General features: G+C 47.7%; 1 long non-coding RNA gene across 1 annotated transcript; it reads right to left on the bottom strand.

Annotated features, from left to right (window-relative positions):
• Positions 1–30,175: 30,175 nt before the first annotated feature.
• LOC127472706 (uncharacterized) lies at positions 30,176–228,830 on the bottom strand. The gene is made up of 3 exons (XR_007905115.1): positions 228,612–228,830; positions 72,553–72,895; positions 30,176–30,351 (listed from the first exon to the last, which is right to left on the bottom strand). It is a non-coding gene; the product is annotated as an uncharacterized LOC127472706 (long non-coding RNA).
• Between the last annotated feature and the right edge of the window lie 3,938 nt (positions 228,831–232,768).

Genomic DNA, 232,768 nt, shown 5'->3' with positions numbered 1-232,768 from the left:
GCCTCCAGTGGGACCACCTTTGCCTGGTGACAAATCCCCTGAAAAGCATCTTTGTTCCTCCCAAATCTTTATGAACTCCACCTCTGCTCACTGGTGCAGCCAGTCCTGCTGTCACTATGAATCCCAGAATCCCAGAATGGTTGGGGTTGGAAGGGACCTTGAAGCTCCTCCAGTTCCAACCCCCTGCCCTGGGCAGGGACACCTGCCAGCCTTCTACATTTGCAGGAGAAAAGGGGAAGAGCCAAGCAAAGCACTGACTCTTGTTCTCAAAAAAACCAAGGCCCTCTGTGATCTTTCCAGCCTGGCTCAGGAATTCCGAGTGCTGATACAACTGGAGAGTTTGAAATCATGGAATGGTTTGAGTTGGAGGGGACCTGAAAGATCACCCCACACCCACCCCCTGCCATGGGCAGGGACACCTTCCACCAGCCCAGCTTGCTCCAAGCCCTGTCCAACCTGCCCTTGGACACTTCCAGGGATCCAGGGGCAGCCACAGCTTCTCTGGAAATTCTATCCCAGCCCCTCCCCACCCTCACAGGGAAGGATTCCTTTCCAATATCCTATGGATTCTTGCCCTCCTTCAATTTAAAACCATTCCCCCTTGTCCTGTCACCCTCTGCCCATATAAAACATCCCTCTCCCTCCTTTTTAAATCCCCTTTAGGCCCTGGAAGGGGCTCTCAGGTCTCCCTGGATCCTTCCCTTCTCCAGGTGAACCCCCCCCAGCCCTCTCAGCCTGGCTCCAGAGCAGAGGGACTTCAGCCCTTGGATCACCTTCATGGCCCTAAAATGCAGCTTTGCTGACCAGCTCAGGTGTTTGGGTGTATGGGAAAGATTATCAATCCCATTGAAAAGAAGATCATCTCAGCTGCACCAGAATGTGTGTTTTCCAGCAACATTTTTAGGCAGTTTTCTCTTAAAATCCATCATTTTTCAATAGATTGGGAAAAGACCAGAAATGTGTAGAATAAGCTCTTTTCTTTTTTCTTTTCTTTTCTTTTCTTTTCTTTTCTTTTCTTTTCTTTTCTTTTCTTTTCTTTTCTTTCTTTTCTTTTCTTTTCTTTTCTTTTCTTTTCTTTTCTTTTCTTTTCTTTTCTTTTCTTTTCTTTTCTTTTCTTTTCTTTTCTTTTCTTTTCTTTTCTTTTCTTTTCTTTTCTTTTCTTTTCTTTTCTTTTCTTTTCTTTTCTTTTCTTCTCTTTTCTTCTCTTTTCTTCTCTTTTCTTCTCTTCTCTTTTCTTCTCTTCTCTTCTCTTCTCTTCTCTTCTCTTCTCTCTCTTCTCTTCTCTTCTCTTCTCTCTCTTCTCTTCTCTTCTCTTCTCTTCTCTTCTCTTCTCTTCTCTTCTCTTCTCTTCTCTTCTCTTCTCTTCTCTTCTCTTCTCTTCTCTTCTCTTCTCTTCTCTTCTCTTCTCTTCTCTTCTCTTCTCTTCTCTTCTCTTCTCTCTCTTTCTTTTTTTACTTTGGAAACTGTTGCTTCAAATCATAATTTCTGTGTGCAATGAATTGTGGGCTACAACTCACAGTTGTGATAGTTGAAGGGATAATTATCCTTGATGATTTCAACCAGCAATGCTGTGTTAAAAAAACCTTCTAGAGCTCACAATGACCCCACATGGGCAAGATAAATGGAAAATATAAGTGGAAAAACATCCTCCTGGGAGCAAATCCAGAGCTGGGAATTATTTGTGGGCGTGCTGAGGGTGCAGGTTGTCCCATTGGGGCTGTAAGAAGACAAAAGGACCTGGAAACAGCAGGGAATCTGGGAATGAGAGTGAGATGAGGAGACAAGATGGGGTGGAAGAGCCTGAGAGGCAGAAAGGGGGGAAAGACTCAGATGTTGGTCGGGGGATGTGGGAGGAGGAACAGGGGAAATGGGTGCAAGGGCTGGAATGATGGGAGTGAAATGATGGGAGAAACTCTGGATGAGGAAGAGGAAGGAGCAGCAGGGACAAAACACCAAAGGATTGAAGGAGGGAAAACTGGATCATAACATCTCTGAGAAATGCAGTTGGGAAACCAAGAGGAGCCCGGAATCTGCTCTTCCCAAGGGAATTCCTATCAACAGATGTTGCACAATGTTGCCCAACAGATTTGGTTTCCTCCATCCCATTCCTGGCATAAAGTGTTTACTTTGTGGTGTGAGGAAAAGCTGCTCTGCTGGCAGCAGATGCCAGGAATTTGCCCCAGGAGAGCACTGGGAATGTTGTCTTCTCACCTGAATCAGTCTGGGAGCTCTGTTAATACCAGCACCAGGATTTATTGGAATGCCTGTGTCAGGATTTTGATCTACAGATTATTTTCCAATGCACAGCTGCTGTTATAGATCATCCCTGGTATTGTTTGCAGGTTTGTCCTGGTTTTTTCAGAGATGTTGCAGTCCTACCTCATGGTGGAAGACCTGAGGGAGGGTTTGTTTTCCCTAAACTCAGGATCAGGATCGTGCTTTCCACTCTCAGGGGGAAATCCCTGACTGCTTGTACAGAGATTTGAGTGCAGCACCAAAAAAAATGAAGGAAAACATTAAAAAAAAAAAAAGAGAGATCTAATTCTGTTTTCATGCTCTGTGGTGTTTCCTTTTGTCCAACCACACTGTTAAAAATTAAAGGAATATGTGAGAGTTGGCAGACGGTTCTTGGAGGGAGGACTGGGACCTAAAGTAGTGGGAAGAGGGATTGGACAAAAGAAGTAAAGTGTCAGACAGAAGCATAAGAAAAATGTTTGGGAACTTTTAGTGAATTCCCAAAGGCTCAGGGCAGGTTTTTTGTCAGGGCAGGTAATTATCTCCCCAAACACTCATCAAGCTGCACTAGAATAGCACTGCCTTTCTGGGGGAAATCCAGGTGAACCCTTTCTTGGGAAGGGGCATAAAAAGCTTCCAACTCCACGCTTGGTTTCGGGGATCGCGACAAACGCGGCTCTTGTGGAAACATTTCCTTTTAATTCCACAACATCCTCTTGTGCAAACACTGCAACACATTGAATCAATTTTTTCAAAGGAACCTGTAAAATCAGAAAATACCCCGGGCTTTGATAGGCAGCAGCACATTAATTGCCAGCAGCACAAAGAGGCATTTCAACGTCTCGGAGCGTTTTGGCACAAATACAAATGACTTCTTTTCCTTCCCTGCCCTTGGAAATAGCTCTGCTTAAACTCCGAGCTTCCTATGATGGAGGAGTCACCATTAATCACCTTTATGACATCTCATATGTAGGCTGGGGATAAATCCATGGGCCCTAATCAACCACTTTCCTGAGGAAATTGGCCAAATCCTGACTCTTTGAGGAGGGAGGCGGGGGATGAATCACAACAACTTTGCTATTCAGACAAATCTCTTTTCAAGTGCCCTTAGAGCTCCTTTTTTTTTTTTTTTCTCTTTTCCCCTGTACAGTGAAGACAGCCACACAGGAAACAATAATAGTTTAATCTCTGGAAAAATTTCCTTCCTGCACTGCAGCAGCTTTTCAGACAGGTAGTCAGAGCGTGCCAAGGAAAATCAGGAGCAGCCCATGCCAAGAGCAGGATGTCGCTGCCTTCCAGCTCTGCTCCTTCCATGTGAGGAGAGAACAAGCAAAGACTTGTCTCCAAGACCAAACACCCTCCAAGCTGCACTTTGCTGGGCTTCAACAGCACTTGGGGAACGGAGAATGGAGCAGAGAAGACACAGAGGGTCCTGCAAACCCTCGCCGTGGTACCTCCAGCAGGAATAAAGTCACTGATTCCCATCCCCAACCCGCCAAGAGCTGGGTTTGTCACCTCCCACTGTGTGCACTAGGAAGGATTTTTGCAGCATTTTTTATCAGTTGTCTGTTGTGGGATTTTTCCTTGGCAGTTTTCATTCCTTTGAGCTGAAATTCTTTGCTCCAAGTGAGCTGAGGAGGGAGGAAAGGAAGTTTTTTTTTGACGTCGAGCTCGGTGTGAGTCAGGGAGAGGTGTCGTCACACGGGGGTTGGTTTTGCTCAGGGTTTTGTTTGGATTGAGTTTTTCTTGATTTGTGCTGCAGTGACACGGGGGGGTTAGAGAAGAAAATCAGTGACAGCACCCGAGGGAAGGGCTGGAGCTGGGATAGGGCAGGGTTAGGTTGGATTTTAGGGCAAGGTTCTTCCCCCAGAGGGTGGTGGGCACTGACCAGGCTCCCCAGGGCAGTGGGCACAGCCCCAAGGCTGCCAGAGCTCCAGGAGGGTTTGGACAATGCTCTGAGGGAGAGGGGGGAGTGTTGGGGTGTCCTGGGCAGGGCCAGGCCTTGAACTGGAGGATCTTGATGGGTCCCTTCCAACTCAGGATTCTGTGAATTACCCTCATCCAGAACCTGGTGCTTGCCCTTTTCCTCCCAAACTGGTGCCTGCTTTAATTCCACAGCCTGACAAATTCATCTTATTGTCACTCTTTGAATCAGATTTCAGTGTTTGCACCTCTTGAAGTGCTGCTCAAGGTGTGAGGTAAAATAGTTCATGTACACACTGGAGCCAGGGAGGTTGATCCAGCAGTGCAGGGATAAGGGCAGGAGAGAAGGGGAAATTTTTCTGGAATTGGGGGATATTTCTGCCTCTCTGCCCCCTTGGCTGAGACCCCCCTGCAGAGCTGCTCCAGCCCTGGGGAACAGCCCAGCAAGGACATGGAGCTGCTGGAGAGAGGCCAGAGCAGGAACCAAGAGGATCCCAGGGCTGGAGCAACTCTGCTGGGAGGAAAGGCTGGGAGAGCTGGGATTGTTCAGCCTGGAGAGGAGAAGCTTTGGGGTGACCTGATTGTGGCCTTGCAGGGCCTGAAGGAGCTCCAGGAAAGATGGAGAGAGACTGTTTCCAAGGGCTGGAGGGACAGAACAAGGGGGAATGGTTCCAAACTGCCAGAGAATAGGATTAGATGGAATATTGGGAAGGAATTCCTGGCTGGGAGGGTGGGGAGGCCCTGGCCCAGGTTGTCCAGAGAAGCTGTGGCTGCCCCTGGATCCCTGGAAATGTTCAAGACCAGGTTGGACGGGGCTTGGAGCAACCTGGGCTAGTGGAAGGTGTCCCTGCCCATGGCAGGGGTGGCACTGGATGATTTTTAAGGTCCCTTCCAACCCAAACCATTCTGTGATTCTCTGAGCTAAGTGGAAGAACTTGTAAAATGAGACTTCTGCAGAAAGTCCTATGGATTATCCTATGGAAGTGCTGCAATTTGGGATCAAGGTGTCACCTGAACAGGCCAATCCCGAATGAGGGAGGTACAGTACCTACAATATCCTAGAGGAAGGCAGCTTGTAGGTTGAGGTTCTTGCAGAAAACAAGGACAGTTGAGACTCCAAGGGGCTCCAGGGACCTGAAATCCTTCCCTTCCTGGCTGCAATCTGAGAAGCTTCCACATGGCAGCAGGAAGATGAAGGATTGTCCCTGTTATTTGCTAAGCACAGGGATGAGTCCTCGTCCTTGAGGCCAAAACTCAGCAGCCCCAGGTTGCATTTTCCAGCTCATTTTTCACCACAGGGGAAAAATGAGAAAGCATCTTTGTTCAGCACCAGTAAAAGGAGTAGAGGCTTCACTTCTGTGCTCTTGGGACATATTTTAGTCATGGCAGCAATGAAATTCCTACCTGGATTTGCTGTTTTTCTCATAATTTGTCCCACTGTGCTTCAATTACGTTGTAGAAAACCCTGACACAAGTTGGACTACGTCGAGATGTTTCCCATCCGGATTTTTAAACTCTTCCTCTTAATAGAACAAAGTGTTATAAAACCATCCTTGTTTTTTACTGAGCTGGACTTTGAGGAAGGATTGTCCCTGTTATTTGCTAAGCACAGGGATGAATCCTCGTCCCTGAGGACAAAACTCAGCAGCCCCAGGTTGCATTTTCCAGCTCTGCCTTCACCACGGGGGAAAAATGCGAAAGAGTCTTTGTTCAGCACCAGTAAAAGGAGCAGAGGCTTCACTTCTGTGCTCTTGGGACATATTTTAGTCATGACAGCAACAAAATTCCTAGCTGGATTTGCTATTTTTCCCAGAATTTATCTAACTGTGCTTCAGTTATGTTGTAGAAAACCCTGACACAAGTTGGACGAGGTCAAGATGTTTCCCATCCGGATTTTTAAACTCTTCCTCTTAATAGAATAAAGTGTTATAAAACCATCCTTGTTTTTTCCTGAGCTGGACTTTCTTCCCTTAGTAAAACATCAGCTGGATTTTCCAAAATAACCAGAAAGGAGCAAATACATCTTGGCCATTCTCTTCGAGGAGAAGCTTTCCAGGGAGATTGCTTTTTCTTCCCAGAAAGAAAACGTACTGCTGAGCCCGGGGCCGGATCCGGTGCCCACAGAAGCCAGTGGAAGAATTCCCACTGGTGACAGTGGATGTTGGATGAAATCCCATCTCACTCTCATGTTTTAAGGCCGAAAAATGAGTTGTCAAATTCTAACGAGCCCAGGGAAAGCCTCATGTTATATAAGTTGCTCACAATAGGTTGTTACAACATTAAGAAAAGCCAATTATTTTTATTAAAAGCACATTTTACTGGTTCCTTTCAAGCCTTTCCCAAAGCCTACACATATCTTTCCTGGTTTTTTTTTTTGGAATGCCTGCTTTGTAAACAAAGCCCAAACAAAGCCATCGTTTCCTCTTGGTAGCTGGAGAGAGATTTTGGGTTCATTCTTTACATGGGAAAACGTTGAGTTGCTGAACACACGAGGCAGCACACGGTCTCATTCAGACATCCCACCAAATGAAAAGCAGATCCCAGCTCCAAATGCTCCAGATGAAGGGCTGGGAATGCTCTCCCACGGAATTGGGGGGTGTTTAAGGGGCGGGTGATCAAAGCACTGCACCTCGGACGGCGGGTGAGTGGCGAATCCGTCTTATCCCAGCAGCCAGGAGGGATTACAGGGAATTATTTGATCTCCTGCTGAGGTGAACCTCCCGTTCTGATGCTGATTGAACAGGTTCTTCTGCTGCAGGGAAGGCAACACGTGCTGTAACACACCAGATGACATTAAAATAACACCATTAATTGACATTTTCTCCCTCTGTTTTTTTTTGTTGGTCACTCCCTGCTCAGGCTTGTGCTGAGATACCTTCTGCTGATCCATGGTGGGCAACCCTAAATTTCCTGTGAATCTGGGTATGGGAAAGGCAGTGCAAATGCCCAGTGCTTTGAACCCAAGTGAAGAGACTCCAGCTACACCCCGAACACAGGTTTGTCTTTGGAAATACAGGTAATTTTGCAAGCTACAGGTTGGTTTTTGCAGATAGACTGTGGACCAGAACACTTAAAAATAGAATTCACCTCTGCTGTTAACAAGTTTTGACCTTTGCTCACATTCGTTTGGGGGGAAAGTAGCTCCTAGTACCAATTAACATGAATTATTAACTCCCACATGAATAATTAATTTATTAGAGGGCTGAAGGCATCGCTCCTCGCCGGCTAACACTGTTGAGAGAAAACGAAGAAAACAACACAGCCCTAATTATAACAGCTTAATGAGGATGTCTGGAAGGTCTGATGTGATTCAGTCGCTCTAAATGCTCTTTATTTCCTCTCTCAAACCACACTGGGTGCAAAGAATCAGGCAGTTAACTCCAGTTCCTGGAGGGCAGGGTTTCTTCCCACTTTCTCCGAGGAGGAAGCCCACTAAGGAGAGCTCAATTTAGGTGTTATTAAGGCCTGATGAAGGATGCCATTGCCTAAAAGACATGAATGCTGTCTCTCTCTCAGTAATGAACAATCCTGGGGGTGTCTGGGTCACTTAATGGCTCCAAAGGGCTGCTCAGGAAACTTCTGTGGCTCAACTGTGCCCTGCAGAGATCTCTGGATGCCTGTGGTGGTTTGAGACCCCCAAAAATCCAATTTCAGAGTCCAAGCCCCCCGTCCCACAACTCACCCCGGCGTGAGAGGGGTTTTCCAGACACAAGACTCAATAGGGGGGGAAGGGAAATATTATAATAAATGTCACTTCTGGACTTTTATTGGAGGGAAAAGAGGTTTGATCCAATGTAAATACTGCTTTGTCATAGGAGAGACAGTTAGGATTATGTATATAATGTATTATAATTTATTTGGGTAATAATTGTAATATAATTCCCTTCCCCCCCTATTGAGTCTTGTGTTGTGTCTGGAAAACCCCTCTCACGCCGGGGTGAGTTGTGGGAGGGGGGGCTTGGACTCAGAAATCAGATTTTTGGGGGTGTCAAACCGCCACAGTGCCACAGCACCTGAATTTGGATTTAAATTCCTAAGGTTGACTGGGATGCCAAGAGAGATTTGGTCAGAATTGAACATCAACAGCGGGGAAATCCGGAGGAGTTTAACAGGGAACACCGTGGAAAACTGTCTAGTTGTTCCCTGGAGCTTCCTGATGATCCATCCCCAGCATCTCAGGGAATTGTGTCTTGTTTCATGGGCACATCTTCCCCTCCCAACCTTTGCTGGGTCACACTTTCCCCTTTTTTTACCAAAATTTTCCATTAATACACAGTTCCCCCCCCTCTCCTCTCAGATTTGAGTGAGCTCTCAAATCTGCACTTGTTTCCCAGGCTTTCATCCTGAAAACCACTTTTTTTTACATATATCCCAGTCCAGGTTCACCTTTCACCATCACTCCTCACATGTTCTTGGGGACCAGCTCATGCTTTCAAACAATTATTCAAATACAGGAGATGGGACAATGTTTTCTCCTCCTCCTCCTCCTCCCAGACATTGTAAATTTTTAATTCAGAAATAAATGGTAGAATTAAAATAATTAGGGTAAACTCATGACTTTTAGCACCTCCACGAGCCTTTTTTTTTTTTTTTTTGCTGTTGTTTCATTTGAAAAGTTTAAAAAACTGGACTGTGCAATAATCCTGCACTTTCTTTTGGTCCTTGGCCCACAGACACATCCCAAAGGTTTGCTGAGCAGAGAAGTATTAGAATGACTTAGACTTAGATGAACATTAAATTAATCAGACAACGCTCTGGGGAGAAATTGCCACTAATCTCAGATTTTTCATCTCCCAGAAATCAATTATTATTATGTTTATTGATATTGTACTTGTCACTACTCTCAGTATTTTTTTTTTTGCTGTGGTGACAGAGCCTTAGAGAAGAGAGAGGAGGGGAAAGATGGAGTAAATAATTGGGAACTTCTTCCTCAGGAATCAGGACTTAGTGGCAGAAGATCCCCCCTGAGCCTCCCCAGTTCCCTCAGATGCTCCTCAGATGGAGGAATAAATTCCATTTATTTTAGCACTTGAAAGATTAAGGACTTTATAAATTCTTGTTGCAAGCAGGTGCACAGTTATAAGTTCTTTAAAAGCCCTCCAGAAGGACTTCCCAAATCCTTCCAGAAATCCTTCCCAAACATGAACAAAATTCTTCGAGAAATAAATGGAAGTTCCTGAATTCAGTTTGATGAGGAGGAAAATAATGTAACACTGAAAATAGGATAATGTAACACTGGAAATAGGATAATAAACATGCCAGGGCAAAATATATTTCAGTGGGAACAGCAGGTGAGTTGTTTTTTAAGGGATCCACTGTTTTCCAGGGTGGATCCAAGTCTTCATTCCCTAATAAACACCAGTTTGGAGCCAAGTTCCTGCTGGGCTGCACCTCCCTCCTCTCCCCAGGAATTCCACACCCAATGGATGCCATGGATTGTAGGATCTGCTGCGTGCAGGGGGTTGGGCTGACTCCTCTGAAGGTCCCTCAACCAACATTTTCCACTGGAAATTGGTTGGACTTGACGAGGAAAATGCTCTTTAAATTGTGTAAAACCATCAGAATTTGGCATTTTGCAACCAGGACTAATTTAATTCAGGTTAGAAGGGTTCAGCACGAAGAGTTGGTGTTAAAATATTGCAGCTTTGTCATTAAATCGGGCTTCCTACTTCACAAGCACTTGGGAGTGCAAGAAGAAATTTGATTTTAATCATAAAGTATAGAAAATACTTCTGTGGTTCTAGAATGAAAACAAATCATGATCACTGAATACTACCATAAATTCTGTTAATGAAATCCCAACATGGGAATCCTCCAATCCCAATCCAAGAGTTGATGTGCAACCTTTCCCCAGGTAACTCCAGCCTCCTCCAGGTGAAGATGCACACCTGTTATATTTAGAAATTCTCATTCAATTAACATTTTTTGGTGCTTTTTAACGACATTAAATGGCTGCTCCATTGGCACTTGCAGGGAAATGTCCTTGTTTGCCAGTGTAATGTTTAATTTAGAGCATTCTCGTGCTGTGGGACCGAGGTGGGAGAAGTGGAGAAGGGACTGTGAGCTCGTTGCAGTTATGAGAAAAATTCCTTGTGAGTTTGGCAGATTAAAAAATCACCAAATCACAGAATATCCTGAGTTAGGAGGGACCTCCAAGGATCATCCAGTCCAACCCCTGGCCCTGCCCAGGACACCCCAACAATCCCAAACATTCAGAATGTCCAAAAATTCAAAATGACATTTATTTTTTTGCAATTCACATATAGGATAAATAACCAAGAACAACCCCCTCCTCCTGTAAATACAAGACAAACTTCCAAGGTCCTCTTTAAGTGCCTACACTCTACTTTTTATCCCAGCAATGGCCCCAAAACATTCGATCCAATATCCCCGTGGGAAACAAGCGTCCTGAAAAATTCAGGAGAGTATTGGAAGCTGATGGAGCTGAAGGTGGATCAATTAGTGGAAAAATCCTGGGGAGAAAAGTATTTCTGTCCACCTTTTCTGCTCCAGAGAGTCCTGTGGCTGAGGAACAGCGGCACCAAATGCAGCAGCAGCTGAGAGGGCAAAAAAGAAGGGAAAGGGATTAAATCACTTGGGAAGAACGGAAAGGAATTAAATCACTTGGGAAGAAGGACAAGGGAACCAAGAAGATAATGTTGTGCTTTGATTGTCTCCAAATCTTGACTTGGAATATTTGGGCATCGTGCAAATGAATAAGAGGGAAAAAAACACCAAAAACCCCCACCCCAAAATACAAAAATCGAAGGGAAGAAGGAATTAGATTATGTGGTTCAGGACTCCCCATCCCTGGAATTCTTCATGGCCAGGCTGGATGGAGCTCTGAGCATCCTGGTCTAGTGAAAATTGTCCCTGCCCAGAGCAGGATAATTGGAATGAGGTGATCTTCAAGGTCATCTGACACAGAAAGGTTTGGAGGGGAAAGGGAGACGTTTTATTGCCTCTTGTAACAATTGGAATAGTCAAAATGCCAGAGTTTGAAAGGGTTTTGTTCAGCACCAAAATGTACCAGTTTATTGGCTCCTGGATGTCTCAAAGACCAGAAATAGGTGCTGAAAGAAGAATCAAATCTGATTTTTTTCCCTTATATTATGAACTGAGCAGAGAATAAACCTTCCAGAGAAGGGCAGAGGGTTTGGGTAGAACAGAATGTTGGGAGGGAGAATAATTATCATTTACATTTTCTTAGTACAAATTAACTCCATGCAAAGTGCAATCACCTGATCACAAGATGCATCTGAACATCTAAAAAGTCCTCCAGGGCTAATAAAATAAAAACATGTAAAAAAATAACGAGGGGCTGGAGAAGATGTTTAAATTAAGGAAAAAAATATATTTAATTTAAATAATAATTTCATTTTTTAGTGGTTAGAAACAGGACCAGGTGGTAGAATTGTAGGGGTAAATTTTTCACTGATTTCTGAGTGAGAAGATAAATTTCTGAATGTTCGAGGAAACATTAAAATAAAGGAGCTTTTCCTGAGTTTTGCCTCCTGGAGGAAGAGCCTCCACGTGGCTTACAGGTCTCTTTTTGGGGAGGAGCCTCAAGAGAGTTCTCCCAGGACCTAGAAAGTGGAGTTGATGGTGCCTGAGGGGGTTCTTTCCTCTGGTTTGGTGATGGCAGCAGAGCTTGGGAGGGTTGTGTGTCCGGGCTCCTTCAGCACCGCGCTCCTGGGGGACAGTTCCCACCCGGGAGGGACACGTGGGACCTGGAACTGGTGGCCAGACCAGCTCAACTCTTTGTCACGGGCCCACCAAGGGTGACAGGAGTGTGCAATTCGACCACCCTGGTTTGCTTTTGCTGGTGGGAGAAACAGGGAGGATAATAAAGGGGAGATGAAAAATGTCGCGGTTTGAGACCCTCAAAAATCCAGTTTCCAAGTTCAAGCCCCCCTCCCACAATTTGCTTCAGTGTGAGAGGGTTTTCAGACAAAACACAGCTACTCAGCATTGGGGGAAGGGGAAAATACTTACAGGGTTTATTTACATGCCTATATATAGGGGACAACTTAACTATCTCTTCTAGGATGAAATAATATATTTACATTAGATCCCAGGACACAAATCCAGAGCTGGACTGATGGTTGTGAGGAGAAATCAGAGAGAGGGGGAGAAGGGGGCAAGGACTGGGATTCACTGGGACACACTGAGCTAGAAATGTCATAGTGAAAGGAGAGGAAAATGCAACTGAGAGGAAAAAAAGAATATTTTCATAGAATCATGGAATGGTTTGGGTTGGAAGGGACTTTTTAAAGATCAGCTGGTTCCACCCCCCTGCCATGGGCAGGGACAACTTCCAGTAGACCAGGTTGCTCCAAACCCTGTCCAACCTGGCCTTGGACACTTCCAAGGATCCAGGGGCGGCCACAGTTTCTCTGGGAATTCTATCTCAGCCCCTCACCACCCTCACAGGGAAGAATTTCTTCACAATATTTAGTCTAAACCTACTCTCTGTAAGTTTAAAACCATTCCCCCTTGTCTCGTCACCATCTGTCCCTATAAAAAATCCCTCTCTCTCCTATTTATGAGCCCCCTTTAGACTTTGGAAAGGGCTCCAGAGGCTTCTCTTCTCCAGGTGAACACCCCCAGCTCTCCCAGCCTGGCTCCAGAGCTGCTCCATCCCTCTGATCATCTTTGTGACCTCCTCTGGATTCCAACAGGTCCACATCTTGTGCTGAGGACTCCAAACCTGGACACAGCACTCCAAGTGGGATCTCTTTTTGAGGGAAAAGTTTCACCTGTATGGAAGAGAATTGAATTCTTCTTGTGAGGAGGATGAAGATGCAATAAAAGGGGTCTTTTTTTTATGACTCCTTCCCTCATATTAATTCATGAGCTCAATCTTGCAAACCCTGATTTAGTGTTGTCACTGTGAGACTGGGGAACACTGTTCTAGTGGCTGCATCACAGAAAGAAATTATAGTCAAAGAATCCCAGGATCACTGAGGTTGGAAAAGAGTTCCAAGGTCATCCAGCCCACCCTGTGCCCCATCCCCACCTTGTCCCCCAGCCCAGAGCACTGAGTGCCACGGCCACTGACCACCCTTTCCAGCAGGAAATTCCTCCTCCTGTCCAACCTGAGCCTCCCCTGGCACAGCTGGAGGCCGTTCCCTCTCCTCCTGTCCCTTGTTCCCTGGCAGCAGAGCCCGACCCCCCCCGGCTCCCCCCTCCTGTCAGGGGGTTGCAGAGCCAGAAGGTCCCCCCTGAGCCTCCTTTTCTCCAGGCTGAGCCCCCCCAGCTCCCTCAGCCCCTCCTGCTGCTCCAGACCCTTCCCAGCTCCGTTCCCTTCCCTGCACAAGCTCCAGCCCCTCCAGGTCTCTCTTCCATGAGGTTCCAGACCTGGACACAGCCCTGGAGGTCCCTCAGCAGTGCCAGCACAGGGGACAATCCCTGCCCTGGGCTGTGCCCACACTATCCCTGATCCATCCCAGGTTCCATGGGGCTTGGTTGCCCCTTTCCAACACCTCTCCCAGCTTTCATCCCAGTTCCTGTGTGACTGGGATGCCCAGGGAGCAGGAGGCTGGCTGGGTGTCAGTCCTGCAGTCAGACACACTCTGCTTCCCTTCCTGGCTCGGAAATCTTTCTGGAATTTTCATTCACCACTCAGGGATTCCTTCAGCACTGCAGAGGTGCCATTTCAACAGAAGAATATTCAGCCAAAGCAGCTTAAACTCTTAATTTATTGTCTGGTAAAGACATCAGCTCTGCCATCAGGGGCCCTCTGGCTGAGGGAGCACCGGCCAACCCTCACAAAAGGCCAGAGACAGGAGGCAGAAGAGGATAGTGGGAATATGGAAAAGCCTGTGGATCTCATCTGCTGACCATGGAAGCACTGGGTGTAACAGAGCAGAGAGCAACACTGAGGGAATTTCAAATCCTGTTCCTGGTGGAAGGACAGGACTGCTCCCAACATCCAGGTGCCATGGGAAGAATCCCACCTCCAATCCCAGCATCAGCTTGCAGCCAGGACAACTTCCAAGAATCCCCCCTGGCGAGGAACAACTATTTTACCACTGTGTGTGTGCCACTGTTGTCACCCACTGGGCATAATGAAAATATTCCATGGGGATCCCAAAGAATTATTTGGAGACCCGCCCTTAAATGTACAGTGAACATCCCAGCTTTCAACAGCTTTTATCTTTTTGACAGGAAGGAGACAGGGAGAGATGCTGGAAGCAAATAAAGGTTTTTGAAGCTCTTCCCTTTTGGATGAAGACCAAAATACACATAAATTCTGCAGGTACAAACCACAGCTGGCAGAGACTTCTGCTCTGTTTTATGTGGTGGCCAAGGTGGGGAGTTAAGTTCATTTCTAGTGCTCCCTTTTTGGCCACTAAAGAGCAGGAGAAATCTTTCCATGGGTTATATTCAACCATTTGTGCCACGTAAATTCAAAGCAACTCTGCTTCTTGTTGGTTTGGTTTGGCTTTGAGTTTGCTTTTTATCAGTTTCCCCCTTTTTTTTGGTATTTAAAAATGGAGCTAATAAGTAGCTTTAGAGTAATATCTGGGAAAAATAACTCCCTGTTATTTGGCTTTGCTTCATTTGGAAATACAAGTGACCCAGGGAAGGGTTACGAGACTTTCTTTAGTTTCATCATGGAGTCGATTATAAATAGAAATAAACCTGTTAGCTCAGGCTGAAAACTATAAAAATGCAAGCTAAAGGGTAAAACTGAAAATTAAATTGCTTCAATGTTCCAGTTTTGAACTAACAAAAAGACTCTTCCTAGCAAAATACATGGTTTATATTTCTTATTCTACGAGACGACACTTTAATTTCAGGGACTCGTTATTGAAATTAAAAAAGAACCAACCTGCTTGAAGGAGGTGTGTTGCCATGCACTGCTTTTCATCATAAGTTTTTTAGCTCTCTGGGGAGTTTGTTTTGCAGAGCCCAGACCCTCGTTTGACACTTGAACTGTGGCAAAGGGGTTGAGTTTACGGTGCCCGAGGTTGTCGCTGTCACAAGTCAGAAAAAAACCATTCGTGAAACTGCTGCAGATATTTCCCTTCTAATGATCATTTGCAGCTTTGTTTTTTTTCGAGGCATTCTGTGTCTCTCTTCCTCTCAAAGGAACCTCTGTGTCATTTTGGGGTCAGCAAATGAACGTGGAACCTTTGCCTCTTTGGGTGTTTGAAAATCCTGCAGGTGAGTGTTTTCCCTGCTCCCGAGATCTCCTAATCCAGGCTTTAAACATACACACACACACATTGATCCTCTCCTTCAATGTCATAAATTTTAATGTAGTTTAACATACTGAGTTGTCACCAGTTTGATTTTCCAGGTCAAAGAGTTCAACCTCCTTTAATCACTGTGTCCAGAGCTCTCCCTTCCCTTCCAAGAGCCACAATCTTTGCCTCGGTGTTGTCTTGGCTGAACCCACAGCAAGTTTCTGTTCAAGGCTTTGAGGAGCCAATTTATGACTCCTTAAATAAATTAAATTCAGCCAAATTCAGACTTGGAATGGTTGCAGGGGGTTATTGTATTATCTCTGGGATGCCTCAGTCTCTGGGTGTCAAAACTGTTTTTATTTAATGGAATAACATGGGAAAGTTACTCAGAGTAGGTTGAGCTCCACGGGAGTGGAGGTCACAAACACTCAGGCTCATCCTTATGGTAAATTTGATGCTGCCTTAATATTTGCACTGACTATTGAAGGTATTCCTTGCTTTTAATAGGAAAAGGGATGACAGTTTGCAGCACAGGCTGTGAAATAATCTACTATGTCCACAGTTTTTTGGGTTTTACTTCTTTCTTTACAGAGATCTCCTTTATCCAGCTCTGTAATTCCAGGTTTTTTTGGCTCCAAGCCTCTGAATGAGCAGAAATTGGCTGAGCCAAGATGCTGGGTATGTCATATTCCAACACTCTGATCCTCCAGGGAATTTGAACTGGAGTAGCTTGGGCACTGCAAGAAATCCAGCTGCATTTACAGAATAACAGAATCCCTTGGAAAAAACCTTTTAAGACCATTAGTCCAACCATCACCACCATGTTCACCATTAAACCATGTCCCTAAGTGCCACATCCATGGATTTTTTGAAGGCTTGCAGGGGTGGTGACTCCACCACTTCCCTGGGCAGCCCCTTCCAAAGCTTTACAACCCTTTCCATGATTTTTTTCCCCCTACTATCCAATCTAAACCTCTCCTGGTACAACCTAAAGCTGTTTCCTCTTATCCTGGGAGAAGGTAACAAGTCTCACTGTGGTGTCTGGAACAACTCTGGCCTGGAAATTCAGTCCCTGAGGATTTGCTGGGTGATAAACTCAGATTTAGGACATTTTTGAGAGCAATTTGACTCCCATTCCTTGAAGCTGAAAACCAAGTCATGGAGATCTTTTCTGCACATCAACTTGTGTGTGCAGATCACCAGGCAGTGATACTTTATGGTGGAAGGGGTTGTTTAATCTTTTTTTTTGTAGCTTTTATAAGAACCAGGACCACTAGGAACCATCAAATGAGAACTTTTTAGACTTGATTTTGTTCCATGACATCTTTTCAAAGCAGCCTCTGGAGGAGAAGGGAGAGATTAATGCACATAAGAGGGTGTTTGTCTTTCACAGGAGTCAATATTTGTAATATTTACTTTAATCTACCTTTTAAAATTGATATCCTCCCACCACAACCCTCAAAACAGAATGCACATGTCAGGAGCATGGATTTAATTGGGAATCCAGGAATAATCCCTGAAAATCTCAGGGTGAAGCCTGTGATGATGCTGAAGAAAACAACCAAACTCCCACGGCGGGTCTGTGCTTCCATCCTCGATGACCAAGGCAGGGAATCAAATGCATGATACAATTTTCCAGCTGCTCAGCCCTGTCATTCTAAAAAATCATGTCTTCCTCATTTTTAACTAGTCTGATCCCCTGGAATTCAGGCTCCAAATAAGATTTCCCTGCTATGGAGTCCGAAGCCCACACGTAACAGCCCCAGTATATCTTCATTAACAAGAAACATTTCTATTGATTTCATTTTGCAATGCTTCAGATTACACATAACAAATATGTATGGTCACCTAAATGAATTATTGCAATTGGATTTGGAATGATTGCAGGGGGTTATTGCATTATCTCTGGGATGCCTCAGTCTCTGGGTGTCAAAACTGTTTTTATTTAAATGGAATAACATGGGAAAGTTACTCAGAGTAGGTTGAGCTCCACGGGAGTGGAGGTCACAAACACTCAGGCTCAGTTGCAAAAAGGGGGGATTGCAATATTTATTTACTTATTTACATTTTTTTCCTCTTGGAAAAAATATTTGTACAAGGAAATTTGGAATTTCTTAACAGGCTCAGCCCTGCTGAAACTCTCATCAGAAGAAAACCTTTTTTTTTTTTTTTTCCTGCAGGAATATCCTGCAAAGCAATTACCATTAAATGAGGAAAAGTTGCACCACGGTCAAATCTTTCCCCAGAAATCTCTTAATTTTGGCATCTCCTTGAGATTCTACATCACTTTTTCAGGAAGTGAAGCAATTGCTTTTAGGACACTGTTCACGTTATGGAAAGATTTCAACACAGACTGAGGCAGGTGACTGCAAACTGCACAAACTTGAGAAGAGGCCCACGAGAACCTCAGGAGGTTCAACCAGTCCCAGAGCTGGGGCTGCCCCTGGGTCGGGGCAATCCCAGCCCTGAGCACGGACTGGGAGAAAAATTCCCTGAGAGCAGCCCTGGGGAGAAGGATTTGGGGGATTCTCGTGGGTGAAAAGGTGGAGATGAGCCAGAAGTGTGTGTTGGCAGCTCTGGCATCCAACAGATCCTGGGCTGCATCCAGAGAGGAGTGGGCAGCAGGTCTGGAGAGGGGATTGTGCCCCTCTGCCCCTTCAGGGGAGACCCCCCTGCAGAGCTGCTCCAGCCCTGGGGAACAGCCCAGCAAGGACATGGAGCTGCTGGAGAGAGGCCAGAGCAGGAACCAAGAGGATCCCAGGGCTGGAGCAGCTCTGCTGGGAGGAAAGGCTGGGAGAGCTGGGATTGTTCAGCCTGGAGAGGAGAAGCTTTGGGATGACCTGATTGTGGCCTTGCAGGACCTGAAGGGGCTCCAGGAAAGATGGAGAGAGACTATTTCCAAGGGCTGGAGGGACAGGCAAAGGGGGAATGGCTTCCAGCTGACAGAGGGCAGGGTTAGATGGGATATTGGGAAGAAATTGTTCCCTGTGAGGGTGGCAATGCCCTGGCCCAGGTTGCCCAGAGAAACTGTGGCTGCCCCTGGATCCCTGGAAGTGTCCAAGGCCAGGTTGGACAGGGCTTGGAGCAACCTGGGACAGTGAAAGGTGTCCCTGCCCATGGCAGGGGGTGGGACTGGATGATCTTTAAGGTCCCTTCCAACCCAAATCATTCTGTGATTCCATGCCACCAGAAAGAATGGACAGACTGGACTGTGCTTCCCTGGTAGATTTGCCCTCCCATCCTCTGGGACCCCCATTCCAGACCCACCAGCTGGGGTTCCCTTGCTGAAAAAAAACCCAACAAAGTGCTTCTTGTTCCACCTCAGGCACTGCCAAACCTGCAGCTGTGGTGCAACCTCCCCTCTCCAAAGCCCTGGAGTTTTGGGTATCCATCAATACCCAGCCCTGAGCTGATGACAATAAATATTCACAGGATCCCTGAGCTCTCCTGCAAACAGAAAGGAGCTGCCTCGTGTCACTGTCAGACCAGGAATGATTTCCCTTCACCCCCAGGTTTGACTGAATTTCAATCCCAGGCTCCAGGAATCATTCCTGGCTCCCCCAGGGGGACGGGGCTGTTTCCAGTGGTCAGCAAAAGGGAGGCCCAGACTGTTCATTAATATTTTAAAAAGCCAAACACCAAAATGACACGGGGAATGATGTATTGTCTCTACTGCCTCCACACTGAGACAGAGCAATCAGGAGGTTTGGAGCTGAGGGGCAGCTAAAGGAAAGCTCCCTCAGATCCCACAGTGCTTCTGGGATGACATTTCTTTCCCCTAAAATTGGGTCCTCCACTGGTTTTCTTCATTCTGGCTGCCTGGGAGCCAGTGTTCCTCTGTCTGGGCTTCAGAAGGTGTGGATCAGCCCTGCCTCTGGAGAGCAGAAGTCGTGATATTTGGAATATTTGGAGTTAGATCCCTCACACAGAAGGGGAAATTCTCATCCAAGTGATGACAATCCTGGAATTTCAGCCTTTTTTGGGTCCAAACTGGAGCCCCCAACTGCCCTAAGTGGTGTCACCAGTGTGGAGGGTGCAATCCCAGATTCCCTGCACAGGGAGCACTCCCTGTATTCCTCAGCTGCTCTTCACTCCCAAAGTGACACCTATAACCCCATAAATCCAGATTCCTTCACAAATGGGACTCCACATCCTGCTGTGTCCTGAGGCGCCTTAGTTATGGATTCAAGTAGAATCCAACTGGCTCTGTCTGAGGCCACAAATTTAGGCAAGTATTGCCCAATTTCCTTTATTAAGAGTTTTTTTTTTTTTATCGTGCTGTCCAGTAAGAAACTCCTTTTTCACGGTAACACAAAGTTAATTTTTTATAAGTCCAAACTGAATATATCACATCTGCACAGGGTGGAAATGTTGGCTTTGAATTCCTGAAGTGGTGCTGACATTGTCACTGGCAGAGTCAGGAACCTGACACCTCTACATTTGCCTGTTTAATGAGATAGAAACGGGCAGGAATTGAGACAAATGTTCCCCAGATTTTGACTGATCTTAATTCAATACCACAGTCAATGGCTGAAACCCATTTTAAGTGCTTTTTGAGAGCACAGGGAGAGGAATCTTTGCTGTCCTGGTGAAAGAATTCTCTTCTTCCACCTGAGATCTCTTAAAGGGTTAATCTTCAAATTAAAACCTTTCTGATTGTCTGTCTGTGCTAGTCAATGGAAAAAAAGGGATTTTTTTTTGGTGTGATAAAATTTATAGTCACGCTCTTAATCGCTCACTTTTCAGGCAGTTTGTTATGGAAATAATTAGTAGATGCCACTTAAGACTGAAAATGCACGTTTGACACAGAGCAGCTGGATTTTAGGTGCCACTGCTCTGGGAATATCTGAGGTTAGGGAAGAAAATTGGATATAATTGTCACCTTAGTTGTGGAGAGGCAACGAGAACTCCATGGCATTAAAAGTTGCACCCTGTCAGTAAAACCACAGGGAAAGGTGTAAAACAGAGGAAGAAGGAAAGGAAGTTTGGGTTTTTTTTGTGAAAAGTGATAGCAGGATTTTTCTATGAGGGGAAAATTAAAAGACTGTGAATAGATACAAATGAGCTGAATTCATTCAGTTGCTTTCCTAGTGAAATATGTTGTTTTGTTTTTTTTAAAAAAGTGGTAGAAATCAGCAAAGCAACAGACATTTGGGTGCCAGGTGGAGATTCAACATGGAGAGGGAATTAAATAGAGGGGTTTGCTCAGCTTTAGGCTCCCCAGAAAATCAAAGTCTACATTTGGAATGAATAGGCTCTTTTATTAATTTAATCTGGTAAGAAACTTATCAAGTTTAGTCCCTCAGTGCCTTTCTTAGCATGAAAACCACTAGCCACACTTCTTTTTTCCAATGTTCCTGTGGATTTCTGAGTTTCCAAAGGACATCCCAGTCAGGATTCCCTTCAGTCCCCAACAACAAGTGTTTTTGTATCACCACGTTCTTTCCCTGGAGCAGTTTTGTGGCAGTTTTCACTCCCCAGCTCTAAACATAAATTCTGCCTGAATTTAAAGGTGTTTCCCACAGCTCTGTTTTAAATCCTTGTGACAATTCCCTTGATTTTTTGGTTTGATGGTGGAAATCTCCATCGCTCTCCTCTTACTTCTTCCACGGGGTTCAGAAGACAGAACAACGTGAAATTCCAGTGGATGAAAAGATGGATGTCTTTGTCCCAGTGTCTTTCCTTGGAAATTAATGCAAAAAGCTTCCTGGGGAGGATAAATTGCCCAATTAGCAAACATAATGCAGAGAAACACTTTCAATGATTGCAGATGCCGTGACGGGAACTTCTCCGTCTCGAAAAGCAGGACCATGATGGAGCTCTAATTATTCTGCAATTGGAAGAGCTGATAAATGAAACTGTCCAGCCCCCAAAATATGCAGAGTATCTCCTGAATTTCCAATCAATAGGGTTTAATATTTCACTGGCAATCAGACATTTGAAAATCAATGCTGTCAGGGGTGGGCGACGCTCCCCTCCAGGAGGCTGAAGGCTCTGGGATGAACTCACGAAAGCTGCTCCGAGAGTCTCCTCTGGTCCTTTAAAGAAGGGAAAACTACTTTACAAAGCGACTTTAAAAACCCAGCTCTTCAGTTTTCCAACCTGCAAAGTGCCAGGGAAGTCACAAGAAGCCCAGTTAAATATTTGAGGAATGTAGACTTCCCTGGGAAGGAGCTGTTCAGCTCCATAGTGACATTTACTGGGGGGGAAAACTTCTTGCTGTGGATATTCACAACTTGAGGGTGGGGAGGGGCTGGGATAGAATTCCCAGAGAAGCTGTGGCTGCCCCTGGATCCCTGGAAGTGTCCAAGGCCAGGTTGGAGCAACCTGGGCTAGTGGAAGGTGTCCCTGCCCATGGCAGGGGGCTGGAAATGAAGGATCTTTGAGATCCCTCCCAACCCAAACCATTCTGGGATTCTAAATATCCCAATATGACCTCTCCAAAATTACCCCATTATTTTAATTTTTCAACTAGATCTAATGAGTGAATGACTAAAAAAAGTGAACACAGACACTCTGCACTAGATGATCTTTAAGATCCCTTCCAACCCAAACCCTTCCATGATTCTTTGTCCAGCACAGGCCCACACAATGTAAAACTTCACCGTGACTCATTGCCATGTCTTGGAAAATCCAAGGGTCCCAAATCTATACCTCTTTCCAGGCATTTTCTTACAGTCTTTGGTCTTTGATGAGATGATCTTCCCTCCAAAAAACCTCCTTCCTCCAACACGTACCCCCCAAAGGATGGACTTCAACAGCAGTAGGGTTTGAGTTGGTTTGGAAGGAACAATAACAGTGTGATGGGCTGATCCCAAGCACTGTTCCACCAGCCCAAACCAAACCTTCCTCAATGTTTTCTTGACCTCTGGCAGTTGAAAAGAGAGGACAGGATTTGTTTCCTGGTGCAGATTTTCTCAGAGTTCGAGCGAGCCCGGAATTGAGGGATTTTCTTTTTCCCGTGTTTTGTCTGGAAGAGGAGATCACTGTAGGGGATGTAGAGCCCAGAAAGCAAAGAACTGTGTCACAGCAGGTGCTCCAGTACCTAAATATACTTTTAAACACCATAATCTGGATCGTTGGAAGTCCTCAGAGAGGTGACAAGTTGCATCTGTGGCAGCCTCGCCTTCAGATCCTGAGCTCTCCGAGTTCTCCCCAGAGAGCAAAGACAAGCTCCAGGATTAATCCACTTCTTTCTTTCAAAGGGAACAAATGCCAACCTCTGGTTATACCCACAAAATGCAAGAAATTATTGTTTGGTTATGCTTCTTCAATAAGTGTTCTGGTACCACTGCAGTTCCTCGGGTTTGATTTTTTATTTTTTTTTCTGGTTTTGATGTTTTAATTCTCTGTACATTAAAAAAAAAGAGGCTAAAAAGAAACAGTTTGCAGAATATCCACTTTTCTGCTGAACAATAAATAACTGGGCTTCTTTAACCTAAATGGAGAACACAAATAATGCTATTTTTGGGAGAGAATGTTGGATATTTATCCTCTGCACTGCAGTAGAATTTAGGTTTTCTTAACTGCAAGTTATTCCTAGTTTGAGAAATTACATTGCACGTCTTTCTGGTAATTTTTGTGTTTAGGGTTCACCTAAACTTGACTTTACAACCAGACACTGCTGCCACTTGCAGCCCATACTTGTGCTGTGATGGCCAGAGCAGATGAGTTTGTTGCAGCAATCTCATCACAGGGTTAATATGGACCCACAACTCAGTCAAAGAGATAAAAACAAGTAAAGAATTTTGGTTCTTTTTTTCATTTACTGTGTTTCATTCTCCCAGTTTCCTTCTCTGTTCAACCTGGAAACTCATCTGCATCCAACTGGCCATGGAGAACAGAGAGCAGGAATAAATTAATTCCCACTGGGAAAAGGCCTTTTTAATGTGGGTGCATTAATGACACGATCTATTGGTATCCCCGTAGAAAAGATGGGATGGTCTCGGTGATTTTTGGCCTTGTTGCAATTATGTTTCTGCCTGGAAAATAAAAATAAAATCAGCCTTTTATGTTTATCCTTTAGTCTAAAGATGGAGACTCCAGAGCACAGTTCATGATGTAGAGATGATGGAGTGGTAAAATGAAGTTTTGATGGGTGATTCCTGGCCTCTGGAATACAATTATCTATACCAGCAGGTTTCCTACCTCCTAGGAAAATTGAGGATGTGCCTCTTCTGCACTGGTGTGGTCCCAAACCCACTCCCAACATCCCTTCCCCTCATCATCTCCTCACATCCCTTCCCCCAGTATCCAAAAATATCTCGGTGCCGTGCTATGGAAGGACCTCTCTCACTACTTTTTGGGACTTGGATCAACAAAAACAACACCAAAAAGAGCACAAAAATGGTGGTGCCTGGGCCCTGTGGTGGGTCCACCCAGTGCTGGTGGTGGCAACTGCCTGGTGAGGGCCAGGGGAGTGTCACAGGGGCTGAATTCTGCCTGGATTTGCTTTGGTTGGCACAATAAAGTTGGGCGAGGCAGTGGTTACAAAACCGTGCCCTGATGTGGGTGTGCCATGAAGAAAACATCAATGGTCTGTGTGGACAGGGCAGGAGTCCTTCAAACTACCTCCTCTTCCCTTAATCACTTTGGAGCATCCAAAATCTTGAAGGCAGAGTCAGAAGGTGAAAGACTTTGGAAATTATAACTCAGCGGAAGTCCCAAATTCTGCCACAAATGTTTCAGTTCTTTCCTGGGTGTGTTTCCCCTCACACATCCCTGGATCCCACCTGCCTTTCCAGAGGCACATCCAGCTGGATTTGCAGTTAAATAGCCAAGATATCAAGATCTCTCACCTTGTGCCTTTTCTAATTGATAAGCTGTTAATTCCTTTCGGAATTTCTTGCTGTTTTTCCTTCCCAACTTTCATTTTTGGTTCCCTAAATTTCATCTTAACACAGTAACTCCCAATGCCCTTGTTCCAGGCCTAGGAACCTCCCAGCCATTCAAACATTCTTCTTTCATCCAAGTTCATTATCCTCTCTCCTCTCTCTTTAACCACTTTCTTATGTTCCTCTTGCAATCTTTATCTTCTCCTATTACCTAATAACTTCTCCTACGGCACCAAAGCAAATGTTTCACTGAAACATGAATAGATCCAGCAGACTTAAAACTGAATAAATCACTCATCACATCGTGGGAGAGGTATTAGATCAGTCTGGGATGATTATCTTTGCAAATGCCACGTCCATTTAAGAATTTTTTGCTGTTTTCTTCCGAGATTTTAATTCTTCTTTCCTTCAAAATTTGTCTAAAAGCTCTACACACTAATCAAGTCAGACTAATGAGCTCAGAGTTACCTGAGTTAGAAGGGGAGGAATACCTTAAGTGAGTTATTTGGGATTCTCTGAAGATTTGCTCCAATCACTGATTTGACAGGTTTATTAAACCCCCTTCCTAACCATGTCCAGCTCTGTGGAATTATTCCCCCCTCTTCCTCTGGAATTCTGGGATGGACATCGCAGAGTCTCCATGGAGGATGTGAAGGCCTTTGTATCTTGTTTTCACCTCATTCCTTTTCCTGTGCATTCCTTCTCACTATCCTTCCTTTCTCAGTTTTCCATATTCAAGGACCCTTAATAATCACAAGGCAAATGATGATTTTAATTTTCTTTTAGTTAATCTTCATTACATTAAACCCTTCATCCATCCTCAACTTTGCTTCTCTTCCCACTGCTCTTCACTCTTCTTTTATTCCTTTCATTAACTGAAGCAGGTTTTGTTGTTCTCCTCCCCTTCACAAAATTTAACCAAACTTGGATTTTTGGCAGCTTTCTCTTTGTTTTTCCCTATTTTTTTTTCCAGGACTGGCAATAATTCTACCATTATTATCCAGGCTAAAATCCAGCAGACTCTGTTTTACTTCCCAGGGCAGATCAAGGACAATTCTCCAGAGGTCAGCAGAGTGGGAGGGACACTGAGGTGTCACCCTCAGAGCAAATCCAAGCAGAGGAGGATGCAATATTTTAAAGGAACCTCTTTAAAACCTACTTTTTTCAAAGGATGCAGCATTTTGAAGCAAGTCCAAGCAGACAGAGGCAGGTTTCTCCAGGCTGGGTGTTGACTTCAGAACAATGCCAGTTGTCCTTTTGCTTCCAGGGGCAGGAAGGAGCAATGTCTGTGTTAATTTAATTACTGCGTCTTCTGAGTCGCCTCTCTTTTGGAGCAGGAGCCCCTTTGACAGATTCCAAACCCTACTTTGGAGACATTATTAACAAAGCACTGTCTGGAGTGGGGTTTGTACACTCAGCAGGGGGAGAAAATTGATCTCACCGTGAGTCTTCCTTAATTTAGAGAGACACCCAACAGCACAAGCTCCGGTGGGAATTCTCTCATTGATCCCTGGGTTTCCCTTTCCACAATGGTTCCCATGCACATCCTTTGCTCCTAATCCCATTTGTGGCCAGAAAATGAAGAGCCCCAAGTGTGTTATTGTCAGTCCCAGCCCCTCAGACTGCGACAGGGCAGCCTGGAGGAGCCCAAGGCTCCGAGGCTCCGAGAGCAAGGACGACAGGAGGAGTTTCCAGGAGGCAAAAATTAGAGCTGATTGATAGGAAGCCACTAATAAACTGTCACATCTCATGGATGGGGAAGGAGCACAAACCCCAGTGATAAAGTGGGATTGGTCAGGGCTGACAAACGTGCCTGGGAGCTGCATTATTGACACTGAGGGATGGTATCGATCCAGCTGCCAAGTTTATCATATTACGCAATTATGAGATTAGATTTGCATTTTTAATTCTTTTAGAGGGAATTGGCCCCAGGCAATTACAGGAGAGAAAGGCTGGGATGGAGCCTGCTGGTCCAGAATCATAGAATCAGAAGCTTTTAGGGAGAAGCAACCACTGTCAAAGGGAAGTTTTGCCTGGCAGAGCCGTGACAAGGGAACAATGGAAGCACAAAACCAATAAAGCTTTAAAGGATTTGTTCCCAACAGTTTTGTCTCGAGGGACAATAAGGCAAAACCAGATTACCATTAAACCTGGGCTAATAAAGATGAGACCTACAGGCTGTTTGCTTTGTAGGGATCACAACCCCCCTGGAGAGTTTGGATCACGGTGTCTTCTCTGTCTTACAGCACAGCGTGCAAAGGACTTCCCAAAATTTTAACCCATCTGTTTGCAGAAATCACCCAAGCTGTGAGTTAGACATGTCAGTCCTTTGCAAGCCAGTCATTAGTGATCAGGGAAATGGTTTTTCCCGGAATTCTCTCCCCAGAGGAAATGTCTTGGGGAGAATCCATCAGTCCAACCCTCTCTTAGCCTGTTCAGGTCATGTCTGGATATGGAGCTCTTGCAGTGGAAAAGACACTGAACGTATTTATTGTTAATTTTCATGACTTTTAAATGGAAGGAATAAGCTTTTTGAAGTGTCTTGGGACCTGTAGATGAAATTTTCTGAGCATGAGGTTTTTAAGTTTATAGTTCCTTTTGGAAACACCTGATTTTTGAGGAAATCTTCTGTGCTGAGGAAGACAAACAGACTCAGCAATGTTGTATTAAATGATCCCTTCCTCTCCCCAATTACAGCTCATCTGCACCCAAATAGCTCTTCCTTGGCTGGATAACAGCCAACCTTCTGCTTTGGAGCTACTGGATGATTTGCATTGAGGGTTCTCAGTGAAATATGAGAACATCATGACCTTCACAGAATCAGAAAATAACTTGATCAGAGGTTCATAAGGGAGAAACAACTCTGATTATACATTATTACAAAATCTATGTCATTCCATACTATCTCATGGTAAAACACCAGAAGATAAAGGCACAGTCTGCCCAATTTCTTATTTATCTTTTCAACTATCACAGTATTTTGAGAAAAGCCATAAAACCCTCTCCTAACTCAGACAGTGCTCATGCCACAGGCATCAAAAAATTCATGTGGCCTATTGGGAGACCCAAGAATTAATGATGTGTACAGGAATGGGGAGCAGAAAGGAGGGAGTAGTGGCAGGGAAAAAGCCTTAAATTCCCAAAGAAACTGTGGCTGCCCCTGGATCCCTGGAAGTGTCCAAGGCCAGGTTGGACAGAGTTTGGAGCAACCTGGACTGGTGGAAGGTGTCCCTGCCCATGGCAAGGGGTGGCACTGGATGGGCTTTAAGGTCCCTTCTAATTGAAACCATTCCTTGATTCTATGATTCTCTATAAAAAGCTTATTAATACATATATGGATAACTCCTTATATAAAGGGCATGGAAAAAGTGTATCCTGAGAAGGGGAACAGAGCTGGGAAAGGGTCTGGAGAACATGTCCTGTGAGGAGCAGCTGAGGGAGCTGGGGGGGTTTATCTGGAGAAGAGGAGGCTCAGGGGGGACCTCATTGCTCTCCCCAACTCCCTGACAGGAGGGGGCAGGGAGGGGGGTCGGGCTCTGCTGCCATGTCCAAGGGAAAGGAGGAGAGGGAATGGCCTCAAACTGCGCCAGGGCAGGTTCAGGTTGGAGATTAGAAACAATTTTTCCCTGCAGGAGTGGTCAGACCTTGGAATAAGTGTCCCAGGGAGATGGTGGAGTCCCTGTGTCTGGGAATGTTCCAGAGGTGTCTGGATGTGGCCCTTGGGGCCATGGATTAGGGGTGATTGTGGTGCTGGGTGAGGGTGGGACTGGATGATCCTGGAGGTCTCTCCCAGCCTTGCTGATTTTGGGATTCCATGAACATCCCTTCGGCCAGTTTAGGTCACTCATCCCCTCTGTGCTCCCTCCCACTTTTTGTTCCCCTCCTCACTGGCAGAGCAGGAGACCCTGAAAAGTCCTTGACTTGTGGTAAATTCAGGAAAACCCGAAACCTCTGCGTGTTATCAACAACATCCTCACCCTCAACCAAACCCACAGCACTGCACCAGCTCCTGAGGAGAAATGGGCCCTATCCCTCCAAAACCACTCCTTGGAGGGCCCTTCTGTCCTGTCCTTCACAGCTGATCCACAGCAAGGCCACAATAAACACCTACAGAAACCAACTGCCCAAACCCCGACATCATAAGCACTATAAATTGAATTAATGGACACATTCACACAGGCAGAGGAGCATCAACACCATGAAGCAAAGACATTTCATTCACAATCAGCTCCCACCAAGAGAAGTTTTGCTGGAGCTGCTAAGAGAAAAAAAATTCGGCCTCATGAAACTTTTAAGCTTCCAGAAATTATTTCGTTCAGCACTGGAATGAGAACAAAATTTTTAGAGCGTTTTTCTGACTTGGAATTTTGTCCAAAAATCACTACTTCCAGCTCGAAAAGCTCCAGGTTTTGGTACTAGTCAGGAACCCAGGACTTCAGAAGCCTTTTTTTCCAAACCAAACCAATCCATGTCCAGTGAATATCCCAGTTTTGATATGAACAACACAGATTTCAGCAAAATGACGTTTTACTGAGAATATTCCAGGCAGCTCTAGCTGTGGCCTGGGTGAGATTGGGCAACTGAGAGTTATTAATATTGCTAAATCTTTCTTTTCAAAGGCCACCTTGTCTCTTGATGATCACTGGACATCAGGAATTAATTACTTGGGGCTGGGGGAAGACGGGGAGAGGGTGTGGGGGGGTTGTAGTGGGGTTTATTAGACCCAGGCAGAGGAGAGTAATAAAGATCCCCACAGTCAGGCCACAAATCATACCTTTTTTTGTTTTGTTTTCAAAGTACTTATTTAAAGAAGAGAAGCCCTCCCAGCTCAGCTGGTTGGGAGTTTTTCAGGACTGGGACAGGCTGAGGTGGTGGAAAACCATGGCTGGGAGATCCCTGCACGTCTCTGGGGGTTTGGGGCTTTGTGGAGCAACTCAGGGTGGGACAGGGTGGTGGGAGAAGGAATCATCTGGTCTGTGAGTTGATGGAACCTCTTTTCCCTCAGATCGGGGGCCAAAAGGATCCGTGTTGGGATGTGGAGTTTAATCCTTGGTGTCCTCCATGGGATGGGGGTTGGACATGGAAATTGTTCCCTGTTCAGACAATCCCACAATGGTTTGGGTTGGATCATCCAGTTCCAAGCCCCTTGCTATGGGCAGGGACACCTTCCACTGGAGCAGGTTCTTCAGGGTTCCATCCAAGCTGGCTTTGAATTCCTCCAGGGGTGGGATGGGACAGCCACAGCTTCTCTGGGTAACCTGGGCCAGGGCCTCCCCACCCTCCCAGCCAACAATTCCTTCCCAATATCCCACCTAACCTTGCCCTCTATCAGTCTGAAGCCATTCCCCCTTGTCCTGTCACTCCAGGCCTTCATCCCAAGTCCCTCTCCAGCTCTCTTGGAGCCCCTCTAGTCGCTGGAAGGGACTCCAAGGTCTCCCCAGAGCCTTCTCTTCTCCAGGCTGAACATTCCCAGCTCTCCCAGACCACACACTTCACTCCTCTCCCAGTTTGTCACTCACTGGCCCTGGTTACCCCACCTCTTGTGCCAACAGATCCTCAGGAAAAGCAGTTTGGCTGCAGGATATCATTGGTGGGACCAGCTTTGGTGGCCAGGAGTTTCTATGCTGAGATCACTGCAAGATGTTCTTCTGAGGTGGCTGTAAAAGACCAGCAGGATACAAGAACAGGGGGATATTTCCCTCCTCATCCCTGCTCTCAGTTAATTTGTGGGCAATTACTGCATCTTGAAACGCTTTCATTTGCACTGCAGGAAGAAGAAGGTTTTTTTAAAGATAATTTTCTTCAATGAATTATTGATGATTCAGATCAGGAGTCGTTTATTACCTTCTTCTTTTACAACAATAACTGAGCAGTTTTCAGTGTGAGGGTGTTTGTGGTGCCTGTGAATCCACACACACATGGGGAGACCATTTCCTTGGCTGAGAATCACAGAATCATGGAATCAACCAGGCTGGAGAAGATCTCTGAGATCATCAAGTCCAACCCTTGATCCAACCCCGCTGTGGTTCCCAGCCCATGGCACTGATGCCACATCCAGTCTGTCCTTAAACACCTCCAGGGATGGAGAATCCACCCCTTCCCTGGGCAGCCCATTCCAATGGCTGAGCACCCTCTCTGCAAAGAAATTCTTCCTAATATCCAACCTAACCCTCCCCTGGCACAGCTGCAGACCCAGCCCTCTTGTCTTGCTGATGGTTGCCTGGGAAAAGAGACCAACCCCCCCCGGCTCCCCCCTCCTGTCAGGGAGTTGCAGAGAGTGAGGAGGTCTCCCCTGAGCCTCCTCTTCTCCAGGCTGAGCCCCCCCAGCTCCCTCAGCCTCTCCTCACAGCACTTGTGCTCCAGTCCCTTCCCCAGCCTCGTTGCTCTCCTCTGGACCTGCTCCAGCCCCTCCATGTCCTTCCTGAGCTGAGGGCCCAGAACTGGACACAGCACTCCAGGGGTGGCCTCACCAGTGCTGAGTCCAGGGGCAGAATCACTTCCCTGGCCCTGTTGGCCACACTGTTCCTGAGCCAGGCCAGGATCCATTGGTCCTCTTGTCCCCCTGGGCACACTCTGGCTCCTGTTCAGCTCCCTGTCCATCCCCACTCCCAGCTCCCTTCCTGCCTGGCTGCTCTCCAGCCCCTCTGGCCCAGCCCGTGGGGCTGCCGGGGGTTGTTGTGGCCAAAGTGCAGGACCCGGCCCTTGGCCTTGTTGAACCTCATCCCCTTGGAATCAGCCCAACCCTCCAACCTGTCCAGGTCCCTCTGCAGAGCCCTCCTGCCTTCCAGCACAACAACACTTCCCCCAGCTTGATGTCATCTGCAAATGTGCTGATGGTTCACTCGATCCCCTCATCCTGATCATCATAAAGACATTAAACAGGACTGGGCCCAGCCCTGATCCCTGGGGACACCACTGGTGACCAGATCCCGACTGGAAGCAGCTCCAGCTCCATTCCCACCTATCTCTGGGACCCTCCAGCCAGTTCCTAACCCAGAACTCGTTGTTTATGCCAATGCCACCTTTGATTTTCAAGAGCAGGTCAGACAAGCTGCTGTCAGGCCTCATCTGGCTCCAAATCATGTCCTTGTGGTGCTCCTTTTGTCACATTTATCTCCTGTTGATAACGTGGAGCTGATGGCAGATAATCACACTGACAGATTTAGAGGGACCAGGCAGAGGAAACAAAAAAAAGGTGGCCAAAGGTTGTGCAAAATTCTTCAGTTTCCTCAAATATTTTACAGGGAAATGTAGAAATCGGTTAAAAAAATATATATAAAAAAATAAAAATAACAACCTGGAGGGATTTATCACATTTTAGCAACTGGAATTTTGCTGGCCCAGGGTGGGAATCTTGGCTCATGTGGGGATCTGGGTGTTGTCATATCCCTTTTTTTCCCCCGTCATGAGGTAAAACCACCTGAAAAAAAATACTGAGATCCATAAAAAAAATGAAGTAAAAGAAGAATTCATCCTCAAAACAACCCTCCTGGTGGAAGAAAAGCCAGAAGATTTTTCCAAGAGGCTCCTTTAAAACAGAGGGTGTGAAGCTGAAGATGTGGCAGCTCCCACAATTTTGGTTTATTTTGGGGGGTTTCACAGCTGTTCATGGTGTATTTTTTCATCAGGTCTGAGGGAAAACCCCCTCAAAATATAAAAACAAAGATGGTTTTGTCATGATGAGCTTCTCCTGAGGAAACTGGGGGGTTTTTTTGGCTTATTGGGATTTTGATTTCCAGCTGACACCGTGCCTGGCTTTGGCCTTGCCAGTTTTGCCTTGGATCCTGTCAGGGATTTGGTGGTGAGAAGGTGAAATGAGTTGTTCCTTTATGCCCAACAAGAATTATGGGGCTAAAATCTCAGCCATTGTCAAGGCAGAAAACTGAATTTATAAAGAGAAACATTAAACATCTGCTTGTCAGTTATTCCAGTGTTATCCCAGAAGTTTATTTGTGTAAGTTTGAATATTTTTGAGGGGTGCTCAGGTTCTTCCCCAAATCTGATTTACCATCACTGAAGCAAATTGGGATGATGAGATTTTGCCTCGAATACCACGTGTTATTTTTTTGGTGGTGCAAACAGAAACCAGTTCAATTCCTGTTTCACTGACATTTTTCTCTGCCACATAAAGTGACAAAAAGATGATGAACATAAAGCCTTCAGCCACCCAAGCCCTCCAAGTCCCAGTCAATAAGTTTACAGCCTCTCAGCTCTTCTGCTCTTTAACAGAACTTAAAAGGGTTGCAGTGAAAAAATAGTCTAACAAGTGGTGCTGCTCTAACAAGACTATTAGTTTCATTGATTTTCCAAGGAGGGAAAACCCCCAGCTAAAATTCAAGGAGGAGATTAATACAACTGCCTTTTAATAATATTAACTTTCTCCAAATCAATATTTTTCCTCATTTTACACCGTGCTCTGCTACACAGCAGCAGTTCCACACAAGTGGGGATAATCGATGTATCTGCAAGGACCTTTCCAAAGGCTGCTGGGAGGGACAAGGATCAGTCAAATCCTGGCCTGGAAAATCCCAGTGCCAGTTGGAGCTCAAATACCAGCAGATTGTTGCTGGGGATTCCAGATCCAGAGGGGTTTGGGGTGATGATGGTGAGATTTGCCTGGTGATGGGAATGGCTCTGTTGGCCAGGGTGGAGTCAGTTGTTTCCATGACAACCCCGTGTTTCCATGACAATCCTTCTGCAGAGGCCAGGTTTTGATCCTTGTTAAAACCCTGTCATTGGATTGGTAGAAGGTTTAGGGGGCATTTCCAGTCCTTTAGTGGAGTTCACAGAAATTCCAGGTATGGAATGAAAGGCTGATGTTGTTGGAAGGGACCTCTGGAGGTCACCTGGTCCAACCCTGCTGCTCAAGACTCAGATTCCCAGATGGATTTTGAGCATCCCCAAGAATGGAGTCTCCCCAGCTTCCCTCTGCCTCCTGTGCCAGCCCTCATTCCCCAAAGGAAAATCGTTCCCTGATATTCCCAATCTCCTGTGCCTCACTTTGGCAAGGCCAGGTTTCACACTCTCCTTCTTTACACCTCAATATTTAACTTTGGGGAATGTTTGTGCAGCACAAGGACAATAATTCCCACTATAAGCTGATGGGAAACCCCAAATCCCTTAAATTCCAATATCACCACACTACAGGCATCCCAGTGAATCAGGAGATTTTATGGATCCTGCCACAAATCATGAAGAAACTCCAAGGCCTGATGTGCTGCTGTCACAGACCTTGTGGCTGTTGCAAAATTAAGGGGAGTCTCACACTCATATTTTGACCTTTAGGGTGTCTCCCTGCATTAAATTTCTGCCATTATCACAGGGATTTTAATATTTCTTATCTATTTACAGCATTTAGGATGCACAAGGAGTATGGAGGGTCTGCATTCACTTTTTTTGGAAGTTGCCCACTCATTAGATCTAGTTAAAAAATTAAAATAATGGGGCAATTTTGGAAAGATCATATTGGGATATTTAGAATCCCAGAATGGTTTGGGTTGGGAGGGATCTTAAAGATCCTTCATTTCCAGCCCCCTGCCATGGGCAGGGGCACCTTCCACTAGCCCAGGCTGCTCCAAGCCCTGTCCAACATGGCCTTGGACACTTCCAGGGATCCAGGGACAACCACAGCTTCTCTGGGAATTCTATCCCAGCCCCTCCCCACCCTCTCCCAGGGAAGAACAAGGGGATCAGAGCAACAAGTTGTGAATATCCACAGCAAGAAGTTTTCCCCCCCAGTAAATGTCACTATGGAACTGAACAGCTCCTTCCCAGGGAAGTTTATATTCCTCAAATATTTAACTGGGCTTCTTGTGACTTCCCTGGTGCTTTGCAACATCTCTCCTTTGCTCTTCAGGTTGGAAAACATTCCAGAGCCCAGTTTTTAAAGCTGCTCTGTCAAACAGTTTTCACCCAAGCCACAGCTCCTCCGGAAAATCCATTCCAGCAAGAAGCAGAGGTGAGGTGGGGCTGGAGGCTGTTCAGGCACCAAAATGCAGCTGGGAGTGGCAAGTGCCTGTGCCAGGCTGGGTGTGGTGGCACTGCTGCCCGTGGTGCCCCATTCACAGGGAGTGAAGTTCTCCCCGTCCGCTCCCCGAGCGAACGATTAATGCCCGAGAAAAGCCTGAAAAATGGCTTTTCCCTTTGACCTTTCCAAGGTTTGTCATTTGGTTGACATACCCATTACCTCAAAAATCAAATGTGTTTGTCTAAACATTATTCTGATGTTTGCTTTGGGCCCCGAAGGTCAGACAGCTGACCACTAACTCGCTGACAGTGATCAATTCAGTCTGAAATCCTGTCACTTGGCCTGGTTATTCCCCGATCCATCTCTGCTCCGCCGGCCTCCCCCGCCACTTTCTGCTGTTGAGGCGCTTTTAAACCCAACAATAATCCAATTTGGGATTGATCAATGGGAATGTGTGGTCAGCTCAGCCGAATGACAGAGTCTGCACACAACCACTGACCACAAGCTTGGGGGGTGTTTTTGCGTGGGGCTGATTGCAAAACTTAATGGATGGAAACGCTTCCCGACCACAGCCCTCCCAGCCAGCAGGAGATTTGCCTGCTCAGGGCTCTCACTTGTCTTCCCTGAGCTTAGTTGGATGCAGGAACAGCGTCCTGGGTTTTGCTGTGCTGCTTTTCCCACCAAAATGTGCCTTGAATTCGGCACATTGTTGTCGGGAGAAGTTCGTGGCGGTTACCAGGAGTATCCCAGAAGGGGAAAAAAAGGCTCTACGAGGAGCTCTGAGCACAAAGTAACAAGGTGAGAGGAGGAAAGGGTCTAATTCTCAGGGGTTTTATTTAAAGGGAGGGAAGCTGAAGTTTCAGGGGTGTAGGTAAGACAGAGGAATGGCAGGACAAGAAGAAAGGAAAACAGTTTAGAAACAGCTTTCTGGGCTTGCACGGAGAACATTATGCCCAAATAATGCCCAGATGTTTTAGTGCCATTTGGCACAGGCAAGGGTTGCCCAGAGAAGCTGTGGCTACCCCTGGATCCCTGGAAGTGTCCAAGGCCAGGTTGGATGGGGCTTGGAGCAACCTGGGCTGGTGGAAGGTGTCCCTGCCCATGGCAGGGGGTTGGAAATGAATGATCTTTAAAATCCCTCCTAACCCAAAGCATTCTGGAATTCTGTGACTGACCCACAAAACGTGCTTTCCAGAGTGTGTTCTGAGGTTCACCTGGGAAGGAGAAAGGGATTCTTCTCCAGTTGTCTGTTTTTAGACCCATTCAAATTGTGAGTACGTCCTGGAGATGAGTTTTGTGTCCTCAAGTGCACAAACTTCATGGAATTGTTTTGCCACAGGACAGTCGGTGCCCCACACACTCATCTCCTCACTGAGATTAACTTTCTTTCACTGCTGAAATTAAACTTCTTCTGCTATGAAATGACATTTTCTGCATCCTAAATGCCTGTTTTCCTATTTCTGCTGTCTCTGCTCCCTGAGCCTGCTCAACAGGGCTCATCTTCCAAGGAATTGTTCGACTATGTGTCAATCCTTCCACTTGTCTTGAAGGTTTGGAGTGTCACCTTCCTTGGGAGGGCTGTTTTAGGAGGTGCAAGTCCACTGGCTGTGCCACCTGTGTGTGCAAGTCATGGAACCATGGAATGGGTTGGGTTGGGAGGGACCTTAAAGCTCATCCAACTCACCCAGGTCAGGGACACCTTCCACTAGCCCAGGCTGCTCCGAGCCCTGTCCAACTTGGCATTGAGCACTTCCAGGGATGAGGAATCCACAACCCCTCTGGTGGCTCTCACCACCCTCCAGCATCCCCTGTCCAAGCATGGAATTGCACCTCTCACCTCTCTGCCATCACCGTGGGTCTGTGACAACTCATCAAGATGAAGAACAGACTTTCCACAGCTTTTCCAACCACCAGCTTTTCCCTTGGATTCCTCATCCCTGGAAGTGCTCAAGGTCAAGTTGGACAGGGCTCGGAGCAACCTGGGCTAGTGGAAGGTGTCCCTGACCTCGATGAACTGAATGAGCTTTAAGGTCCCTTCCAACCCAACCCATTCCATGGTTCCATGACTCCCACACAGGTGGCACAGCCAGTGGACTTGCTTGGCAAACGCTGGTGGATGTTGCTGGGATGACACCTCCTCCTTGGTCCAGGAGCACGGGAAAGGCAGCACCAGACCAGCTGGTCCCTCTTTGCTCTGTTTGGAAGTGGGACAAGCTGGTTGGCAGAACTTTGGCTGAACTTTCCACCCTCAACCCCCACCCCTCCAGGAGGTCTGAAGTTGGATGCCACGGTGTGTCCCCTCCTTGGAACGAGGAGGGAGAACAAATCCTGATGTAGGAGGGATTCTCCTGGCAGCTCTGCCAGGGCAGTGGGAACACGAGCTCTTGGAAGTGACCAAGAGGACACCTCAGGAGATGCCAGGAGACCTCAGGAGACCCCAGGACACCTCAGGAGACCTCAGGACACCTCAGGAGACCTGAGGACACCTCCCTGGGACATGGAGGTCAGGCCCACTTCCAGCAGCCTTGGGACTCGCTGACACCAGTCTTTTGTTGGCAAATTCAGATTTTAGGTGTCTTACACCTGACCAGGGATGGTTTGGATGGAACATTTTCTGAAGGATGCTGGAAATTCCTCCCGGGAAGGTCACCAAAATTCCCCAGGGTGTTCCAGACCCTTCGCTGATTCCTTTCTTCCAGAATTACCCTTTTATTATCTCTCTTTAATCCTGCAGAATTGTCGAGGCAGCCTCGAGTCTCAGAGTGCAGCCGAGTTGAGGGGTAGAGTTTCAAGCCTGGAATTCCTCTTTTCCCGTTGTTTCTCCACCTTCCTTTGTCCTGGTGAGGAGCAAAGGGAAAATTGCCCTTTCAACAGGCACCTCAAAGAGACAGGTCCTGGAGATGGAGTTCAAATCTCTTGTATTCTGTTCTTTTTTGCTGAATTCATCTTTCTTCCCTATCCTTGTTCCAGTGGAGGGAACGTTTCCATGTCATTGTGTTTTCACAGGAGGATGAAGACTTTTACTTTGGATGGGATAAAATAAAATGAATGAAATAAATAGAATTAAATAAATACAATACAATAAAATAAAGTAAATAAAATAAAATAAATAAAATAAAATAAATAAAGTAAATAAAATAAAATAAATAAAGTAAATAAAATAAATAAAATAAAATTAAATAAAATAAATAAAATAAAATAAATAAAGTAAATAAAATAAATAAAATAAATAAAATAAAATAAGATAAAATAAATAAAGTAAATAAAATAAATAAAATAAAATTAAATAAAATAAATAAAATAAAATAAAATAAAATAAATAAAGTAAATAAAATAAATAAAATAAATAAAATAAAATAAAATAAAATAAATAAAATAAAATAAAATAAAATAAAATAAAATAAATAAAGTAAATAAAATAAATAAAATAAATAAAATAAAATAAAATAAGATAAAATAAATAAAATAAAATAAGATAAAATAAATAAAGTAAATAAAATAAATAAAATAAAATAAATAAAATAAAATAAAGTCAAATAAAATAAAGAAAATGAAATAAAATAAACAAAATAAAGTAAAATAAAATAAAATAAATTTCTTATTTGAGCTTCCTGCTTAGATTTCAGCTGGACACACTTTGATTATTCTGGAAAGTAAATCAGCTGGATATCACCTGGCTTGAGTATGGATTCAACATTTGGGGAATTATGTTGCTCAGAAATTGTGTAGCCACAAATTCCTTGGGCAACCTCACCACCCTCACAGGGAGAAATTTCTTCCCCATATCCAACCTAAATTTCCCCTATTTCAGCCTGAACCCAAATTTCAACCCAAAATAATGTTGAGTCTCGCTGTGCAAGATCCATTGTTGGTATAAATTGATGTCTGCTCACGGAACACAGGGATTTGAGGTTGATAAATAACAATTCATTGGCTCCAAGCCCATGTATTTTACAGGTTCCTCCCCCTCCATGCCTTTTTCTGTCTCCAAAAAATTATTTTAGCTTTCAGAGTTCATTAATTAGGAAAGAACTCGTGATTAATTGACGGCATTGCTCTGCCTGCACTGACACTGCCAGACATCCAGAGGTGGAATATGTGTAAACAACGGTTTTCCAGGTATAATTCCTTTTGTTCTTCTTTTTTGCTCAGAAAATTGGATAATGCTGCAGTACAGAAGATTTGGATTCATCTCAGCTGTGCTCAGATCCCATTTTCCTGCATTCCTCCCACTGCCCAGGCATTGGTTTGTTGTTAAAATAATAACCCATCTCAGCAATATAATCTGCCTCTGATAGCTGGTTCAATAGATTTTTAGAAAGTAATTAAAGCATATGACAGCAAATTGACGACCTTTTAATTATTTCAGGAGGGCTGAGTGCACAATCATTTCTCACATACCTGGAGAAAGCTTTGGGAATGAATTAGAAATTTAAATATGGTAAAATCCTTTTTTTTTTTTTACTTTTAAACACATTTTTCAGCTCTTTCCGTGCATCAGAGATGTGAACTCTGTCCCAATTTTCCTTAGGAAGTTTGTGCAGCTGAATCCTTCATATCCTGGGAATAGTGGGAGAAATCCTTGTCAGAGGATTGAGATCCCAGATAACAGTGGATCCCAGGAGGATCACTTCAAATAAAGGTCCATTTGGAATTTGTCATCTGTACAGTGAAAAATGAGTAAAAATAAATGGGGTGAATGCAAGGAAAATGGGCAGAATTGGTTAAAAATATATAAAATTATAATATATATATAAATTATATATAAATATATATAAATATATATAAATACATTTAAATATATTTACATATTTATATATATTTATAGATATTTGTATATTATATTTATATAAAAATATAAATATTTGTGTTATATATAAATATAATATAAATATATAAAAATATATAAAAAGACATATATTTATATATAAATTATAAAATATATATAAATTATAATATATATAAATTATAAAATATATAAAATTACAATATATATAATATATAAAAATTTATAGATTTTAGAAATATTAAAAAGGACTAAAAAAAACACCCCAAATTAGGGAGAATGGGTAAAATTGCCAAAAAGGATTAAAAAAAAGGTGAACAAAAATGACAAGAAAATATAAAAAGTAAGACAAAGAATCAAAAGGCCACAAAACTTATAGGAAATTGATGAAAATTTTTAAAAATAGCAAAAAAACTCCAGAAGAGATGAAATAGTAGAAATAGCCCTAAAATTAAAAAATAATCAATTTTCAATAAAATTTACATGAAAATAATGAAAAATCGCTGAAAATTGTCAAAAGGGACAAGAAAATGAAAACAAAAAGTCTGAAAATCAGCAAAAATTGAGAGGAACCCAAAAAGAATGAAAATCGAATGACAATCCATGAAAAATATTTAAAAAAATTCCAAATTTGAGGAAACACTCACCTCAAATTACCCAATTTTTTTGCTTCCCCTTAATGAAATTAAAGGCAGCCAGTTAATCTTTAGCAGGGATTTTTGAAGGCATTAATTCCAGGAAAAAAAAAAACAGGACTGCTTTATAACAAAGCACCTCCAGAGAGTGATCCTGATTTATTGTCGTGCAGGGGGAACTCAGCCCGTGTCTCAAGTGCTGGTTGCACTTTAGGATTGAATTAAATTTATGATTCCCTGTCATATGGGACATTTTGGGGTTGTTCTGGCTGAGTTTTTTCCTTTTTTTCCTGATTTTCTTGGCCATTTCCAGCACTTTGAGTGTTCCCACTGCTCTGCTGGTGTCACAGATTTCCATTAAGGACATGCCTTGATGATGAGAGAGACTTTTAGCTCGTTTTTAAGTGGTGGGAAAAGGGCAGGAAGGTTTCCATGAATGATCCCCACACACTTTTCCACATCCAAAAACCAGGAATAGAGCAAATCCAGAGCTGGACAAGGTCAGGGGCTTCCCATATAACTGCAAAGAGTCAAAGTTGTCCTTCTTACTCTGCTCCTCCTCCTTGAAAAAGCATTAATTAAAATATCCTAGACCTCAAAACCAGACATTTTTAAGAACACAAACCCAGTTTGTGCCATTTCAGAGCAGTTATCGAATTCCTGAAGTTCCTGTTGGGAATTAGCCCATGTTTTTATCCTCAGCAAAAATGGCCCTACAAGGAACAGCACCCTCTCCTGCAAAGAGTCAAAGGTGTCCATCTTGCTCCTCCTCCTCGAAAAAACATTAATTAAAATATCACAGACCTCAAACCCAACATTTTTAACATGAGCAACCCAGTTTGTGTCATTTCAGAGCAGTTATTGAATTCCTGTTGGGAATTAGCCCACGTTTTTATCCTCAGCAAAAACGGCCCTGCAAGGAAAAAACATCCTCTCCTTTGTTCTGGCCACTTGGCATTTATTTTTCCCCCAAAGGCAGCAAAGTGCTGCCTGCAGCTCCTCACCCCAAATCCAAGGATCTCCACTTCAAACCTCATCAGCTGTGCCCTCTGGAGCTGCCACAATTCCCACCAGATGGTGGAATGTCCATGCTCTGCATCCTCGGGATTCAACTGCCTGTGAGGAGCAGTCCCCTATGGAACCAGCCAATGTGGGAAAATCTGGGAACAAACCGAACCCCACACCTACATTTGGGTGCACATGTGACACCTTCACCTTGATGTCCCCAACCCACCAAAAATGACATTCAATCGTCAGAACATTTTCCCCAAACTTCTGAATTTCCCTGTTTTTACTCTGGCTTTTGGACCTGAGCTCCCGTGGTTTAACCTCCTGGAGGTATCAAGGGACAGTGAATCCTGCAAAGACCTGAACTCTGGGTCCCTTTTGCATTTAAAGCTGCCTGGCCTTGCCAGGCATTAAACTGGGGTTAATTCCCCTCCCTTTTTTCCCTTGTTATTTGGGATTGCAGAATATCAACCTACATCACATTTGTTGACTGATCCCTTCCCTTCCCTTCCCTTCCCTTCCCTTCCCTTCCCTTCCCTTCCCTTCCCTTCCCTTCCCGAGACTTCCTAAACCTTCCCAAACCTTCCCTTCCCAAACCTCCCCTCCCCTCGTTTTGAGGAGAAATTGTGCTCCCTAATAAAAACAGTATTTAGGTGTTTGCTTTAACATGTTTTTTAACTTAAGCAATTTCCTGGGATGAGCAGGTTTTGAGAAATTAGATTAATTTACTTTTTTTTTTTTCAGGTTGTTGTTTGTGGAGCCTGCAAATTATTCTGATCCTCACTTTCTACAACCATGTACCCCTATTTTCCCCCTATAAATATGTGGGATGCACACCGAGGCAGCAGAGCCACCCCGGAGCGGTGCTCCAGCAGGAATCTGCCTTCCCGAAGGATCTCAGACACATTCCCTGCCTGCATTTCTTCTCTCGGCCTTTTGGTGTCATTCTCTTATCAACGTGGAGAGCGAAGAATCGAAATCGCTTCTCCCTTTTGGGAGCTGGTAGCAAATAAAACCTCCTGGAAGGTGGGAAGGATGGAGTTAAACCTCTCCATGGGCCCATTCCCTGCTAAGATCCCTGGGAAAGGGGTGCCCATCACTGCCAGGCAGGAAGGTGGGTTCGTGTCTAGGATAGAGATGTTCAGTTATGAGTGAGATGGGGTGAAAGGTCCAGGAGATCCCTGCCTGAATCCTGGAATCAACTGGGTTGGAAAAGACCTCCGAGATCATCAAGTCCAACCCTTGATCCAATCCCACCGTGGTTCCCAGCCCATGGCACTGATGCCACATCCAGTCTGTCCTTAAACACCTCCAGGGATGGAGAATCCACCCCCTCCCTGGGCAGCCCATTCCAATGGCTGAGCACCCTCTCTGCAAAGAAATTCTTTCTAATCTCCAACCTAACCCTCCCCTGGCACAGCTGCAGACCCAGCCCTCTTGTCTTGCTGATGGTTGCCTGGGAGAAGAGACCAACCCCCCCCTGGCTCCCCCCTCCTGTCAGGGAGTTGCAGAGAGTGAGGAGGTCTCCCCTGAGCCTCCTCTTCTCCAGGCTGAGCCCCCCCAGCTCCCTCAGCCTCTCCTCACAGCACTTGTGCTCCAGTCCCTTCCCCAGCCTCGTTGCTCTCCTCTGGACCTGCTCCAGCCCCTCCATGTCCTTCCTGAGCTGAGGGCCCAGAACTGGACACAGCACTCCAGGGGTGGCCTCACCAGTGCTGAGTCCAGGGGCAGAATCACTTCCTTGGACCTGTTGGCCACCCTGTTCCTGAGCCAGGCCAGGATCCATTGGCCCTCTTGTCCACCTGGGCACACTCTGGCTCCTGTTCAGCTCCCTGTCCATCCCCACTCCCAGCTCCCTTCCTGCCTGGCTGCTCTCCAGCCCCTCTGGCCCAGCCTGGAGCTGCCGGGGGTTGTTGTGGCCAAAGGGCAGGACCCGGCCCTTGGCCTGGTTGAACCTCATCCATTGGAATCAGCCCATGGATCCAGCTTGTCCAGGTCCCTCTGCAGAACTCTCCTGCCTTCCTGCCTGGCCCTGCCTTGGCTCTGCCTGTGTCCTGGAGAGGGTCTGGAGGGGCCATGTGAGGTCTGGCAGAGGTTTCTTGGCTGGTGCAGCTGGAGCAGAGGACACTGAGGGGAGATTCACTGGGGGCTGCAGCTCTTCCCAAGGGGTAGCTCCGACCTCTGCTCGCTGGGAGCAGGGACAGGAGCCAGGGAAGGGATGGAGCTGGGACAGGGCAGGCTCAGGGTGGATCTCAGGACAAGGTTCTTCCCCCAGAGGGTGGTGGGCACTGCCCAGGCTCCCCAGGGCAGTGGGCACGGCCCCAAGGCTGCCAGAGCTCCAGGAGGGTTTGGACAACGCTCTGAGGGACAGGGGGGAGTGTTGGGGTGTCCTGGGCAGGGCCAGGGCTTGGACTGGATGAGCCTTGGGGGTCCCTCCCAACTCAGGACATTCAGTCCTGCCAAGGTCAAGCCCCAACAAACTGAAAATTTAAGCCTTGTTCACATCCAAGATGTGCCTAATTTAGGACAAATCCATCTCTTTGTGTTTCTTCTCCCTTTTTTCCCTTTCAATTTTTTTTCACTTTCCATTCAGCTCCAAGGCAGAGCTTGGAAGGAGGAGATGGGCCTGTCTGTGGACAAACTTGTGATATTTCACACTGGCATCTGTTCCTCCCCCCCCAAAAAAAACCAACCATGAATTCTAGGAAGGGAGATGAGTGTTGTCACTGAAATAAATGTGCCACCCTACCTTGTGTTTAAAATTACAAGCAGAAAACCATCATTTTCTGCATTTCCAGGGCCCTGGAAAGCTGAGCTCTGGTGCCCACTCCTGCATCTCCTGGAGAGAAGATTCCCAGGATAAAGCTGGAGGGCACAGGGAAACAAAAAATGTGGTGGGGCTGTACCAACCATAGGTTATTTTTTTTAGTTTGTTGATTGGTCTGGAAGGGAAAAATGGCTTGATGGGAAGTTTTGGTAGCAATTAATAAAAAGTCAAATTGAGCATTTCCTTTTTTTTTCCGAGAGAAAATATTCCAGCACTCCCAAGTTTGTGTGCATGGGGGGTGGTGAGGATTTTTTCAGGATTTACTTCCTGGATTGAAGGGTTATTTTAGATTCTTTGAAGTGGTGTAAATGAATAAAATCCATCTAGTGAGCATGCTGGAGGAGCTGTGCCGTGGTTACAGGGACAGACCCAACCAGGCTCTTCAAACTGGGATTGAAATCCAAATTTTCCTGCAGAGAAATCGCCCCACTCTTGGAATCTGTTGGGCTGAAACATTCAGTGGCTGTTTCAGGATCAACAAAGCTGGGAGACACTCGAGAAGTGACAATGCAACCCTGCCAGTTTGAAAGGAAGGATTTCTTTCCCATGGAAATATCCTGCAGAAGACAATTTAGTTTTTGACCCTCTTCCTGAAACCTGCCCTGCCAGCTCAGGGCGTGGAGCAAAGTGTTGCATTTGTGGTAGAGCATAAAAAGGAGGTTTTTTTTTTTCCTTTAATGAGCTTTTAAAAAACCTAATTTTGCTTCCTCTGAGTACAAACAGTTATTTATGACCATTGGCAAAGGATCTGCTTGAATGCATTTATGAAATAACACCAGGAAGAGCTTCATTTTCCTTCAGACTTTCATTAAACGTTTCTAGAAAATTCAGAAATGGGATAAAAGTCATTCCTTTCTTCCTTCTTTTCTCCCTCCTCCCTTCAGGAATAAGTCTGTCTCTAGGAACAGGGAGTCAACTGATACAGTTGGATACCAGACACCACATTCTATCAGAGTAAGATTACTAAAAAAATGAAAATAAAATGGGAAAAAAACATTAAAGGAATTTGGAGAAATGTGCGTTTTTACTGCCTTTATTTCACAACCCTGTTGGATTATATTCTCTTTTTCTTGAAAGCGAACATGGTGGGAGAGATTTACTTGTGAGAATCTTTTCAGAAAAAAAAAAAGGATTTAGCCTTCATTGGATCATCCAGGGAGAATTTTCCTGTGCCCTGGGAAGGTTTGGGATTGGCAGTTCCTCTGCAATAACCCAGATTCTGAAGAACAGGAGTGTTGGTTGTGATGGCAAAGCATCTCTTGACCCAAATCTGCTCCAGAATAAGGAAATATAGAATCATGAAATGATTGGGTTGGAAGAGACCTTAAAGCCACCCCCTGCCATGGGCAGGGACACTTTCCACAATCCCAGGTTGCTCCAAGCCCCATCCAACCTGGACTAGGACACTTCCAGGGATCCAGGGGCAGCCACAGCTTCTCTGGGCAACACACTTGAAGCTGTTATGGGATTCATCCACTTTTCCTTGTCTCAGAAGAACAGGGATGAGGTTTGAAAGCCCCTGGATTCAGCACACACCTGATGTCCCCAACCCATTTAGGGCCATGCCAAGGCTCTCCTTGACTTCCAGAAGTTTTGAACGAGCTTCAACCCTCTTGGCTGGTCCCTTCCCCTGCCCCAGGTCCATCTCCATCCTGCAGAGATTTCTTGCCTTTGTTGGGAAATTTCTTCATGGAAAGGGTTGCTAAACACTGGAAGGGGCTGCCCAGGGAGGGGTGGAGTCCCCACCCCTGGAAGTGTTCAGGGAACCACTGGAGGTGGCACTCAGTGCTCTGGGCTGGGGGACAAGGTGGGCATCAGGCACAGTTGGAATTGATGACCTTTGGAGCTCTTTTCCAACCTTTATGATTCTGGGATTCTCTAAAAATTTTTGGATGCGTTTCTCTCTTAATTTTGAGGTCTTTCCTCCAGCCCTTCAGATCCCTTGATGCCCGAAAGGTGTCTTGTGGCAGAGTGTTATTTTTGTTTCTTTTCCAGGCCCATTTTGAGGGATGTTCTGTGAGACTGCAGGAAGGATAAAACATGGGGGATTTTTTAATCCTCTCCCAGGGTGTTGGCCTCCTTCCACCAACCCTATTCTCCACAGAGACACGAGACAGAAACCGTTCTCTGAACCAATTCTGCAAGTCTAGAGTTTGGTTTGAGGTTTCGTGCTGAGGTTTGGAGTGACTCACATTTTGCAAACAGGTCTCCTCGGTCTCTGAAGAGTTCCACCACCTATTTAAGGTAGAAATATGCAGCCTGGTACATAATGCACATGCTGCCTGCAGGCTCCAAACCACAAGTGGCTCCGAAAAGCCAGAGCGGTGAATCCAGCTGGGAAAGTTCAAAATAATGAAAGAACAGCCACTTCTTGCTCTATTGCTGCCCGTGACAGCTCTATTTGTGATGCCAAGTCCCGTGGGGAATATAAAACCAAAATATAGTTAATAAGGGCTTTCAATCAGTGCTGGTTACTCAGATGTTCTGTCAGTACCTTCAGCTGTGATCTCAGGGCTGTTGAGCTGCAGGAAATGTGGTGCCTGTTTGGAACGAGAGAAGATGTTTTGTGCTTGTGGTGTTGTTCTGTTTCTTGTAGCTCAGGAGATTTTTGTTCTGCCACAAAGTCTCTTTTGCAGAATTCTGGAATCCCAGAGGTTGGAAAAGAGCTGAAGGTCATCCAGTCCCCCCTGTGCCCCATCCCCACCTTGTCCCCCAGCCCAGAGCACTGAGTGCCACGGCCAGGCCTTCCTGGGACACCTCCAGGGCTGGGCACTCCAAACCTCCCTGGGCAGCCCCTGCCAAGGCCTCACCACCCTTTCCAGCAGCAAATTCCTCCTGATGTCCAACCTGAGCCTCCCCTGGCACAGCTGGAGGCCGTTCCCTCTCCTCCTGTCCCTTGTTCCCTGGCAGCAGAGCCCGACCCCCCCCGGCTCCCCCCTCCTGTCAGGGGGTTGCAGAGCCAGAAGGTCCCCCCTGAGCCTCCTTTTCTCCAGGATGAGCCCCCCCAGCTCCCTCAGCCCCTCCTGCTGCTCCAGCCCCTTCCCAGCTCCGTTCCCTTCCCTGCACACGCTCCAGCCCCTCCAGGTCTCTCTTCCATGAGGTTCCAGACCTGGACACAGCCCTGGAGGTCCCTCAGCAGTGCCAGCACAGGGGACAGTCCCTGCCCTGGGCTGTGCCCACACTATCCCTGATCCAAACCAGGTTCCATTGGCCTCTTACCCCCCTGGGCACACCTGGGCTCACATCCAGAATTTTTCCAACATGAACAAATCCACTATTATCTTTCAGAACAGGTAACCTGGAAAAAGCTGTTTTGCCTTTAAAAAGACGTTTTCTGCCAATCTCTGGACTTTGCAGGATGACAAACACCAAGCAGCAGAGAAGCCAAGGAGGGAAGGGTGGTGCTAATGGAAGTGGGTTTATCTTTCCCCACTCCTTAAGAAAAACAAAAAGCAGCTGCAACTCTTCTGTGGAATGGTGGCTCTGATTGGGCTGAGCCTGCTCTGTGCTCTTCTTTGGCTCTAATGGGGGCAAATAAAATATTCCCCTGGCTAACCCAGGGGAGCAGTTACCCATCCCCTCTTAATTTGAGTGATCTTTAGATTTCTTCTCCGAGCTCCTGAAGCAGACAAAGTGCTCACAGTCAAGCTCTTATCTCTCCCCAGTAAATAAGGCTGAAATTTAAAAAAGGCCATTAGCAATCAATACAGCTGGGAGATTTAATTTCCAGCACATGCTTGTTTTGTTTTATTGTTACATATCCCGACGAGTTCCAAGGGATTATTCCCTTATTATTACATTGGCAACATTTTTGTGTGGAACCTGCCCTTCCCTGCTCAAGGTTTGCTCTGCTCTGGTGGGTGAATGGCCTGGAGGACACTGGTCTTACTGGAGTGAGAGAAGGTGTTGTCTTGTGGCTACAGCACTGAGGGAATCATAAAAAAAGAGGAATGGCCAGAGCCTTCCCCTGAGATAGGAGATATTCCCCCTCTGCCAGCTTGGGAGTCAGAGCCAATTCACTGCCCGGGGGAGAAAAGGTGTCCCAAAGCTCCCTCAAAGCTGCTCTCCAGGATAAAACACAGCTTTTAATGGAATGGTTGAATAATATTCTGCATTTTCTGTGACTTAAGAGGCCAAACATCGTTGGGGAGGGGTGTTGGAATCACTGGAGTGGGTGTTGGAATCATTGGGATGGGCGTTGGAATCACTGGGGTGGGCGTTGGAATCACTGGGATGGGTGTTGGAATCACTGGGATGGGTGTTGGAACCATTGGGATGGATGTTGGAACCACTGGGATGGGTGTTGGAATCACTGGAATGGGTGTTGGAACCGTTGGGATGGATGTTGGAACCACTGGGATGGGTTTTGGAATCGCTGGGATGAGTGTTGGAACTGTTGGGATGGGTGTTGGAGCTGTTTGGATGGGTGTTGGGATCACTGGGATGGGTGCTGGAATCACTGGGATGGGTGTTGGAATCACTGGGATGGGTGCTGGAACTGTTGGGATGGGTGTTGGAATCACTGGGATGGGTGTTGGAACCGTTGGGATGGATGTTGGAACCACTGGGATGGGTTTTGGAATCGCTGGGATGAGTGTTGGAACTGTTGGGATGGGTGTTGGAGCTGTTTGGATGGGTGTTGGGATCACTGGGATGGGTGTTGGAATCACTGGGATGGGTGTTGGAATCACTGGGATGGGTGTCAGAATCACTGGGATGGGTGCTGGAACTGTTGGGATGGGTGTTAGAATCACTGGGATGGGTGTTGGAATCACTGGGATGGGTGTTGGAATCACTGGGATGGGTGTTGGAATTGCTCCTCTCCTCTTCAGGGTAAGATCATCTTGGCTCCAAACAAACCAAGTCAGAATTAAAACCAAACTAACAAAACAAAGGATTTTTAGGATGCAACACCTAAAATTTAGGTCTGGAAATTCAGAGGAAAGCTGTGGAGAGTCTGGACCTGTTTCCCTGAGAATTTGGGTTTACCATGAAGAGACTAAAAGGTACAAATAATTAAATAAACCAAGTGAAAGCTGATTTTTTTTTTCCACCTCAGAAATACTCAAAATTGCTTATTTTGTGTCTTGTAGGGTGCCCTGCTAAGCAAGACACCTGTTTCACCCCAAAAAGCTCTGGAAGTTGTCCCCCGTGCAGCCATTTAGGGTTTATATTGGCGGTCTCGGGGAGATTCTTAAACAAGGCTTGGCTTTAAAGACAATCAAAGTGAAAACATTGATTTGAGGTTTAAATATCAAAGCCCTTAAAATGTAGGGCTTTAATTATGGCATTTTCTGCCAGGGAATGTCGGGAAGGCCAAGCAAAATCACCCAGATTGTGTGAAGTCTGTAAATAAAAGACAGAATTGGGCGTTCCCAGGCTCAAAAATAAATTTCATTGCTGTGCTTTGTACAGGTAAGAGTTTGATTTAATAAGTGAAACACTTCTGGGAGTGGCTTTCTTTTAATCAACCCGATTTTTAAAAGTAGATCATGTCACACAGGCCACAGAAAGTTTAAAAAGCCAAGGGAGATTGGGGTTGTGCTCTGGTGGAAACTGGATTTAGGTATTTGTTGTCAATTATTAATTAAGAATTAATTATTGTATTGTATTTTATATATTTTTATAATTTTATAAAATATGAACAGATAACAATAATATATTATTATAGCAGATAATATAGATTATTATATTATACATTATCATCATCATAGCATACAATATAGGTTATTATATTGTACATTATACATTATATTATAGAATTAATATCAATTAAGCATTGATACACATCCTGCCAGATATATTTGGCTGATATTCCCCTCAGGAATGATCCTCAAATACAAAAATTCATGTGTAAAACACCTGTACTCTTTAAAAATCACCTTTTTTAAGTTGATATCACCCATTCTGACCCCTAAAACACATTTTTTTTGTATTTTTAAACAGCACAAACTACTCGGAATGAAGGTGAGAACGGATGGAAAGGGCAGATTTTCGGGATGTGCTTCCTGGAGGGAAAATATCAAACATTTAAAGGGCAATGAATGTTTTAGTTGTGGCTTCAAATGATTATTAAGAGCTTATCAATATGGTCAGGACTTTTCCCTGAAAGCCTCCTCAGTCTGGAACATCATGGATGGCTCTGGTTCACTGGGAAGGAGAATTTCTGTTTCAGCTTTCCCCCTGCTTTTGGTGCTTAAATTAAATGATTAAACTAACTAATTGAACTAAATAACTAAATTAAATCATGAAATTGAATAATTAAATTGAAACATTAAATAAAAACATTAAATCAAAACATGAAGTCAAAGCATTAAATTAAATATTTTATGCTATTTAGGCATGTGTTATTATATATTATTATATACTCTATGTATTTATATACTTACACATTTTATATTATTACTTGAATATTATTATTTATATAATTATATTATATTAATTATTCCATATTACATATTATTATAATAGTGTCTGAAAATCCATCTTAAAAAAAACCTGTGGATAACAAAAGCCCCCAATTTTATCTGTTTTTAGTCCTTAAATCTGAGCCAGGTAAGTGGGAAAAAAACCCTCATAAAACAACAACCAAACTCTGAATTAAAGGGTTCTGTGCCTAAATTAAAGCTCCCTAAATAGGACCCTAATAATGAACATGGAAAAATCCCTACCAAGGATTAAATTTGATAAACTGGGAGAAGCTTCAGGCACAGTCAGAAGTCAGGATTAAAACGAACATAAATAAAGAAGATATATAATAATATCTCGAGAAATAATAGATATAATCTGAAGAAAAAAATAGGATTTTTTTTTTTATTTGCTAAGGATAAAATTCCTGGGTTAAAACACTTGTTTATATTCTCAGTCTCAGCTTCTTCCATGATAAATTGAATTTTGCTTGTATCAAAATGAGGAAAATGAGGACACGAGGAAAGACAATTTGCAGCAACACCTTGATTATGGACCCTCCTGTTGGGCAGTTTGATGTCTCAAACAGGCAAAGCAAATGGATCTCCCAGTAGAATTAAATTTAAATAAAATTAAATGCAATGTTACAATGCAGAATTGTCTGTATTCCTGATATTTTGCCGTAATTTTTTTCAAAATCGGGTGTTATCTCTCAAAATGTTTGTCCTGAAAGTTTGACAGGCATCAAGAATTTTGTTTGATATTTTGAATTGAGATTTTTTGGGTTTTATTAATTAATACTCTGAATTAAGAATTCAAATTCTCTTTATTATTGAGGTCCATTTAGCACAGACATTGGTGCTCGGACATGACTGGTTTTGAAAGAAATAAAATGATAATATACAGGCAACGGGATAAATTCATATTTTAATCCAAAATAGCTTTTTAAGCAGAATTCTCACTGATGAAAAAACCTGCAGGGTGGGATTCCACTGCAAAATAAATGCTAAAATCACCAAAAAAAGAGGTTTTAACAATCACATTAATCAGTTTAATGCTATTTTTTGGCATTTTGGAGGGTGTTGAAACACTTGTTCAACTTTATAGAAGGAAAAAAGCTCGGCTTCATCCTGGAAACTTTGAAATATTCCCCCAAAGCCTTTGTTTGCCCTGATATTCCATAACATGAGGCTTTTAGAGTCAATAACCCATTAGTAATCAAGAGCTGTATCATTCATTAATTATGCCCCGTATTAATATTTAATCTTTTGGGTTGCCGAGCGTATTTCTAAAGCTACTTTTTAATTACATTTGAAAAAAAAAAAAAAAAAAGATAAATCTTGAAGGCCACCATTAGAAAAGTCATTTTTTTTAATTTCTTTTTTTTTTTTTTCCACCGTGCATTATGACTTCAATTGCTCTGGACCAGCTGTCTGGGAGCAGCACTTGGTAAAAGGGCCATCTCGGCTCAGCCAAGATCCTCTGAAAGCTTTAATTGGATACTGGAGAGAAGGGAACGTCGCGAAGAATCTCCTCGGAGCGCCGAAGGACTCGGGAATTAGGCCTGGGAATGCGGGGCCGGGAGGGATCCGGCCTCGGGATGAACAGGCCTCAGCCTCCAAGCCAGGCCTGGGCTCTGCCAAGGAGTCTTTTCATGCCTGAAGTCGGGAATTGTGTTGTCCAGAGTGGGATTCCTCGGCCTGGAGGAGACCAGGGAAGGGTGGGGCCATTGGAGGTGCCCGGATGGCAGAAGGGTTTGGGTGGGAAGGGACCTTAAGGATCATCTCATTCCAGTCCCCTTCCCTGGGCAGGGACACCTTCCACTAGACCAGGTTGCTCCAACCTGGCCTTGGACACTTCCAGGGATCCAGGGGCAGCCACAGCTTCTCTGGGAATTCTATCTCAGACCCTCCCCACCCTCCCAGCCAGGAATTCCTTCCTAATATCCCACCTAAACCCACTCTCTGTCAGTTTGAAGCCATTCCCCCTTGTCCTGTCACTCTCTTCCTGTATAAAAAGTCCTCCCTCCTTTTTTAAAGCCCCTTTAGGCACTGGAAGGGTCTCTAAGGTCTGCCTGGAGCCTTCTCTTCTCCAGGTTGAACATTCCCAGCTCTCCCAGCCTGGAGAGATGCTCCAGACCTCATCTTGAAATCCTTCTTGCAGCAAGTTGCAAAACAAGACCCCGAGGGTGTGAGATCCTGCAACCAGAGCCCTCCCAGCCAAGGCAAAGAGCTGTCAGTCACCCTCCTGATTTCATTAAAGCAGGGCTAATACACTGTTAATATTCCCTCCTCAGATTCCTTACCTGGAATTTACGGGGCACGTTGTATCTACAGCAGATCACACTAAAAAAAAAAAGAAACCAAGGAAATAAATGGGATATCAGACAAGAGGTCTCAAATTACTCCAGGGATCCAGGGGTAGCCCCAGCTTCTCCGGGCAACCTCACCCTCACAGGGAAGGATTTTTTCCCAATATCCCACCTAACCCTCATCCTGGCAGTTTAAACCCATTCCCCCTCGTCCTGTCGCTCTCTGCCCATATAAAAAGTCCCTCTGAATTAAACTCTGAATTAAAGGGTTCTTAACCTAATGAAAGCTCCCTCAATAGGACCCTAATAACGAGCATGGAAAAATCCCTACCAGGGATTTTTTCTAACCTTATTTGGGCACTGGAAGAGGCTCCAAGGTCTCCCCAGAGCCTTCTCTTCCACAGGCAGGTGGGATGGTTTGGTGTGGAGCCTCCTCAGTGGGGTCACTTTTGGATCTTCCTGGTGGAAGCACAGACCAGGATAAAATCCAGGATTCCGAGCCCTCTGCGAGCTGCCTGGGAAGGCAAAGCTTAATGTTTTATTAATGTTTTATTAATCATGAGGAGTCAAGAATGTGCAGAGACAAAACATCAAGTGTTTTGTTTCCCAAAAGCTGGGATCTGATGGAGCTGCTCCATGGAAGGGCCGTTTTCCCTCAGCGCTCCTCGGACCTGTCGGGGGAAGTGTAGCTCCCCAGAAGGTCTTTTCTGGATTTTATTGCCTAAAATCTGAGTTTGAAAATGTAACAGAGGGAAATATTCCCTGCCTGGAGAAGAAGCTGTGGCTTCCTCATCCCTGGAAGTGTCCAAGGCCAGGTTGGAGCAACCTGGGCCAGTGGGAGCTGTCCCTGCCCATGGCAGGGGGTTGGAAAGATGATTTTTAAGGTCCCTTCCAACCCAAAACCGTTCTGAGATTCCATAATTTCTCCTCACCTCCTTCAGCTGCAACCATGTGCCTGTATTTGACAACCAGACTTTGATTATTTGGGTATCAATAAAAGCAGAGTTTGTTTGAAAGTCGTGGATTTTGGAAGGAGATTTTGTGGTTTGTTTTTTTTTGTGGCAATAATTTCAGAAACAGCCTCTAGAAATAAATCCCTTCTGGTACAGAAGTTGCCTATGAAGAAAAGAGTGCAATTATTCTGAACATTGTGTTTTTTGGAGTATCCCTGAATAAGGAAGGACAAGCAGGGAATTTAAGATGAGTTGCCTGAGGGGTTGAAGCCCATTTAAATATTATTTTATATAATACCCATTAAATCCCAAAGGGAATATTCTTACATGGAGCATTATGGCCTTAATTCAGTGATACTTTTTTTGCTTTATAGTCCAAGAAACTTAAGTTCTGAATGTGTTTAAATTAGACATACTCCTGGAATAAAAAGGTGTCTGGAGTGTGACTCTGGTTGAAGTCTTGGATATTGCTTGTGACCCAGGGAGCATTTAATAATGAACTTAAAAACCAAACAGGAGCTCCAATGAAGGAGTCTGGCACCTAAGCCTCTGCAAATGTTTGCATTCCACTCCAAAGTTTGTAATGATTTTCTTTACTTTAAGCCTAAATTCTCTCTTTTCTCCAAATAAGGCATTATCAGTCAAAAAAAAGAAGTATTTATAAAGATATTTGGATTTGATGTCATCTGTGTCACAAAAGGAAAATATTTTCCTCTCACAGACGTATTTTTGTGTCAATCTGCATTTAAAAAAAATCAGAAAGGAGGAGGAACTTTATTCCTTTAGTTGTTGTATTCCTTTAGTTTGCATATTATTAAAACCATATGAAATTTGAAATATTAAGAGGAGATGAGAACTCTTGGAAGGTGCAACTTGTCCAAGCTGGATCCTGCTGGAAAGGGGCAACACTTGTGGACTCGAGGCCTCCTGGGATCGATTCCCTCCTCCCAACCACTGACACTCTTTATTGCCCTCAACAATTCCCCTTTCCCTCCTCGTTCCCACGGGAGCCCTATTAATTTCTGGAGTCGTTTAATGGTGCTGCTGATGGGAAGAGCACTATGGAAGCAGCCAGGCATGAATTCCTTGGAGGCAGGTGGGGATGGGGCACAGGGGATGCTCCTGCCTGCGGGCTGGGGGAACGTTATCCCAAGGAATGATCCCGGCCAGGTGGAGAGACATTCCCAGAGCCCACGGGAAAAGAGGTGCCTTAGGATTGTTAACTCATCTCCTGCCTGGGCCTTTGGTGTCTCTGTGTTAATGCTGCACATACCTGGGAGAGGAAAAAAAAGGCCAGTTATTTCTCCTCCCTCACACTCCCGATTAAAATAAAATCAGATTTTTTTTTTCCCATTAAGCAACAGCTGGTTCCTGGAGTTTGCACGAGGCATTAAAGGAACGAAGCATTATCCCAAAGACATTCTGGTACAAAAGAACAACACTAATCAATGCTGAGAACATTGGGTATAAATTATTCAGGTTTGGTTAGAAACTACTCAGGGCTTCAAAAGACCCAGGTCCTCCTGGAGTTCAGCTGGATACGACCGTGGATCTGCCTCACCTGGGAAGCTCCAGCAGGACAAGCTGCCTCTTCCAGCATCCTGGAAATGCCTGTTTCAGTGGATTATTACAAGGAATAAATGGTGGAGTGGCCTCTCCCCCCTGCTAGAACCTGATGGCTGAAACTTGTGCCTCCTTCCTTCGCCACAACGTTAATTTTTAATGCGACCATTTTCAAAATAAAGTCATAATGCGCCTCATAAATCACCAATAAACCACTTTGGTTTCTCTCAGCCCCGGGCAGGGGATACTAAAACATTCCTACCATTAGCAGGGAATGTGGGAGCAATCTCCACACAACATTTCCTCTGTTGCTTCCATCTGAAATCGTGGAAATGTGGGAAGCAAAAGGTGGTTCCAATCAACCCCTGGGTCAATATTTATTGTCTTAATTGAATGATCATGTGAGGATTTTTAGCACTTTTCTGACAGCTGCAAAGCATTTTGGTGTGACTTAGAGTTAGAAAAGCAGAGCTGGAGGTACAGGTGAGATGGAAAATGGAAAGAGGAGGGGGGGGGAGAGGAGGGAAATGTTTTATTTTCATAGAATCAGAGACTCATTCAGGTTGGAAAAGACTTCCAAGATCCTTGAGTCCAATTTGTGTCTGATCCCCACCCAGAGCAGAGCACTGAGTGCCACGTCCATTATTATTATTATTATTATTATTATTATTATTATTATTATTATTAAATACCAAGAGTTGGACTCGATGATCCTGGTGGGTCCCTTCCAACTCAGCACATTCCATGAGTCTACAATCCAGTCATTCCTTGAACACCTCCAGGGGATGGGGATTCCATCACCTCCCTGAGCAGCCCCTTCCAATGCTTTGCAACCATTTTCCATGAAAAAATTCCTCCTGATTTCCCACCTGAACCATCCCAGCTCACGGACAATTAACTGCCTCTCAACTTCTCATTATAAAAAGAAGCCACTTTGTAGCTCTGTATTGCACAGTATGAATTTAATATTTTTAATGGATATTTTAAATGACTAACAAAGACTATTTTTGCTCATTGAAACCTTCTTTCTCTTCAACTTTGATAAGGTACCAAAGCTAAGAGCATATATTTTTGTCCAGCAGAAATGAAGGGTCAGCACTGGAATAATAAGACAACTTCAGCATTCCCCAGGTTCCAAGAATTTCCATAATAATTCCCTTGAGCACCTTCCCAAGTGTTTTTGTCTCTGCTTCCAATCCCACACAAATCCTGGGGCCCACAACCCATGATTGCCTCTTAATTGGGCAAAATGTGATTTCTAATTAATTGTGCTCCACGATCTTAAGAGGCACAAAGTTTGTATTCACACCTGCATTCCCAAGCTCCTGAGGGACTTTGGGAATGCTGGGGTAGAAATCAGCATTAGCAACAGGCAAATATGTGATTTCTGGGATTGGAAAGGGAATCATAACATCGATATCTAGAGGAAAGAAATACAGTTATGTTTGAATACAGACAATATTCCCTGGCACAAAGGCACTATGAAAATATTCCATAGACATTTGGGTTACACAGATTTTTTAGGAAAATTCCTATATCTTGATATTTGGAGGCCTTAAGAGTGGGTTGAACACGAGTCAGACCCAGGAAACAGCTTCCAGGTTGGGTTAAATGGAGCAACAGCAGAGGAGTCAAAGGGGTTTAAGGCATTTAAAGAGCCACAGAGCCATTTGATACAGAACCATCTCAACCTGACAAGTTTTCCAGCTTCTCCTGGCAGCCAAATTTCTTGCTTTTATCAGAAAGTGTCTAAACAGGCATATTTCCATCTTATTTCTCTGTGTGCTGTGGCAAAAAGCAGAAGAGTATTGGACACAAAGACAATTATTGTGTCTTCAGCTGTTCTCTCCACTGGAGCAAAGAGCTCCTTCTTTGCTTATTTTCTGCCTGATTTTGAGATGATAATTCTCCAAATGAGAGCTCTTCTCAGTGTTGCTCTTCTCTGAGCTCTGTTCTGGATCTTTCCGTGCCCCCTGGCCCAGCCTGACCAAAAAAATGTTGGGGGTTTTCATGGTGGGACATTTGGGAGTTGAGTTTCTGTCACTCACAACTTGAAAGGAGGAAAGGTTGAGAGAGCTGGGATTGTTCAGTCTGGAGAAAAGAAGCTTTGGGAAGATTTTGGCCTTGCAGGGCCTGAAGGAGCTCCAGGAAAGATGGAGAGAGACTATTTCCAAGGGCTGGAATGACAGGACAAGGGGGAATGGCTTCAAACTGGCAGAGAGTAGGGTTAGATGGGATATTGGGAAGGAATTGTTGGCTATGAGGGTGGGGAGGGGCTGGGATAGAATTCCCAGAGAAGCTGTGGCTGCCCCTGGATCCCTGGAAGTGTCCTAGGCCAGGTGGGACAGGGCTTGGAGCAACCTGGGCTGGTGGAAGGTTGTCCCTGCCTGTGACAGGGATGGGACTGGATGATCTTTAAGGTCCATTCCAACCCAAACCAGTCTGGAATTCTATAAAAATGAAGTTTCAAGAGTCTCAGGTGCTTGGGCTCAAATCTTGGGTCCTCAGCTGCAGAACCTCGTGCTGTCTGGTGTCCTCTCCCCTCCTCGCACTGAGGCTCAGGGATTGAAGGAATGACTTCCCAAAGCACCCTGAGTGGGTCTGTCTGCAATTCCAAGAGCCCTCTTTGGCCCTGCTGGGTCTTTTCTCCACGGCAGGGGCAGCTCCAGCTCCAGGCTGAGCCCGTGGAGCAGCTCTTCCTGCCAGGAACAGCCCCAGGGCCGTGGATTTTCTCAACATGGTCCTGCAGGGATAAATCCCACTTAGAGAGTTCCCGTGGGAATAAACAGGAATGAAACAACAGCAAAGAGAAAGATGCAGAAGAAGCTGAAAGGATGTTATTTTACCTTCAAAGAGTGAGACTGTTGAGACTCTTGATTAAAATTAGAGGACTCAGTGCTTCCTCCCAGCAAGGAAAAGCAAAAGTCACACTGGAATCCATCCTGGAATTTGCTGTTTTTCCTCATTCACCCTCCTGGAGAAGAAAGGTTGATGGCAAATCCAGAGTGGCTACAGTCAGGAACCAAATGTTGGAATTTCTCTTTGCCCTCTTGGCTTGGATTTCTTGCTCCAGGAAAAACTTAAGTCCAAAGACTAAGTGAAGTGAACTGGTAGGGCCTGGCTTTGGAATGGGCACAAATAGTGGTGTTTTAAGTGTGTGTTATAAAGTTATCGAACAAATAAAAAAATAAAAATCAATTATTTTTTAGAAGCTAATCTGGAGCCACTAACAAAGGTGTCATTTTCTTCAATGTAAAATTGAGTTACTGATTGAAATGCTAAAGAGGATTATACACTTTACAAAACTTCACAAAGCTTTTTAGAATCTACGTGGAAACAGTCAGATCTCTTTCATATATGTTTCACCCGTGAAAAAGATGTTAAAAAAGATGTTTTAAGCAATTCCTAATATGCAGCAGAAAACAATCCCAGTGAAAATGAAAATTCAGGGAAAATGGAAATTCAATGAAAATGGAAATTCAATGAAAACCAACAACTATTTCAGGGAATATGTCCCAGCACTGCCACAATTTTGAGGGAGGTTCTTGAAAAATGTATATATTTTCTCCAGATAACTATTTTGAAAATGACTGCAGGAAGGCAATATATTAGCAATTAAATTAGTGTGTTTTAGCACAACAAGCAATAAACTGCTTAACACTGAGCTCCTGTGAATTAAAAGCCCGAACAGCATTGGACAAAAGTCAAGGTTATGCTGACACATTTATTTCTCAGCAAATGAAGACTGTTTAGTTTTAATGCATTTGTGGTTAGCGATAGTTTCGAAAGATCAATGTAAATTCATTTTGAACTAGTAAATAATGCCTTAATGAGACTTCTGACAGCGTGCTTTCACACCTTCTGGCTCCTTACCTTTAAAAATGCCCAAAGGTGAGCCCATTTTTCCTGGCATTTCACAATAAACAAATAACACGAGGCCGTATTTTATGACTGGTGTGCTGCAGTTTGGTTTTTAACAGCCACACGACTGCCATGGTTCAGCCCACAGTGTGTTATTGTTCTCCTCCTGGCAAGGCTTATAACTCCTCTTTGGGGTAAAACAGAAGTTCAGTGATCCTTTTTTGGGTTTTTTTTTGGTTTCGTGAAGGAGTTTCTATGAAACGAAGGGCAGGATTTTAGGGCAGGATTTTACCACAAAGCTCTGGTGGTATCTCAGTGTAAAACATCTGCCATGCAGGGCCTTGTTGGGGTTTATAAAGCACTGCCCCGTTTTCTAGCCAGGAACCCAACTTGGTTGGAATGTTGGTCTTTGGGATCCTTCTGCAGGTATTTAAGAGGTGTTGAATGGAACAGTGAGTCCAGAATGTGCTGAGTTGGAAGGGACTCACCAGGATCATCCAGTCCAACTGCTGGCCCTGCACAGGACCATCCCCAAGAGTCACATCCTGTGCCCCAGAGGATCATCCAAACCCTCCTGGAGCTCTGGCAGCCTTGGGGCCGTGCCCACTGCCCTGGGGAGCCTGGGCAGTGCCCACCACCCTCTGGGGGAAGAACCTTGTCCTGAGATCCACCCTGAGCCTGCCCTGTCCCAGCTCCAGCCCTTCCCTGGGTCCTGTCCCTGCTCCCAGCAAGCAGAGCTCAGTCCCTGCCCCTCCTCTGCCCCTCCTGAAGAAGTTGGAACTGCAGTGAGGTCTCCCCTCAGCCTCCTTTTCTCCAGCTGAACACCCCAAGTGCCCTCAGCCTCACCCCATCCTCCTGTCCCTTCTTTGGACACTCTCCAACAGTTTATTGACTCCCATGGCAGGCACAAGGATTTCCCTGCAGGAGTCTGAGGTGGCATCACTTCTTGCAGGGGTAAAGCCACAAGGATGTGGTGCAGGTTGTGCCAAAAAAGTCCCCAGAGTCGCTGGATGGGCAGAATTTGAGGCTTGCAGGAGAGGACCCGTCAGAAATCACAGAATCACAGAATGCTTCGGGTTGGGAGGGACCTTAAAGATCATCTTTCCACCCCCTGCCACGGGCAGGGACACCTTCCACTAGCCCAGGTTGCTCAGAGCTCCATTCAACCTGGTCTTGAACACTTCCAGGGGTGGGGGAATGTTTTTCCAAAGTGCATTTCCACACCACTTGGTGAAGGAAGATGATTTTAGGTGACAGCCCAGCACCCTCCCAGTGGCACCAGCGACTTCTGAGGGGACAATAATCATCTGCTTTCTGACTCAGGGCCCTGCTTTGAGCCAACTCCACAGGTCTGAAGGCAAAACAGGAAACATAAATCTTTCATAAATCGTAAGAAAGTTCTAAAAATAACCCCCTAGCTCTCTCAGAGCAGGTTTTTAAAGCTTGACACCTTGCAACTTGCCAGATCTCTAAGGGAGTGTTCTGGCAGTCAAATATATAGAAATATTCCCCTTCCTAATGACATCCAGTTCCCTTATTCTGCCTCTAATAAAGTGGCAAGAATAATAAACTGGATCTTAAACCTGTCATGTCCTTGTGACTGCCATCCATCCCTGACCTTGGAGCAACATAATTCACAGGAAGGGGGGTTGCTAAATCTTGGCAGGAAATGAGTATTCCTTTGGCTCTCGTCTTCTGGTGAAGCAAGTTGCTGTTTCAGGAACCATTCCTGAGGAAAAACACACGTCTTCAAACCTCCTCCAGGGCTGGTTCCAACTCCTGGGGGGAAATTCGGCCCTTCCCAAGGCACCTGCCCTGGCTGGGATAGGGATGTGCTCCAAGGGCTTCAGGACAAGGCTGTGCTTTCCTGAGCAAGGGTGGCAGGGTGTTATCACAGAGATTTTGAGAAGAATCTTCATTATTTTTAACAGATTTGGGGTTTGGCCCTCGATTCTTCAGGCAATCCATCTCAGGAAAGCTGATGTTTGCAGGCAGTGACACGGAGGGAAAGCAGGGAAGGACCCAAACTCTGAGCCTTAAACTGAAAGCCTCCTGTCTGATATTTCATTTACTTCCTTGTTTTCTTTTTTTTTCTACTGTTTTCCCATCCCTGGAAGTGCTCCAGGCCAGGTTGGATGGAGCTCTGAGCAACCTGGTCTGGTGGAAGTTGTCTCTTCCCATGGCAGGGGGTTGGAATGAGATGATCCTTAAGGTCCTTTCTATCCCAAATCATTTTATGATTCTAAATGCAGTCAAATAGAATGGTTTCTAATGTAATAAATGGAATCAGCTGTATTTTAAGGGCATTTTCGACAACTTTGGTAAATCATCTGAAGGTTTTTAGTGTTAAACAGGTGGGTCTCAGTGGAGCTCACTTGACTTCACAGGTCTTGCTGTGCTCATTTTTGGGACTATAACTCGAGACATGACCCACCCCTTGGAGAAAAGAATGGACTGGGACATAATTAATGATGAATATGGAGTTTTAGTCAAGTGGAAAAGCAAGTAGAAAGATTGCAGAGGTGCAACTGTGTGAAATACACAGTTCTGAGAATCAGACTCTGAGAACAATCCATTAAAAAAAAAAAAAAGAAAAAAAGAAAAAAGACCCAAAGGAAAACCAACTTTCCAAACCTGGAAAGAAATGAATCGACCCAATCAACCTAGAACAGAGCAGGGACAATTAAAACAGAGTCCATAAAACTTTACAAGGAACTTCTCCAAAAGTGTGAAGGGAAGAAAGTCTTGCAAAGTGATCAAACAGGACCCGTGCCAGTGATTAGACTGAAAGGAAACAATTGTCCCTCTCCAAGGGAAAAAGTCAAACTGCCACCAGGGTGTTACAATAATAAGAATGCACAGCAGTTCCAGCAGGAGATGAAAAGCTGAACAGGGGAAGTGAGGTGGAAATGCTGGGTTATTTACCCAGATTCATTTTGGCTGAGTGGATTTTCTCCCTTTGACCCGTAGCAACCTTTGCATGGAGAGAGGGATTAGGCTGTGTTTAAATTCCTTTTAACAAATCCTTTTTATTATTATTATTATTATTATTATTTATTTTAATTTTTATTTATTATTATTATTATTATTATTGTTATTATTGAAAAATTCACCACTTCAGAAAACCATTTTTGAGAAAGCACAGAAATACTCCTGCTGTGCCCTCAGCAAGTTTTTTTTTGTTCATTAACCCCATTTTGCATCTTAGATGAGATTCCTGAACGTGTAACCAGAACTACACAGTCACATAAATGCCCTACAAAAAGAATAAAACCCTAAAAGAGGGGGTTTTTTTGTTCATTAACCCCATTTTGCATCTTAGATGAGATTTCCAAATGTGTAACCAGAACTACACAGTCACATAAGTGTCCTACAAAAAAGAATAAAACCCTAAAAGAAGTATTAGACTTTCAAGTGGTTTAAATAAGCACATAAAGGTTGGACTTGATGATCTCCAGCCTAATTGATCTTTTGATTCTGAGATAAAGAAGCCTAAGTAAGAGGGAGACACTCTGAGAAAAATCTGAGACAAATCCTACTTTTCCTGCTCTTCAGAAAGGGTTTGGAGCAGGGTTTTTGTCCCTCTTAGTCCTCCAGATCAGCTCTTGATTTGAGTTAATTCCGTAGGTTTTACCTGAATCTCTGGAGTCGTGGCCTCGATCCAAGAGTTCCCGTGTTTTTAACAGCTCCAACTCCACCTCTAACCCCGACTTTCAGGGATGCAGGACTGGGAATGTGCCCCTGAGTGTGAAACTGGAGCGTGGAGTTAACAAGACACCAGCGAATTTCCTAAATGAACTCGGCCCAGAAGGTACAGGAAAGGGTCAGTTCTGCCCTTTTTTCCCCGAGACAAATTGAACCATAAATTTTACAAGTGTTTGGTGACATTAATTGGGTTACACTTGTGCAAGAAATTCTCCTTTCTTGCTCATTTGTTCGCGGTGCCAAATATTCCTGCCGTGCCACTCGCTCAGCCATGTGATTTCCAGGCTTAACAATTGCTCTGAGACACCAGAGACTCAAACCTCACCGTAGTTTATTGCTCAATAAAACCCCCCAAAAGCTTCAGATATTTCAGAGAGGGTCAAAGGAAAACTCCCATTTAAAGAAAATGTTCTTCTGGCCTCCTCTTTTTTCTTTTTTTTTTTAATTAGTCCTTTATTCAACTCTCCAAACCACTGGGCCTTGAACAAAAGGCTCTTTTCATAACAGTCACTTCTGTTCAAGATTAAGTGGAGTGATTTATAACATTTATGTAGTGTTAGGCAGTGATCATTCAGATGTTAAATTAATGGACATTTCCTCAGCAGCTCCTTGCCAGTTCCTGTGGTACTGTTAATGTACCATTTTGATCCAGAATACAGGGAATAATCCCCTCCTGGCTCTGGAGAAAGAGTTCTCCTTTGTCACTGCTGTCAATGCCCAGGAGGGTGAGTTGCCCCGTCCAGATATGGAGACCTGAGGGAGTTTTGCATTCCAAGCCTGTCCAAGGCTGTGGTGCTTGTGCTGTGCTGAGCTCTGGGGAAATTATGACATTCAGAATTCCAGAATCCCTGAGGTTGGAAAAGCCCCCCCAGCCCATGGATCCCCCCTGTGCCCCATCCCCACCTTGTCCCCCAGCCCAGAGCACTGAGTGCCACGGCCAGGCCTTCCTGGGACACCTCCAGGGCTGGGCACTCCAAACCTCCCTGGGCAGCCCCTGCCAAGGCCTGACCACCCTTTCCAGCAGCAAATTCCTCCTCCTGTCCCACCTGAGCCTCCCCTGGCACAGCTGGAGGCCGTTCCCTCTCCTCCTGTCCCTTGTTCCCTGGCAGCAGAGCCCGACCCCCCCCGGCTCCCCCCTCCTGTCAGGGGGTTGCAGAGCCAGAAGGTCCCCCCTGAGCCTCCTTTTCTCCAGGCTGAGCCCCCCCAGCTCCCTCAGCCCCTCCTGCTGCTCCAGCCCCTTCCCCAGCTCCGTTCCCTTCCCTGCACACGCTCCAGCCCCTCCAGGTCTCTCTTCCATGAGGTTCCAGACCTGGACACAGCCCTGGAGGTCCCTCAGCAGTGCCAGCACAGGGGACAATCCCTGCCCTGGGGTTGTGCCCACACTATCCCTGATCCATCCCAAGTTCCTTTGGCCTCTTGCCCCCCTGGGAACACCCAGGCTCGTGTTCAGCTGGCTGTTGACCAGCAAGGAGGCACAAGGAGCCAGAGATACAAATATAGGTGGAAAACCCTTGGAAAATGGGCATGGAAAGGCTGAAGGTACAGACTTTGGGGCTGAGTATCCCATTGCTGCACGTTGGCACGTTACTGTTCCAGCTCATGCCCCTTGGGATCTATGAGCTTGTTCTCCAAGTGGTTGGAAAGACGTTTGCTGCAGGAAAGGAGGTGCTGGAGGACAGGATGGCTCCCTCACTCGCTGGAGAGGCTGAGACATTTTTCAGGAATGGATGTCTGCTGGGAAGCACACGGTAAAAAAGACCAGGAAATGTAATTTTAGCTGCGGCTCTTGTGAGATCCTTCATTGTGGAGAACCACAAAGGGGAGGTTTCCTCAGCTCTCCTCAGCACAGCGACTTCTCCTGTGCTCCAAAACATGGGAACTCTTAAAGGGGTTTAATGGGACTAACTGGTTACTACCTATAGGAGAAAAGCAGCCAAAAAAGGGCTCACTTTTTGGGTTGTTGTTTTATTTACCTTGGTAGAAGCTCCTCTGTTAAAGCCACATTCTCCAGACCAACGTGCCAGACCCCTAAATGTGCTTGTTCTTAACTGGAAAAGCGTTGATATTCTGCCATCCTTCCAAAAAGGAGGGTTTCCAAAGCTCTGTGATCCCTGTGCTGGTCAGGGCAGGGATCCAGGCACAGTGGTTTGGTGTGAGAAGAGATGACTGAGCAGCTTCCCCGCCCTTTACTGTCATGTAGGACCTCTCTGTGCAAGGTTTCAGCTCCAAAGGGCGTGTTTGACAGCAAGTTAAACGTCCAGGATAGTCCTAAACCACACAGCTGTGACCCTGGGGGTCTATATTTGGGCTGATGCAATTTCTGGTGGTGCTGATGTAGCTTTTGAGGAGGCTCCAACCCTGTCAGGGTGCATCACTAATGTGTCTTCTGCCACCCAAGGTGGGACCCCAGCTGTGGTACCTCTATGGCATCAGGCTGGGTGATCAGGGTTCTAATTCCCCTCTGTCCAGTGGGATGTGTGTGTGTTTGTGAGGCAGCTGAAGCTCAGGAGTTGTGACTTATCCGGTGACAATCACCTGGACAGAAACAAATCTTAAATACTCTGATAAAGAATCACAGAATGCTTTGGGTTGGAAGGGACCTCAAAGCGACCTTGTTCCAACTCCTGCCATGGGCAGGGACACCTTCCACTAGCCCAGCTTGCTCCAAGTTTATCCAGCCTGGCCTTGGACACTTCCAAGGATCCAGGGGCAACCACAGCTTCTCTGGCCAACCTGTGTCAGGGTCCCACCACCCTCACAGGGAAGAATCTATTCCCAGTCTCCCATCTAACCCTGCCCTCTGGCAGTTTGAAGCCATTCCCCCTTGTCCTGTCACTCCATACTCCTGTAAATGGTCTCTCTCCATATTTTCTTTAGGCTCTCTTCAGGCCCTGCAAGGCCACAATCAGGTCACCCCAAAGCTTCTCCTCTCCAGGCTGAACAATCCCAGCTCTCCCAGCCTTTCCTCCCAGCAGAGCTGCTCCAGCCCTGGGATCCTCTTGGTTCCTGCTCTGGCCTCTCTCCAGCAGCTCCATGTCCTTGCTGGGCTGTTCCCCAGGGCTGGAGCAGCTCTGCAGGGGGGTCTCCCCTGAGGGGCAGAGGGGCACAATCCCCCCCTGCCCTGCTGCCCACGCTGGGGGATCAGCCCAGGGCACGGGGGGTCTGGGCTGGGCCATGTCCAGCCTCTCCCCCACCAGCACCCCCAGGGCCTTCTCCCAGGGCTGCTCCATCTGCTCATCCCAAACCTGGATTGGGAATGAGAGGAATTCCTGCTTTCCTGCCCAGCAAGTTGGGCCTGTGCTCACATTTAAATATGTGGGTAATTCCCATTCATGCCAATGAACTCTAAACACGTGCTTAAAGCTGAGCAGTTCATTGAATTGTGGCAACACTGAGTGGCTTTTGTAGAATTAATTCACATATCTGAGCTGCTTTTTATGCCTGTGACCCAAGGAGAACTGAACAGCTTCTGTGTGGGTTTTAAACCCGTCCTTCAGTTAAATCAAGGATGCAGACACAAACGGTAGCACACATTATATGGATTTATGACATTCCCTGGAGGATTCTGGGTCAATAAAGCAGTGAATGGATTACAAAGAGGCCTCTAAAGTGTTTGCTGGAATTTTGCAAGGGATGAATGAATTACTGTTTGTGTTGTGGCTGGAAAACATCTTTCCATGGATGCTGCAGCACGACGTGCTCTCGCTGTTTTGAACAACTGTATTTATTCTTTTCAAGCCAGGAGCCAAAAACTAAAAGGGAAGCAGAATGTTGTAGCAGTACACAGTTTAAATAGACTGGGAAATAATATAAATTCAATGTAAATGATTAATTGTTATTCAACAGGGTTGTTTTCCTGCAGTAAATTGCAGTTTTCCACCAGGGTCAGTGCTCTGGATTTATGCATACATGTTGTACAGGATGCAAGAAGCTTGTAGCTTAAGTAAAACTTATCTAAAAGCCTGGTTTTATACAGATTTAATTCCAAAGTGAGCCTGAGTTTCCTAAACAACCATAAGAGCTCTCGCTGAGCCCTGTGCACATTCCCTGTTTCATTCCCAGCTAGCGTGTAGATACAACCCAAAGCAAGACACAACAAGCAAAAGCTAAAAATGTGAAAAATGAAGCTTTTGGGAGGGATGAGAAAGCAAAGGAAGAACCCTCAGGTCTGTCCAACACTTCCCACACGGGTGAGGGTCACGTGCGAGCTCCAGAACATCTGGACCAGCCGCCCTCCCTGCCCTCGCTGGGCTGAGCAGTTGGGCAGAAGACACATTGAGTGGGTTGCCAATGAGTTTTTTGAGCTGTTTTGATTTCAGGATGAAGGATTTCAAGTGGCAGGAGGGTTAAACTGCCCCCTCTCTCCTCACCAGGATGGTGGTGAGGATTCTGTTGTCACCTCCATGTCCCCTCTCTGCCAGGAACGACGGGGATGCTCTTTGCTGCTCCTTAGAGGGTGGTCAAGGAAGGAGAGAGGTCCATCCTTAGAGAGTGGTCAATGAAGGAGAGGTCCATCCTCTGGGGAGATTTTTGCTTTTCTCAGCTCTGGTTCACCCCACCAACAAATTAAAAACATCTAAACCTTGATCCTGCCTCAGATTCAAGGATGTATTTTTCTCGTTCGCGGTCCCGGCAGTGGCGATTCTTCGCCGTGATTCCACTTTCAGTCCTTATTTCCTTCCCAAATATGAGCAGGAGAGGTTTCAGGAGTGCCTTTTAAACACAGACACAGCTTCAGTCACCTCCCAGCTGCCAGAAAGCAGCAGTTTGTCGAGCCCTGATCACGCTCAGCAACCACGAGACACGTTGAGGGAATTGGTGCTGTCGGAGTTTGAGACCAGCACTCGATGGCAGAGCTGTAATAATTAATATGCAATGATAAGGCCAGGGCTAATGAAATTAGCAATGCAATTGCTATTAATATTTTACAATCCTCCCTAATCCCTTGCCCACTGTCGTTTTTGGGGGGTTTAAAGCACGGGCCTCCCTGTAGAACGAGGATTTTTGGTGACTGAGGGATTAAAAAAAAGTAGCTGAGAAAACAACAACAATGACAAATACAAGGAAAGAGCTGAAGGATCCGTGTTTCTGGTTTTATCCACTGATTATTACCAGCAAATCCAGGTTCTAGGTCACTTAACTGAATGGAAAGCATCCAACAAGACAGCCAAATTAAGAGAAAATAGAGCCTCTCTACCTTGAGCTCCAGTAAGGCACAGACAGTGGGCAGTGGAGAGTCCATTAAATTTTAATTTGCTGGTCATTAAAGCGTGCCATTCATTTGTAAAATTGCATGGCAAGGAAGCCCAAGTACAGGAGGGTCTGGCTCACTCTTCTTAATGGTCTTCTTTATAAATTCCTCCCTGTGATTATGATCAGCTCCTTCTGATCAGCCATAAAATTTATGGGCCAATTTATTACATCAGCCGAGTGGAAAGATCAGATAATGCGGTGCCATAAAAAAAAAAAGTGGGTCCTGATTTTAAGAAATCAGGGAGAAGAGCGAGAGGAGAGCACCTAATTACTTCAGCAACATTAAAAACAACCGCCCCATAATGGGGTAGGGAACCATTTAATCAAAATGGACACACAACACTCTCGTAATTATATGAAAAGGTCATGGAAATCATCAATTTAGCCCGATATGATGTGAAGAATAGGACTGAAAACTTCCAGGAAAAGCTATCTCCTGGAGATTGTTTGAACCACAAGAAAGAGGGGGTTGTATTTCCAGTTTAATAGCTGAGGGCACAAAAGCCACACTGTGTGGTTTTTTTTGGGTTTGGGAGATCTCAAAGCAGAAATCCCTTAATTGGAACTGCTTCCATCCCCAGCGTGGAGGTTTCATTTCAAGGCACATACCTGCTGCTGGAAAATAGAGCTGCCTCCAATTTAATTATGTGGCAGCCCCACTCTGGGCTCTTTGATTGGTGCTGTGAATTCCTCCACAGAGCTCAGACACCAATTCATCTGGTTTTTAGCAGAGGGAAAGGGGAACTGCTTCCAATTTCCTTTTTTTTTTTGTTTTTTTTTTGCTGGGCAGTGATGGATAATTTCCAGCCCTGGAAAAAAAATAAAACAAACCAACCCCCAAACCATCCCCAGTCTGTACCTGGGGTAACCCAGTTCCACCAGGTAACAGAGTCTGTTTTCCTGCTGCTGTTGATCAAAGATTGACTTTGAGGGCTTGATTTTGGGGCAGGACAACGGAGCAGGAAGAAAATCAGCTCCAGGAAAAGCAGGGGGGGATGCTTTGAAGTGAAAGGGAAATCCACATTTCTGGGACTCTCAGGATAGGGCCAATGAAAGCCTGGACACGAGGGATACTTTGGCAGGGCTGTGTTGGTACCAAACTGGCACTGCCTGGGCACTGGAGGAGGAAAATCTCAGGACTATGATTCCTGTGCTATTCCTGCACTGCTGAGCAGAGGATTCCATGAGGATCAAGCAGCTGTTGTGCCTCTGGAAGATGTTTGGAACCACCCCAGGCTTTTCTCCTGCTCCACTTGGGCACAACTGACCTTTATAGACACGTCCCTAAGAGCTGAGAAAGGTGTGGTTCCTTTAGAACCAGAACTTTTCCCGGGGAAATCAGGGAAATTCCATCCCAGAAAGTCTGCAAGGCCAGCTTTGGATGGAGCTCTGAGCAACCTGGTCTAGTGGAAGGTTCCCTGCCCGTGGCAGGGGCTTGGAACTAAATTACCTTTGAGCCAAAAAGATGCATTTTCATTTTATACATCATTAAAACCAATATTTTCCCCTTTATTTTATTGGTTTGAGCTTGTTATATGGGATATAAAGTCGAATCTGCCTCTGCTAATTTTGAGAAGTGTGAGAGCTCTGAGTCAGTTAAACCTTCTGAAAGGAGAAATTTTTAAAAAAAACAAACAGGAAGAGAAGACATTTGCCATTAGAGCAGATTTCAGTTATTTTTTTGCTAAGCATCTGTTTGTTCAAAGGGCAGGGTGTAAACAAGTGACCCTATTTGTCCAGGGATGCAAGAGATAAGAGAATCAAGCTTATATTTCTCATTTTAAAGAGGCAATTGTCGGTGGATTTATGAAAACTCTGAATTAGATAAAGCAAATTCACAGCAGGACAAAGAAAACTTGACCAGGTCATGTAAAACAACAACCTTAAGTGACAATTTGTTACAGAGCAGGTGATTAGGTCAGTTCAGAAAACGAGAAAACATAACAATTGTCCAACTGTCAAATGGATGAACCCAACATGAAACAACATTTCCCCCTCATCCTTCCTGAGATACCAAAACTCAGAGCTCCCAAATCCATCACCAGGCAACGAAATGAACTGCCCTGCTCACCCAGCAGCTCCTCCCAGAGGATATTTTACAGGAGAAATCATTCTGGAAGGCTCTTTGGGGTGCCTGGGAAGGGCTCAGGATGTTTTCTGTCTCTCAACCAGCTGTGCTCACACTCAGGTTTAGGGCTGGAGGATCCACGTCCTGGAGATTTACAGGCAGAGTTTGGCTAAGGTGGGATTTTTTGGGAGTACTTTGGGACAAAATGCCTCTGGAGAGCTCCTGTCCTGTGGAGCCAGGCTGGGAGAGATGAGGGTGCTCAGTCTGGAGGAGAGAAGGCTCTGGAGACCCCCTTTCTGTGCCTAAAGGGGGTTATAAAAAGGAGGGAGAGGGTATTTTTCTGCTGGCAGAGAGGGGACAATGGTTTTAAACCAAAGGAAGGCAGGGTTAGATGGGATATTAGGGAGAAATTCTTCCCTGTGAGGGTGGGGAGGGGCTGGGATAGAATTCCCAGGGAAGCTGTGGCTGCCCCTGGATCCCTGGAAGTGTCCAAAGCCAGGTTGGACAGGGCTTGGAGTAACCTGGGCTAGTGGAAGGTGTCCCTGCCCATGGCAGGATTTGGAACTGGATGATTTTTAAGGTCTTTTCCAACCCAAACCGTTCAATGATTCTATAATTCCATGTCCACTCTACCTTCTGCTTCTCATCCCCCTCAGCCTCCCGCACACTGAATGGTGACAGGGAAGCTGTCTGTATTCCCTAGGATCTCTCTGCATCCCTCTGGATCTCTCTGCATCCCTCTGGATCTCTCTACATCCCTCTGGATCTCTCTGCATCCCCTGGGATCTCTCTTCTTTCCCCTGGGTCTCTCTACATCCCTCTGGATCTCTCTGCATCCCTCTGGATCTCTCTGCATCCCTCTGGATCTCTCTGCATCCCCAGACATCTCTCTGCATCTTTCTGGATCTTTCTGCATTTCCTGGGATCTCTCTGCATCCCTCTGGATCTCTCTGCATCCTTGAGATCTCTCTGCCTCCCCTGGGATCTCTCTGCATCCCTTTCGATCTCTGCATTCCCTGAGATCTCTCTGCATCCTTTTGGATCTCTCTGCATCTCCTGGGATCTCTTTGCATCCCTCTGGATCTCTCTGAATCCCCCGGGATCTCTCTGCATCCCTTTGTATCTCTCTGCATCTCCTGGGATCTCTTTACATCCCTTTAGGTCTCTCTGCATCCCTTTGGATCTCTCTGTATCCCCTAAGATCTCTCTGCATCCCCTGGGATCTCTCTGCATCCCTCTGGATCTCTCTGCATCCCTGGGATCTCTCTGCATCCCTCAGGATCTCTCTGTATCCCTTTGGATCTCTCTGCATCCCTCTGGATCTCTCTGCATCCACTTTGGATCTCTCTGCATCCCCTGGGATCTCTCTGCATCCCTCTGAATCTCTCTGCATCCCTCTGGATCTCTCTGCATCCCTGGGATCTCTCTGCATCCCTCAGGATCTCTCTGTATCCCTTCAGATCTCTCTATATCCCTCTGGATCTCTCTGCATCCCCTGGGATCTCTCTGCATCCCTTTGGATCTCTCTGCATTCCTTTGGATCTCTCTACATCCCCTGGGATCTCTTTGCATCCCTGGAATGTCTCTGCATCCTCTGGATCTCTCTGCATCCCTTTGGATCTCTCTGGGGTGCTTCAACCACCTCCAGTCAGGCATTTTTGTCTTCTGCTGCTGGAAGGAGGAATTTGGCCCACACAGGTCAAAAAGGGCTCTTTGCAGCCCCTCTGAGGAGTGTTTGGGTAACAGGACTGTGAGAGTAGGTGCTGATTCCTGGTGTGTGGGGTCAGGATGGGGGGTGCAGGGAATTCAGAACCTCCTGGGATGGTGCCAGAGCCGTGCACAGAGCAGAGCAAGTCGGTCCTGCCCATCCAGTCCCTTCCACCTCCACAAAATAACTTCTGGAATGAGCTGTGTCCATGCTCAGGGGTTATTTCTGGGACCTGGTGGGGTGTTCCCAGCTCCAGAGCCCAGGAGCACAGCAATCCCTGATAACCAGAAGGCCACTGGTGTGGCTGGGGATGTGCCCCTGACCTTCCTGAGCAGCAGGAACTTATATTCCAGCTGTTTATATCCCAGAAAACAAGCCAGTCCTGGGGCACGGGTTCAAGTGTGAGCCTGGGATTTGCTCCTATTAATTTACCACCGTCAACCCCCCTGGTCAGATCTGAGCCTGTGCCAGCTGGGACTTTGCCAGGGCAAAGTTTGGAGGTGGCACAAGCTGGAATATCTTCCCAGAAGAGGTTTAACCCTATGGATGCAGCCTAGAGCTCCACCTACCCTCCGGGTCAGGTTTTAAGTGTGATCCCAGCCTAACCAGTCGGGATCAGCCCCTTCTTTTGGATGCGCTCAGGAAAGAATTAGCTGCTAATCTCCTTGCGTGACTGAAAGCAATTACCCTCCTCAAACAAACAAACAAACCAATCCCTCTTTAGGTCAAAGCACTTTATTAAGGTTGCAAATCAAGCCCTCCGAAATCGGGCTGCTCCTGCAACCTTTATTTGCAGCCTTTTTGTGCTGCCTCGTGACAGGCACGGTCCGAAAGCTATTTTTTTTTCCACCCCGCACACACAAATAATGACAAGTTTAGTTCTGCCCTCTGCCTCCCGGGTGATGCCAGGCTTTCCTTGGTGCCCAGCCTGCTCTGAAGGTACCACTCTCATCTTCCTCGCTGCCTTTCCTGTGGTCGACACCGACAAGAGGGATTTTTAACTCCTTGTGCCCTGCTGAAAGCAGAGGGTAAAATATCCCTGTTTTACATAATCATTTAAGTCAGAAAAAAACCTCATAGATCATAGAATCACAGAATCATAGAATCCCAGAATCAGCTGGGTTGGAAGGGACCTCCGAGATCATCAAGTCCAACCCTTGATCCAACCCCGCCGTGGTTCCCAGCCCATGGCACTGATGCCACATCCAGTCTGTCCTTAAACACCTCCAGGGATGGAGAATCCACCACTTCCCTGGGCAGCCCATTCCAATGGCTGAGCACCCTCTCTGCAAAGAAATTCCTTCTAATCTCCAACCTAAACCTCCCCTGGCACAGCTGCAGACCCAGCCCTCTTGTCTTGCTGATGGTTCCTGGGAAAAGGGACCAACCCCCCCCTGGCTCCCCCCTCCTGTCAGGGAGTTGCAGAGAGTGAGGAGGTCTCCCCTGAGCCTCCTCTTCTCCAGGCTGAGCCCCCCCAGCTCCCTCAGCCTCTCCTCACAGCACTTGTGCTCCAGTCCCTTCCCCAGCCTCGTTGCTCTCCTCTGGCCCTGCTCCAGCCCCTCCATGTCCTTCCTGAGCTGAGGGCCCAGAACTGGACACAGCACTCCAGGGGTGGCCTCACCAGTGCTGAGTCCAGGGCAGGAATCACTTCCTTGGACCTGTTGGCCACCCTGTTCCTGAGCCAGGCCAGGATCCATTTGCCTTCTTGGTCACCTGGGCCCACTCTGGCTCCTGTTCAGCTCCCTGTCCATCCCCACTCCCAGCTCCCTTCCTGCCTGGCTGCTCTCCAGCCCCTCTGGCCCAGCCTGGAGCTGCCGGGGGTTGTTGTGGCCAAAGTGCAGGACCCGGCCCTTGGCCTGGTTGAACCTCATCATGATTGGAATCAGCCCATGGATCCAGCCTGTCCAGGTCCCTCTGCAGAGCCCTCCTGCCTTCCAGCTGATAGACACTCCCCCCCAGCTTAGTGTCATCTGCAAATTTTACTGATGATGGACTCAATCCCCTCCTCCAGATCATCAATAAAGATATTAAACAGATATTAACAACCTTCAGTTGACCTCCTATGCTGGTTTGAATCTTCCATTTCTAAAAGCCTGAGAGTTTTATTTTTTCTGCCTCTTTAATATACTAACACCAACATCCCAGAGCAGATGCCACTTGCTTGATTGTTTGATTGAAGCCGAGTTTCAACATTCTGGCGAGTCAGGTTTGGAACGCAGCAAACGAGGAATGCATGACTTGTTGGGATAAATCCTCAGCCCTGACATCAGACCTTTCTGTCCCTCTGCACCCCTGACTCGTTGGCTTCATATTTCCCAACCTCTGCAGCAAACAAAACAGATGTTTCAGATTTTATACCACCTCACCACCACCCTGTCCTGCTTCGTGCCCAGAGCTAGCCTCCTCCATTTATTCAGTTCTTATGAAAAAGAGCCCAGAATTAACTTGCCAAAGCTCGACCTAAACTCAAACCTAGACCTGTAGATAAGGACATGGGGAGGCCCCAACTCCCTCACCTACAGGTATTGAGCAACCTGGACTTCTAATCCAATTTTAAACCCAGACACTCTTGCCCAGCCCCAGACATCTCTTACATCACCAGAGATGAATAGTCTTAATTACAGCAGCCCCCCTGATTTCTGAGCGTTTCAGTTTGAAATATTGTTTATTCCTGGCAGGGGAGAGAATAAAAATGGGGAATTCCTGGTGTTTGGGAGCAGAGAGGGGGAGAAAGGAGATGTTTGTGGGCTGGGACATCACTGTGGTTTGAGTGAAGAACAAAATGCTGGGAGCTGATGGAGAGAGTTCCTCCCCTGGGGTCAATGGGGTTCCTGACACTGGGGCTGGCAGGAACACCAGGTGACAACACCTGGAAGGACCAGCAGCTGGGAATGACTTGGAAAACTCTTCCCTGAGGCACTCATGGGTGTTTATGAGGAGCAGGAGCTTCAGCTGAGGTTCTTCGAGGCTTTTCAGGGGAGTGGGGTCTAGTGAGCCCTGAACACACTGCCCAAAACCTTTTCCCCTCCACCCTGGGGTTTTCAAATCCATCCCAGATAATCACAGAATGTTTTAGGGTCATCCAGTCCCAATCCCTGCCATAAAACAGCTGCTCATATGGGAACACAACTCGGCAAAGCTGAGGCCTTTTGAAAGGTTTGAACACGAACAACAAGCACGGGGAGGTCCAGGGAGTCACTTTTGCCTCCAGTCCCTGGTAAACATTTTCCCTTAGTTCTAAAAATAAAACTGCTTTAGCCAGCTACCTAAGCAACCCAGACTCAACAAATCTCTTCATTAGAGGAAAATAAAGAAAATATCCTGCATGTGGTTTGCTCTCAGCCACCGTTATCTGTTTCGTAGACACTGAGCTAAGCAAGAAAATCATCATAAAAAAACCAAAACAACCAAACCAGATTTATGTTGGGTTTCTTGCATAACACAGGGCAGGAGTTTTCTGTTCTCCAATGACCTTAGAAGTCCCTGTGCTCTAGTAAGTGCTGCAGGGATTCTCTGAGGAGGAAAATAAGTTTTCTCTGTTGTTTTATGTTCCTGTGTTATGCATTTGCCACGTAAGAAGGGAAAATATCGAGATTTAAAGCATGTATTTAGCACAGACTGCCCAGATCAGCTCTCCCACAATTAGGTCTTAGTAGATGGACTTCATATCTCATTTCTGGGTCAAACCGGGCTCGGTAGATTTTCAAGGAGTTTTGCTGTAAAAGCTGTAGCTGAAAAATGAGGAAAATAAGTTTTCTGTGTTGCTTTATATTCCTGTGTTATGCATTTGCCACGAAAGAAGGGAAAATATCGAGATTTAAACCGTGTATTTAGCACAGACTGCCCAGATCAGCTCTCCCACAATTAGGTCTTAGTAGATGGACCTGATATCACATTTTGGGATCAAACCAGGCTCTGGCCACTGGGTTTCATAGAATCATAGAATCCCAGAATCAGCTGGGTTGGAAGGGACCTCCGAGATCATCAAGTCCAACCCTTGATCCAACCCCGCTGTGGTTCCCAGCCCATGGCACTGATGCCACATCCAGTCTGTCCTTAAACACCTCCAGGGATGGAGAATCCACCCCTTCCCTGGGCAGCCCATTCCAATGGCTGAGCACCCTCTCTGCAAAGAATTCCTTCCTAATATCCAGCCTAAACCTCCCCTGGCACAGCTGAAGACCCAGCCCTCTTGTCTTGCTGATGGTTGCCTGGGAAAAGAGACCAACCCCCCCTGGCTCCCCCCTCCTGTCAGGGAGTTGCAGAGAGTGAGGAGGTCTCCCCTGAGCCTCCTCTTCTCCAGGCTGAGCCCCCCCAGCTCCCTCAGCCTCTCCTCACAGCACTTGTGCTCCAGTCCCTTCCCCAGCCTCGTTGCTCTCCTCTGCACCTGCTCCAGGACCTCAATGTCCTTCCTGAGCTGAGGGCCCAGAACTGGACACAGCACTCCAGGGGTGGCCTCACCAGTGCTGAGTCCAGGGGCAGAATCACTTCCCTGGCCCTGTTGGCCACCCTGTTCCTGAGCCAGGCCAGGATCCATTGGCCTTCTTGTCCCCCTGGGCCCACTCTGGCTCCTGTTCAGCTCCCTGTCCATCCCCACTCCCAGCTCCCTTCCTGCCTGGCTGCTCTCCAGCCCCTCTGGCCCAGCCTGGAGCTGCCGGGGGTTGTTGTGGCCAAAGGGCAGGACCCGGCCCTTGGCCTGGTTGAACCTCATCCCCTTGGAATCAGCCCAACCCTCCAACCTGTGCAGGTCCCTCTGCAGAGCCCTCCTGCCTTCCAGCTGATCAACACTCCCCCCAGCTTGGTGTCATCTGCAAATTTGGTGATGGTTCACTCGATCCCCTCCTCCAGATCATCAATAAAGACATTAAACAGGACTGGGCCCAGCACTGATCCCTGGGGACACCACTGGTGACCGGCCAACAACTGGATGCAGCTCTGTTCACCACCACTCTCTGAACTCATGGCCCTGAAGCAACTGTGGCCCAGACAAAGACAAATCTCCTCTGACAAGGAGCAGAATCCCAAGGCCTGTGAACTCGGCTCCCCGTGTCTGGCATTCCCGCTCCGTCTAAATACGGCACACACACGGCAGTTGGATGGGAATCATTTCCAGTAAAGGGAGGATGTTTCCTCAGCAGTTTTTTCGAGCTGGCTCTGACTCAGGCATCCTCCTGGGAGCCCATTTAACCGGTCATTAGGGAGTCAGGGAAAAAGGCATGGAGGAATTTCGTAACAAAAAAGATGTGCCTCCTGGATGAAAAGAGCTCCCGAGAATCCCTCCTGGCCCCGTTGGCTCCTGGGCACGCTTGAGGGGATTTTATTAACGCTGCTGAAAAAAAAAAACCCGACAAACCTACTGCTGAAACTAATCTATTATTTGTGCATCGTTTTTAGAGATGTTGGACCGTGCTGGTTCCAGCACTGTGATGAGCCGCTGTGCTTGTAAAAGGCTGTGCTCAAACAGCCCATAATTAAGTGTTTAAAGTCGATTAACACCCTGTATTGCAACAGGGGGCCGATCGATGGTGGAAGGGTTGCCCAGTTGTTAAATGAGTAACACCCAGAATTTGCAAAGCAAGGTCTTCTCCCAGGCTGGGACGGGAGGGAAAGTGTCAAGCAAAGAGTCTCTGGAAGAAAGAAAAGGTTGTTCCTATCCCTTGAAAGCCATGGCAGACAAAAGAAGAATTTCTTCGGGATACACGGTCTGATTGACACCTTTTTGTGCTTCAAGGAAAATGTTTTCTGGATCAGGAGTGATGGGAAGGTAATCAGGATTTAATCATGTCTCTGGATACGCAGATTCCTTGAGGTGTCGTGACTGGACACACTGATTTTCTGGGATTATTAACACAGTTAAACCTGAGTTATGTTTTAAAGGGTTTCACTGCACTGAATCTGGAACTGGCAGAGGGATGAGGGTCACAGGAGGATGGAATTTGAGTTTCTATTTCTAATTATCCAGATTGTGGCTTCTTCTGACTCCAAAACACCCCAGTGCGAAGGTGACAGGCCAAGTGACAGATCTTTCCTGGGGCTGGGGTGACCCAAAGCCAGTTGTCTACAAGCCTCAGGTGATCCAGAGAGACAAAGGCCTGTTGGATGAGCAAAGGGACACACAGAGAAAATGTAAAATATATTTATATTGGGAAGAAATCCTTCCATGTCAGGGTGGTGAGGGGCTGGGATAGAATTCCCAGAGAAGCTGCGGCTGCCCCTGGATCCCTGGAAGTGTCCAAGGCCAGCTTGGATAAACTTGGAGCAACCTGGGCTAGTGGAAGGTGTCCCTGTCCATGGCAGAGGGTTGGAACTACATGATCTTTAGGGCTCCTTCCAGCCCAAACCATTCTGTGATTCCACAAGTCTAAAATCCTCCCTAAGGCTCAGGCTTTAGGCAGGGAATCATCTTCTTTTGGAGACACACTGATCTTTATCATGGATGGCAAGACTGTTTGTTGAGTGTTTACTGCCAAGCCCGACTGAATCACAACCATTTTCTTCCTGCCTGAATAAACAAGAGCTTTCAGGGCTGAAATCACGTTGCTTAAGTGCTGGATCAAATACCTGTGGGATTCGATTGGCCTGGTGCTCCAGGAGGGGAAAAAGGCCTGGAAAAGTAGTAGAAAGGCACAGGGGGGAAAAAAAAACAAACCACACAGGACAGAGGTGTGAGAAAAACTTCTCTCTTGAATTTAGAAGGATGGTAAAAACTCATGAAACAAAAGAAAGGATTTTACTCAGCACGCTGGGTTTGGTCTCACACCGAGTTCTTTGGGAAGAAAAGACCTCTTGGGTTTAAATTTCATGCATTTTACAGTTTTACAAAAATCCCACCTTTTTCAGACAAGCTTAATATATTCACTTTTTCCTAGAAAGGTTTCTTTTCTCTTGAAAAGGGGTTTATCCTTCTTTTTAATTGGCCACTGGTCATCCCCTGCCAAAAGTGATGGATCTTCCTTTGTTCTTAGCCCAAAGAGAGAAAAGAAACCCCTGGGTACCAAACTCTCACGTGGCCCCAAAAGATTTTTAAGTTTTAGGAATTTTTATATTTCCCTTAACCTGCTGAATTAGACCCTGACACCCAAGTCCACTCTGAGACTCGGATATCTTACAACTTGGTGATACAACGCCTTTAAACTCATATTTTTATTTCTCCTAGAGGCAGAGAGAAGGTTGGGTAGATTTTCTACAGGTTTTGTTGTAAAAGTTGGAGCTGAAAAATGAGGAAACCAGCTCCTTGGGTTTGCTCATCCAGGGCAAGGTGAAATTCCAGAGAACTTTGCATCAGGAAAATGCAACGGAGTTTTTTCTGCCCTCAAAATTTGCTTTCCTGGGTCGACTGGAGGTTCCCTACAGGTCTCTACTCCACCACCTCACCTCTGCTGATGTTCTCAGTAGTTATTTTTACTGTAACTCCTCGTGCTCTTGTTCCTCTGAACCTGCCTGATGTCCTTCTCCTCCACACTCAGCTCTTGACCTCAACAACATCTCATGGCCAGGACACCCTGACCTTGAAAATGCACTTAAAAAAGGTCTTTTTAAGCTGATCTAACTGGCTAAACCTCTATTTTAAGCTATTAAACCTAGTCCAGCTTTCCCAATGAGCAGCTTTTTAGGCAAACTTACCCAGGGATGCTTCAGTATCCCTGAAGCTGAATTGAATATATAAAGATTTAGCAAAACCAACTTACTGGTTCTTTTTTGGAAAAAAAACAAATAAAAAATTCTTGCAATGAGTTACACAGAATTATTGACCCTGCAGTATAAATCCTGAAGATGGGAAGCTTTTAAAATGTACATTATTAAACCAGCAGAGTGTTTATAGCCGTAGAAACATTGGTGGTTTAGCAATGAAATGCATATTTATATACTTTTCTTAATAGATATTATTAATCCAAAAATTTCAGGTTTAAGATGACCTAAAAAAACCCTCCCACTTTTCAGATCCAGAACACCAAATTGTCTCTGAGCTGTTTTAATCTTTAATTTAATACATCCCTCACATAACAGCTTCTTTGAGGGCCTGTTCCAAGGATCCCAAGTGAATGGAAAGTCTTTCCAGCGACTTCCATCAGCTCTGAAAAGACACTTAATCTCCTGCTGGCGTTTTCAGCCAGGTAAATTCAGCTTAAAATGGGAAAAGGAGAGAGATATAAATCCCTTTAGGCTTTCATGGGACTTGTTGGACTTCTTGGACCACCTGCTCTTCTGATAAGACACAAGAAGGACAACAATCCCAGCTGTTATGGATGGTGGGACCTGACCCCTGCTGAGCTTCTGTCACCTCTGGTAGGGACTGAGGGGCTCTTTGAGCCTCAGTTCAGCTGCCCCTGGTGCTGGAGGAGGATGTTCCATGTCCTAAAGGAAGGAAGGAGGAGAGAAAAGCCTGGGAATGGTGGTGACCTCGGGCTCCAAACAGAGGAAGTTTGGCTATCTCTGGCAAAACAGAAGTTTGGATGAATTTTCCAAGTTCTTGTAGGGATTGTGGCTCCCTCTGGGTCTTCACTGGGGGAAGGGGATGGTGGGAGAGCAGGGGAGAAGGAGCTGCTCAGGTCTGACAGAGCAGAGGGTTGTTCCCGACGTTGGGACAACCTGCAAAACCATCCTGGGAGAAATGCAGACAGTGCAGGCACCCAGTGGGTTCTGGTTTAGTGTCCTCCACGTCTGTGGTCCTCAAATAAGGCAGGAGATGCTTCCAGGGGTCACAAAAAGGGAGCAGAAGGTTTCTGGAGCTTCCTGCCAGGTTTTCACCCCGTTGCCATCGAGGGATTTTCTGGTGACAGGATCAGAGTGGCTTTGGAGTGACAGTGAGAGATCAAGGTCTGGCTCTGATCCCCCCAAAAGTTGGTATTAACCATGTTGGATTGGAAAAGCTCTGCATCTCCACGTATTGTTGTGCAAAAGTTCTGCACAGAACCTGGAAAATCAGCTCCCTGACCCCCGGGATCATTTCACTGAGGATCAAATGCGGGCATGAAAATCATTATAAAATCATGGAATGCTTTGGGTTGGAAGGGACCTTAAAGATCATCCAATTACAACCCTCCTACCAACCTAATTCACTAGATTAGGTCACTCTGGCCACATCCAACCTGGCCTTGCACACTTCCAGGGATCCAGGGGCAGCCACAGCTTCTCTGGGAATTCTATCCCAGCCCCTCCCCACCCTCATAGCCAAGAATTCCTTCTTAATATCCCATCTAACCCTGTTCTCTTTCAGTTTACAGCCATTCTCGCTTGTCCTGTCGCTCTCTGCCTGTATAAAAATTCCCTCTCCCTCCTTTTTTCTTTTTTATTCCATTCAGTGCAGCTGATATTTTAAATACCCCAAGCACCGACGTTGTTTCTATTGCTTAAGGGGGAAACAACCCCAGTGGCTGCTCAGCGGTGCCTCTGAATTTCCCCTCAGTTCCAGGAGAGGGAGGCATGTGAGAGGGGATGTCCCCCATCCCTCGGGGAAGCTGTGGGGCTGGAGAACAGGCTGCTGGAATTGTGCAGGGAGCTCCGGGAACAGCTCCCTGGCAGGGCTGGGTGTCCGGGCGTCGCTTCAGCTCGTTGCTCCATCCCTGGGTGGTTCCGCCCGCAGAGCCCAGACAGAGGAATTCCTCCTCTTCACACAGCGGGGGTTAATCAGCATTTTGGGAAATGCAATCACAGGTTCACAGGCTGTGGAAACCTCAGGCTTTCCCACACTTGGTCAGGGTGTTCATCGTCCTTCTTCAGCTGCCAGGGACGCTTCTCCTCTCTCCCAGTGCCTGCATGAGACAGGGAGTGTTTTCTGGAGACACACACGTCCATTTTGCAGCAGCCAGCACACCAGGATTTTCCTGAGAGAATTAAGAAGGCGGTTTTTCTGGGAGCCAAACTCTATTAGTTGTTATTTTTTGTAAATCCCTGCCTTTCCCTCACCAACTTTCCAGCTGAGCGTGTTCCACTCCTGGCACTGCTGTTGTGCTCATTACTCAGCTTTTGTGCTGCCAGACTGAAATGTCAATGCAAGTATCCATCAACCTCCCAGGAGGTGAAATCCAGACCCCATTCCCTGCTCCTTAGGTAAGAGATTTCAGGATCCAGCTCGGGCAGTTACGAGAAAGGTTATAGGATCTGTTCCTGAGGTAGCCAGGGGCTGGTCCTGCCAACACACAGCGACCTTCCCAGCCCTGACTTCCCAAGAACACCCTGAATGAGGTGGAAAAATCAGGTTTTCCCATTATGTGCCCTTTCCCAAGTCTTTCTGCTAGATTACATTCCCCTTTGCCTTTTCTCTGTGTTCACAGAGTCACAGAATATTCCCACACTGTGCTCTGGCTGCTCTGCCCAGTGGAAAGCTTTGTTGGCAGGAGCCATAATTCACCTCCCACCTCTCAGAGGTCACTTATGGGACATTTCTGTCCTGACTTTAGGGCCTTTCTGTCCTTCTCCAGTTGGTGTAATCAGAGTTAACCATCCCTGCTTTCCCCAAAGCTGTGGGTGCAATCACACAGTGATAGAGATGTTCATACAAAAACAGGTTATTCTTGCAGAGAAAGCAGAGTGGGTTTTACCACAACAAGCATTTTAATTTCAGTATCACTGCATCCCCAGTAGGCCTTACACTGGTTTAATTAGGGCTAATTTTGTCCAGGAATAGAGGCCAGAAGGAGAATATTGAAATATGTGAGGGAAGGTGCATAAGAGAGGGACTGTCCATGTCTTAGACACCTTCTGATGTGGCACCTCCACCTGTGGGGTCACACTGGCAACAGAGAGATTTGTGTGAACACCAAAACTGTGTTTAGACAAAGCTGACAGAGAAATACAACTTCTTTTATGTCCTTCCTGGGCTGATCCCCCAGCGTGGGCAGCAGGGCAGGGGGGGATTGTGCCCCTCTGCCCCTCAGGTGAGACCCCCCTGCAGAGCTGCTCCAGCCCTGGGGAACAGCCCAGCAAGGACATGGAGCTGCTGGAGAGAGGCCAGAGCAGGAACCAAGAGGATCCCAGGGCTGGAGCAGCTCTGCTGGGAGGAAAGGCTGGGAGAGCTGGGATTGTTCAGCCTGGAGAGGAGTGACCTGGGGTGACCTGATTGTGGCCTTGCAGGGCCTGAAGGAGCTCCAGGAAAGATGGAGAGAGACTATTTCCAAGGGCTGGAGGGACAGGACACAGGGAATGGCTTCAAACTGCCAGAGGGCAGGGTTAGATGGGATATTGGGAAGGAATTCCTGTCTGGGAGGGTGGGGAGGCCCTGGCCCAGGTTGCCCAGAGAAGCTGTGGCTGCCCCTGGATCCCTGGAAGTGTCCAAGGCCAGGCTGGATACACTTGGAGCAACCTGGGCTGGTGGAAGGTGTCCCTGCCCATGGCAGGGGATGGGACTGGATGACCTTTAAGGTCCTTCCAAACTCAAACCATTCCATGATTCCACTCTGGTGGCACAAAGGGATTTCAGTGGAGATCAATGATCTGTCCAATCACAGCAACGTTAAGAAAATTTTTAGGTTTCCCAATAAATGCAGCCAAACCCAGGCTGTGGGAACAACCATAATTCTTTTCCCATTGTCCTTTAATGTGCTGGGAATAAGCAGGCAGGAATCACAGACTCATGGAATGGTTTCTGTTGGGAGGGACCTCAAAGCCCATCCAGTTCCAACCCCCTGCCATGGGCAGGGACACCTTCCACCAGCCCAGGTTGCTCCAAGCCCCATCCAACCTGGCCTTGGACACTTCCAGGGATCCAGGGGCAGCCACAGCTTCTCTGGGCAACCTGTGCCCTCAGTTCCTCATTCTCTGCAGTGAAATTAGTCAACATTTAGACAACAAATGGAATCACCATCCATTTTCCTTCGACAATCTGCAGTCAGGGATAAGAATTTGCTTTCTCTTCCCACTTACCTTCCCATCCTCTTTCCTTCCATGGGACCCAGAATTCACCAGCAGGTTTGGAAATTCTCCTATTTTCCAGTGTCAGCTGTAATAAATAAACCAATAACTCCATTATGAATACACACACGCTCATCTGTGTAATCTCCACACAACCTGCTCTGTTTCCCTTGCAGGATTTTCCTTTTCCCAGCTAAACTTCTGGGTTATCCAAATGATTTCTTACCTGGTGCACTGAGATCATTTTCCCTCACACAAGGAATTAGTGAGCATCTGATTTTGCAGCTGAAAGTGAAAATTCGTTAGTCCACATCCAAAATTTTCTCAGGGATGAAGGAGGGGGGGAAATATCTTTGGGCATCTGATAAAGAGAAGTCCCTTGGCCTCCTCCCTATGGAGAAGGACTTTGGAATTTCTGGTTTCTGAGCCAAAAAACACCCAGAGCAGCAGCTCAGTCTTTTCTGTGTGACAAAAAAGGCCAAAGCTCTACCTTGACAGGAGAAAAAAGGGGAGAAACTAATGCTGAAGCAGGTGGTGGCCCTGTGGTTTTCCATATCCACCTCTTCAGCCTGGAGATGCTGGAGGTGGTTTGGTCCTCCCTGAGGATCCCTCTCATCCCAAAATAAACTGAAGTCACCTGAAATCATGAAGTCAACTGAAATAATGGACCTGATTTAGGGCACTTGTTATAACATATTATTATATAATATATTACTATATATTATTATAGATTTTATTATTATTACTATTACTATCACTATTATGATTGTTGTTATTATTATTATTATCATCATCTACTCTGTTATTTCAACTGCAATTTGGGCAGTTCTCTTTTGCTGTTATTTGGTTTTCACCCTAAGTGAAAACACGACTGATTTCTGAGGAACCAGAAGGTCTGAGGTACCTGAAATCTCAGGGGAAATCTTAGGGGTAAAAAAAAACCCTCTTAATCAAGCTTCTGTTTCCTTTGTGGGGATTTTTTCCTGAAGGTTGGAGCCTTGGATGTATCTTGGCATTCCAGCTGGAGTTGTTTCCAGCCAGGGGCAGCTCTGGGCCCAGGCAAGGTAAAGATTTCTTTGGGATACTTTGATTTTCCTGCAAGCAAATCCATTAGTCCAACGCTGTGGCATCGGTGGGGTTTGTTACTCCCATTTGGAAATCTCCCATCGGGTTTCAAAGGTAACAATAAAGCAGAAAAAAAGCTTTTAATGATCAGTCTCTGAGGGAGGGAAAAATGGGAGATCAGAGTCTCCATTATCCAGTACAAATACAAATGTTCTCAGTGCCTGGGGATGGAGAGAAATTAGGGAGAGGCCAGAGGAGAGAGAGAGAAAAACAGCAAGAAATTTAAAACCCAGGGTCTGTCAGGAAAGATAAAAGGAAGGAGGGCCTTCAGTCAAGGGCAAAGTTTGTGGAAGGATTTATAAAGTCTTTGAATATTTAAAGGCTGTTACAAGATGACAAATAATTTTCCTCCAGTGGAAGTACAAAAAGAGATCTCCTCCAACTGTGGCGAATTTAATGGACCTTGATTAATAATAAAAGGTCTTTTTTAAAAAAAAAACCCACGTCAGTGAAATGGCAGAGCAGGTTCTGCGGGAAAATTGTGGAATCCCTTCCCGAAACGTTGTCGAAACTCAGCTGGACAACTTTATGCCAGAGATTCCTGGTGCAGAGGGAAGACAAGACGAAGCCAACCACGGAGGTCACGGCTGGGGGCACGTGGGAAACCCAAAAATTAAGGTAAATATCTGGTGTTGGTAAACACTTGGTGCCACTCAAGGCCACCCCCGTTCCTCGGGTGCCCTTTGTCGGTGTAAATGAGCTTCATCTTGGTTTGTGGCAAACCTCAAATATTTGATTTCAGTGTCAGCCCAGCGGAGCAGGCAGAGCACAGGGCTGATTAATCTGTCCCTCTGCGTGGGTTTTTAATGCTGCAGCTGGTCACATGAAGCCGTTCCTGACAATGAAACCCCAAGTCTTTCCCGAGGAAAATGATCGCTGAGGGTTAGAGGATCCTCAGTGGCGGCCTGAAAAATAAAAGCTAGACACGATCCCAGTGTGGGGAAACTGGAATAGTTTATTGAACATGAGAACACTGTTTTAAAGGCATCTGGAGCTGTATGTTAATGAAGGGGACAACCTATGTTAATTAGGGAATTACACAAGTTTTTACTGCAGTTTCCAAATAGTTAATTTTTCCTCTAGTAGGATTACATGGGGGATAGAGGGATTACAGGGGTTTAGACATAGTTTTAACAATCATCCCAAAAAGTCCTTTCTTGTTTCTTCTTGGAGCCAGGTTTATATCTCTGGTTTGCGCATCAACAGGTCTCTGGGCAAGGGTCCAAGCTTCTTGAATCACGAGACGTTTGTCAGCCCTGTTTTCCTTTGCTGAAAGCTGGGTTTGGGCTCCCACAATCCTCCTCTCATCATCATCATCATCATCATCATCATCATCATCATCATCATCATCATCATCATCATCATCATGGCCGGGCTTTGCAAACGAAGATTTGGGAAGGGCTCTACCCACATGTGTTACAAGTGTGTTGGTGGCTAAAAAGGCCAATGTGAGATAGACATGTGCAGTTGCAAAAGGCACAGCAGAAAGACTCCTTAGGTGGTAAATTCTGCAAAACACTTTCTGTGTTGTCTTTTCTCCTCAAGGGTGATCCTGCTGCATTCTCAAAGGCATCAGCAGCGTTATAGATGGTGTGTCTCCAGACCTCCTGATTGGAGGCCAGAGTAGACCAGTTATGTTGGTCAATATGGGCAAGGCTGAGATGTTGTTTCAGGCAGTCCTTGTATCTCCTCTTTGGGGCTCCTCTCTTGCGGCAGCCGGTGGCAAGTTCACCATAAAGCAGGATCTTAGGGAGGGAGTGGTTGGTCCTTCACCCTGGAGACGTGCCCTGCCCAGCACAGCTGTGTTCTCAGCAACATGGCCTCAATACTTGTGACTGCTACTTGCTCTAGAACAGATGGATTGGTCACATCATCTGACCAGTGGATGTTTAGGATTGTACAGAAGTGTTCTGGGAGTCGCAGGTGGTGGTGGTAGATGACCCATGATTCAGGTGTGAAAGCTCTGGAAGCTTTTCCATTTGGCACAAAACACTTAATAAAATGTGTCCTTTGTGTCAGAAAAAGCAGAAGGGACCTTCTACCCTGGTGGATGAGGATTTCCAGCAGAATCCCTCAAATCCAACGTTCCCTCCACGGAGGTGGTGACTCAGAGGACGCTGTTTTCAAAGGGGGGACAAGTTGTCTGAGCAACACAACCCCAAACCCTTCAGCTCCACGAGGAGTTCCCAGTTTTGCTGATGCCCCATCCTGTATCTCAGATGATATTTTTGACAATGGGACCACCATGGAGCCAAATTCTCCTTCTCTGCTCCTTCAAAGCCACGTCCACGCACCTTTCCACCAGCACAGGCTCCACTCTTCCTTTTTAATTTCCACTTTTTCTCTTCTCTGGCCACGTTTTGGTCTCTCTCCCCACCAGCAGTGACCCAGGTGGGAGCTGCAAACCCCCGAGGCTGGGGGTGGTGGGGGCTGTTCCTGTCAGCTCTTGGCCGGGGTGGGTTTTTTTTTTTCCGAGCTCCGGTTTCTTCCCACCCACACTGACAGGACAGGCTGGAATTCCCAGAACAAGCCTGGCCAGGAAAATGCAGAAGCCTTGGCTGCAACTGTGGGTTTTAGCAAAGTTCTCTCCCAGGAATGGCAGAGAAGGCTGGATGCAAATCTGAGCTGGTACCAGGAAAGCTTTTTTTTTTTTAAAAAAAATGAGAGAAAAAGCCAAACAAGCTCCTCTTTCAGCTGACCAAGCTTAAAATGCCTGGCTCCTTCTCCAGCCCTTTATTGGGAATTATGTCCTCAGCCATGGCCTGGACACCTCCAGCTCCTTGTTTCTCCATGGGAGGGAAGAACAGCTGCAGCTTGTTGGGAAATGTTCTCCTCCCTTCCTTCCTGGCAGGTAGGTGCAGTTCTTGAGCTTTCTGAGCAATGAGCTGCTCCAACAAGAGCCAAAACGTTACTGAGGGTGACAAATTTTGGCCCTCTTGACTGGTTTGGTGAGGAAACTGCTCCCTAAATGACTCCCTCGTGAGGGTGACCCCAAGCTTTGCCTTGGCCAAGGGAGAAGACGAGCCTTGTCTTGGTGTCACCGTGAGACTCGGTGGGCCTGTGGCTGAGCCAGAGCACAAAGCAGCCCTTAATTTGGGGGGGAAAATAAAGTTCAGAGCACTGCAGGAGGCACAGAAATTCCTGGATGTGATGTAACTCTGCTGGCCCAGCCCATCCCGAGGGCTGAATCCTCTGGGATCTGCTGAACGACCCAAATCGACTGAGTAACAACACAAATCCTCGGAAAAGGCACAAATTCACAAGGAATCCAAAATCCTAAAGCTGGCAAAGCAGAAAGAAACCTCCAGGTGGCCCTGGAATAGGTGTTTTTCCAGGCTGGTGTTATCCATGGAGTTTTGGGCACACCCACATCGACACCCTCTGTGTGGAGGTCACAAACCAAGACTTGTAGGAAAAAAAACCCCACGATTAAAAAAGCAGGGGAATGCAACCAAAGTGTTGATGAATTCCAGAAAATTGCAGTTGATGTGAAGGAAATGTGAAAACACTGCTCTTTAAATCTGACCAAAAGCTGGAATTGCCTGGCCCTGGGCTGGGATTAACAGTGAACTCCAAGGAAAACAAGCATCCAGTGCCAGTCACTGTCACCAGCTTCCAGCAAAGGGTGACTCCTCAAATTTTTGGGAAGTTGTATCTGCATCTGGGTGTGACATAATATTTAATGGAGTTTTCCTCCTCCCGATTTTTCCACTTCACATTTTCTCTTTTCCACGTTCTCCACCTGAGGAGGGGGGGAAGGTTGAGGTTGTCTCCTTTTTTAAATGAAATTTAAATTAAATTTGGTGCACCCAGAAGTGAACATGACCAGAAATCACAAAGATCCCGAGGGAGTCATTCCAATTTGTAATCCATTCCCAAAAAAGTGCCATTCAGCTTCTCCTGCCTCCTTTGAGACCTGGGATTAGCATGTGGAGAACTGGAAGACATTTAATAAACCAGCCCTGAATTCTTTCCTAATTTTTATTCTTTATTTTCCAGAAAGAACTGTTAATTTAGTCAACATTAATTTTGGGACTTTAAAGAGAAATTGCTTTGAAATTCAGTCTAAAGAGAGTTATATTAAAGATGGAATTTTGTTTGTAGTGGAGCAAAAAGCAAGTATTAACAATATTTTAGCTCAGGAAAACCTGACACAGTGAAGATATTCTCCTGAAAAAAATCTTCCTGTATCTTGCCTACAATAATAGGATAAATATTTTCTCTGATTGTCCCACCCTATATCAAGACAACAAAACATTGATTATATTATAGATAATTCTGTTGGATACAATAAATATAAGTTATAATTCACTTTAACAATAAATTAAGTTTTATTTTTGTCTTATTGTTTAAATTTAATTATTAATTAATTAATTTGATATAAATTATAATTATATAGAAAAAGACTGTTATCTTGTTAATTAGCTGGGTAGACATATATCATGTATATCATCCTGTTTTACACAGGGAATGGACAAAATCAGATCTTTTTTTATGTGTGGAAACCTCAGAGCACCTTCCAGTGTCTGAAGGGGCTACAGGGAAGCCAAAGAGGGATTGTCCACCAGGAATTGTAGCCACAGGACAATAGGGAATGGGTTTAAGCTGAAAGAATGGAAAATTGGGTTGGATAAATGGAAGAAATCCTTCCCTGTGAGGGTGGGGATGGCCTGGAACTGGTTGCCCAGACAGGCTGTGTTCAAGGGATGTCCAAGGCCAGGTTGGATGGGGTTTGGAGCAACCTGGGCTAGTGGAAGGTGTCCCTGCCCACGGCAGGGGGTTGGAACTGGATCATCTTTAAGGTCCTTTCCAACCCAAACCAGTCTGGGATTCTGGCATGCACTGAGACAGAAAAGCTTGACCATCACTGTTGGGTTGGGAGTTGCACATTTTAGAAGGGAAGTTTCCCAACAAATCCAATGGGAGCATTCAAGAGAATGGAAAATGCTCTGCAAAAAAAAAAAAAAAAAAAACCCAGATCCAGTACAAAGATGCTACTTTGGCAAATTTTTTGTCTGATTAATTTAGAGCATTTTGATGCAGTAAACTCCTCCTTGGGATTTTCATTTTTTCATGGGGTGAAAGTTCATTTCCTTCTCTGCACCCACCACTAGAACAGCTGGAATTTTGCACCTCGAGGCACTCAAAGAGGAGGAAATTTCTGCCAGATTTGGAAAAATTAGTTGTCTGGGTGTGTTGGCCAAACAAAACCAGTAAGGACTGGGATTCACACCCTGAGATTTCCTCTCTATGTTGATGACTCATATTCCTGGCCTGAGCTGTCTGTGAGACTGGGAAGGTGCTGATGGGGTTGGCTGTGACTCGTGGCAGATGAGGTAGAGCCAGGTTGGCAGGAGAGCTTTGGGAGGAGGGATGGAGTCAGTGCCACCATAACCCAGTCAGAGCAGTTCCCTGGATCCCTGGAAGTGTCCAAGGCCAGGCTGGATAAACTTGGAGCAACCTGGGCTAGTGGAAGGTGTCCCTGGCCATGGCAGGGGGTGGCACTGGATGAGCTTCAAGGTCTTTTCCAACCCAAACCATTCTGGGATTTTCTTCCACCACTGATGTGTTTAGATGTTATTTCCCATTAAACTCATATTTCAAGTGTGGAGGGCAACATATTTTCCTTGCTCTGAGGACACACCTGCACTCCCTCTTGCTCACAGACCTCTCTGGGTCACCTCTGCTCTTTGCCAGGAGCTGCTGTGGGTCTTGAGGTGCCCTCCAGGTGTGTGCCCCTCACATCCCAGGGATCTTCTGGGGGCTGGAGCCTCCAGAGTGTCCGTTCCTCGTGTGGTGGCAGCGGCGGGAGCAGCACAAGGAGCCCTCCTGGAGGAACCAGGCAAAGAGAGGCTGAGAACATGTCCTGGTTAGAACAGCTGGGACCAGTTCATCACTGTGTGGGTGTAACCCAAAACTGTGTATTCCAGAGCCTTCCATGCCATTGCCCAGAAACTGTTCTCAACAGACCATTTACACCCTCTGTCCAGAGCACCCCTGACCCCTCTGGCTGTAAACTGGGTGTTAAGAGACCTGTGAGACAGGAGGGTGTTTTTGTCCTCACACCCTTTGTGGAACTCCCTGCCCTGAGGGAGGCACTGGACATTCCTGCCTGAACTGGAGGGTATATAATCTTGGGGCCTTGGGACTCTTTTAACCACTTGTGGGATCCAGAGGAAAGACTGCAGACCACCACTCTCAACCAAATTGCAACCACCACTCTTGCCCAGACTGCACCAGCACTCTCACCAACAGGTTTTCCCCTCTCCTTTTCCTTTGGACTCAGGGGGCCCAAGGAACACCACTCTGTTCATGCCCCAGGGTGCTGGGTTATACATTTGGGTTTTGTGGGTTAAAACCAACTGTTTGTCTGTATAGTCTGTATTTATTGTATTATTTTATTAAATTGTTATTCTGATTTATAATCTCTCCTTTTAGTTGAGTTCATTTCCCCTGCTGGTTTACCTTTAAACCAGCACAGAACACGAGGCTTGAGATGTTGTCAAAGGTCTGTGGTTGCACCTCGGGGACCCTCCTCTTCACCCAGCCCAGGAGGCACCTCAGTGCTCTCCTCCTGCCCAGGGAACCACTTCACAGGGACAGGGAAACCACAGCCTGGCTGAGGACAAACTGTCAGCTCAGGATTCACACGGGAATGGAGCTGCTCCTGTGGGTTCTGCAAACCCAGCAATTGTGGCTGTCAGAGGGCTGGGATTTTCCCCAGGTGATGTGCACACCAACTGCAGCAGGACTGACCTTCCACTAGCCCAGCTTGCTCCTTGGACACTTCCAGGGATCCAGGGGCAGCCACAGCTTCCCTGGGAATTTTATACCAGCCCCTCCCCACCCTCACAGGGAACAATTTCTACCTAATATCCCATCTATCCCTGCCTTCCTTTGGTTTACAACCATTGCCCCCTGTCTGCCAGTAAAAAAATACCCTCTCCCTCCTTTTTATAACCCCCTTTAGGCACAGAAAGGGGGTCTCCAGAGCCTTCTCTCCTCCAGGCTGAGCACCCTCATCTCTCCCAGCCTGGTTCCACAGGACAGGAGCTCTCCAGAGGCATTTTGTCCCAAAGTACTCCCAAAAAATCCCACCTTAGCCAAACTCTGCCTGTAAATCTCCAGGACATGGATCCTCCAGCCCTAAACCTGAGTGTGAGCACAGCTGGTTGAGAGACAGAAAACATCCTGAGCCCTTCCCAGGCACCCCAAAGAGCCTTTCAGAATGATTTCTCCTGTAAAATCTCCTCTGGGAGGAGCTGCTGGGTGAGCAGGGCAGTTCATTTCGTTGCCTGGTGATGGATTTGGGAGCTCTGAGTTTTGGTGTCTCGGGAGGAACGAGGGGGAAATGTTGTTTCATGTTGGGTTCAGCCATTTGACAGCTGGACAATTCCTTCCCAATATCCCATCTAACCCTGCCCTCCTTCAACGTGACATACCTTTATAAATTAAGCTTTCTCCAAAGTTTGAATAAATCATGGGAAAAAAAACCAAACCAGGATGTTTTCCTGATAAAGATTCCCGTATTTAGGGGACCTGTGGAGCTTTAAATCCTCCTGTGGCAGCCCCTGGGGTGGCATCACTGCTGCTGGGTTGGTTGTATGGAGCAGGTTTTGGGCACACAAACGTTTCCCCCTTGGGGGTCAAACTTTGGGAGTTGAGTTTTCCTGAATGAAAAAGGGAGGAGTGAGAATTCCTGTGGTTCAGACCCAGAGTACTCCAGGACTTGGGTGGGATTTCCCATGCAGTGTTTGGCAGGACAGGGAAGGTGGCAGAGGAGTACGAGTAGAACCTCCTTGTTCCCAGCTCTGCCAAGGTCAGGTTGGACAGGGCTTGGAGCAACCTGGGATAGTGGAAAGATCCTTATCCATGGCAGAAGAGTTGGAATGAGCTGGTCTTTAAGATCTCTTCCAACCCAAACCATTCTGTGATTCCAAGATTTGATGATTCCAACCTCCACAATTCCATATCTGCAACACCATGAAGTGACAGTTGAACCTTCCCTGTTTTCTTTCCAACAGAGGGGTTGTGTCATCTAAGAACAGCCCTGAATTAAGGCCAGATGGAGTTACATCACCTCTGGGAAGCCCTGCTGGCCTTCCCAACCCTTTCCAGAAAACCAGAGGAAGCTCAGCAGTTATTCCACATCCTGGGCAGAAAACACACCGGGTTTGTTTTGGGTTTTTTTTGGACTTTGGGCCACTCTGATGCCAAAGATTCACTTCCAAAGCCAGGCTGGAAAACAGGGGTGTCATTCCTTTTATTTATGTGAAAGGTTCTGCTCACCCACCCCTTCTCAGCCCAAATTGTGTCATTACAGACTCCCCCAACAGCAGAGACAACTTTCCTGAGGGTCACCTTTCCCACAGGAGCCAGAAGTGGGAAGTTCTCCCACCTGTGAATGGAAGGGAAGAGAAACCTCTGACTGAGGAGGAGTCACCTTCTTTCACCACTTCCCTTCTGTGCACCCTCTGTAGAAGTTTGTCTGGACCCAGAGGATAAGAAGACAAAAATTCCACGTCTACTGCTGTGTTGGAGTGGAAAAAGCTGAGGAACAGAACTTCTCAGAGGGCAGAGGGAACTGTTCTGACTGGGTTATGGTGGCACTGACTCCATCCCTCCTCCCAAAGCTCTCCTGCCAACCTGGCTCTGCCTCCTCTGCCACGAGTCACAACCAACCCCATCAGCACCTTCCCAGTCTCACAGACAGCCCAGGCCAGGAATATGAGTCATCAACATAGAGAGGAAATCTCAGGGTGTGAATCCCAGTCCTTACTGGTTTTGTTTGGCCAACACACCCAGACAACTAATTTTTCCAAATCTGGCAGAAATTTCCTCCTCTTTGAGTGCCTCGAGGTGCAAAATTCCAACTGTTGTAGTGGTGGGTGCAGAGAAGGAAATGAGCTTTCACCCCATGAAAAAATGAAAATCCCAAGGAGGAGTTTACTGCATCAAAATGCTCTAAATTAATCAGACAAAGAAAATTGCCAAAGTAGTATTTTTGTACTGGATATGGGTTTTTCTTTTTTTTCCCATCCTTTTAAATGCTCCCATTGGATCCAGTGGGAGACTTCCCTTCTAAAATGTGCAACTCCCAACCCAACAGTGATGGTCAACTCTTTCTGTCTCAGTGCATCCCAGAATGTTTTGGGTTGGAAAGGACCTTAAAGATGATCCAGTTCCAGCCCCCTGCCATGGGCAGGGACACCTTCCACCAGACCAGGTTGCTCCAACCTGGCCTTGGACACTTCCAGGGATCCAGGGGCAGCCACAGTTTCTCTGGGCAAACCTGTGCCAGGGCCTCGCCACCTCCACAGGAAAAAATTCCTTCCCAATATCCCACCTAAACCCACTCTCTGTCAGTTTGAAGCCATTCCCCCTTGTCCTGTCACTCTCTTCCTGTATAAAAAGTCCTCCCTCCTTTTTTAAGCCCCTTTAGGCACTGGAAGGGTCTCTAAGGTCTCCTTGAAGCCTTCTTTTCTCCAAGCTGAACATTCCCAGTTCTCCCAGCCTGGAGAGATGCTCCAGACCTCATCTTGAAATCCTTCTTGCAGTAAATTGCAAAACAAGACCCCGAGGGTGTGAGATCCTGCAACCAGAGCCCTCCCAGCCAAGGCAAAGAGCTGTCAGTCACCCTCCTGATTTCATTAAAGCAGGGCTAATACACTGTTAATATTCCCTCCTCAGACTCATTGCCTGGAATTTATGGAGCACTCTGTATTTGCTTCCCTTTTTTCTGCCAAGTTAATGACACCCTGCAAAAATGAAAATCAGGAGGAGACAGAAGGATTGCACAGGTGGCAGCACAAAGAGTGGGATGGCAGCAGTTGTTGAGGACGAGTTTCAGGCCACATTTATTTTTTCCTGTTAAAATGAGCAGGGGAATTGCAACAGCACAGCTGGTTTTACACAGGGGAAACTATAAACCCCAGCCCCATGATGAAATTTAGGAGAAATGTGGTTATTAAAATGAGTTTTTAAAAGTATTCTGATCCAATTGAGATTCTTTCTCTCTCCCAGGCTGTGGGATGTGCAGGGAAGAACAGAGGGAAAGGGAAAGGGGAAGGAGGAGATCGATGGAGGAGATCTATATCTCATTCACATTGTTGAATAAATAATAGCCCAGCAGGGCTAAAATTAGGCTGGAGGAGAAACCTGAACTAGTCTGGACACGGGCTGATGCACATCTCCAGTCTGGCTGGAGAGGCAGGTTCTCAGTTGGGACACATGGACTGGAAATTGGGGTTGTTTGGCTCCTGGTGGGGCCAGAGATGTTTTTGCCCCAGGGAAGGAGGGGATGCTGGTCCTGCAAATCACTCACTTCTGGAGAGAATGGCCAGTTTTAGGTGATTGAGGTGATTTTGTCTATTTGCAGGAGCTAATCTTGCCAGCCCATTCCTGATCCATGAGGAGGGGAAAGCAGCTCCTTAGGTTTGCACTACAAAGCCTGCCCTCCACAAGGAATGGGGTGGGAATGAGAGCTGAATGCAGATATTTCCCATCCCTAGTCCCAGGCAGAGGAGGAGGGTGAGGAAAACACCAGTTAAACCTGGATGTCCTCAGGATCTGCAGCTCCTCCCAAGGGGCAGCTCCAACCCTGCTCGCTGGGATCAGAGACAGGACCCAGGGAAGGGCTGGAGCTGGGACAGGGCAGGCTCAGGGTGGATCTCAGGGAAAGGTTCTTACCCCAGAGGGTGGAATTTCAAGATTAAATAACATTAAGGGAGGCCACCAACACTGCAGCCCTGCTGAGGGTTCAGAGCTGTTTCATAAAATCATGGAATGGTTTGGGTTGGAAGGGACCTTAAAGCCCATCTCATTCCCACCCCCTGCCATGGGCAGGGAACCTCCCACTAGCCCAGGTTGTTCAGAGTCCCATTTGGTTCCTGAGCTGAAGAAAACTGAGACAATGAAGCCAAAAGTTGATATAACCCCTAAAAATCCCTCCCTTAACAGGAGAAAGCTTTTGGTTCTGACCCTGGAGTGAGGGGCATAAACTGGAGCTGATATCCCTCCTCCTGACTCAGAGCAGGGCATGACATTTAGATGCCTTCACCCTGCATCCATGAAGGGATGAGTGATGTCTAAAATGCTTGTGGGTGTTGTCTTCCAAGTCTCCAAAATAACAAAGTTCATGTTTGCAAGAATTTCCCCTTTATTTTCATTTATTTGACGTGATCTGCTGAGTTTGACCCCGACTTTCAAATTCAGATCAAGGGCCAGCATGGGGTTTTTTTTACTGAAAATGTCACCTGGTCTACATAAAATATTGAAGCATGAAGGTGTCCATGTCCCACATGTCCCACAGAGAGAGTTTCAAAGACACAGATGGTGGCTGGGCACTGAATTCATATTGGTTATAAATCCTCTTATTGATGGGCTGATCAATAATGACCAAACTTCCTGAGAAAGAGCAGCAAATAAACCCATTAATCCCACTTCAATAGAATTGCACAGAAGGTCAGATCACTTCGTCTCTGTCTCAGTGAAGAGGATGAAAAAAAATATCTCAGATGGGAAAGAGAAGCCTGGAAAGGACGGATGGAGGGATGGACTAAGAATCATGGAATCATGGAATTGTTTGGGTTGGAAGGGACCTTAAAGCCCATCCAGTGCCACCCCCTGACATGGGCAGGGACACCTTCCACCAGACCAGGTTGCTCCAAGTCCAGTCCAACCTGGTCTTGGACATCCCTTGAACACAACCTGTCTGGGCAACCAGTTCCAGGCCATCCCCACTCTCACAGGAAAGGATTTCTTCCATATATCCAACCCAATTTTCCATTCTTTCAGCTTAGACCCATTCCCTCTTGTCCTGTGGCTACAATTCCTGATGGACAATCCTTCTTTGGTTTCCCTGTAGCCCCTTCAGACACTGGAAGGTGCTCTGAGGTTTCCACACATAAGAAAAAATCTGATTTTGTCCATTCCCTGTGTAAAACAGGATGATATACATGATATATGTTTACCCAGCTAATTAACAAGATAACCCTCTTGTGCCATAGGCAGGGACACCTTCCACTAGCCCAGATTACTCCAAGTTTATCCAGCCTGGCCTTGGACACTTCCAGGGATCCAGGGGCAGCCACAGTTTCTCTGGCCAACCTGGGCCAGGGCCTCCCCACCCTCCCAGCCAGGAATTCCTTCCCAATATCCCATCTATCCCTGACCTCTGTCAGTTTGAAGCCATTCCCCCTTGTCCTGTCCCTCCAGCCCTTGGAAATAGTCTCTCTCCATCTTTCCTGGAGCCCCTTCAGGCCCTGCAAGGCCACAATCAGGTCACCCCAAAGCTTCTCCTCTCCAGGCTGAACAATCCCAGCTCTCCCAGCCTTTCCTCCCAGCAGAGCTGCTCCAGCCCTGGGATCCTCTTGGTTCCTGCTCTGGCCTCTCTCCAGCAGCTCCATGTCCTTGCTGGGCTGTTCCCCAGGGCTGGAGTAGCTCTGCAGGGGGGTCTCACCTGAGTGACATCCCTTGTTCTGCCTCTTCCCAAACTCCTGAGCCTTTCCCACCCTCTGGCAGCTTTAAAGCTTCGCTGCTCCTTTCTCCAAACGAGTCACATTTACCAGCACTGTTCATTCCCGAGTTTCCCATCATTTAGAAATGCCAGCTCTGCTTCCACCTCCTTTTCTTTTGGAGTAGCAAAACCCTCTCCCTGCTGTTTGTGGAGTCAGCAGCTGGACAGAGCTCACTGCAGGGAGGCTCCCAGGGCTCCGAGGAAATGTTGGAAACATCACATTTTGGGAACAGCAGTCTGAGAGGAGAACTGGGAGAGATCAAGGAAAAAAGGCTGTGCTTGAAAAAGTCTAAAAAAAAGAAAGAAACAATCCCCAAAGGAGACCTCGGAGGGTTTTATCAGTTTAGGAGCCAGACTCGATTTCTTGATTGAAAAAGTTGGAAATGATTCATAAGACTGAAAAAAATCAAATCATTTAGAAAGAAGAAACACCTCAAAAATGATGTGTCTCTGCTTAGATTTGGTGTAAATATATTATATATATATAATTATATATTATATATAAGTATATATTATATAATAATATACAATATATAATATATTAATATATTATATATAATATATCAAAAATATAATATATATTATATAATTATATATTATATATAATATATATATATTAAAAATATATATATATATGATGTATAAATAATCAGAGGAACAGCATGGCTCCCACAGGGCCAGAGGGAGATGATTCCTAACCAGGTATCTGCTTCCTCTGGCTAAAGGACTTTAGATTGCTTATAATGGATTATTAAAGTGTGTGTGGCACGTTCATTACTGTCAGAGGGAGTGGATAACTCCCAAACACTGCAGATATTTTATTTATGAGCGAATAAAAGAATTTTATAGCTACCTATCACCGATCTGCAGTGCTGGAATGGAGTAAAATCAATCCAAAATGGAAACAAAAAAGAGAAATATTTGAGGCAGAGGGGTGGATTTTCCTGCTCTTGCTTTGCTTGGTTTGTTGGTTTATTTTTGTTCTTTGGTTTCCTTGTGCTGACTCGGGTCCCCCTCCTTAGATTTAAAGGCAAATTGAAGTGTAACAAGCAGGCAGGGTTTAATAAAGAGCTGTGCAGTGTCTCAGATGGATTGGAGGGAACCTTTGCTGCCTGTGGTTTTGTGTATGGTTATGGTAAATAACCAGCCCTCGGATTTTTGTGGTCTGGCCTTTGCTGGGAGCACTCGACCGCTGGAGACTCGTTTAACCCAAATATCCCAAACTAACACCACCACAAAAGCTGGGAAAAACCCCAACCAGCCACAAGACAAGGAGTGTCCCCCCCCAGTGAGGAGGTGCTGATCTGGGGGCTGGATCCGAAGGAGCAGCCCTGCCAAAGCTCGGCTTTGTTAGGCCGGGCTTCGTTAGGCCGGGCTTTGTCACCGCCGGCTCCCCCTTTCCCCATGGCTGGTTCCTGCCACTTCTCCTCCTAAATGAGCCCAAGTGGGACCCGAACTGACAGGGCTGAGGCCCCACAGGCAGCCCCCCGGCCCTCGGGGGGGATGGTCCTGCCAGGGGGGCACCCAACCCGAACGGATGGAGGGGCCCTGTCGCAGCCCCTGGGCCTGGGGGGCCTTCCCTGCTCCTCATTTCCCGCTGCTCCCAGGAATTAAGGGGGAGTCTGAGCCCCTGGCAAAGCCAAATTAAGGGGGCACAAACCAGACAGTGACCCCCACTCAGAATATTCCATTTAAAGTACAAAATGCTGGTGCATTCTGCTGATTTCTGGCAGGAAAAGACCCTTCCTGATGCTTTTCCCCTGTAAATATGCTCCATGAAATTTTTATCTTTCATAATATATTTATATTTATATTTATATTTATATTTATATTTATTTTTATTTTTATATTTATGTTTATATTTATTTTTATTTTTATATTTATTTTTATTTTTAAATTTATTTTTATTTATATTTTTATTTTTATTGGGTTTTATTTTTATTTTTTATTTATATTTATATTCTTATTTTAATTTATTTTTATTTTTATTTTTATTTTATTTTTATTTCAATTTATTTTTATTTTTTTTATTTATATTTATATTTTTGTTGGTTTTTATTTTTATTTTTACTTTTATTTTATTTTAATTTTTTATTTTCATTTTTATTTATTTTTCTTTTATTTTTATTTCAATTTTTATTTCATATTGTATTTATTATTATTTAACATATTATTTATATTATATATTCATCCATATATATTAATGTATTAATATGTAGTATATACTATGCATACTGTATTAACATATAGTATATATAGTCTCTCTACACTAATATATAGTATATAGTATGTATAATAAATATTAACATATATTGGTAAGCATTAATATATTAATATTTATAGGTTAATAAGAATTATCATACTAGTATGATAGTATTGATACTAATATCATAATAGTATTACCGTACTATTAATATACTAATATATTAATACTTATATATTAATATTTATATATTCAAAATACTACTTACATATACTTATATATTATTATTTATATATTTTAATTTTATATATTTATATTTTTGTATATTTTATATATTTATAAATATTTTATAATTCTATATATTTATATATTATATATATTTATATATTATCTATATATTTATACATTATCTATATATTTATAAATATTTATAAATACATTTGTATATTTATATATTAATTAGTATTAATATATTAAAAACATAATAATTATAGTAGTATAATTATAGTATAATAGTATAATAGTGTAATATAGTACTATAATATACTAGTATATTATATATTATATGTATAAACTATATAATTATATAATTATATAATTTTTATTTTTATATCTATCCTAACATCTCTATATTTAGATATATATTTATGTGTCCACACACACACACACTTATATTTCAACAATCATTTTTTCCACACAAAAGCTGGAAAAACCCCCCAGTTGGGAGTGGAATAAACCCCAAGGGGGTGGGGGGAAATCTCTCAGCAACGTTCCTTTGTGAGGGGGTGTCAGTCAGGGGCAAACTCAAGCACTGAACCACAAAGTCACAAGCACCACACGAGCAGGAAAAGGAACTCTCTGGGCAAAGTTCCTTCGGAGCGTGACACTCATGATTCATCTGCCCATAAATTTGTGTCCAGCTGAAGACAAGACTATTTTTTATTTATTTTTTTTTGCTCCTTTTCCTGTGGAAATTTCTCCCGTATAACATCAGGCTTTTTTGGGCTGCCAGCGAACAAAGAGTGAGTTTTAGCCCTTTCTGTGAGGTTGCTTTCCTGCTAAAAGCAGATTTTTTTGCTGCCTGCTCAAATAAATTCGGTGTTTACCGAAAAATAACAACTCACAATCTTCTGTCTCACTTGCAGAGAAGTGCTGGTAGGGCTCTAGAAACAGCAACTAGTGAAAAAAAAGTCATTTTCTGGCTCTGTTTTCCTCTTTTCTTTTTGTTTTTTAACTCTTAATGTCACCAGGCAAACGAGAGCATCTTTCTGGGGGGTTTAATTGATAACAATCAACTGTGTGATGAATAAACAAGCGATAAATCAAGGCAGGAGGTCCTGCCAAAGTCTGATTGTCTTTGTCCTGCAACCTCATGCGTAGATTAAACTGGATTCAGGTGTTTTTCCTTCTGTTGGGGTGTTTTTCCTTCTGTTGGAGTGGTTTTCCTTCTGTTGGGGTGTTTTTCCTTCTGTTGGGGTGTTTTTCCTCTCTTCCCCTTTCCCATTATCATTTCCTTCCCTCAGATCAGGTGGAAAGAGGTGGAGATTCAGCTCCCCAAGGCAGGGAAGAGAAAGAGTCGCTGGGAAATTGAGGTAAGCAAGGAGCAAACACCTCAAAAAGGACCAAAAGAAGATTTCTGAGGGACCAAAAAACCCACCTGCAAAGACCTTGAGAGGTGTCTTTGACAAAGACAAAGAGAGGTGGAGATATGGGTATAAACCCTTTTAATTTTCTTGCTTTTAACCCCTTTTTTTTAGCAGTTTTGTGGTGTCATCCCTCTCTGAGGAGCTCTGGAGAAGGAGATGGACATCCCAGATCTTGTCACAACAGAGAGAAAAAGCCAGAACCCATTTTATCCCAATCCTTCAGAGTGCAGGTCCCTTCCCAAGCCCAGCAATCCCTCTCCTGTGCTCACCTGCTTCCCTCATCCCACTCTTTGTTTCTTCTTTCCCTTCCATTCTTTCCCTTCCAGCTTTTAATAAGTCAGACTGGAAATGCATCTGAGCCATTTCAACAGAGAAACCTGTTGAACTGAGGCTAAAATTTCCCTTCAGGGAGCCAGAGAAGATTTGGTTGGGGTTTGGTTTCTATTTTTTTTTTTCACTTACAAGAAAGCAGAGGCAGAAGCCAGAAAGCGAAGCCGGCCCAGCTGGCAGAGCAGAAATGAGTCTGCTGGAAAATAGACTTTCTTCCCCGCCTCAGTTTTATAGAACTGACCAAAAGGCCGAGCCAGGAGATGAAACCTGAGAAACTCAGGCTGTAAAAAAATGTATTTTTTTCGCTCTGGAGCCTCTGAACCAGAGGGGCAGAGCACCACCACCAAACCACATTCTTCCTGTGTCGTTGCCCGGGGGCACGTGGAGATGTGATAAGTGCAGAGAGATGAGGACTCCTTCCTGTTGGGAAAGAAATCCTGAGCAGGGAGCCGGGTTTTTTCTGTGACACCACTTGTTTATCTTGCTGTGACACACATCTGTGCCCCGGAGCAGAAGTGGCTGCAAAGAACCTCAGAGGGCAGGGGGTGGTTCTCAGAAAACGCTGCCATGAGGAACCAACCGCTGTGAGACGGGCAGAGGGAGGAAAAACTCACTTCTGCCTGCCAGGGCTTTGTTCCTGCTCTTAGAACACAAAAACCAGCAGAGTTAATCCCCCTGGGACACCACAGAGGTGCCGTGGGATGAACCACGTGCAGGGTCCCCGGTGAGGACCGGGCAGAAGGTTCGGGTGGATGGTGAAAGGCTTTTGGGGGGTTTAGAAGGATTTCTTTCCTAAACACCAAATTTATCCCCTGTAACATCAATGAGGAGCCCTGTCCAAGGAAAATCAAGAAGCTGACAGGAAGCTGAACAGGAGCCAGAGTGTGCCCAGGGGGACAAGAGGGCCAATGGATCCTGGCCTGGCTCAGGAACAGGGTGGCCAACAGGTCCAGGGAAGTGATTCTGCCCCTGGACTCAGCACTGGTGAGGCCACCCCTGGAGTGCTGTGTCCAGTTCTGGGCCCTCAGCTCAGGAAGGACATGGAGGGGCTGGAGCAGGTCCAGAGGAGAGCAACGAGGCTGGGGAAGGGACTGGAGCACAAGTGCTGTGAGGAGAGGCTGAGGGAGCTGGGGGGGCTCAGCCTGGAGAAGAGGAGGCTCAGGGGAGACCTCCTCACTCTCTGCAACTCCCTGACAGGAGGGGGGAGCCGGGGGGGGTTGGTCTCTTTTCCCAGGCAACCATCAGCAAGACAAGAGGGCTGGGTCTTCAGCTGTGCCAGGGGAGGGTTAGGCTGGAGATTAGAAAGAATTTCTTTGCAGAGAGGGTGCTCAGCCATTGGAATGGGCTGCCCAGGGAGGGGGTAGATTCTCCATCCCTGGAGGTGTTTAAGGACAGACTGGATGTGGCATCAGTGCCATGGGCTGGGAACCACAGCGGGGTTGGATCAAGGGTTGGACTGGATGATCTCGGAGGTCCCTTCCAACCCAGCTGATTCTGTGATTCTGTGATTCTCTGATTCTATGAATGTATCCCACGATGGTTTTAGGTGACTCACTCAGTTATTTGGCCAATTCCAGCAATTGGCTTCCTGCCCGTTGTCATGCACAAAGAACTCCAAGTTCGTGGAATCATGGGATGGTTTGGGTTGGAAGAGACATAAAGACCATCTCATTCCACCCCCTGCCATGGGCAGGGACATCTTCCACTAGCCCACATTGCCAGTGGTCCCTGGGCTTCACAAGCCTTAGGAAGAAGATGAGAGTGTCACCACTGGAATTTATCCCAAGTGTGATGACGCTGCTCAATGCAGCAAAGTTTTCCAAACACATCTTATTTTAAACAGATTTCTCTTTCCTTGTGGCTAGAATCTCTGTTTTTACACAAAACAACAAGCTTAGAGGTGTCAGATGAGAATCTGGGAAGCACTTTTGAGCAATAACACATTCAAATATTTTCTTGCTCCAGTCGTGTCATCTTCTAACTTTGCCATTCAGCACTCCCAATCTCCAAAGCCTGGCTTTAGAACAGACTAACCCTGTCTGAGCATCTCTCTGTGCATTTAAATTTAGGCCTTGTATAGAGCACTAATTTTGACACGTTTCTGTGACAGTCTTGGGTCCTTCCAGGAAAACGGAATGTGTTGTTTTTAGATGAGCAAATTCAGATTCAGGTCCTGTATTAGAAGTTTCCCACTTCTGCTTCGTGGTCTGATCTGCACACGGAAGATTTCTTCCTCTTCAAGATTAGGAGGAAACCAGCGGCAAGTCTGGTTCATCTTCCCTCTGGGAAATATTTCTAGGGGAGCAGGTCCCACCTTTCTGCTTGGTTGGTGCTGACAGACCATGGCAGGAGTCAATGTTGTCAGGTTTTAAATGACAACAGGATTAAATTTTCTGAGGTGAAGCCTCCTCTGGACCTCCCCAGCAGAGAAGAGCTTGTGTGACTCACAGAGCTGCACTTTCAGCCCATGGAATCATAGAATCATGGAATGGTTTGGGTTGGAAGGGGTTCCAAACCCACCACCACAGGCAGGGACACCTTTCACTAGACCAGGTTGCTCAGCTCATGAATCACCTCATTTCTCCCACTTTGCTTTCACTGCTGTGCCTTCCCTTAGACCCTGTGGTGTGGGAGATCCTCACTGCTTGGAAAACATGTATTTTTCCACACAAAAATCCACGATTTTCAGAAAGGGGAAAATCTCAGTGGAGCTGCCCTGGCTGACTGGTGGGTTGAGTTCCTGCCTTTCAGCTCCACGCCTTCCTTTTTCTGGAGAACATCCTTTAAGTCCTCTGTAATAAAGATCAACTGCAAATCCTGCTGCCACTGTAAATAGTGGAATAGCTGGAATGACTTGGAGCTTCATTCATGGGGACTCTGCAAAATCAAAGGGGCAAATTGATCTGCAACATCAGCCTAGATGAGGTTGCTCAACTCATGAATCACCTCATTTCTTCCACTTTGCTTTCACTGCTGTGCCTTCCCTTAGACCCTGTGGTGTGAGAGATCCTCGCTGCTTGAAAACATGTATTTTTCCACACAAAAATCCATGATTTTCAGAAAAGGGAAAATCTCAGTGGAGCTGCCCTGGCTGATCGGTGAGTTGAGTTCCTGCCTTTCAGCTCCATGCACTCCCTTTTCTGGAGAACATCCTTTAAGTCCTCCATAAAAGATCAACTGCAAATCCTTCTGGCACTGCAAATAGTGGAATAGCTGGAATGACTCGGAGCTTCATTCATGGGAACTCTGCAAAATCAAAGGGGCAAATTGATCTGACAACATCAGCCCAGACCAGGTTGCTCAGCTCATGAATCACCTCATTTCTTCCACTTTGCTTTCACTGCTGTGCCTTCCCTTAGACCCCTGTGGTAGGTTGACCCTTAATTCCCCTCCCACCACACAGCCTGGTGTGTGAGATCCTCGTTGCTCAGAAAACATGTATTTTTCCACACAAAAATCCATAATTTTCAGAACTGGGAAAATCTCAGTGATCAGCCCTGGCTGAGTGGTGGGTTGAGTTCCTGCCTTTCAGCTCCATGCCCTCCTTTCTCTGGAGAACATCCTTTAAGTCCTCTGTAATAAAGATCAACTGCAAATCCTTCTGCCACTGCAAATAGTGGAATAGCTGGAATGACTCGAAGCTTCATTCACGGGGACTCTGCAAAATCAAAGGGGCAAATTGATCTGACAACACCAACCTGCTCAGTGTACAAGGCATTAAAATGAATTCCTTGTTAGGAGCAGCATCTCCAGGAGTATCCGTGTCCTCAGTGTTTTCCTGGGGCCGCGCCAACGGTGCCTCCTTGTCTGATTCCGAAGGGCTCTAATTGAGTGATAATTGCGAGTTCCTCTTGGGCGACCAACAACTGATAAACTTCATCACCATTTAGCTGGAAATCTGAGAGCTCCAAACAATTTATTTACAAAGGAAAGGAGGACACAGACATCTCCTAACACGCTGCACCACTCGTTGGCGTTTCCGCGGCGCCGATCGACGTCACGGTGCAGTTTTGGTGTTGGGTTGGGGGGTTTATTTTTTTTTCTTTTAAGTTTGAAAATAATTTTTTCTCTCTCTGCATTAGCCATTTGGACCAGCTTCTTCCTGCCTGCCCAGCCAGAGTAGTTTTGTGGTGGTTTTTTTAGGCTCAGGCGAGGGAATACCTGATTTTTAAGCCACCGGTGAGACGTTCAGTGAAGAGCAAACAAATCCTGAACTGATAAAAAAAATGAGAGAGAATAAAGCAAGGTGTAGAAATGAAGAAAAATGTTATTTAACTTATGGATGGGGTGATGCAGCCTGCTTTTCTGCCGGTTTTTTCATTTGGTTGTTAATGTCTCACCTCTCTCTGGGAGTGAGATACTCAGAATTACACACTGGCTTCTCCCCTTGCCCCAAAGATTTGTGGGGAGTAGTTTTCATGGATGGAGAGATGGATGGTGAAAGGACACCTGAGCTGTTTAGACCTACAATAGCAGTTGGATACTGCACTCCTGCTCTGCTTAGTGGAGATCCAACCCATAAAATTGGCCCCCAGGGTCAAGTTTTTGAAAGAAAGGTTTCAGCAAAGTCCTCAAATGGTAGAAAAGTAGGGCTGGAGGGCACTAGGAGCATCAGCTGCCTCGACAAACTGTTGTCCTTAACAGATACTTCTCCAGGCTGTTCTTAAAAGCCTCCAGAGAAGATGGGTCTGAGCTGTTCAGATGAACATCAGTGGTGTTTGGGAAAGCTGAGCCTGATCCTTCTGTTCTGCACCTGCTGCTCCCCCCTGTTCGATTCCATAGAACCATGGCATATCCTGAGCTGGAAGGACCCACCAGGATCATCCAGTCCAAGCCCTGGCCCTGCCCAGGACACCCCAACACTCCCCCCAGTCCCTCAGAGCGTTGTCCAAACCCTCCTGGAGCTCTGGCAGCCTTGGGGCCGTGCCCACTGCCCTGGGGAGCCTGGGCAGTGCCCACCACCCTCTGGGGGAAGAACCTTGTCCTGAGATCCACCCTGAGCCTGCCCTGTCCCAGCTCCAGCCCTTCCCTGGCTCCTGTCCCTGCTCCCAGAGGTCGGAGCTGCCCCTCGGGAGGAGCTGCAGCCCCCACTGAGCTCTGCCCTGGGGGTCCTCTGCTCCAGCTGCACCAGCCAAGTGCCCTCAGCTGCTCCTCATGAGCCTTCCCCTCCAGACCTTTGGCCATTTTTTGCTATTCCCAATTCCTGCTCTCCAAGGCCGAAGGGAACAGTTTTATCCCTTTGCAGCAGCCTCTTGGTGCTGATGGGCAGAAACCCTCTCCCCCACTCCAGTACCAAGGCTACCAGAGCACCAGGAGCATTTGGATGATCCTCTCAGGCACGTGGTGTGACTCTTGGGGATGGGCCTGTGCAGGGCCAGGAGCTGGACTGGATGATCCTTGTGGGTTCCTTCCAACTCAGCATCTTTTGTGATTCTGTGAAGACTTTTCTATCAAAACTACCCGACTTTGGGCCCTTTCCTCACAGTCTGAGGGCTCTGAGCCACCAGCTCCCACCACCCCCTGTGCTGCAGCAACCCAAGGACAGGGTGAGGAATCTTGTAGGAAGTGGGACAGACACCTGTGGGCAAAAACTCCCCCCCAGTTTCCCCAGTAAAACCTGCTGGAAGCTGTTTGTCAAAGCTCAGCCCCGACGGCCTCTGGTGGGAACTCGGCTCCCCTCACTCTGGTGTGTCAGGGAAACCCTCCCATTCCTCATTCCCTGCTCACCACAAACCTCCAGCTTTCAGGCAGAGATAATTTCAGGGGTTATCAGCCTTGGGCCATAAAGGAAGCGGGGGCTGAGCTGCCTTTGCCAGTGCCCAGCCTGGCTGGGGTCAAGAGTGCAAAAGGCTCCTTTTCCCTCGTCTCCCACAGCCCAGAGATGGATCTGCAGGTCCAGAGGGTTCCATTTATCTCCTCATCCAGCAGCATGTGGGGAAAAGCCCCTCTGAAGCTTTGAAATGGGTTTTTGCTCTGGGGAATTCTTCTTCCATGAACTGCACTGTTAAAAAAAAATTATATTGGCCACGATTTGGGAGTACTGAGTTTAAAAGCCAGAACACAAATGCCATGCAGGCTGGTTTTTTGCAGAGTGCCAAGCTTTAAAAAGTGTCTCCTTTGGGTGAAAACAGAGCTTTTCAAAAGGCCAAACTCTCAAATAATTAGGGCAGAATATCTGTGTGTTCACCTAGTTGGCAGCCAAATCTGAATCAGAAAACATGTTTGATAACAGGAGATTTTATGATGGCAGTTCAAAAATCATATTTTTTTTCTTTTCTTTCTCTATAACTTGTTCCCTTACTGGGAAAACCCGACTCCCTCCTCCCAGCCCGTGTTCCATGGAAGATGACACATGAACTTCACTGCAGGCCCACCCTGAGGGAGCAATTTTGGGAAGTGAATCTTTTAGGTTGGATCGCCAACCTCTCGATTTTGTACCTGAGAAAAGCAGATGAACTGATCCACTCAGCCACATTTCTTCGTGGAGATTGAAGATGCTTTTACCAGGGACATTTGAGACTCGCCTCAAGAAATCAGCACTCCTTTCAAAATGGAAAATAAATACTCTTTTCCGTCCCAAATGTGAGGGGAGTGGCTGAATCGAGGCCATTCTCCAGTGCTAATATAGAAATTAGCTTTTAGTGGAATCATCTCTGCACTTCCCACCCTTTGCTTTCTCTCTCTCTCTCTCTCTCCCTCTGTCTGAAATGACCACAATATCCTAAATTAACACTGAACTCACTCAAACCACACATTTAGTTCTCCTCCCTCGTACCCATCAAGCTGCTGCTTCTTCACCCTCCCTTGGAAATTACTGAGCTCTCAGTCGACTCTGGAGCAGCTTCTCAGACAGAAAATGGTCTGACACACATTTTATGGGGATGTTTTTGGTTAGATTTTCTTTTCATTGAAGCCCAGAATGGTTTGGGTTGGAAGGGACCTCAAAGATCATCCATGGGCAGGGACACCTTCCACCAGCCCAGGTTGCTCCAAGTGTATCCAGCCTGGCCTTGGACACTTCCAGGGATCCAGGGGCAGCCACAGCTTCTCTGGGAATTCTATCCCAGCCCCTCACCACCCTCAGAGGGAAGAATTCCTTCCCAACACCCCATCTAACCCTACTCTCTGTTAGTTTAAATTCATCCCCCCTTGTCCTGTCACTTCATGCCCTCGTGGAAAGTCTCTTTTTAGGCCTGACCCAGCACCTTTTTGACACCCTGCCCCTCTTTTACCACCAGATGGATATTTTTAATCTTACACAGGGATATTTTATCTTCATTTAATCATTTATAGATTTCTCTAAGTTTGGAAATAGGGCAGGAAATGAAATGGGAAAACATGGAAGGTCTAAACATGCTCTGCTCTGGTTCCTTCCTCCTCTGCAGAAAGCAGGACTGTGTCACCTCAGGTGCCTTTATCAAAAATTAAGGTTTCCTGCCCTGTTTTGGCCACTGATTTTTGTCAAAAATTCAGGCCTGGGATGACAACTTTTATTAAATTAAACATATTTTTTTTCTGTCAGTCATGACAGGGGTCCAGAAAAGATTTTGGTTCTCAGAAAAGGTTTTAATTAAAGATCAAATAGAAAAAAAAATTCACCTGTACCTTCTCACACGTGGAATTGGACTGGTTATTTCTTTTATTTATAAAAATTTATGTTATAAAAATTTATAATAAAATAAAATAATAAATTATGTCATAATTTATTTATTTATTTTTATTAATTATTTTAATTTATATATTTAATTATTAATTTAATTATTATATTTAATTATCATTTTAATTACAATATTTAATTATTTTATTGCTTTATTGTATAATTATATTAATTATATTAATAATACAATAAAATATATTTTATTTATAATAAAAATAAATTAAAAAGGCCTAAGATTTAACAAGGTTAAATCAGTCCCCCTACTATATCTATGCCTGGCACAAAGATGACTTGCAATTTTAGGTGTGAAGGTGCAACAAATAACCTCTTAAAAAAAAAAGTCCCAAATGTTTCTTAACCTTTTTTTGTTTTTCAGTCTGAAGTTGGTTTATAGAGGAACCAATAACAACCAGAAATGCAACAGCTCCTGCAGCACCCAAAAACAAGGAAGGAGAGGAAGAAAATTCCTGTTAAACACAATTATACTGAACAGGGGCTCCTGCAGCAAAACCCTGGCAGGGAACTCCACCCCCAGCTTTCATGCCTGGGGTTTCTCTGCCTAATTATCCAACATGGAAATTAGGGTTTCTTGTGCTTCCCCTGGAGGGAAGTTTTACTTTAAGTCCAAATTTTATGGTCACTCTCAGTAGGTTTTACTCAGAGCTGTTCTGTTTTAACATAAATGGAGCTTTTGAAGAAAAAAAAACAAACCGGAAAACAACAGGGTTTGTTTTTTATTCTGGAGAGACAGGAAAGCTTTTCCTGTTTTCCTCCTTGGATAGGGTGTGTGAGTTTATATTTATATATGAATATGTGTGGAAATATTTAGAGGGAACCTGTGGTTGACAGTGGGAGGTGTAAGGAGTGGAAAATAGGATTTTAAACCAAGAAACATCTGGCAAATGATGAGGAACCTGTGATGTAGCTCAGAGAAGCTGTGGCTGCTCCTGGATCCCTGGAAGTGCCCAAGACCAGGTTGGAGCAAGCTGGGCTGGTGGAAGGTGTCCCTGCCCACGGAATGAGATGTTCTTTAAGGTTCCTCCAAACCCAAACCATCCTGGGATTTTATGGATGCCCCACCTGCAGCATCCCATGGCTGTGCCCTGACCCTGCCTCCCTTCTCCTGCCCTTACCCAGCACAGGAGATGTTTAGTTCCACCCACCTAAAATATCTCCTCTCCCTGTTTATCTCACCCCAGGGGGCTCAGAAACTCTCCCTAAAAAATAAAGTACATTCATATAACACATGACATAACATTTGTCTTCAAAACTAGCCCCAGACTTCCAACACGAGCTGTTTACTCTCTTTACCCAAGTGAAAAACATCAGCTGCTTGGTTTGTTTGGTTTTTTTTTTTGGGGGGGGGGGGAGGTTGCTGTGGTTTGTTTTCTTTGTAAGCCATTTAACAGCATTTTATCTGAAGCAGGAAACCAGGGTTACAGTCAGGTCGGGCTCTGAAGAGAGAGGAAAACAATACACAGCCAGCAAACCCTTGGAAAGTGAGAAGGGAAATGTTGCCTCCACAAAGAATAAATCATTTGGGTTTTTTTCTAGAAGAGAGCAAAGTGAATGTCCAGGGACTTCAGACGTGATGGGGAGCAAGGACCTGAGTGAATGTGCAGTCACATGGGAGGGATGGGAATCATCAACTCATGGAATCCCACATGGTTTGGGTCAGAAGGGACCTTAAAGATCATCTCATTCCACCCCCTGCCATGGGCAGGGACACCTTCCACCAGCCCAGGTTGCTCCAACCTGGCCTTGGATACTTTCCAGGGTTGTAGAGTGATGAGATCTTCCCTGAGCCTCCTTTTCTCCAGACTAAACACCCCCAGCTCCCTCAGTACCACATCAAACAACCTGAAATGCAGGACTATGGAGCCCTTGAAGGCTGGGCTGGAAGAGCAGGGAATAAAATGGTGATTTATTTGGATTTATTTGGATTTTTACCTCCTTTTTTCTGTGGCTTTGTCACCCAAGTGATGAGTTTCTCTCCTGCCACAGTGTAATCCCAGATGTTCATTAGATTTAATGCCCGAGAGAACAAAGTTCTATTGGCTGATAAACTGATAAATTCCAAATTTTATTGAATGGTTGTGACTTAAGACCCATTAAAAACTTGCTGTTTTCAACCAGAATATAAAAAGTTTCTCAGCAACCCAACGTAAAAGACTTGCACACCTTGAAGAAGATTCCAGTTTGCTGTCTGAAATATCCAGTGAAACTTTACCCTACACAGTTTGGAGATGACCAAACCCAAGGGGATGTTACCAAGATCTCCCCAGATCCCACCTTTCTGGCAACAATTGTGCCAAAATCGCTTGACAAACCAGCCTTGCTCTCATTTTCCACACAGAAATCTGTCATTTCTCTGTTTTTACAGAGTCCAGAACGCCCCTGATGAGGCAAATCCTCCATCCTGGCTCAGCACCTGAGACACAAAAGAAAACAAGAGCTGGGCTTAACTTCCTCTGGCTGCACATCCTTCTCTATTTGCTCCTTGCTCAAACACCTCGAAAATAATTATTAAGGATTCACTCTGAGACTGTTTAAACCACGGAATGGTTTGGGTTGGGAAGGATAATTCCCAGCTCCTGCAGGTCTGACACCTGCGTTGTCACTCAGTGGCTTCCCAGGGTTTGGAATTCACCTCCCTGCATTTCTTTGGGATCTGTTAATCCTTGGGATTGGCTCAATGCATTGATAAGTCTGTTCCAATGCAGCAGATGGATCTTGGCTCTCTTCATTCATGGAAATAATCATGGATTTTTTATTTATCTGCCTCATTCCACTTCCTTCACACGTCTTGCACCTCTGTGCAGTTCGTGACCTGGGAGGAATATATATATATATATATATATATATATATACATATATATACCATGGAGCTCAGGGGGCCTGAAATTCCTTATTCCTAAAAGCTGGATAATTTATGAGGCTTCAGTCTTGCCTTGTTACTTTTATTTCTCATTAATTATCCCTTCCCACCACACTCGTGTTGGGCTTTTTTCTCTCCTAAAACGTAATTTGGAAGGTGGATCCAGCACTTCCCAGCTCCAGAGGGTTGTGGTTTCCCACACAAAAGCTGTTTCTAACCCTGGCCTGCCAAAGGTTTTTCCACAGGAGCTGCTCCAGCACCTTCCTTGGACCCTTGGAACATGTGCAAGGCTCCCCACACACACACGGAAAGGGAATTCCCTTGGGGGGGGAAATGGAGCTGGGCTGTTGTGTTTGAAAGCTTTTGGGTGTTTCCAGGAATCAAGGACATCTTTTAAATATTAAATATTGAATATTACCAAAATAGTTGCCAGGATACGAGCTCTGTGTCCTGCCTGTCCCCACAGGCAGCTCCTCAGAGCTGGGAAGGAGGAAAAGGAAAGGAGTCTGGGAATGGTTCTGCCTGTTGTTACAGAGCAGGAATTAGTGGGAATAAAACATCTCTTGCTCTCTCTACCATCCCCCCAACAATATTTCTCCTGGCTAATTAGGAAGTCAAGGCAGGATTAAACACCTGTACACTGTGTGCAAACACATGGAGCTGGAAGAGTTTCCCTGGAGACCCATCCACTCTGCTCTCCAGTGGGTGAACTGGGAGGGGAATCCATTAAAAATAACAGAGGTGGGGAGGGGGAAAAAAAAATCAATAGTATAATTAGAAAACATTATATGAGGTAATGATGCCAATTAAAGAGCAAAGCAGCCACTTAAAGGGGGTTGGAGTGTCTGTGAGGGTGAAGGACACATCCTGCTCCCCCTGGCATGGGGCTGGCACCACTCCTTGGTGCTGGGCTGGGAGTTGATGGGCATCCAAGAGGGAATCTGAGAGGGGAAAACCTTTCTCCTGGTCTTGACAGGCCTGACTTGAGACAGGCACTGCGGGGAGGGGCTGTGTGGGGGTGAGGTTTTGGGGTACAAGGCAGAGAAACACCCCCCCAAAACTCCCCCAGAAACTTAGAAGAGCAGCTGGAGAAACACTGTCCTGCTGCCCAGGGACAGTGAGGAGAGGTTTGGGGCCAGAGGATGGGGAAGGGTCTGGAACAGCTTTAGGGAATGTAGGAAGTGAACTTCTACTTTATCAGCTTTTACTTTGAAGAGAAAGTCACTCCCAACAAACTCCTTCACTTGGGGATCTCAGAAGGGTTTGGGTTGGGAGGGACCTTAAAGATCATCCAGTGCCACCCCCTGCCAACCTTCCACCAGCCCAGGTTGCTCCAAGCCCTGTCCAAGCCCTTGGACACTTCCAGGGATCCAGGGGCAGCCACAGCTTCTCTGGGCAACCCAATCAGCTGTGATTTCACAAAACTACAATTACCTGAAGTTTGTTGATGATCATTTGTTATCAGAGCAGGAGCTTTTCCAACAGCAGAATATTCTGAGGACTTTTCATTTTCTTGACGCTTTTTTTTGTTGTGCTTTTCTTTCAAGCCCTTTTCCTCCCATGGGAAGAGAATTGAAGGAACGATGGGAATCTCTTTTGTGATTCCCTGGCTGCCCTTCCCTTTTTTGTGGGAATGTTTCACCTTTGCACCCACCTCTACAAACAGGAAATCCCAGAATCATCTGGGTTGGGAGAGACCTCCAGGATCATCCATCCCACCACCACAATCACCCCCAATCCATGTCCCCAAGGGCCACATCTAGACACCTCTGGGGCACTCCCAGACACAGGGACTCCACCACCTCCCTGGGACACTTATTCCAAGTCCTGACCACTCCTGCAGGGAAAAATTGTTTCTAATCTCTCATCTGAACCTGCCCTGGTGCAGTTTGAGGCCATTTCTCCTCATCCTTTCCCTCGGGACGTGGCAGAAGATTCTGTGCAAACCAAACATCCCTTGGTCCACTTTAAGCACATTTCTGTGCTTAAAATCCTCATTTTGGCCCGTGTGAAAGCTTAACTTTTCTCCACTGCCTCTGTGAAACACTGTCAGGAGTCTGAAGTGTTGGGACAAACACGCTCTGCTCTGTTGCTCTGGTCTTGTTTTAAGCTACTACTCCTTTATTTTTGGGGTTGTCTTGATCATAACTGAACTTAAAAGCAATTCCCACCGTTTCTATTCCAAGTCCCAGTTTTTCTCCACCTGTGCCATAAATTTTGTGCTTTTAACTCAAGTCTTCCCCTCTGTACTCCTCTTAAACACACAGGTAAACACTCACAGGGCCAGGACTTAAAAGCAGAGTCATTTGGTTCAAGGGAACACTTATCTTGCATGTGATGCTCAAGAAAACAAGGAATGTGGTGCTTCTCCTTCTTTCCAGGGCTCAGATGATCCTTCTTTACTCTTTTTCCCTCCTTGCAGCCCATCAGCACGAGGGAAACCAGCACTTTATGCCTCTTTCCCCCGAGGCTGCTGCTTCTCTCCCCTTCTTTTCCTCTCTCCATGATCTCCAGGGGCAGGAAAAGCACTTAAGTGTCTCTTTTGGGGCTTAGTCTACATTCCTCTCAATTCTCCAGGATGCTAAAGGGGACCTGAGGGGGGGCTTACCATAAATAAAGTGGGTTTTAGTGTTCATTAGACATCCCCCTGTCCCCTCCTCTCTCTCTCTCCAGCTCTTTGACTCGTGTTCTCGTCGACAAACGAGAGGAGTTTGCAGGTGGTGCAGGGGGTGAGGGCCTGGGGAGGTTTGGAGGAGGTTTTCTGCACAGGAAAAACACACCCAGAGCATCCAACAGAATGATTTGGGTTGGAAAAGCCCTCCCAGCCCACCCTGTGCCTGATGCCCACCTTGTCCCCCAGCCCAGAGCACTGAGTGCCACGGCCAGGCCTTCCTGGGACACCTCCAGGGATGGGCACTCCAAACCTCCCTGGGCAGCCCCTGCCAAGGCCTGACCACCCTTTCCAGCAGGAAATTCCTCCTCCTGTCCAACCTGAGCCTCCCCTGGCACAGCTGGAGGCCGTTCCCTCTCCTCCTGTCCCTTGTTCCCTGGCAGCAGAGCCCGACCCCCCCCGGCTCCCCCCTCCTGTCAGGGGGTTGCAGAGCCAGAAGGTCCCCCCTGAGCCTCTTTAAATTAAACCTTTCCACACCTGGTCACCCTCCTGCTCCTCCTGGAATTCCGTGTCACAACCTCAGGCCTCAGAGGGCTGGGAATCTTCTGTGGTTTCCCACCTAAATCCACCTGTGGCCAATATAATTCCATTTCTCCCAATATCAACATCATCCTTTGACAAAGTCCTGTTCTTTTCCTGTGTGTTGTTCCCTCTCCAGGTGCTCCAGGAGAGAACTAATATCCTTTTTCACAGGCAAATCCTTTCAGGGGTGAAGATGAAGAAATTCTCCCTCATGTCCAACCTGAACCACCCCTGGCAACACCAACTGGCACCCCCAGGATTCTGATCTGCTCCTGACCTTCCACCCCACGCCAACATCCCCCCCTGGCTCCAACCTCCTCTCAAGCAGCTGCAAAGAAACACAATATTACCCCTTCCACGTGTCCTCCACGTGAGTGGGACAGGAGAATGGAGCAAATGGAAGAAATGTGGGACAGGGAGATGCCCCTCATCCCTCAGGGAAGCAGCAGAGCCCTTCTTGCAGCCTCCAGAGAACACAGGACTTTGCTTTGCTTCCCGTTGGATTTTCCTGTCACTGCCAGGGCTGTTCCAACCCAGCTGAGAGCTCCAGGAAGGAGGTCAAATGAAGACATGATTAAACTGAAAGTTTAGGTCAGATATTAGGAAGAAATTCCTCCCTGTGAGGGTGCTGAGGGGCTGGGATAGAATTCCCAGAGAAGCTGTGGCTGCCCCTGGATCTCTGGAAGTGTCCAAGGCCAGGTTGGATAACTTTGGAGCAACTTGGGCTGGTGGAAGTGTCCCTTGGAGATGAATTTTAAAGTCCCTTCCAGCCCAAAGCATTCTGTGATTCCATGAATAAAGTTCCTATTTATCACATATCTCCATGATTGCAGTCAACAGTGCCAAACCAAGGCAAATCCCACTTTTTTTAGTGGTTGTGTATCCAACAAACCATAACCTGTGCGTGTCTGCAGTTCTACTGACTCCAGCTGAACCCTTTTGTGGGCTGTTGATTTAAAAGTGCCCTTCTTTCCATGGAAATATTAAAAAAACTGGCAGGAAATGTGTTACCTGGAAGCCACTTTCAGCCACAAAATGTTGATTCACGGAATCCCAGAAGGGTTTGGGATGGAAGGGACCTTAAAAATCATCCAGTTCTAACCCCTGCCATGGGCAGGGACACCTTCCACTAGCCCATCTGACTCAGGAGACACAGCATATGGATTCTTTGAAATTTTGGGACCCTGAATTCCAGTTAAAAAGGATGTTGGATATCCTACTTCTGGATTTTCTATTGCAGCCCAACATCCCATTGTTTTTCCAACCCTGATAATCTCGTTGGAGGATCCAGGAGGGGAAATCCAGCTCTTAGAGCAGGAAAAAAATGAGAATCAGAATAACCTGTTACATTTGACACCAGTTTGTGTTAAAATTCCTATTTTCTGGTTGGCCAAGGTTTGTTCCTTGGCTTTTTCTCCTCTCAGTCCTCATTTCCAGCTGCACCTCAGCTGAAAATGCTCTGATTTCCTTCTCTTTATGCTGGGCAGCCACAACCTAAACTCAGCTTTGCTGAACTCCCTCAGCAGGCCCAGTGGGTTGGGGTTTATTTGAAAAACACCAATATTGGGTATTATTCTGCATCACTTTATTCTGTATTATTCTGCATTCATGTCCTGCCCTCCCAAATGAGATTGCCCTGACAAGCAAAGAGACACCAGTGAGTGCCAAGAGCTTCTGAGTTTTTATTTCCTGAGTCTGATAATTCAGATTTTCACTCCCAGCTTCCTCTGGTTGCTCTTTGCCATGCTCTCAACGGGAAGCAGGCACAGTTAAGTGGGGAAATCAGGTGTAAAGCTGCTTTTAAATCCAAAGAAATGTGCAAAATGTGTGGCTGGTTTAGTCACTGACATCTCACAAGAGCAGATTTAATCTCATAATTAAAGTCACTGGCTGATAGCAACAAATTCAGGTCTTAAAATGTGATTTAAAAAGGATGAAGTTCTTAAGTCATTGGGAATGTTTGGCTTGGAGTCAACCTGGGACATGGAACCCCTGCACTGTGTCCTGTTATCATTCCCTATTTTATTTCCCCCCTCAATCCCCCTCACCCTGATGGTTTTATCAGAGAATGAAGTGCTTGGAGACACAATTTTAAAAGCTCCTGTCTGATGGGAGAGTGTTGAAATCTCTGACTTAACACCAGGAGTAAAATTGCATCCTGGGCACTACAGGACACTGGGGCTGCAAAGCAATTTTTAAAGCACTAAATACCCTAAAATCCCTCATTTTTTGGGAAGACTCAGGGCGTGGATTATAGAATATTACATGTTCTTTTCAAAATGCTTCATAAACACGGACTAATCCTTCTCTACAACCCCTCTGTGGGTGCTCATTTGTGGTAGGAGAGGATTCCACTGCCTAGGACAATTCTCATTTATAATGCAGGTTGTGATACTTAACCCTTAATTTAATTTTTTTTTTTTTTTCACTCTATGACTTTCCTCAAGGGAACAGAAAATTGAAACTTGAGGCAAAGCAGAGCAGGGACAGAATTTCTTGGAAAGCACTGGGAAAACAGATAAAAACTGAAGGACAAGGTGGCCAAATTCTGCCCAAAAAGTGAGTTCTGACCTGAGCAGACTCAACTCTGACACATGAGTGGGTCAATCTTCCTTCAATCCTTCTTTTTTAATTATTTTTTTTTGGCCCTTAATCAGAACAAAATATCACTGAGTCTTGTTTAAGGTTCTGATTCAGGGCAGGAAAAAAAAAAAAGATCTGAAAACCTCCCAGAAATTTTGCAAGATGGGAAAACCATTTCCCGGGCAGGTTTAGGCAACGTCTTCCAAAGGACTTCCAAGCAACTGTGAAAGCCAAACTGCCCCTTCAGCTTTAATCCATCTGGGCCATCTCCAGCAAAAAAATATGAGATCATGACTTCATTAAATCCCACAAAAAAAACCCTGTTTCCCCAGGAAATCACTTGGAGCCGACTGGATTCTGCATCTTGTGACCCCTGGATAATAAAAAAACCAGGGTGGAAATAAGGCTGAGCTTTGTGTTGCTCCCCAGTCCAACCTGTCACGGGGAAAATTGGAAAAAAAACCCAACCCAACCTGTTAAAGGCTTCACTAATTCCTTCCCTCATTTCCTTTGGCAATCCTGGGAGCTGCCCAGGACACTTAGTCTTCCTTAAGAGCCTTCAGTTTTTTGGCACGAGGTTTTTCATTTGTATCTGCTCCCAATCCGTCTCCTCCTGTCACAGCAGGAAATATGATCCCTTTGTTAAACAGCCCATTTGCTTCCCTTTGCAGAGGGAGGATTTCCTAACAAACCTGCTTTTTATTCCCTTATTATGACAATTATTATTATTATTTCCTTTTATCATCTTTATTTTTATCGTGAAAAGTGTATTGTCTCTTCTGCCCACACCTAAAATACACCAAAAATCAAACCACCCTTGTGAATGTTCTATCCTGGATTAAATCCTTGCCTGGGGAATGCAGACACTTCCCTGCCACAGGCAACAGGGCAACCTGGATTTATAGCAGTGAAGAATCTGATATGGATGTAAGAATTTGCTTTTTCTTATCTGATTTTGATTAAACCTCCAATGCCCATGGTCTTCTTGGTTTGTTTCCTACTTACATGGCTTGAAATGGGAAAAAAATCCAGTTACACTTGTTTAAGAGAAATATAAATGGACTGAAAATGCTTTAGAACTGAAATAAAGAGATAAATTTGAGTTTATTTCTGTCTCTGTGTGTGTTCATCCGTTTGCAAGAGCTCCATGTCCAGGCTGGATGATCTAGTGAATGGCATCCCTGCCAACCTCTGCTGGGAGGAAAGGCTGGGAGAGCTGGGATTGTTCAGCCTGGAGAAGAGAAGCTTTGGGGTGACCTGATTGTGGCCTTGCAGGGCCTGAAGGGGTTCCAGGAGAGATGGAGAGAGACTATTTCCAAGGGCTGGAGGGACAGGACAAGGGGGAATGGCTTCAAACTGCCAGAGGGCAGGAATAGATGGGATATTGGGAAGGAATTCCTGGCTGGGAGGGTGGAAGGCCCTGGCCCAGGTTGCCCAGAGAAGCTGTGGCTGCCCCTGGATCCCTGGAAGTTTGACCTTCCTTGCTGCTCCCTGGCCATGTCTATCAGCAGACAGCAGAAGTGCTTTAAAAAGCTTGGGAAATGCCCTGCAATCCAGAGGGAAAAGGGTCAGAAAACCACCCTCCAGGCAAACAAAAAGGCCATAAATTCCTCCCTCCTCCCTCAAGTTGTCAAGTGCTTTTTTTTCCCCTTTTTTTCAGTTCTTTGCTCAGGTTTGCCTTAAAGCCTGAAGGTGTTTGGGATAAAGGGGCTGGTGACTCTGAGGAGTGAGAGTTTGAGAGTTCAAAAGTCAGGGCTTTGTGGGCCTGGCTGCAGTTTGGAGCCAGGTTTGGATCATTTGTCATGACACTACAAGATGTGGGTTCCCAGGGCAAGAGCCTGGAGCTTCTTTACTTGTTTTCCCAGAATCCCAGAATGGTTTGGGTTGGAAGGGACCTCAAAGATCATTTAGTTCCACCCCCTGCCATGGGCAGGGACACCTTCCACTAGCCCAGGTTGCTCCAACCTGGCCTTGGGCACTTCCAGGGATGGGGAATGTGTGCCACAAGCATTCCATGCACAACACAACTGCTGGGAACTGGGGTCACAGGAGAGGGGTTGAAGTCCTGCTACAGACCCTCGTGTTGGTCCGAGACTGGAAATGGAAAGAGCTGCTCCTAATGAAGGATAAAAGAACAAGACTAAATAAAAAATATCCCTGTTTTGTTTGGAAACGTTCTCCGTCTCTCGCTTTTGATCCTCGGTGGTTCAGGGTTTTCATAAACTGGAGCCTGTTATTTCACTGAAATCCAATTCTGTTTGCCAGGAGCTTTTCCTTGTGGTTTGCAGGAGTTCCTGGGTCACAGGGATGCTGAATTTCCCACTTTGGGGAGCTCCTTTTGAAACTGGGGAGATGTCAGTGCACCAACGAGGGCACCTCTGTGGGAAACAGAGGGACTTTACACAAGGGCATGGAGTGAGGGGACAGGAGGAAATGGCCTTAAACTGAAGGAGGGCAGGGTTAGATTCGAGATTAAGAATAAATCCTTCCCTGTGGGGGTGGGGAGGGGTTGGGATAGAATTCCCAGAGAAGCTGTGGCTGCCCCTGGATCCCTGGAAGTGTCCAAGGCCAGGCTGGATAAACTTGGAGCAGGCTGGGCTAGTGGAAGGTGTCCCTGCCCAGGGCAGGGGGGTGGAACGAGCTGATCTTTCAGGTCTCTTCCAACCCAAAGCATCCCATGATTCTCTGATTTCCCTGCTCATGGAAAAGCTAAACTAATGAGGCCATTTCAAGCCTGAGCTTGTTCCCATTAAACCAGTGGTGCTGCTCTTACTGGGCAGTAATTCCAGCAGCATTAAACACCCTGGGGGGGTCTCCCACTTTGCCTCTCAGTTGTTCAATCATGTCTTGGATCAGAGCCACTAAACTACCCCAAGCCTGGTGTCAGAGCCCTTCAAAACCAAAAAAACCCCGACAGTTGTTCTTGGGTTTGAGACACGATGGCCTGTGATAAACACGAGTGAGGCTTTTGGTTCCGTCCTTTGGGGTGGTACCTGTGTCCAAGGAGATTTAGGAACTGGATTTTTTCAGGCTCTCAGTCACTGAGAGTGTCTCTGTCCATTGGCTCACAAGAGAAAATTAAGTAGCAGCTGATTTTTCCGGGCAAAAGCTGGAAGAGAAGAGTGTCCCCCCAACACAGAGGAGAATTCCCACCTCTTTTTAAAGCCTGAGGGGGATACCTGAAGCCACAGATCCTCCTGGAGCTGTTGCAGCACAGCAGGATAAATGTGCAGCTGTGGGAGCAGTGGGAGGATGAGGAATGTGGGTGCAGAGAAAGCAGCTGTGTCCGAGATGGAGCCCATTGATATCCCACATCAAAGGTCTTGGAGAGCAAGTAGGACAACAAAACCAATTCTCATGGTTTTCCACTCTCTCCCAGTTTCTTGCTATGTGGAATGAATCACCTTGGAACCCTGCTTTTGGGATATGTGGTGAATGGGGATGTCAGCGTGGGGTGGAAGGTCGGGAGCAGATCAGAATCCTGGGGGTGCCAATTGGTGTTGCCAGAGGTGGTTCAGGTTGGACATGAGGGAGAATTTCTTCATCTTCACCCCTGAAAGGACTTGCATGTGAAGAGGGATATCAGTGCTCTCCTGGAGCACCTGGAGAGGGAACAACACACAGGAAAAGAACAGGATTTTATCAAAGGATGATGTTGATATTGGGAGAAATGGAATTATATTGGCCACAGGTAGATTTAGGTGGGAAACCATGAAAGATTCCCAGCCTTCTGAGGCCTGAGGCTGTGGCACAGAATTCCAGGAGGAGCAGGAGGGTGGCCAGGTGTGGAAAGGTTCAATTTAAAGAGGCTCAGGGGGGACCTTCTGGCTCTGCAACCCCCTGACAGGAGGGGGGAGCCGGGGGGGGTCGGGCTCTGCTACCAGGGAACAAGGGACAGGAGGAGAGGGAACGGCCTCCAACTGTGCCAGGGGAGGCTCAGGTTGGACAGGAGGAGGAATTTCTTGCTGGAAAGGGTGGTGAGGCCTTGGCAGGGGCTGCCCAGGGAGGTTTGGAGTGCCCAGCCCTGGAGGTGTCCCAGGAAGGCCTGGCCGTGGCACTCAGTGCTCTGGGCTGGGGGACAAGGTGGGGATGGGGCACAGGGTGGACTGGATGACTTCAGAACTCTTTTCCAACCTTGATGATTGTGTGTTGCAAAAAATTAACTAAACTCTGACCAGAATAAAAACCCGTGTGTGAGAAAAATATTTGTGCCTTTGGATTTGATGTCTGGGGTGTTGCAGCTTGTCAACGTTACATCAAAACTGAACTCAGTCCAGTGTTTAGGTGAAAATTTGGTTCCTGCTGTTCATATTTGTAGTTTAAGTTGTCCTTGCCCTGATGTTTTCAGACACATTTATGTGGTGCTAATGCAGAGCAACTCAAATGAGAGGTGTTGTGTTGCTTAATGCTGAATACTCCTAAATTATTCTAAACAGTAAAATAGGCTGTTGTTGGGGAAGACCAAAAAGAAACTTTGCTGTAAAGTAATTAATAAAACCAATTCAATTTCTGATCCTAATTATTGCTTATCAAGGACTGTGCTGGTGGGGAATGCTCTGGAGATCAGTAGCAAGTGGGTCCAGCTTCAGGCTGAAAAAAGGGCAAAAAGAACAGAGCAGAGGCCAAAGAGTGATTTCATTATACAAATGAAATGGGAAAATTCAGTGAAATCCCATCCATCCCTGAGGACTGGCTCCACTTAGAGGTTAAAGGAATAGCTGAGAGTGATCTCACATTCCAGGGCTCTGGAACTGTGATTCATTACACATTAGACCAGGAGACTAAAGTGCCACTGGAAGGCCACAATAAAACCCCCCTGTTCCTATTCAGGATTTCACCCTTGGAGTGAATGTGTGTCCTGAAGAGACTGGCAGGACTCTTCTGGCTTGAGCTGGGATTAGCAGAGCCTGTTCCTTCCCAGCTCCACCTCCCAGGAGACAAAGCCACCAGGATTTATTCCAGTACGTGGATCTTGATGTCCCTCCCTTATCCACAGCAACTCTGGCAAATGAACCTTGGAGAAAAGCGAGGGGTTGAGGTGTCTGAGGGTGGGTATTCCCCATAATTCCAGCCCTCTGGAGGCAGGGAATTTAACCCCCATCTCATGGGTGGGAATATTCTGCTCAGGGTAAGATACAACCTCTGTTTTTTCTCTGTTTTTTTTCTGTGAAAAATCAGGGACTTGGCAAACACAAAGGGGTGAGGAGCACCAGCACCTACTGGGATGAAAACCAGGAGGGGAATTTTGAATCCTCTAGAGGAAACTCCACTCCAAAGAGGACACCAAAACTCCCTCCCACCTCACTGTCCTTTAGGTCACCTAAGCTTGACAGGAGAAGTCCCTTTGTCTCCTCTAACTGCAGAAATCCAAGCATTTTCAACCTCCAGGGAGAAGTGAGGACACTTCTATCCCAGGGTGAAGGTGAGCAGGCACTTGCTGGGGAGGGTCAGACCAGATTCCAAACCAAAAAATTCCCCTGCAGGAGTGGTCAGGCCTTGGAATAAGTGTCCCAGGGAGGTGGTGGAGTCCCTGTGTCTGGGAGTGTTCCAGAGGTGTCTGGATGTGGCCCTTGGGGACATGGATTAGGGGTGATCCTGGTGGTGCTGGGTGAGGGTGGGACTGGATGATCCTGGAGGTCTCTCCCAACCCTGATGATTCTGGGATATCGGGATGGTTTTTGCTCCACTTCTTCTTGCTTTGGGCTACCAAAAGTCTTCTAGAGATGGGCTCAAATTTTTGTGCTTCCTGTCCTAATTTTCAGGATGAAACAAAAGGCCAAAGTGCTGATTTATCTCAGGAACCACTTTGCCACACAAGTCCTTGGGCCACTATGGTGACAAATCCCATGGGAAGCCTGTGAGGATGTGGATAACACCTGAGGAGAATCCACAGGAGATCAGGGGAGTCCCACAAGCTTCCCAATGGTGGGAAATTCTCCACTGTTTATTTGTTTCTTTTTTTTTTTTTTTTTAGGATTTGTTTCTTTAAAGTTGTTAAATGCTTATTACAGCGATTTCCCCACCATATTATTGTCACATTCATAATCCCATCAGTGGTTCCATCCCCGAGCTCCCACCAAACTCTCCATCAACCACACAGCCTGGCAGGAGGAAAAAAAATCTTCCACTGGAGCAGGAGGGGCCACAAGTGCCCTCCATTCCAGCAGAATAATCGTGAAATGCTTTGTTTTATGGAAAAATGGTGTGGATACACTGAAGGTAATCAGGATAAAACTATTGGGCTGACAAATCCTGAGGAGCAGGACACAGAGGAGAGAAATTTCTGTGCCTGGCCTTGGTGCAACTGTGCCAAATATTCCTTGTGTGTCCCTGTGATCTTCCAAAAGGTCGACTCCCGACCCGGCTGTTGTGCGGCACTTCCAAAAAACTGGGGCACAGGCTGAAATATTCCCCCCTGCTGCAGCCTGGAGTTGTTTCAATGGCATCAGGGCTTTATCCTGGGCCTCTTCCCTCTTTTCCTGGCACACACGTTGACCCTCTGAGTGCTAAAGATGGTTTTTTTCCGAGCTCTAAGAAACCTGCTGGGGCCGCATCCGAGCGGGGCGGATAAAGGGACCGTGGGTGGGTGTCAGAACTGCAAGGGCTGGGTGGGTTTGAAGCCACACAGTGTGTGTGCCTTTTCAAGGGCTCTGTGGCTGCATTAAATGCTGGCTCAAAGCACTGCCAGAATCCAGAGCTGCTGATAATTAAAGGAAAATAGAGAGATGTGTGAGGGGGAGATGAGTAATGGTCGTGTTCTTTCCGACAGTTCTTATTAGAGAACGGGAGATGTTGGTGGCAGAAGAGCTAAAGAGGCTGAGAGAGCTGGGGGGGGGGGTTCAGCCTGGAGAAGAGAAGGTTCCAGGGAGACCTTGGAGCTCCTTGCAGTGCCTAAAGGGGCTCCAAGAGAGCTGGAGAGGGACTTGGGAAAAGGGATGGAAGGATGGGACAAGGGAAAATACCTTAAGCTGAAGGAGGGCAGGGTTAGATGGGATGTGGGGAAGGAATTCTTGGCTGTGAGGGTGGGGAGGCCCTGGCACAGGTTGCCCAGAGAAGCTGTGGCTGCCCCTGGATCCCTGGAGATGTTCAGGACCAGGCTGGGATGGGGCTCTGAGTAACCTGCTTCAGAGCAGGGGGTTGGAATGAGATGATCCTTAAGGTCCCTTCTAACCCAAACCATTCCACGATTCTGTACAAAGTATTGTCTACAAAAGAAAAGAAAAATCATAAAGTGAATACAATCCCTACTCCTCAACTGCCCAGAACTTGTGTTTCACACTGGCAGCCTGTGCATCCCTTCTCCTGGCACCTCTTCTTCCCCCCTGTTCCCTCAGGGATGGGATGCAAACCTCCCACACTTGGCTCCATTCCATTTTTTTAAACTCCCCGTGGCAGGTTCTGCCCCAGAGTGGCTGCATCTGTCTCAAAAGAGAGCTGGAAAAGGAATTTTGTCGTGGTTTGAGATCCCCAAAAATCCAATTTCAGAGTCCAAGCCCCGCAGTTGATGCTCCTAGTGCCCTCCAGCCCTACTTTTCTACCATTTGAGGACTTTGCTGAAACCTTTCTTTCAAAAACTTGACCCTGGGGGTCAATTTTATGGGTTGGATCTCCACTAAGCAGAGCAGGAGTGCAGTATCCAACTGCTATTGTAGGTCTAAACAGCTCAGGTGTCCTTTCACCATCCATCTCTCCACCCATGAAAACTACTCCCCACAAACCCTTGGGGCAAGGGGAGAAGCCAGTGTGTAATTCTGAGTATTCCACTCCCAGAGAGAGGTGAGACATTAACAACCAAATGAAAAAATCAGCAGAAAACCAGGCTGCATCACCCCATCCATAAGTTAAATAACGTTTTTCTTCATTTCTACACCTTGCTTTATTCTCTCTCATCTTTTTTTTTTATCACTTCAGGATTTGTTTTCTCTTTGCTGGCTTAAAATCAGGTATTCCCGAGTCTAAAAAAAGCAGGGTTTGCACTGGGTGATCCTTGAGGGTCCCTCCAAACTCTGGATATTCTGTGGACAATGCATATCCAATCCTAGAGGGGCCACGCTGCCACACAGAGCTGTGCCAAGGCCTGGGCAGCGTTTTAGGCAGGAAAACAAGCTGCTGTTTAATTCCCAGCTCGGCAGCTTGGGTTGAAAACTGTACCCAGTGTAATTACCAGCAAGTTTCCAAGCCAGGAGATGGAATCACTCGGCTGAGCAGACGCCTCCGGGGAACAGCAGTGGAGCTGCTGCTCTCCTCAGCTTGGACCACATGGACATAGGGTGTGGGAGTTTAATTAAATCCCTTCAAGGTGTGGCTCTGCCACCTCAGCAACCTCCTGTCCCTCACCAGAGTTTGGATAAACCATGGGAAGCTGGTCCTGCTTGGCCACGTGATGGTCCCGGTTCTGCTGAGCACCCAAGGGACGTGTGGCCCCTCCAGGCCCTTCCCCATCCCTGTGTCCCTCCTTTGGACACTCTCTAATGGCTTTAGACCTTTCTCATGTTGAGGTGCCCCAAACTGCCCCCAGAACTCGAGGTGAGGCCACCCCAGTGCAGAGCAGAGCAGGACAATCCCCTCCCTCAGTGCTGAGCTGGATGCCCCACAGGACATGGTTGGCCCTCCAGGGAAGGATCTGTGGTACAACTCTTCTCTCAGGACTTCATTTCTCTCTTGGTATCAACACATCCTTCAGACTGCACAGCTGACAGGGAGATTAAAACTGCTGCTCTCCAGGTTTGCTGCTGGAAAACCAGGAAATCCAGTGGGTGTGACTGAGTTGGAAGCAACAGAAATCTTGAGCTTTATCCTGGAGAACGTCTGTCAGTCCTGCTGTCAGACATTGCCCACAGGATCTGTGCTGCCCCAGGCAGCTGGGCAGAGAGTGAGGCTGGGCAAGGAGAACCACATGCACAGCACACAGTGTACATCCCTAATAGTGCTGGAATCCCAGAATCCCAGAATCACTGAGGTGGGAAAAGAGCTCCAAAGTCATCCAGTCCCACCCTGTGCCCGATGCCCACCTTGTCCCCCAGCCCAGAGCACTGAGTGCCACGGCCAGGCCTTCCTGGGACACCTCCAGGGCTGGGCACTCCAAACCTCCCTGGGCAGCCCCTGCCAAGGCCTGACCACTCTTTCCAACAACAAATTCCTCCTGATGTCCAACCACAGGAGAAGCAGGTGTGTTTTACAGCCAATAAATGCTGTGAGGTGCCAAGGGTGGGTTTACAAGCACATCTGACCAAGTCCAGGAGCTCTGCTCTGCTCTAACACAAGACTTAGGCTGAGTTAACTTACTTTAAGAGCAGCTTAATTACATTTCTTTTTGGTGAGTCTGGCCAGGTTTGTTGTAGGATTGGAAGTTTCCTGTATTTTCTAGAGGAAGTTTCCTGTATTTTCTAGAGGAAGTTTCCTTCCCTCATCCTGTTTTTTTTTTCCCCAGTGCAGTCAGAGAGGATGAACTTCAGGCAGTGGCCACACATATTCCCAGGGGGAAAACCCACCTTGCTTGTGTTCCCAGTTCCTTGCAAGGCTGCCTGTTTTCCACAAGAACTGCTCCAGCTCCAGAAAAACACAGAGTGGGACTGTGCAACACCAGAAGCCTCCCTGTGATCGTTTTTCCTTTTGAAAAACCCGTTTTTTTATTCCAAACCTGAATAATTTCCTCCGTGTGCTTCCCGAGCTGGGAGAAAGGGATCCTGCCACGTTAAAGATCTCTGTGCTCTGTGACTAAAGATCATGTCCCAGGGTGGATATTTCAGTTTTCAAAGTGAGATGGAGACCTGATAGTGATACCACATTAAACACATCTCCTATTGATCCTTTCTAACCTTGCAAAAGAGCTGCTCTGCATTAAGTACCTTTTACTCCGGGGCTGCTGATGGGACCACACGGATGTTAAACTGCCAGGCTAAATATCCTCAGAGGTCACCACACAGGGCATCTGAGAGGTCAGAAAGTACTAATTTTCTGGCTAAGAAACAATAGGAGTGTTCCCCCCTCTGCCCTCTAACTCAGCCTGAGGACACGCCAGCAGCTACCTGTGAATATTTAGGAAAATATATAGGAAATATATAGAAAATATACAGGAAAATATTTACAATATTCATAAATAAAAGAGAATTAATAAGAGCTCCCCTCCCCACCACACGGGGTTTGGGGATGGATCACGATTCAGCTTGATCTGGCAAATTATTGCTCTCCACCGAGCTGGTGACAAAAGGGCTTTGTGCTGAACAAAGGTGGTGCTTGTAAAGGTGTATTTTCAGACCATCCTCCCCACTATTAAAGGCTCCACACAAAGAGCTGAAAGGAAATCACCTGCTCTGTGTCGAGGCGTGAAAAAAATCATTGAGAGCTGATGAGAGAACAAAAAAAAAAAAGCCATTCTGGTTTTTAGGCAGCAGTTTTTGGCTCTCTGCTGCGTGTGAGCAGGTGGGACTGGCTGTGTTCCTTCCTTCTGGAATTATCTGCTCCATGGGGTTTGGTTTCCAAGGCCTCTGAGGACAGGGAAGAAAGGTATTGTCATGGGCAGAACAGGCTGTGCTGAGCTGGGTGGGGCAGGTTCAGGTTCCCCAATGCCCCTGAGGGAGATAATCCCGTTTTTTTCAGCTGGAACACAACAGTTTGGAGCAGGTGAGGACCTGCTTTGAGGCTCAGCCACGAGTTTGGAAGAGTTTTCTTTTACAGGAGCTTGGACAGGACGAGGGGGAATGGCTGCAAACTGCCAGAGGGCAGGGATAGATGGGATATTGGGAAGGAATTCCTGGCTGGGAGGGTGGGGAGGGTCTGGGATAGAATTCCTAGAGAAGCTGTGGCTGCCCCTGGATCTCTGGAAATGTCCAAGGCCAGGTTGGATGGAGCTCTGAGCAACTGGGCTGGTGGAAGGTGTCCCTGCCCATGGCAGGGGGTGGCACTGGATCATCTTTAAGGTCCCTTCCAACCCAAACCATTCCACAATTCTAAATATTCCATAAATCCTTACGAAATCCTTGTTGAATCAGATCCATCTGCACTGGGCACGTTGTTTTGTTGATTCATTTGGGAATATTTTCTCAGCAAACCATATTTTCTCACCTTTTGTCTGTTCCTTTTGCCTGGGGGATTGGGTTTGCAACCCTGTTTGCATTTTTCTTCCCCTTTCTTTCCCTCCACCGAGATTTTGGGAACAAACAGAAATAACAACACCCCCTCCCCCCAAAAAAACAAACCACCCACCAAGGGAAGGAAGCAACAAACCTGTGTTTGATACAGGTTTATTCATGTGACTCATTCCCTCCTTTGGATTTTGGAGTGAGACTTTAGGGAGCTGCTCTGGTTTGTCTGTTCCATCCAGTGGGAGATATTCCTAGTTTTTCAGCACATTATTTCCAAATATTCACTGGGTTTGGTGCTAAAATCTCCCCAGATGGGGAAAGGCTGCCTGTCCTGTAAGTGCCTGGAGGATGGAAATATTCCTTTTTAAATGGGAAGGAAAAGCTCAAATATCCTTAAGGCGATTCTGTGATAATTTAAAAATCGAAGGCAGCAGCCAAAGTGTTTTATTTGAATCCTTCCCATTTTTCAGTGTCATTTGGAATCAGCTCCTGCAGGTCACTGATAAGCCACCCTTTCCCTCAGACCTGGTCCCACAGGGTGTCTGTGTCACACAGATGGAGAAACAATGCCCAGAGTTATATATGTGTCTCCTTTGGAAGGAAACAGGTTTTGTTTTCTTTCTCTTTTCATCTATGAAATGATATTTTTCAGTGAAAATCAACTTGTCCAAGCTTCACCTCTGACTTCCCTATATTTGTTTCTAGAAGGGTCTTCTAACTCCAGTTGTTTCTTTAGGCAGATTTTAATGTGCCTGCTGCTTTTTCTTCATGATCTGTTCTGCTGGAACTTATAAAAACCTCTTTAGAAAAGACAAGCAGATGATGCTTATCAGATCACTTCACCTTTTTATTATATTCCATTTTTTTCCCCTAATAGATAGCGAAGCACTGACTCTTTTTACAGACCTGCAGGCTTTGACCCTTGGAGATTTTTCTTGTCCAAGTGCTGCCCTTAATTAGAGTCTCCCTCTCCTCTCCAAGTGCTGAGGTGAGGTCAGCTGGGCTCTAATTCCTCTCATCACTCCTGGCTCCTTTGATTAAAGCAGAGATGCCACAGACACTTCCCAGCCTGGAAGAACTGATGCTGTATCAGGATCTCTGCTCTTCACACTTCATTTAAGCAGATTGCAAATCCAGGCCTCTTCCAGCCTCATCCAAAGCCAAAAAAACCCCTCCTTTAACCTTTCCCCACCTGCCCTGCTCAGCTCGACCCCGTCCCGCGCTTGGATCTGAGCTCTGAAAGTTGTTTTTTTAAACCAACCCCCGTGAAAGTCTCTGTTAAATGTTGCCACACATCGCTGGATTTTTGGATTTCTCCATATCCTGAAGATCTCTGGTTATCCATTGTCTGTGAATGAACTATGGAATTATAGTCCCAACACTTCATGGCATCTCACAGGAATAAAATCCATGAGGGTTATCTTATGAGGCACAAAAGGAGGTGACCACACACTTGCTGTGAGAATTTCGTGTATTTAAAAAACTTTGTGTCCTCTAACAGAGATTTTTCATGTGCTGGAAGTGAACTCTTCCCACTTCCTTACCTTGTGGGATTGAATTAATCCTGTATTTTCCCTGCCAGCAGGTCCTCGTGTCTCCCCACTGAAGGATCAAAGAGGGAGCTCAGGAGAAGTGATCCCAAGAGACAAATCCAAGACTTTTTGACTAAAGCCACTCCATGCCAAGTGATCAAGGCTTTGGGGTTTGGCACAAAGCCGAAGAAAAGAATTGGGCACCACAAACAGAGCCCTTCTTTTCCCTTTTCCCAATTCTCCCTGGGCACTGAGGAGTTCCAGGGATCTTTTGTGCCTTCACCAAGATGGTTTAAACTTTACCCACCGTGCTGGAACAGCTCCCAGCGGGGACTCCCACGTGTGGCACAGCCCTGGCACAGCTCCCAAATTCCTGCTTATCCTCCTCACCCTCCAGCCTGGCTTTTGTGTCCCAGGGAAAGCAGTGGGAAAAAAAAAAAGGACAGGATTGTCATGGAGAGAAAGCAGCAGGGAAGAACAGCAAGAGGAATTTGCTGACCAAGCACTAAGGGTTGGATTTCTGGGCTAAAGGAGCATTTCAGGAAATTAAGCAGGGAAATAATGGATTGTCCTCAGAGGTGACTGAATTCCTCTCAAATGAAGCATTTCAGCCCAAAGTATTCCAAAGTTATGAGCCAGACTGAAAAAATCCTGGAGATTTTTTTCCAAATAACCCCCAAAATTGATAAATGCTGGATTTCCCCCCCCCAATTTTATTTTCCTGTTGGAGGAGGAAGATGCTCGACCCACATTTTCAGGGCTTTGTCAGGCCTTGTAGAGGCAAATTTGGGATTCGACAGCAAATATCAACGCAGTGAAATTCCCAATTTTCTCCTGGGAAGTGGTGACACTGCATTTCCTTTGCAGGCATTTTAAGCCTCCTCTTACAGTCGAGATAAAACCAACAGCGCTGCCTTTCCAAGGCAGTTATTTCCAAGGAATTGCTTTCCAAGGAGTGTGATTCTCCCAGAACTGATCCCTGACACCACAGTCCTGGAACATCCGTGGGGCTGGGGGGAAGCCCACGGATTGATGCTGAGCTCCAAGACCATCCCAGTATCCAAAGGGGGCTCCCAAGAAGGCTGGAGAGGGACTTTGGACAAGGGTCAAGGGGGAAAGGCTTCAAACTTAAATTTAGATGGGATATTGGGAAGGAATTCTTGGCTGTGAGGGTGGGGAGGCCCTGGCCCAGGTTGCCCAGAGAAGCTGTGGCTGCCCCTGGATCCCTGCAAGTGTCCAAGGCCAGGTTGGATGGGGCTTGGAGCAACTGGGATAGTGGATTGGATGGGCTTTAAGGTCCCTTCCAACCCAAACCATTCTGGGATTCTCTAATTCTGTGTGAGGGACAGAATCCTCCTGACCAGTCTGGATTCTTATGCATCAAATTTAGGGATTTATCCTTAGGGATTTATCCTTAGGGATTTATCCTTACTCTCCCTGACTTTCAGAGTTCAGTGCTCAGGGCCCTGATGCCCGAGTGGAGGCCAGAAAACCAATTTTAATAAGGGCAACACTAAGAGGAGCCAAATCAAGACAAATCTAACAAGTGAAACTTTCAAAGGTGTGCAGGAGGTTCAGCCCCCCCTTGCTCCAATTTGGCTTCGCAAACCTCAACCAAAGTAATTTCCTGGAGTCAGGAATAATGTCCTGGTGACCTAACCCTGGGCTATGAGCAATCCCCCTGCTTTAAATAGTTAATTGGAAAAAAAAGATGGATGGCTCAAAGGTCTGGCTCTGGACTCCTTTGTTCTGGAGATGTGGAGGAACTGAACTGTGCTGAGACCACCCTAAAACTGAGCTGAGCTCAGACTCTTCCTGGTGAGATTTTCCTGCAAAACCATTTCAAACAGCAAATGTGATAAAGAATAATTGCTGTGATGCTCTCACAAGCTAAAAAATCAGCAGGTAAATCGCTTAAAATCATCTACCTGGGTCTTTGTTGTGGTGTTTTGCTGTTTTATTTGTGGAAGAACCCAAGCGAGAGACGCCGGCGATTTAAGGAGCTGAACGAGGTGGCTTTCACAGGGAAAGAGAGCTGGGGGAAGGAGGGAGGGGGGGGGGAAGTGAGAGGATCTTGCTGCATTAAACATCACTTTCTGTGGGAACAATTAGTGCTGTAAGTGTGTTCTTGAGGAGGGAGATCACTTACCAAGCCCCAGCTCTGCTAAAACGCCCCTAAACGGTTCCGCAGTTCTCAGAAGTCATCCCGGGGCTGCTGCTGCTTATTGGAAGTCACGGGCCACGTTTCACGCTGTCCCCTTTGGAAATGAGCTCATGTTTGGGTCGGGCTCGGCCTCCCAAATTGCCAAAATCCCCCAGGGCTTTACTGGAGGGAAAACCTGATGGATTGGAGGCACCACCGCCGACCGCTCGCGGCGTCTTCGGGGGGTCGCCGGGCACGTGTGGGGTGGGGTGAGGTTTGAAACCAGGGTGGGCTTGTGGTGGTTTGAGACCCCTAAAAATCCAGTTCTCGAGTCTAAGCCCTCCTCCCACAGCTCACCCTGGTTTGAGAGGGGTTTTCTAGGCACAACACAAGACGCAATATGGAGGGGGAAGGGAATTATATTACAATTATTACACAAATAAATATAATACATTATATACACAATCCTAACTATCTCTCCTATGATAAACCAATATTTACATTGGATCAAATCTCTTTTTCCTCCAATAAAAGTCCAGAAGAGAAGAAGGAAACATCCTTTCCACATTCAGGGTAGCAGTGTCTCTCTTCCTCAATGCAGGAGTCGTAGCTGGATTTCTCTCTCTATTACACACAAGGGGGGTCTCACCACCTTCTCTGAGCCACCAAAGTTCCCAGAGTCGTGGGTGAGATGAAATTTGACTGTGTTTCCTTTCCCTGCCCCGCTGCTGCAATGGGTAACTCGGGAGAGATGGGTTTTACAAAACCTCAGGAGCTGGATTTTTGACCCTGGGCAAAGAAAACAAACCCTCGTATGGCTCCAACTTGGAGCTTTGTTTTAATTCCTTGATTTTTGCTGGGTTTTCCTTCACACACCATTGACACCTGAGACAGGTAAAAAAGCACCACCTCCCACATGTAAATGAAGGTGGAAGTGAAGGAGAAGCTTTACCTGCTGTGGTAATAATAATTGCCTTCTGCAAAAACCCCTTTAGAAGTGGCTTTTCCAGAGATGAAGTGCTGAGTTGGATGATTGGATTTCAGGCCTCAATCCCTGTGTTTGAGAAGGATATGAGAGGCAAGACCAACCAGCTCTTGCAGCAAGGAGGAGAGCTGGAGAAATCTTCTCGCACGCAGGAAGAACTGGAATAAATTTCTGAGGAGATCTCTCATCTTCATCACTGAAAATCTTCAAGAACAGGTTGGTCAAACACCTCCAACAACGCTGAGGGTGCTGGTCCAGCTTTTTTTCCTTTATATAACCTGCAAGTGAACTTTAAAATCAGTTTTATAGGTACCATATAGACACCAGCTCTTTGCTTTAATGAGCAATTCCCTTCCACCAGTTGCTCTCTACCCGAAAGCTCACCCTGTTCTTTGGGGCATTGTGGGACAAATTATTTCCTTCATGGGAGGATTTTTCTTGGATTTTTCTTGTGATTTTGCTCAAATCACACCACTCATTGCAGGTGATCTTGGCCCTCCTGCTCAGTCTAATCCCTCTTCCTTGGTACCACTGGGCTAAAACATTAATTCCACATTTATGGACCTGAGCTGAGCAGAATTGCCAGGGCATTTTTTGGGGTTTTGAGGGATTCTTTTCCTGCTTTCAGGTTGGATTTACATCTGTGTGATTTATAGACAGACAAGGCAACCTCCTGGAGTGGTGTTCTGTAAAACAGCCACCCCCTTGCCGTCCTAGAAAACAGGGGCTGGAGCATCTGGACACTTCCAGGGATATTTCATCCCAATATCCCATCTTCAGAGCAGCAGCTCAGGCACTTGGGTTCAAATCAGGCCACTCACAACTGCATTTTGCAATTAGCTCAGAAGAATTCTGCTGCCCATTTTGCCTAAAAATAATTTGCAAATTGACCAGAGTCTCGTACACGGAATGGTTACAGATATTTCAGGGATTGATTTAGCATGAATAATTGAAGTGCAGTGTAGAGACAGCAGCCTCTTTCAAATATGTGGTATTTTTGAGGTACATTTCGAAACAGGCAGTGGTACAACTTCACTCATCATTTTTGGACTCCTTCTTCTCAGGACTCGGTGATGTCCTCAAAGTAGGAAGGAGTAGGATCCAATCCTAATTATTAGGATTTGTTATGATTTGACCTGCTAGACTTGTGAAACCAAACTTTATAGAATCATATCCCTGTGTTTCCTGATTCTAGGTTTATGTAAAAATACATTTGGCCTGCAGGATTTTGTGTTTCCTGAAAACTTTGGATATTAATTGACACAATTCCACCGGCTCTGACGACTTCACTGACCTCAACAAAGGTAAATTTGAGGGTGTTACCACAGAGGAGTTGGGACCAGCCCCCAAAAAACACCACCAGGCAGAAATCCAGGAAAACAAAAAGGTCCTTTAAAGACAGGTCTGCTCTGACATTCCATGGGAACATAAAATTGAATTTTACACAGATGAGCAACAGGACAAGAACGGAGTCGTGGTCACTGAGCTGGAGTATCAGCTTGGTCCCAGCTGGAGCAGAGAACTTTGATTCCATCCCACCCTCCATGAGAATAGAAAGCCAAGAGTGTCCTGGACTCATCCCCCAGCAGGGCAGGGGGGGACTGTGCCCCTCTGCCCCTCAGGTGAGACCCCCCTGCAGAGCTGCTCCAGCCCTGGGGAACAGCCCAGCAAGGACATGGAGCTGCTGGAGAGAGGCCAGAGCAGGCCCCAAAAGGATCCCAGGGCTGGAGCAGCTCTGCTGGGAGGAAAGGCTGGGAGAGCTGGGATTGTTCAGCCTGGAGAGGAGAAGCTTTGGGGTGACCTGATTGTGGCCTTGCAGGGCCTGAAGGGGCTCCAGGAAAGATGGAGAGAGACTATTTCCAAGGGCTGGAGGGACAGGACAAGGGGAACGGATTTAGACTGGCAGAAAATACGGTTAGATGGGATATTGGGAAGGAATTCCTGGCTGGGAGAGTGGGGAGGGTCTGGGATAGAATTCCCAGAGAAGCTGTGGCTGCCCCTGGATCCCTGGAAGTGTCCAAGGCCAGGTTGGACAGGGCTTGGAGCAACCTGGACTGGTGGAAGGTGTCCCTGCCCATGGTAGAGAGTGGCACTGGATGATCTTCAAGATCCCTTCCAACCCAAAACTTTCCATGATTCTTTGATTCTGTGACAGAAATGGGGCCAAATTTCAGTGGCACCTCAGAGGCAGAAGATCATCTCACACCAGGTGTGTCCTGATGCACCAACTGTTGGCACCTGAGAGACTGGAAACATGATGGGGCTTCTTCAGCCACCACGACAGTTATTGCCAGTTCTTGGGAATTCACAACTTTCCAGCTTAAACCTGGGAAAGGAAGAGACATCCAGCAGGCTTTGAAGTAATGTCTGGCTTTTTTATATAAAAAAAAAAACAACAAAAAAACCCCAACAAACAGGGTATTTATTTCATCATTTAGAGTATTTGGCTCTTTAGAGCATAATTGCTAAAATTCCTGAGAATGGCATTTGCTGCGATTTTTCTGTAAGATTTTAATGCTTTCCACTGCCCAGAGTCCAATTAACGTCCTGCCTAATGGATCCTGGGTATCTGTGGTGCCCTCCCCCTCCTCACCTCCACTGTGCTTCCATGTCAACTCCTCTGGGATCCTCCTTGGAATGGGGGTTTAATTGCCTTGCCTGGTGCTGGGATGTCATTACACAGATGGGATGTGCTGCGTGTTTGTGGCAGGAGATAATGACTTTTAAACTGACTTTTTAGCTGCAGCTTTTTTGAGACTTCCTGTCCTTTCCTGAGCCCGATCCAGAGCTCATCCCTGACCATTCCTGTTGCTTCTGCTCCAAAATGAACAGTTCTCCACGAAGCAGCACTTCAGAAGGATCAGACCTCCTATACCTACCTTGTGTATCCCTCATCCAATAGGAAAATGCTTTCAAATAAAGATTTTAGGATACAATGCATCATCTCTTGCTTTACTCATTTTAATCAGTTTTCCCTTTATTTTCTAAATTAGTTTTCAAAGGATCACCAGAAGGGAAACTCTTCAGATCATCTCCTTCCAACCCTGCTTTTGGGGTTGGAATTGCTCCAAGGTGGAGAACCCGCAGTGGGCACCCTAAAAGTAAGAGTTTTGCTCTGTTTAAATGGAATTTTCTGTATTTCTGCTCGTGCCTCTTGTCCTGTCACTGGGACTGGAGAGAAAATTCCTCCCCTTCAGAGGCTTCCCTGGCAGCAAAGGAAGGGTTGGTCTGGATGTTGGAAATCCCACTCAGATCCCACTTCCAGTGATTTTAGTGGTTGCCCTAAAAATCACATCAAAATTTCTTAACTGCTGTGTGTTTGCCTCGCTTTTCTCTTTCCTCTAAGTGATATAAATCTTCCCACATTTCCATTTCCTTCGTTGCTCGTTAGTCTGGATGATTAGTCTTAAGGTTAAGCTCCCATCCTAACACAGAGCCAGTGATCTAATGCTGGAAGCTCGATTTCCAGAATCTGACTTACAAAAATCACCAATGTCATGCTGACTGTGGCCTGTTAAATTTAGGAAAATCTTCTCCACAAAACTGGTAGAAAAATCTGAGTGTCTTCTCCGAGGAAAATCTCTGTCCAGCTCTGCAGACCAAACTTAGTCTGACCTCAGGGCTTTGCAGCAGCTTTTCGAGATCTCAACGTGTATTTTGAGCTCCCACTGGAATGAAAATAGAATTTTTAGAATATTTATAAACCCAGGCTGTGTTAAAATGTCTTGGGCCAAGGCTTTATGCTTTCCACTCTGCACACAGGACAACATCCACTTCCCTCAGAACCTGAAGGCCATAAATGCCTCAGCCAAGCCCAGATATATCAATAATTGAATCGTGGAAGGGTTTGGGTTGGAAGGAACCTTAAAGATCATCCAACTCCAGCTCCTGCCATGGGCAGGGACACCTTCCACCAGCCCAGGTTGCTCCGAGCTCCATCCAACCTGGCCTTGGACACTTCCAGGGATGGGACAGCCACAGCTTCTCCAGGAAACCTGTGGGATTTTTGGCCTCCTTTAAAATCACACCTTGAGTTAACTGGGTGCAACTGCCTCGTGCCAAACACCCTTGGAGGCACTTCCTCAGGCACTTTGCCACTGATCCACCCCCCCCAGGGAATGAATCCCACCCCCAGGGGAGCAACAGATTCCTCCCTGCTGATATTCCCACCCGTCAGAGCAAACTCCACCCTCACTCAGAGCTTTATCCAGCCTCCAGGTACATTATGGGGACCAAATAATTGTCATTTTTGGCTCTTTGCTTCTGATTCCTGCAGAAACCAAAGTGTTGGTTGATAGGTTCAGGGCACCTTCAAGCAGCAGCCGTGGCTGTAATTTTATATTTATATTTTATATTTATATTTTATATTTAATTTTATATTTAAATGCAGGTCCGTGTGTTTGCTGATAACCTTCACAAATTATTTCTGGCCTTTGGATAAGACTTGGATAAGACTCACCTCTCCTATTTTTTTTCACCTGGGGAAAAATATTTCCATTTTAGGCTCTAAGAGCACTGTCTGTGGGGAGAAAAACAACCTGGGAACCCCCCCAAACCTCGGGGGTGGGGTCTCTGGATTAAAACCCTCGCTCAGGCCTAAGTACAGTCAATTTAGCACCAACTCCCTTTGCCTTCGGAGTATTTAACATTTCACAGTGATCTTGTAGCAATTAGTGCTTGTTGTGTGATGGAAACTGCTGTGTTGACTGAGCCAATTAAGAGATCAATTAGTGCAGCGCCGAGCTGAGAGAGAGATCTTGGGTGGCTATTTAAACACTTCTCCCTCCCCGGTTTGGAAGGCCGTGGCTCAGAAAATAATCTTTACAGCTGTATTAGCAACTTTGCAGGCTCGGAGTCACAGAATAATTTAGGTTAAAAAACACTTTTAAGAGCTTTAACCCCGATCTGGGACCAATCACCACCTTGTCAACCACTCCAGTGGTTCCTGGAACACCCCAGGGATGGTGATTTGACAGAGGAATTCCCATGAATCCGGGCAAACTCCAAGGCCTGCGTTTCTTTTTCTTGCTGTGCCCGAAAATAAGGATAAAATCAAAGATTATTTGCTTTTAGCAAAGCCTGTAACAGCCCAAACCCATCACTGTTTCCTTCGGAGAAAAACAACACCAGCCCAAGTCGCTTTTCCAGCCGAAATGGGGCTGAAATTCTTTATTAGATAATTATTGTTTTCCTTCCTCAGTGCCGGTCAGAAGTTTATGGATGAAAATATCACCTGGCCGTGGTTCCACCAGCTTTGTTCGGTCTCCTAAACCAGGATTCCTGGGAAAACCCGAGCTCTGCAGTCCCGTTTCCAGAGTTCCAGGAGCGTCGGCCGCCGCCGGGAGGAAAACTTTGAATTTCTGGAAGCGGAGGCCAACAGAGGTGAAAGTAATAAGAAAGGGCTCAGGAAATGATATATTTTCAGGAACACCCCGAGTGTTTCCTTTTGGAAGCACCGCTCGGGGATTTCTGGGTCACGGGAAGGTCTTGGAAAGAAAAAAAAAAAAAAAAATGGATGTAGGTCCTGACTGAACAAAACCACATTAAAAAAAAAAGGAAGAAAATTAATTATTAACCCTTAATCCTGCATTTTAGCCGGTTTTAGTCTTGTTCCACTTTGAAATCTATTTTTTTGTCCCTAAAGCAACTTTCAAAAAAATCAAGGAAATAATCCGTAGCCCAGCTTTGCCTTTATTTCATAAATCACAATATCAAAGGGTTGAATAAACTGGATTTTGTTTTTTTGTTTGGTTGTTTTTGTTTTGGGGAATTTTTTTAGTTTGTTTTTTTTTTTTTTTGCACATTTTTTTTAATCAATTTTATTCTCTTAATGTCGAGGATTTGAGAGAATCAGATTCAGAAGATTCCCTTTCACTCAGATTTTAAAGGGGTCAGGCAGTGCAAACTTGATATTCAGAGGTTTAGACAACATCATAATCCTTCCTGTATCTTAAAAAAAAAACAACCAACCAACCGAAAATAAAAACAGCCCCAAAAACCAATGGAAAACCAATATTTTAAAATATTAATAACCACGACTATAAGTGATTAATGAGAATGGAGCAATGATTTTTCTTTCCCTTCCCTCACACGAGGCAAAGTAAAGGAATATAATTCCTGGAGGTGCCACATTTAGCACAGGGTTTAATTCCAAGGCTTTTATGGATTTCAGCGGTAGGAGAAGACTTAGGACAAAATTAGACTCTTGTTGAGGCTTCAGGGAATTCATTCACAGCAAAATACAAGAAGATATGAACTTTTTCTCCAGGCACTGGTGATGGGAGCATCAGTCTGGGCCACATGAGTGAGGCTCCAAATCAATTCCTGCTACTTCCTTGGCAGAAAATCTTGAAAAATTATTAGTCTGGGTTTCACATCCCCAAATTTAAGCCTCTGGGTTGAACCTTTTCTCCCTGAATTGCCTTTACAATCACCAGAGGTTTTGCCTACACTGCTAAAATTCAGGAGTGTGAGTCTGGAGGGCTGGACTGCTGATCATTTCACAGCTTAAATTCAGATTTGTGGCATAAGTTTCTTAAAATCTCATTTCCTCACCCTGTTTTGGGTCGCTCCAAGGAGCTGTTTGAAAGGCAAGCTGGTTATTGTGGGAGTTGGGACTGTTCACCTGGAGAAGAGAAGGCTCTGGGGAGACCTCAGAGCCCCTTCCAGTGCCTGAAGGGGCTCCAGGAGAGCTGGAGAGGGAATTTTCACAAAGCCTGGAGCGACAGGACTAGGGGGGATGGCTTTAAGCTGAAGAAAGGCAGGTTTAAATCAAATATTAAGGAGAAATTCTTTGCTCTGAAGGAGGTGACACCCTGGCCCAAGGCAGAGGGGGTGGAACTGGCTGATCTTTAAGGTCCCTTCCAACCCAAACCATCCCTGGTTCTACAAAGAGATGCATTTCTGGAGTGGTTTCCATTTACCCCACGGTCTCTGTTTGCAGAGTTTGGGTGAATCTCACTCCTTGCATTTGAGTTTCTACAAAATGGGAAATGATGTAAATGATGTAAAAATGATGCAAAAAAAGTACATAACCCCACAGGTGAAGAGCAGTAAATGCTCTGGGCAAGAGAGGAGTCACCTGAGGAGAAGGAAACCAGCAACGTGTAGAAGATGAGGGCACAGAAAAATTAACATCAACCCACAGAGCAACTCCAAGGTAGCAATTTTTTGGTCAATATTTAAGAGGTAAATCTGCATTGCTGTCCCCAGTGAAACACCAGATTTCTGAGATGGTTTTGGAGAGGAAAGCCTGGGATTTTGTGTCCTGAGGCAGCGCGGGGCAGAGCAGGGTGAGGGAGCAGCAGAGAGAGACCTTGTTAGACCTGCATAATGGCCTTAAGCTGGAGGAGGGCAGGGTTAGATGGGATATTGGGAAGGAATTCTTGGCTGTGAGGGTGGGGAGGCCCTGGCCCAGGGTGCCCAGAGAAGCTGTGGCTGCCCCTGGATCCCTGGAAGTGTCCAAGGCCAGGTTGGATAAACTCAGAGCAACCTGGGCTGGTGGAAGGTGTCCCTTCCCATGGCAGGGAGTGGCACTGGATGGGCTTTAAGGTCCCTTCCACCCCAAACCATCCTGTGATTCTGTGACCTTGTGGCGTGGAAACAGAGTCCCAGGAGCTGAACCAGCAGTTCCCACATGGAATGGCATGGAGCCCTCTCCCTCTGCACTGGGCAAGGAAGGGAGTGTCCCACTGCACCTCACACGGTGCTGCAGGGAAGGAAAGAAACCCCACAGCCTTTCATGTCACGTGATTTTAAGATCACAAACCCTGGCTTTGAGAAAACACACGTGTTTGGCTGCCCATGAAAGTGGGGCTGTAGGAAAACAAAGCACACAGTCCCCCATTCCTTTCTTTTCCCCCCTCACGGATCAAAAGCGTGGCCACCGGAGGCATTTCTGGGCTAAACCCGGCCAAAAGGCGTCATAATATTTACCCTGGTGGTAACAACCCCTAGAAAAACTGTTGTGTGAGGAGCAGGAGTGGGAATCCGGACTCCAGAGTAACACCAATAGATGGCAGGCACAGCTCAGGCGTGTGGGGAACCGCGGCCTCGGGCCCGTTCCCGGGGTGGGATGGAGGGATCCCGGTAATTCTGGAGCTGGGAAGCTCCTGGGAGTATCTGGGTGCTGGCAGGACCCCCCCAAACACTGGCTTTCCTTAAGGGGTTCCTGTGGATCCTGTGGTTTGCAGCGGCACAGGTTGGGGGTGAGGAGATTTAAGGGGCTCGTGGGATGGGAACGGCCCCTTCCCCTGTTTGGCTGTTTGAAGGTGTCAGACTGTGCTGTTTGAAAAAAGCCAAACTGGGTCAAACATCTCCTGCTCAGGTCACCAGGTTACTCCAGGCAGACTTCAGCAGTTGCTGTGTCAGTCACAGAATCACAGAATCACTAAGATTGGGAAAAGACCTTCAGGATCATCCAGTGCCACCCTCACCCAGCACCACCAGGATCACCCCCAATCCATGGCCCCAAGGGACACATCCAGACACCTCTGGGACACTCCCAGACACAGGGACTCCACCACCTCCCTGGGACACTTATTGCAAGCCCTGACCACTCCTGAAGGGAAAAATGATTTCTAATCCCTAATCTGAGCCTGCCCTGGTGCAGTTTGGGGCCATTTCCTCTCCTCCTTTCCCTTGGGAATGGCAGCAGAGCCCGACCCCCCCTCCCTGCCCCCTCCTGTCAGGGAGTTGGGGAGAGCAATGAGGTCCCCCCTGAGCCTCCTCTTCTCCAGATAACCTCCCCCAGCTCCCTCAGCTGCTCCTCACAGGACATGTTCTCCAGCCCCTTCCCCATCCCTGTTCCCTTCCCTGGACACGCTCCAGCCCCTCAAATGTCCTTTTGGAAGTGAGAGGCCCAAAACTGAACACAGGGTTTGAAGTGTGGCCTCTCAGATCCACAGCCTGTGGTGCCTGATATAACATCACTTTTTCATCCCAGTTAATTCCTGCACCCGACATTTCCCTCTTCTTTTCCCTGTTCCCAATTAGTTGGGATATAAATGAGGCAGCACACAAAGAGGAGATTGCAGGATTCCCATCCTGTGTGTCATCCTGACTCTCTTGATATGGCATTTTTCTTGCTACTTGAAACTTATGTGGCTTTTCTTCCCTAACTTTCACAGCAGAGAATTTTAGGCCCACCCCAAAACACATTTTAAAAAAGACAACAGAAAGTACTGTAAATTTAATATTTTCTTTTAAAACCTCCTCAATTTTAACCAAAATTCACAATTCTAAGGGCATGCAGTGTTTGTTACTCCCTAATCCGCGTTTCACAGATCTTTCCTGTGAACACAACATAAAGGCAGGACTGAGCAAGTGTCCTGACCACAACCTTAGTGCAGCTTTAGGCAGGACACAATAAAAAGGTTGAAGGGGAAATCAGAAAAAAAACCACACCACGTTTTTACAGCCAATTAAAGCAGGAGGGAAAGTTTGTTTACTAAGTAAAGCTTTCCCATACATTGAGAAAAAGGGGGATAATTTTAGCTGGTTTAGTGCCTTCTTAAGAGTAATTCTGCTATTGTATTCAGTAAGAAACTGAATTAAATGTTTTCCCAAGTGGCTGGGAAATGAAGAGTTTTATATAATCCTTGCCATGAGATGTGATGACAGCAGTATCCCACCTAGTACCTGGATTTGCCAAAAAGGTGGGAATTATAATCCCTCTATTGCAGAGATGGGAGCATGGAAGAGGCAGTTAAGAGCTGAAGAACATCCATCAACCCTGGAAATATGTTCAGGTGGAGAACACAGGTTTCCTTCTTCCCTGGGTGACAGGACACCATCCAACTCCTACCAGAACCTGAAAACACTGGGCATCTCCACTGAGCCCAGATATATCAACCATGGAATCCTGGAATGGTTTGGCTTGGAAGGGGCCTGAAATCCCACCCAGTCCCACCCCTGCCATGGGCAGGGACACCTTCCACTAGCCCAGGTTGCTCCAAGCCCTGTCCAACCTGGCCTTGGACACTTCCAGGGATCCAGGGGCAGCCACAGCTTCTCTGGGCAACCTGGGCCAGGGCCTCCCCACCCTCCCAGCCAGGAATTCCTTCCCAATATGTCACCTAAATTTCCCCTCTTTCAATTTGTACCCACTCACCCTTGTCCTGTCAGTGCAGTTCCTGATGAACATCCCTCTCCAGCTTCTCTGGAGCCCCTTCACACCCTGGAAAGTGCTCTGAGGTCTCCACACACCCTTCTCTCCTCCAAGCTGGACAGCCCCAACTTTCCCACTCTGTCTCCATAGCAGAGGTGCTCCAGGTCACTTATCAACCTTGTGGCCTTCTCTGGATTTGCTCCAACACTTCCATGTCCTTCTTATGTTCACAGACACCAGACCTGGACACAGCACTCCAGGTGGGTTCTTACAAGAGTAAATTTGCAACTTTTGAGGTGCATAAACCCCAGGGAAAGGTTCTTCCCCCAGAGGGTGGTGGGCACTGACCAGTCTCCCCAGGGCAGTGGGCACGGCCCCAAGGCTGCCAGAGCTCCAGGAGGGTTTGGACAACGCTCTGAGGGACAGGGGGGAGTGTTGGGGTGTCCTGGGCAGGGCCAGGGCTTGGACTGGATGATCCTTCCAACTCAGGATATTCCACGTGAATTCAAAATATAAGTGGATGTGTCTGAATTCAAAATATGTGTAATTTTCATGCAAAATTCGGTTGCATTGATTCCCAACAGAAGAAAAATCGAAGCTGTGGCTGCTCCATCCCTGGAAACATTCAAGGACAGTCTGGATGGGGCTCTGAGCAACCCGGTCTAGTGGAAGGTGTCCCTGCCCATGCCAGGGGGGTTGGAATGAGATGATCTTTAAGGTCCCTTCCAACCCAAACCATTCTATGATTCTATGAAAAGCCCAGTTGTGAATCACCAAAAAGTCTTTCTGTACATTTCCAAAGGTTAGAGATGAACTTGGAATTGGAAAAAATCCAACATTTGTCCCAATTTGGGACAAATCTTGACCCAGGCTTTGCAAATCTCTACAAGTTTGATTAAAAAAACCCAACAAAACAAAACAAAACAAAACAAAAACTTCTGTGGAAATGGGGACTGTGGAAACGCCAACCCCCACCTCTGAGCTGTTCCAAATTCTTGCACTTCAGGCTGTTGTTCAACTGCAAACGTGTCTCAGGGATAATCTCCTGGTAGGTGCCACCCTCTCGCCGCGGCTGCTCAGGAAACCAAATATCCGTGGGTCTTATGTAATTCCCAACATGTTTCATCAGGCAGGTGAACAGGGTGCCGAGGGTTCAGCAGCAGTTTACCTCTGGAAGGGGGAGGAACCCTCCTTTGTGTCTCCCAGGCCCAGGTAGGCCCTGCTGAAAGATGTCTCTAATTCTTGTCTGAGCAGCACGAGCCAAAAGGTCGGAAGGTGCAGGCTCGGCTTTGACAAGCCGAACGTTCGGCTTAATCCCGGAGCTTGTCGGAGCTTTGGTGGGGAGCAGGCAGCAGGAAAACGTGGGTGTGGCACTGGTGTGTGACACACACACCCTCACACCCCCCCTGTGTGCTCCCTGGGTCGCTGTGACCGTCAGGAAGTGATGCCAGACAGTTTTCAGCTCCTTGGCTCTGTCCCGACTCTCTCTCAGTCGCGGGCACGGAGCCGAGACAGAGCCAGGTTTTCAGCTGCAGCCAGACTTAATGCTTCATTACTCTGCCCACCTCTGCACAGGATATAACATTTGGAACATTAGGAATTAGCATTATAAACTCCCATAAATTATCCCCGGGCCTGTGCTGCTGAAAATGTGTTCCAGTGCGTGGCCTGTCCATCTCCTGCCCCGGGAGGGGAGTGGGATCCCAGCTTTGTGAACCGTGGATGTTTTCCATCTTCAGCCTTTACTCTGTCCCTGTTCAAAGCCTTTGAACTGGTCCAATAAATGTTTACCTGCTCCTAGTGTAGATTTCCTGTGGGGATGTCCCGGGATTGTGTGAATCCTGCTTGATGCAAGAGGCTCACCTCGGGCTCCAAAATTTCGGGAATGGGAGCAAGCGCTCCTTGAGTCAAAGAAGGCACAGACTCAGCTGAAACAAAGCCATCCCTGGGCATGCCAAGGGGTAATAAACACATTCTTTTCCAGAAGGAGAAAGGGAAGGGCAAGGAGCAGGTCTAGGGTATGCAAGGAGTTTAAAGTGGCTGCCAAAGCTACACCCACATGGAGGAGGGAGAACTCCTGCAGTGCCAAAGGCCACCCTTCACTTCAAAGCCAAGTAGTTGGAGGCTTCTCTGAATCCCTGCAGGACCAGATTCCCTGCAGGACCAGATTCTCTACTTCAGCCTCAGCCACCAGCAAAGGATGACACACGAGATGCACTCCCTCAAAAGCACCTCAAGTGGTTTTGTGACTCACCACAGACGTCTTCGGGTTACGGCTCTTTTCTTCCTCTCAGCTTTTTCTCTTCAGGGTGAGGAGCTCATCAGGAGCATCTGAACTTCACATTCCCCTGCAGGACAAGGAGAGGGAGGCATCACCAATTTTTTTCTTCACACACCTTTGTTTTTCTGCCCTGAGGTGTTACCATGCACAGGGGAACCAATGGAGACAAATCCTGAGTTGGTGAGCACTGGTACAAATGTCCCCCTGCTCGACTAGGATGGGCTTTGGGCTGGTTCTGAGCTTTTAACCAGGCCTAGAAATGTTCACAGTGGCAAGAGACAACTGAGAATAAAATAATGCACCACCAGCAGGTTGAGGGAGGTGATTTGCCCCTCTACTTTGCTGTTGTGACACCCCCCTGCAGAGCTGCTCCAGCCCTGGGGAACAGCCCAGCAAGGACATGGAGCTGCTGGAGAGAGGCCAGAGCAGGCCCCAAAAGGATCCCAGGGCTGGAGCAGCTCTGCTGGGAGGAAAGGCTGGGAGAGCTGGGATTGTTCAGCCTGGAGAGGAGAAGCTTTGGGGTGACCTGATTGTGGCCTTGCAGGGCCTGAAGGAGCTCCAGGAAAGATGGAGAGAGACTATTTCCAAGGGCTGGAGGGACAGGACAAAGGGAATGGATTTAAACTGACAAAGAGTAGGGTTAGATGGGATACTGGGAAGGAATTCTTGGCTGTGAGGATGAGGAGGGACTGGCCCAGGTTCCCCAGAGAAGCTGTGGCTGCCCCTGGATCCCTGGAAGTGTCCAAGGCCAGGTTGGACGGGGCTTGGAGCAACCTGGGTTGGTGGAAGGTGTCCCTGCCCATGGCAGGGGGGTGGAAAAAGAGGACATTTAAGGTCACTTCCAGCCCAAACCATTCTGTGGTTCCATGATGAGCAGACTGTGAAGGAGAAATCATGGATAAAGGTGTTCCACAAAAGCAGGCAGAATGTATCTGAGTGCTCAGGGAGCTGGAAGAAAAGGTGCAAGAGATAAAACCAGCTTAAAAAGTTGCATGGGATGAGCAGAAGCTGCTCACATGTAGGGCCTGACTGTCATTTGGGAGAAAGGAAAAGTGTCAGGGAACTGATGGACTCCCTCCTACCCAAGCTCCAGTGAGAAGGGCTTGGTGCTTCACTGAGAGAGAAAGAATTGCACCTTAGATTTCCACCTCCCAAACTCTACTTTTTACCAGAGTGCTTTTATCCTCTAGACTGGAATGACCCTCTGTGCTCAACATTTTAATTAAAAGTTTGAGCCCAACGAGCTCCACATCACTTACACCCTGAATTCACAACAGACTTTGGTTTTCCAGCCTATGAGCAGCTTTTATAACATTTTCATTTTAAAGTGTAGTTAACACTTCGAGGAGTGCTGCTCATTTTCAGCTGCTGGAATACACAGACAACCTCAGGGACTCGAGTTTGTGTTTGTTTTAAACAGGACAGTTAAAAAAAACCAAACACCTTTTGGCACACAAATTGTGTCTTTCCCCTGGGGAATAGCACAGGGAAAAAAAAAACCAAAACAACGAGTCGTACACCTGAGGGTCAAGGAAATAATTGAGAAGCAGCAGAAAACAGGGAATTAATTGGGAGGGGATGACAAATCAGCTTTAGGGAAGGACAAGCAGCCTGCATGTGCTTGCTGGGCATGAACACAGAGGATAAGGCCTGGTTTTCCACCCCTTTGGGACCATTAATCATGTTTTTGGCACTGAGTGTTTACTCAGGAGAGATCCCAACTCTCCACACTTGACACTTCGCTTGGCGGCCACCAGCAATGCTCAGGGAATGTGGGAATAGTGGGATTTCTTGTTCTTTTTGGGAAAGAACAACATCCAGCAGCTAGAACAAGTGGCCTGGCTATCTCTGGGAGAGTTAACTGTGTCAAAAACGGGGGGAAATAACCTTCTCCACATGGAATATGCTGCCTTGGAGAGACAAAAGACTTCATTAAAACCAGACTCAGCGGAGCTTTCTTTAAAAAATTTTACGGCCCTTCAAATGTAAAACATATTTAACAATGGCTCTTTTGCAAGGTTATAAGCTTATTTATTAGCCTATGTGTGTTCATAAATCATCCCTTTATCCTCCTTTTTATTTTTCCAAATTAACACATTTTCGATAAAGGAGATTATGAGGGAGATGATGAAGTGCCAGATTCCATCTCCCGGAGCTTTTGTGCTCCTAAAGAAAAAATCATTAAAACTAGGAATGAATGGGGCAAACACCACAAAGCTTTGCTGATGGCAGTGATCACAAAGGGTAATAAGGCTGCCGTGCTCATACTCTTTCCCTTATCCTCTTTTTAACCAATATTCCAATATTCCAACTTCTCTCTGCAACTCCCTGACAGGAGGAGGGAGCCGGGGGGGGTCGGGCTCTGCTGCCAGGGAACAAGGGACAGGAGGAGAGGGAACGGCCTCAAACTGGGCCAAGGGAGGCTCAGGTTGGACAGGAGGAGGAATTTCTTCATCTTCACCTCTGAAAGTGGTGTGAAAAGGGATATTAGAGCTCTCCTGGAGCACCTGGAGAAGGAACAACACACAGGAAAAGAACAGGATTTTATCAAAGGATGATGTTGATATTGGGAGGAATGGAATTATATTTGCCACAGGTAGATTTAGGTGGGAAATCACGGAAGATTCCCAGCCCTCTGAGGCCTGAGGCTGTGGCACAGAATTCCAGGAGGAGCAGGAGGGTGACCAGGTGTGGAAAGGTTTAATTTAAAGAAGCTCAGGGGTGGATCATCTTGCTCTTTCCAACCCCCTGACAGGAGGGGGGAGCCGGGGGGGGTCGGGCTCTGCTGCCAGGGAACAAGGGACAGGAGGAGAGGGAACGGCCTCCAGCTGTGCCAGGGGAGGCTCAGGTGGGACAGGAGGAGGAATTTGCTGCTGGAAAGGGTGGTGAGGCCTTGGCAGGGGCTGCCCAGGGAGGTTTGGAGTGCCCAGCCCTGGAGGTGTCCCAGGAAGGCCTGGCCGTGGCACTCAGTGCTCTGGGCTGGGGGACAAGGTGGGCATTGGGCACAGGGGGGACTGGATGACTTTGGAGCTCTTTTCCCACCTCAGTGATTCTGGGATTCTGGGATTCCAGCACTATTAGGGATGTACACTGTGTGCTGTGGATGTGGTTCTCCTTGCCCAGCCTCACTCTCTGCCCAGCTGCCTGGGGCAGCACAGATCCTGTGGGCAATGTCTGACAGCAGGACTGACAGATGTTCTCCAGGATAAAGCTCAAGATTTCTGTTGCTTCCAACTCAGTCACACACACTGGATTTCCTGGTTTTCCAGCAGCAAACCTGGAGAGCAGCAGTTTTAATCTCCCTGTCAGCTGTGCAGTCTGAAGGATGTGTTGATACCAAGAGAGAAATGAAGTCCTGAGAGAAGAGTTGTACCACAGATTCTTCCCTGGAGGGCCAACCATGTCCTGTGGGGCATCCAGCTCAGCACTGAGGGAGGGGATTGTCCTGCTCTGCTCTGCACTGGGGTGGCCTCACCTCGAGTTCTGGGGGCAGTTTTGGGCACCACAACATGAGAAAGGTCTAAAGCCATTAGAGAGTGTCCAAAGGAGGGACACAGGGATGGGGAAGGGCCTGGAGGGGCCACATGAGGAGCAGCTGAGGGCACTTGGCTGGTGCAGCTGGAGCAGAGGAGCCCCAGGGCAGAGCTCAACGGGGGCTGCAGCTCCTCCCGAGGGGCAGCTCCAACCTCTGGGAGCAGGGAAAGGACCCAGGGAAGGGCTGGAGCTGGGACAGGGCAGGCTCAGGGTGGATCTCAGGACAAGGTTCTTCCCCCACAGGGTGGTGGGCACTGCCCAGGCTCCCCAGGGCAGTGGGCACGGCCCCAAGGCTGCCAGAGCTCCAGGAGGGTTTGGACAACGCTCTGAGGGACAGGGGGGAGTGTTGGGGTGTCCTGGGCAGGGCCAGGGCTTGGACTGGGTGATCCTCAGGGGTCCTCCCAGCTCAGGATATTCCATGATTCTGTGGTACATTGTGAAGTCCCCTCACATGTCACTAACCAGGCACAGGACCCCACTGTAGCTCAAGGCCAGCAGTGTCCCCCTGCTCTGACTGGAGTCTCCATCCATGTGCTCAGGGAGGCCTTTCCCTCCCCCTGACTATTCAGGGAGCACTGGCTTCCTGAGAGCCCTGGTGAGGTGTCAAAGGTAGATGGCACAAATCCTTCCCTGCAGAACCCAAAATGAAGGAGGCAGGACCAGTGTGGCTTCCCCTTTTTGTGACCCCCTCAACCCCGCTGGCAGCAGGGAGTGGGGATAATCCTGGCCTGTCTCCACACAGTCCCATGGACTGCCAGGATCCCAAGGAATCTGCCCAAAACTGCATTTGCTGGTGATTTCTGTTAGTCCAGGCTGAGGCAGGGGCTGGGCTGGGCTGGGATTCTGTAAGGCCTGGCTTAGGTCACCTTTGGGGTGACCTATTGAAGCCTTCCAGTTTCCTGAAGGAAAGATGGAGAGAGACTATTCCCAAGGGTGACAGGACAAGGGGGAATGGCTTCCAACTGACAGAGAGTAGGGTTAGATGGGATATTGGGAAGAAATCCCTCCCTGTGAGGGTGGGGAGGCCCTGGCACAGGTTGGCCAGAGAAGCTTTGGCTGCCCCTGGATCCCTGGAAGTGTCCAACCTTGGAGCAACCTGGGCTGGTGGAATGTGTCAGTTTAAATTGTCAGTTTAAAACCATCACCCCTTTTCCTGTCACTCTGCCCATATAAAGTCTCTCTTCCTCCTTTTTAGAACCCTTCATGTCCTGGAAGGCCACAACGAGGCCTCCCTTGAGGCCTCCCCAGCACAAACATTTGCCTTTTTAATCAGCTTTCACAGGGGATTTTTCTGGTTATTTGGGTGCTGCCTGAAGGTGAGAATTTTGGGGATACACATTAATTTAGTGGAAGCAAGTTAAGTATTAGGAAACATTGGTTGTTCCTTTACTAACAAGGCAAATCCCTTCATGAATGAGGGTCAGTTCATTGATGAGATAACCTCAGTATAGACTAAATCCCCTGTAAAATCCTGACAGCAAATAACCACTTTTAAAGCAGTCAGACAGAAAAATTTTGTTGTTCTGTGGTGCTTTATATCAGCAATTTGATAATTGATATATCTGGCCAGTGAATTCACATTATTTTCTTCCTTAAATAATCAAGACTGCAAAAAAACCCAAAGCAAACCAACCCAAACCCCCCAAAATCACCACACCCCCCCCCCCTTAATTAGAGCCTTAGTCACACAATGTGCAGATTAGCATTTTTGAAGTGCTCAGAGCGGGGGCTGCAGCATCTTCCAATTATACAGAGCAATTAGAGAAGATCATCAAGACAATTCTGAGGTCTCATTAGGGAGAGTGTTGGTTGTTCCAGACATCTCCACAGATTACAGCAGTGTCTGGGGCTCGTCACCCCCCTCCCATCCCCACACAGGCTCTTTGGGAAGAGTTAGACCGTGACTCACTTGTGTTGAAACAATGGTCGATGCTCTCACATTAAAACAGCCTCATGTTGGCTTATTTTTTTCAAAAATGGCGATTTTTTTTCACACTCTCAGACACTTAAAACAGTAAAAACCCTGCTGATTTCAGCTCTTTTTTTCAGCTTTCCTAACTGAGCATTCTCAGGAAGACAAATAGGATTTCCAAGGCAAAACTGTTGGGTGTTTCCTTGTGGGAAATATAAATTCCAGTGATGAAAGAAATAAAAATAATATTTTCTCAGAGCTTTCGTGGTAAAAGAGCCCAGAGAGGAACTTTTGAGCCTCAATGCAGTGAACGCTTGTGGGACATGGTGCCAGGGATCAAAGGTGAAATAACGAGCACGTAAATAATCCAATATTCAGATCATACTAGAGATTTTGAAAAGGGCTTCAGTCAGGGCTGAGGTTCATCATAACTTTCTCTACAGATGTTTATTCAGATCATTCTAGGGGGTTGAAAAGGACTTCAGTCATGGGTGAGGGGTTGCCCAGAGAAGCTGTGGCTGCCCCTGGATCCCTGGAAGTGTCCAAGGCCAGGTTGGACGGGGCTTGGAGCAATCTGGGCTGGTGGAAGGTGTCCCTGCCCATGGCAGGGGGGTGGCACTGGATGGGCTTTAAGGTCCCTTCCAACCCAAACCATTCCAGGATTCCATGGTGAAGCAATGTCTATCTGTCTATCTATAGATAAAGGCTGCCAAAAAAGAATGAATTTCAACCAAAACTGGAAATTTTCAACCAAAACTGGAAATCGTCAAGCAAAAATGGAAATCCCGTTTTCTGTAACTACTTAATAATAGTTTCTGTAAACAATGAGCAGCTCCTTGGACCCAGCTCTTAGCAGGGATCTCTCTTTTCATGTTGTCTCGGAATCAGAGAACCAGAATCCCAGGATGGTTTGGGTTGGAAGGGACATTAAAACCCATCCAGTGCCACCCCCTGCCATGGGCAGGGACACCTTCCACCAGCCCAGGTTGCTCCAAGCCCCGTCCAACCTGGCCTTGGACACTTCCAGGGATCCAGGGGCATCCACAGCTTCTCTGGGCAACCTGTGCCAGGGCCTCACCACCCTCACAGAGACAATTCCTTCCTAAGAAGAAATATTTGTGGGACATTTCCAGAACCCCAGCTCAGTAGGAAGTTAATGAAGTCTGGTAGAACGTTTCAAGTGGCCTCTTTGCTCAGGAAGTTGTTTTCCCTAGATAAAAATTCCTCGTGTTTCTCCTTATTCATGTTGGTACTTCCATCCCCTGCTCTTGTCTGGGGCTTTAATTTTGGACTTTGCTGCCAACTTGGTCGTCATGGAGAACGTTGCACGAAGCCAGAGAGCCAAGAGATAAGAGCAGAGGATTTCAGGGATATTTTGGAACGCTCTGTTGAAACGTGGGGAGCACATTTCTGGGAAAAACAAACCAAATTATTTCAGAGACTGCTGTTTTTTAACTTCAGAAGGCAGAGGAGCGGGGGAGTGATTCCAGAGGGTAAACAAGCCATCCCATGCCTTGCCATGACTGGCATGACTGGTATTTTTTAGGAGCTCAACCTTGGATGGTCCCCAGGGATCAAGTTTCTGGCATATTGCTCTTGACAGTGCAAGAAAATCACACTCAGAAATGTTGCATTAACAGAGTGTCTTTGGGGACATCATCCCTTTAATCCCCCTCCTTAGGAATCACAAGGTGCTCTCTGGCTGGTTATTGCCAAACAAGTGTTTATAAAATACCTGTGGCATGAATAGATTTTTATATTTTTTATAAAACATAGAAAATTTTATAAAAGTTATAAAATATATAAAATTTATTAAAAAATATAAAATATAAAAAATTACATATAAAATACATAAATTAAATTATTTTAATTTATATTTATAGTTATGTTATATATTTTAAATAATTTTAAAATAATTTTTTATTTTTTAGTCTTTTCACGCCGGCAGACACCCCAAATAGTGAAAACTCCCCTGAATTGATCTGTTTTTTCAGCTTTCAGAATGGAGCATTCTCAGGCAGATAAATAACATTTCTGAGGCAAAACTGTCGGGTGTTTCCTTGTAAGTAAAAAAAAAGTGAACAGCAAATGGTGGGAAATAGAAATTGCAGTGATGAAACAACTGAAATAAATATAAATAATATTTTATTACAAAAACAAATATACGCATAAATATATATAAATATAAATAAATATATATATATACAAATATAAATACAAATATATGTATTTTATATATATTATATATATAAATTTGAATAAAAATAATGTATTCTTTTTTGGTGATGTTTGTTTGTTTGTTTGTCTAAATCAGAGGGTCTTATTTGGACTTTATGTCCTGGAATCCCAGAATCCCAGAATGGTTTGGGTTGGAAGGGCAGCAAACCTTTTGGAATTTCAGGGCAGGATAATTCTTTACTGAGAATTCCATATATTTCATATGAATCACCTCTTTGACCGGGCTGACACAAACCAGAGGTGTTTATTTTCCAGACTGGTGTCTTTAAAAACTGGGTTTAGGGTATCAATTCTGGCCACAGGAATTTTCTTTTTTTGTTCCTTCTCTCACCATGAGACAGCACTAAATTACAATTGATTTTAGTGTGGATTAATTATATTAGTACTGCATTAATTGCTAATGCTTTGAAAATTTACTGTAGCACCAAGCTCAGAGTCTAAATATGAAGAAAAAAATGTTTTATTGGGTGTAATCCACTGGTTTGTGTCATGGCTTTGTCCCATCCATTCCCACCTCTGCCTTCCCAGTTCAAAAATAGCTGTGGATTCCTTTTTTAGGTGCCTGGGAGTTTTGGGAAACATATTACCTCCTAATTTTAAAGGGAATTGGATGGTTTTCTCCCTGAAAACCTCAGCCTTGGTGCTTTCACCCTTCAGTGCTTGCTCTTCCCTGCTCTCCCAGCAGTGCTATTTTTAAGCAGGGATGTCAGCTCTGCTCCTGACAGATATCCAAGTGCAGCAGATCCTGGCCTGGCTTCCCTTTGGAGCTGCCAATTCACATCCGCCTTTCAGTCAGCAGCCATGAGATCAGCTGTTCCAGGCTCCAGGAAGCTCTGCTCCCAGCCAGAGCCCTCCCATCCCAACCAGAGTCCTGCCCTCCCAGCCAGAGTCCTCTCATCCCAACCAGAGCCCTCCCATCCCAGTAAGATCCCTCCCATCCCAGCCAGAATTCTCTCATCCCAACCAGAGTCCTCTCATCCCAAACAGAACCCTCCCGTCCCAGCCAGAACCCTCCCATCCCAGCCAGAGTCCACCCATCCCAACCAGAACCCTCCCATTCCAACCAGAACACTCCCACCCCATTCAGAGTCCTCCCATCCCAGCCGGAGTCCTCCCATCCCAACCAGAGTCCTTCCATCCCAGCCAGAACCCTCCCATCCCAATGAGAACCCTCCCATCCTAACCACATTCCTCCCATCCCAACCACATTCCTCCCATCCCAACTAGAACCCTCCCATTCCAACCAAAGTTCTCCCATCCCAACCAGGACCTTCCCATCCCATCCAGAACCCTCCCATTCCAGCCAGAGTCCTCCCATCCCAAACAGAGTTCTCCCATCCCAGCCAGAACCCTCCCATCCTAACCAAAGTCCTCCCATCCCAACCAAAGTCCTCCCATCCCAGCCAGAACTCTCCCATCCCAGCCAGAATCGTCCCATCCCATTCAGAGTCCTCCCATCCCAACCATCCCTCTGGCTGAGGCAGGGACCAGCCCCGGGCACCAAACCTCCAACAGGAGCTGTGGTGCTGGAGGAGCAGGATCTGGAGGATCTGGGAAGCTCCGGAGGGATTGCTCAGGTCGGTGGTGAGATGTCCCACTGCCCCTTGGGAGGCACTGCTGTCCTGAGCCCGGTGGTCACAGCTGGAATCCCAGAATCCCAGAGTGGTTTGGGTTGGAAGGGACCTTAAAGCCCATCCAGTGCCACTCCCTGCCATGGGCAGGGACACCTTCCACCAGCCCAGGTTGCTCCAATCCCGTTCAACCTGGCCTTGGACACTTCCAGGAATCCAGGGGCTGGATCCACAGCTTCTCTGGGCACCCTGTGCTGTCAAAGCCTTGAACATTTAACACCACAGTTGTCAGAAAAGCAGAGAGGGACAGGACAAGGGAAATGGCCTTAAACTGGCAGAGAGCAGGGTTAGATGGGATATTGGGAAGGAATTCTTGGCTCTGAGGGTGGTGAAGCCTTGGTACAGGTTGCCCAGAGAAGCTGTGGCTTCTCCATCCTTGGAAGCATCCAAGGCCAGCTTGGAGCAACCTGGGCTAGTGGAAGGTGTCCCTGCCCATGGCAGGAGGTGGAATGGGATGAGCTTTAAGATCCCTTCCAACCCAAACCGTTCTGGGATTTTATGACCTTCATGTAAGAGAAACCTCAGAAGTTTCAAACTTTTTCCTGCTCTTCCAAAATTTCTCCCTTATCCTCAAGCAACTGGCAGAGAAGGTTTATTTTGTGCAGTGGTTGCTGGTACCTGCTCCTTACAAAGCTGTTAAGTCTTTAAGCTCTTGCCTTTATAAGGTCTTTAAAGTAAGGGAGATTTTCAGAGTTAAAAGAACTGCTCCACACATAAATCTTCGTGGGCTTTTTCAGCCTGAGCTCAGCTTTAATGACCATCTCCCCTCAACTGTGTAAAGATCTATTAATCTCCACTCAAACCATTAGACAGTCACACCAGGCTGGGTCTGGAGTTCAACAAAAATGAAATCGGTTCATGCACCGTAATTCCAGACCTGCTGTAATATCTCTGTGTCTTGGAGACGTGTTTCATCTTAGCTGGAGATCTCCAAAGTTCAGCTTAAGATGTGGGACCGGAGTCGGTGAAGCGAAGTCACCGGAGCTGAGGGAGGCAGAGGAAGCACCAGGCACGTGGAAGGTGTTGCTGTTGCTGAGGTCAGGGGTCCTCTCTCCCAGGACCCCAGGAAGGAGGGAGTGGGAAGCATCCCAACCACTGGCATTGCCAAAAAACAGAGGAGGAGGAGGAGAAGATGGAGGAGGAGGAGGTTCAGCACAGAGCTGAGACAGTGCCCCTTCTCCCAGAGCCACGGAGCCCTCCCAGAGTCCTGTTCCCGTGGTTTAAACCACAAGCTCATCCTTCTTCTGCAGGGATGAAAGTCCCCCTCCTGACGTGTGCAAGCAGCGTGTGGAATGCTGGAAATCATAACCTCATCTGGCCGGGAAACGTTTTCCCGGAGCGGTAATTTTTCCATTTTGGTTGATGTAAACACCTTGCTGAGAGAGAGAGAGAGGGAGAGAGAGAGAGAGAGAGAGAGAGGTGCTGAGCAAAGCCCTGGCTGGGAATGTTGTAATGCCTTCAGTCCTGTAAAGTCAGGTGGGAGCTCTGCTGCAGAAAACCTGCAAATTTTCACCAGTAGATAGTTAAAGTTGCAGCTGGGAAACCACAAACCAACGGAGGGTAATAATGTTTGGGGATTTGGGGGGAGGAACACGGCTTTGTGCTGCAGTTCCAGCCCAAGAGAGCAGCACTGAGGGGTGAAATGATGAAATGAAACACAACCATCTCCGCTGCAGGTGGATTTTTGCACCTCTTCCACGAGCTGAACTGATTCCCACTCCAGGTTTTACTCCCCTGTTTTAATTTCCAGCAGGACTAAACCCTGCTCAAGAGGCAACGGCCTTAAATTGCACCAGGGCAGGTTCAGATGAGAGATTAGAAACAATTTTTCCCTGGAAGAATAGTCAGGCCTTGGAATAAGTGTCCCAGGGAGGTGGTGGAGTCCCTGTGTCTGGGAGTGCCCCAGAGGTGTCTGGATGTGGCCCTTGGGGACAGGGATTGGGGGTGATTCTGGTGGTGCTGGGGTGGGATTGGATGATCCTGGAAGTCTCCAGGATCAAGGTCTCCAGGATCAAGGCCAGCCTTGATTGTTCTGTGAAATGCACCCCTTAGGGCTGAGCTGGAGGTCTAATGAGACCTCCACAAGAAGATTTTGTCTTCCTCTTGCTGCTGGAGGAGGACACTTTGTCCCTTATCACCCTGGAAGGTGACAAACTACTCCCCCATCATTATCCAGAGCATTTCCACTTCAGTGCTGCCCAGAGTCCCTGTGTCTGAGTGTTCCAGAGGCATCCTGGGGACATGGGTTAAGTTTTTTTGTGTGTGTTTTCTCCCTTGTCCTAAGGATAACAGCAATAAAAACTGCAGCGCTGGAGGATCCCCAGAAGGAAAATCCCAACCTCTAGGAGGGTGATCTATGTCACCAGCTGCCTGTTTTGACAGGGAGCAGCAGGAAAAAGCAAAGAGGGCAGCTCATTTCGCTTTTTCAGGCAGGCCTCTGGGGCTTTGGCAGCAGGGAGGTGTTTACATTGCTCTCGTGTTTCCTACGGGGTGTAAAACTCGGCCTTGAAAAAGCTCCTGTGGCATGAACAAGGCAGAGGAACTCCCTGGGATGTGACACGGAGGCAGCTCCTGCTCCTGTGCTGAAAAGAGATTTATTCAGGAGCTCGTGAAGTGAAGGAGTGAAGTGATGATCATCATTTCTCCCGAGAAAAACTCATGGAGAATGTCAGGTATAAACACGGCAGAGGATTTCTGTGGAGGTGAGTTTGAATTCTCCTGGATAACTCTCAGCTATCAGCCAGGAAGAGAAACCACTGGATAAGAGAACGAGGGAAAAATATGACAAGTGGTTGGTGAGAAAAAAATTGCGTTTATGTGAATATCGCAGTTTATTGGGAAATATAAATTTCTCAATGAATAAATAAATAAATAAATATATATATATATATAAATATAAAATATAAGCTGAAAGAGTGCAGGGCTAGATGGGATATTAGGAAGAAATTGTTCCCTTTGAGGGTGGGGAGAAGTTGCCCAGAGAAGCTGTGGCTGCCCCTGGATCCCTGGAAGTGTCCAAGGCCAGGTTGGACGGGGCTTGGAGCAACCTGGGCTGGTGGAAGGTGTCCCTGCCCATGGCAGGGGGTGGCACTGGATGGCCTTTAAGGTCCCTTCCAACCCAAACCATTTTGGGATTCTGTGAAATTTTACATCCTTTTAATTTTTTTTTCTCTGAAGATGTGTCATTTCTGAAGACCTTGGAAAACACTCCCTTCATTTTTGCAGTCAGAGAGCTCTAAAAACCATCCCGGGCTTTCTGTTTCTAAAACCCAAACCACAGTTTATTTTACACATAAGAAACCTTACCCAGAGAAAGTAATTTATGGTTTAAAACATCCCTATCCCTATTTTACCGATTTTGCTCCATCTTCCATCCTGCCCGTTTTTCCCCAGTATTTTAATTAAAAAATAAAAAAAAATAATAAAAAAAATAAAAAGGCCAGTGAAAGGTCAACCTGAAAACAAAAATCTTCTCTGCTCTTTGAAACCGAGGAGGCTCAACCACAAAATAAACCACTGTAAAAAATGAATGATGAGCTGAGAATACCTTTGCACACAGGGCATGAGGGAGGAACAAACCAGTCACAAACCCTGTTGCTTCTGACCACAAGTTTTTAATGCTCCTGGCAGGGCTGTTGATCCAACCATTCTTAACACATTCGGAAAATATTCTTAATATTCGAACCCTCTCTTTCTTAACCTAAAAACCCTGATACAAAAGAAACCCCAGGCACCAGTAAAAGAGTCTTGAGTGATTTTAGGAAAAAAAATTCCCCCTGACTTCGAGCTTGTGTGGCTTCCAAACTGATGAAGAACAGCAGCCATAGGTCCCCAAAACAAACCATATTAAATTAATATTACAATGGAATATTTGAGGTTTCTGCTGTGCTTCATGGCAAAGAAATGTTTGTCTCTTTTCCTTGAGTCCACCGGGTTGGAATCTAGGAATAACCTTGCAGAGGTTATCCTACTTGTATTATTGTACTTGTATTATCCTACTTGTATTATCCTACTTGTATTTATACAATTTTACAGCTGTGCTGTTTTATAAATTAAAAGCTCTTCTGACTTTTCATAGGTAGATTCTGTACTTTATTAGAAGATGGAATGGTTAAAAAATTATTTTTCCTGCTTTTTTTCCCGCAGTGTTCTGATGTTTTCCTGGTTTTCTGGGTGTAGCTACAGGAGATTTAACTTCATAGCGTGTTCATCTGGAGAGCTAAAAAAAAAAAAAATCAATGAAAACACACAAAAACTAAATGTAAAATGGGAATATGACTTTGGAATTCCTGTTCTGGGTTGTCTGAACGTCCAACTTTAAGGCGGCTCAGGGGGAACCTTCTAATTGCTCTTTAAAACTCCCTGAGCAGAGGGACTGGATAACCTTGGAGCTCTTTTCCAACCTCAGTGATTCTAAACACGAGGAGATGAGGGGAACATCAGTGAGTTGAGAGATTATTGAAACATTTGCTGTTTTGATGCCTTTTTTTTAATTTCCATGTTTTGTGGTTCCTATGAAGGCAGGAAATGCTTGGACCAGACCAAGCTCTGACTCCTGTCACTGGGAATATCACTCACCAGGGAATATCCCACCTCTTTGCTCAGCAATGTGTGGCAAAGACATCAAATACCTGAAAAATTAGGCTTTACCTACTTATTGCATGTAAAAGGAGGCTCATGGGCTTGAGTTGATACTGGGGTGGCTCAAAAGGATGCAAAGGCTCCTTTTGGGGTCCCAGCACCCTTTTAGCCCAGGTAGATGATGTGACACTCATTATTTCCCTGCCTGGATGTTGTGGAGAGAAACCTGGGCTTGGAAAACATTAAACCCCTTGGCTGAGTCCCCTCCTGGGAGCTCCGTCTCCCATCGACACACCCGAGCCCACCGGGACGGGGGGGGGGGTTGGAAGGTGAAATCCCAGGCATGGAAAGGGTGTGAGGGGGAAGCTGAGCAGCAAATCACCTCCTCCAGCACCACCAGCCCGGCCAGAAACCAGATCCCAGGCCCCTGAGCCACTGGGCCACACAGAGACTCGTCTAAATTTTCCTCCAGTGGTGATGTAATTCAGAACTTCTCCAGAGCACCAAAATTCATGACTCAGCGTCTCGTTCCAGCTCCCCCCAGCCGTGTGACGGGCTTTGTTCACTGTCAAACGGGGTTTTTTGGGGGCTGGGGAGGGAGGATGAGGGGCTCTGTCTCTTGTTCCCATCAAATTCCATGTCAAACACCCAAACAGAGCCCAGGTTTGGGAACAACACGGGTCGTGCTCCTCCAGGATCGAGCGACAACCTTCGCACGCTCGGGGTGGGCAAGGAAATAACAAGGGAAAAGGGGAAATGAGAGCAAGCAGAGGGAAAAAAATCCCACATAAAAATAGGGAGAATGTTAGCAGAATAGAGCTCATGATTCAGCTTTCTAACCACAGCTCCCAGTTTGAACAGGATGTGACTTCAGGCTCTCGTGGGGACCTTCTGCCAAAAAGAGGTGAGTGCATCCTTCTGAACCCTTCAGGTCTAACTCTGCTCTGAGAAGAGAAATCCCTGTGTCTGCTCAGCATATCCTTTCCATTGGAACTTCCTCTGGAAGTGTTCCTGAAGTGCCCCAGTGTGAGCACGTTGTCACTGCAGCACCAGGGGACTCGATGGACTTCAGCTCTTGTGGAGGTTCTTGGAACCTCAGCTGGGAATCACTTGCTGGTTAAGCCTCTTCAAAATAATTGTCTGCTGTTGTCTAAGAAGAGGTGAAGCCCCCACATGGCCCCACCTTTGCAGCCCAAACTGTGCCCAGGTGGCCAAGAAAGCCAATGGCATCTTGACCTGTGTCAACAATAGTGTGGCCAACAGGATTAGGGAAGGGATTGTCCCTCTGTCCTCAGCACTGGTGAGGCCACACCTCAAATCCTGTGTCCAGTTTGGGTCCCTCACTTCAAAAATGACTGGAGCGTGTCCAGAGAAGGGGACAGAGCTGGGGAGGGAGCTGGAGAACATGTCCTGTGAGGAGCAGCTGAGGGAGCTGGGGGGGTTTATCTGGAGAAGAGGAGGCTCAGGGGGGACCTCATTGCTCTCCCCAACTCCCTGACAGGAGGGGGCAGGGAGGGGGGTCGGGCTCTGCTGCCATGTCCCGAGGGAAAGGAGGAGAGGAAATGGCCTTAAATTGGACATTAAAGATTCACATGAGAGATTAGAAACAATTTTTCACTGCAGGAGTGGTCAGGGCTTGGAATAAGTGTCCCAGGGAGGTGGTGGAGTCCCTGTGTCTGGGAATGTCCCAGAGGTGTCTGGATGTGGCCCTTGGGGCCATGGATTGGGGGTGATTGTGGTGGTGCTGGGGTGGGACTGGATGATCCTGAGGTCTCTTCCAACCCACCCTGATGGTTCTGTGCCCTCAGTGATGCAGGTGCTGTTTCCAGCCCCAGGTTTGTTGGTGCCTCCTGCCCTCTGTCACATGCAGGTTTAAAGAGTGCCCAGGGAGCAAAGAAGTGAAGAGTTGGACTCCAAGGGAAGGAATGAAGTCCTGAAAGTGCTGCCACTTACTGAGAGTAGAATTTCTCCTGTGAAACCTTCCTCAGGCAGAAGGTGCTCAGGAATGATGATGTGACCAGCCAAAGGTGCTTTGGGATGCTCAGCCTGGAGCGGGGGGAAAACAAGTGGAATGACAACACCCCATTTGCAAAGCTGTCAGTGGTGAGCCAAGAAGGGAGGTCACGCTGCTTTTGGGGTTGAACAGGTTGAAAGCAGGCTGATTCATCACCCCCAGAGTTAAACATCCTGCCAGGAACAGGCCCAGGTGAGGATGTGGCTGAGGAAGCACCTGATAAAGGAACCACCAGATGAAAGTACTGATAATTTACCTAAAGCTGACACAGGTGGCCTGGAAACACCTGACTGACTTTATCCTGGGAAAGCCCAGTCCCAGGTTTTAGTGGGAGGGTTTTTTAGCATCATTCCTCTTGGGTAGTGTGTGGAGATCCCTCTCTTGAGTGGGGATGTTCCTCCAGGTCACACCTTTGAGCAAAAGAGATTTGCCCACAGTCCTTGGCCTGGGTGAGTGACATCGATCTCTACTCAATAATTTGTTTTGCTGGTTTTAATATAATTGTTACAAAATAATGCACTCTCCTAGTGGTTACAGCTCCTACTGTGTAGTAAATAACTCTGATTAAGGTCTTTTAGTATAAATATTGTCATAATAAATTGTTTATTTATATGCTTATATTTGGCTTGCCCTGCTGAATCCTGTGGGACCAAGTTGTATCAAGGTCCAGTTGCACCTCCATAAACCTTTAGGCACAAACCCTGGAGTGTTCTGTCATGGTTTTTGGGGCACTCCTTACTTTTGGGGGTGTCAGCTCTGCTGAGGATACCAGAGGGTGTTTAAGGAAAGGCAGGTTTGAGACCTGATCTGGGCTGAGGCATCTCAGAGAGGCAACAACCCCTGTGGAGAGAGCAGCAGGCTGAGGGAGGTGCTTTGAACCCTGGGGGACAAGCATGGGACGGGAGGAGGTTCTCAGGATCACAAACCTGACATAGAATCATGGAATGGTTTGGGTTGGACGGGACCTTAAACGTCCTGTCCTTGGGCTGGACACCTTCCACCAGCCCAAGTTGCTCCAGTCTGGCCTTGGACACTTCCAGGGATCCAGGGGCAGCCACAGCTTCTCTGGGAATTCTATCCCACACCCTCATCACTCTCACAGGCAAGAATTCCTTCCCAATATCTCATCTAATCCTGCTCTCCGTCAATTTAAATCCATTCCCCCTCGTCCTGTCCCTCCATCCCCTGGAAATAGTCTCTCTCCATCTTTCCTGGAGCTCCTTCAGGTCCTGCAAGGCCACAATCAGGTCACCCCAAAGCTTCTCCTCTCCAGGCTGAACAATCCCAGCTCTCCCAGCCTTTCCTCCCAGCAGAGCTGCTCCAGCCCTGGGATCCTCTTGGGGCCTGCTTTGGACTGGCTCCAACAGGGAATTTCTTAGTCCTGTGTGAGGTGCCCTTGTTCCTCAGGGACTTCACCCTGCCCAGGGTCACATTTCTGCCTGCTGGGATCATTCCAGCCAGTCACCATTTCTTACCTTTGCAAACCACCCTAGAAAGGCCACCAAAAGCCCTTCCTAAGGTCTCAGAAGGCCTTTTGCATTTTCTTTTCTTCCTTCCCTTGGGTATCTCCAGGCCCTGGTGAACACAAACCCTGGAGACAGCAAGATTTGCAGCAGGGTCCTATACACCCTGTAGATGTTCAGATCTCCCCATTATTCAATTCCCAGGTACTTCAAACCCACCCAGCTCTGCCCACGGTGCCTTTCTTATTCCCTTTGTCATCCCTCAGCTCTAACCCACGAGGCACTTCAAACATTAGAGCCGGTTCAGTGCATAATGGTTTTCAAAGCCGGGCTGGATCCGTGTCTAAATGAGCAAAAGAAATATCTGGGGAGCTTTTGCACATGTCAACAGTACTCAGTGAAGCAATATGTGTAGGCAGCACTGGAAACAGTGACAAAGTGAGGATCTGTGCATAACTTGGTAATAATATCATCACCGTCTAGACAACTCAACAATTAGCAGCCAGACATACCCAAGCCTTCTTTAAGGAGCCTCCAACAATAAAAAAATATGCCTCCATGGGGAAGAAAGCCACAGTTCTCCCTCTCTTTCTCTCTCTCTCTCTCTCTCTCTCTCTCTCTGCTACCTTGCACATGAACATTTGAGTTTAATTTCCTTGAAGGGGCTGCTTTCGAAGAGGAGCTGCTGCTCTTCTTGAGGTGCAAAAAAAAGGACCTCGATGGTCTTCCTGGGAGAACATCTGGTTTAATATTCTCTGGGTGCAGCAGAACTCTTTGATCTGGTCGTTCCTGTGCACTTTCTGTGCTGCCTCTCCTTTTTTATTTGCTTTGAAAAATTGTATTTTAAAAGCTGTGCCAGTACTGGGAGTTGGGGAGGGAAACTCGGGGAAAATAAAGACTTTCTGCACCAGGCTGTGATTTCCAGGGAGATATTATTAAAAGCTCTATCTCAAGACTTGATTCTTCACTAACACAGAGGCCCAGGGCTGGTCTCACCTCCTGATTTTTTCCCTGTCCACCAACAAGACCCATATTTCCTGCGGATAAGCCCAAAGCACAGGGGCTTGAATGCAAATGCCCAAAGCACAATGCCCTTAAATTTTCTTGGCACAGGAGCTTTATTGCCTGAGCTGCTGATTTTCTGTCCTGCAAGTTTGCAGGCAGAAGTGGCATTAGATCCTTCTTATCCAGAGGGTTGAAATACAGAGGCACAGAGAAATCTTGTTATTCCAGCTGAAAACAAGGCTTGTCTCTTCCCACCTCTCCTGAATGAACCTCACCAAGGGTCACATCTCGTGAGTGACATCCCTGCCCACCACGGGGGTTGGAATGAGATGATGTTTAAGCCCCTTCCAACCCAAACCCTTCCATGACTCGCAGCCTTTTGTGGGACCTGGTTCTGCTTTCAGGCACCACGAAGCCTCGGGAGGGCTTGTGGGAAAACTCCTGGCCCCTCGGAATGCAGAGAGGAGCCCCTGGTTTGTGTTTGAGGCAGTGACTGTGTGTGATTGGTCATGACATCAGCAGCACCTTGGTTGCAGCAGCTGCTGACAGCCAAGGCTTGTTTTCCCTGGGAGGGCAGAGGCCAAGACAAACAGGTCTCGGTGATTTACACCATCCCTCCCCTCCCACCCCACTGAATTCTGTTGGGAAATGGGGCCCCGAGGTGCCTTTACCCCCTTGGCTGTTTGCAGGCCAGTTGTGGAGTTGGCTTTTCACCCTTCCTCGCTTTGAGGAGCAGCCCCCAAGCCAGGAGTGCTCCGAGCGTGAATCACACGGGGGCTGCAGCTCTGAGAGCATCCCAGGGCTCCCCAGCTCCTCTTCCCAGGATGAGCAACAACCCAAAGATGTGGGAAGGTCATCAGATCATGGCAGGGGAGTAACAGAAAGACATTTCTGTCCAGTGCTTCCCACATGACACAAAACAGGAGCAGGGTGATGGGGTTGACACCAAACCAGTGGTTGGCTCTGCAGTTTTTTTGGAAGTGGAAGAAACCATATCCCAAACTTTTTAAAACTCAGTGTCTCCAAGTTAGACAGGGCTTTAAAAATGGGTCTTTTCCCTGACTGCAACATCCATGGAAATGTCACACTCGTGGAATCAGGGGGTCAGGAGTTGAGCTGAGTTGGTCTAAGGTTTGGTCATGACTCGACCAAAAGCCATGGGAGGGAAGTTCCCGCCCCGAGTTCTGCAGATGACACGAACACTTTGCTGAGATGTCTTTCCACACCCAGGGCTAAGGAAAGAAACCATGGCCAGTGTTCCAAAGGTTCACACTTGGGAGGGGATGGGGCTCAGCAGCACTTGCTCTGCTCCAGCCCGAAGCCAAGTTTAGATGTGAACAACTGAACATAGTGCAGTGAAAAGCTGCTCATTCCCACTGTCCTTGTGTTTCACAGAGTCAGCAGAGTTGGGAGAGACCTCCAGGGTCATCCAGTGCCACCCTCACCCAGCACCACCAGGATCACCCCTAATCCATGCCCCCAAGGGACACATCCAGACACCTCTGGAACAGTTCCAGAGACTCCCCTCTCCTCCTGGCTCATCACCAGGTGACTCCTGTGTGTACCTGTTCCCATTTCCCTCAGGGGAACAGCTCAGGCCACAGAGGAGGAGCCCAAAACCATCCTGACCAAACCAATGTCCACTTTGCTTGGGGAATCCCAACACGGGGCTGCTACAAAGAGCAGCATTTCTAGAAAACATGTCCTGTGAGGAGCAGCTGAGGGAGCTGGGGGGGTTTATCTGGAGAAGAGGAGGCTCAGGGGGGACCTCATTGCTCTCCCCAACTCCCTGACAGGAGGGGGCAGGGAGGGGGGTCGGGCTCTGCTGCCATGTCCAAGGGAAAGGAGGAGAGGAAATGGCCTCAAACTGCACCAGGGCAGGGTCAGGTTGGAGATCAGAAACAATTTCTCCCTGCAGGAGTGATCAGACCTTGGAATAAGTGTCCCAGGGAGGTGGTGGAGTCCCTGTGTCTGGGAGTGTCCCAGAGGTGTCTGGATGTGGCCCTTGGGGACATGGATTGGGGGTGATTGTGGTGGTGCTGGGGTGGGACTGGATGATCCTGAAGATCTCTTCCAACCTCTCTGATTTTGGGATTCTGTGATTTCCCCCTGCTGTCAGTCACTCACCCCTTTCTGCTCCCCCATTCAGGAGGATCTGCAGGGAAATGGGATCAGGGCTGTCCCAACACGTGGCTGCTCCTCATGTGCCCCCATTCCAAGCTGCCTTTCCCAGTCCAACTGCCCTGTTTGCTCATCCACTCCTTTTTCCAGTGTGTTCCTCCAGTATGCAGATATTTCTGTCAGGATGGATTTCCATGTCTTGAGACAGGCAGGGGTTTTTTTTGCAGGAATCCACATGGAATGGGAAACATTTAGGCTGAATTTCATTTTCCTTGTGGTTTCCTTAGGCTTTAATCTGAGCTCCATCCTGACAGCACCTTGTTTTCTCTGTCCCTCATTGAAATATCAGCCTGCAAAACTCAGTGGATTGCACAGGGAGCAGCTGCTGTCTTCCAAAAGCTCCTTTCCCCTCTGGATCAGGATGGTGGTGTCAGCATTTTGCTCCCCTGGCTGGTGGGATGGCTCATGTCAGGGTGTTTCTCAAGCAGGTTCCCTCCTGGATGATCCTCAACAAACTCAGGACTCCCCTCAAAATGAACTCTGTGAGAGACTTGGCCATTTTTGTGCTCTGGAAATTAAGGAATTACTGGTCAATTATTAGGAAAAAGACAACCTGTGCTCCTGATTAACCTGCTAATCCTCGCATGAAGCTGGGTTTCTCATATAACAAGGACTCCAGGACTCCAGGATTCCAGTTTTCCTGGTGGCTCTGAGGTGCTTTGTGGTATGTGGGGTAAAGAGTGAATTCCAAGTACGGCTGTTCCCATCCCAGTTTTTAGGGAGTGTGAAAGTGGAAGCAAAGGGCAGCGTCTGGGACAGCAGGTAAGACAATCCCTGTGTGTTAGTGCTGCCTTTGGATGTCAGAGCAGCCCCAGAACAGCTTTCCCTGCTGTCTTGGCCACTGACCCGAAATCTTCTCGAAGGGAAATGCTCCAGTCTGGAAAATTGTTCTCCTGGTTCACAGCCATGCTTGGGAAATCAGAACATCCCCACCTGGGACGTTATTTCACCTCCTGACTTTCCCCCCAGACCTTTTTGGGGAACACTTTGCACAAGGCAGAAGCCAAAGGAGGGCAGGGAGACCCAAATCAGGGTGAAAACAGTTCCAGGCAAGCTCCCAGCCTGGAGAAATTGAGACACTCAGTTTGCAGCCAGTCCCCCAATCCTGGCTGAGGAGCTGTGCATTCCCAGTCCTTGGGGAATTCAGCACATGCTTTAATCCATCATCACCCCCTTTACTGGGAGACCAGGTGGAGACAAGGGAGGAAGCAGTGAAACAACTCCCAGCCTGAGTTTTCAAACCATCAGAGCACAAAGACTTCCTTGGAAAAGCTCCTCCTGACAGAGCTGTTGGAATCTCAGCTTGTCCATGTCAATAAAAGATGGAAAACTCCTCACCAATTCCTTCAGCACGGCGTGGGGGGAAGAAAAAAACCAACCCAGTGTTCCTTTAAGAGGGGTTTCCTATCAAATCCTCCGGGAGCCTGGTTGCTGAAGGCAGCAGATTCCAACAAAATTTCTTTCACCAGTGGATACAGTTCATTCTATTAAAAAAAAAAAAAACAGTCCTGGCTGTCCTGGCTGTGTAGGTGGGTGAGAAAATGTTAACAGCTGCACTCACTGCGGGAACAGGCTGCCAAAAATACTTGTCCTGTGAACAACTGTTCTAAATTTGGTTACCTGCTCTGTGTTACTCGGTAGCCGGGCTGCCCTCGTGCTCTTATCCCAGCAGAGACCTAAAGCACCGACACAAACCCTTCCTGTCCCAGCCTGACAATTCCAAGGGCTGTCCCCAAGCTCTGCAACCCGGGGTTTGGAGAAGTGTTGGTGACAAATGAGGAGGAAACAGCTCCTTTTGGAAAAAAGGAGGAGGAAACGACTCGTTTGGTGCTGGGGGAGGGTTTGATGGCAGTCCTGGGGCAGAGCTGAGCCTGAGGGGGACTGACCCTGCTGAGACCCTCTGTCCTCCCTGAGAGGAGCTCCAGGGGGGATGATGGGCTGGCATCACATCCAGAACAGTCCCCACTGCCAGGGGAGTGCAGAGATCCCCCTCCTGGTCCTTGTGTGGAGAACATGTCCTGTGAGGAGCAGCTGAGGGAGCTGGGGGGGTTTATCTGGAGAAGAGGAGGCTCAGGGGGGACCTCATTGATCTCCCCAACTCCCTGACAGGAGGGGGCAAGGAGGGGGGTCGGGCTCTGCTGCCATGTCCAAGGGAAAGGAGGAGAGGAAATGGCCTCAAACTGGACATTAAAGATTCACACGAGAGATTAGAAACACTTTTTCCCTGCAGGAGTGGTCAGGCCTTGGAATAAGTGTCCCAGGGAGGTGGTGGAGTCCCTGTGTCTGGGAGTGTCCCAGAGGTGTCTGGATGTGTCCCTTGGGGCCATGGATTAGGGGTGATCCTGGTGGTGCTGGGGTGGCACTGGATGATCCTGGAGGTCTCTGCCAGCCTTGATGGTTCTGTGAAATGCACCCCCCATCAGGACTGAGCTGGAGGTCTGGTGAGACCTCCATAAGATGATTTTGTCTTCCTCTTGCTGCTGGAGGAGGACACCTGTCCCTTATCACCCCTGGAAGGTGACAAACTACTCCCCCCATCATTATCCAGAGCATTTCCACTTCAGTGCTGCCCAGCACCCTGTGGCTTGTAACCAGGCCTTCAGCTGGAGCCTTCTGCAAAGTCCCTGCAGCACAGAAAGCCTGGGGTGGGGAATATCTGCCCAGTGCCTGCTGTGCTGTGTCCTCATATTTGATGGAGAATCCTCCCAGAATCCCAGAATCACCCAGGTTGGAAAAGCCCTTCGGGATCATCCAGTGCCACCCTCACCCAGCACCACCACGATCCCCCCTAATCCACGTCCCCACCTCTCCTGCCACAGTGCAGCACTGCCAGGGACTGCTGAGCTCGCTGTGAAACACAACTTTTCCCCCCTTTTTGAGGAAAATCACCCTTGCCCACCGAGCCACAAGAGCTGCTTTTGTTCGTGACCCCCATCCTTAGCAGGTTATTTTATTTTAAGCCTGCAATTTTCTGCATGAAGAGCTTTGCTCTCACTGAACTGTGGGTGCAGCTTAATGACTAAGCTGAGTGGTGCTAGTTAGGCCCAGAACCAACATCTGGGTTAGTGGCTTAGTTGAGACCCCTTAATTAAAACGAGGTCATTCCGTCCTCCCTCCTCTCCTCGTGCCCATGATGGATGTTCAGCCCTGAGCACCCGCTGATGTGTTATTAAGGAGCACATCAGCTGTCCATTAAGCAGCAGGGAAATTGTGGCTTTGATGTGTCAGGTACCTAATGAAGATGAAATTCAGGCTGGGAGTGCAGAAAAGATCTTTCTGCAGCCTTTGCTCGGCGTTTCACACAAAGCCGTTTTGCTGCAGCGAAAACTTCCTGTCAAAACTCTTTCCAGGTCCTTCTCTGAGGAGCAGGAGCTGCTCAATCTCCATCCTTGGCCAGAACTGCCTTTTTTTTTTTTTTTTCAACTTGAGAAATGTTTTTCTTGCAGCTGAGGGAAAGAACTCTGGTCTGCAACCACCCAGCTTTGGTCTTATTAACTCATCGCTGCGTCAGGATCCTACAGGAAAGTCATGTTCCCATTATCTATACAAAACGGATTAGGTGGGGGGATGAAAAGGGCTTGGAAAGGTAAAGCCAGATCTAGGTTTGGTTTCCTAAATGTCAGCACGAGGCACCTTCTGTCTCCTGTCATGGTACTGAAGAAAAATGTGTTGTTACTCCAGCGGTTTGATTTGTTAAAATTATTTATGTCCACGAGACAGGCATTGTCTTCCTTGGTCTTTAAGTGATCCTTAACCCCAGAGGAAAGAAGAATTAAAGGAATGAAAAATTAAAAAGAAATATGTATTTTTATTTTTTTTTTTATTATTTTAAGTGAGAGATTTTATTGGAGAAAGTGTTTGTCTGGCCAGGACAAGAAATGTTAATGCTCCTTTGGGAAAGAAGGGACTTTGCAGAGGGAAGGGATTAAAAAAAAGTGAGAATGAGGGGAAAAAATTTTTTTAAAGGAAAGCTCTGATTTTTTTTTTGCTCCAGCACAAAAATCCACGATTGAAAATGTGCTTCCACCTCAGCAACCCTTTTATGGGATCTTGGATGCTTGGGGATGTTTGTGTAATTGCTTCTTGTAAATGATCTTCTCCTCTGCAACACTTTACAGTAAACCACTTTGCTTTGCCATCTGTTATCCAGTTGTTTTAACTGGGTTTCCAGTTATTTCTTTCAGTCATTTACAAGAACCTTTTTAACCTCCACGAAAATGAAATAATTGAAGCCTCTTCTGCTGGATTCCTCCATCTGGGCCTCAAAACTGAGAGAATGAGGGTTAAAAAAAAAAAAACCAGTGCCTGAGGAAGAAGCAGGAAATGTGTAAATCAGCAGTGAACAACCAAGCATTGCCAAAATTCATCTTTCTGAAAGCTCTGAGTGTGAGGGTTTAATTGGAGGAAGCACTTTGGGGGGACCTGGGGGTGATTTTTCATCCCTAGGTCACTTTTTGGAACATGTGCCATGATCAGCTGGTGAATTTAGTGACTAAAAATGGGCTTTGTCTGACCCAGAGATCCTGGAATTCTGGGATGGTTTGGGTTGGAAGGACCTTAAAGATCACCCAGTGCCACTCCCTGCCATGGGCAGGGACACCTTCCACCAGCCCAGGTTGCTCCAAGTTTATCCAGCCTGGCCTTGGACACTTCCAGGGATCCAGAGGCAGCCACAGCTTCTCTGGGAATTCTATCCCAGCCCCTCCCCACCCTCACAGCCAGGAATTCCCTCCCAGTATCCCATCTCACCCTGCCCTCTGGCATTTTAAAACTATTCCCTGTTGTCCTGTCACGCTCTGCCTGTATAAAAAGTCCCTCTCCCTCCCTTTTATAACCCCCTTTAGGCCCTGGAAGGGGCTCTGAGGTCTCCTTGGAGCCTTCTCTCCTCCAGGTTGAACACCCCCAGCTCTCCCAGCCTGTCAAGACGTTTTCCTGCCTTTCCAGGAGGAAGAGTTTGGTGCAAGTGCAGTTTCTGGAGTCTGGGAGGTGAAGGGTTAAGATGTTCCTCCCCTGCTGGGGTTACCTGGAGGTTCTTCCCGTGGAGGGTGTTTTTGGGGTCACACACAGACCTCAGCAGCGCCAGATGGAGACATTTTCAGAGTGGCTGCTGGGACACAGCCCTTTTCTCCACCCCTTTTCCCTGTTATCTCCCACCACCCTCTCCCCTCACTTCGGTGACGTTGGCGCTGCCAAAATGACTTGCAGGTGGCAGTTCTTGCCGTGTCACTGCCCAGCACCCTCATGTGGAGCCAAACCCAGGGCACTCTGACCACGTGCAACCCAACAGCCACCACATGGGTTGATGGAGAATCCTCCCAGAATCCCAGAATCACCCAGGTTGGAAGAGCCCTTCGGGATTATCCAGTGCCACCCTCACCCAGCACTGCCACCATCCCCCCTAATCCATGTCCCCAACTCTCCTGCCACCCTCGTGCCACAGTTCAGCACTGCCAGGCATTGCTGAGCTCACTGTGAAACACAACTTTTCCCCCTTTCTGAGGAAAATCACCCTTGGGTGACGTTTGTGACACGGAGATGTCACGGATGCGTGTGACGAGGAGGAGCTGAGGAGTTCTGAGGGACCACAGTGGTGGAGCTGCCGCTCCAGGGCTTCCCTGGGGAAGTTGCCCACGCTGCCTGGCACGGTGTCAGCAGAGGGCTGGGCAGAGAGCCCGCCCGCCTTCCCTCTGGGAAATGAGGAACACCACCGACCACAGCCGGACGCGCTGCGGCCGCTGCGGCCGAGGGAGGAGGTTTGGCCCCGGGCACCCCGGCCCTCCCTGGGGCAGCAGATCCCCTCTGCCAGCCCACCACTGGCACTTTGTGGTGCAACCAACCTCCTGGGAAGCCCATGAGCCTCCCCCTTGCTTTCCCTGTTATCCCTCGGGGTGTCTTCCCATCTGTGGAGGGATGAAGAGGTGTCCTGTCCTCCATGGTCCATGGGGAGCAGCTCCCAGCAGGGAGGGGTCAGGGCAGGCTCAGGGTGGATCTCAGGACAAGGTTCTTCCCCCACAGGGTGGTGGGCACTGCCCAGGCTCCCCAGGGCAGTGGGCACGGCCCCAAGGCTGCCAGAGCTCCAGGAGGGTTTGGACAACACTCTGAGGGACAGGGGGGAGTGTTGGGGTGTCCTGGGCAGGGCCAGGGCTTGGACTGGGTGATCTTTGGGGGTCCCTTCCCACTCAGTCAGTAATTCCTACAGCAGCCCTCCTTTCAGCTGGGAAGGCAGATTCCCTTCTTTTTAAAGGGAATAATAGTTGCAAAAACATAGATGACATTTACAGGCAAAATAATCAAGTTATTCCCAAACTCAGGCTTCCTGTGTGGGATGTGGGGAAGCTGCAGGGACATCCATGTTCCATCCATGTTCCATCCACGTTCTCACTGATGCTGCTGGAGCCACCACCACTGTCAGGTTTGTCACATGGTGCTTCCCTGCAAATCAAGGTTGGAAGAGATCTCCAGGATCATCCAGTCCCACCCTCACCCAGCACCACCAGGATCACCCCTAATCCATGGCCCCAAGGGCCACATCCAGACACCTCTGGGACACTCCCAGACACAGGGACTCCACCACCTCCCTGGGACACTTATTCCAAGGCCTGACCACTCTTGCAGGGAAAAAGTGTTTCTAATCTCTCATGTGAATCTTTAATGTCCAGTTTGAGGCCATTTCCTCTCCTCCTTTCCCTTGGACATGGCAGCAGAGCCCGACCCCCCCTCCCTGCCCCCTCCTGTCAGGGAGTTGGGGAGAACAATGAGGTCCCCCCTGAGCCTTCTCTTCTCCAGATAACCCCCCCAGCTCCCTCAGCTGCTCCTCCTAAAACATGTTTTCTAGACCCTGCACAAACACAGGAACAGGACTCCCCTGTCCCCTGTTGTGTTTCACCTCAACCAGAGATGATCTGGGAAAAAAAAGCAGAAAACGAGGTTTTAAATGCTCTGAATTTGCTGCTATTTTTATAAATTTTATAAATTTTCAGTGTGAAAGGAAAGTGATCTTTCATTATTATTTTTTTATTTTATTTTTTTTTTTAAATACTGAAGGAATTTCCCATGAAGAAAGCGAGTGGCACAGCAGCAAAATGCAGCCTCATCCCTGAGATATCCTTGCAGGAATGCCTCGTTCCCAAGGGAAGGCCTCTCCCTCCTGCACACATTTCTATGGCAAACCCACCACTTTTTAGCATTTATTCCTTTATTTAGTGTTCCAGAAGCCTCAAGTCAACGGTTGGCTGGTGGTTGACGTCAGCGGGGCTGGATTTTCGCTCAGGAACCGGTGGCAGAGGTTGGGAAATATCTTTTAATTTAATTTTCTTGTTCAACACGACCCAACTTCCCCCCATCTACGTGTGGCTTCCCAATCCCTCCCATCCCAGCTCCATCCTGCAGGATAAACCCCCCTCCCAAACCCTTCCCAGGGCGCTGAGTCAGCGCTTCTCAGGGGCTTCCCATGGGTTGTGGGGGATTGTTTTCCTATGGAAATCCAGAGTTTGGGAAGAGCATATGGTTCTGATTCCGGCTGATCCTGATGTCAACAGGTTCTTGGACCAAAGACTCCCACCATTTGGCAACCAGGAAATATTTGGGAAGCGTTCCAGCTCTCCCAGGAGTGCCTGTGGATTTCAACAGGAGCAGGCTGGAATGGAAGAGAATATTATGGAAAGTGAGATATCCCTGGAATCCTTCAAAATGTGAGTGAAAAATCAGAGGAGCAGAGGAGGAAAAGCACCCAAAATCCAGAAGGGAAAAGCAATGGGGCGTGACAGGGAAGGAGAGAGGGGAGAAATGTGAGGAGAGAGAGAGGAACACGGGCAGAGAAAACTGGAAAGAAAAATAATTAAAAAAAAAAAAAAAAGAAAGAAAATACAGGAGAAAAGCAGAACCCAGAGAGAAAGCAAAGAATTTGTATTTTTATCTGTCTGTATTTTTTGGTGGGGGTGGAGAGAGAAAGAAAAAGGAAGTGAGGGAAGGGGAGTCCCAGGTCTGATGGGCAAGATAAATGTTGAACACGTATTTACACACGAGCAGGGCAAGGCCAGGCCTGGAGCTGAGCACGTACTGAGATGCTTTGAGAGCAGTGACAGAGGAAAAATATGCAGAGGAGGGAGAAGGTCAAAAGGGAGGAACCCAATCCAGTGGTTTTAAAGGAAAAGTGTCTATAAGAAAGTAGATGTTGAGAGGAAAAGAGAGTTGGAACTCGATCTTCAGGGTCCCTTCCAACCCAAATCACTCTATATAGGAATAAAAATAAAGACCTGACCACCCTTTCCAGGAGGAAATTCCTCCTCCTGTCCCACCTGAGCCTCCCCTGGCACAGCTGGAGGCCGTTCCCTCTCCTCCTGTCCCTTGTTCCCTGGCAGCAGAGCCCGACCCCCCCCCGGCTCCCCCCTCCTGTCAGGGGGTTGCAGAGCCAGAAGGTCCCCCCTGAGCCTCCTTTTCTCCAGGTTGAGCCCCCCCAGCTCCCTCAGCCCCTCCTGCTGCTCCAGCCCCTTCCCCAGCTCCATTCCCTCGATGAGGGGCTCAAAAACTGGACACAGCACTTGAGGAACCTCCCCAGTGCAAACAGTGAGTTAATGGCAGAGTTGTGTCCTTTAGGGGAAAAGGGCCACATTTCTCCCCCTCCATCCATGTTTTGTGTGAGGCCCACTGAGCCACACACAATCCTCAAATATCAGTGGGATAGAGCCTGGATTTCAAGACCAATTGAGACCACTCAGGCTGTGGATGCCCACAGTGCTTTTTTGATTTGTTGGGTTGCTTGTTTTGGCCAAGAAACCTGTGAGCCCATCCCTCAGTGGTCTGTGGATTAGGATGCAGAAAATTGCTGGATGAGAGTGGGATAAATAGCTTGGGCTGTTCTACCTTTGGGGTGGCAGCTCAGTGGGAGGTTGATGGATTTAATTTTTGGCCTTTGGCACAGAAATTCTTTTGGGGAGCCCACGTATCAAATATAAGAGTAGACACAATGACCTCACATGTTTCCCCAGCTCTCCTGCCCTGAGCCAAGTAGGGTGAAGCTTAAATTTGCTCCATGTAATCATCATTCCAGTGAATTTGAGTCGTTTGTGAACACATTAGAGAAAGTCAAAACAAATATCCTCGGCCCCAGTGGTAACCAGAGGCAAAAGCAGAAACCTTGGGCAAGTGATGAAAGACAGGGAACGTGGATGTGACATGGAAAGAAACTCACTCAGAACTGTAAGAAGAAAAATCCTGCTTGATTGGTTCCTAATGTAGTAAAACAATTCACCCTGGGACTGGTAAAATAACTGTGAGAGCTTAAAGTGATTCAAATTGGCAGTTCCAGCACAATCCCAGAGGACACACGGGGCAACAGCCACGGTTAAAAACCAGTCCTGAGTTCCTTGGAAGGCTGAGGAGCCACCCCAGGGCTTGGGATGGGGAGCAGGGTGTGCTCTGGGGCTGGGGAGGGATTGTCTCTCCTCTTAACCTCCCTTCTCAGCACTGTTTGTGGGAAGAGTTGGGAATTTTGTCTCTGGGATGCCCAGCACTGCTGCTCCCTCTGGCCTCCAGGACCCTCGGACAACTCTGGAGCTTTCAAAGCTCTTCCTTGGGAAGCTGCACTGGAAACCCCTGTGATGTTTGGAGCATGGAAGTGGTCTTCAAAACAGGAAAGATGTTCAAAATAGAAGGTCCTTTGTCTTGTCTGTGCCTACTCCGGGTAAACATGAGAAAAGAAACCAGTTTAGGTTTGGAGGCCGAGGTATCCCAGGAATACTTCACTCCTGTTGTGTGCACAGGTGCTTGAAGGACCATGTCCTGGGCTTCCAGGGAGGGCTCACTCCATTTTTCAGGACAGTTTTCCCCTCACCTGTGACAGAAAAATGTGGAGATGAGACTGGAAACCCACCCCCAGGTGGGAGTCTGATCAGCTGGAAAGGCAGGGATGTGGTTTTGTTGAGTTTCCCCAGAGCTTCTCCCAGAATCACTGAGGTTGGAAAAGAGCTCCAAGGTCACCCAGTCCCCCCTGTGCCCCATCCCCACCTTGTCCCCCAGCCCAGAGCACTGAGTGCCACGGCCAGGCCTTCCTGGGACACCTCCAGGGATGGGCACTCCAAACCTCCCTGGGCAGCCCCTGCCAAGGCCTGACCACCCTTTCCAGCAGGAAATTCCTCCTCCTGTCCACTTGAGCCTCCCCTGGCACAGCTGGAGGCCGTTCCCTCTCCTCCTGTCCCTTGTTCCCTGGCAGCAGAGCCCGACCCCCCCCGGCTCCCCCCTCCTGTCAGGGGGTTGCAGAGCCAGAAGGTCCCCCCTGAGCCTCTTCAAATTAAACCTTTCCACACCTGGTCACCCTCCTGCTCCTCCTGGAATTCTGTGCCACAGCCTCAGGCCTCAGAAGGCTGGGAATCTTCCATGGTTTCCCACCTAAATCCACCTGTGGCCAATATAATTCCATTTCTCCCAATATCAACATCATCCTTTGATAAAGTCCTGTTCTTTTCCTGTGTGTTGTTCCCTCTCCAGGTGCTCCAGGAGAGCTCTAATATCCCTTTTCACAGGCAAATCCTTTCAGGGGTGAAGATGAAGAAAATCCTTCTGATGCCCAACCTGAGCCTCCCCTGGCACAGCTGGAGGCCGTTCCCTCTCCTCCTGTCCCTTGTTCCCTGGCAGCAGAGCCCGACCCCCCCTGGCTCCCCCCTCCTGTCAGGGGGTTGCAGAGCCAGAAGGTCCCCCCTGAGCCTCCTTTTCTCCAGACTGAGCCCCCCCAGCTCCCTCAGCCCCTCCTTCTGCTCCAGACCCTTCCCAGCTCCATTCCCTTCCCTGCACACGCTCCAGCCCCTCCAGGTCTCTCTTCCATGAGGGCCCAGAACTGGACTGGGGCTGCAAAATCCAACCCCTGCCCTCTGGAAAGCCCTTTTCTCCTGCTGAACCGTGTGAAGCAAGTCCCAGGCTCCGCGGGGTAACGTGTCAGAACTTGACCCTGAAAGCACTCCCCAGGTATTCAGGGAATTCTGATGGCTTTGTCAGGTCAGGGATGAAAGCTGAGGAGCCTGACATCACTGGAGCAGCCAAAGTTATGTCATGTTGGCATCACATCTCCCTGCACAGCCCGTTTTCCTCTCTCAGGTGGAAGCTCTTTGCTCCTCAGCTCTGGGGGAGGTTTTTTTCGTGCCACTGCTGGTCTGTGTTGGCAGAACTCGTGCTCTTCGTGTTCCTGGCCCCTTCCATGATGGTCCTGGGAAGACATGACCTTCCTCCCAGGAGGAGGGATGAGTAACCAGCAGTGGCACCACCTTCGAGCAGCTGCGCCACCTGCCAGTGCCTCCTCGTGTAATTAAGCCTTGTGTAATTAAGCAGAAAACTGAGCCAACCACCAGCTGTTCCTGCCACTTCCCAGGTTCTTTGGATGCTCCTGCACCAAATAAGTCATCTCAGAGTGACCAGGGATTGTCCCTCATCTCCCTGGTCAGCGCAGTTTGAGAGGGATGGGGCAGAGAGGGAGAGAGGTTCGTGGAATCAGATTCCCAGAAGGTAAAATGGTGTTTTCCAGCAATGTCGAGGGACCAGAATTCTCAAGGAAAGACCAATTCCTTGTGTTTGGTGCTGGAGATGTCCACCTGGTAAGGTGTGACCCTGGGGAAGCAGAGCTTGCATTCCACCACTCTTCCAGTTGAGTCACGTGGAACTGGACTTCAAAAAACACAGCAAGATCCAGCTGATTATCAGGAGAAGGATCAAAGCCTTTTCCTCATGGAATGGCAAAAAAAGAAGGCATGTTTCATCAAGGCCAGCTCCAGCCTCTTTGGTTTGCTTCCATCCTTGCAAATGCAGTATTTGTGCACCTCAGGGCCCACCAGGAACCTCACCAGTGGCTGGGGACTGGGGAGAACTGCCCAAGTCCTTCAGATCCCAGGAAAGGAAGGGCATTCCTATGAAATATATTTGTCACCTTGAACACAAAAGGCCAGGCCACTGTCCTCTCCTGCTCCTGCTGTGCTGCCTGGTGCAAAGCCCTGCCTGGTTGAACTGGTGGCCTGGGGATGGCTGTATTCCGATTCCTGAGCACCTCCAGCTCCCTCTTCCCGGCACCACATTTTGGGGGAGTCTCTTTGCCTCAGTTCCTCCCCCAAAGGGAGGCCCCAGGCTGAGGGAAAGCGAACACAAAGCTTTCCAGCTGTGTTGTTGTCACCTCCTGCTCATCCCAGTCCCCTGTCAGCCCCTGGGACACCCTGGCAGACTCTCTGCTGCTGTTGGATCCCAGGAATTTTTTCCTGTGAGATTTTCCTCCTTGCACAAGTTGCTGCTCAGCATCTCCTCATTCAGGGTTCCACCATTCCCACGCCAGAGCTCCCCAGCATTTCTTTCCCTGTTTGGACCAATTTTAATGACAGTGGGACAAAGAGGTACCTGAGGAACATCCTCACCCTCCCTGCCCTCCCTCCCAGGTGACTTGGACACCAGTTTTTGACACTTCTCAGAACTGTGCACTGAAGAGTGGGAGGTTTTGCTGCAGAAAACGGGGGAATGCTGAGTTTTTGGGAGCTGTTTCCAGTGTCTGCACGGAGACTTGAGGCTCAAATCTGGGCTGTCAGCTCAGTTTGTTCCCCGTTTCACACTGGGCTTCGTGACCCGTGAAATTTGGGGTTAAACATTTCGGTGTCTTTGCAAAGGAGAGCTGGGCGTGACCAAAGGGATTTACCACAGGGAGAAGGGAGAGGAGCACCTGGCATCCCATCACCTGGCAGTGCCCATGGCCCCCCAAGCCACGTGCATCCTCAATCCATGGATTTTTAAGGGCTGCAAAACCCCAGTGGGAGGTAACAAACAGCTTTTGGAGCCGTCCCATCTCACTTGTCTCTGCCACCCACCCCCAGAAGGGTCCCAGTGGCTTTTCCAGCCACTGTTACCACTGGAAATGGGTGAGGAATCAAGGATGGACCTGGCCTGGGGCTCCTGGCTCTGCCATTCCAGAGGAGCCCTGCCTGGACCTGCCAGCTTGGCACTCTGCCAGGCAGTGCTTTGGGTCTGGCCAGGCCACCTATGAAGTTTTTTTGCCTCCCTCTGCTCTGTTTAGCCCAGGGAAGCCTAAATGTTGTTTTAAAGCTGAAGAACCCCTTTTTCATAGGTGTCTTTTGGGGTTATTTTGTTACACCAGAGTGACCTACAAGGTCACCCCCCCCCCCCCCCCCCCGTGCAGGGGAGGGGAGGAGGTTTCCAAGGTCTCCATGAGGTCTCTCACCTCAAATTCTGTGTTTGATCGTGGGCCCCTCACTTCAGAAAGGACATTGAGGTGCGGAGTGTGAGAATCCCAGAATCACCAAGGCTGGAAGAGACCCTCAGGATCATCCAGTCCCACCACAATCACCCCGAATCCATGTCCCCAAAGGCCACACCCAGACACCTTTGGAAAACTTCCAGAGGCAGCGACTCCACCACCCCCCTGGCACACTTATTCCAGGGCCTGACCTTCTTTCACTGAAACAAATAATTCAAATATCTCATCTGAACATTCCCTGCAAGTTTGCCCATCCTCAAGCTCCCAAAGAACTGGAAAACTCCAAGGCAAAGCCTGAAGGGCTCCTTTCCCTGCCAGGAACACAACCCTTATCTCGCTTTCAAACTGGTTTCTCTTCCTGCCACTGGAGCACAAACAATGTTCTGAGACACTTCTGAGCTTCCTGAAAATTGATCTTCATCAGCTTTGGGCCTGTGATTAACGATGTCAAGCTATTTTCAGTTTAATCTGGATTTCACATCTTTGCCAGACACGGAGTCCTGACTCCCTCATGGACAAACCTGAGGACACACAGAGCAATTGTTCTCTTTTCAGGGCAGTTGCATGAACAGCCTGCAACCCAGAGCAGTTTTGGCTCTTCAATCCTCCAGTTGCTTCTTAATTCCCCCCTCAACACCATAAATATTGGTGCTATTTCACCTAATTGTGTTTTTTCTTTACAAACCCAACCCCGGCGGAACTTTCCTGCCCATATTTGGGGGGGGGGGGGGGGGCGAGTAACAAAGGACAAATATGAAATTTTTCCCCCCACACACACACCGCCTCTTTTAAGTTGTTAAACTTCAACAATAATAAAGGTATTATGTGGAGTCATCTCAAAAATATATCCCATATATCATTGGGAGATAAAGATCTTTGTCTGAGACTTTGTCTGAGGAGGATAATGTTTCACTGCTGGCGCCTCCAAGTCTACTCTTTCGAACATAACACATATTTGTTATACACTTACTAAACCTGGCTGGGTACAATGCCCAAAAAAAATCAGTTTGCACTTTTATTTTTGGCCAATTAACCGAGCTCATCGGAGCTCTTTTCCCTGCTGAACGGCCACCAAACTTCGGGAATTGTGTCCCAAGGTGGGATCCGTGAGGGTTGTGGCGGAACCCGGAACATCTCAGGATTTAAGGGGCATTTTAAGATCATTTTCTTAGGGGGGAAGGTGGAAATTAGGCCCTGCCCGTGTGTGGCAGGGGGAGTGTGTGAGAAATCCATCTCAGAATTCCCCTCAAAACTTCGTGGAGTTCTGGATTTTAAAACCCCAACACCAAAACCTCGGCCTGGCGTGTTTGGGATGAAAAGTTTGTTTGGGGTGAAAACTGTTTGGGCGTTTTCCTTTTCTGTTTGGGTGTTTTTGAGACATAAACATACCTGTGGATATACCAAATATTAAGGATGCAAAGGATGAAAGTGGAGCAAGGAACCAGAGGGCTCCTAAAAGCCTGAAACAAGGCAAGGGAGTCTCACTAGAGAAGTTATTTTACTCCTCCTCCCTGTCCCCCCCCAACTCCCTGAGCTGTGTCTCTGGTGTAGTTTCCCTCTAATCTTCAGCCAGACCCAAGAATCCTAAATATCTGGAGGAAAAATATAAAAATTAAAATAATTAAATGAGACCTACTGAAGCTGCACTAAATACAGCAGCAGATTTCACGAGTTCAAAAAAAAAAACCCCACCAAATAAATTGTTTTATAAATATTTATAATTGGTTTTATTTGGAGACTGGTTTCCAAAGTGAAGGGGTTTCATAAACTCAATAAAAACTCTTAATTAAAGAAATCCAAAAGGGGGTGTTTATCTCCTGTGGTGCCAGGAGGTACCAGCAGTTTTATACTTTGGATTTTTCTGCAATTTGGCTTCATTCACGTGGCCCAAAAACCTTTTCCACACCTGCCAGAGGCATGTCCTGCTCTCCCAGAAAATGCTGGAGCCCTGTTTGCATGGGAAGGATCCTCTGCAGGGATGTGACACGAGCAGGAGGGGGTGGAATGAGCCCAATAATTTAAGCTTGATAGCACCAGGAAAAGAAAAAACAGATCTGGAGGAAAAACCAAGCTCAGGTTAGTGCTGAGCTTAACTTGGAAAATCCAAAAGAGCCACTAGGGAGCTGCCTGGTTACATGGGATTTTACCCATCTGGTCCTGGGATCCCAGCTCCAAACCCTGGAGCTTCCAGGAATGCTGTGGATCCCCGGCATCCCAGGGAATCCTTTGGCTGAAGGATATTTTCCAGCTGGGATGACCCTCCTGACTCCCCCAGACCTCCAGAGCTGGGGGGGGATGAATATCTGTGTGTTCTCCCTGGTGCTTCTTGCAGGGAAATCCACGTCCTTGCTCCTGCAGTCGTCCCCAGATGTGTGGAATTCTTTCCTTTTCTTTAGTATCCCAAGGTAAAAAATTCCTAAAACTCCTGGGAATTACGTTTGGCAACATTTTATTTTACTTTTGGTTTTCATTTCTCTCTCTTTCTACCTGTGGTTTGAGTAACAGCGAGACAGGGAAAGAGTGGCTTCATAAATTTTAATAATTTAATAAATTTAATAATATAATAAATGTAATAATTTAATAAATTTAAAAATGTAATAAAATAATAACTTAACACATTTTAATATGTGTCCTATTAAGGGTAAATATCAAGTTAAGTCAAGTGTCTTCTTCTCTTCCTCTAGATTTCTTATATTTATTGTTTTTCTGCTTGATTTTGTTATCCTTGCTCTTTTCCAAAGATACCCAATGACTGATTTGTGCATTTTCCAGCAAAATGGTGGGGAAAAATCACCCTGAAAAACAATAAATGGGATGTGTGGGTCAGTTTGGGGGGTCTGGGAGAGGGATTTGGACAAATATAATTCTCTGAAGACCAAGGGAAGGAGAGAGTGTCCTGCAGGGGAGGCAGGTCTGGAGAACAGAAATGTCACCAGGAAGCCAAAAATTTAAAGAGAGGGAAATTCTGAAGAAAAGGGAACTGGCAAATGGAGAAGAGACATCAAAAAGATTAGGGGTGGTCTCCTCCCTTCTGGTGGGGGGGATCCTGTAAGGTTGTAGCTGCTTCTTCAAGCAGGAAAACCCTTCATGTGATTCCAGAATAGAGAAAACCTCTTGCATTTCTTTTTTTTTTTTTTTTCCCAGAGAAAAAGTGACATTTTATTTTTCCTGCATGGCCCTCTCCTGGGAAAACAGACTGAGAAACCTGGAGCTGTTCAGCCTGGAGAAGAAAAGGCTTTGGGGAGACCTTAGAGCCCCTTCCAAGGCCTATAAGGGGCTTAGAAAAATGAGGAAGAGGGTTGATATCATAGAAAATCCAGAGATGGAGGGGGGGGATTATTCTTTGTAACAGCTCCAGAAAAGGGGGATGCCCAGTGAGTAATGAATGTACTTTTCTAAGGAACACAATGAGGAAGTGTCTCTTCTAGAAAAATTAGAAGTGGAAACCCTTGTTGTCAAAATCTGTGGGCACCAAAGTAGATATTTCGAAAATTAAAGACATTTTTCAAGTCTTCACTTGTTCCTGAATCACAGAATCACAGAATATCCTGAGCTGGGAGGGACCCACAAGGATCATCCAGTCCAAGCCCTGGCCCTGCCCAGGACACCCCAACACTCCCCCCTGTCCCTCAGAGCATTGTCCAAACCCTCCTGGAGCTCTGGCAGCCTTGGGGCCGTGCCCACTGCCCTGGGGAGCCTGGGCAGTGCCCACCACCCTCTGGGGGAAGAACCTTGTCCTGAGATCCCCCCTGAGCCTGCCCTGTCCCAGCTCCAGCCCTTCCCTGGCTCCTGTCCCTGCTCCCAGAGGTCGGAGCTGCCCCTCGGGAGGCTGTTGAAGGCAGTGAGATGTTTAAATTATATTAATGTGAATGAAAAAACCACCCCAATCACCTGGAGTTGTGTGTTTTGGTTGAAGGAAGATTCCAGCTACGTGAGGAACGACATCTCTGGAGGGTGTTTGCAGCAACACAGGAGAGGGCAGCTGGTACCCAGAGCACAGTGAAGAGCACACTGCAGTTCTAAAGTGTAGAGGTCACTCAGAATTCCAGAATCCTCAGGGTTGGGAGAGACCTTCAAGATCATCCAGTCCCACCTCACCCAGCACCACCACAATCACCCCCAATCCATGTCCCCAAGGGCCACATCCAGACACCTCTGGAACACTCCCAGACACAGGGACTCCACCACCTCCCTGGGACACTTATTCCAAGGCCTGACCACTCCTGCAGGGAAAAAGTGTTTCTGATCTCTCATCTGAACCTTTTCTGGTGCAATTTAAGGCCATTTCCTCTCCTCCTTTCCCTTGGGAATGGCAGCAGATCCCGACTCCCCTCCCTGCCCCCTCCTGTCAGGGAGTTGGGGAGAGCAATGAGGTCCCCCCTGAGCCTCCTCTTCTCCAGATAAACCCCCCCAGCTCCCTCAGCTGCTCCTCACAGGACATGTTTTCCACCCCATTCCTATTCCCTTCTCTGCTAAAACCAAACTTAGTGACACCTTAGGCCCGGATTTACAACACAATCCCCCCAAATCCTGTGTTTATTCCCGAGGGATAACCCTGGGAACACCCACGGGAGCTTCTCCCCGGCTCCTCCTCGCACGGTGCTGGTGCTTCCCCCACTTCCCTGGCTGTTCTCCGGGGGCTGTGGAGCAGCAGCTGGGACACAGCCCAGGCCTGTCACATCCTCTGGTGCCACTTGGGGGAATTCCAGCCCAGGAAGTGGCTGGGAAGGCTTTGCTCTGAGGCTGTTTATTCAGCATTTCTGTACGTGACGTCCCCCATGTCACCGCCAGCCCTCTGAGTCACCAGAGAGGGAAACAACTTGCTTGGCTCTTGGCTCTCAGCTGAGCATCCAGACTAAGCACTTTCTTTGGGTCCACCTGGCCCCATCTCAGCTTTATTTTAAGTTTTCCCAGGAGCTTGTTAAAATAACGTCCATGTTTTCTTGTTCTGTGTTTGTGAAGGGCGATGGGGAAACTTCCTGTGTGCGACTTGTGAGAAAAACAACTCTTGGAGCATCGTGGCAGTGGTTTGTTACCTGAAATAAACTTCTAGACCGTGGTAAAAGTGTGTTAAAAAAAAATAATGTTTGGGTTATTTTGTCCATGGTCAAGATCATGGAATGGTTTGAGTGGGAAGGGGCATTAAAATCCTCCTGTTTCCCCCTGCCATGGGCAGGGACACCTTCCACTAGCCCAGGTTGCTCCAAGTTTATCCAACCTGGCCTTGGACACTTCCAGGGATCCAGAGGCTTCTCTGGCCGACCTGTGCCAGGGCCTCTCCACCCTCACAGCCAAGAATTCCTTCCCAACATCCCATCTGGGATGTCCATGGATTGTGCAGAAGCAGAAGATAAAAATCATTAGTGTGGGTTTAACCCCAATTCATGTCCAGGTAATCGTGACTTTCAGTGTTGTCCTGACTCAAGGTGGATTTAAATATACACTTGAACTCTTCCTAACTTGAAACCTGAATAAATGATCCCTTTTTCAGTCAAATCAATCAGGACAGAACTCTTTTTTTTTTTTTCTGTATCTGTAACTCTTCACACTATTTCCAACTCTCTAAAACAAACACAGACAATCTGCCCTCGGAGTTCAGGCTCGGGTTTCAAAAATAGTTTGGTGGCAAAGCAGCTCTTTTTTTTTCCCCCCCTTTGTGTTTTTCAAGTGGTGAACGCTTGAGAACTGGGACAAAAGTGAGGCCTTGCACCATCACCCCGTCCATCAGCACTCCTTTCAGAGACAGAACAGATTAGACTTTGAAAATATTGTTCCTCTGTCACTCTGCTTGTTTTCCTTGGCCTGAAGGAGCCACCAGCTGCTGCAGTTTGGCACCTCCCGAGGTGTTTAAAGGAGGTTTTCAGTAATCCAGCACCGTGACCCTTCTCAAATGATGAGGTGCCTCTGAGAAGTGCCACCATCCCCGGGGTGGGACTGGCAGCACCTGCAGGAAGGGTGGCAGGACCACCTTGGCCACCAGGAAATGTTCCCTGGTTTGTGCTGGGGTTTGCTCTGGTTTCATCCCGAAGATTTATAGGGAGCAGGGATGGGTTCTGTGCATTTCTGGAGCTCCTGGAAGCCTGTGAGGGAATGAGGGGTCTTCCTGAGGATGGAGGAGGCAGCTGAGGACAGGGGAAGGAGCTGGGAGGCAGGAAATGGCTGGAAGTAGAGGGAGAGCAAGGCCAGCAATGAGCCAGCTGGGGCTCTGCCATGCAAGGCAGGGGTTGGGAACAGGGCTGGAAGCACAACAGGGAGCTGAGCAAGCAGCAGGAACAGCAGAGGGCTCAGGGAACACCCCTGGGCTCTGAGTCCTGCAAACATCCTCAGGGAAAGGGCAGGCTGGGCCGTGGCTGCATCCACGGGTGGATAATCAACATTCCAAAGGTTTTGTGGCCTCCTGGAGACCTGCTGTGGCTTGGTGGCTGATGACAGCTCCATTTCCTGGCTGGTGGCTTAGCAGGGCCTGTCAACAGCCAGGCTGATATCCCAGACTGACATCCCTGAGGAACATCACCCTGTGCAAATACTTCCAGGAAACTGCACGTGGTCATGTGAACGTGGATAAATTATGAGGAGAGGGGATTTTCCCACTCCCTTAGCAAAAAAAATACAGGGATTGGGAAGTGCAACGCTCCAGTTTGGAAATGTGTGTCTTCGTTTGATTATTTGGATAAAACAGGAATGATACTGGAGAGAAATAAAACTAAACATTGCCTGGGTAGGGAACAACTGTGGAGCTGGTCTTGGCTGTCCTTGTGGCTCATGGAATCATGGAATGGTTTGGGTTAGAAGGGGCCTTAAAAATCATCTGGATCCAACCCCCTGCCATGGGCAGGGACGCCTTCCACCAGCCCAGGTTGCTCCAAGCTCTGTCCAACCTGGCCTTGGACACTTCCAGGACCCAGGATCCAGTGCCTAGAGATAGAAGAAGGTTGGAGAGGGACTTTGGACAAGGGCATGGAGGGACAGGACAAGGGGGAATGGCCTTAAGCTGAAGGAGGGCAGGGTTAGATGGGATATTGGGAAGAAATCCTTCCCTGTGAGGGTGGAGAGGCCCTTGAAAATGTTTCCCAGAGAAGCTGTGGCTGCCCCTGGATCCCTGGAAGTGTCCAAGGCCAGGCTGGACACTTGGAGCAACCTGGGATTGTGTCCCTGCTCACAAGAGGAGATTGGATCTGGGTGATCTTTAAGATCCCTTCCAACCCAAACCATTCCAGACTCTGCGATTCTACAACCCACAGAATCCCAGAATATGAGGAGCTGGAAGGGACCCACAAGGATCAGCAAATCCAACCCTAAGCCCTGCACAGGACACCCCCAAAAGTCACACCCTGTGCCTGACAGCATTGTCCAAACACTTCTGGGACTGATTCAAGCAAGGCTGTGTGTGATGGTGCTGAGGACACTGAGGAAACCCTTCCAAATCGACAGGGATGGCTCCTGATGCCAAAGTTAAACATGCACAGAAGTGTTTTGCCAAGCTGGATCCTCGTGCCAAGGAGCTGGGAAGCCAATTTTTTGGCAGTGAGACAGCAAAAAAAGCCTTAAACGACTTCAGCTGTTTTACCTCGGTGCTGTGGGGCCTAGGAAAGTTCACTCCACACACCTGGGAGCTGAGATAATTATCCCACCTCCTGCAAAAAACAAAATAAGAGCATTGTTTGACTCGTGAAGAGCCAGTGACAAAGTGCAATTGCTGAGCTGAGAGGAGCAAGTGCTGAGGGAAGGCTTTGATGTGGCAGAGGCAGCAAAAGTTACACTCCATGCACGCCTGGAGAGGCTTGCAAAGATCCCTTTCTGAAATGCAAATCTGCAATTAAACTGCACTCTGGTTCCTTGTTGATGGGTGAAGCTGAAAAAAAAATCAAAATGCAAAACCAGGTGGCACCTCTGTCACCACAAATGGAGAGATCCAACTCCTGAGGCTTCAGGAGATCAAATCCACGGCAGGTGGGTTTTATATAAAACTTGCAGTTCAACAAAGCCTTTTCTTGCCACCCTTCTCCTCTGTCACCTCTGGGGGTGCCACAAAAAGAGGAGGGAGGCTCTGCCACCCCTTGCTCTGCTGGTTTGGTGTTTGTGTGGCAGCACCCACAGCAGAATGGAGGATTTGCTGTGCTGAGCTCTCTGCAGAACTTTCTTTCCCAGAAGATTTACAGTCTCTGGACTGTAGGAAGCAAAGTTACACCTCTTAAGGAGAACTCTTCCCCCCCCCTCAAAAACTGGCTGTGTGGGGGTTCCTCTTCATTAGTTAAATTGAGTGGTAAAATCATGAATCAAGTGTTCCTGGTTCTAAACCCGGCTCTAAAAAGCTCTGCCTACTGAAGAGTTTTACTTCAACATCTCTCAGGTGCTTTTTAAAGTGTCCTTTCAGCTTCACTGGTGTCTTCAGAGAGTATCCAACCTCCAAAACAGAACCAGGTCTGAGGGAGGAAATAAAGAGTTCAGTCAAGGGTCCAGAATCCAGCCCAAAGGGATCAATGAGGGTAGACTTGGGTTTAGCATGTCCAGAGCTGGGGAAGGGGCTGGAGAACATGTCCTGTGAGGAGCAGCTGAGGGAGCTGGGGGGGTTTATCTGGAGAAGAGGAGGCTCAGGGGGGACCTCATTGCTCTCCCCAACTCCCTGACAGGAGGGGGCAGGGAGGGGGGGTCGGGCTCTGCTGCCATTCCCAAGGGAAAGGAGGAGAGGAAATGGCCTCAAACTGCACCAGGGGAGGCTCAGATTGGAGATTAGAATAAAAATTTCACTGGAAGAGTGGCCTTGGAATAAGTGTCCCAGGGAGGTGGTGGAGTCCCTGTGTCTGGGAGTGTCCCAGAGGTGTCTGGATGTGGCCCTTGGGGCCATGGATTAGGGGTGATTGTGGTGGTGCTGGGTGGGACTGGATGATCCTGAAGGTCTCTCCCAACTCTGAGGATTCTGTGATCCTGGAACATGGCAAAGAGACAACCCCTGGTTTTTGTTTGCCAAAGCTCCTCTGACACTTGTGTGAGCTTTGCAGCCCCCCAGTGAAGTGGTTGAGGGTGTCAATGTTCATCTCAAGAGTCAAGAGTTTTCCACAGTCCTCCACCTCATCCCTGGCACTGTCTCCAGACCCTTGGTTGTGGCTGCCCCATCCCTGGAAGTGTCCAAGGCCAGGTTGGGTGGAGCTCTGAGCAACCTGGGCTGGTGGAAGGTGTCCCTGCCCATGGCAGGGGCTGGAATGAGATGATCTTTAATGTCTCTTCCAACACAAACCATTCCATGACTGAATGATTTGGGTTGGAAAAGCCCTCTGAGATCATCGAGTCCAACCATCAACCCAGCACTGCCAAGGCCACCACTGAACCACCCCCCAAATGCCACATCCACAAGTGTTTTAAATCCCTCCAGGAATGGGGACTCAAGGACTTCCCTGGGCATCCTTTTCCAGTACCTGACAACCTTTTCTGGGAAGAACTTTTCCCCAATATCCAGTTTAAGACTCTCCCCGTTTTGAGGCCGTTCCCTCAGGTAACAGTGACACCCCCAAAACTCCATCAGTGCCACTTGGGGTGGGAAGAAGAGCAGGGAAAGGAGCAAGAGCTACAGCAAAAAATGCCTGCCAACAAGAGATAGCGAGGAAGATAATGCAGTTAAACCACAGAATCCACAGTGCAGAGCTACTGAGCCTCCCCCAGAACAACCACAAAGCACAGGATCTGCAACCACAGCGATCAGATGATACGACCAACATTCAACACGAGGGCCCTGCAGAGAAAGAACAGCTCCAACGCCGGCAGAGAGCTCCAGGAACAGTCATTTTCCTGGAAACAGCCCCTCGGAGCGATTCCTCGCCACCACATGGGCTCTGGGGCTTCTTTTCCCTCAGTAAAAGCTGCCAGCAGATGGTTTGGGGCCATGGTGGTGGTGGAAGGGAGGGAACCTGCTGTGCTGGGGCACTGGGACCATCACGGGCCAGAGCGTTCCCCCAGAAGATGAACACACAACCCATCAGAAAACATGTGCTGCAGGTGCCCCAACTGGGCTGAAATAAGGCCTTAAAGGTGCAAGTCTGGTCTGAGATGGTTCCCTCCAGGTCTTTCTAGTCCCTGTTGGAGATACCAAATGAGTGGGGCATGAGAGGGGACTCAGGGGGGAACCTCATTGCTCTCCCCAACTCCCTGACAGGAGGGGGTAGGGAGGGGGTTCAGGCTCTGCTGCCATGTCCAAGGGAAAGGAGGAGAGGGAATGGCCTCAAACTGCACCAGGGAAGGTTCAGATCAGAGATTAGAAACACTTTTTCCCTGCAGGAGTGGTCAGGCCTTGGAATAAGTGTCCCAGGGAGGTGGTGGATGAAGTCCCTGTGTCTGGGAGTGTCCCAGAGGTGTCTGGATGTGTCCCTTGGGGCCATGGATTGGGTGTGATTGTGGTGGTGCTGGGTGATCCTGGAGGTCTCTCCCAACCCTGAGGATTCGAGGATTCTGGGATTCTGACTGACCTCTGCACTCCAGGAACTGCAGTGTGCTCTGGGTACCAGCTGCCCTCTCCTGTGTTGCTGCAAACATCCTCCAGAGATGTCGTTCCTCACGTAGCTGGAATCTTCCTTCAACCAAAACACACAACTCCAGGTGATTGGGGTGTTTTTTTCACTCACATTAATATAATTTAAGCATCTCACTGCCTTCAACAGCCTCCTGAGGGGCAGCTCCGATCTCTGCTCGCTGGGAGCAGGGACAGGACCCAGGGAAGGGCTGGAGCTGGGACAAGGTTCAGGGTGGATCTCAGGACAAGGTTCTTCCCCCAGAGGGTGGTGGGCACTGCCCAGGCTCCCCAGGGCAGTGGGCACGGCCCCAAGGCTGCCAGAGCTCCAGGAGGGTTTGGACAATGCTCTGAGGGACAGGGGGGAGTGTTGGGGTGTCCTGGGCAGGGCCAGGAGTTGGAGTGTTCAAACCTTGGAATAAGTGTCCCAGGGAGGTGGTGGAGTCCCTGTGTCTGGGAGTGTCCCAGAGATGACTCGATGTGGCCCTTGGGGACATGAATTAGGGGTGATTGTGGTGGTGCTGGGTGGCACTGGATGATCCTGGAGGTCTCTCCCAACCCTGAGGATTCTGGGATCCTGTGGATGGGCTCCACTCAAGCTTCGTGCTGACTCTCACGAATTCATCCCACTGGTCCCTCTCATCCCACTCCACACCTTCCCTCTTGCCGTGTCCTTGGCCAGGAGCAGTTTGGCATCACACAGATCCCCTCCCAGCCCCAGATCCAACCTCTCCAGCCCCTCCCCGGGGCTGCCTTTGCATTTTGTGCCTGCACAGCCCCCTGCAAACCAATTCCTGGGGAACACCAGGTTTGTTGGGCCCAGTGTAAATATTTTAACCAGCAATAGGAAGCTTTTCATGGCCTTCAAAGCACTGGCCTAAAACTCCCAGCTGCAGATTCCATGTGCTTTCCATTAGGACGGGATGATGTCCCAAGCTGGAATACGAGGCTTTCTCCAGCAATAAAAGGACACAGTTTCCACCTCTTTAAACTCCCTGCATCTCCTTACAGATCATCACTGCTCTTAAGGGATTGCTGGAACTCTTGTTAAAGAGATTTGGGCCTCTAAAAACCTTTTCTTAACTCGAGTGGATCAGTGTCTGAAGTTAAAAGAAAACATCACTCGCTTTGCTCCTCTGATACCAGAAGGTTTTTTCCTTTTGTTTTCCTCTGTATCCCTAAATATCCTACAGGAAAAAAAATAATTAAAAAAAAAAAACAAAACTGAGAAATAATTGTCAAATAATCCCATCCACCAGTTTGGAAACCTCGGCAAAGTTTGAGCGGCTACAATCTGGGGAGAACTCGAGAGGTAATTCTGTGTTTGATGAAGGGAATATTGAACAATTCAAACTGTCTTTATTCTAAACCCACCACGGCTCATATCACAAATCAATAATGAATGTTTCCCCTCTCTGCTGCTCCTTTGCCTGAGTTTCTGTGTCCTGCTGCCAAAAAAAGTTTTTTCAGAGGGACGGGAGATGCTTTGTAAGTTAAGAACTATTAATGAGAACTGGAAATGGGAGAGAACAAAAATATGTCTGGGGATGCTTTGAAGAGAAAGTCGTCATGGTGGGAGATCCAAATTAAAACCAAACCTCCCTCAGGGCCACAGGCAGCAGGATCTGAACAGGCTGGGGGGAGAAACTTGGATATCTCCACATGGGAAGCTGTGCTGTGCCAGCCAGGGCTGCACCTTCCCCCTCCTTTCTCCTATTCAATCCACAACAAATACGGAATATTTATAAATTTGACTATTCCTGGGGCTGAACAGCACAGAGGATGTAAATTTATAAACACAATTTAAGCCCTCTGTGGGTTCAGGAGCTTGGGATCCTTTTCACCATCCCGATCCTTTTCCAAAGGGGCGTCTCCCCCTGTTTGCATGGAGGTGAATCCTGAGGGCTGAGAAAAGGCATTTTAGGTATCAGTTCTACAAAGGTTTCTCCTCTGTGACCACGAATTCCAAGTAGCTGGATGCCTTTCCTCGAAGTCTTTTGGGAATTTTGCCTCCTGAGGAAATGGCAGAGCAGGGAATTTAGAAAACTACGTGTTTGAGGTGGATAATGGGACCAAAGCACCTCCCCTATGGAGACAGGATGGGAGAGCTGGGGGTGTCCAGCCTGGAGAGGAGAAGGATGTGTGGAGACCTCAGAGCACCTTCCAGGGGCTGAAGGGGCTCCAGGGAAGCTGGAGAGGGATGTTCATCAGGAACTGCCCTGACAGGGCAAAGGGAACAGGTTCAGACTGAGAGAGAGTAGGTTTAGATGGGACATATGGAATAAATCCTTCCCTGTGAGGGTGAGGAGGCCCTGGCACAGGTTGCCCAGAGAAGTTGTGGACTCCCCATCCCTGGAAGTGTCCCAGGCCAGGGTGGAGCAACCTGGGCTAGTGGAAGGGGTCCCTGCCCATGGCAGGGGGTGGTACTGGATGGGCTTTAAGGTCCCTTCCAACCCAAACTATTCTGGGATTCCATAATTCTAACCCTACTGTCCTCCAGCTTACAGCCATCCTCTGTGTCCTGTCCCTCCATCCCTCTGTGTCCTGTCCCAGGTCCCTCTCCAGCTCTCCTGGAGCCCCTTTAGGCCCTGCAAGGGGCTCTCAGCTCTCCCTGGAGCCTTCTCTTCTTCAGGTGAACCCCCCCAGCTCTCCCAGCCTGGCTCCAGAGCAGAGGGGCTCCAACCCTGGGATCATCTTGGTGGCTCCCCACAATCCCTGGATTGTGACCAGAGGGAATTGTGCCTCTACCTGTCACCCAGAAGACCTGAACCATCTGTACAAATAGATACATATAGTTAATTAAAAGAATTGATTGCCCTCTTCTTTGCTCTAAAGCACTTGTACCCAGAGCAAGTTCATAAAACAGACAGAGATGTTTGGCACCACTGCCCATTTCTGCATTAACGGGCTGGGACTTGGGGTGACAAACACAGAACCAGTCACTAAAGGGCTAAAATTCCACATGCTTCCAAAAAAAATAAAATCTCTCTCCTTTTATCACTGGATCTGCTTTTGCTGTGCTGGATATACACAGCAGTGTCTGGCGACACCTTGGAGACACTGTGCTTGTCCCAGAAATTTGGTGCAGTAGGAGGGACCCCTCAGGAATTTGGGCACATTTGGTGCACACCTGAGGTGCAGCTTCCGGGTTTGTTCCCTCTGAAAGGAACTTTGCACGTGTTTAAAAACAGCCTCGTGATCCAGAGAGGGGGGGACTGAGAAATCTGCCTAAAACCAAAAAGCTGAGGAGTGGAGCCAGGTGGGAGTCGGGCTCTGCTCCCAGGGAACAAGGGACAGGAGGAGAGGGAATGGCCTCACACAAAACATGGATGGAGGGGGAGAAATGTGGCCCTTTTCCCCACTGTCTGATCCCTAAAGGGCACAACTCTGCCATTAACTCACTGTTTGCACTGGGGAGGTTCCTCAAGTGCTGTGTCCAGTTTTTGGGCCCCTCATTGAGGGGATGGAGCATGTCCAGGGAAAGGAATGGAGCTGGAGAAGGGGCTGGAGCAGCAGGAGGGGCTGAGGGAGCTGGGGGGGCTCAGCCTGGAGAAAAGGAGGCTCAGGGGGGACCTTCTGGCTCTGCAACCCCCTGACAGGAGGGGGGAGCCGGGGGGGGTCGGGCTCTGCTGCCAGGGAACAAGGGACAGGAGGAGAGGGAACGGCCTCAGGCTGTGCCAGGGGAGGCTCAGGTTGGACAGGAGGAGGAATTTCCTGCTGGAAAGGGTGGTGAGGCCTTGGCAGGGGCTGCCCAGGGAGGTTTGGAGTGCCCAGCCCTGGAGGTGTCCCAGGAAGGCCTGGCCGTGGCACTCAGTGCTCTGGGCTGGGGGACAAGGTGGGGATGGGGCACAGGGGGGACTGGATGACTTTGGAGCTCTTTTCCAACCTCAGGGATTCTGGAAATATTTCTCTTGCATATTTTTTGCTGTTGATTCCATTCTGTAGCAGTCTGGGTGGCACCTCCTGACTGGTCGACAGAAGCCTCAGGCCTCACCTGAACTGAACCTCCCCAAAAAAGAGAAGGGCATAAAATCAACATTGCCCAGCAAACGTGATCCTGGGAAAGCTGAGAGCCATGTTTCAGCTGTGATACAGTTCTTATTAAATGCTTGTCTCATAGTTCACATTAAAGGTTTGTCTTATCAGGGTCTTGTATCTTTTTGCTGCACGTGAGGCTGCAAAGTCATAAATTCTAATTGTTTCTGTTGACAGAAAACTCACTCCCCTTTGGAACCAGACTGGGAGAGCTGGGGGGGGTTCACCTGGAGAAGAGAAGGCTCTGGGGAGACCTTGGAGCCCCTTCCAGGGTCTAAAGGGGGCTCACAAAAAGGCTGGAGAGGGACTTTGGACCATCAGTCCTTCTGGGTTTAGTTTGTTCTTCACTGCGAGGGAAAATTTGATGAATTCTGCTGCTGGAATTGTCCAACTTGGCCTTGGACACTTCCAGGGATCCAGGGGCAGCCACAGCTTCTCTGGGCAACCTGGGACAGGGCCTCCCCACCCTCACAGACAACAATTCCTTCCCTTCTTTTCAGATGGTTTGGATGTTTCCTTCAGGCATCTCTGTCACCCAGATTTATTCCAGGGGGATGATTTAACTTGGACCTCCCTTGAACAGTTCCCTCATCCCATGAAAAGTCAGGAATGTGAAGGCAATGCTCATATCCCAAATGTCTCACCACCAGTTAGGAAGAAACCATCACCTCAGTGACACCGTCAGGCTTTCTGGGTTTAGTTTGTCCTTCATTATGAAGGAAAAAATGATGAATTCTGCTGCTGGAATTGGCCAACCTGGCCTTGGACACTTCCAGGGATCCAGGGGCAGCCACAGCTTCTCTGGGAACCCAGGCCAGGACCTCCCCACCCTCACAGCCAACAACTACTTCCCAATATCTCACCTTCTCCACAGGCAGGTGTCTGTCAGGAGGGGAATTTCTGCCTCCCTTCTCCTCTCCAGTGCCTCCCAGAGCCAGCCCAAACGCTCTTCCATGCCCATCTCCCAGTTCTCACTTTGGGAACGCTCCTCCAAAGCGTTCCCAGCCCTGGTGCAGCTCCCAATTCACAACCAAATACTCAGAGAAAAGCTTGGCTTCACTTTTGTAAATCAAACCCCCAAGATCTGCACTAATTCTGTACATCAGTGGTGAAGTCTGACCATGATAAAAGTCTGTACCCTCCTTGTTTTCCTTATTTTCTCTCTTTTTTTCCCCTTTTTCCCTCTCCATGAGTTTGGATGTTGTGGTCATTACTAATGCAGGCAATGACTGCAAAATAACAAAGAGCCAAGAGTACTGTGACTGTGTTTGGCTTTCAGTGCTAAAGCACATTTTAGTAAAAAGAAAAAGAAGGAAAAAAACAGGCTCAGAGTGTCATATTTCTCTCCTCCTCCTCCACCTTGCACCTGTTCCCCCCAAACCTCCTTTGTTGGCTTAAAAAAAAAAAAAATACTGTTTTTCACGAAGCTTGCGGGCAACTTGGTTTGCATCTGAAATTCTGAGAAAGAGGAGGGAAAAGAGAAGCAGGTGAGGGGCTGAGGGGCACAGCCAGGGTGGGATCTGGGTGCAGGGCTCACTGTTTGTTCTAGAAAGGCTCTGGAGGGAACCTGGGGCTGAACTCCAGGGCTTGGGTTGGTTTCTTTGCTTGCTGGCAGCAAAACCTGAGCAGGGGCAGAGAGGAAGGAAAATATTCCTGCAGCTCCCACAGGCACTGAGATCAGCACCAGTGATGCCTCTGGAGCAGCAGCAGCTTGGAGGAAGGCCTGGAAGTGTCCAAGGCCAGGTTGGAGCAACCTGGGCTGGTGGGAAGTGTCCCTGCCCATGGCAGGGGGTGGGACAAGATGGAATTTAAAGTCCCTCCCAAGCCAAACCATTCCATGATTCCTTTTTCCTGTGCTCTGGCCCTGAGGCTGGGGCTGTGTGATGCTGTTGATATGCAGAGATAACACAAATCTTGGGGGTTTGATTTATAAAAGTGAAGCCAAGCTTTTCTCTGAGTATTTGTTGGTGAGCTGGGAGCTGCACCAGGGCTGGGAACGCTTTGGAGGAGCGTTCCCAGAGTGAGAACTGGGAGATGGGCATGGAAGAGCGTTTGGGCTGGCTCTGGTAGGCACTGGAGAGGAGAAGGGAGGCAGAAATTCCCCTCCTGACAGACACCTGCCTGTGGAGAAGGTGAGATACTGGGAAGGAGTTGTTGGCTGTGAGGGTGGGGAGGCCCTGGCCCAGGTTGGGCAGAGAAGTTGTGGCTGCCCCTGGATCCCTGGAAGTGTTGTCCAAGGCCAGGTTGGCCAATTCCAGCAGCAGAATTCATCAATTTTTCCTTCATGATGAAGGACAAACTAAACCCAGAAAGTCTGATGGTGTCACTGAGGTGATGGTTTCTTCCTAACTGGTGGTGAGACATTTGGGATATGAGCATTGCCTTCACATCCCTGACTTTTCATGGGATGAAGGAACTATTCAAGGGACATCCAAGCTAAATCATCCCCCTGGAATAAATCTGGGTGACAGAGATGCCTGAAGGAAACATCCAAACCATCAGAAAAGAGTTGTCCACCCTCTCAATAAAATGAGAACCACAGAGTCATGTTGGGTCAGGCAGCCTGGGCTGGAGGAAGGTGTCCCTGTCCATGGAATGAGCTGATCCTCAAGGTCCCTTCCAACCCGAATCATTCCATGATTCCATGAGGACAGGCTGGGCAGGCAGAGGAACCAGTTATGTTGGGATATGTCTGTGCTGTGCTGGCTCCTGGGACTGGGTGGTCTCAGTTTGCAGCGGTGTCCTGGTTAGAACAGCTGGGACCACTTCATCACTGTGTGGGTGTAACCTAAAACTGTGTATTCCATAGCCTTCCATGCCATTTTCCAGAAACTGTTGTCAATGGACCATTTACACCCTCTGCCCAGAGCACCCCTGACTCCTCAGGCTGTAAACTGGGTGTTCAGAGGCCTGTGAGATAGGAGGGTGCTCCTGTCCTCACACCCTTTGTGGAACTCCTACCCTGAGGGAGGTACTGGGCATTCCTGCCTGAACTGGAGGATATATAATCTTGGGGCCTTGGGACTTTTTTAACCACTTGTGGGATCCAGAGGACTGTGACCTCCACTCTCAACCAGACTGAGACCACCACTCTTGCCCAGACTGCACCAGCACTCTCACCAACAGGTTTTCCTCCTCTCCTTTTACTTTGGACTCAGGGGGTCCAAGGAACACCACTCTGTTCATGCCCCAGGGTGCTGGGTTATACATTTGGGTTTTGTGGGTTAAAACCAACTGTTTGCCTGTATAATCGTACTTATTGTATTATTTTATTAAATCATTATTCTGATTTATAGTCTCTCTTTTGAGTTGGGTTCATTTCCCCTGCTGGTTTACCTTTAAACCAGCACAAGCAGGATTGGGAAGGGGAGAGGTTTGTTTCCCATTGCTGGGAACAGCTGCTGCCTGAGTGCTGGAGACATTCCTGGAGATCTTCAAGTCACCACTGAGCTGGCTGGAGAGCTCTGAGCTCTGCCATCAGGTGTAAAATGAGCCCCTGAGCTGCAGGAACCTGCCCGGCCCTGCCAGTAAGTGAAGTTCGGGGAAGTGACTCAGGAGTGACTTCAGAGCCCTCCTGGTTCCTCCAAAGGTGGTTTTTCTGCTCCTTCCTCCCACCCAGGCTGGCCAAGCAGCTCAGTCCTACAGCTGCTGCCTCCTCCCAGCTCCTGCCTGAGGGGATGGCCCAGCCCTGACCCAGGAAAAAGTGTCTCCTCTGCAGGAGAGAAACAGGAAACATGCAGAGAATCGTGGAATCATGGAATGGTTTGGGTTGGAAGGGACATTAAAGCTCATCCAGTGCCACCCCCTGCCATGGGCAGGGACACCTTCCACCAGCCCAGGTTGCTCCAAGCCCTGTCCAGCCTGGCCTGGGACACTTCCAGGGATCCAGGGGCAGCCACAGCTTCTCTGGGCACCCTGTGCCAGGGCCTCCCCACCCTCCCAGGGAACAACTCCCCAATATCTCACCTTCTCCACAGGCAGGTGTCCGTCAGGAGGGGAATTTCTGCCTCCCTTCTCCTCTCCAGTGCCTCCCAGAGCCAGCCCAAACGCTCTTCCATGCCCATCTCCCAGTTCTCACTTTGGGAACGCTCCTCCAAAGCGTTCCCAGCCCTGGTGCAGCTCCCAATTCACAAATACTCAGAGAATAGCTTGGCTTCACTTTTATAAATTAAAACCCCTAAGATTTGTGTTATCTCTGCATATCAACTTCCAAGTTGCTCCAAGCCCTGTCCAACCTGGCCTTGGACACTTCCAGGGATCCAGGGGCAGCCACAGCTTCTCTGGGAATTCTATCCCAGCCCCTCCTCACCCTCCCAGCCAAGAATTCCCTCCCGATATCCCATCTAACCCATCCCTCCTTCAGCTCCAGGCCATTCCCACTTATCCTTCACTACACAAACCCCCTTCTCCCCTGGAGGGCAGATTTGGGCCCTCCAGCTCTCCTGTTCTACCTCGTTATTTGGGATTTTTCCATGAGTTATTTGTGGTGTTTTCCCATTCATTAAAAAAAAAGGGCCTGAGCAATTTTTTAATACATTCCTGATTTTGCTCCTAATGACATAAAGTGATTACAAATGAAAGGGGTGAGATGAAAAACCTGATGGCCTCTGTCATCTCACTCCTTCCCAGGAATAATTAGTCAGCTTCCTTTGGGATTTTCTTATTTTTTTGGCAGGTGTTTTTCTTGTGTCAGCAAAGAAAGTGAAATAGTTCTAAAATTAAGAAGATCTGATGATAAAATCTTATTTTATAATGATAAAATCCTCCACTAGCAAGAAGAGATGAAGATTTACGGAGCACATGGTGGAAGATGGAAGAGGAGTCTCTTGGATTTTGGAGGGATTTTGTTTGTAGAAACATCAGCTCGTGGCAGGAATGTTCTGGCTTTGATGGAGCTTCGTGTGGGAGAAGATTTTCCAGAGCCAAGGGATCCACCAGGATTCCAATGGTGGTCGGTCTCTGCTGGCTCTTTTTGGTTTTAAAACTTTTCTCCCCCTTTCAGTCCAAATTTGGGAGTCTCGGGTGTTTTTTGGGGGATCTTTTTCACCCTCAAATCTTGGCTCCCAGGAGATTTTGGGGGTCTTTTTCACCCCTACTTTGAGGGTTTCAGGAGCTTTTAGGGAGCCTTTGCACCCCAATTTGGGGGTCTCAGGTATTTTAGGGGACCTGTTTCACTCCAATTTGCTGGTCCTTGTTCCTTGGGGACCCTTTTCACCCCAATTTTGGGGGTCCCAGGTGTTTTGGAGACCCCTTGGACATCTCAGGTGTTTTGGGGGATCTTTTTCACCCCCAAATTGTGGCTCCCAGGAGATTTTGGGGATCTTTTTTGCCCCTAATTTGGGGGTCTCAGGAGGTTTTGAGGACTCTGCATCCCAGATTTGGGCTTCTCGTGATTTTTGGGGATCATTTTAAAAAAAATGTGGCTCCGAGGAGATTTTGGGGATCTTTTTCACCCCTAATTTGGGGGTCTCAGGAGCTTTTAGGGAGCCTTTTCACCCCAATTTGGGGGTCTCAGGTGTTTTGGGGGACCTGTTTCACCCCCAATTTGCTGGTTCTTGCTCTTTGGGGACCCTTTTCACCCCAATTTTAGGGGTCCCAGGTGTTTTGGAGACCCTTTGAACATCTCAGGTGTTTTTGGGGATCTTTTTCGCCCTCAAATTGTGTCTCCCAGGAGATTCTGGGGATCTTTTTTGCCCCTAATTTGGGGGTCTCAGAAGGTTTTGGGAACTCTGCATCCCCGATTTGGGATTCTCTGGTGTTTTTGGGGATCTTTTTAACCCTCGAGTTGTGGCTCCCAGGAGATTTTGAGGATGTTTTTCACCCCTAATTTGAGGGTCTCAGGAGCTTTTAGGGAGCCTTTTCACCCCAATTTGGGGGTCTCAGGTGTTTTGGGGGACCTGTTTCATCCCCAATTTGCTGGTTCTTGGTCCTTGGGAACCCTTTGCACCCCAAATTAGGGGTTCCAGGAGATCTTGGGACCCTTTTCACCTCCGATTTGGGAGTCCAAGATGGTTTTAGTGACCATTTCCACCCAAAATCTGTGAGTGTCAGAGGTGTTTGGGGGACTTTTCACCCCCAATTTGGGGGTCACAGTATTACAGGGACCCTTTTATCCCCCAATTTGGGGGTCTCTGCTGCTTGGGAACCCCCTTATCCCAGATTTCGGACTCCCAGGTGTTTTTGGAGACCCTTTGCACCCCCAATTTTGAGGTCTCAGGGATTTTTGGGAACCCTCCTTCACCCCCAATTTGGAAGCCCAAGATGTTTTCAGGGACCCTTTTCCTCCCAGTTTGGAAATCTGTTCCTTATTTCTGCCCTGTGAGGGGTGTTTGCACTTTGTCCCTCCTTCAGCCTCCTCAGCACATCGTGGCTGGGAGAACAGGGTGGGGGGACCTTCAGCTGCCTGGATGAAGTGGAAGGGGAAAACAGTGGGAGAGAGGGTGGGGTTGTGTCTCCCAGGAGAGGATCCTTTATTCCAGCCAGATCTCCAGGAGAGACAGACTCTGACCCCCCCCAGACAACCCAGGACACTCAACAGCAGCAGTGTGGGGATCCCAGAGCACTCCTGCTCTGCTCCAGCCACAACACCCTTGTCACCTGCATGTGTTCCACCACAGTGGGAGCTGGTGGAGCCACCGGGACACCGGATCTGCCGCTCCTTGGATCACACCTGGGAATTTCCCGCAGCAGCAGTGAGGTTTTTTGGGTTTGCCTGGCCAGGTTTTGGTAGCAGGGGGGCTGCAGGGGTGGGTTCTGTGAGCAGCTGCTGGAAGCTTCCCCCAAGCCCAGCAGGGCAGTGCCAGACGGGTCCAGGATGGAGCAAGGCTGAGCCCAGCAGAGACGGCAGTGACGCCTCCGGGAGAACGGACTGGAGAGGGGAAAATAAAGTCCTGGCAGAGATGGAATTGCGCTCTGAGAAGTGAGGAGTGAGAGCAGGGGAGAGGAAGAGCCCTGCAGAGCCCAGGGCAGGGCAGAAGGAGGGGCAGGAGGGGCTCCAGGCACCGGGGCTGAGCTTCCCCTGCAGCCCGTGGGCAGCCCGTGGTGGGGCAGCCGTGTCCCTGCAGCCCCTGGAGGGTCACGGGGAGCAGAGACCCACCTGCAGCCCCCAGAGGAGCCCCCTGGAGCAGGGGGATGCCCAAAGGAGGCTGTGACCCTCTGGGAAGCCCATCCTGGAGCAGGGGCCTGGCAGGAGCTGTGGATCCGTGGAGAGAGGAGCCCAGGCTGGAGCAGGTTTGGTGGCAGGACTTGTGACTCTGCAGGGGACCCACAGGGAGCAGTTTCTGAAGGACTGACCCCATGGAAGGGACCCACAGGGAGCAGTTCCTGAAGGACTGACCCCATGGAAGGGACTCCCACTGGATCAATTCCTTAAGGACTGATCCGGTGGAAGGACTCAAGCAGGAGAAGTTCCTGGAGAACTGTCTCCCATGGGAGAGGCTCCACAGGAGCAGGGAAAGGACTCTTCTCCCGTGAAGGAGGGAGGGGTGGGGAGAAGGTGTTTGTAAGGTTTATTTTACATCTCATTCTGCTGCTCTGATTTTTTTTGTGATAATTTCACTTCATCTCCCCAGTTCCAGCCTGTTTTGCCTGGGGGGGCATTTGGTGAACGACCCCTCCCGGACTTTTTTCTCTACCCACGATGTATTTTCTCTCCCTCATCCAGCTGGGAGAGGAACGACAAAGGGGACAACTGTGACACTCCCCCCCCCCGCCTCTAATCCCTCCTGGGCAGGGGAGCCACGAGTTAACACGCGACAGAGGAGCTGTGGCAGCTCAGATTTTTATTCACGAGGCAAAACATCCCCCCTGGCAGCCGAAGGGGTCCCTCGGGGGACCAATTACGGCGACGGGCGGCTGCCGCTCCCTCCTCCTCGGGGGGATGCTCGGGCAGAACCAGCCCCGTCCTCCAGACACGAGCCTGTTCCTCATGTCAAAACTGCCGCTAACGACACAATTAACTAACCGGGGACTACTGAGCAGCTCTTAATTAGGTAAACATCGCTCCAGCGCCCGGTTCTGGTTCGTGTCAGGCTGCCGGGGAGGTGAAGCCTCAGCCTGAGGGGCGAGGAATCTGCTTGAAGGTCTAATTTAGGTGGTAAAACTCGAGCTCAGCTGGGAATTCCCTTAAGTGCTAGGGAAGAGCTCAACAGCTCTGGAAGTATTTCAAATATTTCGTTGCACACACACAGGCAGAGATCACTTCCTTAGGCAGAGCAGCAGCACAGAAACTGCTGCCTGATTTTAAGTGGATCAGCTGGGAAAACCTCAGCGAGAGACTGAGATTCTCAGGGGGAAACTGCTCCAAAAAACATTTTTCATTCTTCGTGTCACGACTGGGGGAACGAACCAAAGGGTTCTGAAGCCCAACCAGCTGCAAACTCCATGGATGTCTCATCCCAGGGGCTGGAAAAACGAAGACCATCGTGGCCACTTATTTCTTTTCCCCCTGCAGGTTGTTATTCCTCAGTCCTGTGTGTGTTTTGAAAGAAACCCCACAGCGTTGAGCTGGTGTTGCCCGGCTGAAATTGGGGTGGAGATTTTAAAAGGAGCCACAGGGAGCTGAAGTTCAGGTCAATGGGATTCGGGCCTTCAGCTCCTGAAGGTTTCTCTTGGGTGAAGTTTGGAATCCCACCTTTATCAGGGTTTTTTGGGGGGGCTGTTGCCACAGTTCTCTCACTGGACCTTTGACTCAGGGGTGAAAAACAGTGAGTGGGGAACTGAAGGATGCAGCCTGAGCTGTGAAAGGTAAATTAATGCCTGTGTTATATATATGAATATATATAAATAAAGCTCAGTGGTGGTTGCAAGGGACCTTAAAGATCATACATTCCACCCCCTGCCATGGGCAGGGACACCTTCCACTAGCCCAGGTTGCTCCAAGTTTATCCAACCTGGCCTTGGACACTTCCAGGGATCCAGGGGCAGCCACAGATTCTCTGGGAATTCTATCCCAGCCCCTCCCCACCCTCACAGCCCGGAATTCCTTCCCAATATCCCATCTAAACTTTCTCTCAGTGCAGAAGAACAAGGAGGGGGAAAGTGTCCCCCTCCATCTGAAAACATGGACATTTTCCAGCAAAGCAGAGCACCTCAATTTAAGGGTTGATTGTTGTTAACCAGGCCTGTCTTCCCTCATCCTCTGCCACAGCAGAGCAAGGCTAAGATTCCTCTGCTCTGCCTGGAAAGCTCTCCCACAGGGTGAGTTGTATCCCATATTCCAAGTGACTTTCCTGCACTGGGGACTCCAACACTGGTACTGAAATTCCCAGGATACTTCAGGATCACCCAGCACCACCAGGATCACCCCCAATCCATGTCCCCAGGGGCCACATCCAGACACCTCTGGGACACTCCCAGACACAGGGACTCCATCACCTCCCTGGGACACTTATTCCAAGGCCTGACCACTCCTGCAGGGAAAAATTGTTTCTGATCTCTGATCTGACCCTGCCCTGGTGCAGTTTGAGGCCATTCCCTCTCCTCCTTTCCCTTGGGAATGGTAGCAGAGCCCGACCCCCCCTCCCTGCCCCCTCCTGTCAGGGAGTTGGGGAGAGCAATGAGGTCCCCCCTGAGCCTCCCCTTCTCCAGATAAACCCCCCCAGCTCCCTCAGCTGCTCCTCACAGGACATGTTCTCCAGTCCTTCCCCAGCTCCAATCCTATCCCTGGACATGCTCCAGCCCCTCCATGTCCTTTTGGAAGCAAAAGGCCCAAAACTGAACACAGGACTCACAACAACTCTCAAAGTGACCACACAACAGAGACACCCAAAGGCACAACACACCTCAGGCTGCACCAGAGTTTATTTCCAGCAGTTCTCCTGCTCTGCTTTTCCATGGGAGACACCTCAGAGGGATGGGATGTTGAGTGCACGTGACACAGAACGAGGGCTGGAGAGGTGGTGACACAAACCCTGACTGAGCAAAACCCTTCAGAGCTCAGCTTGTGGTGCTTCCAGTTCAGTGCCCACCCAAGGACCGACCAACAAACCACTTGGACCCTCACAGCCCTTCTGGAGACATTTTTTGCTCTGGTCTTCAACTGAAAGTGTCTTGACTTCCAATAACTCACCTAGAGAAGCTCTGGCTGCCCCTGGATCCTTGGAAGTATCCAAGGCCAGGCTGGATAAACTTGGAGCAACCTGGGCTAGTGGAAGGTGTCCCTGCCCATGGCAGGGGTTTGGAACAAGATGATCTTTAAGGTCCCTTCCAACCCAAACCATCCTCTGAACTCCCAGCAGTGGCAACCAGCAATTTTTCACACTCACAACTACCCCTCTCTGGGCTCAAATACCCCAAACTGTGACTATTTGAGGGCTTTTTTGCCTCGTATTTTTGGAAGAACGGGTTATTTTTTTCCCCTCCTCGACATGCACCAAAGCTATTGCCTGTGCTATGGCTCTGAAACCAAAACCACAATTACAGTGTTTATTTTTAGGGCCCTGCCTCGTGTCACCAATTTAGAGAAGATGTGGTTAAGCTAAACTGTCGCTCACTTGTTCTCCCTGCAACTTTGGCTTTCACATTTGCCTAAAAAACCAGCCCCAGAAGAACAGAATGTTTCTGTCCCAGGGGCAGCAGATAATTGATAATTTGAGAGGAAGTCAATGCAGCAGTTTGTCAGGTCTTTCTCGCTCAGTTTATGAGCTGAATATAAAAGAGAGTCTTCATTTTTTAAAAAAAAAAATTAAATACTTAGAAAGGGTTTTTTTAAAGATATCACTCGCTATTTTAAAAAAATACATAATTAAAAGTTATAAATATATATATAATAGTTATAAATATATATATAAATATATAATAGTTATAAATATATAAATAAATATATATATAAAAATATATAATAGTTATAAATATATAAATAGTTTAGAGAGATCACTCTTCCTTTAAAATAATTCAATAGTTAAAAGGGGCTTTTTAACATATCACCACAAGCTTTAGACCCTCATGTTGGAAGACACTAAGAAACAAATGGTCCTAGAAAGGGAGGCCACGGGAGATAAACCCAGTTTTTACTCCTTGGCCTGACAGCTAGGCTTGGTTTAAATGCTGTGTGTGTTTTGTGGCTGAAAATATAGAAGATTTTAACTCCAAACTAGCAGCAGTGGGGGGTCTTGTGTGTATTTTATTTTTAAGAAGTTGGGCTGTGGGCTCTTCCTGCTCTCTGCCCCTTGGACATTTAAAAACTTTCCCTGGTTCTACTTTGGTGCTCTGCCATTTGGTCTCGAGAAAAGCGAACCCAGAAAGGAGACACTGAGCTGGCAACGCTCGTCTTGCTGAGAAATGAAAATATCAACGTGTAAAGGCCGGAAAAATCCAGTTTTCTACGGGTTCCAAAAATTTCTGCGTGCAGGTTTTTTAATGTGGTGCTTCTGCATCCCTGGAGAGGAGCTGGACTTTGGTGATCCTGGGGGGGGGGGGGGGGTCCCTTCCAGCTCAGAATATCCCGGGATTCTGTGATTCCTCACAACAGCTTTGCCTTTAGCTGGAAAATTGGTGTCTGCTGTCGCTGAGGGGTGGCTGTAATTCATTCCATGTGTTCACTGTCAGTCAGGAAAAAGAACTGCAGGAGGGAAATCTCCCCAGCCAAAGAGGGAAAGGGAGGAAGAGGCTCTGAATAGCTCTGGACTTTACTCTGGATTCTGGGACCTACAGAAAGAGGCTTTAGAGACCTGGGGAAAGCCCCTGGGAAGATGAAGACAAGCTTGGCTCCTGCAAATGCCAGGTGGGACTGGGCCACCAGCACCTTGCTGGGTGTCCCTTGGGTGGCTCTTTGCTGCAGGAGGAGGATCTGGATCCAATGAACCCACATCTTCCTTTGCATCCCTGGACCTCGGGGAGTAGGGCAGTTAATGGCATTTTTGGGGGGGGGATGATCCTCACCGTTCCCTGGTTGGCACAGGAGGTGCAGAGGGGTGGAGAAGCCACCTCCTGGTCCTGCTGCCTCTATTCCCCCTCCCCAGACAGCCCTTCCCTCTGTCCCTTCCATCATCCAGCTCTGGGATGGCCAAGGCACGTGTTGGCTCCACCAGCTCCACGTGTTGGGATGAGCTGGTTTGTGCCTCAGCAGTGCCTGGCACACCCCAGGGGCTGCTGGCACTTCAGGTGCCAACATGTGCAGCCAAAAAGGGCAAAAATAACACAGGCAGAGATTTCTGGACAGATCCAGGGAGTCTGATTCTGTTTTTTTAGGATTATCCTTGGGGATGCTGAGAACTTGGGGACAACTCACCTGGGGACACCTCCCCGGAACTCTGATCATCCTCCAGCATCTCCCAAACACTGACAGCAGCTCAAAAACAGTAAATATGTCCCAAAGGACAGTTGGCTGCACTCTGAGAGGATGGGAAATGGCAAAAAGGTGGCTTTGTGGCATCAGAGATGCTCCAGGGGTAGAGCTGAGTATGCAAATTCACAGGGTCAAGTGGGGACAGAGAGAGCTCCTGCTCAGCCCCCGAGGCCTGAGAAGCCACCTCCTGGTCCTGCTGCCTCCATTCCCCCTCCCCACACAGCCCTTCCCTCTGTCCCTTCCATCATCCAGCTCTGGGATGGCCAAAGCATGTGTTGGCTCCATGATTATCCCTGGGGATGCTGAGAACTCGGGGATAACTCACCTGTGGGGATGCTGAGAACTCAAGGATAACTCAGCTAGGGACACCTCTGATCATCCCCCAGCACCTCCCAAACACTGACAGCAGCTCAAAGCCAGCAAATATGTCCCAAGGCACAGTTGGCTGCACTCTGAGAGGATGGGAAATGGCAAAAGGGTGGGTTTGTGGTGTCAGAGATGGGGGGAAATGAGCCCCAGGGGTAGAGCTGAGTGTGCAAGTTCACAGGGACAAGTGGGGACAGAGAGATTTGTAAACTTGACTGAGTGTTCCTCTCACTGTGAGCTGACTAAAAGTGCTGCCTAACAGGAGTAGCAGTCACTAGAGTATATCAGGTACTGTCCAACATCAAATTTAAGGCTTGGAAGAACATTAACTGGTGCTCCAAATTATGTTTAATACTGAAAACTTTTGTTATATGACAGCAAGTAAAGCTTTCCTAACAAGCATTAATTGGGTCCTGTTACATATTGCCAGTTGTTTCTTCCCCCCTAATATCTCAGCTTGCTGAGCACTGACAATTCAGTGATTTTCTTCCTGAAAGCACAGTCTTCAAAAGGATGAGTGTGAAGGAGGATGCTCAAGATCATCAGCTGCACATTTTCATGATTTTTTAATCTATTCTACTAAAATTTATGATGTGGAAAACAAGAAATAAATTATGACAATTTATGAAGTCTCTGGAATGATAAAATTTCTTTTTTTTTCTGAATTACTGCATTCTGTAGAGAGAGAGTTCCTGCTCAGCCCCCAAGGCCTGAGAATACAAATGAAGAGGGCTGAGGTGACCCAGCAACGAGTTTGTGGCACCCAAGATCCAGAAAGTCACCTCAGTAAACCAGAAGGCAACAATTAACCTGGACTTCACTGGAAGACAATAAGTCAGGGAGGGAACAGTTCTCCTCAGGATTAGATAAGAGGCAAAAAAAAAAATGTCACAGAAACCAAAAGAGGGCTTAAAAAAAACCTGGAAAATAATTAGGTTTCTGGGACAGATCCTAAAAACAAGCCAGAGAGATTCATCCAGTTGGTTTGGAAGGAGGAGATCAAGGATTAGGCAGTTTATAAAGCTGGTGAATCATTTGCAGTGAATAATTTACTGTGTGAATGTGGCTTCATTTTCAGCTCAGGAAAGGTCTGCAAGCAGGTTCTGGCTTAATTGACTTGCATTTGTCAGCTGTTTGTGGCTCATGTTTGCTGCAGATTGTCTCTGTGTGTGTTTTGGAAGCAGCAATCTTGACTTCTGCTCTGGCTAGGGTTGACAAAGCAAGGAACTTAATTTGAGTTTGCTCCTTTCTCACCTGCTGAGCATCATTTTTAATCCTGTGTGAGCACTTGAGTTAATGACTGAGCCAGGCCATGTGTCCCCCTTTGGGCACTTGGGGTTTTTCCACGCTTGGAATGTCATCCAGGTTGCTCTTGGGGTTGCTGCTGGTGGGCTGCTTTCCATACATGTGATAAATCATGAAATAAATCCTGGAATCACGAAATAAATCATGAAATCCCACAATGGTTTGGGTTGGAAGGGAACTTAAAGCCCATCCAGTGCCACCCCCTGCCATGGGCAGGGACACCTTCCACTATCCCAGGTTGCTCCAAGTTTATCCAGCCTGGCCTTGGACACTTCCAGGGATCCAGGGGCAGCCACAGCTTCTCTGGCCAACCAGGGCCAGGGCCTCACCACCCTCACAGGGAAGAATTCCTTCCCAATATCCCATCTAACCCTACTCTGGCAGTTTGAAGCCATTCCCCTTGTCCTGTCCCTCCAGCCCTTGGAAATAGTCTCTCTCCATCTTTCCTGGAGCTCCTTCAGGCCCTGCAAGGCCACAATCAGGTCCCCCCAAAGCTTCTCCTCTCCAGGCTGAACCATCCCAGCTCTCCCAGCCTTTCCTCCCAGCAGAGCTGCTCCAGCCCTGGGATCCTCTTGGTTCCTGCTCTGGCCTCTCTCCAGCAGCTCCATGTCCTTGCTGGGCTGTTCCCCAGGGCTGGAGCAGCTCTGCAGGGGGGTCTCACCTGAGGGGGCAGAGGGGCACAATCCCCTCTCCAGACCTGCTGGGGGATCAGCCCAGGATCTGTTGGATGCCAGAGCTGCCAACACACACTGGTGGCTCATCTCCACCTTTTCACCCACGAGAATCCCCCAAATCCTTCTCCCCAGGGCTGCTCTCAGGGAATTCTTCTCCCAGTCCGTGCTCAGGGCTGGGATTGCCCCGACCCAGGGGTAGCCCCAGCTCTGGGATTTCTTGAACCTCCTGAGGTTCTCCTGAGCCCCTTCTCCAGCCTGGAAATCTCCCTGTCAGAAGGCCTTTCATGGCACTGCTCAGCCAGAGGTTCAGAAGTGCAGCTGGTGTTAAATCCAGTTCCCACTGAGGGCCTCCCAGACCCTCTCAGGTGGCTGTTGGGATGAGCTGGTTTGTGCCTCAGCAGTGCCTGGTACACCCTAGGGGATGCTGGCACTTCAGGTGCCAACATGTGCAGCCAAAAAGGGCAAAAACAACACAGGCAGAGATTTCTGGAGAGATCCAGGGAGCCTGATTCTGGTTTTTTTAGGATTCCTTCACAAGAGGAAAGAACATCTTCTAGAATCACAGTGGGAAGGGACCCACAAGGATCATCAGTTCCAATTCCTGAGCCACCCCTTGGCCAGGACACTCCAGTAATCCCCCCCTGTCCCTGAGAGCATTGTCCAAATGCTCCTGGAGCTCTGGCAGGAGTTAAGAAAGGCCAGGGTGGGAATTCACCAACTTAATCCTCTTTATTCCCCAGGAAAATGTTTTTGACTCCTGTGTGGCACATGGAGATGTTTGATGGGAGGCATTTGTGTCCCAGGAGTTTTCATGGAAAGAAAGGTCTGTCTGCACCACTTGGAAGGAGCTTCCTTTGGCTTTGCTGGAGAAGCAGTAAAATGATTCAGTACAACATCAGGGCACATTCCAACTGGGAAGAAAAAAAATCTGTGGTTCCAGTGGGAATGATCCCAGAGGCTCCTGATAACTGAAGCAGATCCAAAGGGCCAAACACACTCCTTGGCTTTAAGCTGACTGTCCCTCTTTCTGATGTCTCCTAATTTAAACCTGAAATCCTGCCCTGAAATCCTGAATTTCAAACGTGTGGCACTGTTTCTGCTTCACTGCAGCCCCCATCCAATTAAACCAAACTTAAGAAGGGAGAAAAGGGACTAAAAAACTCCACACACATTATGTTAAATCACTTCCTTGGCATATTTGGGAATGAACAAAAAGCGAGGAGCCCATTTAACGACTTGCAACGTCCGTGATTTTAAACAGCCAAACTTCCAGTGGCTGTTCTTTCATCTATAAAATTAAATGTATAACAAAGCCATAATTAAAGACCTTACCAGCAAAACTCCTCAACGGTGTGTCCTTTGCAGTGGACTTTGAAGCATCTTCAGCTGGAGCAATGGGAATTCTTCTGGACAGTCCTACAAGCTGCAGATAGAGCTTAATTACAAGCAGAGCTTTCAGGATTTCTTCCTCCTGCCAAAATCCTTCTGTGTTGCAACAGAGAGCTGCTTTTCCCTTGTGCTTGCTTACTAATGCTGTTAGAATGGGAATGGGAAACAATCCCTGCCTGTCTCTTGATCCCAGACACAACTGTTGGGCTTCCATGCTGATTCCCAGCCTATTAAAAGTGGATTAAGGAGGCAGAATTTCCATGGGCACCGAGGGTTCCCCGAATATTTCAAGGGAATGGTTGAAGGCTGAAGGTACAAGGCAGCTCCTCAGAGACTGGGCAGCTCTGCTGGCAACACCTGGGTGTAGAACAGAGCCCAGAAATAGAATCCCAGGATTATTGAGGTTGGAAAAGCCCTCCAAGGTCATCCAGTCCTCCCTGTGCCCCATCCCCACCTTGTCCCCCAGCCCAGAGCACTGAGTGCCACGGCCAGGCCTTCCTGGGACACCTCCAGGGCTGGGCACTCCAAACCTCCCTGGGCAGCCCCTGCCAAGGCCTCACCACCCTTTCCAGCAGGAAATTCCTCCTCCTGTCCAACCTGAGCCTCCCCTGGCACAGCTGGAGGCCGTTCCCTCTCCTCCTGTCCCTTGTTCCCTGGCAGCAGAGCCCGACCCCCCCCGGCTCCCCCCTCCTGTCAGGGGGTTGCAGAGCCAGAAGGTCCCCCCTGAGCCTCTTTAAATTAAACCTTTCCACACCTGGTCACCCCCCTGCTCCTCCTGGAATTCTGTGCCACAGCCTCAAGCCTCAGAGGGCTGGGAATCTTCCATGGTTTCCCACCTAAATCGACCTGTGGCCAATATAATTCCATTTCTCCCAATATCAACATCATCCTTTGATAAAATCCTGTTCTTTTCCTGTGTGTTGTTCCCTCTCCAGGTGCTCCAGGAGAGCTCTAATATCCCTTTTCACAGGCAAATCCTTTCAGGGGTGAAGATGAAGAGTGTCCAGTTCACCCAGTTTGAGGGTAGGGAGCTCTTTGAGCTCTGATTCCCCCCTCAGGTGTGAGCAGTTCCAGTTCTCCCTCCTTCCACTCCCATTACTCATCCCGCTTTTCCCACTGCATTTTGCATCCTCACTGAAATAAGAGGGAAAGCATTCCCTGAATTTTGAGACAGACTCTTTACTGCAGTTATGATCTCCCTCACCAAAGTGTCCTCACTTCTTCTTTCTCTGTTCTCTTTTTATTTATATAACAAAGAACGTTAAGTTACCGGTTTTATTTCCTTTGCAAGATCTAAACCAGCCCCACTTTTATTACTTTTCATTTTATACTTCTTAACTCCAGCTCTGCCTTCCCATTTTTTCATTCTATGTAGGCTCTCTAATTGCTCCTAATTTTCTTTCTTTGGGCTGCTCCTATGACTTGAGCAAATTCCAGGCTTTCCAAGCTGGAGTTTGAGCTCCAGATGGCTCCAATCACCAGTTCCTTCACTCTGTCAAACTTTTCCCTTTTCTAAACCAATATCCTGATGAAGGGGAACTGAATTAATTCCCAATCATTTGGCCAAAGGTAATTTTCTTCCCTTGGATCTTCCCAAAATGTCATCAGCAGTGACCAAATCAAGTCAACAATCGCTCAGAAAGAAACCTGTCACCAATATATGGAATAACATGGATTGTGCTGGGATTAGTTCACCTCTGGGAAGCTGAACCTTCCCACAAGAGCAATTTCTGTCATTCCTTGTTTCCAAAACTCTGCAGAGATCTCAATCCACATCAGCAGCGGGGGTTTTTACATCCCTTTCTGCCTTTTTTTTTCCTTGGTTACTCAATCAAACCTGGACCTCCCTTCCCTCCCAGCCTTCATCCCTCTTTTCTGTTCTCCTCTCTGGGAGTGACTCCAGAGCCTTGATTTTGTTTGGTCCCCTGACACCCCCTGGTTATTAATTGTGTTTAAACAGCACCAGCCCGTTGTTAGGACACATTTTATTCATGTTTTCAGGGCTCTTTGATGCTCAGAAGGGCCAGGAAGCCAAAATTGCCCATGCCCAGCAGGTCTGGAGCAGGGAAAGGCAAGTGGGGCTCAGCTCTGGGGTTGTTATCCCCGTTATCCAACATCCCATCCCTCACCCTTTGATTCCAGCCAGGAGCAGCACCAGGGCTACTGCTGGCCCAGAGTGCTCCCAGCTGTGTTCAGTGGCAGCCAACCAATTGCCTGGAACTTGTGGGGAGGCAGCCAGATGCAGAGAATGTCTATATAAAGGTATCCTTTTTCTTTTTTTTTTTTTTTACTTTTTTCTTTTTTCCCCTTTTTCTTTTTTCCTTTTTTTCATTTTTCTTTTTTTTTCTTTTTTGTCTTTTTCTTTTTTCTTCTTTTTTCTTTTTCTTTTTCTTTTTTCTTTTTTTTTCTTTTTTCTTCTTTTTTCTTCTTTTTTCTTTATTCTCTTTTTCTTTTTTTTTCTTTTTCCTTTTTTCTTTTTTGTTTTTTCTTTATTATTTTTCATTTTTTCTTTTTTCTTCTTTTTTCTTTTTTATCTTTTCTATTTTTCATTTTTTTTCTCTTTTTGCCTTTTTTTCTTCTTTCTTTCTTCTTTCTTTTTCTCTTTTCTTTTTTCTATTTTTCTTTTTTTTCTTTTTTCTTCTTTCTTCTTTCTTTTTTCTTTTTTTCTTTATTCTTTTTTCCTTTTTTCCTTTTTCCTTTTTCCTTTTTTCTTTTTTTCTATTCTTTCTTTTTTCTTTTATTTCTTCTTTCTTTTTTCTTTTTTTTCTTTATTCTTTTTTCCTTTTTTCTGTTTTCCTTTTTCTTTTTTTTCCTGTTTTTCTTTTTTTTCTTTCTTAATTTTTTTCCTTTTTTCCTTTTTCCTTTTCCTTTATTCTATTTTTTCTTCTTTCTTTTTTCTTTTATTTCTTTTTTCCTTTTTTTTTCTTTCTTTTTTGTCTTCTTTTTTTTTTTTTTTTTGAGAGGAAATAAAAATCTAAAAAACCCTTTTATATCTGAATTCATCTCCTAGGCCAAGAGCAGTGTGAGGGCTGGGATCAAACACCACCATGTTGACAGGGCAGAATTAGGTCAAGCGGCTCCACAAGTGGGAAAATGGGACAAGGTTCCCTCTGGATCAGAATCTGGTGGAATTTTTTTCCTTCTCAGCTGCTCCCTGAAGAGATTTCCTTCAGCATCTCCCCCTTTGCTGAGGACAGCAGGACACCACTCACTTGGTTGCCAAATAGGAGTTTATTCCCGTGTCCATGTGGCTCCTGCCTTAAACAACACGGGATCTCTCCATGGTCTGTGGCCAAATCCATCCCTCACTCCCTGAGGGAAGTCACACCAAGGGTGGGAGCTGAAGGCATCCTTCAAAAATTCATAATTTCAAAGACAAATATAAATTGAAGGTCCCAAGCCCACGCCTGTGGTGGCATCTTCCCTGCCTTGACAGCTGGAATGGGTCAGGCAGGAAATCCCAGGAAGGTCAGGGGGTCTCCTTGGCAAGGCAGGAGGCACTTGGAGGTGCCAGCTGGATTCCCTCTCTTCTCCCATCACAGTCCAACATCCCATGGAGAGACAGAGCCAGGGATGGACCCTGGAGCCCTGCAGGGTCGGGCTGGTGGGTTAAAGCTCAGCAGGACATTCCAGATGGGCTTGGCCAAACAGGCACAGGGCTGGAACGACTGGGCACGGACACTGAGGGGCTGGAGAGTGTCCAGAGAAGGGAATAGGGATGGGGAAGGGGGTAGAAAACATGTCCTGTGAGGAGCAGCTGAGGGATCTGGGGGGGTTTATCTGGAGAAGAGGAGGCTCAGGGGGGACCTCATTGCTCTCCCCAACTCCCTGACAGGAGGGGGCAGGGAGGGGGGTTGGGCTCTGCTGCCATGTCCAAGGGAAAGGAGGAGAGGGAATGGCCTCAAACTGCACCAGGGCAGGGTCAGGTTGGAGATCAGAAACACTTTTTCCCTGCAGGAGTGGTCAGGCCGTGGAATAAGTGTCCCAGGGAGGTGGTGCAGTCCCTGTGTCTGGGAGTGTCCCAGAGGTGTCTGGATGTGGCCCTTGGGGCCATGGATTGGGGGTGATCCTGGTGGTGCTGGGTGAGGGTGGCACTGGATGATCCTGGAGGGCTCTGCCAGCCTTGATCATTCTGTGTTAAGTGTGTTACAGGTGAGTCAGGTGTGAGTTAGGTGTGTGTTGGGTGTGTGCACAGGCATGTGCACAGATGTGCACAGGGGTGTGTTAGGTGTGTGTACAGATGTGTACAGATGTGCACAGCTGTGTGTTAGGTGTGCACAGCTGTGTGTACAGATGTGCACATATGAGTACAAGTGTGTTAGGTGTGTGTACAGGTGTGTGAACAGCTGTGCACAGATGTGTACAGGGGTGTGTACAGGGGTGTACAGCTCTGTACAGGTGTGTGAACAGATGTGTACAGGTTTGTGTTGGCTGTGTGCACAGATGTGTACAGATGTGTTAGGTGTGTACAGCTGTGTGCAGGGGTGTGTACAGCTGTGTGTTCAGATGTGTACAGGTGTGTTAGGTGTGTGTACAACTGTGCACAGATGTGTTCAGGTGTGTGTACAGGGGTGCGTGCAGCTCTGTACAGGTGTGTGCACAGATGTGTACAGGTGTGTGTTAGGTGTGTGTACAGCTGTTTGTACACAGGTGTGGTACGTGTGTGTTAGGTATGTGTACAGGTGTGTGTACATCTGTGCACAGATGTGTACAAGTGTGTTTTAGGTATGTGTACAGGTGTGTGTTAGGTGTGTGCACCTGTGCACATCTACAGGTGTGTGTGCAGATGTGTGTACAGATGTGTGTACAGATGTGTATTAGGTGTGTATTAGGTGTGTGTACAGATGTGCACAGGTGTGTGTACAAATGTGTTAGCTGTGTGTACAGCTGTCTGTTCAGATGTGTACAGCTGTGTTAGGTGTGTGTACAGATCTGTACAGATGTGTGTTAGGTGTGCACAGCTGTATGTACAGATGTGCACACATGAGTGCAGCTGTGTTAGGTGTGCGTACAGGTGTGTGAACAGCTGTGCACAGATGTGTACAGGTGTGTGTACAAGTGTGTTAGCTGTGTGTACAGGGGTGTACAGATGTGCTAGGTGTGTACCGATTTATGTACAGGTGTGTGTACAGATGTGTGCACAGCTGTGTACAGTTTTGTTACAGATGTGTACAGCTGTGTACAGGTGTGTTAGAGATGTGTACAGCTGTGCACAGGGGTGCACAGGTGTGTGTACAGATGTGCATGCAGCAATGTGTGCAGGGGCATGTTAGCTGTGTGTACGGATGTGTGTACAGATGTGTGCACAGCTGTGTACAGGTGTCTGTACAGATGTGCACAGATGTGGACAGATATGCACAGGTGTGTTAGCTGTGTGGACAGGTGTGTGTACAGGTGTGTACAGATGTGTGTTAAGCATGTTAGGTGTGTTTACAGATGTGTACAGGTGCATGTTAGATGTGTGTACAGTGTGCACGGATGTGTGCTAGGTGTGTGCACAGCTGTGTGTACAGGGGTGTGCTAAGAGTGTGTGTAGAGATGTGCACAGCTGTGCATGGGTGTGTGTACAGATGTGCACTGATGGGTACAGGTGTGTGTAGAGATGTGTGTACAGGGGTGTGTATGGGTGTGTGTACAGATGTGCACAGCTGTGTACAGGTGTGTTAGAGATGTGTACAGATGTGCACAGGTGTGTACAGGTGTGTGTACAGATGTGCACAGCTGTGTACAACTGTGTGTTCAGATGTGTACAGATGTGTGTACAGGGGTGTGTTCAGTGTGTTTGCAGATGTGCACAGCTGTGTACAGGTGTGTGTTAGAGATGTGTACAGCTGTGCACAGGTATGTATAGGTGTGTGTACAGATGTTCACAGCTATGTATGGGTGTGTGTACAGATGTGCACAGCTGTGTACAGGTGTGTGTACAGATGTTCACAGCTGCGTACAGGTGTGTGTTTGGTATGTGTACAGATGTGCACAGCTGTGTACAACTGTGTGTTCAGATGTGTAGAGATGTGTGTACAGGGGTGTGTTAGGTGTGTTTGCAGATGTGCACAGCTGTGTACATGTGTGTGTTAGAGATGTGTACAGCTGTGCACAGGTATGTACAGGTGTGTGTACAGCTGTGCACAGGTATGTACAGGTGTGTGTACAGCTGTGCACAGGTATGTATAGGTGTGTGCAGATGTGCACAGCTGTGTAAAGGTGTGTGTTAGAGATGTGTACAGCTGTGCACAGGTGTGTATAGGTGTGTGTACAGCTGTGCACAGCTGTGTACAGGTGTGTATTAGGTGCGTGCAGGAAGGCACTGAACGCTGCCCAACACCCTTAAAAGCCCGTTCCTGCCCTCCTGAGCGGATCTATCCCGCACTGCTGGAGCCAGGCCACGCTCCATCAGCATTCCCGAGCCCCGGAGGAGGGGAGCGCAGGCAGGAGGCAGCGGAAAGTCGCTGCGGGTTCATCCGTTCCCTCTGCCGGCAGCACTCCGGGCTCTGCAGTGCCCAGACGCGGTCGGGACCTCTGTTGTACGTCCTGTCTGAGCGATTCGCAGCTCGGGCTCCCTGGAATCCGTTCGGGGGTTATCGGTTTTCCCCTGACTCAGAGGGAACGTTGCTGCCTGAATCACTCCCGGCTCTCCAGCAGCACCTGGGTTTTCGTTGGCAACGAACCACCCCCCGTCCTGAGCGAGTGGGAGGCTGTTAAAGGACTAATTTCCACCGTCTGGGGGAGGGAAAAAAAAGGCATCTAAAACCTGGGACGCAGGAGGGATTTCTTAAAGAACAATTCCCTGCTTTTCTGGGGCAGGGAGGGGGTTGGAGCGGGAAGGGAGGCAAACTCGGCCACGCTTCTCCAGGGATGAGTGACATTTACTGACTGAGCTGCTTGGACATTCCTCACATGAGTGTGTGTGTGGGTCCAAATATTTCCCTGGAGCAGCTGAAGGCGGGAGCAGCCAGCAGGGATCTGCAAATGTGTCCTGGGGACACCTGAGCTCTGCTGGGTTGGGAAAGAGCAGCAGATATTGACTGTATGAACAGCCTCTGCCTTGGGGCTCCTGTGACACCACAGATCCTTCCCAGAGCCTTGGAATTCCATGGCTTTACATGAGCTTGTGACCTCTGGCTTGGGCCTGTGGAATTCTCTTGGAAGCAGAGGGTTGGAAGTGAAGCTCGTGGTGGCAAAGTCACCCTCCCGAAAACACAGACAGGGAAATTCCTGAGGACTCTGGTTCCTCTGTCCTAATCCCCATTTTGTCCCTTTTTCTGGACAAGATCCAAAAGCTTGATATGATTGGGGTGGACACAACCAGGTCCTCCCAAAGCTGGGGCTGGTTGAGCACAGACCTTGGGATGTGTTTCTGGATGTGTCTTTAATCTTGTGGCACAGTAACAAAGAGAATTCCAGACTGGTTTGGGTTGGAAGGGACATTAGAGCCCATCCAGTGCCACCCCTGCCATGGGCAGGGACATCTTCCACCAGCCCAGGTTGCTCCAAGCCCTGTCCAACCTGGCCCTGGACACTTCCAGGGATCCAGGGGCAGCCACAGCTTCTCTGGGAATTCTACCCCAGCCCCTTACCACCCTCATAAGGAATTTCTTCCTAAAATCCCATTTATCCCTGCCCTCTGGCAGTGGGAAGCCATTCCCCTTGTCCTGTCCCTCCATCCTTTGTTCCAAGTCCCTCTCCAGCTCTCTTGGAGCCCCTTTAGGCCCTGGAAGGAGCTCTCAGGTCTCCCCAGACCCTTCTCTTCTCCAGTCTGACCATCCCCAAATACAATATCCAATCCAAAGACAAATCCTCGTTCATTCAGGAGAGAAAATTCCCCCAAAGATCAGCCCAGCCCCGCTACCAGAGCAACTGAACAACCAGAAGGCAGCTTTGGTGCCAAACTCAGATCTCTGCACCGAGAGCTTTCAAAAAAAAGGGCTTTTTGGAAAAAAGGGCTGACTTGCTCCCTTCCAATAAATGAGATATGTGTTTCTTAGAGGCAGAAAAGCTTCCTGTGCTCGCAGGGCAGTGGAGCTGTTGGCTGGGGGGGTCTATTTTTGCCGTGCAGCTGTCGCCCAGAAACATCTGATGGTTTCTTTTCCGCAGGCTCAGGCGCCGCCGCGTCAGGAAACAGCCCCTGGTTTCAGTTCTTGTGAGCCCTGAGCAGGTAGGGGAGGCCAGCAAAAACATCCTGCAGCCTGCAGAGGAGAGGAGAGGTGCAGAGGAGGCTGAGCAGTTCCAAAATCTCATGATAAATATTGTTTTTATGTTAAAAAAAAATGGTGATAAATGGTTGTTTCAAAAACGATCACGAATTAGAGCGATGTCGTAGAATGGTTTGGGTTGGAAGGGATCCCAAAGATCATCCAGTTCCAACCCCCTGCCACAGGCAGGGATATCTTCCACTAGCCCAGGTTTTTCCAAGTCCAACCTGGCCTTGGATGGAGCAACCACAGCTTCTCCAGGAAAACTTTTCCAAGGCTTTCCCACCCTCACAGGGAAGGATTTCCTCCTAACATCCAATAAAAATCTACTTTCTTTCACTTTAAAGCCATTCCCCCTTCTCCCATCATTGCATACATGTTTCTTTTCCTCTGTGAGACCAGGGAATGGGGAAGAGAAGCTTCTCCCCAATAAATGGAAAACTAAAAGCTCCTCCAGGGCCTAATGACACAGAAGATTTAATTGCACACTGGCCTGAGATAAAGTTGCTCTGCAGTGCCATGTGAGACTTGTGACAGATGTCAAAACATGGGAGACATAAATGCAGAAGTGGGAAAGTTAAATGAAGGCCTACAAGCATTTTAAAATGGATTAAACCAGTGACCAAAGTTTGTACATAAATTTAATACAAAATATAGAGGAACAATCCAGTTGTTGGCTGGTCACCAGTGGGGTCCCCAGGGATCAGGGCTGGGCCCAGTCCTGTTTAATGTCTTTATTGATGATCTGGAGGAGGGGATCGAGTGAATCATCACCAAATTTGCAGATGACACCAAGCTGGGGGAGTGTTGATCAGCTGGAAGGCAGGAGGGCTCTGCAGAGGGACCTGGACAAGCTGGATCCATGGGCTGATTCCAACAGGATGAGGTTCCCCAAGGCCAAGGGCCGGGTCCTGCCCTTTGGCCACAACAACCTCATGCAGTGCTACAGGCTGGGCCAGAGGGGCTGGAGAACAGCCAGGCAGGAAGGGAGCTGGGAGTGGGGATGGACAGGGAGCTGAACAGGAGCCAGAGTGTGCCCAGGGGGACAAGAGGGCCAATGGATCCTGGCCTGGCTCAGGAACAGGGTGGCCAACAGGTCCAAGGAAGTGATTCCTGCCCTGGACTCAGCACTGGTGAGGCCACCCCTGGAGTGCTGTGTCCAGCTCTGGGCCCTCAGCTCAGGAAGGACATGGAGGGGCTGGAGCAGGTCCAGAGGAGAGCAACGAGGCTGGGGAAGGGACTGGAGCACAAGTGCTGTGAGGAGAGGCTGAGGGAGCTGGGGGGGCTCAGCCTGGAGAAGAGGAGGCTCAGGGGAGACCTCCTCACTCTCTGCAACTCCCTGCCAGGAGGGGGGAGCCAGGGGGGGTTGGTCTCTTTTCCCAGGAACCATCAGCAAGACAAGAAGGCTGGGTCTGCAGCTGTGCCAGGGGAGGTTTAGGTTGGAGATTAGAAAGAATTTCTTTGCAGAGAGGGTGCTCAGCCATTGGAATGGGCTGCCCAGGGAGGGGGTGGATTCTCCATCCCTGGAGGTGTTTAAGGACAGACTGGATGTGGCATCAGTGCCATGGGCTGGGAACCACAGTGGGGTTGGATCAAGGGTTGGACTTGATGATCTCGGAGGTCTTTTCCAACCTGGTTGATTCCATGATTCTGTGATTTTGCAGGGTTGCCTTTACTGGGAACCCAGAGGAGGAGGGTCAGTTCTCTCTGCTCTCCAGCTCTACTTGGACAGGTGAATAAAAAATTCACCTGGACAAGTGAAAGCTAAAAAACCCAGGTGCCAGCCACAGAACTAAGGAGTGACAGCTCTCAGAGCCTTCCCACTATTTATTTGTTCTTTAAATCCTGGCAGCAGCTGCCCAAACTGCTGCAGTACCGGCGGTTCCCTCCCCACCGTGAGAACAGAGCGGCTCAGCCTCGCTCTGCTCAGTGTTTCTGGGGCTTTTTTGGAGGTTTGGGGTTTTGTGCAGTTGTGTTTCTTTTCTAAACCTCAGCTGCCAGGAGCTGTAACAATCTCACCCTGCATCAGGCTGGAAGGCTTTGGCTTCCCCCAGCTGTGGCTTGTGCTGTGGAGAGACACGAGGTGAACGGCCTTTCACAGGAGGGGTTTTCGTGCTCCAGCTCAGAAAGCTGGAGGGTGGAGAGGTGAAAAAGGTGCAAAGTGAGGAGCCTGAATCACCAAGGCAAAACTCACCCACGTACCTGGGCCTGGGGACACCCCAAGACTTCCTGGACTAAACCAAGTGTGGTTGTTCCCTGCTGTCTCTGCTCCAACCCCCTTCCTGCAGGTGGGAAGTTTCGGGGCAGGAAAATATTAACAAAGCTGATTTTCACTGCTCTGCACAAGGACAGCACAGAGATGAGTCCAAGTGACACATGCCAGGGGTGCAGGGGTGGCATCAGCCCCGCAGCTCACCCTGAGTGGGATCTGAGTCCAGCCCTGAGCCCCTGGATCTGCTCCTGTGTCTGTGGGAGCTCCAGGCCAGGCCTTGTCAGCACAGAACCAGCACTAACAAAGCCAGGCTTAGGCTTTTCCCTCTTGTGATCCTGCCCAACAGCTTCAACAACCAGCCACTGCACCTGGGAAGCTGCTTGGAAAGATCCTGGTTTGTGTTCCACCACGTTTTAGAATCTTCAGAAGATTTAGAAACTTTCCAGCAGCCCAGGTTGCTCAGAGCTTCATCCAACCTGGCCTTGGACACTTCCAGGGATCCAGGGGCAGCCACAGCTTCTCTGGGCAACCTGGGCCAGGGCCTCCCCACCCTCACAGGAAGGAATTTCTTCCTTATATCTAACCTAGCCCTGCCCTCCTCCAGCTCTAGGCCATTCCTGAAGGAAGGGGAGGTTTAGATTAGACGTGAGATTTTCCCAAAAACCATTTGCTGCCCATCTCCAGGATGGACAACTGGCCTTGCATCCACCCAGTGTCATTTGTGCCACGGTCTGAGATCTCCTGCTGCTCCTGGGCCACCTTGTTTTACTCCTCAAGAGTGGGGTTGGCCAGGAATGGTCACCAGTGCATCCTCATGTCTGTGGGCTCAGAGATCATGGAATCACAGGATGGTTTGGGTTGGGAGAGACCTTAAAGATCACCCAATTCCACCCCCTGCCATGGGCAGAGACACCTTCCACTAGCCCAGGTTGCTCCAAGTTTATCCAACCTGGCCTTGGACACTTCCAGGGATGGGGTTTTAAGGGTCCTGCTTCCTCTCTTCCCTTCATCAGCCGTGTGGGAATGTTGGCATTCCTGCCTAGAGCCTTAAACACTGGGAGCTGGATAAGTAGCCAAAGCAGAGCTGGGATTTGGGGCTGCCCAGGACGAGGCAAAAGAGCAGCAGCAGCAGCTCAGTCTCTGGGTAGCACAGACTTGTTCGTGCTGATCCTCTTGTTAAGCTACTAAAACAACTTTTGTTTTGTCTAGCTCTGTCTTTAAGGAAAGGAAATCCAAATCTGGGACAGAACCCAGAAAATGTGTCTGATTTCAAAGCCCTGACTGAGGCAATGGCTACATTTATTTGAAAGACAGCTGGTTTCTTTTTCTCTTTTTTTTTTCCTCTTTTTTTTTTCTCCTATTTTTTTTTCTCTCCTATTTTTCTTTTTCCTGGTCTGACAAGAAACTGGTGGCTGAAGGAAGCAATAGGATGTAGTTTATTCTCCCCGGGCTATCCTGACAGAGGCAAACACTCTTTTCCTGCAAACACAGCTAATCCTCTTTGTCTGGATATTTTATTAGCTGAAGCTGAAAATCCTTGAACCTTCACTTCATCATGTGTTTCCCTTTAGGGGTGATGTCACCTCACCTCCATCTACTGAGTCACATCCAGCAGCCAGACACAAGTGGATAGAGGATACAGGGCTCTGCCAAGAGCTTCAGCCTGCTAACACCTTATTTCTTGATGAATTAGGAATATAACAGATATATTGGATGATGTCCCATAAAGGAACCTCTAATTCCCTCTTAATTATAGGAACTGGATGCAGCAGCTGTTGGTAAAGGGAGAGGGAGGGTGAGAGCTGGTTTTGCACCAGAGCGATGCTTAAAAATTGTTCTCTTCCCAAATATTTCCACGTGTCCCTTGGGATGAGAATGTTACTGGAAAGCATCAGTTCCCCCCTCAACCCCCCTTCCAAAAGTGAGGAGCAAAGCACTGGGAATTGTGTAACTGGTGATGTCACCATGGAAAGCCAACACTTTTCTATCCGAGCCCCTGGAAAAGAAGGTAGGGAAAGGGAATGGAAAAACTGAAGAAGCAGATCAGACAGATGGAGAGACCAAAGGCCTGGGCAAACCCCTGCAGGACAGATGACTCAGCTTTCCATTCCCAGGCAAACAGCTCCAGTTTTGGGCCAGCAACAGGTTTTCGTTTCTCCTCCCTGAACTTCTTGAACATGCTCTGGGCTCCCGACAGGAATGTGGCTCCTGGCTGGCTCTGAGGCTAGACAGGCTTTTTCCACTTGGCCACCTCTGCACAGGATGTCCAAATCCTTCCATGACTTCGATGGAACTCGCTGTTTGTCCCGTTGGATGTCTGGGAAAAGGCACCTCGGTGTGATCCCAACCGGGCCTTCCGATCGAATCGTCGTGTTTGGGACATTCCCAACAGAACGGGACAAAATCTGCCCTCAGGCTCCAAGAATGGAATTTTCCAAAGGGTTTCAGTGAGACCATGGTAGGGTTGTGCTTTGAGGGTATCATTCAGGTCCCACCATCCCCAGGGAAATGTTCTGGGGAGGAATGTCCCGTGTAGGATGTGTTGGTGGGCACAGGGGTTATTTTCCAGTTCCTCGTGGTTGTAAATCTTCCCCACGCCAGCAGATGTGGAAAGGGACTGTAAAAAGGGAGGGAAAGGTGAGGGCAGAGAAATTCTCAGCGCAGAAAGGTTCAAAAAGATAATAATTTCAATTTAAAATTCAGGAAGGAATGAACCCACACATTAAAATGACCCTTCCTGAACTCTCTGAACTCCCACCTCCCTTCCCTCCAGGCTTTTCCTCCTTTCCAGCCCTCCAGCTCCTGTCCTGGGAGTGACTGAAGTGTGACCTTATATTTGCTTCCAAATTTGCCAGTGCAGGGGCTGCCTGACATCTCCATGATGTCACCAAGCCAAACCCACAGGGGTGACAACCACCCAAGAGCCCGATGAGCTGAGAGGGAGGAGTGGGGTGGGGTGAGGGCAAAAAGACCAATGTGGACCATCAGTAGCCTCTGAGAAAAGTCCCACTGGAAGTGGGAGTCAGCCCCTGAGTCAAAAGGGAGGATTTTCCCAGCTGCTTTGGGCTGATTTTCCTTTGCTTTTTCACTTTTTTTTTTCTTTTTTTTCTCTTTTTTTTTTTAATATAATACTGGATTCCTTTCATTTATTAATTTTATTTTTTGAGTCAGCTGCTGGCAGCTCAGCACTGCTGCTTTTACTGGTGAGAAACAGGAACCCAGGAAGGAGCTGGAAGGGGTTGCTCTGGAGGAGAAAACCTTGCAGGTGGTGCAGAGTCCCAGGGATGGTGTCACGGAGCCTTTGGGGCTCAATTTACAGCTCTTGTCGTGGGCTGAGCTGAGAGAAACCCCCCCAAAGCTGCTTTGGAAATCAGAACCTCTGAGTAAGAACCTCCAGGCAGCTCTGGGAGGGGGTGAGGGAGAGCTGGAGCTCTGTGGCAGCCCTGAGTGATGCTCTTGTGCTGGTGAAGGCAGAGAGCAAGGGCAAGAATAAACCACCAAACGATTATCATTTATTTTAATAAGCAAATAAATTAACTGCTGTAATTAATTCACAACCAAATGATTATCATTTATTTTAGCAAGCAAATAAATTAATTGCCATGATTAATTCAGTGTTGGTTTCAAAGGAATTGTTCACATGCTCAGAGAAGAGAAAATCATGGGATGTCCTGAGTGGGAGGGACCCACAGGGATCATTCAAGGGTGTCCAGGACACCCCAATAATCCTCCCCTTGTAGGGAAGAAGGAGTTACAGGGGAGGAAGCAGGGAAAGGCCAGAAAACTGCAGGATATTTCTCAGGAAGGATGGACTCCTGTGCTCCACAGGGGCTGAGGGACACCAACCCCCACTCAGAGGTCACTGAGGTTTTCTCCACCGTCCCTGAGGGGTTTGGTGGGAAGGAATGACTGTGAGGTCCCTGAGCAGAGGGTGGGAGGCTGGGTGTGAGGCACACATGCTGAGGATCCTCACAGATCCCTCAAAGGCCCCTCTGCAGTCATCCTTTCCCTCGGTGACTTCACCCCCACGCTCCAGTTTCTGGTAGGTGTGTTCTCCTTATGACACTGCTGGTGACACCAGATCCGCCTGCAAACCCTGTGACCCCAAAACCCTCCTCAACGGCCCCATCTCAGGTGTTCCTGCTGAGCTGTGGGATCAAAGAACACACTCCTGTCCTTTGGGAGTCATTTCATGGAGTTATGGAATGGTTTGGGTCGAAGGGACCTAAAGGATCATCTCATTCCAACCCCTGCCATAGGCAGGGACACCTTCCACCAGTCCAGGTTGCTCCAAGCCCCATCCAACCTGGCCTTGGACACTTCCAGGGATCCAGGGGTAGCCACAGCTTCTCTGGGAATTCTATCCCAGCCCCTCCCCATCCTCCCAGCCAGGAATTCCCTCCCAATATCCCATCTAACCTTGCCCTCTGGAAATTTGAACCCATTCCCCCTTGTCCTGTCAGGGCAGTTCCTGATGAACAGTCCTTTTCCAGCTTCCCTGGAGCCCCTTCAGGCCCTGGAAGGTGCTCTGAGGTCTCCACACAACCTTCCCTTCTCCAGGTTGAACACCCCCAGCTCTCCCATCCTGTTTCCATAGGGGAGGTGCTCCAGTCCCCTCAGGAACTTTGTGACCTCCTCTGGACTCGCTCCACCAGTTCTACATCCTTCTTATATTGGAGGCACCAGGGCTGGATACAGTATTCCAGGTGGGATCTCACCAGAGCAGAGGGGCAGAATCCCCTCCTTCACCCTGCTGTCCACTCTGCTTGTGATGCATCCCAATTTTCCTCCTGTCCTAAGGAGCACGGAGCCACTTCCACACTGGAGAAGAGCACGAGTCCCTCCACGCTCTCCCTTCCCTCATCCTGCACCAGTGGCTGGGGAGGTCATCAGTGGGGAGGAAAAGCAGCTTCCCAGAAAAAACAAACCCCAAGGGAATACTGGGAGCAGGGGCTGGTGCTGATGCTGCCACTCCAGACTCCAGACCATCAGCTCAGTCTCGTGGAGGGGATGCAGGAGGAAAGCTCCCACTCTCCTGGTGTTTGGGATGATGAGTGACGGATGAAGGGCACTGGGATAGGTTGCCCAGCGAGGTTTTGGACTCCCCATCCATGGAAGTGTTGGATAAACCCAAAGATTACTGTGCTGCTGTTGAGTATGAGGGAAGGGCTGGAGCTGGGACAGGGCAGGCTCAGGGTGGATCTCAGGACAAGGTTCTTCCCCCAGAGGGTGGTGGGCACTGCCCAGGCTCCCCAGGGCAGTGGGCACGGCCCCAAGGCTGCCAGAGCTCCAGGAGGGTTTGGACAATGCTCTGAGGGACAGGGGGGAGTGTTGGGGTGTCTGGAGTTGGACTGGATGAGCCTTGGGGGTCCCTCCAACTCAGGGTGTTCTGTGATGCCACAAGAATGAGGGAGAGGCCTCTTCCCATCAGTGTGGACAAGGAGCTGGCATGGAACAGGGAATAGGACCCAGTGTGGGGGTTCAACAGAGGGTTGGCACAGGGAGCACAACATTCCCTGGAGCACAGTCTCCATGGGAAGTTCCTGGGTGGGGTGAGGGAGAGAATAAGTCCAGAAAAAGGGACTTTGTGGGGTGGGAGAGCAGGAACTGGGCGAGAAGATTTTGGCCTCATTTCCTAAGGAAAGGATCATGGAATCCCAGAATGGCTTGGCTTGGGAGGGACCTCAGGGATCATCCAGTGCCACCCCCTGCCACGGGCGGGGACACCTTCCATTATCCCAGGTTGCTCCAAGCCCTGTCCAATGAAAAAAAGAGGGAAAAAGCCAAACTGGATGAACATTTGGACAGTGCTCTCTGAGAGACAGGGTGGGATTGTTGGGGTGTCCTGGGCAGGGCCAGGAGTTGGAATTGGATCATCCCTGTGGGTCCCTCCCAGCTCAGGATATTCCACAATATCCTCTTTAAATATTCACCTTATTTCAGACAGGAGGAAACGCTCTGAAAAATGATTTTTTGGGAAACCAGACAATGGGCCCTGTGGCTTCTTCAGTGGGGATGATGAACTAATAAAGCAATAAACTAAAAAAAAGGGGGAAAATGCTGCTGCAGGGAACAGCTGCATCCAGGCAACTCCTCCATGTCCAGGAACTCCCCCTGTAAAGAGATTATTGGGTATCCTCTGACATCCAGAGCCATCACCCACCTAAGCAAGCTTGGCTTCATACTGGCCATTGGGCTTAATCCTATTTTTCTGAGAGAAATGGGATTATTCCCTGAGAGTTCATCATTATTAACTTAATTGAATGAATTAGTGAGGCCAAAGACCCCGAGTGATTCCTGCTCCCTGGGCGTCAGGCAGGGGCAGCTGCCTGGAATTTGTTGTTTCCCCCCCAGGAATCCATTTGATGAATTCGTTCATTCATCCCTCTCTCAGCACGTGAATTTTTTATTCCTTATAAATCAGGAACTCCCTTTTGCTTCAGGATCCCAAATTCCTCCTGGTGTGTTCACAGCTTGGCCTTGCCCACCCGTGACTGAGGAATATTTCCTTCGAGCTTTTCCATTTCTGATTTCTCTCTTTTGTGCTCTGCTCTTTTTGTTTCATTTCCAGCCAAGTTAAATTTTGAGCACATTTAAAAGGCCTTTTTTTTATTATTATTATTCCTTCTGTGATTTTTGACTACAACAATTTTTCCCCTTCCAGCCTCTCAGCCTGAATTTAGAGATCCTGATGCCAAAGAGGACGATGTTTTTCTCTTGGATATTGAATCATCTGGTGCTGCAGCACCAAATAGTTGAAATTTTCTTTAGCCCTCCAAATTCTTTTGTGAAGAAACACTATTCTGAGCAGTCTAGACTTAGATTTAGAACTAGTTCTAAGTCTAGAATGCTTATTAAGCTTTGTTTTAGCATTATACATTGGGGCAAGATCACCCCTTTGAACTGGGACAGAGAGGGGATCCAGGCTAATACCAATAAAACATCATTAATAATAATAATTATGATGGTCAAACCAATGAGTTTGTGTTCCTTAGGTGGATTTTCCATGCCAGGGAAGCCAGTGGCACATTCCCAGGGGGATCAGTGGGGGTGGGATGTGACTTTTCCCAGATTCTGTGTTGGAAGGGACCCTCAAGGATCATCCAATCCAACTCCTCCCAGGCTTTATGCTGCTCTGAAAACGGAAAAAAAAATCTGAAGTTGTGTTTTGCTGCCTCAAACTCTGCTTCCTTTCCACTTTATGGACAGGATATTTTGGATTTCCAAAGAGAAAAAATTGGGAAAAAACTATCTGAGAAGTTATTTGCCAGAACATAAAGCACCAAACTCCTTAAGGAAAAACAAGATATTTTAAATTTAAAAAGAAAAATAGCACAATAAATTATGATAAGGAGATTCCTTCTAGGATAAAAGTAGATGGACACACCCAGAGGAACTGAAAATCCCTTATTTCTGTTTAATGTCCTTTAATTCCCTCTCACCTGGCTCCTACCCCCAATGGATAGTTGTGTTTCCCACCACAGCCCAGCTGTTCCAAAACAAGGTATTTTGAATTTAAAAATCAAAAATAAAACTCAAAAACCCCCCTAAATTAGAAGTAATTTCCCAGGACATCAAGCAGCAACCACCTTAAGGAAGTTTCATTTTGCGGTGGAAGCTTTGAAAAAAAATCAGGTTTTCATTTCCTCTGAGTGCTTGGAGTGGAAAACTGCCTGAACATGGATCCATGTGGTGCAGGCACTCACACACATCCACGCACACACCAGTTCCTCTGCTGCTGAATCCTTGCAGCTCAAAATTCCAGCTCCTGAGGGGAAGTTCTGCCAACAGGGATTTGAAATCACGGGATAACGCGGGGAGATAAATTTTCTCTTGGTGTTGTTCCATTCAGCCCAACTGGTTGCACACTCTCTGCTTCTTAGGAACCCTGAATAATCATAGAATCACAGAATCATAGAATCATAGAATCATAGAATCAGAGAATCAGAGAATCAAAGAATCAGCTGGGTTGGAAGGGACCTCCGAGACCATCAAGTCCAACCCTTGATCCAACCCCGCTGTGGTTCCCAGCCCATGGCACTGATGCCACATCCAGTCTGTCCTTAAACACCTCCAGGGATGGAGAATCCACCCCTTCCCTGGGCAGCCCATTCCAATGGCTGAGCACCCTCTCTGCAAAGAAATTCTTTCTAATCTCCAACCTAACCCTCCCCTGGCACAGCTGCAGACCCAGCCCTCTTGTCTTGCTGATGGTTGCCTGGGAAAAGAGACCAACCCCCCCCTGGCTCCCCCCTCCTGTCAGGGAGTTGCAGAGAGTGAGGAGGTCTCCCCTGAGCCTCCTCTTCTCCAGGCTGAGCCCCCCCAGCTCCCTCAGCCTCTCCTCACAGCACTTGTGCTCCAGTCCCTTCCCCAGCCTCGTTGCTCTCCTCTGGACCTGCTCCAGCCCCTCCATGTCCTTCCTGAGCTGAGGGCCCAGAACTGGACACAGCACTCCAGGGGTGGCCTCACCAGCGCTGAGTCCAGGGCAAGAATCACTTCCTTGGACCTGTTGGCCACCCTGTTCCTGAGCCAGGCCAGGATCCATTGGCCCTCTTGTCCCCCTGGGCACACTCTGGCTCCTGTTCAGCTCCCTGTCCATCCCCACTCCCAGCTCCCTTCCTGCCTGGCTGCTCTCCAGCCCCTCTGGCCCAGCCTGGAGCTGCCGGGGGTTGTTGTGGCCAAAGGGCAGGACCCGGCCCTTGACCTGGTTGAACCTCATCCCGTTGGAATCAGCCCATGGATCCAGCCTGCCCAGGTCCCTCTGCAGAGCTCTCCTGATTTTGCTTTTCAAAGCTCTGAATGTCATGAGGGAGAATCACTGGATCCATCACAGGGATCAAAAAACAGGAGGAAGACGCCACTTGTTGCGTCGGAGGAACTGGAGCGGAGGGATCAGCTGGGAACCTTCCCACCTGGAAGTCAAACAGTACCTATTTCCTGAAAATTAACAGCCAAAAAAGAGGCAAGTTGGAGCTCAGAGGAGTCAGGAAGCTGTTTTTCCCCGGGATGGGAGGCTGGGGAGCCCAGGCAGCTGCAGCCCCTGGAACACAAACATCTCAGCCGTGGCTGTTTGCCCAGAAACAGCATCAGCTGCTCCTCCAACGGAAGGAAGCTGGAGAGAGCCCCCCAAAAATCAGCTCAGGGGGCTGGAGGGCTGGTTGGCAGCTCCCAAGGAGGAGAAGAGCAGTGCCCATAAACATCTTTCCTGGTAAAGAGCCTTTCCTGAGCTTCCCATGATCCCAAAGGGTTGGTAACATTCCCATAAAAGCCAGTGACTGCAGCTGGAATTTTGCACGTGGGCTGTAAAACAGGAAAGAGGGTTTTTCCTCGGTGTTCAGAAGTGCCAAAAGGTTTGTGCTCACCTTCAGTGTTGGGATTTTCTGTTTTCTTCAGTGGGCTTTGTAAGGAATTGAAAGGACAAGTGAATCCTGAAGGCACTAAAAGTTGCATCTCCCACCCCCAGAATGGAGGAATAAGTTGGATGGGGTTGGGATCATCCCTACAGGTTTTATTTCTTATTTGCTTTTCTTGCCATCCAATATTTTCGTTGTAACCCATTTGTAAGGTCTGTATAAGGTGCTCCAGGTATGGAAATACAGGTGAGAAGTCAAGGCAGCTGTGAAAACACAGTCCTGAGGTCTTCAAAATGCTGAGGAAATCAAAAACTCACAGAATTATCAGGTTGGAAGAGACCTTCAAGCTCATCCAGTCACCCCAGCACCACCAGGATCACCCCTAATCCATGTCCCCAAGGGCCACATCCAGACACCTCTGGGACACTCCCAGACACAGGGACTCCACCACCTCCCTGGGACACTTATTCCAAGGCCTGATGACTCTGTGAGGGAAAAAACCTCAGGGATGGTCCATAAGACTTCAAAGAAGAATGGAGCAAAGTGTTTCAGAAACTCTGATGTCCTCAGATCCACAGTGAAGCCTCACAGTCCTCTTTGAGGGACAGATCTGCTCTAGGTTCATCTTTTTCCCCCAGCTCTGTCACCACTGGCTGGTGACACCAAGGTGTGTGTTTGTGTGACAGGATCCCACAGAGAGGGAGGAGCAAATGATTTTTTAAGGGAAGTGAACCCCAAACCTGGCAGATTTAAGGTGCCTTTGCACAGAGTGTTCCAATAAAAGCTGGGAATTTTTCAGCTCAGGAGCCTTTGAAGAGTGTGAAGTGTCCTTGTGCTCCAGGGAAAACATGGAATCACAGAGTGGTTTGGGTTGGAAGGGAACTTAAAGCCCATCCAGTGCCACCTCCTGCCATGGGCAGGGACACCTTCCACCAGCCCAGGTTGCTCCAAACCCTGTCCAACCCGGCCTTGGACACTTCCAGGGATCTAGGGGCAGCCACAGCTTCTCTGGGAATTCTATCCCAGACCCTCCCCACCCTCTCAACCAGGAATTCCTTTCCAATATCCCATCTAACCCTGCCCTCCTTCAGCTTAAGGCCATTCCCCCTTGTCCTGTCCCTCCATCCTTTGTCCCCAGTCCCTCTCCAGCTCTCTTGGAGGCCCTTTAGGCCCTGGAAGGTGCTCTGAGGTCTCCCTGGAGCCTTCTCTTCTCCAGGCTGTACCGCTCCAACTTTCTCAGCCTGTTTTCATAGGAAAACAGAGAATTTTCCTTTCATTTTCCTGGGGTCTCACCAGGGGATGTCTCAGCTGCAGGAAGGCTCTGAGAGGGCACCAACCTCTGGAAGAAGTCAAAATTTCATTGGAAATCCTTTCCTGTCCACTTTGAGTCGAGGTGACATTCCCTCACCCCCTGGAATCCCTCAGCGTTTTGCTGAGGACCTTCAGAGTTTCCTTGTTGGGATTTCATGCTCCCAACAGCCCAGAGAACCCCAACCCCCTGTTTGTAAACACGGCCAGAGCAGTTGAAAGAAGTTTTTTGTTCCTCTCCAAGCAGTTGTCGACCACAGAAGTACTTTTTTTTTCCTTCCCAGGGTTCATCTGGAGACGCATTCCCAGGAGCTGCATCCAACCCCTCGGAGATGTGACCTCGTGCCATGGGCATGCACTTGGCTCCTGCCAGCTGGGCCAACTCTGGGCTGTGTTGTAACAGCTCTCCAGTGGAGACAGCCAGTCTGGGAGCATTTTCCTCTAGAATGGCATAATTTGGCCACGATTCCTCATATAGACACAGCTCCTCGCTGAGGCCCCGCTCTCACAAATATTTATGGCCGTGAGTAATTTCCAGAGCATTAGTAATGAAGCCGAGCGGGACAAACCTTGGGTTCACACACAAAATGAGGGAAGAAATGCTGCTCCAAGAGGGCTTTTCATACACACTCCAATGTCTTCTGCAGCAAGGATGGACTTAAGTATGTGCTTAAGTGCTTTTTGGAAAGGAAGGATGAGAATTTCCCCGCTGGTTTATTTGCTATCAGTTGACAGACATTTTGTGAGGGTTGCCCAGATTCCTTGTGTAAAATTAATCATTAAATACTTTGATTTCTGATTATCTTTGCAGTTCTTCCTCCTTCTAAATATAACAAAAGCCATTACAGCCATTATTCTCCCTTACATTTGTTGCACATAAAAAGGCATTCCAGCCCCGAGACCTGAAACATCAGCTTTTTCCTCCAGCACGTTTTGTCTGACTTGTAAAAGTTTTACGAGTTATAAAACCCCTGGAACAGTAAGTTTCTGATGGAAATGATGACTAGAGCAAAACTAGCAGGTGTTGATGTAATACTCCTAAAAGGAGGGGACATGGAAATCTAGCTCAGCTAAAAATGTGCATTTTTATTTCTTCATTTTTACATGCTTAATACCTTGGTTTTCCAGCCTGAACAGCAGCAGGGGATTGTAGGGGTCCTGTGTGAGTTTTTGAGTGAACTCTTAGCAGGGAATGTGTTTGCACTTAGGAGCAGGCAACTTCCTAGGGAGCTCACAGCACATCCTTGACCGCTGTCAACCGGCAGAGCCCTAAAGAAGCTGAAGGAGCTGATTTAATAAGAGTTAAACACAATAAGCCACGTCTCTGGTTTGAATTGGATAATTCAGCACGGCCTGCTGGGAGTTTGTTGATGTGGTGCTTTGGGTGAGCGTTGTCAGGCTACAGGAAAAAGGGGCAAATCCCCTCAGTTAACCTGTTTGGGCTTTAAAATGGGGCTTTGGTCACTGATCCTCATGTGTTGGGGAAGGTTGGGTTTAGTGCAGAGGCACAGGGTCTGCTCACAGCGTCCTCAGGAGGGGAACAGGAGGAGCAGGAATTGATTTCTGTGGGGACCAGGGACAGGGCCCAGGGAAGGGCTGGAGCTGGGACAGGGGAGTTTTAGGTTGGATCTCAGGGAAAGGTTCTTCCCCCAGAGGGTGGTTGGGCACTGCCCAGGCTCCCCAGGGCAGTGGGCACAGCCCCAAGGCTGCCAGAGCTCCAGGAGGGTTTGGATGATCCTCTGGGGCACAGAATGTGACTCTTGGGTCTGTCCTGTGCAGGGCTGAGGGTTGGGCTGGATGATCCCGGCGGGTCCCTTCCGGCTCGGCACATTCTGGGATTCTGTGAACGATGGTGACCCCAAGCCCAGGCAACACCTTTGTGTACTGATCTGCTGCTTCCCCAAAGGCCATCCCTGTGATCCCTGCACACACCACGGATTTGGAGCCCATCCTGAGCAGTCCCTGTGGAGCTGAGGGGTGTCAATGGGGTGCCTGAGGTTGG

The sequence above is a fragment of the Manacus candei genome, unplaced genomic scaffold, assembly GCF_025592945.1.
Source record: "Manacus candei isolate 608988 ecotype Guabito, Panama unplaced genomic scaffold, ASM2559294v1 h1tg000031l, whole genome shotgun sequence".
NCBI lineage: Eukaryota > Metazoa > Chordata > Aves > Passeriformes > Pipridae > Manacus > Manacus candei.
This window is presented reverse-complemented; position numbering and strand designations above follow the sequence as displayed.